We start from the raw sequence: 274,910 nt of genomic DNA on the forward strand, positions 1-274,910 counted from the left end.
AGAGGGACTACTCTCATGGATATCATGTTCCTCTCCTTCTCCTCTCCCTTTCCCTCTTTCTCCTCCCTCTCCCTCTCCCTCTCCCTCTCCCTCTCCCTCTCCCTCTCCTTCTCCCTCTCCCTCTCCCTCTCCCTCTCCTCTCCCCCTTCTCTCCACTCTGCCAGAGAAATAGCAGGAACCACGTGAATGAGATCATCTGCTCCAAAATTACTCACAGTGAATTAATCACCCAGAACGGCAGCAACCGCAGTGGGAGTGAGCCAGGGTCACTGGGAAGGAGCTGGTGGCTCAGGGAGGAGGAAGCAGCCCTGCAACAGGGATGGTCCTGCTTGGGTAAAGGTGCTGGAGGGAAGGGCCCCCGTCTTCCTTTCCTGCCAGCTCCCTCCACCAAGCCAGTGCTTCACACCACCAGGGTTAGATTCAGGCTGATAGTAGAGTGCAGCCACCAGAAAACATTGAATTATTTCCCTCTGTCACCATAAATTAGAAGTGTTCATCCTGCTGAGAGAACAGGGCTTCTCCCCAGTAGAAGCCAGCCCTGATCCAGGTGAATATTTCCCTGCCCTTTGCCTTTCTGCTGCCTGGCAGAAAAGTGGGCATGGGCAGGGAGGATGGTGCTGGCCTGGGAGGATGCTGCAGACCAGCCCTGCTGCCCCAGGGGCTGCAGCCAGCATTTGCACAGCTGTTGGACACAAAGGGGCCTTTGCCTGGATCAGTCTGTGTTGGCAGGTGACCACAGCCATGGTGACAAGGACACTTCCATGGCAGTGTGTTACCACACTACTCCTCAGATAAAGTTTAATACCCACGTCCATGTACCTGTGACGCTTTCAGAGGTGCAGCTCCCTGGTACCCACCTCAGGTACCCTGGTGCACAGTGCTGCCCCACTTTGCCTCATTCTCTCCAAATGAAAAGTGCAAAGGTGGAAAGGTCCTTGGGACCTGGCACAAGCTGGAATTGCCCAGACTGAGCCAATTTAGGACACCGTGAGAATCCCTGCAGGAATGAAGGAACTGAGCTGGGCTGGAAAGAGCAAAGCAGCAAACGGAGCTGGGAAGAGCGAGCTGTTACCGAGCAGGGGCTGAGCCGGCAGCACAGCGGCAGGAGGTGACAGGGAGCAGATCCTTCCTCCTTCTGCCATGTCAGCTGTGACAGAGCCTGGCCCTGGCAGGGTCTCGGCAGCCTGCACCAGAGCCCTGCCTGTGGGGAGGTGGCACAGATCCGGTGCACAGACACAGCAGAGAGGTGTTTCTGGTGCCGTGGGTCTGACCTGCAAACACCTCACTGTGTGCTTAGTATTTGGTCCCTGTCTCAGACTGTTCCTTCCTTCTCCCAGCTCCTGGCCTCTCTGCTACAGCAATGATGCTCACTCAAAACTAAACATTTGTCTTGCACAGATACATCCACTGCCCACCAGGACATGATGTCTGTGTGTTTGGATTGTCAGGTGGAAGATGGAAGTCTGTGGGTACAGACACAGACGTGAGCCCCTGAGCCCCCAGAGCCACATCGTGTGTCCAGCCAGGGCTGTGGCCATCCAGGCACTGACAGAGCCCTGTAGAATGCATTAATCCCACCCAGCATCCCCCCAGAGGAGCTGGGCTGTGTCACCTGCAGCTCTAACATAATCAGGAGGTTGCATCCCCAAGTGAATGTTTCTGTGGTGTGTCAGTGCTGGGATCAGTCCAAAACAGGGATGCTCAGACAGGCGCTTCCCAGCAGGAGTGTGCATGCAGAACAGGAGGGTTCCCAGTGAGGGGTGCGTGTATGTGCTCAGGGCTTCTTTGGGGTTTTAGGAATACTAGGGAAATTAGATATTTTTTTGGACCTCTTTTTGCTTTCTGGAAAATTGCATGCCTTAATGAAATGCTTGTGTGTGGGTTCTAAGTCGTCAGCAGCCCAGATAAAGTCCAAATCCATTTTGTTCATGTTTTGCCTGTTTCAGAGAATCCAAACTATTTTGGGGGGATTTATGCCCATCATAAAATCAAGCTCCTGTCCCAAAACGGCCATAAGAAGGTACAGCTGAAAATATAAAGGTTTAATAAAAACCTGTGGAGTAATTTGACTCTTAATCCCAAACACAATCTCTCCTTTCAAATAACTGCAGTCCCTGCAAGATTAAATTCTCCTTACGTATTGTTTTTAAGTCTGATACCTTCTATTGAGCTTAGCTGGGGTTTAAGTTCTTAAATCATGGCTCTGTAATTGCACATCTTAGTCAGTTTGTCATGCAAAGAGTTCCCAAGGAAGATTTTGTAAAGATTTCTCTGTATCTGGCAGTAGGGTGTGACACATGTCTGTATTTTGAAGCTGCACAGTGGAGGGAATGCAAGAGGTCGATGCTTTTGAAAAGCAAGAGGAGGCTGTGGCTGTGGCTTGTGTTCTCGTTTTACCTCGGAGCAGCAGGTCCCAGGAAAATCAGGACAGCTGCAAAGTGTTGTTGAACTGAGCGCTTCACAAGAGATGGGGAGTGTGTTCCTGAGGCAGAAAGCTTGGGGAAAGGCAGAGCTAGTCACCCCCTTTGCCCTGAGCTCCCCTTTCTTCCAGCAATTAGCAAAATCCCAATTCACAATGGATAACTGAATAAAAGTTTTAAGCGTGGGCTACAAGGAGAAACAAGCAGTGATAAAAAGAGGCCTGAAGCTCAGGAGACCTGGTGCAGCACCAGACCCTCCCAGATGACCTCCAGCAAGTCCTTTGATCCTTACAACACTGATGAGGAGATGTCCCTCTCCACTGCTCTCATCAGCCTGGACTGCAGCCCCCAGGGGTGATGATGTCCCTGGCTCCACATCCAGCTGGAGCTGTGGAGCCAGGGACACAGAGCTTGTAGCATGGGACACCCACATCTCCTTTCTTTTTTTTGTTTCCTCAAGCCAGGAATGTACAATTCTCCTTTCCCAGGGCTTCGACAATGTCCCTCAGCTTCATTGCAGTTTGCCTGGACAAAAGCAGAACCCTGCAAAGGACTGGCTGTGTTGGCTCTGTCCATGCAAAAGTGTCCAAAATAGCTGCTTCACTGCTTCACCTGCTCCCCTGGGGCTTGCTGGAGAAATGCTCTGGAAATGGTGCCACTGCAACAAGCAGGTCCAGTCTGCATCTTGCTCACTCAGCAAAACGTCATAACCTGGTTATATTTAAGTCCTCAGCTTGAAAATCGTTGTTGTAACCTCCCCTGCGATCTGCCTGGGCAGTGTCATAATTAATGGTGCCCTTGCTCAGAGTACAAGTGGAACATGTGATGGCTCAGCGAGCTATAAATCACGACAGAGTTTCCATCTGGTCCAGCATCTATTTATACCTCACCAGCCCCAATTAACTTTGAAACTTGGGGCTGGTGATTAAGGAGAAAAATGGTTCTTGAAAAGTGTGATGGGACATGTGGCGGTGTGGATGGGAAGGAAGAGATGGTGGAGGCTGACACTTCTCCACAGAGGGAACTGCATAGCCCAGTGCTCCAAAAGCCACTGAAATGCAGCTCCTGAGACCAGGCTGGCCTTTGAAACAGTTCAACAGCAGCTGTGAGATCCCATGGGACACACAGAAGTTCAGGACTGATAGGAAGTCCTGGATCCTAACACACATTCCCTCGAGCCAGCCAGTTGTCTGCCTCCCCCAGGTACTGCCAGCCATGGCTCTGGTCCTACATCTCAGCCAGAGGTGTGGATGCACCTTGGGTCTGGCACGGGCTATAACATGCCCAGTGCACAGAGTCCCGTGGAGCTGCTGTGAGCTCTGTGTGAGGGGCTGTGGCTGGGACACCACAGTGAGGGATGGCACAAGGGATACCTGGGCCAGAGCATCCCCTGGGCAGATCCCCAGCTCTGCAGGGCAATGGAGTGGCTGAGGAGGGTGCAGCAGGCACACACATCTCTCTCTCTATCCTTGCTGGATCAAAACCCCAGCAATGGGCACAGTGCAGAGATGCTGCCTTCCTAAAGAGTAAAAATCTGTGCCTGGTTCTCTGGTACCCACCTCCCCCATCCATCACTCCCTCACGTTTTTCATCTTTTGCTCTTGCAGAGCTGTGGCTCCTGAAGTCCTGGCCAGCTCCCAGCTCAGGTAATTACACGCTGTCTTCCAGTGTTTGAACAGGATATTTGTTCTCCTTGGTTTCCTGTCCGACATGCCTGTGCAGGGCTGCAGGCAGCCTGTCACCCTGAGCGAGTGCATTTCCCTGGCAAAGGCACTCACCCCAGTGTGTCCAGCTCCAGCACTAAGTGGGCATTTTGTAAACAAGGGATTATGTAGATGCCCTCCCCAGGGAGTCCAGGTGGGCTCTAGGTCCTCCTGGGCTGGACACGGTGACCTGAACAGGTGTGGAGCTGCAGCACTTTGCATATTCCAACTTCAGTAGGACAACATTCAGCCTGGATCTGGAAACTCCCAGATGCCCAGCTCCCTCTTTGGAAGGCTGTTTGTGACTCACTCCATGTCACCTCTTCTTATTTGGTATAAACTTTCCTTTCTGTTTACATCAATCATTGCAGGCACAATCTCCAGCATGTACAGCTAATGCCTGGCAGGAGGGTCAGAGAAGTGAGTTAATGTAGATCTGCCCTATTTTAAAATCCCACCAGTGATGGTGAGAGGAGCATGGAGCCCTTTGCCAGCACTCCAGGAGCTCTGCTGAGCCAGGGATCCACCACCTGCCTCTGGGCTTGTTCCCACCACACTCCCAGGTGCAGGTGGATCACTGTGCTGGAGCTTTCTCCGTGGCTATAGGAACAAGCTCTAGTGGGAAAAAAAAAAGCCCTACTTTCTAGCAAATCAGATCTATTCCTGTGCTTTATTGGATTCCTTGTAACAGAATCTCGAAGAAAGTTGGCAACAATTTACCTTTTTTTTCAGAGTTTCTAGAGCGAGGAAGGCTCATTAACTAAAGATTTCAGGGAGAAAGGAAAGTTCTTAGAGGAAAAAGTGGAGCACAGTTCTGCTTCCTGATGGAGGAGGGAAAATGCCCTGGATGGTGGAGCTCAACTCTACTCTCCAAGAAACAACTTGGTCAGTGCTAGCTGTCCACTGCACAGCCTGCTAAACTCACCCTGCCCTTGGGCAGGAAGGAATTGATTTTCCTGGCCAGGCTGTCAGCCTTGACATTCCACCCTTTTGACAAAGAGCCCTGGGGCTCAATCCCTTCAGCTCTGTGATGTGCCCATGAAGCAGTGCAGCAGGTTATCAGCCCCGTGCAGCTGCACTGGAGTCCCAGGCTGCAGAAGGCAGCAGGGGCAATCCTAAACTGCCAGCTCCTTCTGTCCAGCCTCTGCTGACTGTGTCCAGATCTGGGCTTAGCTGGAGTCCTCAGCTGCTGTCAGACTGCAAGCTGATTACCATAAACCCCTGGAGAACAGGAGCTGCATCAAAAGCCACATTTTCCTTCTTGGGAAGGAACTCTCTAGTAACCAGTTCAGAAGACTGGCATTCTTTTTCTTTGCAAAGTCTCTGGGTTTGGGCTGGGTGGCAGACAGGTGCCAAGCAGCCTGGGAACCAAGAAAGATGCCTGGCACAGGTTTGCTCCATGTGCAGCACTGATAACACAGAGCAGCTTCTCTCCACCACCGGTCTCAGCTTCCCAAGTGAAGGGAGTGCTCCAAGACCGTGATTAGGCTGTGCCTGCTATTTTCTCACTCAGTTCCCACAAGGCTTCCTCATTCTGGTGCTCACAGAGTCTACTGGCTCGTGGCTTTCCTGTGCTCAGGACTGCTTGGAGATATTATAATCCCAAAGGCTGAGCCCTGGGGCAGGCAGAGCAGATGGCTGTCTCCAACAGCAAGAAAATTAAAAAAAGAAAGGGAGACGGTAGAGGTCAGTAAAATCTGCAACACCCTAATGCTCATCAATAATATCTTCCACTTAAAATGGCAAATTCTTCTGGTTCAGGGGGAGTCCTACCAATAAAGAAGGCAAAGGACCACATGTGGGAGACAGGCCCTACAGAAAGCAAACACCAGTTCCAGGCTATCTTGTGCACCTATGGCAGAGACCAATGTGCATTCCATGGCCATGATGTGGATGGAAGGCAGATTCAGCCCTACAGCATCTTATGGGGAAACCAGGGGTGTCTGAGCTGCACAAGAGGAATGAGGTTGGCAGAGGAATCAGCAGTTCCATGGACCCTGTGCTGGCTGGGGAGTTGGGCTCCAAATCTTCTCAAACAAACCAAGGTGCAAGGGGCTGCACAGGCACATGTTCCACTACCCCAACACAGCACAGAATCAACCTGCCACTGTGAGCTGTCTCCTCTCTCTCTAGGGAGGTTTCTTCATACCTGTGAGGAAGCCACTGACGAGGAAGTTGTTTTGCCCCGTGGACATGGTGGTTGTGTGAACTGGGCAGACTGAGCAGCCCTTGGCTGCAGCCATGGCAGACACTGGTGGCCAGGACACCGTGCAGTGCCCACACCCCACTTCAGAGCCCGCACTCAGCAGCCCTGTGTGGGGTGGCATTTGCTACCAGCCTCCTTTCCCAGAGCTAATTTGCAGCTTTGCAGAGCAGCTACACATTGAGGCTGTGCTTGGGGACGGCTGGTGGCAGATGGTGTGTGTGTGGTGGCGAAGCTGTGCCACGTCACAAGCTCTCTGAGACATTTGGCCAGGCTTCCTGACAGCCGCATCCCACCACCCAGGAGTTCAGCTTCCTGGCAAAGCCACTCCTCCACTCTTGAGGAGCGCTCCTGTCCTTGTCACCGGACTGAGCTGACACCAAACGCTTTCTCTTTGCTCCTTGCAGGTGAGAGGCTCCCTGGTTTCCTCCTGCCCAGGGCCAGAGGGATCTGCCACAGGGAGCGATGGTCCCTGCCAGTCTGAAACACCCCCACCTGTTGCATCACACCCTAAACTGCACTCTGTGTTCCCTCTGGTGAGGAATATCTTATTCCCATGCTTTTGGATAAAACCCAGCACAAACAAACCATAACTGATGGTAGATATGACAAATAATGATGATCATGGCAATAGTGGCATCGCTGCTGCTCCAGCGTTTCTTCTGATTTCTTCCTTTATTTAGATAAATGTGAAGAGAAGAGCACAGGGGCTTGGCCATAGGGCAGATCAGGAGGCATTGAAGGGATGTATTACAAACGACTGTAACACCAGTCCTCTGACAACTAGAGTGTAACAGCCTGGGCAGTCTGGGCTCACCTGCTCAGGAGCCCACTCTGTGCTTTATCTTGCTGCCTGCCAGTCCCAAGTCTGTGGACTTGTCATGGCTGAGCTTTTGGGGTGCAGTTCCCAGGACATTGTCCTGATCCCTTAGAGTTATTGCCTGGGTTAATGCCATTAACCACAGGGCCATATGTGCCACAGGAGGTCCCTGGGCACTGTGACAGGGTTGTCACATCATGATTGAGGCTTGGCTGCCATCCTGCCCAAAGTGCAAAACGAGTGAAAATTTCAGATGGATGTGATGTGATAATGCTGTAACAGGTGTGGATTGTGGCTCCTATGGTCACAGACCAGCTTCAGAAGAGCAAGGCTGCAGCCTCTCCTGCTCCCTCCCTGCCTGCCTTTAGATGGCATTAACCATCTGCTAAAGCCCGTGCCTGGCAGTGCTGGTGACTGACAGCTCTTTCACTGGCACTGCTGCATCCTGGGAAAAGGTTTTATTCCTCTTGCCTGCACCTTTGGCTGCAGAAATGAACTCTCTGAGCACTCCCATTAGACTGAAGGAGAGGATCATCTGAGACCTGGGCCTCTTTGCAGCACAGGATCAGAACAGTAAGAGAAGTAGATGGCAGAGTTTGATTGAGTCCAGGATGTGGTCGCTTGACAGGGGTGTATATTTGCCTCTATTCTTACTCAAAGGTCATTAAATTAAGATTTCATGAGACCCCCACACCGCTATAAATGTTGCTGAGCTCATTTCCCGCACTGGGCAGTGATTTATCTCACAGCCTTGATAAAATGACTAAGCTAAAAATGTCACCCACTGTCACTGAGCTGTAAGTAAGGTAGAAGGAACAGGAGACTGACACAATGGATTTTCATAGCAAGGGAAGCATTAATAAATGGTTTCTTTCTGATGTTCTCATTAGTTCTCTCTCATTCATCCTCAGGACCTGCCAAGCACAAATGACACCACCATTCTGCACCAGAATGGAGAGCAGATGCCCCCATGCAACCTTCCTGCATCCAAAACCCCATTTTTGTCTCACCCTGCTTAGTAATTGATGTATCAAGGGGAAGCAAGCACAGCATCAGAGTACCTCAAGAACCTTTTACTGTCACATCCAGCCTTGTCTCTTGAAATTTTTTACACTCTGACAGGAATGGCTTGGAGGAGGCAAGTGGCAGCACCACAGTTCTCCAACACAATCCTTTCTCCCTCCTCATCCAGCAGTGCTGGGGGTCACTTACCAAAAACAAATTATATCCTGGATTCATTTCCCTTCCTTTCTGCCTGTGAAGAGGTTGTAGACTCCTCTGCTTTCTTTGAATCTAATCAAGAATATCTCTTTTTCCTTGAATCTTTATACCCAGGAATGAATGCCAAAGAATTAGTCCTGGTGCTTAGTTGTGACTGATCATGAATCACATTAAATTGCTTCTGTTCCTTTATTGGACATGCTGGCTGGATCCTGGTATGTGTTATTAAATTACTGCTCTGACAGAGAAGAAATAGCAACTGAGTGGCAAGTGAGTGCTGTAGGGAAGAGGCAGATTTGGGAGTGTTGGAGGACCACAGTCTCTGTTTCCTCTGATAATCAGGAAAAAATCATGTGTAGGAGATTACTTCAAGCAGGAAGCAGAGCAGTGGGCTTTGAGGATTTTTCCCCAGGGTTTCTGAGCACCCCAAAATCCCAACCATGCATGAGGGATGTGCTCAGAGCAGTCCCAGGGTACGCTGTGCATGTCAGGCAAAGTTATTCTGCTTGGGCTGTAGCAGATGGATCAAGCAACAGAGCAACGCAGAGAAGAGAAACACTGGAGCCAGAACACAACACTCCAGTGCTGCAGAAGGCTTCATACAAGCAGAGATATGTCTGATCATCATAAAGATTGTTCAGAGAGAAGAATTAGCCAAGATCTGGAGGTGAAGAGAGGTTAAACATAGGCTAAAGGAGGCCCTGTGGGCATAAGGATGTTAGAAAGGCGAATGTTTTTAAACCACTTCGGTGTGGAAGGAGCACAAGCTGTGCTTGAGCCATTTTCTGGTTTTTTCCTCTGAGTGAGCTGTTCACAGTTTTCTCCTGGGTCAAATGCAGAATCACAACACTTCTGAATATTATAGCAAAGCAATTAAATGAAGGGAGAAATAGTGGGCGCAGAACAGTGCATGTGTGTATAGAAACTTGCATCATTGCAGCTTGCTGGGCAAAGATGCTAAACCCCAAATGAGGAACAGGAAAAGAAAAGCAATTTGACTTTGCACCTTTATGTGCACGTGCAGATCCCATGGTTACACCAGCTTGACAAGATCAGAAATATTTGCCTTCTGCTCTTCCATATTGCTATTCTGAGGAGCTTATTAACACTGAAGTGTCAGCTTTCCCATCCCTCTTTGCTTTCCTGTTGTGGTAGCAGTGTTGCTGTACCCTCATTTAAGGTAACAGTAAATGAAGCAAGACCAGCTTTGGGATGTGGAAACTCTTCCTCAGATCCACATGTTCAGATCCCTTATTCCCTCGTACCATCAGAGGTACAAGCCCTAAAGAAGGACATATATGTGCTGATTCCAGACAAATCAGTTAGTCTGTTAAATTATACCTTGTCTCCCGCAGCACCAAGTTTGCCCTCCCTCTGTCTGCAGCTGATGGGTGCAGTTTAAGTGCAGCTCTGGGACATCTAGTGGCTGGTAGCACTTGCAGTTAAGGGCTCACAGCAGTTTTTTGGTGCTTCTTCCAAGAAATCTGTCAGAAAATCGATTTAAACCGAAAAGACACACTCTGCCTCTATTCCTGGGGCTACAATTACTTCATCCCTCAATATATTCATATTGGCAAAGTGTTTAGGTGTGCATTTGTGATGACTTTGTTATTCCTTTGCATGTCTGTCTCACCCAGCCTGGGGAGGCATCTTCAGCTATTCTCATTTCATTGTTTCTTTACCACAGTTTTTTCTTTATTAAGGGATGTTCCAAGCTGCTGGCATTAGCATAGATAATTGGATAATGTTTTGGCAGTCCAAGAGTGAATGTGTTAACACGTTCCCATGTACTGCCATGGCCTTTGGCTGATCTGTATTTGAAAAATGAATCAGGCCTGAAATAAAGATGACTTGCAAAAACCAGACAGATCTTTAATATTAATAGGGAACTGTCAATTGGGATTTCCAAGAAATCCTCAGTCTGCTATGGATCCCAATCCTTATTCCTTCGGGATTCAACTAAGGCTGGAACCTAAAGGAATCAAAGAAGCAGCGAGAAGCCTAGTGTGTTTTTATGAGCCTGGATAGTCTCCAAGGAGCTGTAGTATCCTGACCAGAGCTCTAGTGACAGTTGATGGCTTTCTGGGGATTTGAGAAAAAATTCAGCTATCTTCTATTCAGTCTTCAATGCAGCCTGTACCTTTCCATCCCTGATGATACCTATTAACCCTGGACAAAGCAGAGAGTATATCTCAGCCCAGGGGATTGCCAGGCTACCAGGAAAAAGGATACAGTGCTGAAAAGAGCTTTTTAACTGTGCAATCTTTTCTGATTCGTGTTTGTGTCTCCACTGCTCTGAAAAGGGGACTCGAGGCACAGCTGAAAGTGCAGCAAATGGCCCAGGCCAGACCCCCTGCTCTTTCTCTTGCCAAAGCCTTTATCAGCCATGTGGGAATCTCCTGCAGTGAATCCAGGCCTGCAACACTGAATTAATTTTGTTATAAACTCCTGGGTGTCACATACTCCAGAGTACTCTGTTGTGGGTTAGACACTGAATCAGCTGTACAAATGTTGAGGGAAGGATCAATTTTCCAGTAATCTTTTCCAAGAATCCTGCTGAGAAAACTCAGGTGGTCCAGTATCAGCCTTCAGACTGTTTTCTTGCTCTGTCCCTGGAAAGCAGGAGGACATTGCTCATGATTTCAAGGGGCTCATTAAAAGGTGGGTGTCAAAAGTGACTCGTTTGGAGAGTTTCTACTGGAGTCAGGGGACAGTTTCAACAGCTTCTTAGAAAACACAAATGAATCTGCAAAATGATGATTTGCTCAGGAACCCAGATTCTGGCCATCTCAACTGCCCCCCATTGCTCACACCGAGGTCAGCATGAAGGACCTTTTTGTTTACACTGTTGTTGACTTCTGTCTGGGATAAAAATACGGTCTGTGCTTGGAAATCATTGTGATTTCCAAAACCTTGTCACTGCATAAGTCCCAAAGCTAAAGTGAACCTTGGTTTTGGGTTCTCTTTTTTGTTTTGCCAGATCAGACTGTCTTACAGTTCAGCAGGGATATGGCATTTTGTTTTGTAAATACTCACAGACAAAACTTGAAATTTCCCTTAAAGGCTTTAAGCTTTGTGAAAAAGTAGATCAAATCTAGTAACATATTGAATCTGGTTACTGAAATTTCAGGAAGAGCAGTGTGATAAAATGTCCTTACTTTGCCCTTGGGAGAAATGGTACCTTCATTAAAACCAAACAGCTTTTTCATATGGAAATAGCAGGTGGCAGGAGTAGAAACAGACTTTCATTTTCAGAGAAACAGACGGAACTATTCCAGTAAAAGTGGAATAGCAGAGCTAGGTTGAAATGGTTGGCAGTTTTATTCTGCAAAAATATTCTACTTTTGCCATGAGACAATGTGTCACTCCTTCCCCTCTCTGTTTTTCAGCCCCCTCAGTACAGCTCAAATACAAGTGTCTACTGGAAGGACCAGAGTTTAAATATAATTGAGGAAGAAATCTGGTTCAGTATGTTTGGGAAAACTCTCCAAATCTATCCCAGAGCTGCACACTAACTTCCAGGGAGAAAAAGCAATTAAGAGCACTGAATGCACAAAATAATCCTTAGAGCCAGTGTCAGACAAAACTGAACTCACAGCTCTCAGGGCTGTGATTTATTAATCCTTTTATCAGGCCTATGCCATTCTCTGAGTTATTTTCCAGCTCTGACTGCTGCCAAGCATTTCCTTGGAAGCTGTGGACTGTTAAACTATTAACGGTCTGGTGGAAGGTGCTTATTAAGAAAAAGACACCTTGAACCCCAAGCCAGAATAAAGAACAGATATCCAACTGGAGTTGTGCTGCTTCAGAACTCTCATCCTGACTCTTCTGAGAAAAAACAAGTTTTTGAGAGTCAATTGCACAGGGAGGTGGATGAACAGTCATCTCCTCCTCTGCAATTGATTCATTGCACTCTGTAATTTGAGATTTGGGGCAGAAATGGAACGAAGGAAATTGCTGTCCTATTTAGGAGCAGATAAAACTCCACCCTATGCTGTAAATTCTTTTTTAAAAGTCAGGTTTTTCACAGGATGAAGACTAAATATTTAATGCATTTATACTAATTATAAAGAAACACTTTGGAGCTCCAGGCAGCTTGTATAAATCTTTAAACTTCAGATTTTTAGCCCTTTGGATAGTTCCTGTTTAAAAGGAGAAAAGCAAACACCAAAAACCTGGCTGGACTTTGAAGTATGGCCTGAAACAGATACATATTGCTGGGAGAGAAACTGCCTTTCCCCAGAGACATCCAGAGAAAGCATCATGCCAGCCTCCCCTATGCATTATACCAAAGAAGGAGCTCCACCACGTCGTGTGTCAGGGAGAGTTTTCTCCCAGTTTGCCATAAGGGGCCTGAACTTGTCCCACTGATCTCACCAGATCCCAAAGGGACCCATCCCTCTGCCAAGTGGAGGTTTCTCATCTGGCTGTATCCCCCAATAAAGAATTACAGCTGACCTGAACCTGCTGAGGAGTGAAACATTACCAAAACTTTAGCAGACCTAACTGTCATTACCACAGGGAGGGTTATTTCTTCCATAGCTGCTTTTCTAGCAGAAATCCCACTTCAAAGGCACCTGGAAGATAGCTGGTTGTGAGGAAGCTGGAGCTCTGTGGGTCCCAGGCAGCCAAGTCTTGGAAGAGACACTGTCTTGGAAGTTCTGCACAGCAGACTGGTATTAAATACCAAGAGAGAAAAGAATGAGAAATCAGGAAATGGAATAATATTGGTATTTCCTAGAGATCAGAGTTTCCTATGAAAATGAGCACATGCCATGAAATTGCAAAATATCAAGACATTTGCCTTTCTTTAGAGCCTGTCAGAAACAGCTAATAAATAAAGTTCAGGGTTTGGGAAGTCACCTTTTCAAACATCTCCTCACATGCTGCTTTGAAACTGAATTTCCTTAGGGTCGCTGAGTTGGCAGCTTTGAGGGGTTTGCTATGTGTTCCTTGGCTTGAATTCTTCTTAGGCATTACCTGGCATCAGAAGTACACGGCGACTCTCCAGGTCCCAGCAGCTACAAAATTCACAGCAATATATTCCGTTCCATTTCTCCTTGGTTTTTTTTTTTTTTTGCACTGCCACTTTTTTATGAGCAGAACATAAATTACCTGAGTTTAAATTATGACCCAGAGTTGAGTGCATTTCCCCAGAAATAGCATTCTCTGTTTGGGGCACTACTGCCAAAATTACATTCCTGGAGCTGAATTCCTATCCCATCCAAGACATTTATTCCAACCATATTTCCCATCATACTATTTTATACTATTTAGGTCATTTATATTTTCACACTCCCACAGTTACTTCTTGTAAGTTGCTTTGCAATTATGCTCTTTACTGTGTTCTTTAAAGTCACCTTCAGACCTTTAAACACCTTCAAATTAAAACAGCCATTTGACTTTGGTCCAAATCACATTTAATAGAGAAGCTGCACTAAACCACTTGCATTCCTTGGACAGAAGGAAGGACTGAAAGATGCCCAAACAAAGTATTATTTAGTCTAGAATTTAGTTGGCAGGGACCATGAGGAAAACCTGCTGCTCTTTGCTTTAAATGTTGCTTCAATTAAACTTATTAATAGTTCTATCCTAAGCAAGATATTAATGCCTGAGCCCAGTTTAGTTGTAATTTTAGTTCTAACTAACCTAATTCTAGTTTTAACTTGAGCATAGTAGTCTGTAATGTCACAAGCACCTTATGCACAGAGAAAATATAAGACAGACAAGAAATGCAGAAGTTTTTCCCTTGGAGCTTTTTTTATTTCCCATTGCAGAAATATAATTTTTTAAAAACCAAAACTGTTTTGCTCTTTTTTGTTCCTTATTGCTTCCTTACAAGTCTCCTTCTTAGGGCCACCATGTGCAATTCAAAGTACACCACAACCAGCATTGACAAATGATGGAATTTTTAATATACTGATGAGACTCCTGGTGGACATCCCAGCTGTCAGTTCCAGCAGGTCAGTTGTGTCAGCTGCCAAAAACCACTACACCATTGTGTTGGGATCCACTAATCCACTGTTTAGTGATCTGTGAGATCCAGCTCTAGAACAACTGAAACATCCCTCATACACAGAGAAGAAGATTGGGAAATTGAGTATCAGAACAATCAAGAAATAGAATATACTTAATAGGCGGAGATTACATTTTGTGAGTGCCTTTCCTGCAGCATGGAAGTGAAACATCCTCGTTTTTCATTCAGTCAAGCTGCAGGGAGACATCAGCTACAGGGACAGCGATCATGCAGTGCCATCAACTGTCTGTTTCTGGTACCCACAGCAGCTGAGAACTACTACTTTCAATACCAACGACCAAAAAAAAATAAAAATAAAAATAAAATCACACAATTTGAGCGACTCTTCAGGATGACATTTCGGAACGAAGGTTTATGAACTTATTTTAGTACAAATCTCAGGTTCATTTTTCCGTACCTGAAGCCGCACACCTGGGGGCAGGTACGGGCTGCCGAGAGCAGACTGAAGCAGCTCGAACTCTTGTGCCATCTGCTGGGAACAGCTTCTTTGACATCGCTGCGAGCACAGCCAGCCCTCCCTGTTTGGCAACTGAGTTCTTTGTCAAAGAGCTTGTTCCACTTCTTTTACCTCCTATTAGTGCAAGAGAATTGTTTTGGAGACTGAAATCCTCTCTCTATAGTGAAGCAGTTGCAAAAAACAGGAACAAACTGTCCTTGCAGCCCCAGCTGCCTGCAGAGCCTTCTCTGAAAGGTGAAGCCTGTGGTGTATCCAGGGAAGGGCTCACAGTCCTTGTGAAGAATCACTCCTCCAGTCAAGGGATTCCACCTCGGCCATGAGCTGTCCCCTCTTTGAGAGACAAACCCGTGATTTCCTCTCTTCTGGATTTACCCTCTGGGAGGCTGTAGCTCAGTGTGAGCACTCTTAGTGCAGCTGCTCTCTGCTCCCCAGGGCAGTGACAGGGTTAATGCTGACTGGTTGCTAAAGCCAAATTCCATTTATACCTCACTCTTACCTACCTGAAATGTGGCTCTTTGGGAAAACACACAGCAGGACGTTTTCTGCTGGAGAGCCAGGCAGGCTGGTCTCTGTGCTGTGCTTGTTTACTCATGGATCCAGCCTGTCCTCAAGGTAAAAGCTGTTCTTGCACAGTTTTGTATCTCCTGTCTCAGATCCTTTGAGCTGACGTGCACTTCCTCCTCTGAAAGGTGACACATTGAACCACTCACTACTGGTGCAAGCTTTTTCAGACTTGAGGTTTGATGCTGGTTCCAGCCTTCACCACCTCTGGAGGATCTGCAGGGTGCCCTGCTTATCCCTTGCAGCAGACCAGACACAGGACTAGGAAGGTCCCAGGGTAGGAAGAGCTCAGGGAGGAATGACCTGTACCATTAACATAGTTATATCTCAGCTAGAGACATAGGTACACAGCTGCAGGAGCTCTGTGAAAGCAGAGGGTGATACTTCACCTCTGTGCCCACACAGTATGGAATTGTCCTACCTGGATATTGTGGTGGAGATTGCATGGTCCAAAAACACCGGTTGAGAAGGACTGTGAGCACCTCAGCGGTGAGGATGAGAATTTTATGTGGACAAATTGGAGGAGCTCTATTAAGGGAGCTCAGTACACTTTGCTGGAAGTCAGAGGCATGACCTGTGACAACACAGGCAGCAAGGGGAGAAGGGTGAGGGAGGCACAGTGGGAGTCTAAATGAACAGGTGTTGACAGCACACCTCTGCAAACTGAGTATGATACATGGATATGCAGGCAAGGAGTGTAAGGAGTGTCAAAATCAACTAATTCTGCCATGAATCAGCACCCCTAAGGCCTCAGCAAGAACACTGGGAATGGCCCAAACAGACACTGAGAAGATAGGGACTATGGAGGAGATCAGGGGAAAAAAACAAGTTTTGCCTAGAAAAGAAAAAAGAGTGATGACAGCAACTGATGGAGCTGAATTGGTGTTTGCAGCTTAAGATAACTTGTGGGTGCCAAGTAATTTTCCTTCTCACTTTCCAAGATAATTAACCTTTGGACTGAGACTAAGCAGGAAATTAATGAAGTCCTTCCATCACCAAAAAGGAATCTGACAGTGACTTTGATGGGCCCAGGACTGTATCTGAAAGCAGAAGAGAAAATTGAACTCTGGGATGCTGTAATTGAACTGAGCCCAAATAATAACACTTTGACAAGTGCTGCTGCCATAAATTTGAGATCTGGGTGCAGTGCAATTGAGCTGTGTGTCCTGTCACTTCCTATCCAAAAGGATTATATGGATTACAAAACTGAACTTTGACTTGGATTCCTTTTTGGAGATCAAGCTAGACTTTTCCTCATGCCCCAAAAATGTTTTCTTTTGCCATTTATCTAGAAAATGTAGTTTATTAGTTGCATAAAACTTATCTAGCCAGTAAGTATCTTGATTTTTCAGTGAAAACATGCAATTGAAGTTGTAGGGAAGAGATGCTACTAAAACAGATTTAAAGGTGATTTTGCAATTCGAAGCATTTGTGAAATTTTATTTCTGTGAGGGCGCATAGAATAACCCCAGTGCCTGTTTTCCATGGATACATCCCTGTTATGTCCCTTTGGAACGGTGTGCTCAGGGAGGTGCTGGAGCCACTGTCCCTGGAGGTGTTTAAGACCGGGTTCATCACTTAGTGCCATGCTCCAATTGGCAAGGAGGTGTTCTGTCTTATGTTGGACTCTAATTTTAGACGTCTTCTCCAACCTAACAAATTCTGTGATTCTGTGACTCCTACCGTGAGGTCCGGCCAAAAGAACAGCAGTGAGAAATGGCAAGAAAGCCAGAAACTGTTTCTTTTGTTGCCGGAGAAGCGCTGCACTCGCAGGCCGCAGCACCCCCTGCGCTGGACTCCCACCCCAGCGCTTCCTGCGGCACCAGGAGCTCCGCGGGGACAAAGAGCGCACAGCGCGCCGGGTGCCGAGGAGTGAGCGTGCCACGGGCCGTGTCTCGGGGGTTCTCCCGGCTCGGGCTGGGCTCACAAAGCGGCGGGCACGGACAGCCGAGAGTCCCGACAGCCGCGGGCCCCGCTCCGCGCCGGAGCCGGGCCGGGCCGGGCGGGCCGAGCCCCGTCGCCATGGCGACCGTGGGGCCGGGGCGGCGCGCGGGGCGGTGGCGCCCCCTGGCGCCGGAAGGGGCGTGCCGCGCGGCGGAAGCGGGGCCGAGCGCCGCAGGGTGTGTGCGCGTGTCCGTGCGAGCGGCCGCCGCTCCCGTCGCCTCCGCCCGTGGGATCCGCGCGCGCCGCCAGGTGAGGGGCCGCGGCCGCCATCGGGGTGGGCATCGGCGTGGGGGATCGGCGTCGCGACCCGCGGGGCGGCCCGCCCCGGCCTGCCCCCGCCCGCCCGGCCCGCTCCGCTCCGCCCCGCGCGGGGAGCCGCAGGCCGCGGCGGGCGCGCCGTGCGGGGGTCCCCGCGGGAGGGTCCCCGGTTCGGCCTCCCCTCTCCTGCGTCCCCCGGCCCGGGTAACGGTGTGACCCTCGCTCGGCGGCCGCCGGCGGGCCCGGGCGGGCGGCGCCGCCCCTCCTGGAGCGGCCGGCGCTGCCCCGCCCCGGTGAGTCACTCGGTGCCCGGGGCGCGGCCGCGCTCACCTGGGCCCGCCCGGCGGGAACGGCCGCGCGCTCGGAGCGAGCCCCGGCACGCCGGGACCGGAGCGAGCCCGCAGCGCCGCTCGGCCGCGCCGCCTCGGGCTGCCCGCACCGGCAGCTCCGTGCCCAGCCCGGGAGAGCGCAGCTGCCGTGGCCGTGCCGGTGGCCGTGAGCCGGCCCACGTAGGGCCGAAGGTGGTCGTGGCCCTGGATGAGCGCTTTAGAAGGGAACAAAAGGCGTTTATCATTATTTAATAATTTTGCTCATTCGTGTCCATTTGGGAGTAGAGATGCGTTTAGGGAGGACCCCACGGGGAAAGAAGGTTGGTTCAAGCCAGTCCCAGCCTACAGAAAGGCTGGGCAGTAGCCCAGATCTAACGGCCCTGGGTTTTGTTTGAGGTGCGAATAAACCAGGTATTAATTGGGATGTTGAAATGACAGTGGCACACAATCACACATTTATTGGCATAAATGCATCTCACGCAAAGATCACGATACAAATTGGTTGCTTTCAGATAGATTCCTTATTAACAGTTAAAATACCTTTTCCAGTGATAGGAAAGCAAAAAACACATCATGCAACGCCATAGAAATGAAATTCCCATGGAAAAATATCGGAGACTTTGGCAATGTTTGTAATGTTTCGTATCTTAAGTGGCTGTAGGAATATTTGTGTTTTCACGTGTTCACTAACGCAGGACACCTCAGTCTGAAATTATAATACTTGTAAATGAAAAAATATGCACTTACTTTTATTTTAAAGCAATATTGAAATATAATCTGATCTAGAAAAGAAAACAAGATCACGAGTGCCTTTTTCTCCCTCCATATTAAAGGACTGCAAAAATATCCCCTGTATCATATTTTGTTTATTAAATTGGTACCAATAAAGTGATAGACTCGTTGCACAGATGGGCCTGGTGCGGTTTTCTCAACCTCATTATGTCAGTACCGCATGTTCTGATCTCTGCTATTTTGATGTTGAGTCTTTTTATTTTTTCCTGAGCAGGCCTGTGCCAGTATGCAGCTTTTTGTGATGCATGTGAATAAACTCAGATGAGGAGGAGCTCAATAAATAATTATTTGGTTAATGAGGTAAAAGCTCCTGCTGTGATCTGTGTGGTATCCTAATACCAGGCATCACAGTAGTGTGTCTGTTATATGGCCACACTTCTTGCCCCACCCTGCAATATAAATACTGTCAGTTTATTATTAACAAAAGTGATTTACTTGTGATATGAAGACATTAGTTTGGCGTGAACTTTATGCCTGGGGGAAGATTTTTTGGGTTAACTCACTATTTCCACCTGGATTCTAGCCAAAAACAATTCTGCTGGTTGGAACAAATAGGTGTTGCCATGTGGGGATGTGGTGCTGTGGAAGTGCCGGCGTGTCTCCACCTGCAGCTGTCCTGTGCAAAGGGCCATAGGCAGGGAGCAGAGCTCTGCTTTTCAGCCTGGCATTAAGAAGATCAAGGCTGCTGACACTAAATTTAAGATGTCCATACAATATCAGTGTTGCCACATGCTGTTGGTAGTGGTCATGGCATTTTGTAATTCTCTATGGAGACTGAAAACGATTGAGTGTCATTTTATTCAATTTTACAAAGCAACAAGTAATGATGGTAGCAGATGGCCAGAGCAGGGTGAGGCATGGCTTTATAGAATGTTAATTTTATCTCAACATTTGCATAGAGATTTGAGCTGAAGGCCAGGGTAGATGCAGAGGAGGCTGAAGTTATGTGCTGCACAAGGTCAGCAAAAATATCACAGCTGTGAAGTCATTTTCCTTTTTCCCTCATTATGTTTGCAGAATATTTTACTGAACTTGCTATACCCAAGCTTCTGACAGGAAGATTTTACTTTCAGATCTTACCAGAGCCATTCATTTTTCAATCAGTTATTTTTCAATCCATGGTAGCCTTTGAGGGAACCAACTAGAAAATCACAACTAATAAAATCAAATGTCTAATACTGCAGTTAAGCAAGGAAGGTTCCTTGCACTCACTTGAAATAGTTGCACTCCATTAACTGTAAAAAATAAATGTTGGAAGCAATGTCCAGCTGACAGGGAATGCCATCCCCATCATGCAGATACTTGTGTCAGCATGTGTGTAACTGAATGGTAGAGAGTGATTTTCTTTTTATTTTAGAAATAATGTCTCTGAGTCTCTCTGTAGTTATTAGAACTTTAATTTGAAATACCACCACTCACTCAAATGTTTTAATTTTGGAATGAATTGCCTATCCAGAAATCAAATAAGGTATGTTCACCTATTGTTGGAATATTGAACTGCAAATTCTGCACTAGTCTGCTGCTTTTCCTGTTAGAATTTGAGTGGACTTACAGAGCTTGTGACTGGGAAGTATGATTGCCTCCCATTTCACCAAACCTTGTTCTGTAGTCCTTTCTCACAGTGAAATATGCAGGTCTGTTAACCTGCAGCTCTTTTCTACAAAGTGGAAGTGTTTGTCTGATAGATTCTCATGCTTGCTGTAGAGAGAAAAACAGTGCACAAAAATCGATGACTTAATTAGCATCAGAAGAACAGGTCATCAAGAGCAGCAGACTTCAGACCAACGTAAGCTTATTAGTATTGTCCTGTCAGTTCGATATGTTATATAAGCCAGATTATTTTCAGTGTCAGTTTTCGTTTGATTTCTACAGACTTTAAGCACAGTTAGTTCTGATCCATTTTGGCTTTGTCCTAAAGAGCCCATAGGAATGGGAAACCATGAAGGCTGCAGAGCAGATAGAGTAAGTGCTGAGGAGTAAGCTGTAGTTCTCAGAATCCTGTTCTGAAGAACAGTAGCTGCATGTTTTTACCTCTCAGCTGTTAATGTGATGTAAACCTCCAGTTCTGTGTGTCCATCCACTCTTGAAAGATCCATGGGTGTTCTGACTCCAGGTACTGTTCCCAGCCTGGTCACACCATCCCCTTCTCATCACATCTTCTACTGAAAGATGCAGGCAGCTAGAAACTAAAAAAATTTGCAGGTTCTGACCTTTACCTTTGGTGCTTTGTGATATGTTTCAGTCTTGTCCACACAGGCGTAAAGATTTTCTGGAGTGGAGTAAGCACTTGTAACTTACAGTGCCTGCATACATGCTCTTCTGCATTTGTAAGAGAGATTGAAAGAGCTCTAGGCTGTACGGGAGATAGAGGGGGGAAAAAAGAGTAAAAAAATTACATTTTGAGTGTGGGATTTCAAGTGATTAAAATTTCTGGCAGCTGGTGCTATTGGCTGGGACTGGTGGGCAGTGGTTGGCATTCCTTATTTTGAACACTGTCCAGCCACTTCTCTTTGGAGGGCTACTAAGTTGTGTTGGACAGATTCTTAAGAAGACAGTGTCTTAAGAATTTGAACTGTGTTAATGCATCTAATATCAGAATCTTCTGCTTAGAACAGGCAACTTTCAGGACTCCTCCATGGCTGTGATCTGCACGTCTCTGCTCCTTTTTCCATCGTCCCTCTTTTCCCTTTGCCACCATGGCATGGCTTTATCAGTGCTAGAATAGATCATTCCTGTCAGCCTCCTGTTCATCACCTCTGTGTGTTTTGCTCCTAGCTGCAGGTAACCTTTGGTAGATGGCTTCTGTGTGTGGCCTAGGTGTATTTTTAGCTCTAGGCTTTGCTTGTTTCAGATTGTGGCACACTGGTCCATTGTTAGAATGTGGCTTTCATCTCCTCTCTGGGAGGGACCAGTTATAACTGATAGTTGCTTCTTTGCCTTTTCAAACATCACTCCTTTCCTTGTATCTTTTTTCCTTCTGGCAAACACTTCCCTCTTTTGGAGCTCAAGCCAGCATAGCTCTGCAAAGCTCTCTCCAAGCTTCTAACAAGGTAAGCAATGGAGAATCAAATGAGGATTTTAAGTGTTCCTTTATGCAGCATCCTGGGAAGGAAGTAATGGTAGGCTTACTGTCATTGGCAGATATTTTGGTGTGGGCAATGATTTTCTTACTGCATTTAAGTTCTCTTAAATCCATATTACTCAATACTACTTGTGTTTCATAGCAAGCCTACTAACAGTACAGATATTAACACGAATTAATGAAGCTCAAGCCCCTGTACACTGAATTCTTATGTCAAAACTAAGCCAGTGAAATTCTCAGGAGCTCCATCTTTAGTGATAAGTTTGAGTTTCATATATGCATAAATGACTTTCATATGCATAAATTAGTTTGCTGAGAAAAGTTGCTTGATGAGAAGCAACATTCTAAGCTTTGTGCTGGTATTTTACTTGTATAATTGATATGTTAAACTGGTTTCTGGATCTCTTTACGTTAGGTCTTTGTGCCCCGGTGTTTTCCTTCATGTGCAATTCCCTTTGTGATTTCCTCCACGTGTCCTTATGTGAACCCATTGACTGCTGTGAACTGTCTTGCATCTAAATATAAATGTCAGTGAGCTTGATAAAACAAACTCTGCACCCTTTCAAAACTAAACTCTATATTGTTTGTAAACGGAATTCTGCACAGATGACTTGTCTACAGATTAGACCGCTATTGGCGAAGTGCAGATCAGAGATAAAACTAACTGACCTTTCAATAGCAAAATGTAAACTCAGTTGGAGTTACTTGCCTCTGCACTTCAACAAGCAGACTGCTTCCACATAATCACATTCCATGAGAAGAAGAGAAGATAAGATATTTGCAGTAGAAATACTTCTAGAGTAGTAGCTGTGCAGACAATGAAACTGGAAGTGCTCTGAAATTGTTTAATTTCAATGTCCTGTTGTATAAAGTTAGCTCTTGTAATGTAAAAAGCATTCTTCAGGTGTACTTTGCTCATGTTCAGATTTTAGTGAGTGGGTAGAGAAATACCACTCACAAATTGCTTCCTGCATTAAGCACATGGTCTGCAATTAGTGCTGAGTTAAGGGAATGGTTTACAAGGTTTGATAGACTCAACAGGGAAAAGTGGGATGGGTTGTCTCAAAGGGAAATGGTCCTTGGCTTGTTCTGCATTGTTGCTATGATAGCCTTCAAAGTAGGGAGAAACAAAAACACACCACAAATCCCACTTTACCTTTTCCATCATCAGGAGCTGTCTGTCTGATAAGCCTGTGGAAAGCAATGGTAATATCCCCAGGGTAAAAGCTTACTGGGGAAGAGAGAACCAGATGAATCATGCCATACCACAAGTTGTCACACTGCTGCCCACGGTCACCCTGTCTTGTTGAAGGCTTTGATCTGAAGTCTGTGTGGCACCATTCAATAGGTCCCAGAATCCACTGGTTTAAACACAGCACTTGGAACAGAGCTTAACCAGAGCCCAGCTTTACTTAGCAGTCTGCAAAAGATCCCTTTCCATAAGACTGGTTTTAGTACTCCATGTCCTTACTTTGAGTGCCTTATGAAGCTGGACACATTAGGATCTGCAAAGGATCAAACATAGGCAGGAGAGAGTGTGACTTGCTAATACAGAGCAGGTACCCTTGGTTGCTAGGCTTACTTAAGGAACTTTTATGTGAAATCACAATGTTTGATGGGATATCCTGGGTGATTTTTTTTTTTTTTTTTTTTTTTTTTTTTTTTTTTTGCTAAAGTGGAGTATCTTCAGCTGGAGGGACAGAATGTGCTCATCTCAAAATAATTTTTGTAGTTAGGACTTGTCCTCAGCAGTGTGAGCAGTGTATGAAACTTTTCATACACACATTTGGTCCAGGGGACTGGTTTTCCTCTATAATAGTGTAGTAGGTGGTCCTTGGAGTAAAATACAGGCTGAGCAGTATGTGCAAGATGTTCTCCATCAGAAGCCCGTCAGACTGGAATCTTCAAAGGTGAGAGCCAGGGAAAGGCTGCAGCAATCTCTTTCAGCTTGTTGGTTCCTTCTAATAGGTCTGTAGGTGCTTCTGTAATGAACAGAAGTCTGTGAAATACAAATGTAAGACTTACTGTTCTTCTTTGGCTTTTTTTGCTCTTTTAGAAGTTGTTTTTATGCTGTTCAGTCTCAGCCTGACAACTTACCTAGACAGTGAGAGCCCTGATTAGGATTTAGGAATGGGAGAGGATAATTATTGCTCACTACTGATGAGAGTAACAGTTCTGGATGTGTCCAAAAGTGAACCTGCACACCTGGAGAAATTTTACAGATGAATTTGGGTTGTCTGTAAGTTCATGAAGTATTGAGGTATATGGACATGATTTTCTGAACCTGAGAGAGTTTTAGGCTCTCAGGGGCTGAAAAGTTTCCCAAAAGACTTTCCCTTGGGAAACAAATCAGCCCCTGGTGGCTTGAAACTCTCTCAGGTTCAGAAAATCATGTCCACAGAGGTCCATTTTGATAAAGGCAAAGAAACTTCTTTACTTTCTCCTGTGAGCCTGGCCCTGAGTGGTTTATTCATTTTCCCTGGCATAAGCTCTTCAGTGACCCTGTGGCCATGTGATGTGTTTTCACAGCTTTGGTTGCTAAACTGCTTTATCAGAAATGATAAACAAGTTGTTTTCGTATAAGCAATTTGTTTGGTAGCAATGACCATTGTGTGGGCCACATCCCATTCAGATTTTATGAATGTTAGTGTTATTTAAAAGGTCTTGAAAATCTGAGACTGGAACCTCTCTAGCTGTGTAGAGTCATCCATTATGTGTATGGTGATGCATATGTAAAAAAACCCACATTATTTTCTGGCAGAACATTATAAATGTACTTTCCATAGTTGCCAACAACTACAGCTTTCCTGGGTATGGTTTATGTAAACCCACTGAAACATCTCTTCTAACTTGCCAAAAATGTTCTGTGTCAGAAGGAGCTGTCCAGTTCTTCAGTGCTCCTAACGAGTTGCTCTTGTACTGCAGGGGAAACAAACAACAACAACCAAACCCCTGAAAAAGCCCCAGGAACCTGGTGGTTTCTTGTTTAATATCTCCCCAGCTGAACTGTGGCTGGTAAAGGAAAGGAGAGTTTCACATAGGGCTGTGTTAATGCCAATATAACTTGGGCTGCATTTTGAAAAATGATGCTTTCATATCTTCAGGATTGTCATTAGTCATTTACACATGGAAATGCTACATATTTGATAAAAGGTCAAATACATTTTTAGAAAGAAACCTTTTGTATTACTTTATTACAGTTGATAGATTTCTCTCTTAATAGTGACTGTAAGATCTTTACCCTTCAGCATCAACTTCCCAGTGCAGACCATCAAGAGATTTTTCTCTATTTTTATTCCTCGCTAATTGCAGGACAGCCATGGATAAAAGTGAGTTGGTACAGAAAGCCAAACTGGCTGAGCAGGCGGAGCGTTACGATGACATGGCTGCTGCTATGAAGGCTGTCACTGAGCAGGGACATGAACTGTCCAATGAAGAAAGGAATCTCCTCTCTGTGGCCTACAAGAACGTGGTCGGTGCCCGTCGCTCGTCCTGGCGCGTGATTTCCAGCATCGAACAGAAAACAGAGAGAAACGAGAAGAAACAGCAGATGGGAAAAGAATATCGTGAGAAAATTGAGGCTGAATTGCAGGATATCTGCAATGATGTTCTGGTAATAATCCAACAGCAAAAATAACAGTAGTTAGTACTGCAGCATTCTTCAGAGAAGCTTAAGGAATTTTAGTTGTGCTGTAGACACTGCAGCACCTTAGCAGGGGAAAATTTTTGCATACTTGGGTCCAATTCTAGCTCCTAAGTCATTTATCTTGCTTCTTAGGGAAATTGTTCTAGAAGAGGTGTTTGGTTTTTTTGCAGCAAAAAGCAAACAAGGCCATGTTGAAGACCCCTGGCTGCTGGCTGGAGGGGTTTACCATGAAAACAAATTTAGATCTGGGACACTGACATGAATACTGCTAAAAGGCCTACTGTTTAAATTCTTTAATTAATAAATGCTGATGTCCTGAGTCTTGTTTAGTATTTTTTTTTAAAGGAGAAGATGTGTAGATCTTCTCCCAGACTTTGGTCTGGTCAAGATTTTGCTCTTTCTTTCACTCAGCCAAGAGGGATTCCTTTTATTTTTGTTCCATTTGCTTAAGATCAGTCAGGAGCAGATGCTGTCAGTGCAGTCAATCTTTGCATCTCTTCCTGAGTGCACATGTGCTGCCTCTGCCACTGTCAAACTTTACAGCTGAAGTTGGAGATAGAATCCGTTTCTTGCAGACATTTTCACGGCTCTGCATGGGATTCAAATTTGTGGCAGCAAAAGTGACCAGATGTGCTAATTTCCAGCTGCTGCTGTTTGTTAGTTTGGTGATGGATGTGGGTTTGCATCAGCAGGCTTAAGCCCTGAGAGCCTTCAGATCCTGCATGAGGGAATTGTGGGTAGGATCAACATTTTCAGCTCTCCATAGATTAGGCTACAAGTAGTTTATCTTTTTTTTCCTCAGAGTTTAGACAACAGTAGGCAAAGTGATTAACACATGAGTCTGCGTAAGTCATGACAGAAGTCATTGTTACTGTTTGAACAGTTCATGCTCACCATTGTAACAAAGGCTCTGTTTCAGACATTATTTTTATGACTCAGGAAACATCACTGTTTTTAAAATCTTTCTCAGGAACTCCTGGATAAATACCTTATTGTCAATGCCACGCAGCCAGAAAGCAAGGTCTTCTATTTGAAAATGAAAGGTGATTACTACAGATACCTCTCAGAGGTGGCATCTGGGGACAATAAGCAAAGTAAGTAGAAATTAAATCTTTCTGTGCCAACCAAGCAGAATCAAGCATAAAAACCAGTTGTGTTCTTTTCCCCAACATTATGTATTTATTTCTTTTCACTACTGCTCTGTAGTTAGGAAGATAGGTGCAGAGCAAGTCACTTTTGGAGAAAGACTTGACTGAAATTAATAGAAGTGATTGACAAATGTTCATCAATGAAGTCAAACTTCTTGCAGCCCCTGACTACAGTGGCTGTTTTCCAAGCATATGTGGCAGTGTAAAATCATTTTCCTGGAGAATGTATGTTTCTTTCTTATGCTTAGTTTGTTTGATCTCATGTTTAAACTACGAATTCAGCTCAAGTCTTCACTGTTTGCAAACTCATGGCATACAAATATGAGGTATTGGGTTCCTGGGTTCTAAAGTAATAAATTCTGAAATGGGAAAGCAGTGCTGAACTGTCTGAATTCCTGTGAGTGTCTGATGTAGTGCATGTCTTGCAAACTTAGCTTGATGTCAGTATGGAGCTTACTTATTACTTATGAGTAATGTTACTCATTAGCCAGGAAGGAACTGTCAGCTTTGCCCTGAAACCCCAACCTGAAATACAAAGTTCATGACCTAAATGCAGCAGTTTAGTTACCTCTTTTTCCCCATATGGTTTTGTCTGGATTTATTGATAACTATGACTTCTTCAGCTGGGCTGGAAATGAATGTTTAAAACCAGAACACTTGAGTAGACTTTGGGTCCGTTTAGATTGGTTGGAATTTGTTGAATAAATTTTAAGTTTCTATTAAAAAATCTATTTAAGCATTAATTGTTCAGCAGGTGGAAGGCTTTTGCATGTAAAAACATTGAAAGAAGTGTCTCTGCATAGATAATTGTATGAATTTCTGGTGGCACGGTAGTCTAGGCTGAGAATAGAATTGCTTCCCCTGTGAAGTAGAGAGATGTACTGTGTATTTATGGGGCTGTGTTTGCTTCTTGCAGCAACGGTAGCAAACTCCCAGCAAGCTTATCAGGAGGCATTTGAAATTAGCAAGAAAGAGATGCAGCCAACACACCCCATTCGACTCGGTTTGGCTCTAAATTTCTCTGTCTTCTACTATGAGATCCTAAATTCTCCTGAAAAAGCCTGTAATCTGGCAAAGACGGTAAGCAGACTCTTCATATCACCAATTTTTGTGGAGGCTGAGGAGGTAATGACATGGTTACAGTAGCAGTTTTTAGATGATTATGCTTTTTCGTATCAAATTCTTTAAAAATGCTGTCATAAAAAGGTTGTCATTGTGTATTTTCAGGTAAGTTGGTTTGCTGGACTAGCTTAGTTTTGGGTGAGGCTAATTTGCTACTGCAGCTGTTCCAGTGACAGGGAAGACAAATTGCCTCTGTATAATGTCCACCTAATTCTCTTAGAATGTGTTTGTGTCAAAATTGAAAACACTTGAATTAATTTAGCACTTCTAAAGTGAAATATTTATTTAAATTGGAGCACTCAGCCGGTACATGAAGTGTTGTCTGTGTGCCTGGTGTTTGTAGCCCTAAATGTCCTTGTTATCCATATGCATGTGTGCCCCTCTCTCCAGAGACCAAAAAGAGCTTTTGTGATGGGTTGTGGCAAATAAATAGACAGTCATTTTTTCCTTAGCCTTCTCCCTAAAATAGGATTAGTCTTCTAAATGGAGCTTTTTGTGTCTGTGAAAATTGTCTGGTAGTAACTTGAATAACATGGCATTAGGTGAATCTTTGCGTTCTTAATATGCACTTCAGTAAGACTTTGTAACAAGAAGTGATGTTGTGCTGTAAAATTCTTCTGCTGTTCTTGCTTTTTTTAGTTAAAATGCTAACATCTGTTTGAAACCTGAATGAAGAAATAGCACTTATGGCTCTCAGACTCCAGTATTGATTTTCATGCGTAACAGATGGATGGGAAGAATGGCTTTGTTAATCTCTAGTGGAACATACCTGATTTCCTCTGTTGTTCTGATAAGAAATTGAAAACCTTCCTCCTCACTGTCGAAAAATGTTGTGTTCCATTTTCTTGTCTGCTTCCTCATGTGTCATACATATATATATGTGTGTGTATATATATTTATATACACACTCGTTCAAGTAATGTTACCTTTGTCTTTCATCGCTTATTTAGACCATTGAGACCTTCCTTTTAAATGGAAGTCTCTTTTTTTAAGTGTTGTCTTAAACCTGACTTCAAGCTATGTGAACCATTTTTCATTATGACACGTAGAGTGTTCTTGCCTCTGTAGTATTTGATATTTAGTAAAGTTTTTCTGGGCTTTTATCTGGACACCCCTGAAGACTTCTGGTTTCCCCTGGCTGTCTAGGATACGGTGTTCACTTTGTTTTACATTTCTTCTTGAGGTGGAAAATTAAAATACTGGAAGCTTTTTTTGCAGAATTTGGATAGTAATGTGGCAAATTTGTAAGCTCTGTATAAGCAGAAGTGACTTCAGGAAGCAGAGTGAGCAAGGGCTGTCTTTGTTTGTTTTTAGGCATTTGATGAAGCGATAGCAGAGCTGGACACGCTGAACGAAGAGTCTTACAAAGACAGCACCCTGATCATGCAGCTGCTTAGGGACAACCTCACTGTGAGTACCATGGGGCAAACCACTGCACTCTAGGCTGCTGCACTCTGAAGTGGGACTCAGCATCCGAAAGCTGATGCGTTCTGTGCCATTAAAAGCTTTTTCTGAGGCGTTAACTGCATGTGTTAACTGCGATGCTTTTTGTAACCAGACCAGTTAGACTTGCTTGTTCAAACTAGGAATCACTTGTTAACTGCTGTAACAAGCTCAGATTCCTTTTGTAACAGAGTGGAGTTTGTTCTCAACAGTTTTAGGTGGAACTTTCCAGCTTGTGCTAGCTTCTTGCTTATCTTTTATTCATGTTCTAGTTTATTATTCTTCAGCTTTACTATTAAGTTCAGTTCTGCATTGCTCTTAGCTGAGAAAATCGCACAGCTACTACTAATTACGCTGTCTTCCCTTTCCTGACAATTGTAATTAACTGTGCTTCCAGCATAAACACGTGTTTGTATTTCCTTACAGCTATGGACGTCGGAAAACCAGGGAGATGAAGGGGATGCTGGGGAGGGAGAGAACTAATGGCTGTCACGCTTCACTATATGTTCAATGTCACCCTGTATCCTACACATAATCCCTTTGTGCGACAAGCAAAAAGAATAGTACATCGACTTTCACAACCTCAACGTAGCAAAAACTGTCTGTGGGGTAAAACCGGTTGGTTGGTGTTTTGTGTACCTAGAGCGGAGGTCGGTTATTCCAATGGCATTCCGAACTTTCCTATTCTGAACATTTACAGTTCCGATTACCGTGTTTATATTTTTAACTGAACACTGTGATAATAATAATAAAGGGTTTTGTGATTGCAATTGACTTTACAAAACTCTTATTGGTAGAAAAGTAGACATCAATTATGTAACTCTGGCGAGCTTAATTTGGCACCAAAATAGTCGAAGTACAATTCTGTTGTAAAGTTGTACAGAAAGTTATAGAGATTCTATTGTGACACTGGGGCATGGAAGGAGAACAATCCAATGTATGGCATTCCAGTTAGGGACACTGCTATGAGGTAGTTGAACAGGCACACTCTGTAGACATTTGTAACCGAGTCTGAGGCACCGCTTTCAGTCAAAAGCTCACTTTGTCAATCCTGTCTTTCTGGGGATGGGCTTTGTTTTGGGGAGGAGGGAAACGGGGGAGTTAGCAGCTTGATTTCCAAACTCTTTACACTGGCAGATAACTGGGATTTGACTTCTCAAAGTGCTTTCATGCTCATACCACATGCATGACTAAGCCCCTTCCCACAGCAATAACTTTTACCTAGTTACAACTTAGATATTCTTCAGTAGTAAAAATTCTTGGTTCGCTGCCATGGACTTGCAATAGGAGAAGATTCAATTTTTTGAATGGCCTTATTTGTTTGGATGATACCATGAAGTGATCTGTCACTTTAGCATTACTTTACTCTTAGGTGAATCAAAATCTCCATGGTATTCCCATTCTCAATTTATCCTGAAAACTTCTTAAGTAATCCACTGAGCCATCTTTAAGTTCACTTTATAGAATTTTTTCTCCCACTGGACTCTGTTCATCCTTGACCCTTTCACCTGTTTAAACTCCATTAAAGCAGTTCTGGACTCCCACATACACATCATCCTTTCTTTGGTTCCTGGTGTTGTCAGGATGGTGGATGAGGCCTGCACCTCACCAAGGACAGGTTTCTTCCTTGGGTGTTTGAGAGCTGCCAGTGCTGTTGCATGCTTTAGCTCTTGTCTGCCATTCTTTGGTAGTACCAGGAAGCTGGCTCAAGTACTGGCTCAAATATTCAGGATTTCCCATCTTGTACTGGAATGCAGACCTACACATCTGTAATGCTTGTAATATTTGAGCTCCAATCGTCCTCACCTTGTCATGTTTCAAACATGTCCCATTAAACAAAACTAGTGAGAGTTGCGTGAATAATGCAGTGGAAAAGATTAGGAATAGTCACCTATCAGTCCCGTGGTATCATCCCCTGCGTTCACATTCCACTTAGGTATAGGATCCATCTGTTTGTCCATCTGTCTGCTGAAGAGAATTTCATGCACTGATTTTAAAACTCCCCTCTACTAGCTGAACAAATTGTGCAGTTAATACTTGGCGCTTGATAAATGCAGTAGTGAATGTGGAACCGAGCCTGTCTGTATATCTGGTAGCTCTTTTCGCTTTGTTTTTACTGACCAGTATTCTGCCTAAAGTTTGCTTCTGTGACGGTTATATTGCCTAGCACACACGTGGTTGTGAGAATAGTATAGCAAAAAGAAATACCTGGTTATTGATGTACTAGATTTGTGTATGTCTTTTAAACAGTTCTAGTTTCACCTTACACAAAATAATCAGGAAAGTGTAAAAGAATTCAAAAGTGAATAATAAAAAAAAATTTTATCATTTGGTTGTCTGTCGTCTTTGCTATAGTAGTGCCGAAACCTGTGGTAGTAAAATCACCACTTGTACTCAGTTTTCAGATTGTAGATTGTGTGAGTTGATTCATGGTGTACAAATACTGAGTTACTCATTCCTTTGCTGAGAGACTTTCCTACACACCCTCCCAGATTAGCAAGAGAAAACACTGTTTCTCTGCTTATATATTGTCATTGCAGGGCTTAAATGCAACTCTAAATAACCATTTAACTTGCCATGAGTCATTGCATATTATAGGGTTGAACACACTGTAAATGAGAGAAGTCTGTTGGTTACATTTAGAAATTTTTCTTGGGAATCTTCTAAATACCTGCTGTGAACACAGGGCTGGCCTCACCTCTGCACACCCAGCTCTGCTTGTCTCAGCTGTGCTGTGCTAAAGGAACACCAAGAGTGAAAAATAGAGGAGCTGTTCTGGACACAAGAGCACTTGAAGGGATGGATGGCAGTAGCCAGGCAGCCTAAAAGCTTCAAGGAAGCTTGGTCCTGCTCCCAGGGTGGGGTGACAGAAGTGTCCACAGTGGAAAATGTCACTTGGCTGCTCTTGATTGACCAATGAAGGCATTAGGCCAAAATCTAACCAGCTGTTGCTTGGCAACATGGCTTTACGTGGTGGTCCCTCCATGTCTGTAATTATTGCTGCTTTATCATTTTCTTCAGCCTTTGTAGACATACCTAAATGTATGCACATACCATACATCTTAAATAATTTTATAGTGTGCACTAACTACCAGTCTGACTCATGCTGATGACTTTGTCATCTCTGAGAAGAAAAATCCCTGTGTCTGCTAGCTGCTCCTGTTCAGAGACCACCTCCTGTCTCTGTCCTTTCACATAACATGGCTCATCCTTGCTGTCTCGCTTGGGGAAATCGTGAGCTGAGGAGGCTGGCCTGCAGCAGTGATGAGTTGAGAGGGTGTCTCTGTTGTTCTTTAATTCTGTCTTTTTGGGAAAGAGCACTCCAGCTGGCCCAGCCGCAGTAAGAGTCCAGGTGCACTCTGTGTGTTTGACTCATCTAACTGTTGCTGCTGCAGCTTCTCATTCTTGGCACTGAGGCTCATCTGACCTTTGGGTGAGGCATCATAGTGTGGGAAACCACCAGGAGTCTTTTGCGGAGATGAGGGCTGTCCTGATTGCCCCGCAGCTGACCCTTCGGGGGTGCAGGGTGGGGTGGAGCCGGGTGCTTTGGAGAGGTCCTGCCTGCGGCTCGAGGCTCCTGTGTGCTTCCATCCAGCGTTTCGGCAGCACCATCGCGATCTCAGCGGGTGAAAGTGAGCTTAGAGCACTCCTGGGCCATACAGACAAGAGATGATGATGGCAGAGGCCGTATTTCATGGGTCTCTGTTGGGTCCGGAGGGAGACTGCAGTGGAGCTCGGAAATGCATGAGCGCCCGGTGATGGATTTGTAGCCGAGCTGTGTGCGCTCCTGCCTGTACCCCTTATCTTCAGGGAATTACATACCACAAGGTGCATGTGATTTCCTAAAAGAGTGTGGGAACACGCGCTGTCAGCGTTCCAGGGCTGCACACAGCGCAATTCCCCTGCGCTTCGTTTGGGAAGGCAGGAGGTGCGATTGGCGAAGATGAGGAGCTGCATCTGCCGAGCCCCCGAGCCCCCAGCCCCGGGGGCCGCCGCTGCCCGGCCGTGTCCGCGCGGGGCGGGGCAGGGCCGCAGCTGGCCGGGGTGGGGCGGTGGGCGGGGGTCCCGTCCCGCCCCCGGGGCCGCCGCGGAAGAGGCGAGCGGTGGCCGCAGCCGGCCCGGAGCGGTGCTGCCGCGGCGAGCGCTCGGTGTGAGTGCGGGGCCGCTCCCAGCTCCGGCTGCCGGGGCTGTTCCTCCGGGGCGGGGGAGCAGGGTGAGCGGGCTCCCTCCGCAGCCCCGCTCCGTGCCCGGCGGTGTGTGCTGCCCCGGCTCCCCGGCGGGGCTGGGCCGCCTCTGCCCGGCCGCTCCCCCCTCCCCGTTTGGGCTCCCTTCCCTCCCTGTCCCGGCTGTGGAGGGGCGCTGGGGCCGCTCTGTTACCCCGTGTTTGTTGGGGGGCCCTGGGCGGTGCGAGGAGCGGGGCTGTGTCACGGAGCCGTGCGCGGCTCTGCCATGGGCTGCTATATGCGCCTCTCCTATATATGCTATTGTATACATACTGTGTTAATTTTGGGTATCTATAGGTATCTAAGCAACTGTCTCAGGATTTTTGAGCTTTCAGGTAAGAGCCCCAAAGATGGATTTATAAGCTTTTGGGGCAGGGCATGCATTTCTGTGTTCCTAGGCAGTACCCCCGGGGGTCTCAGACGGCAAGTGTTGTCTTCACACAAAACTTTACACACTCTACTGAAACCAGGCAGACTGAGCATCAATTTTGCTTGCTCTAGAAACAGTAGTCAACAAGCTGAGAAACTAGGAAGGGGTGGTGAAAGCCCAGTGTCTGCCTTCTTAGAGATGGAGTTGTTTGCAGAGAGCAGCGTGGGCTGCAGTTCTGCTCCCTGGGCATCAGTACAATCCCCCATTCCTTGGGTCTGCTCTGCCTGGAGGGAGCCACTAAGGAGTTAAAATGGAAGTCTCTGGTGGAGAAGGGCTGTTTACCTTCTGAGAAATTAAACTCCATTTTATTTCTCTTAGGGTTTGAGTGTTTTAAGGAGTGTCTGTGTGTGTGGTGTGTCCCTCTGCATCCTTCCAGGGTGTGCAAGGGCTGTGAGGTGCAGATCACCCCAGCTCAACTTTTGCACCAAAATTGTTATGTTCTGGAAACTTTTAGGATTGCAGCCTCCTTGGGGCATGCCTGATCCTAGTGCTGCTGGTGGGAAGGGCATTACTTTGAATTGTGCTGCTGCAGTGGGGCCAGCCCTGGTGTGGGTTTGTGGTTGCTGCAGACCGTCTGAAACCTGTGCCCTGCAGCCTCGGGTCTGTCTCCTTTTGCAGCTGAGCTCTGTGGGTGACCATGAATGCCAGTGGCCCTGGCTATCCCTTAGCTTCTCTCTATGTGGGAGACCTGCACCCAGATGTGACTGAAGCCATGCTCTACGAGAAGTTCTCCCCTGCTGGGCCCATCATGTCCATCCGAGTCTGTCGGGACGTGGCCACGCGCCGGTCACTGGGCTATGCCTACATAAACTTCCAGCAGCCTGTGGATGGTATGTTCCCTGTCACACAGCTCTGAGGAGCTGCCCCACAGTGGGAATTTGGGTGTGCAAGTGGTGTAAGGGTGGGCAATGGAAGGGGGGGAGCAGTTGTGTGAATGGCTGCATTGCTGCTGGGGTTTGGTTCTAACTAATCCAAATCTGCTCTCTCATGATGACCCATCCTGCTTCCATCTCTTCTTAGGTCTGGGAAAGGATGTAATTGCTGGGCTCTGGTGAGGGGAAGAAGGTGACTTGCAAAAGTTGCCTCCTTCCTTCTTCTCCATCAGAGAAGGGCAGCAAAACCCCTTTTGCCCTTCCCCTGGAGTGCCCAGCTGCCCACTGGCTCCCAGTGTAAAGTGAGGCCACTCTCCTGGCAGGCATTGCCATGACACAGTGCTGTAATTGGAAGGTTCCATGCTGAAATGAGGCTGCAGTGATGAGAAGGTGTTGATTCAGTTGCCCTAGAGACCAAAATCCTTACTGGGTAAATTAGCTGGGTATCTGCCAGACTGGAGCTTGTGGTAAAGTGGTTGATCCTTGGGAATCAGACGTGCTTTGGAGAGGGAAAAAATAATTAATCACAGAGCGGTGTGGCTGGAGGGGTGGGGAGGCAGAGCTGCCTATCCCATTTAGGTTAATAAGCCCCTGTCCCTGATTCCTGTGCCCATCTCAGCTGCTGAAGGATGTGAGGGAGATCTGTCTCTGTTACTCCCCTCTCTTCCCCCTTCTTTGCCAGCTGAGCGAGCCCTGGACACCATGAACTTCGAGGTGATCAAAGGCCGACCCATCCGCATCATGTGGTCCCAACGGGACCCTGGGCTCAGGAAATCAGGAGTTGGAAATGTTTTCATCAAGAACCTGGATGACTCCATTGATAACAAAGCCCTGTATGACACATTCTCTACCTTTGGAAACATCCTGTCATGCAAGGTAGGTGTGCCCAGGGCCCTGCAGGAGAGGGCTTGCTGCAGAGCTGCCCTTGCTCTTGGAAGCATGCTTTAGCCAGCTGGAATTCACGTTCTCATTTCACTTCCCACAACATCTCCTTTAAATTCCCAGCTGCTTTGAAGCCAAAAGGCCTTGCTGTGTTTCCCTTCAGAATGGGGGCTTTTCCCCCAGTTCCAGTACAGAGATGTTATGTGTCAGTCGTCCTGTCCCAGCTCAGTGCACCAGTGGCACGTGGGTCTTGGTGAGCTATAAGTTCTGGTCCTAGGATTGCCCACCTCCCTCACCTGCTGCCAACACTCCAACAGAGCTCAGCTGCAGTGGGAGCAGGATGTCAGGGAGGGAAAATGCCCCTGGAAAATGGGGATGGGTTTTCCTGTGATGTACTCATGTACAAACATGGAAAAAAACAGTGTCTGTCTCTTTCCTTTGCCCTTCATGCTGTGTTTGTAGGTGGTTTGTGATGAAAATGGATCCCGTGGCTATGGCTTTGTCCACTTTGAGACGCATGAGGCAGCAACTCGGGCCATTGAGACCATGAATGGGATGTTGCTCAATGACAGGAAAGTGTAAGTGCCAGGGAGAGGCATCTGGGCTCTGCTCCTCCCTTGCCCTGGCCCACTCTGGGCAGTAAAATCGTGCCCTGCTCAGGCGTCCCCTTCCTGCTGCTCTCTGTGTTCTTCCCTTTTCCATCCCTGCTGGGCATGGCAGCTCTGCTGGGGCAGTGAGTCACTTGTGGTGGGTGCTGGTGGAAGTGTGATAGTGCTCTGGAGCTGTTCCCAGATGCTGGGGAAGGAGTCCAGCCCCAGGCTGGGTTTTATTGCTGAGGTGGTGTAATGAGTGCCCACAAAGGTGGGCTGGTCCCTGGTCTTGGCTGCTGCCATCAGATAATCTAGGCAGGAAGAGGTTTTGTTGTTGTTCCACTCTCTACATCCCACAGAGGCAAGGGCTGCCCAGAGTGTTTAAGAATACTTTGGAGGAAGAGAGCTGGCACTTGGTGGTATTTTTTGGGGTCTTTTGTGGTGATGAGATCCTTTGAAGTCTTTTAATGTCTCCTGGGGTGACACATCCCTAATTTTGGCAGTGACAAGGGGGAGCTTGGGTATATGTACACCTGAGTGGGATATATGGAAGTTACTGTATGTGAAGCTCATGGTGAGTTTGTGGGTGAGCAAAGCAGGGCCTGAGGTGATGGGATCTCTCTTGGCTTGTGCTGAGATAGGTGTGCCCGAGTCCATCTTCCCTCTGCAGGGGACATGCAGGGTTTGAGGCCAGTTCCTTTCTTCCCACAGGTTTGTTGGACACTTCAAATCCCGCAAAGAGCGCGAGGCAGAGGTTGGGGCTAGGGCAATAGAATTCACCAATGTCTACATCAAAAACTTTGGGGATGACATGGATGATGACAGATTGCGGGAAATATTCTCCAAGTTTGGTGAGTGCAGTTATTGAAATATTCTCGTGTCTGATTAAACTGGAGTTGGGGCAACTGAAAAGGAAGCTGGGGGAGTGCTTGGCTGAAAGAGCAGGCCCCTTTTCTGGTGGGATGTGACTTGTTTAAACATCCCCCACATAAAAGGACTGCAGTCACTTCATTTGTCAGGCTGTTACATGTGCTTTCCTGCTGTGACAGAGGATAACTTGTACTTGGTTCTGTCATGAAAAATGTGTGGATTTTTTTTCTTGGATAGTTTTTTGGTTGTTTTTTTTTTCTTGTTACCAGCATGCTGTCTGGTTACAGGAGCCCTGGGAATAAGAATTGTTGTCTGAATTTAAAGAAAGCAAGCTTTTCAGTTTAGTTCATTACTGGAGTATGCCTCTTGTGATGGGTTTTAGTGTTGTGCCAACCCGTGGGCTGTACTGTCCATGCTTGGTCAGTGTTATCCCAGGTAATTTATGGTTATCCTTCATTTGAACCCAATCTATGTGCTCATGTATAAAAGGGCTGAGATTTTCTAGCCAAAGGAACTCACTGCACTGGCTGGAGAGGCTGAAGAGCCCAGGGCAATGAGAGCAGCAGCCCCTCACCAAACCTCACAGCCTCCTGTCCCTGCCTCATGGGGACCCTGTTGTCTGTCCTCCTGCTGGGCTCTCTCCTGGCTGGGCTGGTCTGTGCTGGTGTCTCCCCAGCACAGTGTCCCTCACTGGGCACCCCTCGGACCGTGCTGTCCTTCCCCACCGCAGGAAAGACGTTGAGTGTCAAGGTCATGATGGACAACAGCGGCCGCTCAAAGGGCTTCGGGTTTGTCAACTTTGAGAAGCACGAAGAAGCCCAGAAGGCAAGAGACTCCTCACTGCCCATGTCTCCCCTGAGACCATCAGCTGGTGATGTTCCCCACTCTCCTCAGGGAGAGCCTCACCTGGGTACCTGGATGGGCAGGACCTGGCAAGGGGGAGCAGGTCTCTGCTTGTGGTGGGACCTCCCCGGGGCGGTGGGTGAAGAGCAGAGCTGTGGCCATGGGTTTCCTGCTGAGCTGAGAGCCCTTCCCTCCCTGGCAGGCGGTGGCTGACATGAACGGGAAGGAGATCAACGGGCGGGTGCTGTACGTGGGCCGGGCCCAGAAGCGGCTGGAGCGCCAGAGCGAGCTCAAGAGGAAATTTGAGCAGATGAAGCAAGAGCGGGTGAACAGGTACCAGGTAAGGGGAGAGCAGGGTGCTGCATCCTGCAGGTCAGCAATGGGGACACTCTCAGCTTGGGGACAGCACAGAGCTCTCCAGGGAGATCAGCATGGTGGGTACCTCCTGCAGTTAGGGGTCCTGCCTGGGAATGTGCTGGGAAGCAATATCAGGAAAGAGGAGAGAGATCCAAACCCAGGATGATGGTGGGAGGTGAGCAAACAGGTCTGCTAATTTCCAGGAATATTATTCTGGAAAGGAGACAGCTTCATGAGGTTCAGCAGGTTCCCAGTGATGGTGTGGGTGCCCTCTTCACTTGGGGTGTTTATACTCTGAGTGGAGTTTATGCACAATCCTCACCCCTCTCTCTGTCACTGCTCCTTCTGGGGGTGTCCCACCCTCCAGCTGAGCTGCTGGTGTAATGTGCATCCTGTGTGACAAACTGCTGTAAACTTTGAGATCCCAAACTGGTTTTCTTTTACCTGTGTGCAGGGGGTCAACCTGTATGTGAAGAACCTGGATGATGGGATAGATGATGAGAGGCTGAGGAAGGAATTCTCTCCCTATGGCACCATCACCAGTGCCAAGGTGAGGGGCTGGAGCTGCCACTGGAGCTCCTGGGGTCAGTAAACCAGTGCACTCAGCCCTTGGAGATGGATGGGCATTATCATCCTGTTGAATTAGACTTTTCTGCTGATGGCTTGTATCTCAAGCCAGGTGTAAGGGACGTGCCACTGCACTTCACACTGTCCTGAGGAGCAAATATTTTTTAGCTTTGTTGAGTTCCTCCAGCCCTGGTGAGGTGCCAGGTACGGGACCTTAAAGCTGCAACATTCTGAATATTGCCCAGCTGCTCTGTGACACTGATACAAATGAAAATGACCCACAAGCCACCCCTCTCTCAGGACAGTGGGGTGACAGGCTGGTGTTTGGCCTTTTGAACACCATGGATGTGTCACTCTTTTCACTGGGACTGGTGTCAGGATTCTCTGGAAGGCAACATGTAAGGCATGGTCTGGCTTTGAGGTCAGCTGCCAGGGACAGACACTGCCTGGCCCTTGTCAGGGCACAGTGTCACACTGATCCCTATCCCTTGCTGGTTCCTGCAGCATTTAGCAGCAGAGCATTTCTGGCCTGTGGGCCCTGTGAGGCTGTGACACAGCTTCCCCCTGGGTGATCACAAGCTCCTGATCTCAGGCTGGTCCAGACTCTGCCATCTCCATTTCCCATTTCCTGCCTGAGCAAATCCTGCCCTTCCCCAGAGAAACCTGTCTGTGAGAGAGGTGCAGTCCCATCCCTCCCACCCTGGGTGTGGGGGCTGAGATGGGGTGCCAGTGGTGGGTCACACACACCCCCCACACTGTGTTTTGTGGATGCTGCAGTGATCCATGGACTTAGCTGTCTTGTTCTAATCCTATTTCAGGTGATGACAGAGAGTGGCCGCAGCAAAGGCTTTGGGTTTGTATGTTTTTCCTCCCCAGAAGAGGCTACCAAGGCTGTGACAGAAATGAATGGACGGATCGTCAGCACAAAGCCTCTCTACGTCGCGCTCGCTCAGAGGAAAGAGGAGAGGAAAGCAATTCTCACCAACCAGTACATGCAGAGATTGGCCAGCATGAGGGCCCTGCCTGGCCCTCTCCTGGGGTCCTTCCAGACCCCCCCGGGGTACTTCCTCCCCCCCATACCTCAGGTGAGCCCTGCTCCCCAGCAGCAGCCTTGCACAGGGACCCATGTCCGCCCTGAAGCGGGATGGCAGTCGGGCTGAGAAGCAGAGTTTGGGTTGTGCAGATCTGGGCACAGCCTGTGGAACCAGCGGGATCTGCCTGGGCTTCCACTGAGCAGCAGGGTGGGGTGCAGGTGCTCCAGGAAATGGGCTGGGGATTCCACAGGTACTGCTGCTCCTCAGAGGAAGGAAGCAAGGAGCAGTTTGGTGGGAGGGTGTGAGCATGGAGAGTAAGGGAAAAGGATTACAGAGGTGCAGAAGCTCCTGAGGAGGAGTTAAGTAGAGCTGCTGGAGGACATGCTGACAGCAGGGCTGGACTGGAGGTCGGTCTTTAAAGTGCTCTGGCACCCTGCAGAGCATGGTTTTGGCTTGTCTGGCTGTGTGCAGCAGCCACCAAGAGGCTCTGGGTTAGTTCTGGCTCAGCTCAGCTCCCCAGTCATGTTGGATAATGTGTTCTTCTTCCCCAGCCACAAACCAGAGCTGCCTTCTACGGCCCCAGCCCTGTTGTCCCAGTCCGCCCTGCCACTCGCTGGAGTGCGCAGCCCTCCCGGCCTCCCTGTGAGTCTGCCTGTCCCTCCCCAGGGGCTCTTGGCCTGAGCTGGGCTCAGTCAGGGGCTGAGGGTCTTTAAAAGCAGCACAAAGCATAACCATGGGGGTTTATCTTGGGAAAGTGTGCAGGGGTTTGGTGCAGGGCCATGGTGATGGGCACTGGGAGGTGAGATCGTGGCAGTGACACCAGAGGTGAGGTGCTCCTCAACTGTCCCCAGCCACAGTCACTCCCCCATGTCTCCTTCCACGCCTCTGCTACCAATCAGCCTCATTTTGCGTGTTCTCTCTCTCCAGCAGTGTACCCTGAGGCCACCCCCATCCTGCGGGCTGCCGTGCCGCCCCGGCGCCTGCTGTCCAACATCAGCACCACGAGACAGGCCTCAACCCAGGTGCCCCGTGTGCCCCCCCAGGCCCAGAGAGTGGGTGAGTGGGGGAAGGACCCCCACGATATCCAGCTGGGACATCGCCGTGGTGGCAAGGGTGCTTACTGTGAGCTCAGGTCTCCTCTAGGGGGGATGGGTTTGTGGGATTGCTCCTGGAGGAGTGTGATGGGGTTGGAGCAGTGCCTGTAGGATCTGAGTATGTAACTCTTGGGGAAGGTTGGGATCTTACAGGTAATGGGACAGGTCTCTGATGTGCAGCTTGGTCTTGTTGGGGGCTATGCCTCGAATATGATCCTGAAAGCAGATGGTGATGCAGCCACAGTACCTGGGCTTGGACAAAGGCAGAGGGTGGGAAAGGATCTCTGGGGCACAGGAAGGGGATCTTAGGGGCTCTGGCTGAACTGCTGCCAATGCCAAGCCTCATGTTGGAGGGTTTGGAGCTGAGAACCAGACCTTGCTGGCATCCCCAGTGCCTGGCTGTGCCACCCTGCTCAGTGCTGTTCCCTTTCTCTGACTGCTGATGCAGATGGGTTTCTGGAGGAGAGATGAGGAGATGTGGGTGCCTTTACCAGCTCTCCTGCCCTCTGCACAGCATCACACCACCCCACCCCAAGGGTGGCAGTGCCCTGCCTGTCCTGGGGAAGCTGCCTTTCACCTGGGGGCTGCTTTGAGCCCATGTAGGACTTTCCAGGCCCTCCAAACAAGCACACTGTTCTTGTGGCTTCAGCCTCCTTGGCACAGGCATGCATTTAAGGGTGGCTCCTCGCAAATGTTCTTGTCCCCATTGCAGCCAACATCGGGACGCAGACGGTCAGCACCCGGGTGCCCTCCTCGTCTGCCCTGCCACGGGGTGCCCAGCAGTACAAGTACTCCTCATCTGCCAGGAACATGCAGCCCATGGGGCACATGCAACCCATGATGGCCCCACAGGTAAGTGCCCTGCAGCCACCAAAACGTGGCGTTCCTGGTCCTGCTGCGAGGTGATGTGACTGCTGACCCCCGGGATCCCCATGGCTCTGAGAATGGGTTTTAGTGTTGTGCCCACCCATGGGTCATACTGTCTGTGGGGAACCTTTCCCAGGGGCTCTGGGGGGACATGGATCCAGTAGCCACAGAGCTCTAATGCTTGACTCCAGCTTTTCTGGAAGCAGAAAATGCTAATGTCTCTGAAATACCCCATTGTGGTTGGTATCGAGCACCACTCCTGCAAGCCAGGTAACTCACATCCCTTCCAGCCTCTGACTGCTGTTCTTCCCTGTTTTTCCTCCAGGTGGGAGAACCTGCTGTGCATGTCCAGGGCCAGGAGCCACTGACAGCATCCTTGCTTGCAGCAGCCCCTCCTCAGGAGCAGAAGCAAATGATCGGTGGGTGCCACGGCTGCTCTGCTGGAGCAGGTCCAGCTGCAGGGCCCTGGGGGCACATGGGCTTGCATGCACCAGGGCAAACTTAACTGCTGGGAGAAGCTGTAAGGCTCTGTGGGACTGCTCTGCTATTATGCTGCTTTAAAAAGATAATAATAAACTCAGTCTGTGCTGGAGCTGGATGGGAGCAATAAAACCACTCCCTGTCTGTGTGAGCTGCCTGGTGAAGAGTACTCTGTGAGGGTGTCTGGTGAAGCTTTGTAGAGAGGCAGAGCTCCATCCACCCTTCCTGTGCTGCCAGGGTATTTGCAATTCCCCTGAGCTCTGAACCATCCTGTACTGCTGCTCCTGGGCACTGATGAGCAGCTTGGTGGCCACAGGGGTTGAGGTCAGCTGTGCCACACAACCATTGGGTTTCAGGTGGTCCTGGTGGAGCAGGCAGTGCCCTGGTGTGGGACAGCATCGCTTGGTGGTCACAGACCAGCTCTTTCCAGCCCAGGAGGAAACAGCTCCTGCAGAAACTGGCACTTTCACCTGTGCACAGCTCCACTGCCCTGTGCCCACTGTAGGTGCCTGCTGCTGACTTCACCCAGCAGCTTCCTGTTGCTGTGATGTGCTGGGGTAGCTTTATTTGTGAGCAGTGTTCTTTCCACCACCATCACCACCCTTGTATCCCATTTCTGTTGAGAGCACAGGAGGGCTGGCATAGTGCTCATGTCCTTGCTGGTGTCTGGAGCAGGTGAACGCCTCTACCCTCTGATCCATGTGATGCATCCCTCGCTGGCTGGCAAGATCACTGGGATGCTGCTGGAGATCGACAACTCCGAGCTGCTGCTGCTCCTGGAGTCCCCAGACTCCCTGCGCTCCAAGGTAGGAGGGACTCACACAAATCCCTTTCCAAAGGGCTGGTTCCCTGCTGCTGCAAGGAAAGGGGAGCACAGCCCAGGACACTGATCACCGTAGGGACAGCAAGTAGCTGCTGTTTTCATTCTCAAGTGAAAAAGGAGGCCCAGGTTGATGTCACCACAGCCTGAATGTCTGCCTGCCTTCAGCAAAAGGAGAAGCTGAAAGCACAGGCCAAGCTTGAGGATGGCTGGGAGCTGGCTGGGAAGCAAGAGGGTGAAAGCAGGGTGGTACCTCTACATGGAAACAGCCAGGAAGATGTTGTTTCCTCAGAATAGAAACCAGATAAATGGCTACCTCTCTGCAGTATTTCTTCAGTTTTCTTCTTAATTCTGGTGAATATTTAGCTTTGTTTCCCATCAGAGTAGCTGAAGTTAATTGACTGCATTTTTTTGTGGCTCCTTGGAGACAGGAGCTGCTTTCACCCTCCCACTGCTGTTTTTTTGAGGAGCCTGAGCTCTGCTGGGTGGTGTCAGGTAGCTTCACCTGTGAAATCTGACTTCTGTTTAGCAAGTTCTGACTTGATAATAAAGGAGAGATGCCTCAGAATTTCCCTTGGTAAGAGACAGAAAAGGTCTTTGAGCTGATCAGTCTCCTGCAGAAACAGCAGGCTTGGATTTTGTATTCAAGTCCTTTCCCTTTTGAAAGCGGGTCTGTGTGGAGGCCAGATTGGGACCTGAAATACTGAGCTCCTGGTGCAGTGCAGATTTACACTGGAGCAACTCAACTTCTCCCCCTTGTGCTCTGTTGTAAGATCGAGGAAGCGGTCACTGTTCTCCAGGCACACCAGACCACCGAGACACCCCACAAGGGCAGTGCTGGGGCGTTCCTGCAGTGACTCCAGGTGGGTGCTGGGAGCTGTGGTGTGCTCAAAGTCTCTGGTTTCTGACTCTGAAACTGGGGATTGGGTTTCTCATCCAGGCCAAGCAAGGTTTAATGAGCAATATCAGTGTCTTTGATTGTAATATTCCATTTCTTAAATTGCATCCCCAATTTCTGGACTTACTTTTACCACAGAGACCTGTGTGGGTTCTTTCTATGTTGATGAGGCCAGTGACTCTGCTACCAGAAAGGAATATAGGGAAGTTCCTAGCTTTTCTGTAGGTCTAGTAGAGACCAGCACAATCTTTCCTGGGAATTCCCAGTGGATTTTTTGCACAACCTTGACAGTATACACCCTACAGAATATCTTTTGTGTGCTTGATCAGGAGAGCTGGCCCTGCTGCTGAGGCTAGGATAGGCACGCTAACAAAGCAATTCAGACTGTATGTACTCCTTTGAAGATATTTCAGATATTTTCTTGACTTATGGTATGAAAGTAACTGTAAATCCAAGTTTAGGTGAATTTCATCTTTTCTGGATGAAACTCTTCCTTTAGCAGTTGAAAATGACATATGTGGGTGCTCTGTTTCTTTCAGACTGTAGGACTGAGAGCAAGCCCTGAGAATGTTGCTGTTGAAGAACAGGAGCAGGACCCCCACCATGCTGTTGGAATCATGCCTGTACAGTGACCCTGGCTTGTCTTGAAATGCCCCATCCTACTGTTTGTGTGTATGGTAACCCCTGCAGAATTGCCTCCTCCTGCACCTGTAAAAACCCTCACATTAAAATCTCTTCTCACCACTGAAACCTTGTGAAATGTAGTGTGGAAACCAGCCTGAGTCAGTTGCCCAGGAAATGATGAGTGCTGATGAATCACCATTTTAGTGAATTTATTGGGTTTTGTAGTTTTATTTGTTCATGCAGCTGACACTAATAAAGAACTGCTAATTCCAGCCCCACAAATGGGTTAGCTCCCGTGGAAGAAAGACAGCCAATACTTTGCTTCTTGCAGGTGCAAGGATGGACTCAGGCTGCAATAATTAGTGACTGAAGTTTGTGGTGCTGGTGGGGTGTCAGACTGGAGAGCTGACAGAAGGGACATACAGGATTACATTACAAATTGCCAGCCAACAGGCTCCTCTAATCCTTTCTGATTCCCTAGGATGGATTTAAGCAAAACAGGATCGGCTGCTGCTGTTTTCATTTTGTAATGAACCTTGTATACCTGCAGTAATGGCCTCGAGTGTCTCCTGCTGCTCACCACAGGTTCTGTCAATGTGTCTGTGGTGCACAAGAACAACTTTTTGAGGCATTGTGGAGCAGCTGTAAATCAAAAGCTGAATTTCTAATGTGTGTCTGTGACCAGAGGTTCCAGGGAGTCACTGAAGAGCCTGTAAATGTTCACGACTGCATCGTGTCCCTCGGGGACACTTCTGCTTGCAGGGGCAGCTGGACCCGTTACTGCTGTGCTCCCTGTGCTGCTGTCATCACCCTGGCCTTAATCCTCTGCTCTTCCTAGCTAGAAAAGGAATTTCAGTCCCTAGAGACTCCTCAGTACTTGAGGCTGGTGCTGCACTGACCTCACTTGACTGCTTCCTCGAGCTGGCAGGAGCACACCTCCACCAGCACCACCCACCTGCTTTCTGTGCAGCTTGTGCTGGTTTTGCTGTCTCAATCTTCCTTCTGTGCTGTATCATACTCTCGCTTCAGCTCCCTGCTGAGTCACCCCTCCTACCTCTTGTTTTCCTTCCAGCATTTTAATAGAACCACTTACACATTTGCTCCTTCACGGTGTCTGCTCTGCTCCACTAGGATTCTTCACTGGGGCTTTTTCATTATTTTTTCTCACCTTCATTTCACCAGTTCTTCCTCTGACCTCCTTAAATATTTATTTTCCTCTTAATGGATGCCTCAGCCATTCACTGTTTAGATATCATCTCCTCAGTGAGACACTTATAAAGGACTTCACTTAATATACAGGACTAATTTGTTATTTCTCTCTAAGTGTCATGGGCTGGAAGCTTTTCTGCTTGGTCTCTAGAGGAAAAACATGTATTTGCATGAGTGTAATGCACATAAGGAGACCTGGAATGGAGCTGTACAGCTGAACTTCATTCTGCTGTTGTTCAGCTTGGCTGCAGCCTATTTTCAGGTGTAACAGGGCAGTTCAGGTATTCCTGTGACACCACCTACAGTGCCAGAAGGCTGCACTGGCTGAGTGCTCTTTAAAACCAGAGGGAATGCAGACTGGGGCGCTGGAGCATGGGGATATCAGCATAGCCTCTGAAAGGATGTGAACAAGGACAAGAGATTTTTAAATGATAATTAGAAAAGGTGAAGCTGGCACTTGGATACCTGATGATACTAGAAGTTGTTCAGAGTAGCTCCCTGGCTGCAGTCCTTGGTGAAGTCTGAGGCTTTAGGGAGCTGAGGCAGCAATGCAAATGAGCCTGGAGTCTCCAGTCTGGAACAGCTGCTGTTTCTGAATGAAGGTGTGTCCCTGTGACAAGCCCTCTCCCTTGTCCTGTGGCCAGCACTACCTTTGCCCACCTGGGCAGTGTCCTGCACATCAGCAGCACCTCAGCAGGAGCAGAAGGGGAGACAGGGCAGAAGTGACCCTGAGCTTGCAGTAGTGTCTTGTTGCTGTGCATGGCTTTTGTCCACCTGGTGCTATTGCTGGGGAAATCTTGGCTGTCAGGGATAAACAAAACTGCTGTTTTGAGGGGAAGGAGAGGGTGACTGCTGCTGCTTAGGGGTGCTGTAATGAGCTGCTGTTGAACAGGGCAGCTATCTGCCACTCAGGAAACAGCAGGGCTGCCAAAAGGACAGCTTTTAATCAAGTGCAGCCAGTCCTGCTCTTGGATTCTGTGACCTTTCTTTGCTCATCTGTGTACTGCTGTGTGCTTCCCCACCCTGAAATCCCTCACACCTGCTAGGAGCTTGGGCAGGGGCTGGCTGTGGGATCAATGGACCTGCCATGCTCAGAAGAAGGAATGGAGTGAATGGAGCAACGTGTGCCCCTCAGGGAGGATTTGTTCCAAGCCCTGGCCCATTACAGCTGATAGAGTACAGCCCTGGGACCTGCAAAAAACTGTTTAATGTCAGGCTAAGGTAAGAAGTCTTTGTCTTCAATGGCATTAGAGGGATTGCTCTAAATTCAGTTCAGCAGGTTACCTGCCTGAAACACTGCTGGGAGAGGCAAGGTGGGAAACAAAGATTTTTGAGCCCTGACTAAGGGCTAGCTTCTGTCTCCTACTCTGTATTATGAGTTGGATCAGGTCTAGCATAGCCCAGCATCTTACACCAGCTGAGGCAGTGTGCAAGGCTGAGTAATGGTGGGAAACTGATGCAGTGCTGTGCTCGCCAGTGTCCCTGGAGCTGCAGGCTTTCCAGTTCTCTGAACTCTAATGGCCACTATGAGCTGGGGTCACTGTCTGAAAGAGCAAGGCACTGTGCAATGCTTGAAGTCCTCTGACAAACAGAGGAAACAATATGAGGTGGTTAAACAAGTGTTTCACTTCCCCTATTCCATCCATCACAAGAAACACAGTCCTAGAGTGAAAATAAACATGGCTTTAATGAGAATGGGTTTTAACAGTTCACAAAGTAACTCCAAGAATCTCTTTATCTACCATTTAAAATCAGTGCCATCAATACCAGATCTGAGAAATTTAAAACATGCATTGAAGTAGTAAGCCAGACCTCAGCTGGGGTGTTACTGCATATTTTCCTCCCTGTAACACCCCACAGCAACTGCTCCAAAAGGCACAGAGGAGCTAAAGTGGTTTCCTTAAAAAAAAGACAAAAAAACTTTGCAAAATTCCCAAGCACCCAGAATGTCAAAGAACAGTGCACAGTGTAACAAGGCAGGCTTAACTTGCTGCTGTTTTCTTAAATGTGCAGAATAATTAAAGAAAGCTGCTACTGTAAACATTTGCCCAACCACATGAAGCAGCAGAACCCAGCTGAGGGCCAGCAGGCATCAAGGAGGAGAGGGAACAAGCTTGGCCCTGTGCAAGTAACTGTGCCCCTGTCACAAGAAGGGTATGTGGTGCTCTGGCAACTACAGCAGTTCTTGCAGTGACTTTCTTTTAGTAATAGCAGCACAAATGCAGCAAAACTGTCACCTGAATAATGACTAAAACCCCTCTGTAGCTCTTCAGACAGGAACAGCCACTTCCTGTGCATCTTAGCCAACATGTAAAGAGTCCCTGAGGCCAACAGTTAAAGGCAAGTTGACTTCAACCAGGAAAATTAAACTAAATGCCTCTTGGGGAGGGGCATTAAAACTATGCATGATCATAGAGCCAGCTTAATAGAGTTTGATACAGATTATGTCTTAGCAATCATTGTGCTGGTACAGAACCTCTTAGATCTCAACAGCACTGGAAGATAGATTTCAACACCAATCCTGCCTTGACTGGTCCCTGTATCAACAGCAGAAGGGAGAAAGCTTTCCTCTGCAGTGGAAAAGAAAGCTTTCCTTGTTGCTTGGTTACCCTAGGCTCTGTTCAGTTCTTGCAGTAATCTCAGTGCAGCTGTGTTCTTTGGTTCAGTTTTCAACAAGCTCTTGATGTCAGCAATACTTGATTTGTAATCCTAGAAAGAGAGTATTTTTTAAGGGTAAGTACATTAAAAAGGCAGACTACTACCCAGCAAGAGAGGCAAAGACAGCACAATTAAGCCTGTGACTACCTCTCTAACTGTTCAAGCACTAGCATTGATGTAGCTGTTCTAAAACATGGTCAAACTCGGGCTGAGAAGATAATTCACCACTCAAGGGGATTCTGAGTCCAACACCAATGCAATATGTACTCCAGTACTGACTCCAGAACTTCCCATGAGACAGAAAGATAAAGCTCAACACAACACTGGTGTTTGTGGTGACCAGGGACAGGATCTGCAGGAATGGCCTAAAGTTGGGTGAGGTTAGGGTTGAGTATTAGGAAAAGGTTCTTCAGCCAGAGGGTGGGTGGGCAGTGGAACAGGCTCCACAGGGCCGTGGTCACAGCACCAAGTGTGACAGAGTCCAAGAAGTGTTTGGACAACACTTTCAGGCCAGGGTGTCATTGCTGGGGGTGGTGCTGTGCAGGGTGAGGAGTTGGACTTGAGGAGCCCTGTGGGCCCTTTCCAACTCAGCATATTCTGTAGAAAGCAGTTGCCTTCAGCAGGTCTAGAAACAGGACCTGATGCTGACAAACTCCTGAGATTCAAAGTGTTATGTCTGACTCTTACCCCTTAAAGGTCTAATGGGAGATGTTGTCTAGCACAGAAACAAGCCCTAATGGATATCTCTGGCTCTGATCATGCATCAACAGCCATCTAGTCCTAGCCTAAAGCCCTTGATGAACTCCTGACTTACCTTCAGTTCTTTAAGTGCTTGAGCACGCCTGTAGAGTGCCTTAACATTCTTAGGATCTAACTTCAGAGCTTCGGTGCAGTCCTGTGCTGCTTCCTTGTATTGCTTCAGGGTCAGGTAACAGAGAGCTCTGCAACACACACACCTGCTTAGAGCCCTTTGCCTGAAAGCAGCATCTACTGCTGCAACACACAGAGCAGTGCCAGTGCAGCACAAAGCTGGACTCCAAAACCATCCTTGTGTGTTATGTCATCTTACTTCTTGAGCTCAAGCTTGTTTCATTTACAGGGAGGAAAGAAAGGAAATGTTTTTTCAAAGAAACAAAAAGGAAGATATTTAGAGCAACCTGCTCTAGAGCTAAAGAACCTGCACTTGCACTTCAAGGATGCAGGTTCCTGCCTCTGCCAGTGCAGAAAGCTCTGCTTGCTGCAACTGCCCTAGGACTACTTTGAGTGTTTAGGAACAGCAGTCTGCAGTTTGTGGTAGGAGAGCAGGGACCACTCAACATACTCTTGTCCTGTCAGACAAAGCAGTCAAGGGAGAAATCCCTTAGCAGCCCAAGGGGAGTGTCTCCAAGGGGTTCTCTAGGACCTGATCAAAGAATGTTACATAACAGGGGAGGCTGCACTTAGGGTGAACCTGTTGGGGTGGTTTTGTTTCATTCATTAGTTTGGGAGCAAACACTAAACAGTTCTGCCAGGAAGTACCATGGTGGCTTTTATACAGGGCCAAGAAATAGCTGGGTAAAGAGCTGAACAGTACCTGTTGGTGTAAGTTGCACATTCCTTGTTGAGCTTTAAACTCTCACTGTACTTCTCAACTGCTTTTTTATGGTTTCCTTTCTTTACAAATTCATTTCCTTCTTCCTTAAGCATTCTAGCTCTCTCCATGCCAGCAGCAGTCTCATCTAGAAATGGTGTGAAAGGATACAGAACTATAAAACCAACAAGAATACCACAGCCTAAGAGAAAACAAATATCCCTGTACCAGAGGCAAAGACACAGAGGCATCAAAGGAAGCAGAATCAACCAAAAAGGCTGTGTCAGAACCAGGCCTGGTTCTCCAGGCCTCAGTCCTGGCTGCAGACACACCAAGCAGGTGTGGCAGCTGTTCACCACCCTTGGGAGCTACAGGGTTCTCTGCCCAGCCCAAGGGCTTGTTCCCACCTCGCTCTCCCTGTGGTGCAGTTGCAGGAGGAGTGCTTGCCCCAGGGGCCTGGGCAGAAGGAACGCTCCACCTGGTCTGGGCAGAAACGGGCACTGTGGGGATTGGCGGGAGCTTCTGACGCCAGTTCACACCATCCTTCTCCAGCAGGGCTTTAGTCATCCTGGAAGAGACAGCTCCCAGTCACCCCGGCTCTTGGCTGGATGGGCCACGCAGTGCCCGCTTTTAACCTGGCGTGTGCATTAAGAACAACATCTCTCTGTCTGCTGATTTTTTTACATGCATCTCAGCTAGGTTCATTCTACAGACAGGACATTTGCAAAAAGATGATCTTCACACCAGCAGTGCTAAAAATACAACAGGCCATGGGCTGGGGCTGTGACTGCTCAAGGTGAGCAAGAGATGCATTTCACTCCTTGGTCTGGCATGCCATGAAGCAAAGCAGAGAGTACCAGAAAGAGAACAGGACTATAGCTGTTTATAGGACTATAAATACATATATTTATAATCTGTAAACACAGTAAACATAGGGAGGCTTAAAGGATAGGCTACTGAACTTCAGTTGATTATTTCCTTTAAATCAGACACTGAGCAAAGCAAAAACAGTCCCACAGAAATTATTCCTAGACCTCGACCAGCACCTTGAAAGGGGCTCTGGGCACTAGCAGGCACAGGGAGCGTGTCCAGGTCTCGCTTCCCTCGTGTGCCTGGGGTCCAGCTTGGCGCTGCCAGGGCAGCAGGAGGGAGCAGGGTTCGAGCAGCAGCACCCACCAGCCGCAGTCCCGAGCCCTGCCCTGCTCCCCGCCGCGCTCCTCACCTGTTGACTCCGTCGTGCGCGGCCTGGACGGAGCAGTCCACCTGCAGCGCCGTCTTGTAGTCCACATAGGCCAGCGAGTACCTCTCCAGAGCCTCGTACGCCGCTGCCCGCCGCAGGAGGGGCTTGATGCCGAAGGGGACGAGCTCGAGGGCGCTGCGGCGGAGGGGAGAGCGCCGGGGCGCCGTGAGCCCGCGCTCCCCGGGGCTGCGGCCGCCTCAGCCGAGCCGGGCCGAGCGGCCGAGCGCTCCCTCCGGCCCCGCCGGCTGCCCCCGGCCCCGCCGCCGCTCACCTGCTGCAGTCGGCCACGCAGAGGCTGCAGGCACCGTCCTTGAGGTAGCAGGCGGCGCGGTTGGCCAGCAGCACGCTGCGCTCCTCGGCGGCGGCATCCCCTGCGGGACAGCCGCGATTCAGCCGCGATTCACAGCGCTGCCCCCGCCCGCTCGCCCGCCCCGGGCCGTGCCCTACCTGCGGCTTCCAGCTGTGCCAGCGCCCGCGAGTAGAGCTCGGCGGCCGGGCCGTACTGCCCGCGGCGGAACTCCTCGTTGCCGGCCCGGCGCAGCGCTCCGGGGGACGCGGCCATCGCGCCGCTGCCGCCGCGCCCGGGAAGCCGCGCCCCTCCCGCCGGGCCGGGGCGGGCGCTCCCCGCTGGCATCCGGCGGCGGGCGGAAGCGGCGGCGGAGCGGCGGCGGAGCGGTGCCATGGAGCAGTGAGGGACCGGCCCGGCTCGCCGACTGACCGCCATGGAGACGGTGCAGCTGCGGAACCCGCGCCGGTAAGCGCGGGGTGTGTCCCTGCCGGGACCGGGGATGCTGCGGCCCGGCCCGCCCGCCTCGTTGTGGGCGCGGGGCCGGGAGCGGGGCCGCGGGCGCGCCGAGCTCCGGCCCCCTCCGTTCTCCGGGGCGCTGCCGCTGCCCGGAGCCGTGGGGCCGTGGGCAGCAGTGGCACCGGGCAGTGCCCGCAGGTCCCTGCTGGGACAGCACCGCGCTCAGGCGGGGAAAGGCGGCTTGAGCTGGAGCGCCGGGGACAAGGCGCTGCCTGCGCTGCTGCGGGAGCTCCCACCGCTACCGCGGCTGTACGAGGTGTGCTGGCCCGTGACAGTGCGGCTACAGAGCCCCGGGCACTTGTTATCCCGTCCCTCCTTGGGTGAGTTTTGTGCGGGTCTGTGCCCGCGGTGCCGTGTCCGAGCGCGGTGCCCAGCCCTGGCACTGCCGCCGTCCCGGGGACTGCGAACACACCGGGGACACCGGGCACAGCGAACACACCGGGGACACCGAACACACCGGGGACAGCGAACACACCGGGCACACCGGGCACACCGGGCACACCGGGCACAGCGAACACGCCGGGCACACCGAACACGCCGAGCCCGGACCCTCGGGGCTTTCGGGGCCAGCCCCGCACGGAGCCGGGTCTCCGCTGTCTCGGGCTCCGGGGCTGCGGGCGGCCGGAATGAAGGGTCCGTGTCCGAGCGCTGTCAGCGGCTCGCAGCTGCGGCCCGGGGAACGCTTCGGCAGCGAACAAAGGAAGCTGCTGGAGCTGCTCCCCAGTGGCATTGACCCGTTTGGTTAAACAGTGATGTATATTCTGTTAAAAAAAACAAACAACAAAACAACCTTGGTTTTATTTTATAATTGCTCATGCCAGTGTTTACAGGGCAGGTGATTAAGATTAGATCAGAATAACAACAGAGGTGAGGTTGGGTTTGTGTTGCTGCTACATCTGTGTGGTATAAACATCCAGGAGAACGGCAGTGTGTCAGCAGCGAGTGCACTCGATGAACAGGACAATGCAAAGTAATGGGGCTCCTGGTCTGTAGTAGAAATTAGGCTGTTTGCTGCAAGCACAGTAATTGTCTGGTTATTGTGTTTGGGTATATGAAAAGCCTTTTTGTTTTTTTCCTTTTATGCTAGTAGAATTTAGGCCTCAACTTTAACAAGAGGGGTCTGCCTCTTGCGTCGCCACTTTTTGGGCTCCTTGGACATGGTGGCTTGTGTGTTTCCTGCTGCATGTATTACTTGCTTTTCTCCTTTTCCCACACATTCTTCCCTCTCTGTTTTCACAGGGACAAGTAAATTCTGTTTAATGCTTATCTGAGCAGGGAAGCTAGCAGCCACTTTCAGTATTTCACCACTTCCTGAGTCTGCTTCTATATAATGTTTCCTCTGCTTCAGGAAGCCATTGTATGTGCTCCATGCGTGAGCTGCTCCTCCCGTATGGCTTTTGTACATAAACATAATAGCCAGGGGTCAATGAATGCTTTTTTGCTCTGTTTCTAAAGAAATTGGGGAAAAAAGTAATATATTTAGTATAAAAAATTAGTATTCCTGTGACTGGAGTCCTGATCTTTAGCAGCAGCTGTAAAAGCTTTCGGGAGTAATTTGCAGTTGCAGGCAGCTACGTGTGTTTTACTTTAAACACCAGGCAGTGCTAATAACTTTGAGACTGTTAAGTTTCTGTGTTTAAAAAACTTGTATGAGCTGGTTTAGGGAGCTTGGAGGGGGTTTTGTTGGCCGGTTTTTGTTTTTGTTTATTGTTGTTTCAGTTTTTTTTTTTTTAGTTCATGTGAAAATGAAAGGGCACTTGTTTGTGGGCTGCTGGATACTCTTACCACTGACAATAAAATACTGTTTTCAGACCTTTTTGTTATGTAGTCCTTAGCTGTTTCAGGAGGTTTGGTGAACAGCTCTCCAGTGTAGACTCAAACAAATATGATTGATCTTTTTGTTGCTTTGTGTATGGGATCTCCCCAAAAGCTGTACTGGGGGAAAGAGGGCCACGTGAAGAATCACAGCACATGCCAGGTTTTTATTCCTGGAAGTTATTTCAGCTGACTCTTATTAGCAATACATTTAACAGGGATGGCATTGAGATCCTTAGAGTTAGATACTGTCTCCTTTTTCCTGATAGAATTTTCCTACTGTATGTCCAGGCCCATGAAGTTAAGATCTGAAGTTTTGATGTTAAAAATGTACAGGTGAGAACAGTATTGCCCTTGCCTCCCAACAAATGTATTCCACACGTACTCTAAGCATCAGGGAAGATGATATTCCCCTTTTTATGGCCTTGGTAGGTATCCTTCCATTCCAGATATTGAAATTTAGCAGACATGTTCAGTGGCTTTAAGACTGCCATGCTGAGATGTAACCACCAGCATATAGATCCTGAAAGTGACTTCTGCCAAGAGGAGCTGTAAATTTGTGTGCCTGCTCACGTTCTGTTCTTTGTAATTCCCAGTCCTTTTTTGCTATTGGATGCTGCTAATATTCAGCCTTCTCATCAAGTGAAATAAACTTACTTCATAATCAATTTACTTCATGCCAAACCTTTTGTATATTTAAGCGGTGCTATTTATTCTTCTGTTTCAGCAGAGCCCAAACTGCCGAATTAAATATAATATATTTATATATATTTATAAATATATAAAATAAATATAATGATTTCTCACTTCTTACCCTACAGGCAGCTGAAGAAGTTAGATGAAGACAGTTTAACCAAGCAACCTGAAGAAGTATTTGATGTCCTGGAGAAGCTTGGAGAAGGGTATGTGTTGCACATTTTTCTAGGAACACATCTGTGTAACAGAGGTGTGTTCAGTGGACTCTGCTGTTTCACTTTTGTCATGGCCCTATTTCTGAAATGTAGCTACCAACATAGTGACAGTGTTTGGTTCCCAAGAGTGCAATATCTTAATCCAAATAGCAGGTTGTGGGTCAGGAGTAGTTAAAAAGTTCTTGACAAATGCCAGCCTGGAGTTGGTAGAGCTCTGTGGGAACTCAAGACATTTTGTAGTTCATCCCTGGTACCTCTTGTGGCAGATCTGCCTGGTGGAAGTGAACTTCAGTGGCACTGTGCCCTTTGGTGAGGCAGAGCAGCATGGGAATACTCCAGGAGTGACATGTTCACTGCCTTAAGCAGTTTGTTTGAAAAGACTGAGCTGTAAATCTGCCTGGCTGCTGTAAGTAAAGAAACTGGAAATAAGAGTGATAATATCTGACAGGAACAAGCAAACCTTTCTGACCAGAGCTGTAGTTCTTACTGATGCTCAGCTTGTACTCTGTGCTGGAAAAAGAGAATTTTAGTTGTTGAATTTGTGCAAAAGGCCAAAATTCCAAAGCTATGGTGTGCTCTTTCCTCACTGTCTCAGTGAGCTGATTTATTTGTATTACAGTGTTTAGAAGTTACTGGGCTGGTTATTTACATTAAAATATAAAATATTTTTTTAAAAAGGATAGTTAATGTTTTACCTGATGGTCACACTCGCAAAAAGCAAAGCCTTAACATTTGCATTTTTATATTCAATGTTTGTTTAATGTTTTGTGTTTTAGTTCTTATGGCAGCGTATTCAAAGCCATCCATAAAGAAACGGGTCAAGTTGTTGCAATTAAACAAGTTCCTGTGGAATCTGACCTGCAAGAGATCATAAAGGAAATATCCATAATGCAGCAATGTGACAGGTGAGTGTGCACTGCAAAACCCTTTATTGGGCTGTGAGGAAAAGCATCACCTGTGACCTGGCATTTAATCAAATAAAAGCCGTGATATTGCCTTAAATGTTTTTTAAAAGGCTGGACTTGTACCATCAAGTTACCTCGTATCATCTGAGTCACCTTAGCCGACCATTTGGGTAGTGCAAAGGTAAGGCAGCAGAAATGTGGCTTGCAGCAAGAGAGAGCTCTGAGCTGAGTGGAGTAACCCTGCACTCGCTGCCAGCCCCGAGCCGAGCGTGTCACTGCCCTTCTGCCCGGGCACCGTCACTTCCTGGACAGTGGGAGCTTGGTTGTGTGCTGAACAGCAGCTCCCAGGACTGCTGTGTCCCAGCAAGGCGTAGAAAACTGTTAGGAGGGGTTTTTTGTTTCTTTTTTAAAAGGCACCCGGATGAGAGCCACTAATGCATGACTGCTCTTGCATGTGCGCAGCCTCGGTGCTGTGACCTGCTCGGGTGGCAGGACTGTCCTTCCTGCTCCTGCTCTGCCTGCACAGGCTCTGCTGCAGTACAGGCTGTCTGCTGATCTGAGCATCCCCAGAATAACCTGCTGGCAGCTCTGTGGGCTGATGGTTGTCCCTCTTTGTGCATGTTTTTATAGCAAAAGGTGCTGCAGTGACTTAGCCAGTGAAGAGCTTGTGGATAGGGAGGACCCTCTCAAAATCCTCAGCTGAAGGTTTAAAATACACTAGTTTCTTTTGGTTTTATGAATCTGGCCTTAGGAAATGCTACTTTGAAGGACTTCCTGCATGGAAAGTAATTTAAAATAAATTACATGAGCAGTATAAAACTGTGGTCCCAGTCACTGACCCTATTGCATACCACTCTCACTGTAGTTAAATGAAGATGACTTAGGGGCAGGCAGCAGAGTCTACCTTGAAAACAAACTGTTCCAGAAAAAATCGTGCTGCGTAACTTGAAATGCATTACTGCTTTCTCTTAAATTAAATACTAGTATTGCAAGACCTAAAGTGAGACCTTACAGTTGTGAACAGCAGAGGGAGTGAATCACTGGAGCATCACATTTTCTGTGCAAGCATTAAGGGACACTGTGCAGTGTGACTGACTTGCTGGTTTTAAAATTTTTTCATTAGAAAATGTTCAGCAGAGAATAGATTAAATACACTTCTTTTCCCTTAGCTCCATTCCCATCAAATCAGGGACAGTCTTTTGTTAGTTTCACCTTTACCTTTTCCAGAGGACATGTGGGTTTTTTTGAACAGTGTACTTTAGTAGGTTGTTTGCTTTTTGGGCAGTCAGATAGCTGACTGAGACAGAGTCTTAGGTGGTACTGAGATCCTAGAATTTATCCTGGACTAAATTGAAGAGATAAGTAAGTTCATGTGGTAGTGGGGGAACATTTGTCTTAATGAGCATGATAGCTATTTTCCAGCAAATTGTGGGCTTTATTTAATGTTTCCCTTGGTTTGCAGAGGTTCTGCAGCAGCTTTACCAGGGACTGCTGTGGCCTGATTCCCACTCCCTTGTCCTGCCCCAGCACTGACCCTGCTGTAACCTGGTTCAGGGAGCTGAACCAGACTGAAGGCTAATCACTCCCTGTTTCCTGGGATTTGTTGGACAGTTTAGCTCCCTGGAGTGACTTACTGGCAGGTCATATGAGCCTTGCTGTGGGAACAGGCTTGGCAGGACTGGGGAGCCCTGTGCAGAATTCAGGGTGTTCTGGAATACTTCTGATCTTGGTTTCAGTGGCACTTCAACACTGAGTTTCTAAAACACTTGGGGTCTCTGCAGTGTATTGTGCTTATTCAGTGGTGCAGGATACTGGTGGCTGAGCCTTTGTTTTATCCTTCTTTTTTCATAGTCCTCATGTGGTGAAATATTATGGCAGCTATTTTAAGAACACAGACCTGTGGATAGTCATGGAATACTGCGGCGCTGGATCTGTGTCTGACATTATTCGATTACGAAATAAAACTGTACGTCCTTCCTCCTTTGAGATTTTGGATGGGAATATGGGGGTCCAGCAGCTCAAGGAAGCTGAGTAGTTAGGGCATAATTCTCAATGTTCAGTACCTGACACAACCACTGGCCATAACTTGAGATGCAGGTGCTTTGTTCCTCTGAAAATGAGAAAAGTGATTACATAGAGTTTTGCTTATCTGGATAATTTAATTGGTGGAGCAGGTTTTGATGTGTTGGCTTTCCGGAAAACCCAGACTGATTCCAAGTAAGACCCTACTTTGCCTTACTTTGGTTATTGCAGGATAAGAATTACTAGTTGAGAAAGGGTTATGGCATGTGAAGTATGGCAGTGTGTGTATGTATGCTGGTTGTGATCTAATTCTGCTACACAGTGCTGAACGTCACTAATTCACCATTGGTATGGCAACCTTTAGTGAAGGCAATTAAGTGGCAATTAGTGAATCTCAGTAAAATACAGACCAAAGCACGGCAGTGCTGTGTCTCAGCCACTGGTCTGTTGGCAGTAACTCTTCCCTTCTTCAGCTCACAGAGGAGGAAATTGCTACAATAGTGCAGTCGACGCTGAAAGGACTCGAGTACCTGCATTTTATGAGGAAAATACACAGGGACATCAAAGCTGGAAATATATTGCTAAATACAGAGGGACATGCTAAACTTGCTGATTTTGGAGTGGCAGGACAGCTTACAGTAAGTAAAACCAGGGTGGCTGTGTACTTTTCAGTTTATCTTTTTAACCTAAGTGTGGGTGTGGTGGGATTGTGGAGCTTGACAAATTGTTCATAATTGGTTTTTAGCACTTTGCATCAACATGAGATGCTAAACCAGCAGCAGATGAGAGAAGATCTTTCTCTGTGGAAGCTGTTACAACTAAGTAATGGTTTGCAACAGCATTTGCTGCTTTTTTTAGGATACTTTTAAGTTCTGTGAGCACATTTTAATTGTTCTTTGCAGACTTCTGTATCCCAATCTTTCTGAGTCTAATAATCTGCATGTGTGCAAGATAATGAGGGTGATAATTCATTAATGACTGTTTGTGGCTAATACAGTTGCCGTTGTCTGGATCTTTATCCTCCTTTCCTCAGGACACCATGGCAAAGAGGAACACAGTCATAGGGACCCCATTTTGGATGGCTCCAGAAGTGATTCAGGAAATTGGGTATAATTGTGTGGCAGACATCTGGTCCCTGGGAATCACTGCAATAGAAATGGCTGAAGGAAAGCCACCATATGCAGATATTCATCCCATGAGGGTAAGGACTGTGGCCTTAAATGTATTGCTATATGGATAAGGTTTGATATCATAGCTGGCTGAATCACATATCAGCATGCAATCTTGTTTTTAAAGTACAGAACAAGTTTTTTTCTGTCAGTTCTTTGTACTGTTGGTCAAATGAAAAACAGGTCTTTGTCAAGAAGAATCTGCATGAGAATAGAAAAAAATCACAATCCTCTTCTATTAAGACATAGCTGACACTCTGTGTTGGATGTGAAGAATATTTTCAGCTCGATTATCCAAAGTGGATATTTTTTTTTTTTCATGCAAGCACAAATTTTAAATACTGAAAAATGTCAGATTCACACTTTTGGGTCACGTAATGGCTCGGCCAGGTGTGAGCATTTAGTGAGGAAAGCCTGTTTTCCTGCTGCTGGATCCCTGTGAGCAGATTTGTGTGTAATATTGGCGCAAACTCCTTAGAGGCAGCACCTTGAAAAGTCCACTGTTCTTTAGTACCATCATGTGTTGGGGTGTACTTATGTTGAATTGTTGGTTTTAAGCTTTGCTGTGGAAATCTGAACTATTCCTCTGCTTTCAGGCAATTTTCATGATTCCCACCAATCCACCTCCAACATTCAGGAAGCCAGAGCTCTGGTCAGACAATTTTACAGACTTTGTGAAGCAGTGTCTTGTGAAGAGCCCGGAGCAGCGAGCCACTGCAACACAGCTGCTGCAGGTCTGCCTTCTCTTAGGAGAACATAAGCTCTGGGGGAGGCTTGCCCAGGGTAGGCTGTGCTGTGCAGCTCTTGAGATGTTGGTTTTGTTTCTTGCTGTTCCTGCTTACTATAGATTTTACTTTTTAATAACTCTTAAGAAATCTCACACTCAACTTCAACTTTTCGGTTCTTCTCTAAGAACCAGTCTGACTTCAGCTTCCTTTGTCTTCTCTGGGTTGTTTTTTGTTGTTTTGGCTTTCAGATTTGTTGTTGGTTTGCTGGTTTTGTTTGGTTTTGATTTGTTGTTTTACTTTCAAATTCCCACCAGCACTGCCAAGAAACTGCCTCTTAAAACACAAAACAGGGCAGGCTAAATGTAAGTGGTTGCTCAGAATGTTCCAGGCGTGGTAATGGTCTGTGTAATTGGTTCTTGACAGCTGAGCTAAGGGAAGAGCTGTGGGAGGTGAATGAGCCCAAGGTCTCACATCAGTTGTGCCCTTGGAGCTCGATCTTGTTTGGAGGTTGGAAGGTCTCCCTCCTGTGCCAAACAGAAGAACTGGATCTTCATTTTAGTAATGTTTCCAGTTAAACCTTTATTTGATTTAAAGCAGGCCTTAGGAACTGTCTATCCTGTCTGTCCTGCTTTGGATGCAGTACTTACTTGATTTTAAACTCTTTCTCAGCATCCGTTTGTTAGAAGTGCCAAAGGAGTGTCAATTCTGCGGGACCTGATTAACGAAGCAATGGACATCAAGCTGAAACGCCAGGAGGCACAACAGCGTGAACTCGATCAAGAGGATGAAGAAAATTCAGTGAGTATTTATAATAGCAACAGTCTGCAAAGTCCAAACTCTTGCTCCTTTCATAAGGCTTAACTGCTTCAGGTTTTGTTTTTGCAATATTTTATCCAATTGCTAGTGGATTTGACTTATTCTGGAGTTTTCTGCTTTATGACTGTGTAACCTGGTGCTTGGTCCCTGCTCAAGCTGTATTTGAGTGGGACAGGCAGCACATGTGGGGCACTGTTCACTTTGTAGTGTAGCTTGAGAGCTGGGATGGAGTAGGGCTACAAAGTGCTGTATTCAGAAGACTTGATTCATTTTCCCAATTGGATTATATTATTTATGCAGTAGTGAGAATTTTTTCATTGTAGATTCAGATCTTAGACTGCTCTCCTCATATAGAATAATAATATAATCTCTGATGCACTGTGATATAAGTCTGTTGTGTTGTTTTACTATTGTGCTTTAGAACATCCCTTATAGAAACTTTCTTCTACACAAGAGCAACCGACAGAAGCCTGAGGTGAGGGCATGGGAAGTGTTCAGGGCTTGCTGTGAATTTCATTTTGGCTCTTTGTTTCAATGGTTACAGCATGTGAATTTGGGAAGCATGTTGAAAGCTGGTTTTTGAGCCTCTGCCTGCTTCAGCCTGAATAAATGAAATGGGCAGCACAAGGCATTGTATGCCAGCCCTGCTGAGGGGTGACACTTGATCGGGCAGCATGGTCCACGGTATCTGTGCTGAACACACTGTGCATCTGGTTTTGCAGTCTAGGACTGGGTATTTATTCAGTGTGGAAGTAACATTATTGGTCATGTTGCCAAGATGTCAATTCTACGAGTACTGTCCCTGCCCTGAGTTTTGTCTTTGCCATCCCTTCCTCATTTCTGACTGATCTGGGGTCACAGTGCTGAGAGGTGGTGTCTGTGTAGTGGAGTTGAGTCCTCTCTGTTGGTCTGTGTGTGTCCCTGAAGCTCCTCTGCTCCGTGTCTGCTGGCAGAAAAGCTTCCCAAACACTTCCCAAGTGCTGTGGAAACTTCTGATGTAGTCCTTTGTTAAATGATGTGTAGCTAACAAATTTATTACTTCCTGTCACCCACTCAACTCCACACAAAATTAATTCTCCTCTATTACTATCTTGTGTAGTTTTCGCTTCTCTTGCTATTGGTTTTGAGGTTGAGAAGTAAATTTTATAGACACTTTTGACACAACAGGTAAAATGCTGGGGACACCAGAACATGGAGAGGTGACTTCTTTCTTTCCCCGACACTGAGATGGACTATTACAGCTTGATGTGCAATACCTGTGTGTTTTCCTTCTAACACTAAGACAGATCAGTAAGGCCATGGCCACATAAAGAATGTGAACTTCATCCTGAGAACAAAACATGAGCACCTCATCTAAGGTGAGATGCCCAGAAGCTGCTGTAAACCTAGAAAGGGACTTTGTTAATACAATTGGATAGCTGGTGCACATTTCCAAGAAACCAAGTGGATTGTGGAAATCTTGACCCTGTTCTTCATGAAATCCTAGTCACAATACACACTTAGTGAAGCACACGCCACCTGATGGAGCTGTCACCTTTGGCTAGGAAGTTGTTCTGCCAGAATTGCTTTGAAAAAGTTGTTTTCCTACAGAATCAAACTCCTAAGCCTTGCCAGCAGTAATTCCAGCTTTTGTTATTAGTCCCTTTAAACAAATGGAAAGATTAAAAAGGATTCAAATAAATTATCAAAGTTTAGCAACTTTTTTCAGTGAAAATTACTTTTTAAGATTTGCAAATGTAGTTAATTTTTCTTCAGGGCTCTTGAAGTTTGTAATGAGTAAAACTACCTAATGTCAGAAATAGAAAAGAACTAGGATGAGGGGTGTTTCTTTCCAAGTGCCACATACTCTCCAGACTTAGAGCTGGTGCTGTTGAGTAACTGGTGGCTGCTCAGTGAGCTGTACCACTGGAGACAGTGGGTCAGGGTCAGCTCTCAGAACTGCCTGCAATGAATAGAAACACTAAAGACTGACTGTCTGATTCTAATCTACTCTTACAGACACTTCACCAGCTCAGAAATTACATACAACCTGCACTGAGAAGTTCCTGCTGATTATTTATCTGTTCCCTTATTTATCATGCTGGTAGAAAAGTATTCATTAGTTTACATTATCTGTTTGGAGATGACAGGGAGTGCATAAACCAAACATCGCTTCTTTGTGTGTCTGAAAAACCTCTGAATTCACGTGACTTGCCAGTGTCCTTAAATGCAGACATTTCTCACAGGACTTCACCACCATCAGTAAAATCTCCATTTGTGGCGTGTTTGAACAGGAGGAGGATGAGACGGATTCGGGTACCATGGTGAGGGCGAGTGGAGATGAAACTGGCACAATCAGAGCTGTGAACACCATGAGTGATGGAGCCAACACCATGATAGAACACGATGGCACCCTGGAGTCCCAGCTGGGCACAATGGTCATCAACACCGAGGAGGAAGAGGAGGAGGGCACCATGAAAAGTAAGAGAAAGAATATTACTTAAATCTTTACGTGGGCTATGATATGTATTCCCAACCTGCTTTGATATTTTTGGTTGTAAGGACCCAAAACTTTGGTCAGTGCCCTCTGGCAGTAGAGAAACCTTTCTAGGTCCATGTTTCAAGCCATGCTTTGTAGTCTTGCACTTGGTATAGCTGAAGTGCACAATTTCCACAGGCTTCTGTGTTAATTGAAGAAGATCTGATTCTAGGTCGTAGTTTTGGGGGTTTTTGGGGTTTTTTTGTCAGTTCTATTTTGCTGGTTTTATATTTTTCGCAGAACTTAGAGGGGGACTCTAAACAGGGGTTAATGACAAAATGTATGTTGTTTTAGATGATGATCTGGCTGTAACCTGCCCTCTGAAAGAAGTTTTAGGAGTGATGAATTCAATGAAGAGACAGATTGATGAAATGACAAATATATTGCAGGCTTCATCACAGCAGGACATGCAGTGGGAGGAGTTGGCATCTCTCTAGGCTGGTGTGCTTCTTTAGTTCCACTGCAGTCACTGAGGACAACTGAGTGTGCTGTGCTGCTGGTTTAGATGTTCAAGTTGAAAGCTGTGCTGTCCTAAAACAGGAAAGCTTACTAAAGCCACAAGCCTTGTCAGAGGATGTATGATATAAAATTATCTGGCTGATAGTCTAAGACCTTACAGCTTGAGCTGGAAAAGGGTTGAAAATGTTTTTTTGATTAAATAAATGGCAGGGAGAGCCTTCCTGGCAAAGTTTGACTACAAGAAAAGGAATCTTTTCATTCTCATAGAAATCCATTCCCACTGGTTTGTTAACCTCTAAGTCCTGAGGCAGAGGTAGTCAGGGATGACTCAACTGACCAGCCTGGATGTTTATTTGCTCAAGGACTGGGGAAAGTGCTGACTGAGGGCTTAGCAGTACTCAAGTATGACCATCACATGCAAGGCTTGTTCTTTTGGCTCTGGCACTGCTTCCAAAGACTTCCTTGGCCATCTGATACTGAGCCTTTAGCTGTTCTTCACAGGAGTTTGCAAAAATCATTTCCTCAGGATTTTCTGTGCTGAAAGCTTCTTCCCTGTCAGGGCCCTTTGAAGCTTATGAAATGATGTTGGGTTTGAGAGGGGGATTTGAGCAGAATCCCTGTAAAGATTTTCCCAAACATTGATAAACATGATTCAGCAAATGATTCAGAGGTGTCAGTCCATGTAGCAGCTTGGACAGCAAAGACAGTGGTGTGGTGGAACCAGGTCTGTCTAGCAAGGGGATGGATGGATGCTTACAGCAGCTAAAATGTCACCCAAAGAAAGGGACACTTCAACAGTGTTAAATAAACCTGGTGAAGCTTCAGTTTCTTTACCAACACACAGCACTGATAGTTTCTCATCCTCAGTGTGTATTGTTCCATTTCATGGCTCACAGTACCAGAGGTTTTGCTGTCTGGTGCTCCTGCACTGCCAGCACTGTGTGAGTAAAGCACCTCTTGAGTTTATCTTCTGTGTTTGACATGTGCTTATCTTCTCCCTATCTTTTCAAGGCTGCAGGGCTTGTAACTCAAAAGCACCTGGTGCTGTGAAGTGGTGTTCAGAGGCTTGAGGAGATGCCTTTGATAATATCTCTTTAGCAAGGACATGCTCTGGTTTTGAGCAGAATGAGGATGCAGCAATGCCTTTACCACAGGGTAGTCTCTACCCTCAAGAGGGAGCTCCACAACAAGCTCTGACACCTCCAGATCTCCGTGACTGGAAAGTGTTTTCCTTTTAAACCCTCCTTAGACTTCAGGCTCCTTAAAAACTGTTCTTCAGCTGCTGCTGTGCAAGGTGTTCAGAGGCAGGTGTGTGGCAGAGGAGCAGCAGCTGCAGGAGGTGTTTGGAGGTGGTTTGTGACACAGGGACCACTTCCATGGCTCCCCAGTGATGCCCAGTGAACCCACTCTCAGCTGCAGGTCATGCTGCATTTCACCTGTTTGCAGCTTTATTCCAGCAAATCTGATGTTAGTGAAAATGACAGCTTTACCTTAACACCCTTTTCTCCTCCTCCTTTGGTAGAGTAACTCTGAAATGCTGGCTGCTGCAAGGAGCAGCTCTCAGTTTGTTTTGGGGATGCAAGGAGGTGTCTCTGAGCAGCTTGTCCTTCATGAGAATTCCCTGCAGCTTCATTTTTTCAGCTTGCCATTTACATATTCATAGCATTCAGTTAAATGCATTTAGCCCTAAAGCTCATCAACCTGCTGCAGAGCCCTCTGGAGAAAGTGATTTTCTGTAATCCTAAATATAAATATAATAATGCTGTTTGAGAACAACAGAGTTTTAAGGAGCTTCATTGAATCATATTTTTAAAGACCTATATATATATTTTTTGGCAGCTTGTGTTATGACTCACAATAGAATCTATTTTTAAGTCAATAAAACACTTATGGTTTGTTTTTTTTACATGGCATTATAGCTTCCCTAGGTGTCCTGGGCTTTTTAACTGCAGATTTCTGAAGCTGTGTGCTAGCCCTTCTTTCTAATTAAAAAAAATAAATCTGTGTCTTAGCTAGTTTTTTGTTTGGTTGTATTTATTTTTAATATAAAAAACGTTTAAAGTGTTGTATTTCAGTGTTTTATAGATAGGGTTGTCCTGAAAAACTCTAGCAAACAACTTCCAATAGCCTTGAAAGTGCAAACAACTTCCAGTAGACTTGAAAGCGATTCTTGCATAAATCAATTTGTGACTTCTTAAGCTCAGAGGAATCTTAAATTCCAGTATTCTGCACAGCACAGGAAGTTTTGTTTTGCAGTCAATTGAGCTGTAATTGTGTTTGCTTAAATTCTTTCATTTGCTTGGCTTTATTCTGGGCACTCAATATAAATAGTCAGGCAGCATTAAAAATGTCACTGTGACATTCTGTTACACATTCTGAAAGCACTCAAGTGATTGCCTGAGACCGCAGATACTAAATTGTGCTGTGACACATTTTACTTCTAAATCGATTGCTGAAGGATTACTTATGGATTGCAGTTAAACTATTCCAGGAAAACTTTAAATGTAGCTTGAGAACTATAGATGAGCAATGATTTGTAATAACAGACATTTCCATTGTGCTCGAGAGCTGGAATAACTTTTGAGCTGTTAATATGTCTGGAAATGTCCTTTTATAATTTTTCTATGAGAGAATATATAGTGCTGGTAAACATGGAAGCGTTTTTTACTCTTTATGCTTTTAATCTTAATTTTTCTGCTTTACTTGCTGTACTTGTTTAGATAGTGGAATCTTGGCATGAATTTGTCTCTTTGATTTAAAGAGTGGAACATAATTTTATAATAATGTTGCCTTCCTTGAACGCTGCAATATGATCAGATCCAAGTGAAATTGGATCTAGTTAGTCTAGTACTATAGTCTGCCCTATTTTCTCTGTTAAAATACATCTTGTTTGTTTAAGCATGAAATAATTGGTGAATTATATTGGAGAATGCAGAACTGGCAGCAGTAGTTTGGGTTGTCTGGTGTTTGGGTTGAGATGAGTGAGGGATGTGGAGACAGGGGAAGGGTTGTGGGGTTTTTGTTCATGTGGCACACATTCCATACAGTGTCTGGTGCAGAGGTACACCAGAAGCTTTAATAACACTGTTGTATCTACCTTGATAATGTAATGTGCTGGTAAAAATTCTTTAGAGTTTGTAAATGCTCAAAATAAAAAAAATCCAGGCTTCATTCTTACACAGTTTGAATGTTGTACCCAGTGGCTTGGGTTTTGTTGTGCTTCTACCATGCCCACACTGCTAAGCATGGTTGTGTCATTTTAAAAAAAGTATTTCCCCTTTTGAGGGGGAATTGGGCTTCATTAGCAAATTAAATGAGCTAAGATGCAAACTTGGCAATTTCCTATTTGAAGAATGATTCAGAGTAAACTTGCCATCTTGGTGGCTGTGTGAGACATCCAGTGGGTGACACTTAAACCTAAGCCAGAGAAACATTTCTGCCAAGACTCGGGAACCACGTTTTCTCCCCATGAATTAACCTGAGATTTTTCACGTAAAGCAATGACTGTAAAACCTGCAGTGTGAGCAGCAGAATGAGAATGGGTGGCAGAAGGATTATGTGATTGCATTAATATTGTAATTGACTAAAGTCTTACTGGTGTGTAGCTGAGGTAGCCACAGATGATAATATCATTAGTTGTCCAGAAAAGCGCAGGGGCACATTATCCAAATTGCTCATGCAGCTACCGTGGAGAATAACTCCACATCTTGTCAGGAGTTACATCATGTGTGCGTCAAAGATATTGGCCAAAGGTACTTGTTTTGCCTCTGGTTTTCTCCATGGACAATAATAGCTCTTTGCAGCAGCTTCCCACTACTTAGTGTTATTAATGTCCAGTGGTGGAGTTCTGTGTTTAAAGCAAATTGGTCCATTTAGTCATAGCTGAACCATAAAACATTCTCAGCATTATGCATTTAAATAACATGCTGCTTCTACAAACTCCTACATTGATTAAATTGTTCTCAAACTGTTAGAATCATCCTACTGCCACTCTTGGGGTGTGGAGAACACAAATCTGCACAGAGAAATGTTCCCGTTGTCTTTTGACTTCTAATAGCAGCCTTGCTGGCAAGCTTGACATAAGCAGTGGCCAGCAAAATTTGCTTAAGAGTATTAAGCTGTGTGAACATGCAGACAGCATTTCGGAGGGATGGGAGCTGTTGTGTGTGCTGTCATTTTGTTGTGGGGTTTTTGTTGTGTGTTTTGTTTTTCTGTTTGAACACTGCCCCTAGTTATTGAAATACTGGCTCTCTGCAGGCTGGAGAATGGAGAGAAGTTAAATTCAGGATCTAAGGGGGATGCTGGTCTGCCTTTGGTTGCACTGCATATTTGACAAAGCTTCATTGCTAAGACAAAGTTAATTATCTGTGTATCTTTTCAGAGATCCTGAAATTGGAGAAAAAATGAATGTGTTTAACAGAGCTATTTTTTTCTGGTTTTAACAGTTTCTTATTGAGCACTCCTGTATTTAGTAGGGTGGGGGATAGAAAGGAGGGTTTGGTTTTTTTCCTCTGGACAGAAGCATTTTTCTTGGAGAAGATGGGAGATGTGATTGACAGGGTCCTGAGCACTGTACAGGAGGCAGTGTGCTTCAGGAGACTCAACCAAGAGACAGAGTGGTAGTAAATCACTTACTAACTACTTCTCTGTCCCATGCACATTCATGCTTTTGCACATACAGGCAAACTGGATCCTACCTGTCTCTTCTAAGAATAAACTCACTCCCTACTGGATCAAAATAAATTCTGGAGAAAGCCTTACTCCTAAGCAGGAATAAGAAAAAGTGCAAACTCTTAAATTCCTTCTCTGCAGAAGTTCAAAACCAGATTTGTTTCTACCAGCAGATTTTCAAGCTTCAGGGTAAAAAAAAAATAAATGTTCATTGCAATGTTGTTTTCTGTTCTCTCTAGATAAGCAAATGAGTTTCTGGCTTATGAATAGAAAGGGAGTTAGGAAGTGCTTACTTGGTTCTGTGCCATCTGGGGAGCCTGAGCTGTTACCCACAGGTGCTGGATGTGAAGTCTACATCCCTGCTGATGAGGTTGTTTCTCATGAAGATTTATGAGGAGCTGAGCCAGAGGATGCAGAATAGGAAATGTTCACTTCTTTCTCGATGCACCTTCACATCTCGCTGCCTGTCACGTGCTGTGGCTGCTGCACCAAATTAGCAATTCAAGTTAATGAGGTGAAAGACATGAGGTGGCCCCTGAAGATCTGTGATGGAGGAAGAAAGCTGCTCTATATTTATAATCATGTCTGAGATTTAAAGCAGAGATATAAAAGGAGGTAACCTGGCCTTAAGCACCTTCAGTTACTGTGAGGATTTCCTCCCCTATTTTTGGAAGGGTTCTCACTACAGATGTTACAGCTTTGGGTGAGTGTTGGTGCCCTTCTCCTTAAATGTCTTTCACACCTTATTCAATAAGAGATTTAGGTTGATTTTTATGTTCATTTTGGAGTTTCTTACTAATAGCTGAACCTGTTTGGGAGTATTTTGGTTTGATTTAATTTGAGATTAATATAACTGTGGGGAGACTTGTCCTCATAAAGAGATAAAAAGTGTTACGTGTTCTGCTTTTAATATGAGGAAATTTCAGCTCCTCTTGCCATGGGTTGAACTTATTAATGATGGAGCAATTTTTGCTCTGGTTGAGTAACTTGACATCTCTCTGCTCTGCTGCTTAAAATTACTCAGTCCTCTTTAGACTGCACAAATTATGCTGTCCAGCTGCTGAAGTTCATCTGTGATCTCTAAAAAATAGCCTAAAGCAAAGAAAACTGCAGTTCCATTTCAAATTTAATATTAATGAAGTGTTGCTTACACATGACCATCAGGCCCTTTTTTGTGCATCCCAAGTATGTATTTTCAGTCTTAAACTTACATAGTTGAATATAAAGCAGCAGCTTACTGAGACTAGTGAGGACTAAGACTTAGGAGAGGTTGCAGCCTCTGAATTTTTGACAAATACACACACATGAATCAAGGATCACGTTTTACTTTGAAATCATTAATGTAGTAATTGATCACTTCATTGTTGCAAATTTATGTCAGCTTCATTGTGAATTAATTTGTAGCATTATCTTCTGACTGTTCCCAGCCATAACTCCAGCTCCAATTTTTGTGGTATAGGGAGGAAATCTAATTATTGTGACTTCAAGAACAAGTGTTTAAGTATTACCTGTATAAACTGCCTTGAGTAAAGTGCACACAAAATGTGTTCCTGAGGTTATCTTACTCTCCCTCTCATGACAAGCTTTATAACTCCAGAATATTCACCCTAGGTAGACTTCAGCAATTCCTTTCAAGAGGAAAGAATAATAAAACAAGGATTATTCTGGTGTCAAGTTTGAGTAGTGAGGAATAATTTTAGAGAAAAGCAGAAATTTTAGTTTCATTGCTCAGCAAGCTTGTTCACATAGATAAAAGGGCTTTGTAAATCTCCCTTTCTTTTTGAAAGCATCCTTTGAAGCTCATGAGCTTCTGAAAATTTTCAATTGTGAGAGCTAATTTGGCAAAATCAATGAAAAAAAGAAATCTTCTGATTTCTGGGGCTAGATGATAGCAAATGATCTGGTTTCATGGATATTCTTTACTGCTGGGGATGAAGAGTAAATTTCTTGCTGGTTTGATTGACTGGGCTGTTTCTTCTTTATCATTCTGCTTTCTCTGCAGCATCATATGGAAATGCAAATGACTCGAGAGGCTCTCCACACTTCCTTTGTCATCTTTTGCTTCATGTGAGGTGGTTTGTATGATGCAGTCAGCCCCCAAGATTTACCTAATCCATTCCTTCAACTATTCAGACAGGTGCCATTTTTTGGGAAGGAGTGGATTGCTGTTCAGTTTTTTCCTTACAAGCTGCCTTTGCTGTAGCCTAGCAGAGGAGAGGGTCCAAGTGCTGGCTTCTTGCAGAGCCCTGCCTGTACCCAGTTGTCTTTTGGCTTGTCTGGGCTGTTTGTGCTTGGAGAGGGACTGGCTCAGCAGCTGGACATTGCTTTCCAGTGCTGAAGGCTAACACAGAAATCAAACTTTACAGGGATATTTGTTGTGCACAACTTACAGCATTCTCTACCTTTGGACCCTTTCACACCTTTTTTGTATTCTCAGGCATAACAGTACTGACGTTCTTACACTTTTTAAACAAGACTTTAAAACCAAGCAATACCTGTGAGTTTTCCGTGGAGGGCTTCTGCTCTTCGCAGGACGCAGGCTGAGCTCTGAGCAGCCCTTCCTGCTCTGCACAGCCACTCTGAACCTGCAATTCTGCAGTCAGTTGGACCAGCCCCAGCAGAGCTGTGGTCTTCCATTTATGTAATTAATATAGCTCCTAAAAGATGACTGCATATCTAAATGATAGACCTTTAATGGCTCCAGGGAGCTCTCATGGCTCATCCTTACAAGCAACTCTTTAGATTCCAAAATAGATGCAACAGTGAAGCCTTTCTTGTCACCATGGGGTGACCTTCTTATAAAAGGCTCTTCTCTACCACAGTTGTGATCTCACTTTCTGTCAAATGTTCATATTTTATCCTAACCCTATAAAATTAGGAAGTTAAATGCTTTTTGGCACTGAGGCATTTGGTGCGGTGTCATCTTTCAGCAGCATCTGCTTCTGCAAATAGCAGTGATCGATTTTTGTCTTTGGCTGCCTGTTATCAAAATTTTAAAGATACAGTGGTGTGACTCTTGTGTTGAATTAATAGCAGGTCATCTTTGGAAAGATGACACTGCTGTTAAGTGCTAAGATTGACAAAAAGAAATTCAGTCGTGCTGGGATGATAATTGATTTGCTGTAATGTCTTTCTGTCTCCAGGAGCGTTTCTGTCGGTCTTGCTGCATCCACACCCCTACAGAGATCATAGCAGCAACTAAAATTTCAGATATCCTAGATCTGTATCACAGCTATTTCTCATTTTTATTACCATCCTTTTTTTATTTCCCATTTTTTTGTCAGTTAGCAATCTCTGCTTTATGTCATTTAAAAAACAAAGCAGCACTAAGATGTTATGTGTTGATGTGTGGAAATGTACTTAAATTGGTGACTAAATGTATTTAAATTGGTGACTAAATGTACTTAAATTGGTGATTAAATGTTGCTTGTGTTTGCAAGGACTAGTGTGACTGCAGGGTGAGAGGTGTCTGATGGTGGGTGTGAAGAGCATGTGCCACAAAAGCACTTGGGTGGAAAAGCAAGGAGCTCTGGTGCTCATCAGTCTGATTTCCCTGTGTGCAATTGTCCCTGGAATGGGACAAGTGCAATGTCAGATCTGGCTGCTCGAGGCCTTGCAAAGTGACTCCAGCCCCATTCTGGTGCACAACCATCCCTGCTGTGAAACTGTCTTCCTTTTGTTCAGCTGAGTTACCCTTTGCAGCAGTTCATTTCCCCCTCATCCTCTGGGAGGGTGAGGAGGTCACACAGAAAGCTTGAGGAGAGCAGATCTTGGCCTTTTCAGGAATAAGCCTGGTAGAGTATCATGGGATAAAGTCATGGATGGAAAAGGTGCCCAAAAAGCTGGTTCATATCCAAGGCTAACTTCAGGCAAAAATGCCATGAGGCCTCTCTGGACAAACTCAGCCACAAAAAGGAAGCCTACAGGTAGAAACAAGCACAGGTAGCATGAGAGAAATACACAGAGATTGTCCAAGCATCCAGGGATCAGGTTAGGAAAGCTAAAACCCTGACAGAATTAAATATGGCCAGGGACATCAAGGGCAGCAAGAAAAGCTTCTGTAAGTACATAATTTTCCCTGTTCTTCCTTTTATCACTGACAGCACTGAGCTGTGTGGTGCAGGTGACCTGCTGGAGGGAAGGGATTCCATCCAGTGGCACCTGGGCACACTGGAGAGGTGGGACTCTGCAAATCTCTTCTGCCAAGTGCAAATACTGCAGTTCTTGGTAAAGCACAAGATGTGAGGAAATGAGCAGTGTCATTTTAACTGACTCTGAATTAAGTTCTGTTTTGAGTCTTTTTAGAAAGTAAATAGAAAAGAACTGAATAAGCCAATGTCGCTGGAGTGAAACATTTGCTTTCACAGTCTCTTCTGCTGCAAACAGTGATCTCCAAAACGGAGTACAAACATGATTTAGATTTTCTCCTTTTTTCCCCTAGGAAGTCTGAATTACCAAGACCCAGGCTGGCTTGACAGTGAGCTGTGTATAGATTAGCCCAGCTAGTTATGAATTCCTCTCTTTTTGTAAAATTAGTTGGTGTTAAACATTGCCATGATTGTCCATAATAACTTACCTCCTGCTTCAAGCAGGCTGAGCTGCAGCAGAGTACAAGGGGCGTGTTTACTTCATTCTAAATAAATGTTTTATCACTCAGCAGTAATTGGATTGTGATTGTATTTCAGTAATTATTCCCAACAGCAAATCTGTTCTCCACTTCGCAGACGTGTTGCCTGCCTGACCTTCACGCTGCTGGTCTGAAGGTGTCTTTCTTGATCTAATTATGTATGATGAGTTTTTTAGTTTTGTTTTTTAAAAAAGGGGAACTACTGCCAGGGGTATAATAATTTGTCTTTGCTCCAGTTGTCATGGTGCAAACGTATCAGCACTTCAGTTCATGCTTGAGCTTTTAGCTGGCCCTGGAGAGGCAGAACGATGCAGGGCTTTTTCAAAATGCATCATGACATTTAGGGCTGTGCAGAACCACACTTCTCTCAGTATCACAACCCAAATATCCTGCCAAGATTTCTCATACTTTGTAGAAATTTGTTCCGTAATTAACATGTCTATAGACAAATAATTTCCTGGAGTATCTTGTAGCTGACCAAGGACTTCATCCACTTCTCTGAGGTTCAGACAGAGTCTGCCAGGGAAGTTCTGGATCACTGGGTGGCAATTTTATATGCAAGAATAATACTCTGTGATTAAATCTTAATGAGTTTCCAGAGCAGCTAATATTTTTTCAAGAGGAAAGCGCTGCTGGATGTCCTCAGAGAGGACTGTTTTGTGACAGCCTGCCTTCTCTACAGAGGCATGTGGGAGAGTCTCTGCATTACACAGGCCCTGCCAACCCATCACAGGACATCCCCTGTGTGCTTGTTTGGAGCTCTAAACTCTTGGTTGGTTGCCTGCCTGACAGATTATATTTATTTCAAACGTATGGCATTCAGCACTGAACTTATTTCCGCAGTTCCAGACTTAGGCTGTTCTGATGCCATTTTCTGTTAACTCCAGTCCTGATCCTGCTTTCTGAAAATTATGGTTTCTGCATCACCTCTAACATATGTTTCAAGTATGAGTAACTTATTCTGGGGAACCTTGTGTTACAGAACAAACCCATTTAGTGGGTTACAGTGCTTGCTTCCGTGCTGCTCACAGGTTTTGGTGGAGCATTTCATCATCCAGGGCAGTGCAGTGGCATTAAACTGTGAGCAGCCTTCAGCTGTGTCTGCAGCTCTCATGGTCCTGCTGCAGCCCTGTCCAAGCCTGTTTGCTGTGCCTCTGAGTTTGGACTGAAATCTTCTCAAGGAATTAGCTGTGCTCAAACTCAGGACAGCCCAGTTTAAGTGTGCAGAGCCTGGGCAGCATCTGGTGCTGCTCTGGTGGCAGTACTGAGGAAATCTCCTCTTGGAGGAGGTGCTGGAAGCCTTGTGGCCTTGGCTTGCTGTGAAGTTAAATTTCATGTTTTCTTCCTGTTTGGGCTTTTTTTTTTTTTTTTTTTTCTGTCTGTGTTGGGAATTAATATTTCCATCCTCTCACATTTCATAATTTCCTTCCTTACTGTGCTGTCATCACCCTTCAAATGAAGCTGCCCTCCCATTTCTTATTACCCCAAGTTTCTTAATTACAGCCTAGAATTGAATGGTTAATCTGTATATCTGTCTTGTCTGATTCTAAACCTTTATCCCTCTAAGAAAGTTGGTTCAGAAGAACTAATTTACAAAAAGAAAACTAGAGCACTAAACTTGAACACCTACTATTTATAAGAAGAAAAAAAGAAGTTTTGCAAGCTAAATAAGCCTTTCTACATGAACAGTATAGAAAACTTGACCACTTCTACCCAAGGCAAATTTTGTGGTATTTATAAGGTGTTTGTAGCCTTTGAAAGGCTCATTTTTGTCCTGTTCTGTTCACAAATGTAAAGATGAGTTTCTGCTTGTAAAACAGCTCTGATTATTTTTGAAGCTTGCTTATTCTGCAGTGCATGGAACCTGGCTGGGATGAGAAAGGCCAGCCTGTCTCGCCAGCAGCTGTTCAGTTCTGGCATTCAGTGCATGCAGTTGGTTACCTGGAGTGTGCTGTCAGGGATGGATTGCAGGTCTAGAGGCCAAGGCCTCCAGCACTGTAATCACTTCTCTGGTGGGCTTTCAGTTTCCCTTCTCCCCTTTTCAGTTTTATGATGGAAAAGCTGCTGAAAAATAGTATTTTAGCAAGCACTTTAGCAGTACTGTGTGATTTAGTGTGTGCTAAAAAAATAAAATAGCTTTTGGGCCTGATGTAGGGCTGTATAACCAAAACTGTATTTTTCAAAATAACTATTTTTTTCTTATTTTTAATATTTCCAGGGAGGGATGAAACGATGCAGCCAGCCAGACCATCATTCCTTGAATACTTTGAACAGAAGGAGAAGGAGAATCAAATCAATAGCTTTGGGAAGAATGTTTCTGGCCAGACAAAAAATTCATCTGATTGGAAAGTACCACAGGATGGAGACTACGAGTTTGTAAGTCTATACTTTGAAATTCAATCAATGTGACAATCTTTAAGAATTTTAGTCAGCTGCCATGAGATTATTTCTTGTTTTGCCAGACTAATGGAAACTTGAGGAGGTTCTAATTGCTAATGCATTTGGATTGGACATTTTGAAAAACTTGTTTTCTTTATGTATTTCTCAGTAATTATAGCCAATCATTATCTGTGAATGTTCCTTGTTTAAAAGCAAACAAAGGAACAAAAAAGCCTGAGGACATGAAGGTATAAGCTGTCTTGCTTTAGTTCCCAATGATGCATTTAAAATTAAAAAAAAAAAAAAATCCAGATGGCAGTTGGAAAATGCAAATCCTTAGTGTGTAGTGTTTGACAAAGAACAATGTTGGAACTATTTAATTTCCTTGTTTTTCTCAAGCTTTGGCACTGGATTTTGTTTTATTATACAAACATCAAGCTTGTCTTCATTTCTCTTTTCAAATCCTTATTTTCATTCTTCCTTCCTAATGCTCAGAATTTTCAGCAGCTTTCCAGAAGTTCAAAGAAAGGGCTATTATTCATAAATCTGATTTAAATTTTTCCATTTGTCTCTTTGTGTGAGGATATAAAATTTCATGTTTGATTTGAAAAAGCCAGAAGACCCTGAACATCTTTCCCTCCTCATTTTTCTGCTGTGATCTTTCAGAGCAAGCACTTTTTGTTCTGTGTGTGCCCTTTCACTGCCTGCTTCTGCTGCCCGTGGTTCAGGCTGTCGCTGGCAGTAGCTGGGGATATTCAGAATGTGCAGAGCAGAATCCCTCTGCTGTTCACAACTCTGAGGAGATGCCTCCCTTCAAGGCTGGAATAACAGCTGGAGCTTTTCATTCTCTTTCTGTAGATTCTATAGATTTACTGCTGTTGTTTTGTTGTCTTTGCTCCTGCTTTTCTTATTTTCTTATTCAGGCTGCAAAGGATAGCTGAGGGGAGCTCCTGCATTCCCTCCCTCGTAGCCCTTTGCCCTACGTTCTCTTTGGTCTCAAGGCATAAAGTCACTGCATAAATGTGTTTTCTGCAAAAATAACCCTCAAGCTGCCTGTGTCTCGCAGAGCCTGGGCCCAGCACACAATTCCAGTCGAGGCAGATACTTCATTTATCTCATTCACCTCATGCTGTACCTTAATTGAATGACAAACAATTGTTTCTCAATGCGTGGCATTTCCCAGGAGAGATGGGCTGCTTCATATCTTCAGAGTCTTTTGTAGTCTGCAGAGGATGGCCCAGGGGGAAATTTGCTGTAATTATTTTACTTTCTAATTTGGTTGATAAGGAGTTCAGCAGTGTATTTCCTCTGAGTGGGATGCTGTCCCCTGGGCCCACTGGGAGCTGTAGGTGCAGGGTTCAGCCAGCACAGGCAACACAAGCAAAGGTCGCTGCCTCTCCAGCCAGCAGGACCCACAAATATTTTTAGAACATGAAAAGCAACTCTTGTGACATGTGTGACCCTGTTTACTGATTTCCATTAGTACTGCAGTATTGCCATGTGCACAGATTCCCACTGTGCTGGCAGCAATAAAAGCGAGCAATGAATCGGCCTTTGGGTCACCTTTGTGAAGTAATTTGTAGAAATTTCACTTCCCAGCTCTATGTGTTTCTCTAGTTCAGTTGTGTATGAATGTACCAGCCTGCCTTGCATGTAAATTTTGGAGCAGAGCTACTTTCTTTTTCCTGTAGGATGAGAAAATTGCTTGAAAGCAGCCTTAATAAATAATGTGGGTGTTTGTATAGCCTTTATCTGAGGGTTAGTAGCAAGCTCACGTTGTATAATGTAGTCAAAGATTTAAAATCATGTGTTTTTCCCATTTGGCTAAAAATTGATTGATTTGATGATTATCTATGTGTAGAAGTCATGTTTATTAATGATTTATTAATTGAAAGCATCAATGTAATAAGCACTGTGGAAAAAAAGACATTCATCACTTGTATCCAGTACATCTGTCCTAGACCTGCCTGCAGCTATAACTTCTGCACTGCCAAAGTAGGCAGGTTTGAACAGCCTTTTTCTAGATTTTGCAGCATTCCAAGTAGAGAAGTGATCAGTGAGATGCCAGGTAAATATTAGTTCCTCTGGGCCTTAAGAAATGACTGAAATATTATTGCTTTCTGCTACTGCAGACTAGATAAATATGCCTTCTCTCTTCTTTTCTGTATTCATCTCCCTCCTGTGTGACTAGCACTTGGACTCTCTTCCAAAAAAAAAAAAAATTTAAAAAGGCAATATTAAATTACAAAAGATTTTTGCTCTTTTTTTTTGCCTGTGGCAAAACCATTTGACCTTTTCTTGACTAACATTGTTCTTCTGAAGCAGGCAAATAAGACACTATTTATATCACAATGGCAATGTCACATTAGATGAGGGTTAGATTGAGTCAGCCCCATCCACTGCAGAGCTGAAAACTCAGAGATCCTGTTCTGAAAGGTGATGAACTCCATTCCTCCTAAATGTGATGCTCTGGCTGTGTTCTGGTTGTGATCAGAGATGGCATTAATCCAGAGTATTTCCAGAAAAGTATTTCCAGCCTTGGATTTCTGAGGTAGAAGTTGTTATTAAATAATTAGTGCCTGATGCTGGTAGTGTTTATCCCCTCTCATGTTTGAACAAGGATCTTTTAAGCCCTGATTGACTGTGAACAATATTTTCAACAACATTATGATTTATTTAACATGGGGAGAAAAATACTAATTATGGGAAAAAATTCTTGCTTTTAGGAAGAATATAACAAACCCTAGCAGGAGATTGCTGCAGGGGTAGGCTGATAATGGGCAGGCTGCATTGTATGGATAATTCCTAATTGCCATAATCAGATCTCAAAATTTTTGTAGTTGCATTTAATTTTGCCAGTGAACATTAGTCACATGCTGTTGCACAGACTTAATAATGCCAGAAGATTTGTTTAGACAATGTCCTATATTTTTTCGCTTTAATCTTTCAGTAGTACTGTAACATATAGGAAAATTAGTTGTGTAGTGTTTCCTGCCCTCAGACACAACAAATCCTTTACTTATTCCTATTTTAAAAGCATTTTAACTGCTCTGAGCAGGTCAGTATTCTAGTATCACTTGTTTTTATTCTGGCCCTGCTTGAAAGGCCCTCAGTGTTGCCAAGCCTATTGTAGCACATATTTGTGGATCAGCCAGTCATGAATGTTTTGTATTACATCAGTAATCCTTTTATTGAAAGCCTGTTTTGTTAGCAAATTAGCAGGTGCCAGCCACTCCTGGCTTAGGGGAGCTGTGACAACACTGAAATCTTTTCAATTTTATTTCATGAGTGTGGTTCCACAGGCAAAAATCAGTGGCAGCTGGGCCCTAGTCAGTCTCAAATTTTGCCATCAAGATGTGACTGCAGGGTTTTTTTAATAACTGTGGTGTTGAGCTTAGATTTTGCTGTAATTCTAAGTCATAGCTTTTTCATTCATCAGTGAATTTTTGCTATCCTGGGGGCTCGCTTTGGATGTGAAGTCAGGTAGGACATGAACTTGTAACAGAGATTAGGGCAAGAATACTGCAGGACATCAAGTCTTCACGGAATTGGAGCTGTTTGCTCCAAGGCTTTCTGTGATTCCAGCACCTGTGTATCTGCCAAGCATTCCTTGCCTGTGTAAGGCTGGCTGTGGAGAGCTGAACGGGTGCAGACACCTCTCCTTAGTCTGTAGCTGCTCTCGGTGCTGCCCTGGCACAGCAGCAGGAGGGAGCTGGGCTGCTCAAGGGAGCCAGTGCCATTCCCTGCAGGATCTCCTCGTTTTCTGCACTGGCAGTCTCCATCCTGCTGCCTCAGCTCTGGGAAGGAAGGGAACAACCAGAATCAAGGCTGATGTCTCTTTCCTAAGAAGTGTGCTGCTTCTTTTGGGAAAACTTCGGTTTGCTTGCATCTGGCAAGGTCTTGGTGAGTCAGACCTTTCCTGTTCCTGCAATTATCAACAGCCCTAGTATGGGTCCATCCTTCTCTGTCCTTGGCATAATGAAGAGGATCTGCATTCACAGGTTCTCTCATTGAAGCAGAAACACTTTGGAGCAGAGCTTCTGTCCTTAGGAAAATAAAACTAGCATACACCCTTGAGAATGTCAGGCTTTGCAGACGTGGAAGGAGTAGGCATGGCCATTGTGTCAGATTTCTGTGAGAGGTGGCAGCTGCCGTGGCCTTTGGTGACAGTGCCACCACCCTGCAGTCTGCTGGGAGTGAAGCTGTGTCCCAGCTCTGTGTCCATGCTGTGAGTGCCATTCTCTGTGTTAGCTCATCTTTTTAGCTCCCTCTGAGCAGTGTCTCGCTGCCTGCTGATGGGAATTCCTTTGGACAGGAAAGATTGCTGTGATTTCCCTGGATTCTGAAACAGACTTCATCACTTCACAGTGCACAGTGTCATCTGTTCCTCTACTGCTGGGGAGGGCTGTCCTGCAAGGCTGTGGCTTTATGAAATTTTTCCAGGGCAGAATAAAGAAGGAGGAGCAGGAGGTGTTAATTGCCTCTAATTAGGAGGAAGAATGCAGGAGCTCATCAGCTGCCACTTCTTTCAGGGCTGCACAGGCAGAGCCCCCAGGTACAAACAATAGTTCTGGTCTGCACAATCTGCCTGTCAGGGATGGGCAGGAAGGAGCTTCACAGACTTGCAGGAGCTGTGGGTAGATCCTATAGATCTCTTGTTTGACCTGTTGCTTCCCAAGTGCTCAGGCCACAATTTGCTGTCCATATGTGACTTCTCTGTGGAATATGCTCCTTAGAATCTTCATTTCAGAAGTGTCTGTACACCACTCTCTGTGGCCTGTGGTTCTGTTTGCTTACCCTGAGTCCTGCCCAGGGCTCCTTGGAGCTGGAAGCTGCAGGAGCTGGATGCTGGCTCACCAAGCCAGTGGGACAAAGGAGTGGACAATAGAAACCTATTTCACACTTGGAATTGCAGCTTGTTCATATAAGAAACAAAGCAATGGTCTGGCAAGTGGTTGAAGAAAAACACCAAGGAAACTCTTTAAATTTAATTAAGTACAGTTTCTAAAAGTATATTTGCATCTTTTGAAGATCTTAAATTGAAAGAGTTGGTATCACAACTGCAGTCTCCTTCAAATAACTGAATAACTAGATGTCCATTTATAATTATTTTGATAGGAAACTACAGTATTTTCTCTGTGGCTGTGAGCAGCTTCTAGCAAGGGCTTTTAACAGCTACTGCTTAGATTCTTCTGTTTTACAGGTATAGTGTTGATAAAAGCAAACCTTCCTCTTCCCTGAGTGAAGGTATAATTATTTTTCTTGAAGTAGAAAAGCAAAATAAAATTTCCTGTTTACTGGAGGCAGTGTTTCGTTATGCTGATCTCACCTGGGATATTCTGTTATTATTCACATCTTCATTTCTGTGCTTTTACTTAGTAGTTCAAAATGCTACATATTTAACAGATTTTAAAAATAAGTAAACCAAATTCTGGTATCTTTACCAGCAGAAGAGGAAAATGTGTTGGTCTAATATTGTTTTCAGCTTGTTTAGCCAGAACAAGAGGCTGTTTGCAGTGAAAACGTGGATGTGAATGTTTCCTTCCAGTTAGACAAGTTAGACATTGGTGTGATAGAAAGGAATTAAGTCACTGAAAAAGCGTATAGAAAGCTGAATTCTTTCAGGGCAAGGCTGTCAGAGCACTAGGATGACGGTATCTATGTAATATGGATTTTATTCTATATTTTGGGCAGACAGCAGGCTGGCAGAGCCCGCAGATCAGAGTGCCTGTGCTGTCAGGTGTGGTGCAGGCAGGGGGGATCCAGCCCCGAGGGATCACTGGGCTGCACTCCAGGCCAGGGAGGTGCAGTGAGGATGCTCTCTGGAGCACCAGGTGCTGCTCAGCCTGGCACCACAGGCCCTGCTGGAACCTCAGGTGCCGGGAATTGCAGCTCCTGTTCCTCCTGCACCCTGTGGAACAACTGCAGTTGATGTGGCTCAGCACAGCTCATTCCCTCTCCCAGCCCCGTGAAGAATGGCTGCACACTGGAACCATCTGTTTCTTTCACTGGAAGTGATTTATAGGGAGGAACTGTTGGAGGGCAGGTGATTTATTGCTTATCAATAACAGTAAACACAAGCTGCTTTACAATGACCAGAGTCTCTAATTTATTGTATTCTGTCTGTGAAGGTGTCATTTATCTTGTGAACAGCTCATTGTCTGCCAGTACCTGGAACATTCAACATCTTTGGTTTCTTTGAACATCCATTTGGATAGCATTTGTTAGCAATCTAGTATTGATGCTCTATAGCTTTACTACCTTTTGTCCTTTTAAAAGTTCAATCGATTAAAAACTTGAGAGTATTTTCTGTGCAGTTGCCAGCTTTGAAAATGATGGCAGAATGAATAATTGGCTCTTATTTTGTTGGAGCTGGTCTTTGGATCTTTGGCTAGCAGTAAGAAGCAGCCATGCTGAGGATACAGGGTTAAGGCAGATGCTAGGAATACTTGCATTATATGGGAAAGCTGCTGGGGTGTGACTTTTTATAATTTATCATTTTGTAGTGTTTCCTGACTTTGCTGTGATCATCTTAGGTTTATTTTCTTTTTACTTCTGCATTTTAAGCAGTTTGGTAAAGGTGTCAATGCAGGCCTCTGCACTAATATTTCTGTTCCTCCTTTCTGCCAGCCAAATTACTCAAGTGAGTAATTTGAGTTGGTTACTGAGACACCAGAAAGTCTGTCTGCTTGGACAGGAGCAAAAAAAGCTGTATTAGAGTGTGCACATTTGTAGGTCATTTAAATGGCATCACTGAAAATCAAATAATCTTGTGACTTCTATTGAATTATTATGAAACTTAGATTACATTCTTTATTTTCTAAGAGAGCAAGTTTCTCTGACCCTTGTGTGATGAATGAAGATTGACTGTTCAAAAAATTCATCTGAATATGTATAATTTTGTGTAGAAGAATAAAAAAGGTTTGGTTAAAGTAGAGCATTTTGCAATAATGTTTTTCTAAGACTAGACCAAACCAAACTTTGAGTGAATCTTCAGGGATTTCTCTGTCCAAATGTTTCTTCCCTTCATCTATCATGAACTCTCCTTTTTCCCAGTGGTGGCTGGAATAAAGATTACTTCTCAGGCATTGTTTTCTTCCAATAGTCTTACTTTGAACATAAAGTGAACTTATTTGCTGGGGCATTCATCAGTTTGAGAGATAAAGCCAGATCTGAGATGGCTGATTGATATCTCTGTCTAGGCCCTATGGAAATAGGGCAAATTCCTAGCTGGGAAGCAAGAAAACTTGAGATACTTGTTTCTGCTGTCCTGAATCTAAAATAAAGATTTCTTTCTGTGGGAGAGCATTAAGGCTACAATTTTTTTTGATGGGAGGGAGGGAAACAAACTCGACTAAAAGGACTGTTTTTCTGACAACAGGAGGCAGTCCAGGATAGACAACTATTAACTTTCATACCTGAATTGTACCCCCATGGTATCTCCTGCTTTTTGAGGAGGATGCTGAAGTGTATTACCTAGAAGTAGTTCCACTGTGAAGTATGATATATGAAAAGAGACAGGTTTTCTTGATGTTTTATTCATTGGTTTTAAATGTCACCTGTCTTGATTCATAACATTGACATTCCTTGAATGGATTTCCTTTTCTTTTTTTATTTTTTTTTTCTTCAGCCATCTGCCAAGAATTTTTAAAGCTCTGTTAATTGTTTATTTCTCTTTTAAGCATTACCTTTCCAGTATATTTAGTATGTTCTTCCCAGCAAATACTTTTAACTTGTGACATCTTTATTAAGGACAAATGGTTCATTCTGTCACCTTGTAGTCAAGCAATCTTTTTAAAAATAAGCCCAGGAGCAGCTTGCTTCTCTCTTTTATTGTTCAAGTAGTCTTGAATCTTCTGTAACATTTGCATGAGGAAGACACCCTGAACCTCACTGCAAACCTCATCAGATTCGTGGCTGTGTCAAACCACCAGAGTGATTCACAGCAAGTTCCGTGTACGTAGGTTTTATAAACCTTTCCAAATTCCCTTTATAACAACAACAAAGAAAGAAGAATGTACCACATTTGGTTTTAAAATTTGTTAGCAATATTTAAAATTGAAAAAGGTGCTTCAGAGACGTGACTCTTGTCTCTGCTGAGGAAGGGAATAGATTCCTGCTCTCTTCCATTTGCTAACAGGGTCATTGCTCACCACCTGCTTTCACTTTGGTGCAAACTGACATTGATTGCAAAGCACTTACTGCTACAACTCGCTGTCAGATTTTCATTTTTTGCTATATTTTTGTATATAGCAGGCCTTCTGTGACATGAGGCTTTTAGATGAAGCTTGCAGTGAGTGGGAAGTAAAATTGAGTTGCTGTAGTTGCTTAGGTCATATCCCTTAATGGAGACTGAAATAATGTAACCTGAAATCGACTTCATATCAGAGTGCTCAGACTTGTAAATTCAACATCCTGGATTATCTTGGAGGCCCCTTACCTACTGTAGATTTAATCTGCTAAGACATTGACTGAAAGTTTTGCAGATGAACTAAGTAACTAAAAGAACTTCATCCTGGATCTGTGATTACTTGGTTTGTTCCACTGCTGCTGTATGGTTAAAGTCAGGCTGCAACAGGCATTTCTGCTTGGAGAGAAAGGGGAGAGGAGTTAATAATTGAAGGTATGATGCTGGAAAAATACTCTCTGACCACATTGAATTCTTCAGAAAACGTGTTTGAGCCTTGTTATGCCTTGAGATCTGTTTTCAGGGCTGGATGTGTTCTTGGCACAGCATCTTTTTTAAAGAAAGAACACTGCTGCTGAAACGAGATCTATTTGAAATGCTTCTGAAATCTTCTTCCAGCTCATCTGTCAGTGCAAATGTTTGTAAAGGGTAATGTAGCTTAAAAAGACAAGCTTGTCCAGGTTTTTCTCATCTGTAGCAAAAAGGGCTCCTTTTGGAGGCTCTTTGCATGGAGAGTCTATTATAGCTGCTCTGGATTGCCTCTTGGGGGATGGAGTCTGGACCATCTGGAAAAGCCGGGGGATGAAGCCTCCAGCAGGCCTCTGTGAACACTTTCCAGTGGGCAGGATCTCATCTGGACAAGTGCCTGAAATGATGAGCTGTGAGAGGAGCAAAGTTATCTCAGCTCTGACTGCTGGTCCTGCTGCATTTGACCTTGAGCAGCCTCTTCTTGTGTTACTTTCAAACCTGCAGAAACAGCGAGGCATTGCTTATTGCCAGCATAACTGGTGTGTGTAACTTTTGGGTGTCTTAGATCAGATATTGGGGTGAAATCCTTCCCTGTGAGGGTGTGAGGCCCTGGCACAGGGTGCCCAGAGCAGCTGGGGCTGTCCCTGGATCCCTGGCAGTGCCCAAGGCCAGGCTGGACAGGGCTTGGAGCAGCTGGGACAATGGGAGGTGTCCCTGCCATGGCAGGGGTGGCACTGGATGAGCTTTAAAGTCCCTTCCAACCCAAGCTATTCTATGATTCATAAAGCTTTGACCTTCAGGAAGAGGGAGAAAGAACAGCTTAATACATATAGACTGATACAGTCTGAAAGGAATATTATTCAGACCTGAAGTGTTTGATTCTTTCTTTTGTGTCCTGCCATCATGTAGGATCATTATAAATGGATACCCAAGTGAACAACTGGGGAAACCTTTCATAGTGAATTGTGCAGGTTAATTCAAGATGGATTTTGTGGAGATGGTTCACTTGGGGACTGTCCCAAAAAATGTTTTCCTCTTAAATATTAAATGCATGCCCCTGGCTTTAAAGACATGGACATGCAGCTGTTCATTTCTTCAGAATGCCCTGGAAATCTCTGTAATTCAGTCTTGCCTCAGAAAGCTCGTAATTCTCTCTCATGTCTTTTTTCCCTTCGAGTTGCAGCTGTTTCCTCCTTTCCCTGAGTGAAACAGGAGGCAGAGCAGTGTTGGGCCAAGGTTTTGTAATGAGCCTCACTTTTGGGTCGACAATGTGGGGTCTTCCTGGAAACAAACCCCTTTGAGCAGCTCTCCTGGAGCTAAAATGGGAGACTAAGACCCAAAAATGTTTTTGACTAAAGTTTAATACTCTTTAAGATGAATAGGCCCAAGTTATTTAAAGCTATAATGGCTGCTTGCCATGGATGATGTAGTCTTAAGCCTTTGAAACTGAAACCGTGTGTTTTAAGCCTTCACTGTGCCTTGCAGATTTGAGTGTATGAAGTCTTCAGATATGTTAATGATGCTTCTTACTGCACATCATTAATAAAGGCTGTGCTGGAGTACTGATTTAGCGTTAATTAATTGGTTACCACTTCAGTTACAGCAGTGTTTCATACTGAGTAATGTTGTGTGAGTGAATGAACCTGAGTTCAGGTATTCTTAATTCTTCACTTGTTCTGCTTTATTCAGGGTAAGTGATCCTGAATGAAGAAATTAATTGTTAATCCTTCAGCAAGTAGAACCCTTAGGAGCAAAGGAGAGAGGGGTGAAGGGCACCTGGAATTGGAAGGAAGCTCCTTTATGGACATATGTACCCTTCCTAGAAGAACTTTGTTAAACTTTTTTGATTTGTAAAAAACATTTGTTTGATTTAAAGGAATTAGCATTTTCTGGTATATTGGCTCTTCTAAGAAAAAAAACCCAAAAAAACCCTCATGTTTATCAGCTGTGTACTTTATAGTTGAGTTGTGCAGCTAGCCATATCCTCGTGGCCTAATGACATGATTTATTTTAGCATGTTCAGAGGTATTTTTGTACTCTTACTTAAGAAAATTAAATCATAATCACTTAGGGAAGGAAAAGAGCCCTGCTGTTTTTATTTAATCAAACCTCTGGCAAGCAAGTGCTTTTTAAAAGCAAACGGTGCTCCTTTTTTGCACTTTTTGTTTTTGCTTGCTTGTCCAGACAGGCTGACCTTTTAGCTTGGTTTGTAATTCAGTTACTGAAAAAAGAATAAAGAATAGCAGTGAGATAACTTGTCTCTGTGGTTATAGGATTAGTCAGCCACTTTCTAAGTTCCTAAAGGATTTCAAGGTTTGGACTTCTTGAAGTTCAGTGCTGCAGAATAACACTGACACAATTTGTCATCCCCTTTGTTTAGATTAAGTGTGTACAGGACTTGGGATGATTTTGGAAGTGAATGGGGCTATTCATACTCATAATTGACACAAAGGCTAAAGAAAGGAAATTTAATCTTGGAGCTCAGAAGATTAAAATGAATTGTTCTTTTTATAAAAAGCTTTATTTTCTTTAATGATCACTCAGCACTCATATCAGTGAGTAAACCTTTGGATGGGTTTTCTTCCTTAATACTTCAGGACCATGCTGAGGGCAGTAACAGCTTGCAGAGATTCTGTGGTTGTGCTTCTTTCCTGAGCCTTGTGAGGATTACAGCAGGGATTAGTGAAGTGCAGTTCTTGGCTAAGAGCACCCAGGGATGCCAGTGCTGTTGATCCAGGCTGTGGTGTGCCCACAGCTCTGTCTGGGTAGCCAGGGGGAATGGGATGGTTACTGTAATCCTCTGAAATTGGGCATTTCCTGATGCCTTGCCAACAGCAAAGCTGCCCTCTGGTTCCTAAAGGCTTTTGAGGAATAGGGGAAAATTCCAAGCTGTGGGGAGGGTGGGAAGGCAGAGGTTTCTCTGGGCTGGTGAGGAGCAGCTGTGTGTCCAGAGCTGAGCACGGGAATGGGCTGCTCGAGGAGTGACTGGGAAAGGTCCTTGCTGAACCAGCAGGATCAAACATTAGGGGTGTAAATGTAGCCTCAAGTAAGGTACAGTGGAGTAGCAGAGCTGTGGCAGTTCTTGCTAGAGAAGAGCAGTGGCCTCAGGTGAGACTCCAGCAGTGGTGCTGGAACAGAGGAGCTTTTCCTGGAACTGAGGACATTTTCCTGTGTCCTGTGCTGGGGGAGCAGGCTGGGGAGAGAGCTCTTGGCAGCTGTCATTCCTGCAGAGCCAGTTTCCAGTTTAGACATGACCTTCCAGGGAGGAGGATGGCACACATGGCCCCCCAGAAATTCTGTAGGGGTAGTATTGATGCCATGGGCTGGTGTTGTGAACCTTTATTTCAATCAAGTAAGCAGGATTACATGGAGAAGTAACTGAGTTCCTTCCTGGCAGCACAACAGCGAGGTGCTTCGCTTTCAGTAGCTCCACATCTGTGCCAGTGAGGTGGAGCCATCACAAACACCTCACTGGAGAGGCCCTGGGTCTCTGATAGAGCTCCCTGTTAGGATGCACTTTCCCAGTTCAGCTGGGGATCAGGGGCTGAGTCTGTGGTCGTGTCCATCTTCCACAAGAGGGATGCTGTGATTGCACTTAAATATTTAACTGGCTTCAGCTGGCTTGAGCTGTAGGTGATCTGATGATCTCTTGGAAGTGTTTCTTTGTGGAAAGCCATCTGCTGTTCAGGTGAGGTGGCCTGAGAGCAGTGCCCAGATGTGCCCTGATCACAGCTCCTGTTCTCTTCCTTTGGGCAGTGGCAGCTGCAGTGCTGTTTTGGCTGGTGCTGGACACTGCAGCCCATGATGTGTTTTGCCAGTACATTGCCTAAATAATTAAGATGCGTTAAAAGCAGAAGCTTGTGCTGCTGAGACTTATTTTTCAAATCTTTTGAAAGATTAATATCTGTATTTTTAATCTTGCATGAAATCCCACAATGAGTGCATTTCATCCACTGCTTTCGTAACAGTGAGAAACTTCACTGACATGCTGATGCTAAAAGGGAGGAAAATCAAGATAATTAGTGCTTGTGTAGGCAAAAGGGCTTGTTCTGATTTACTGCAGCCCCTCTGTAGCGTGGCTGCTTGACAGATCTGTGGAGTTGTAGGGAGCTGATGGATGAGGAAAAATGGTCAGAAAGTGCCAGTAGGTCCTTGTGTCCTTTGCATTTGACAACTTAAAGTGAATAAATAGTTAATGCCTGCTTGTACATTACATCAAGGCTTCCTTGTGCTGGAAACCTGAAGGAGAACAAGGCACTTAATTTTTAGAGCAGTGATTGAAAGTATGCCAAGTGGTATTGAGGCAGCATTTCAGGAAAAATGCTATGGGAAAAAATGGCATGCTATTCCAACAGTAATTTATATCACCATCTTCAAGATCTAAAGTCTGGAGCACTGTTTAGCATGAGAAATTACCTTCCACATTTAATTTTGGCCAGAAAAATTGAGGACTTTTTTTTCTGGTTTTGAAAAAAGTGCATAGTACTTTTGAGTAATCTGTGTCCTCAGAGTATATTTGATATTAGAATTTAATGGATACCTTGTTTAACCAGTCTTTCAAGTTACAGAAAGTTAATTCTGGGATAATCTCAGCTCTTACACTTGTCAGAGCTGACATTGATGAATCCCTGAGTTCTGACACCCCTCCCTGGCTTGTGGTCACTGCTCTCGTGTGTGCTGCAGGCTGCTCTGCCCCAAGGTGGTTGCTGCAAACATAAAAAGCAAATAAAATTCTGTTTGAGGAGGTGACAGAAGGAAAGTTCAGGAGTTGAGGTGAACACACATCGAACTGATCTGCAGGGTTCTGGAGAAGGAAGTGTGAGTGTGCCCTTGGTTTTATCAGTAGGGAAGCATCTTGATAGCCTTGGTGATAGCCAAGGTCAAGTGAAGCAAGAGTTTAATTATCCTCTTCTGTGAAGAGCCTTCCTTCCTAAAGGACACCTGAACATTTAATTTAACTTGTAGGAATTGTTTTCTACTTGTCTCTGATTTGTAGCCACTTCTGCTGTCGAGTGTCATCATCAGTGAGCCTCCCCTGAGAGGCTTCCACACAACTGAAGTCCCAGTTGGTTGTTCTGGTTCTGTTTTTCCAAAGTAAACTGTTGCTGCTGTATTACTGGGGTAAAACTTCTCACTGTCTCTAACAGCAAAGAAATTCCTATTTGGCATTTAATGTTTAGCATAGCTTGGGTAACTTGATTTGGGTAAAACCCCTTCTCCAGCCACATTTAATAAATACACACAAAAATAATGATGGGTTGTGCTCCCTGCTGATGGGATTGATGAGTTTTGTGGGGGTCTTTGATCACTGGGTATGCAGTCAAGAACTGTTAGATTGCAGCATAAAACTAGGCTTAAAAGGAAGCTATAACAATAAAAGCTGTGCTAAATAGACAATTAATTTGTTTTTCCTTAGCTCTCATCTAGCTCATATCTTTTCTACTAAGAATTTATTTCCCTGTGTAGCGTGGGAAGCTGCAATTTTATTACTTTTGTATTTTAGTCTTCAAACTCCCACTGCCCCTTATGAAGTGATAATTGCCAAAGCCAGTTTTTCTAAAGGCTATATAAAACTTAAAAGTTTGACATCAAGTTATGTTGAGCAGTAAATGCCACCTGGAATATCTGGGTGAAAGGCAGGCAGAGGGATTGCTGCAGCTGGGTGTTTTCTTTCTAAAAAGCCACAGGCTCTTGGTAACTGTGGGAGGATATTCGGGAAACACCCTGAGCATGTGGAAGACAAGTGTTCAAACTCACAGGAATTATGATAGAGGAATATGGCTAGAGGGCTAAGGGAGAAGAGAACAATTTAATTTTATTTGTAGGATTGGTTGTAGTACCAAGACTTGAAAATATTCTCCTTCTGTAAAACTCTGCAAATGCTTTCACCAGGAGGAAAAGTAACTTCATCTCACCAGCGTCATACATATTCCAGTTTTGTTCCAGAAGTCAGGGTCCATCTGCACATTTGAAAAGTGATGGTAGAAAAACTGCATCCCCACCCAGGGGAGGGAGGGTTCCTGTTTGGCACAAGCCTCAGGACTTCAAAGTCAGTATTTAAAAGCAAAGCCCAGATAGCTTGAAACGTTGCAGACACGCAAAGAAAAGGCTTTGTGCCAAATGCAGGGATCAAATTCAGTGTCAGTGAGTAAAAAGAAAGTTTCAGGAGGATCATGATTTTCACTTGCCCCAAAATAATATTTTTTGATTCCTGTGCAGTCAGTGAGCTAGAGCTTGGCCAAAACCCTTTGCTGGGGGAGAAATGTGTGAAAGCTGCTGGGAAACAGCTCATTTCTATTTGATGCCCATGATTTGTGCAGCAAGGAGATTTGGCTGGCAGTGGTTTTGCTAGAGGAGCAAATAAGAACGATGGCTGAAGTGACTGGGGGGTTACTGGACTGCAGTATTTATGTCAGTAGGACAGGCTGGTCCAGGCAGTGGTGACCTTGTGCTTCTATTGAGGGACCAGAAAATGTGCCAAGTCCCAAACTGGTCAAGCTGCAGACCTTGCTGCAGGCAAACCAGCTCAGGGGCTGCTCAGTGAGGGCTGTGGGTATTAAGAAGACTGTGATAAATTATTTGCATCGGCTTCTAATTCAATAAGTTTTCACCATTTGGGGTTTTTGTTTGGTTTTCATGGGGGCAGGCCTGAGGCTGAGTTGATTCTCTAGGCTTTGTGTTTTATAACAGACTTTTTTTGTTTTATGTGAAACAGAAATCTGGCGTGGGCTGTTTAAAAATACCACGGCAGGGTTTTGGGCTGTGTCCTGCTTAGGACAGAACAGCAGAGGTATAGAGTTCAGACTGTGGTGCCCTTGAATACCAAATCTGTGGCTGCAGAGAGTTTATATTAATTCTCCTTTTTGCTGCTTAGGTTGATTTACATTCAGTAGAATATCATGTTGCTGTGACACTTTACCTGACTGTAAGAAATGCAAGTGGGGCTTTTTTCTCCCTGTTTTTAAAATGCTGATTTGAAAGAATTGCAACTCAGAAGCAGTTTGGTGAGTTGAACATTATTCAGTGGGGTAGCTGCCTGCAAATCTGTCAGAAATGCTGACAAAGGAATGTCATGAATAGCTTAAAAATCATCTCCTTGAGGAAGAAATTATATTTCAAATGATCTGTTCCTGATTTGTCCATCACTACTGCGTAGGCATGGAAAGGCTGTAGGTTATGTCCTTCCAAAGGATATAATTATTTATGTCTTTCTGAATTATACAGTAGAGATCATCAGCATATTAAAACAAGACATTGCTGTCAGTGGTGTCTGAAGAAAACAAACAACATCCAGTGGCTGTGGGTGAGAGGCTTTCAGATGAACACTTCCACCTCTGATGTTTGTCTTCAGTTGGGCATTTTTACAGAGTTAAGATCGTTCTCAAAACCTCAAGTGAAAACACAACTGTTAATCAAATGGTTAAAAACTAGCTTTCTGAACATACAAGCATGCTGGAAGAGTTTCACTGTGCTGCCTCCTCACCATTTTGATAGATTTGTTTGGCCAACCTTAGAACAAGTATTTTTTATCCAGCTTTACATTTGAAATGAGATTCCTTCCTTTAAAAGTTTGTCTTAGGTATTTGATCAGCATGGACAAAAATAGATAGCTTTTACAGAGACAGTTAGACTTCTTAGAGCAGAGGAATTGCTGAGAAGTGAGGAGAGGAATGGGACTGAGCCCGTGGCTAAAACCAGCTCTAATTGCAGCTGCTCAGCGCTGAGATTTTACCCCGAGTAACCGTCTGTCATGAGATGCTGTCCTTGTCCTTCTTGTCTTATTTTGCTCCTGGCGTTTCTCTTAGAGAATAATGTCAGTGTCCCAGGAGTGCAGAAACAGATACACTGGAGTCTAAAACTTCATTTCTGGGAGAAAGCCTGTCCGTGGCATTGCCTTTCAGTGAAATGCCAGGCAGCAAAGTGAAATGAAGGCCATCCCATTTTGAACAGTTTGGTTTTTTTCCTTCCAAAGATGTGTGTGAGTGGAAGGACAGGCTGAGTAATTGCCCAGGCCAGGTCCCCAGGCTCTTGCTGTCGCAGCGGGAGCAGAGGGCTGGGTGTCCCCTGCTCTGCACGGCTCTCGTGGCTCTCCTTACCCACTGGGGACCTGTCAGTCTCCCATCAGCTCATCTGGGCTGAGCAGTCACCTCCTGGGCCTTTCACCAGCGTTGCCCTCTGGCTTCTCCACCTCTTTCAGGAGCAGTGTGGCGTTCACAGACAGCGTGCCATCGTTCCAGACGAAAACTCTGCGAGTTGCTCATCCTCACTGACACAGCACTGCACACAGGATGTTCCTGTGTTCCCAGATTCCTGGGCCACATGGACTTGCCTCCCTTCCTTCTCCCACCATCCCTGTCGTGTTCAACCCGTGATCAGGCTCCGTAAGCAGCCGCTCTGCGTCATGCACGTAACCCACTTCCCAGCTGGCTCGTATTAATATAAATCTGTGGGCTTTGCCCACTCCAGGCTTCACTGTGCTCCAGCATCTTCCACACTGTTGAGCCATCTGTCCTGACAAACACAGTCCTGGAAATTGTCAAAGCTGTTGTGTCCCTTGGCAAGCGGCTCTTACGCTTTGCAGGAAGACTTTGTGTGTCGGTGTGCACGAAGGATGTCCCGGGATGCTCCATCCTGTTCAAGGACAGCAGGAGGGCAGTGTTTTCCTACTGCCACGAGCTCTGGAGAGCCCATCGCTGTCCATCTGCTCTGCCAGCTCAGGCACTTTGTTTCTGGCTCTAAGCAGCACCCAAGCACTTGAGGAGGAAGGCTCAGAGGGCATCCCTGGAAGATTGCAGCCCTAGGGCAATTTCTCACATCTAATATTTGGCTTAAGCCTTGAGCAAGGTGTTTTAGATTTGTTCCAGTACTCCCTTTAAGCAGTCCAGCACTGGGAGAGCTGTAGCTGCTTAGTATATGTATTCAGTACTTGTAATAATATTTTCTTCTCTTTTGCATTTTTATTTGACTTTTCAATTCCCTAGACTGTGAGGAAGTGGAATGTTGAATAATTACCTGCTCCTTAATAAATTAGTGTGAAAAGGCAACTGGTGCCATGCATCAACTTAAACTGCAGCCTGTTAAAGTTGCATTAATGTGTATAAATAATATATATCTTTGTGGAGGAAGTGCTTTGTCTTTCTAATGAACAGATGCCTGATTGGAAAGGCTGAAAGACTGTATACCCTGGGCAAAAAGGTTGTTTTATATATGCCTGGATTATTAAAATGGGTTTGTGATCTTGAAACAGCAACTAGGAAAGGTCTCATTTACCAGAATATGCTAAAGAACTTCAAAAGACATTGTGAGAAATTAGGTAGCAGGTGACTTTGTGATTTAGGGACTGATATCTCTCCCACCTCAGGAAAAGGCATCAGGAGTTCCATATCTTAGTTTTCAGAAGTGATGCAAACTGCCATTAAACATTCATTTGTTGTCTTATAGTAGGCAGCAAACATTTCACTCCTTGTTTTGGTTCAGAAACGGCTTGAAGAATAACCATGACAGCTGACTAATTAACAGCTAAACTAGGACAGCCCCACTTGCATGAAAATAAAGTCACTTAATTATGACATTTGGTGGAAGCAAAAAAAAAAAAAAATAAAAATTGACAGTTCTTTGTGCACAATCAAAATTATTTTGCATATTTTTAGCATCCACAGCAGGTGCTTACTGATAGCAGGTGCTGCACAGTCATTTCTGTCCTGTGTCTGTAAAACAGTCTCTACTGTGGTCACTTGGTCTTGGATGGGGAAAGGACTGGTGCTTAAGTAAACATTTGAAACACTTCCAGTGTACGTATTTTTAACATTATACTAAAATCCTGTCTGTTCCACCAGTTACAGTATTATAGCATTTCATAAAGGCTGTAGCTGTGGACGATCTGGGCTGTCCCAGGCCACACTTGGCATCTGTAATCACAGAAAAAAACTTTCCTGTGCCAGTTCTCAGCAAATTGGCACGGACAAGACAGCCAGTTAAACAAAGGTCGGGCAGAGAGGGAATTCAGGGAGAGGGAGCCTGTCCAGATGAGCCTGACATCTTCACGTGTACAGGAAAATACAAATTGTACTTGCATATTTTATCAGTACAAGGCTGACCCAAAGTGACCTGCTGTGTGCTTGTGCTCTGGGATTTCTGGTGTAGCAGGGTCTGAATTCCTCACCATGACTGAGATGCAGCCTGATTGTACATAATTGTCTTTTTTTTTTCACATGCAGCTTTTGTCAATGATCTGATTTTCTTCCTGTTCCCTGTGTCTCCTTTTATCATTTAGCATAAGGAGGTTTAGTTGCAAGGAAAAGGGAGGAGAAGAGAACTTTGCTTTCCTTCCATCTCAGTGCAGGATTTCTGTCCTAAGCAAAAACGAAGCATTAGAAAAGCAACTCCATGGGGGAAACATTTCACTGGTTGGTTGTGTGCTCACAGTGCCAGTAACCAGAGCATGTAATGTACCTGTGAAATGAGCAGGAGCAGTACCCTGAGGCTCACACCACTCTCACTGGGAGCAGCAGCCTGGAGCAGAACTCTTTGTGTCTCTCCCTGCTGGAAGATGCGCTGTGGCCGTCAGGAGCAGCAGGATCCCTGCAGGTGTGTGGGTGGTGGCTGCACTGATGCCAGTGTCTGTTCCTCTTTTGTCTCCCTGCTAGCTGAAGACTTGGAGCGTGGATGAGCTTCAGAAGAGGCTGTCTGCCCTGGACCCCATGATGGAGCAGGAGATCGAGGAGATTCGCCAGAAGTACCAGTCCAAGCGGCAGCCCATCCTCGATGCCATCGAAGCCAAGAAGCGGCGGCAGCAGAACTTCTGAGCCACGGGTAGAACCTTCTTCCATCCTCAAACAATCAGCCCCTTGCTTTTGTGACTACTGAACAGATTGATTTCTATTGAAATATGCTAGCAAAATAGAGGGCAATACTTCTGCTCGTTTATTTTTCCATAGCACCTTTGTGAACTCAGGAATGCCATTACGTGGAAAATCCTGATTGTATGTTTTAATGTTAGACATATATTTAAAACATTATTCCAAAAGAGTTCTGTTACTGTTTTTAGGAGGATTGTTTTTAAACCAGAGGAACCAGATAGAAATAGGCTAATGAAAGTTGGCTCACTCTCTTTTCAACTGAACTTTCAGGAGTCCGTTTTGGTTTAAGTTAATACAGGTTGTTGTCTGTAACAGCTGATTCTTTTGTGGGTATTTTGTTTTTCTTTTCCTTTGTGAATGCACAGACTCAATTTCAAGCTGTTAACTGTTTCTACTGTTAAGGTACTGATAAGTTTTAGGTCACTGAAGAGAACAGGTGAGAACATGTACAAAGTTTCTTTTGAAAGAAACTTAAATCTCCGTTTTTAAAAAGCCTGTAATAAGCCCCATGCCTTACACTGTGTGCTTTAAGCAAGTGTGATTTCTTCAAGACCTCAGTTTTGTCTTTGTTTTGTGTACTTCATGAATTTGTACGATCATGTTGTGCCTCCATAAGAAATTACGTTCTGTAATTTACAATCCACACCCACTCAAAACCAAAAGCCAGTCAGTGATCTGATAGCCCTTTGTCTGTCTGTTTGGAAATGTCCTTCAGGGAGACCCTGCTGAGAATGGAGTGCTGGGAAAAGGAAACAGCATTTGAATGGGTAGAAGTTGTGTGAGCCTCTCTCAGGAATTAGGTGCTTCAGCTGTGTCTTAGAGGACTTAAAAATCTCCACAGCTTGTGAAATATTTTATAGGCTTCATTTCAAATTTACATCTTTGGATGCTTGAATGAAAACTTGACTTCACAATCCTTCACATTTCTGCAAGGTTTAGCACATCAGGAGAGTCAAACTGAAAGTAAAGACTGTTGAATCAACAAAGAGGTGCATTTATGGTGGTGGAGCAAAGGCAGAGTTGATCTGGATGAGAAGATAATTGCCAGTGTCCTGCTGGAAGAGGTTCAGTCTCTTCCAGTTCTTCTGGATGTTCTTGTGTTGTTTGTTTGTTTTTTAATTTCCCTGCTGTCCCTGCCCAGCACAGCTCAATCAACCACAACGCCCCAAGCATGTACAATCACTGTGAGGACGGTGCAATCAGCTCACATCAGTGGAGAGTAACACAAAGCCTGCTTGCAGGGCAGAGACTGAGCAGTGCCTCTGTCCTGTGGGCCCTAACAGCACAGCTGTGTAGTTTCACATGTTCCTAGCATGTGATGGGATGTTTGGGCAGAGCAAGTGCTTCTACCAATCTTTTTTCACTTTGCTCTGATAGAGGGAACAGTTTCCACATCATGTTTCTGAACTAGGCCTTGGTACATCACCTAGGTGATTACACAGCAGTGTCTCCTGAATCAAATGCTGCTACAGAGGTGATGTGTTCGTTTCATGTTTCTGTAGGGTCTCGTTTCCCCGCTGGAGCAGGCTCTTGGCTGCTGCTCACAGTTCTGCTCCTCAGCTGTGAAAGGAACCAAGCCATTCTTACCCTCTGCAGGGCCCCTTGCATTGGTTTGTCTCAGTGTGACAGTGCAGGGGGATCACACTGTCCCTAAGGAAAAGGGAGGCAGTAAGCAGTGCAGGTAGGATGCTGCAGGAGGAGTAGATCCTGGGATAGCCAGCAATCTGTCAGCCTCAGGTACTGGGGAACATCAGGGCTCATCTGGAACCTGTGCAATCAACTTTGCCCTGACCGTGTCTTTATGATGAGCAATTTTTATGAGCATCCTTTGCATCAAAGAAACTCCTCCAGCTGAGCAGGGAGTTCTGTGGTCAGAGTTGGATCTTGTATAAGTCACTTGGATGGGTCTGGCCCAGCACCTCTGGTGTGACAGGCACAGAGATCTGTGACATGGTGGATTCTGCACTGCCTGTGTGGCGTGGGGCAAGCCTGTTCTGCTGGAAGGATTTTTTCCTCTGCACTGTATAGATAACTGTAGAGATCAGAGGGCATTAGAAACCCCAACTTTTAGGTGAGACACCACAGGGTGGTGTCTATTTACAGAATATGCAACCTGTGACTGCTGTAAGTGAATGTAAGCACTCTTGAAATACTCTGCTTTGCTGACGTGATTGTCTTAAAATGTAGCAAACAAACCAAAATAACTAAAACTGGTCCAATGGCTTAACTGTCTTTGAACCTTTCTTAAGTGCTTGCAGTGGGTGAGATTTAATGATGTTTCTTGCACTTGGAGCTGTTGTGCAGAGGAATTATTTTCTCCTTCACTGATTTTCAATTTGTTGGAGAAAATATTTCCCTTTTTGGTCCCTGTGTAGAATGTCTGGGAGCACAGTACCTGTTCATTTCTCAAAGTCCTCCAAGCTATGGCCAAGGCTGGTACCATAAGGGAAGAATGTTTTGACAAAGTTTTAAGCAAAAAACTTGCTTAATTGTGAAGCTGTATTCATGTGCTCCTTGGGTCCATCTGCATTGTGGAAAGGGTTCTGGACAAACCATTCTCTTTGCTTCTAAAACCCAGAGATACTGATGGTGTCAGTCATGTGAGACTTACAAATGTGAAGTTTGTAGCTTTAACTTTTTTTGTAACAAAGAAATTAGCAACACTGGCATAAACTGCTGACTTGAAATGCTGTTTTGTAAGATCTGGCTGTTTGTATATAATAGTGTTGGGTCTTTAGTTTGTATATGTATGAAAAGGTAACTTTTATTGCATTCCTCTCAGTTTGATACAGGAGATTTTGTTTGATCTTTCTCAAATATCTTGCCTTATTTGTTCAAAGGGGCAAATAAACTGTCCCTACCTGAAAGCATCAGTGTTGTGACTCATATTTATGCATTGCAGTACTTTGGGGTGTTGTTGTTTACCAGGACAGGTTTTAACATGGTGCACCTCCAGTCAGCCAGTGCAGGGCTCTGGAGAGCACAAACTTTCGGGAGCACAGGCGGTGAACGTGTCAGACACACGATTAGTGATGTTTATCACTAATTCTGCAGCTTGGGGTGAGATTGCTTGAGCAGAGGGGCAGCTCCATGTTCTGGCAGCTCTGTGGGGGTTCAGGAGGTGATGCTCAGGCAGTTCCAATAGCCCTGCCTGGAGCTCCAGTCATGCAGGAGGGATGTTTGCCCCACGGGGTGTTTTGGCAGATGGGGATGCTGAGCTCTGCTGTAGGTCCTTGCTGTCTCTGCAGCAGCTTCCCTGAGCCTGCAGGCAGATTTGGGGCTAGGTACATATCAATTTATCCACCTTCCTACACAACAGGTGAGGCTAGAGGCTCACTCCTAATTCTGGCTCAGTTGCTGCACTTTGAGCTTTCTAGCTCAGAAAAAGATGAAGCTGACAGTGAGTGGGTGCTGCCTTCCAATGGTGAACTGTTGGCTTCGATGTGGTTTCCCTGAGCAGTTACTAAATCTGTCCTGGAGGGATGACTAACTGGAGCAGAGACAGAATTCATTCAGGAGTCAGCTTTGGTTAGCAATTCCGGAAGAAACAAAATAGATCTGAGCTTTTAAATGTTGGGAAGGAGCTTGGAAATCAAAGGGAGGGAGGCTGCCGGCTTTTCTAGTAACTGGGGAAGCCTGGAGCTCTCACATATTCTCAGCAACATTTCCAGGATATTGTGGAGCCCCAGAACAAAGGGAGGGAGGGTTGTGCAGCATCACCAGGGGAGTGTTTGTGTGCTGGCAGCACTGAACCTGCTGCACAAACTTGTGCATGTGACTAACAAACCCAGCAACAGGTCCCCACGAGCTGGAACTGATGTTTAGCCTTGATCTTCTCCCCCTAAGGGAAAAAGGCAGCTCTCTACTAAGCCCATAACACCAGCAGTTTTTTAATAATTATTAGCATTAAGGTACAGGAGCTGCTGTGCCAGTGTCCTTTTTACTCAGCTACTCATTTCCTACACCCTCATTTTGTACCATTTCCTGCTGTCTACAGGCCAAAAGAGTCTGAGCTTGGATAAATGCTTTGAGCATTGGCTGACAGCCCTGCCTCGAGAGTTGACAATTTTTCATTTCACTAATCATTTTGGCAAAATTTTGAAGAGTCAAACCAGGAAATGCCCATCAGCTCTTTCCAGACTGAGAGTTAATTGCTCTTTAATTTAAGAGTCCAGGAAGAAAGCCAATTTGTTTAAAAACTTTAAAACAATTCAATTCCATCCACAAAGGACTGTCCTGCTCCCCTCTAGCTTGTTGCTGTCCAAATCAATACAGTGCTGGACGTGGAGGGAGCCCAGAGTCCCTGAGTCCACCCTGAGTGGGCACAGCAGCCTCTTGCAGACCTGTCTGTGCACAGTCAGCAGACAAATGAGCTGGAGGGTGCATTTTCCTCAGCCCAAGGTGCTCACCAGCTCTGGACCCTCATTCCTTCACTACAGAGAGCATGATGTTGAAATAAATGTGGGGCAGTTTTTCCCACGCTGCTGCTCTCACCAGACTCCAGGTCTGGATGTGAGCCTGCATTGCTGGTGCTGTGCCTCCCTGCATGCCTGGCCTGTGGTTTTTATTCCCTGAAATGGTGTGACCTGTCTAGGCACATTTGGTTAATTTAATTCCATGCCTTCCAGGCTGCTCATTTGGCTTTCTCAGATGGTTAGAATAGAAGTCTTGATTTTGTGTTTTTCCTACAATTAAGTTAGCAGCTTGGGTTCAGGTAAAGGCTAAAGTGAACCCTTAAATACATTCAAACCTCAGGGCTGTCTCACTACAAGGCAAAAGTGGTTTAGCATTATTTTGTAAAAAAGAAAAAAAAAAAGGAATTACTGCACTGTTTGTCTTTACTGACGTCCTTACATAGTTCAGCAAATAGAAGTAACACTGATTCAACATGTCAAGCAGTGTGCCCAAGCAATGAGATCTAATTTCTGCTGAGGTCAGCAGGGTTGTAGGAATCTGCAAGCAGGAGAGATCCCAGAAACACTACCAGTGAGGAGTCTTTCCTTCCTACAGATGAAGCCCTTTAAAATCTCCTGGTTTTTTGATTACCAGCCAAGTGCACAGACCATGCTCAGGGTAGTCATGGATCTGAAAGTTGGCAAAGGAAAAGAAGTTTTAAACAAAGGTAATGAAGTTTACTTTGTCTCTTTGAGCAGAGTTGTCTAATTCTCAGCTGCATTAAATAGCTTAATAAGGTCACTCCTTAATCACCATTCCCTGGAGGCAAGAGAGTCATGCTTTAGTCAATCATTTGGTGAATGTGGAAAGCAGCTTTGTAGGAATAACCTGATAAAGTGTGTAATTGATTTACCCACTGTATCAAATGAAAATGCAGCCACTCAGGAAAACTGATTAGGGATTAGCAAAAGAACATGAGTTTCCTACTTGCCTTAGAAATAGTAAGTGGGGCCTGTCCTTGCAGCCCGGTGCTGCACAGCCGTGTCTCAGCGGGGAGCGTGGGCTGTGCTCACCCACTGCTGCTGCTGCTGGCCACCTTCCTGCACCCGGCTCTTCCTGCTCTGCACAGCTCCAGCTCGGCGAGATCTGCCTGCACAGCAGTGGGAGGATTTTCCTAGTGCAGTTACTCAGAGCCATACAAATCCTAATGTCTTCACAGAGAGCAGGAGGCTAAAAAAAGAAAACGTCTTTCGTGGCTTTCCCAATCGTGCACCAGCCCCCTCTGATGTGCCTTTGCAGCGTGGCAGAGGGGCTCACAGGAGATCCTGCCTTGCTTGCAGCCCCCAAGGTAGGGGAGCTTTTGCCTTTGCATGATTAGCACCACGTGGATTTTTAGTTTTTTTAATGGGAAAGCTCTCAAAGGAATAAAAATGAAACTCTTTTTACCCCTGACTCCTGTCACGCCCAGCAGAGTAACACACTTATCATGCCCTCCCCAGCCAGCCCCTGCAGAACAACAGCCTGGAGACCCCCCCTCATTCCAGAGCATCAGAGGCCACAGACAGCATCAGGATTTCCTCCCTCCCTGCTGTGATGCCTGGCTCCCCAAGTGGCTTCTCCCAGAGCCCACCAGCTCCAACCCATGCCCTCACACCCCCCCATGAGTGCCTCGTTCTCTGAGCCTCAGGAAGGCGGGTTATTCAAACTGCTCCAGGCAGGATGACAGCAGTGGTCCAGGCACAAGGACTAGCTGTCAGCACACCATCCAGAGCAGGGCTGAGCTGGGAGCACTGCTGTGCTCCAAGGTGGGGATGGAGCTGGCTGACAGGGACCTGCAGTGCTGTGGGAGCAGCTTGGCTGCTCCTGCTCACCTTGACCCAGCCCTGGCTCAGCCTGGCTGCATGAGCACACCCAGCTGCCACAAAACAGAAACCAGCATCCACAGCAGATCATCGAGGTCTTTAATAAAATATACAGTATGCATCCCATGCATAGATAGAAAATTAATTTACATGCTCCTAATTATTTGCATAATGCTTTTTCATTAATGGATGTAATTTACTCTTCACATTTGAATAAATACATTTTGCTACTGGAATATTTATGTTGAGAAGGGGAAACTCCTTCCTGTATTCAAGTAACAGTGCAGCAGGAGCTGGTCAGAGCAGGGGGTGCTGCTCTCCAGTCCCAGCTCCCAGCAGGAATAAGCGTGGAGCGGACCATGAACTGTCAGTACTGGAAGACTTGATGATGCCAGAAGCGTGAGCACCCTCCCATCCCACACCACTGTTCCTTGGGGACCTTTCCTGAGTCCCACTGGGTTGGGAAGGGCTGGACCTGCACCAGTGTTGGTTTGGCTTTCCTTGCCTGTGACCAGCAGATCGCTACAGGCAGAGGCGGCACCGGCAGCTACAGCTGTGCTGGAAGCCAGCCAGGACAACCAGCAGCAAACCCATGATCCAGGTACCTGGGGTCACCCTGCAGCCTTCAACGTGTGTTTGAGGTGGTTTGGGATTGCAGGAGGCACGTTTCTCCCACTCAAAACGGGCATTGCTGGGTGCACTCCTCTGTGTGCAACGGAGCTACACAATTTCCAGAGAGCAGGGGGTGGGAGGGCAGGGAAAAGCTCTGTAGGGAATTACTGCCGTGCTGGGAGCAGCCCTGAAGGTGCTCAGGTGGGCTGGGGGTCCAGGCAGGATGGGGGTTTGGTGTTCCAGGCTGACCTCCCTGCCCGCAGTGGTGACAAAAGCGGTGCAAGGTCCCCTCTGCCCCAGCTCGCTCCCTGCACAGGGAAGGTGAGTGAGCAGCACCCGGGGAGCTCAGCTCCCTGTGGGACACCTGGGACACTGTGACCCCCTCCTTGCAGCCCTCCTGCCCCTGCCTGGCCCTGTGACAGGGAGGGAAGAGGCAGGATTAAGCCAGGCTAGGGGCTGTGGCAAGAGAGACCAGGGTTTGGGGGACAGCCCCACTGGGATTGGCTCCTCAGTTCCCCCAGCTCGACCCCTTTGACTGCTGCTGCCTTCCCTCTGCCTGGTCATCCCCAGCTGGATCCCTCCCCCATGTGTGGGCAGTGCTCCCAGCACAGCCCCAGGTCCCTGGGGGTGCCAGCAGTGGCAGTGCAGGAGAGCAGATAAATCCTATCTGCAATGGAAAGAAGGTGAGGTTCAATCAATCCCACTGCAGGGCTGGGGACATGGGGCTCACCCTGAGCTGCACACACCTCTCCTCCCACACAGACCCAGTCCCAGGCCCCTTTCCTTTATGGCTGGAGGGGCAGTTGAGCCTTTTGAGGCTGTTTCCAGGTAGGACAAGGCTGGGGCTGGAGCTGTCAACATGGCACAGGATCTGTAAGGGCTGCCAGCCTGGTTGAGGGCTGCCTCATCCTTGAGCTATTTAACCTCACCCTGGACAACACAAAACCTAAGGGAAGAGAAAAATCCCTCTCCATATATCTGGGGCAGTGCCTGGTCAGGGGTCACTTGTATTTCTTATTTTCCGCCTCCCTTTCTGGCAGGGGCATATCCAGCACCACAACCTCCCTTTACAGCCACGGGTGAGCAAGCTGAGACACATCAGGCAGGCACAGGGTCTGGAAGCAGCCAGCACCCACTGGGCATCTCCTCCAGCCCCTCCTGTCCTTTGCAGGGCAGGGGTGATGCCGGCCGTGGCTCCTCCGCCGTGTCCCGGTGCCATGCTCACCGTGAGCAGGCAGGTCCCACATGTCCCAGGGCCACTGAGAGAGGGGTCAGGGGCTGGGGTGGGCACCGGGGGTCAGCCCACGGCGGTCGGGGCTGCCCCTGCCCAGGGAGGTCTCGCTCAGAGCCTCCGAGTCTCGGTCGCGGCTGGAGATGCTCCCCACCTCCTCGGGGTCCTTCTTGCCGCTGTTCCTCACGGCCGCCTCCAGCGCCTTCTGCTTGCGGTAGAAGTGGGAGAACTTGTTGAAGATGATGGTGATGGGCAGTGCCACGACCAGGATGCCCCCCAGGATGCAGCCCGAGGCCGCCAGCTTCCCCGCCACGGTGACGGGCACCACGTCGCCGTAGCCCACGGTGGTCATGCTGACCGTGCCCCACCACCAGCACGCCGGGATGGTGTCGAAGCCAACGTCTTCCTCCTTCTCAGCAGTGTAGGCCACTCCAGAGAAGACAGAGACCCCCACGGCCAGGTAGAGCAGCAGGATCCCCACCTCCCGGTAGCTGTGCTGGAAGGCAAAGCACAGTCGGTCAGTGGGGGCCAGGAACCAGGACACAGAGATCCCACAGTGCAAACACAGCCCTGCACAGACTCCCTGCACTCCACCAGGGATCTCAGTGCCTCTATCCATCTCTGCTGCAGGGGTGGGCTGGGATGGGGCAGGAGTGCATGGGTGACTCACATCTGGAACAAGTGGTGCAGTCAGGAATTGTTCCTGGCACCCACAGCTGCCTCTCTGCACTCCACCAGCCTGCGAGGAGGGAAGACAGATCTGTGCTCCCCAGCCAGGGATCCCCGGCAGAGGCTGCTCCCCTGCCTCCAGCACTCACTCTGGCCTGATCTCAGCTAACAATATTTAGCACATTTTCCTTTTATCTTGGCAGGTCTCCAGAAACCACCTAATAGCAGCCACTAAAAGAAGCAGTCTGTACCTTCCTGAGTCGCTGGCACTGCTCAGGAGGACATGGTCTCTGCTGCAGCTGAGCTCAGCTCTTACCCAGGTCTCAACCCAGGCTCCATGGGGACCCCTGAGCCCCAGGGTCCCTCCTGTACCCCAGCACCACTGAGCCTCAGCAATCATGAAACCCTTTGTTACACACGTGTAGAAACATCACATCAGAGCTGACACCAAACCAAACATCCCTGGTCATCCAGGGCAGTCCAGGCTCAGCATGGGTCATCCAGTGTCAGCATGGGCTGCTCTCAGAACCCATCCTATAGGGTGCTACAAGCCCCAGCTCGATGAGATACAGCCCAAGGGGTCTGGGAGCCTTGGTGGGAATAGAGCCATGGGACACCCAACTCTGATGGCAGTGGTATGCAGTGCCCCTTGGAGAAGACATCGTTTCTCAGGTTTCATCCTAAAACCTTCCTGCTGCAATCTTTCTTTGTACATTCCTAATATTTGAACAAAGCATAAACCTGTGCCAGAAGCCCAAGGGGGAGACAAGGGGGTTGGAGGACAAGTCATGCTGGGAAGGGACTGCCAGGGGACAGACTGCCACCACCATCCTCCCAGCACAGCTTGTCCAATCACTTTTTTACTGCCACAAGTGAATTTTTTAGATGTTTCTGCCCACTGACCTGCCAGCTTGCTCTTCATCTTTTGGGTAAAGGAAAGCAGAGCTTTGATTGTGCAGATTTTTTCCCAGTCTTCTAACAAGCAGAGACCACATAATAGCTAAAGGAAACAACATTTGAGCAAAGCAAACAGCAGCAGACGTGGGAAAAGGCTTCTGTGGTTAGGATGAGACTTAAAGGAGGTGGATTCATGGCAGGGAATGAGGAGACTTTGCTTAGACAGCTGGCAAAAGCTGCTCAGCCAATGCCAGTAATACCAAATAACCTCCTCTTCCTCCCCTTCCTCCTCCACCTTTCTCCTCCCTCACCTGTGACTGCAAGTGCCCTATAGCAGTGCCAAGGGAGCTCCTCGAGGAGGACAAACAGCTCAGAGCCAAGGCTGTATCACTTGGCCAAGAAAGACCTGCTCCTGGCTGGAAGTTAACAGCAGGTCTGTACATCCCAGCTGGGGACCAGCAGCACCAAATAACCTCATGCATTTTTAAAGAGTATTGGTTCTGGCCCTGGGATGTGTTGGAGGGGAAAGGCAAAGGGGAAGTCAGGCAGCTCTGTAGCTCCTGCTGCTTCAATTTACAAGCAGGGTTAGGGTTTGTAGCACAGGGAAGGCTCCAGAAATCTCCCAGCTGATCCTCAGCACTGGCTGCCACCTATTTGCAACCCTTTATCTGCTAAACTTCTGGTTCATTGATTGATTGAGGGGGAAGGCAGCTGCAGCTGGGGTTTGGCTGAGATGCAATTTTAGCCATGGCTTGAGTGGGACCCTTAGCCAGGGTTCAGATCGAATGCAGGTTTAGCCAAGGATCGGGTGGGATGCAGGCTTGGATAGATTTTGGGTGGGATGCAGTTTTAACCAGGGTTTGGGTGGGTTGCAGGCTTAGCAAGTAGCCAGCTTGGGGGAGGCAATGCTAGGTAATAAAAGACTCCAGCAAAAAACCCTCCAAGCAGCAGTCTCTCCAGGTTGCTGCCAGATTCACATCTTTCCTGCAGTACAGCAGAAGACAATTGGAATGGAAGAGCCCACCTTGAGTCTTGCCAAAAATCCCGATGTGGAGATCGAGCAAAGACGGCCCATGGTAGTGACAGCAGGGTGACGTGTGATGTGCAGTTCAAACCTCTTTACATATTTGGGCCCCTCAGGGGACAGACAGCAACTCCTGAAGATCCCTGTATGTGCTGTAATTCCCCAGGGATCAGCATCTATCGACTGCCAGTGGGAGAGGGGACCCAAAGCCGCAGCCGCGGAGCTGCGATAGCCGTAACGGATGGCGGGCATGGCGGGGAGGAAGAGCAGAGACGTGTAGGAAGCCTCTCCTCAAATTAAACACTCTGTGGATCAGGCCCCAAGCAATCTGAGGACTGTTGAGGGTTTACGACGCACAAGTGGCAGAATTCCCTCTGCTAGCACTTCCATGGCAGGGGAACAATCGCTCAGCTTGCCAGAGCCATCGCTGCCACTTCCTGGCTGTTAACAGCCTTCACTGCTCTGCTCCTGCTTTCTGCTCTCGCAAGAGGAAGTAAATTATGATTAAGAAGACGTTGTAATTTATGTGCCCACTAAATCACAATGCCAAGCTGCTGCATCAGATTTGTGTCTTTGCTCATCCCCATTTAGAACTGGCTATGGAGTCCCCAGGAAGGGGCACTTTCCAGCACGTCACTGGGTGAATCAGCTGCTCGTCAGAAGCCAGAGCCAGGACGCTGCTGGCTCCCCAGATCTCTTTGCTGCTTAGTAATATGCACATGAGTCCATCAGTGCCTGCTCTGCTGAAAGGTGTTGTTCATGCTTGGATGGAGCACCAGCAGGACTTCCACGTGTGCAAGTTTACTTAAATTTCATCAACAGTGTTACCTGGGTCTGTCACTTGTCAGTGCTTTTTCAAGGTGAGTGATCAGAAGTATGATGCAGGTAGGACTTCAGGCATCTTCATTTCAAACAACCCTCCCTGCACTCTCTTCTCAGCCGAGTTTGAGGACGCCAGGAATATTTTGATGCTCTGTGGGCTCTGCAAGATTAGTTCTGGGCAGGGCTGATCCTTCTTCATAGCAGAAGCTGGCAGAAGACCTTTTCTGCTGCCCATCCTCACCCCTATTCACACTCAATGATTGCTTTTCTCCATGACTCAGCCACGGGAATGGGTCCAACCCCAGCAGCCGAGATCTGCCGATGCCAGTACACCCCATGCCAGCCCTGTCACTGCTGCAGCAGTGAAAACAGGGTGTTCCCCAGCTACTCACCCCTGTCATGGCCCTTCAGAGGGAGCAGCACCAGGAGCTGCAGCTCCCTCCCATGCCAGGCACTGAGTGGGAGGAGAGTGGCCCTTTGGTTGAGTTTCAGGCTCTGTTACAAAGATTGCTTCCTTGACCATTTGTGTGGTACACCAGTTGTTTGAAGGGGGAAAAGCACAGGGATATTTGTGCAATTGCCCCAGGAAGAGGCAGTGTTTGCCCTGGTGATCATCCCCCAGTGCCCAGCGTGAGCCCCGTGTGTGGTGGGGCATTGGGAGCACATCAGCTTCAGGATTCCTATTGATGCAATCACCAAGAGCCAGGGACAATTAAAGGCTGAGTTTAATTTGCCTCTGCACCAGGCTGGATTTTCTCTGTAAGCACAGGAAGTGAGTTTCCTTCTCTCCAGATTCAGGAACATGGCCCTCAGCAGAAGGGGGATGGAGGGGAGAGATGGTGGGGGTGAGTGGAACCACACTGGGAGTGGAAGCTGGTCCTGCTTCACCTCTGAGCTGCAGTGATGGAGGCCTGGCTGCAGCACCAGGATAGTGAGGATTGCAAGACATTTCAAGTTGCCCTTGGTCTGTCTGAAGAGGCCAGAGGTACTGTGGGTGGGGGTCTGGAGAAACACAGGCTTGGGGCATGTTTTGGGGAAGGTGGAGCCTCTCACCAGACCTGCAGGGATGCCACTTCTAAATCTGCCTGAACCCTGGTCCTCCATGCAGTCTGCATTTCCCCCTCCAGAGCTTCCTCCTGAGGACCACATGGTCCTGGGACCAGCTTCCCCCAGCCCTGCATGCCAAGTTTTCCATCACACTGAGGGGCAGCTGCTGAAAACCCAGCCTCTGCTGAGGGCATAGACCCTGCCTGGGGCTGGCTGTTCCAGGCCATGCAACTCACCCTTTGCTTTTCTACTGCTGCTTTGTGCCAGTCCCAACCTCACTGTATCCTGAAGCGTTCAAGTATCAACTCAGCTGGACCAGGATTTCTACATTTCCCTAAATGGGCAGACACCAGAGGTTGGACACTGGCCTCTGGTCAGCTGGCAGCATGCCCTTAGGAGGGTTCCCTTTTCCCAGAATGGGGACAGGAACAGGCCTGGTGCTGGTAGACCCAGCACCTGCTGTCTGGCCTGCTACCTGCTCAGCAGGTCGCTCTCAGCCCTACTGGGCACTGACTCACTCCTGGTGGGGCGTGCCCATCCACCTGTGCATGGCTGAGTCTATTCCAGCGCTGTGCAATGAAGCTTTCATACCACAGTGGGATGGCTGAGACCCTGGAAGCACCTGGATTTGTGTGGATTTGTGCTGTGTGTGCAGTCCGTGCTCCTCACCTTTGCCTGCTTTAGAGACAGCCAACAGCCCAAGCCACCACCCCAAACAAGCTCACCAGGCACACCCAGAGCTGGGAGCTCGCTGCAAATAGGAACTTCCCCATCCCCCGAGCCATGCCAGAGGTCTCCTCCTTGCCCAGCGACTAAAGGAGTAGATAAGGAGCTAAAGACACAGTTTACCTTCAAGGTGGCCCCCAGTGACCTCAGTCCAGTGGAGTGCCGAGCCAGCTTCAGCACCCGGAATATCCTCATGAGCCGAAACACCTGCACCACCTTGCCCAGGTTGCCCAGCTCCGAGTCACTGCCCATGGTCACGTCCACCAGGAGGGTGAAGTAGAAGGGCAACACTGAGACAATGTCAATCAGGTTCAGCGGGTGCTTGAAGAACTTCCTGGGGTTGGGTGAGAGCAGGAGGCGGGAGGATACTTCGAAGGTGAACCAGGAGATGCAGAAATACTCCAGCTTGTGCAGGATGGGTTCATCGAGCACGTTGCCATTCTCATCCACATCCTGGTACTCGGGCATGCTGTGGATGCACATGGTGGCTATGGACACCAGCACCACGCTGATGGACACAAAGCTGAAGAGTTTGCTGGGGATGGAGTAGCCGGGGTTCTCCATGGTGAGCCAGAGGCGCTTGCGCACGTTGCCGCAGCGCAGGGTGCTGTAGCGCAGCAGGTCGTGGTTGATGTCAGAGATCTCATCAGGGGACGTGTCCACGCTGCTCACCTCGCTCTCCTCATCCCAGTTGTGGTGCCGGCTCTCCAGCTTGCGCTCGTGGTAGCGGTAGCTGCAGCAGGAGTCCAGGAAGAATTCATTGATGCCCCAGTACTCGATCTCCTGGCAGAAGGAGAAGACGCACAGCTCCTCCATGACGTGCAGCTTCCCCGTCTGGTAGAAGTGGAGGACGTAGAGGAAGAATCCGGGGTTTCGGTCAAAGTAGAACTCCCTGGCGCTCACGTCGTAGTCATCGCAGAGCTGCAGGATGGACTCCTCGGAGTCGCAGGAGAGCAGCCGCCCCAGGCGGGTGTCGGGGAACTTGGAGAGGGCGCTGGAGCTGAGCCGCCTCCTCAGACCCCCCACGTTGATGTTGATAACGTCCTCCTCAAAACTGGGACCCCAGTAATTTAAGGTCTTGTTGACCATGATCAGCAGAGCAGCAGCGGGTTCCACCTGTGGGTGAGACAGCGGGGCTGGAGGGGACGCAGGGCTCCCCCAGGTCTGGGTGCTCCTGGCTGGGGGGGCCAGAAGCACCCTGGGGAGAGAGGAGGGATGTTTGTGTTCTGAGAAGTGAGGACCAAAGAGGAAAGGAGAGAAACAGCTTTAGACTTGTTCTCCTGTGGTATGGGAGCTGAAAAAAGAAAAGCCGATGATTTTTCCATGTGAAATTTTCCTTGCTTTTTTACCTCCTAAAGTTTCTCCCTCTGCAGGTTGTCAATGGCCTAAGGAAGGCAGTTTAATGCACCTCCAGCACCTCACCCATGGGGCTCTCCTTCTTCAAACAGGTAATTAGTCACTGAAGAGAAGATTTATTCCCCAAAGAGTCTCCCGCAGGAAAAATTAGATCTTGTCAAATCACCACTGCTGTGATTCTGCCAAAGTGCTTTGTAGCCCCACTACCTACACTGCTAATTAGACCTGGTCAAAAAGTCCTTAGATGGTGCAATCTTTCCAGCAGCACAGGCAGTTTTGCCAAAATCAAAGTATTGTCACAGAAGGTGTCAATTTTAGGGAGGATTTGAGAGGAAGAAGTGTCAAAACAATTCATCTGCCTGTTTTGTTTCCTCTTGTGTGTTCTGCCATGTAAAATATTAAGATTATTTTATGTTGAAACATAACAAAAACATGATTCAGAATCATTGATGACTGAATAAAATCAAAAATAAAATAAAAACCCAGAGTTTTGACTTCTATTGTGTTTTAGGGATTTATAAGTTTCAGGGTGCCAGGCATTTTTGTGCAGCAGAAATTCTATTTTCTAATGAGAAACAGTTAAAGCATCAAAGAAAGAGAAGCATTTCCACCCCTCAGATGCATTTACTTGTCCTGACCAGAAATTTAGAGCAAAAAGGCAAATAAAAATCATTGTGATCTTTATGCACCACCTCAAAATCAGATTTTTCCACCTACCTTATTCATCAAAGCAACCAGGGGACACATGGAGCAGCCCTGTACTCACGGGATCCCTCTGCTCCTGGCACAGAGTGGTGGGGGTTGAGGGACACTGATCTGCTCTCTCAGGTGAGGAATTACTTTTTTTTCCTGTCTAATATCACCCACAGAATTTTCCAAGCTTTTAGGAGCTGTGGGGACAGAGGGCACAGACAGGAGCCAAGGGAGAAAAGGCTGCAGCCCCTGCAGTGATGCTGAGGTGCCAGCAGACCCCACACAGGACAGCCTGGTCCCACAGCAGCCACCAGGGGACAAAACCAGGTCAGTGACACGAGGTGGGTCCCACTGCAGCCCTTTCTTCCTCACCAGCCCTCTCACAGGATTTCTGGGGCAAACACAGGGCTCTACTTGCTTTCAAGTCTGAGAAGCTTGGTGTAAAAGGTTTGTCAGACTGGGAGGTCACTTCCAAACCTGTAGGTCAGAGCAGAGCTGCAGAGGAACAGGTAATGGGTAGCCCCGGAGGTGCTTTTAAGCTGAGCAGGGCTGTGGGTGCAGGAAATGCCAGATTTGTGTGAAACAGCCTGGCAAAGGCATCTGAGAACTCCACTGCATCTCCCGGCCAGGGCTCCTTAAAGACACAGCTTTGCACCACAACCAGAGCTTCCATTACACCACGTCTGGAGGAGACAACAGGCTCGTGATCAACCTCAGAGCTTAATGGACTCATTGTCTTGCCTTTCAAAGGGGAGGGAAGGAGAAGGATCCATTTTTTAATGCTTAAGCCAAAAGCAAGGAAGAAGGGGTGAAAACTCCTCTTTCAGGGATAAATTGGAATTTCAGTGTCAGATTAGCTTTTCCAGAGAAGACATCACACAGCCCATCTGTGGGGTAGGGATGACTAATCCAGGTTCCTTCCAGAAGGATGCTCATGCATTCAGGCTATAAGCACACACACAGATGGGGGACCCTGGAGGTGCATCTGTGGGATCCAGCTTATCCCAAAACAAGCATCAGATTCTCTCTGCACCCTCCCTATAGAGCAGCTTCTCTAAAAGGTCGGGCCAAATGCCACCAAAATCAAAGGCAAGGTGGTTTGGGAGCTGGGCTGGGGCACAGGACAGCCCAGAAACACAGGACAAGCCCAAAGCATTGCTCCAGCTCAGCCAGACCATCCCCAGTGCACGGTTGTGGCTCTGGATGAGACGTGCCAAACCCTGACAGCCAGAAGGGAGACGGCTCCTACCTCTCTCCCAGCTCAAAATTTAAGTGTGGGTGTCAGGACCCCGCAAGCTTTGCACCCCAGGGAAATCCCTCCATCCCTCCTGCACTGGAAGCAGAGCGAGGAGAAGGGTCACGAACTGCCAGAGATGTTCCTTTCTGATGTTCGCTTATGAATAGACCAAATTCCTTCTGCCCACATACAGCTTTCATCTAGGAATCTAAAGCAGCAATTAATAGTTTTATAACTCTTGCCTATTTGTTTCACAAATGGCTAAGCTCAGCTTTAGAATAAAACTGGGCTTTGCACTGGGACCTGGTGTGATCTCCCCTGACCATCAAAGCGTGCGCCCTGTTCACGTTTGCAGGGGCATCAGCTGGGAAACAGAAGCTTACTTTGGGAAGCTTGGGTGATTTTTATTTAAAACCATTGACGGACGGAGAATACAAATGTGTCTGTCTGGGATAAAGTGAATTTGCAAAATTTTTCTTCACTTGACCCAAAATTTCCATGAATGATTGGAAAAAGGGAACAGATAAAGCCAGTCTCTTTCTGATAAATGTTGAAATATATTGTAAGCTATTTTGAGACAACCGTCAGAATTACACAAGCCCAGTGTGAGCTGGGTGTTGGGCGTTCAAATTAATATCTATCTGGTGGAGGAAAAAAAAATCCCTGATATATGCATTTATGACAGTAAAAATAAAATATAAAATAGATCAAGCATGTCTATAAGTAATGCTAGAAGAGTTTCCCTTGACAACATATTTTTTTTTTTTCTCAAAGGCTTTCAAATGGAAGTTAGTATATTTATTCTACCTGGCAGAGGGGACTCAAGGGAGTGGGAAGGAAGGTGCTAACAGACATTCAAGTGAGGATGCAGCAAGTGAAGGGAGCATTGCACACAGGGTCTTTTCCAACCAGATACAATGGATTTAGATTAACAGCCCAAATAAAAAACCCTGTACTTACAGCTCAGCGAGGCTTCCCAGCAGGGAGTCGTGTGGCTTGTCTCAAAGGAGCCATTAGAAATGCGTAGAGGAGGAGGAACCTCTTATCCTTTGCCTGTAGCCTAGACCTAAACGCCCTGTCACCCGGGGCTTGTGACCGTGCACGTCCGGGGTGGGCAGGGGTGGTGGCTGCAAACCACCGAGGAGATCCTGGGCAGGATATCCATGGGACTGGGTAGGACTGGGGGTCCCCTGCTGAGTGCCTGAGGGGGGCAGTGGGGCTGGGTGGCATCCCATCTCCTGCTGGGTGGTGTCCCCATATGACAGGACTGAGGAGACATCTGCTTTCTGGTCACCCAAAATTGTCCCTGCAGAGCCCCATCCCCACTGCCGAGCGTCTCAAGATGCTGAGGAGCGAGCCTCGCCTCGGGCGGTGCGGGGGTTTGCCAGGCAGGCAGTGGGGAGAATGGAAGGGGGATTCCCACTACTGGCTGCTCCCTGCAGGCAGAGCACAAGCTGCTGCTGTACGCTGAGAGGCCACCAAAATGCCCAGGGCTGGAGATGGAGATGACGGGGGACTCCCTGCTCGCCTCGGGTGCAGGAGAGGGTGATTACCCACAGCCCAGCGCTGTCTCCCTGGTCTCGCACTGCGCCTGCACGGCTCTCCAGAGGGACCTCCGTGCTCCGTTCCCCGGAGAGGGGGATGCAGCCCCAGGGGGAGGCAGGCTCCGGGGCCGGGGACTCCCCTACACGCGCCCGCAGAGGGACGGGGAGGAGAGTCCCTGCGCCCCGGCACCCGGCAGCATCCCGGGCTGTGGATGCCGCCACGGCGGCTCCTCGCTTACCCCGGGATGTCGGTGCCTCGCTTCCCCAAGCTCATCCCTGCACGCCACTGCTCCGGTTGCCCTCTCACCCCGGGATGCCGATGGCCCGGGTCCCCGTCGCACCCCAGGGTGCTGACCCCTGCAATGGCCGGGGGTTCCGGTACCCCGGCTACCCGGGTTGCGGGTGCCCCGGTCCCTGTGTTACCGATCTTAAGGTCCTCGCCGCGCCCCGGGATGCCAGCGCCGCGGGTCCCCGGGATGTCGGTGCCTGCAGCTCCCCGGGATGCCGATGCCGCGGGTCCCCACCCCGCCCCGGGATGCCGCTGCCCTCGTCCCCGCCCGCCCCGGGTGTCGGTGGCGCGGTCCCCGCTCTGCCGGTGCCCGCAGCACCCCGGACGCGGAGCCCGGCCCCGCTCCGCCGCTCACCTGCCTCGGCGCCGCCCCCGCCGCAGCGAGCGCGCCCGGCGCGGAGCCGCGAGCCCTGCGGGGCCGGCGGCGGCGGCAGAAGCTCCGCGGGGCCGGGGGTCCCGCCCGCCGCCCTTCCCGGGAGAGCCCGGTGCCCGATTCCCTGTACCCAGAGCCCGGTGCCCGGTTCTCGGTGCCCGGTTCCTGGCTGCCTCTGCCTCCCACCAGCCCCTCCCGAGCTCTGTACAGGACTAAGGATGCCCGGGAGAAGCCACCGGGCAAGACCAGCGACCCGATTTCGGTGAAAGCGGCCGACGGGTCGGCACAGCTCCGTGCGAAGCTGGCGGTGTCCCCTGCGAAGGCACCACCGAGCCGGGAATCTGGACCAGGCGAGGGTTCCCCGGCTTTCCTGAACTCTTACCTGCTGGCAGTCCCTTGCAAGGCGGGAGAGCTCACAGGATGGCTGTGGCAGCCGCGTTGGGGGTACCCGTCCCACCCGGCCCTGGGCTACCCCAGCTCTCTGCGAAGCTGCCCGGGTGGCAAGCGCTGTCGGTGGGGCTGAGCCCCCGGAGCTGGGGGTGCCGGGCCGTCCCGTGCCGGGTGTGCTCAGGCCGAGCAGGGCCCGGGCAGCGGTGCCGCCCTGTGCCGGGCACACGATGCGCCCCTGCCCTCGCAGCCGCCCTCCGTGCGATCCATCTCCATCTTGCTCCTCGGAACTGGGAGCGAGTGTGGCACCGGGGCAGCCCCGCGGGGAAGCGCTCCCCTGGCTCGCCGAGCTCCTCGGCGTCTCCTTAAAGGCTCTTTGGGAGGTGGGTGAAGGCAGCGAGTCCCGGGCATGGCACACGCTGGGTTTCAGGTCAGCGAGCCGCCGCCGCCCGGGGCCATCCCCAGACAGCCCGGGGAGCACCGCAAGCGCACCAACTCCCCCGGAAGTCAGCTGCTGGAGCAGGGGGATGGCAGGGAGAGGATGGGAAAGGGACCTTCCCAGGGTGACGGCCGAGGCTGCATGTCCCCGCAGCGATGGCTCATTGCTCCGCCAGCCAGCACAGAGCAGCTGTGTCAGACAGGCGGCTCGCACGGGGCGAGACTTCACAGCCCCCTCTCCATCCCTTCCATCGGCTCGCTGATTGCAGTCCGAGGGGCTGGAGCCTGATGGCTCTCAGCCTTCTCCAGGCTTGCACGAGGCGGGCTGAGAGCTCTTTTTGGTGGCGAGCATCCTTCCCCCTGCCCGCACGCCCGCCTCCCGCGTGTGCTGCCAGTCCTGTCCCTGTGCCAGGCAGTGCTGGCCGCTGCAGGGCCATCAGCGTGTCTCCATGTGTGTGATGTGTCAGACTGTGTGTGCCTGTGCTTGTTTACATGGCAAGGAGGCAGCGGAGGGAGGGGGAAGGGATGACTTTGAGGGAGGCCTCAGAAAAGAGGGAAAAAAATAATAAAAAAAAAAAGTAAAAAAAAACCAGAGGGAAATTCCTCTGTTCTGTGATACGAAGCAAAAAGCATTTATTTTTATGGCAATTAGAGATGGCTGAGCATCCCTGGAAGCTGCAAGATAAACATGCCCATCTTTGTCTGCTCCAGGCAGCTGCGAGCCTGGCTGATGGTGGGTGCTGAGCCCCGGCGGGGTGCTGCCCACGGGCTAGGAGGAGGGCTGGCTCCCACGTGGGGTTTTCTCTGCCTGTCACTGACATATGGTGATCAGGGTGAATTTTCTTTTCCCATCTGAAAATAGTTCTCATCCAGCCATTTTTCAGGGAAGGAGCTGTGCCTGGCGCTGCAAGGGCGCCCACTCCATCTGGCACTTTGTGTCTGCACCAGAGCCCTGTTTTTGCTGTACTACAGAGTAGACCCCAGTCCTGTCCCCTCCAAAATCAGCTCTCCCAGTACAAGGAGGTGTGCTGAGTGTCCCTGGGCCATGTGGAGGAGCTGAATCATGAGTGGGAAGGGAGTTGCCTTGGCTCTGCCCTTATTGCCCCCAGACTGGAGGGATCGCCCTGGGAAGGGGCTGGGGAGATGCGGAGAGGAGACACCTCCATGTTTCCTGCTGCAGCTGAAGGCTCTGGCTGGAAGCAGCTGCAGAGGAGGGAAGTTCACTTCCCAGGCTGCAGAGGCCCCGTGCAGGTTTGTGCTGGCATCACGACATCCTTCAGAGGGGACTTGGCTGCTGCATCAATGACACCTGAGGCGAATTTTCCCTTTTCTGCACAAATTCAGAGGCGAAAGGCCTGACTCTGCCACGAGCCAACCAGAGCTCGTTGGCCTGCCTTTGCACTGACACTGGTATGCTGTGGCAGGAAAGGGAGACTCACATTTTAAGGCTGTTTTCCAGCAAACTGAGGTGTAAGGGCTGTTCCTTGGCACAGCTGTGTTTACGATGGCCCCGCTGAGGCGCAGCTCCCCACGGCACAGGCCAGCCCCGTGCTCCCACTGCCACTCCTGAGCTAACTGGCAGTGATGTGGAGATGGGAACAAGCAGAAAATCAGGTCAGCTGGAAATGCCTCGCCATCTCTTCCTTTCATGTCTCCCCCCATTTTCCTCTCTTGAGGAAGGCGAGTCTCCACCCGCTGAAGACCAGGGCGGATTATGTCGATAACCGCACGCAAATCCTCCACACGGGCACGGGGGGCAAAACCTCTTGCCGTGGTCTCTTCTGCAGTCTGGAAGCAAATCGCAGAGGCAGGGTGAGTCTGAAGCCAGCAGCCATTTCAGTGCTGCAGTGAGTCATCCCAAAAGGCGCTCAGCTTGTGGCAGCTCCCTTCCTTTCTTCTTTCTGCCTTTTTTTTTTTTTATTTTTTTTAATAGCTGACGTAGCAATAAATTAAAAAAATAGCAGGAAATACATATGAATATAGCATGTCTCCAGAGCTCCTCTAATTAAAAGAAAATTCTTCAAGCACTTTTGAGCCCCTTGGATATCTGTTGTGAAAGGCCGGAGCCACGTGGGAGGGTGGGATAGAGCAGCGCACCTGCGAGCGCAGGGGGATCCGCGGAGCTGGCGGCTGATGGGCTGATTAATGCCGGGGACATGAGCACAAAGCACTTCACAAATAGTCTTTTCCAGAGGGAAAGAGCTAAATTAGGGCAGATGCAAAAGCCTGGGCTTGTGTTTCTCAGTGGCAAAGACTTAATGCTAAATGCATGGGCTTTCCTTAATACTGTTATTTCCTGGTGGTTTCTGTGCTTGCTGGTGTGTTTGTTCCCCGGGCTATGGGAGGGGGTTGCTCCAGCTGGAGGGGCTTGGGCTTTTCCTTTCCATGCCATTGGCTGTTCCCATTCTTGTGCCATCAACTGTCCCAGTTTCCATGCCTCTCCCTGAAGCCAGTTCATGGGGTTGCGGGAGAGAAAGGGAGCTGTGCTAGCAGCATCCTCTGAGCAGGAGGAGAAAAGTAGGGACACAAACTCCACAAGATTCCATCCCTACAACCCCCATTTTCCTCCCAGAGCCACAGGGTGTGTGTGTCAGATGCTGCTGACAGGGGGATATCAGCCTGCTCCATGCTGAAAATTAATTAACCAGCTTCATTCAGTCCCTTGGATACACCTGTATATCCAATATATGTACATACATATATATATATATATATATATATATATATATATACCACTGCAGAAAGGTGATTCCTTGGAATCCATCTGCAGCAGGCCTGGGACAGGCTCTCAGTATGGCCTGCAACAGCCCATCCTTCTGACAGCCTGGAACTCCTCTGGACTTGAGTTTTACTGAGCTCACTGGGTGCCTGAGCCAGGAAAGATTGATGACCATTCACTGAACTTGCTGGAGACCTTGACTTGCATTTGAGCTCTGAAGTTCTAACAGGAAACATGAGAAAATCTGGAGAGTTGTACCAAAGCAATGGCTATTTTTTATATAGATGGAGAGCCTCTGGCAAGGGAGCAGGGAGATGCTGCAGTGTAAGGTCAGGCATTTCAGAGCACTGATTTACTGTTGAGTTCCCACATGCCTTGAGCATTTGGATTGCCTCCATCTTCCAGCAACCTGCAATCCCCACGTGCTGCACCCCCTCCCTCTGCTCTGTTTCTGCTCCAGGTTGTCTCACCATCCTCCAACACCCAGGACACATTACCAGAACTGAATGCATGAAAAACAAAGGCTGTTCCCAGGCTCATCATTAACCTGTTGGAGCATCTCAGGCCAGGGCTTCCTTCCCAAGGGCCAAGCCCTCTCCAGACCATTCCCAGCAGAGCTAGGAGCTGCCACAGGTAGGGATGCAGGTGGAAGGGCAGCGTGGTGTCAGAGGTTAATGGCAGGACTTGCTCTGTTCCCTGACACTCATCTTTGGTGTCAGGCTCAGTCCAGTCACACTTCATTTACCAGTACAGAGAAAGCCACAAAACCCAGTCATCCTACCCATTCTTGCACAGGCAGCATGGACTCACTCCTTGGATTCTCTGCCAGGAGAGAGACAGGTGAAGATGGAAGCACAACCTTAACTGTAATTAAATCTTACAATACTGCAGGCCAAATGATGCAAGTATCCAAGAGTGCAGCCGAGCTCTGACTCTCGGCAGGCTTGTGCAGTGAGGACACTTGCCCTGCATTTTGCTTTTGATAGCTGTGCACAGCCAAGGCCATGGCCATGGAGGGAGCCAGAGGTGGCCTCTGATTCCTGCCAGCAAGGCCAGGCTGGGTGGAGCAGGGAGGTCCATCACCTGCCCCTGTGCTGCACTGTACATGGAAATACCTTATAAATTAGTATTTAGAAATCATACAATGAGGCAAATTGGAAATCAGTCTCTTTGTGCAATAAGGGGGTCAAGTTAAAGGGTGATTTCCCTGAGATTTATCTGATCCTGTGGATAATTTCATCCCACAGCAAACCCAGGTGAGGGCCTGGCACTGGTGGAGGCAGGGGCAGCAAACCTGCCCTGAGGCTCTGTCTCCCCACCAGAGCTGGAGACAGAGAGTGGCCACAGGGCTTGGGGCTCTTCACTCTCTGCCCAGCTGTGATGACACAGCTGAGAATTTCAAAACTATAAGTTGCTGGTGAATTATCACTCTGGTAGTTTTGTAGGTGGAAGTGCCCTGGAGGTTTGAGGCTCTGGATGAGCGCCCTGCTCCCATTCCAGCTCTGCCTCCAGCTGCCTCTGTGCTGGCTGGGATGAACACGCAGGAACAACTACAGCTGGAGATGCTTGGGTGCAAGGAAGGGTCTGCTCCTGTCTTTGCAAGGATGCTGTCTTTTGGGCTCTCTGCAGAAGGTTCAGCAGTGCTGGGGGTGGTGAGAGAGCTCTGCTGCCAGAGTGTCTTCAGGTCTTAAGGTTCTGAAGGGTGCCAGGGACTTGCTGAGTTCCTCCATCCCATCTCTGCCTCTCCCTCCTTTAGACATCATCCCAGCATGTCCAGCATGGGCAGGACACCTCAGTCCACGGAGGAGGATGTGGGGCTGGAGATGTTGGAGCACTGGGTGTGGGGTGACACAACACCCAGGGCTGCAGGGTGGCTCTGGGGGGCCAGACTGGCAGGGGACCCCCCGAGCCCCCCAGGTGCCCTGGGCAGCGGATCTGCCGTGCTGTGGTTCTGTGGTTCAGGGCTGGTGACTCACTGCCAGCCCTGGGAAGGCTGCAGAGCCACAGCAGGGGGGAGCAGGGGTGTCTGACAGCTCCTGAGTCTCCTGATAGATATTCCTCTGCTGCTGCATGGAGAATCACTGCTGTCTCCATGTCAGAGCCCAGGTTTGCTATGCTGGCTATGGATTTTTCCCTGCTGTACAGCCATCCTGGCTGCTTGTCACTAGATTTTTGTAGTTTTGAGGGTTTTTTACCAGGGATCTTTGCGCAAGCAGAAGAGAAGAAGCCAAGGATGCAGGATGCAGGTGGATGAGAGCTTGCTGGCTGAGTCTGGATGGCTGGGGGAGACACAGGCACTTGCTCCTGCAATATGCACACAGGACCCCAGGTTTCATTACCTCCTTCCACCAGCTGCAATGCTGAGGATACCCCTCATTTTTTCATTGATTGTGACAGAGTTCAGGGCTTGTTTTTTTAGGCAGATTCAGGTACCTGAAGAGAGAGCGCTTCTTTCCAAACTCTTGGAGCAGTGGAAGTAGCATTTGTGTCCCAATAAGATGCTCAGTGGTTTGCTGGGATGCAGCTTGGCATCCAGGCAGAAACCCCGTTTCCCTGAGCCCTGGAAAGAGCCTCCTGATGACATTTCAGGAAAGCACTTTTCTATTTTTAGAGGCCATCATGCACAGAGCCAGGGAGTCAGTACAGGATTCCCAAGCTCTTGCAGAAAGCAGTCGTGCATCTCAGGATGCTCGGAGCAGCAGCCCTGGGGTCATTAACACGATCGAGTCACAGGAGTTCCTGAAGCAGAAAGGTATTTGGGCAACAGTCCGCTGCCTCTTTCAGTCTCTGCTGGGTCAGTCTCCAATCCTGCTGGGACCAGGGTGCTCCTCTGATTGCCACCATGTCTCTGATCTGCGCCTTGAAGGTCCAAAGCTTCCCGTTTGCCCGGCTGTGCAGGAACACGACAGGGCGGTCTGCGATGCTCTGCTGCTTTTGCCCATCTCTCCCTGATTAATGTGAAATCCAGCCTCATGAATCATTCATGAGGCTTTATTTAGTATAATGATTTCTGACATCCACTGCCTGGGAATAGCATTTTGGGACAGACCGTTTGCGACCAGCGAACTCCAGAAATAGGGAGCTGACGTTTATCCCATCTGAAGGGGGAACATTCAGGAGGGGAGGGAGAGGGGCGAGGCAGCCCTGCCTCCTTCTCAGGGAATCACAGGTTGCTTCCTAATTAGCCAAATGTGTAAAAGCTAAATATTGACATTGCGTTGCGGTTCCCTGTGTCTTGCCATCACATTGCATGTTATTAACCTACATAATGTCAGGGAAAGGAGCATCTGTGTGTGCCTTGGCACAGGCAGGGCTGAAGAGACAGGAATTCCCCAACGCTGCTGGTGGGACCTGAAGGAGCTGGGAAATGGTTTCCCCTCCACGGCCGGAGCTGGGGGAGAGAGAAGCTTGTTGGGCAGCCCTAGATCATAGATAGCCCTCCCTCCTCTTCCAGAACACTTAGCTGTAGGGAAGCACTGGTTTCAGCTGGGAGGGGCTCTCTGCAGGTGAGCAGCCCCATTTGGGAGGGGTGTGCAGGTACCTTTGTTCCTGTGCTGGTGGATTTGGGAGTGATGGTGAGTTTACTGCCGTGTGTGGGCCACAAGGTGGGATCTGTGCTGCAGCTGGATGTGTGAGCAGGGGCTGGCGTCCATGGGAGCTGCTTTCCTCCCTGCAAACTGCTTCATGTGAGTCTCTGAGTGTTCCACCAGCCTTTGCCAGAGCTGTTATTTGTGGAACATCCCAGCTGCTTGGCTGAACACAGACACCAGCCTCTGTGAGGGACTGTGGGGGGAGTGCCCAGCTGAGAGATGGGGCTGCTGCGAGGGCAGGGATGATGGAGCCCAGCTGCCCTGCCTGCCGTGGGACACAAGGAGGCCCAGCTGCCCTGCCAGCCTCCTGCTGAGCCCCCATGTGTCTTCATGCAGTGTGGCATGGCCACATTTCCTACTGCAGAGGACAGAGATGTCTCCTTTCCTCTCTTTCTGCATGGGGAAAAGGATTGCTGGCATGTAGGGATCTCCCTCAGCTACAGGATGCTGTCAGTGCCTCATCTTTTTTGCCTTCCTTTTGGCTCCCTGGCTCAGGGAAGTCCTGGCAGCATTTGAAAGGCTTCCTGGGTGTGCACAACCTTGTGCAGCTGCAGCAAAGAGCAGCCTGCTGAGGATTCCTGGTGGGATGGAGGGGGGATGGAGCCAAGCAGCTCAGCACAGCTCTGCTGCCTCTTGGCTGGGGCAGGCAGAGCTGTTCCCTGCCAGACTGAAGGCCTTCGTCACAAGCAGCTTGTGAGTTTTGGCAGCTCTTTAGGCAGGAGAGAAATGACAACGGGCTGCTCTGGCATCCCTCAGCTGTGGTTCCATCCCCTGGCAGCCCCCACTGCCCTGGGGCTCCCCACCAGGCAGGGGCTGGGGGCAGTGCACAGCCGGGGTGATGTGCCAGAGCCAGGCAGAAGGGACAGCTTCCATCCCTGCCCTCAAAGGTGCCCTGGGGGCAGACACTGCCTCCCTCCACTCCGTAATTCCAGGATTCCCCTCTGCCCTTCCCCACTGGCAAGGGTGGGAAGGCACTGGGAAAGGTTTCTGGTGTATCCTGGCAGTGTGAGACAAAGCATCCCTGTGTCTTCAGAAAGAGAATGCTGGAGGGCATCAGCTGGTGTGAGACAGCTCTGGCCCAGATCACTCTCTCCCTGCCCCTGGAGAATGTCTAGGTCCAGGTGAGGGGCTGAGTTTGTATAAACCATCCCACAGACGAAAGCACAGAGTGAATTCATACATTTGTTGACCTTTAAATGTGAGGATGGTTTGTTTTCCTGCAGAGGTGTGTATCTATTTCTTTTATGGTGGGGAGCAGAATGCTATTGACTCCTTTTCCCTCCTGGAATATTGCTGCTCCTCAGCAGGAATGATGAGGGCTGTGCCTAGCTCCTGACCACGGGCAGAGCTGCTGCTGAGTGGATCTGCTCTGCCCAGGGTATTTTCTCCTCTGGAACTGATGTGATTGCTGAGATCCTACTGGGACTACAGATTCCCACTCCTAGCCCAGACTAGCTAAATAACCCTCCCCTTTCAAAGGCTGTCAAAGCTGTAGTAATTCTTATTAGGCTGGTTTGAATCATCTCTTGAAAAGGTCTTACATCACCACTGAGCACCAAACTGTTCAGTATTCAGACCCCAACCACCCAGTCTTCCGAGCCAGACCATAACATATGCAGGGGGAGGCTCCAGGAAAATATTAAAGATGTTCTGCAGTGCTGTGGGTGAGACCTGACTTCTCCATCCTCTGTCCTGTGCACATTTCAGAGTGGAACAAAGGACATTGCGTGGAGCAAGGATGCTCTGTGGTGCTGCAGGATCCTCGGGGACACACTCTGGATTCCATCCCCTGGGATGCTGGGGAGTGTTGGATGTTTCCTTTGGGAATTTTCCAAAAGTGACTGGCCTGAAAACCTTTGCTTTGAGGGAAGATGGAGTAAGCCAGACCCGTGGCCTGCTCTGCAGTGGTGCTGCTGCTGTGACATGCCATGATGGATGTTTCTAACTCAAAGCTGGGCCCTTGAGTGCAGCCTTTTCCCACTTTCCCAGCACCAGACCTGTCCCAGGAGAAGTAGTGAGTCCTGAGCACCCAGGCAGAGGAAATGAACACCTTCATCTCCAGATTGCTCTGGCCCTGGGGAAACAGGTGATGTGGGAAGAATCCCTCTGACACAGCACTCACTGCTTTTCCCACTGTCTTGCTGACACCTACCTAGGACAAAGAGGGAAATTCTTTTCCTCTCCATAAACCTGAATCAAAGGATTTCAGCCAATGCACGCTGCCAGGAGCTGACCACAATCAGTGATCCTGACCTGTGTGTTTTGGTGCTCCTCCCAGTGGGTGCTACTTCGGAGGGGGTAGAGGTGGGTCTAATCCAGTGCTGGGAGCCCCCCAGCACAGGCAGTGACAGCTGGAAATGCTGTGCACAGGAGGCAGGGACCTGTGCCTGGGAGAGCATTTGTTGACACAGCTGCAGGTGAAGGCACAGTTGCTTCAGGGATTTCTGATTTGCAGGGCTCCAAAACAGAAAGCAGCAGGACAGAGACAGACTAGATGTCCCCAGAGCACCTTCTGGCCCAAAGCCACCTCCTGCTGCCTTCCTGGGCCAGCAGCTGGGTGACAGTGGTGACATGAGCAAAGCTGTCTCAGAGCAGGAAGGGGGACCTCTCATGGGGAGATCTGGAGGCCTCAGGCAGCAGGTTTTGGGAGGATGAACCCTTCCTACCATTTCCTTGTCTCTGCAGAGGAGCTGCTGCCCTGGGCACGGCATCCATCGGGTTATGCAGGGCCAGCTGAGAGGCACCCCATGCCTGGAGCTCTGTGCTTAATCAGACCAATTAGCAATTTAATCTTGTTAACAAACCAAGATAATTGCAGCATTATCAAATTAGCCAGCTGTATGGAAATGCCTGCTTAATAGCAGCTGATAATAGCTGGTGCTGATGGAGGAGGAGGGCTGTGATCCGTGGGAGGTGTAATCTGGCTGCTCTGCCCCGTGCTGGGATGTGGGGATGGCTGGGGCAGCACTGGGGCTCAGCCTCCTCAGCCCCATGGCTTGTGTGGCACAGCTCACCGGGGCTGGGCTGCTGTCAGGGAGAGTTTTCCCCTGCAAGGACACTACACTGGCTAGAAGCAATGTCTGATTTTACACTGAGTTGGCTGATGAGCTCTCAGTTCTTGTTTTGCCTGTCCCTGCTGGATCACCTGGCGTTTTCAGCCTCCCCAGCTCTGCATAAACTCTCCTGTTCTCTCTGCCCTCCCGTGGCCAGGCTAAGCAAAGAGTTGGGATTTTTCACCATAGAACATCCTCCTTCTCAGTCAGAGTCATTTCTGAGTCTTTGCCTCCTTCTAGTTCCTCCCCAGAGAAGAGGTCACCTACGCAATGTGAACCAGAAGGACTCACTCCAGCAGATGCTCTCCCCAGTCTCGGCCAGGAAGCTTCCAGCATCTCCCATGGACCATGCAAGGTGTCAATCCCACAGCCAGAGTCTTCATCCCGCTGTGTTTGCAGGCCATTTAAACCCTGCCTGGCTGGTGCTGCTCTCCATATTGCTGTGCTGGTGCCTGGCCGTGGGGATCAGCTCTTACACAGCAGCAGCTCCTCTCTGCTCCCCCCAGAGTGTGCAGACAGACCAAGCTCTTCCCTCAGTCTGGGCTGGGACTGCTTGTTGAGAATGGGACCTTCTCAGCGAGCCTGGCATCAGCACTGGGCTGGGGGCATTAGGCTGGGTGATGCTCTGTCCCTGCAGGGGGTGGTGGCAGTGCCTGGTTTTGTCCCTGCACAGAGGCCAGCAGGTCCCTCGGGCTGCACACTCTCTCTTCTGCTGATGTCTCTTGGCATTTCCTCAGTTTTTGTCCCCAGCACTCAGCTGTACAAAAATTACAAGAACCCCTTGGAGCTATGATTTTATTGCCCTGGCTTGAGGCTTTCCCAGGCAATATTCTTCAGCTGAATTTTCCCCACCAGCTCAGGTTCAGTGAGGGGTTCAGCCCCATGTGGGGTTTGGGTCTGTGTAGCCCCCTCCTCTGCTCTCCAGATGTGCCCCAAATAAGGTACTCATGGGGAAACTGCCTTCTGTATCCCCCTGGGCAGGCAGGGTCAGTTCCCTTTCAGAGCACTGTCCAGCTGGCAGGGGCCTGGAGGCTCCAGGGCCCCTTGCAGCCTTCCTAAAGCAACCTGTCATGTTTTGTTCCAGTCCCTTCCCATTGCTCTCTCCTCCTGGGGGCTCTGTGCCTCTGGATGTATTTTCTCCCCCAAGCCAGCCCCTAACCACGCTGCAGGTGTGTAGCCAGACCGTTCTCATCCTCTTCCCCTGGCAGAAATTCTGGGGTGAAAGCAGCAGTAGGACTGTGTGCCAGGATGAAGAGAGGAGGGAGGACATGGGGAAAGGAGTCACATATCACAAGCACCCCTGGGAAAAGCCTCTTTTATTTGTTAAAAGAGCGGTGGGGGAACAGAGGGAGAGGGAAGCGGGTGGCACAGAGCACTGTGCAGCAGCTGGCACAGAGTGATCCTGGAGCTGAGGTGGGATGGGAATGCTGAGATGACCCTCAGTCTATCCTGGAAGCTGGAGCTCACACTGGGAAAAGGAGAGAAAGAAAGAGGTCGCGTCTCGTGTCCCCAGCCCACACATCTGTCCACCAGCCACCCCACCAGCCTGACGGGGGCTCTGGCAGCTGGACACGGCTCCTGCCCACAGCCACCTCATCAGCTCCTGGGATGTTCCTGAGCTCCTACCGTAGGAGATGGGGATGGAAGATGGTCTGGAGAGGCATTTCTTCCCACAGAAGGAGCGGCAGCACTTCTTGCCGCGGGGGCAGTGCCGGTCCAAGAGGCACTGGTTCCGCGGGTTGTGCAGGGCACAGGTGAAGCGGACAGGGGGACAGGACCAGGCACTGCCTGCAAGAGGAGGGACTGGTTTGCTCCAGGGCAGCTGAGGGGCACTGGGGAGATGCTGCCCAGCAAGCTCACCCCTCTCCTCTCCCCTCCCCTCCCACAGGATCCATGTAAACGTGGCTCCTTCCCAGCCCCTGAGCTTTTCCTGCCCGTACCTCATCCCGGGGTATCTCCTACCTGTTGGCAGCTCTGCCCAGAGGATGAGCATCCCCACCAGGAGGAGGGCGGCCACTGTCTTCATCCTGCTGTGTCCCTGAGAGCTGTGAGAGGTGGGGGACACCAATATTTAAACCTTGGGGAGGAAGGGGGTGGGGAACGGGGCTGGCGCCTGCCAATGTTTGTACCACTTTCCTCTGCCTGTTGCATTGTGTTTTCCAGAAGAGCCTTTTGCGCAAGATTCAAACGTGATTGTTCGATTGCTCAAAAAGCAGCTGTTCCATTGCACAACTGACCCCTGCAGCCACACCTGGGGCTGAGGGACAAGCCAAGAGGAGATGAGCCAGGGCTTTGTCCACCCTGAAAGGCTGGAGGCAGTGGAGCTGCTTTCTCCTGGGCAGGTATCTTCTCCACATATCCTTTTTCAGGAGAAACCCTTGTGGGGACCATGTTCCTTTCTGTGGGTCTGTTAAATGGGTTTCCCTTTGTGCTTTGCTTGCACATGGTCCTGCAAACCAAACCTTACAGCATGATCCAAATCAGCAGGAGGCTGCCTGTGCCTTCCCAGGGATGATCCTTCAATTTCTTTTTCCTAGAGGTAACTTGCCCCTTACTCCTTACTCCTGCCCCATGGGAGTATAAGCTGGTGGGAAAGCTGCTTTGGCTTAGACAAAGGTGAGTCTTCCTCAAGCTCTGGTGGGGGGTCACCTGACCCCCAGTATCTTCCCTGGGTGGCTTCTGTCATATAGGAAGCAGGTTAGTGCTGGCAGAAAGTGGCTGACCTCTCTGGGGTAGGATAATCCACTCCTTACAGACCTGCCATCAGCCATGGTGTAGCACAAGGACAACTTGATTGAGCCCTAACTCTTGATGGCTGTAGGGATTAGGGACTGTATTCCTTGTTTGGATGGCCAAGGTCCCACCACCCATTTCTCCCTCCCAAGGAAGTTGTAGCCCTGCCCTGGCCTCCAGGCAAATCTGTTTTCTCTAGGTGTCCTTGGGCAATGGGAAGTTACTCCATTTCCCACCAATTGGTCAATGTTCCCCTCAGCTTGTGTAAGGGGTTCCTGAAACATTTCTGTAGGACTTCTGGGGCTGGCAGAAACCCAAGCTGTCCTGGAAACAGGCTCTGGGAATGCCTGGGGAGGGCAAGGCTCCCACAGCCAATTTCCCCCAGTCTTGCAGAGGGCAGCCCCTGATCTTGCAACCAGGCAGGGACAAAAAAGCCCAGTATCACCTCTACATGCTCTGTGCACCCCCTGAGCCCCCCAGAACTGCATTGACCCAGCCCCTGGAGCTGCCACTTTCCATCCAGGGCTTGGTGGGTGTCTCACTGTACCCTTCCCTGTTCAGACTTCCATTCTCAAGTTGTAACAGGCCCCGTTAACTCAACTAACCCGGTGTCTGTTAATCATTGCCTAATTTCCCTGTTGACTCTGTGGCTGCATTTAGCTCTTTGTGAAGTCATTTATTAAATAACGTGCAGAAAATATAGTCAGCCCAAAGAGATTTTCTGGGCTGTGCACCAACAATGTAGCACGTTGAATGAGAAATACAAGCACTGGATTAATTTTTAAGCAATCCATTGCCATTCAGCTGCTGCAGGGGCTGAAGAGGACAATGCTGTGCTCCCAGCTGGTGCCAGAATCTGGCTGAGGTAGTGCTTGGACCTATGTCTCCAAGGGAGGAGAAAAGATCAAGGACCAAGGCTTGGATTAAGCTGAAGAGAAGATGGGGGGTGGGGGAAAGAAATCCACCTGAAGAACATTCTATAGAGCTTTATTCATAGCAGGGAGGAAAGTGTGGATTCTTTTTGTTGCAACTCCCATGGAATAAGCAGGACCCAGCATTTCTGGGCACAGGATTGCCTGCAGTTCTCATGTTGCATTCTATTACCTGTGCAGCACCTGTTGCCCCAGCACCCCTCAGAGCAGTCCCCATTCCACATGGCTCATGCTCTTCTCCATGAAAACCACTTTGTGTCCCTCCTTCCAAAGTTGCAAGGTCCCAGTTGTGCGATGCTTGAGGGTATTGTGGCTGATGCTGCATTTTCCCAGCCAGAGCAAGGCTCTGCAGTTTGTATTCCCCAGGAAGGGAAAGGAGGGAGACCAGCACCCCTGATCCCCCAGCCTCACCCAGGTACACAAAGCACCCCATGAACAGCTTTTGCCCTGCAAAGCAGCCCCAGTCCCCAGGTGATGCAAAGCTTTCAGCCTGATGATGAGATTCATCCATCATTCATCCATCATCCATCCATCCATCATCCATCCATCCATCCATCATCCATTCATCCATCCATCCATCCATCCATCCATCATCCATCCATCATCCATCCATCCATCATCCATCCATCATCCATCCATCCATCCATCCATCCATCCATCCATCATCCATCCATCATCCATCATCCATCATCCATCCATCATCCATCATCCATCCATCCATCCATCATCCATCCATCATCCATCCATCCATCCATCCATCCATCATCCATCCATCATCCATCCATCCATCCATCCATCCATCATCCATCCATCCATCCATTCATCCATCCATCCATCCATCCATCCATCCATCCATCATCCATCCATCCATCATCCCTCCATCCATCCATCATCCATCCATCCATCCATCCATCCATCATCCATCCATCCATCCATTCATCCATCCATCCATCCATCCATCCATCCATCCATCCATCATCCATCCATCCATCATCCATCCATCCATCATCCATCCATCCATCCATCCATCCATCCATCCATCCATCATCCATCCATCCATCATCCATCCATCCATCCATCATCCATCCATCCATCCATCCATCCATCCATCCATCCATCCATCCATCCATCCCTGCCTCCCTGCCTGGCTCCCCTCAGCTCCGGGCCGGCTCGGGGTGCCCGGGAGAAGAGAGGAGGGTGCCAGCAGCCCAGCCCAGCCTCCTAGTGCTGGTGTCTGGTGCCACCTAGTGAAGTGTCACTGGTGAGGCCCTGCAGGACCTCAGGCTGGGCCCTGCTCCGATGTAATCCCATGGAAAGGGTCCTGTGGGATCTGCCTCTACAGATCCGAAGTGTGTACAGACCTCTAAGTGGGACCTGCTCTGTGCACAGGTACCCCCAACCCGGCACTCCCAGACATCTCCAGCCCGGGGAACTCAGAGCAAGAGGAAACCACAACTCTGCACATGCTGCCTGTGCCCAAAGCAAATGGAGAGAGAGCTGGGGTGTGAAAAATAAAGACTGTTTATTTACAGAACAGAAGAAACAACAGTGAACTACATCCCATATTTAAATTGTAAGAATCCCTATAACAACAACTATAAAATGTATTTACATAAGAACCTATATAACAACTATACATGAAACATATTTACAAAAGACAACAACACTCTAAAATGTATATACAGAAGAGTACTGAAAAACACTCTGCATATATCCAGAAGGGTGGCATCCCTGCCTGGCATCTCTGCCAGTGCTGGAAGCAAGCGACATGGTCACTCCAGTCAGGCACAGAGGGCTGTTCCCTGTGCCCCCAGGCTGGGACACACTGGCAGAGTGACTCTGCTGCCAGCACTGAGCCTGGCTGGGGCTGAGGGCTGAGCCCCAGGCAGTGGCACCCGAAGTGTGGCCCAAAGCAAGCACAGGGCAGGCTGGGGGTGGTGCTTGTGTTGCCAGAACCCAGGGTCCCCCCTGCACCGTGTCCCTGAGCAGAGCCACCCAGCCCAGCCCCAGCCTGGCAGCAGGGGACCCACTCTGCCTGTCCTGCTGCTGGGATCCATCTTCATCCCAAGAACATCTCCTCCTCCTCCTCACCTTTCTCATCCACTTCCATGTCTTCAACATCATCTTCCATTTCCTCTTCCATCTCTTCCTCAGTCTCCTCCACAGCCACCTCCATCTCTTCCTCTCCATTCTCCTCTCCATCTATAGCCATACTCTCTTCTCTATCAATCCTCATATCGATTTCCATCTCCTCCGCTCTGTCTGGGACAGCCTGCGTTGGGAGCAAAGCCTCAGAGCTGGGGCCCTGTCCCACACATCCCCACAGAGCTCCAGCCCACCCAGGAAGCCCAGGGGTCTCCACCTCCATGGAATGGCACTGTACCTTCACTGGGACAGAAGCGAGCACGCTGCAGGGGTGGATGGCAAGGTCCAGGCCGCAGGGAGAAGGCGGGACTGACGACAGTGTCAGGAACCTGGTGACAAAGAGGGTGACAGGGATGCTCTCGGAGCAGGGTGCAGGGTGGGACGACACAAGGGTCAATGGTTGTTTTGTGCTCTTTGCTCAAAGGGAGAAGAAAGTTTCAGCTGGAGCACTTTGTGTGCAGTGATAACACACAGGAATTCAGGGACAAACCCGCTCAGCTGCGTGCCATGGGGACCACCCTGAATGGTTTGCCTTGGAAGGAACCCTGAAGATCATCTTAGTCAAACCTGAGCTACCTCCCCTCAGAGCAGGTTGCTCAGAGTCCTGTCTGCCCTGGCCTTGGATGGAGCATCCACAGCTTCTGTGTACATCCTGGGCTTGTGCCTCGCCATCCTCAATGAAAAAAACCAGCCTTCTTTTAACCCAAATCAGCCTCCTGCAGTTAAAAGCCATCCCTCTTCTCCTCCCACCACAGACCCTGTTGAACACTCTGTCCCCATCTTTCCTATGGGACCCTTCAAGTCCTGCATGGCTGCAGTGAGGCCTCCCCATGTCCCTCTCTTCTCCAGGCTCAGCATCCCCAACTCCTTCAGCCTTTCCTCAGAGCAGAGGGGCTCCAGCCCTTGCTGCACCCCCATGGCCTCTTCTGCACTCTCTCCAACAGCTCCAGGTCCTTCCTGTGCTCAGGACCCCAGAGCTGGAGGCAGGGCTGGGTCTTGGGTGGGGCTGCAGCTTCATGGGGAGCAGAGGGGAATTTTGTGTTACCCCCTGAAAGGAACCAAATGCACTCTTGTGCTGAGAGATAAAATCAAGAGACTGGAGACTGCCCTGGGCAGAGTCCTGCTGTCAGCAGTGGCTCTTTGTGAAGCCTGCAGGGATCCCTCAGGAGCAGATCCCAGGTGTCCCTTTGCCTCAGCACCCACCCCAGAGCAGCTGCAGTGGGCACCTTGCCCAGGCTGTGGCCCCGTGCCCAGCTCAGCTCCAAGCAGAGGCTCCAAGGCAAATCCTGCCCATGGGGACACGGTGTCAGTGCCACACCTCCAGCCGAGGCCGGGCCTGCAGCACCCTGGGGTGCCACAGAACAAAGATTTTCCCAAAGGATTTCTGGATCCTGGGGACAGGAGCTGCTGCAAAAGCCACTTCTGACACAGAGGTACCTCTGTCACCCTGCAGCCCAGCTGAAAGGAGAGGGACATGTCATACAAATCTTCAGGGTGTTTATTGTCAGGATAGAAATTCCTTTATATAAAACAAGAGTTTAAAAATAGCACTACCCCGCTCTCAGAATTAAATATACATATATATATACACACACACATAGATATTGATAGAAAGAATAATTACCATTTTGCTATGTGATTATAAAACCAAACAAGATTAATACCAATTTCCAAACTATTCTGCCAAACCAGGGCAAGGGGATCTAAGAATTCCTGCCGCCCACCTTCCCATGGGAGCCCACCTGGGCACCACACTGGGAGCCAGATGGGCATCAGGCATCCCCTGTGCTGCCTGCACCACCCAGCTGTCCTTGCCCCATCACTTGGTAGCAGATGCTGAGACAACAGAAGCTCTCAGGGTGACACCACTGTAGGTTTTTTCTCTTGCAAAGCAGCCTGCCAGGGTCCAGGGGGATTGTGCCATCCCAGTCACTCTGGGGGACACCAGGTATCATGTCTGTCCAATGCCCACAGAGTTGCTCCTCCTCACCCCAGACCTGCCAAGGAACAACTGAACCCCTTGGCTTTACAGCAGGGCCTTTGTTCAAGCTCCTTTTTGTGTGTTTTTAGGATTTTTGGGTTTTTATAATACAGTCCACACCTCCCTGGGGACTTTGCAATACAAGAACAAACACTGATGCTTTACGATAACCTAGCAATAACAATGTTGTGTAGTTACTGTACATCCATCCCCGTGCCCCGCCGAGCACTGCAGCCCTCTGCCAGGATCACTTCTTGTTGGCAATCTGCTTTTCCAAGTCTTCAAGTCTGGCTGTCATCTGAGCAAGTGAATGTGCTAAGGAAACAGCGTGAGCCAGACAGTCTGCTGGGCAAAGGGCTTTATCCCCTCGAAAGAGCCTAAAATTCTCCCCACTCCCATTTATCTACCCCTCCCTCCCCCATGTGTGCTCTGTCCTCTGCTGTTCTGAACCCTGACAAGCCCAGGCATCACCCCAAAGGATATTTTTCTCGGTCAGGCTCTGCAGGATGGCCACGGTGTTCGTCTGGAACTGCACCAGCGCCTCGCACTCACACGGGCTGCGGATCTCCGTCTCCCCTTTGCCCTCCTCTGTCAAAGTGGGGGTTTGGCTGCAGTCAGACCAGGGACCACTCTCCCTTGCTCCCAGACAGGTTTCTTGTCCCTGCAGCCACCCACCAGGGCTCAGGGATCTCCCCACCATTTCCCCCTCTTTTTTCAGCCTCTCTGCTTTCTGCCAGGCTGCCCTGCTGATCCAGCAGCTCTCTGCCAGGCGTCCCACAGAGCTGTCACACGTGTGGTCACAGTGTGCCAAGGACAGCCGGTGCTGAGCTCGACTTTGTCTTCAAGCTGGGGTGGCAGGGGGCATGTTGACTCCATCTCTGCAGCCCTGTGGGGGTCTCAAGGGCACTGGGGAGCCCCAGCCCACCCCAGGGCAGGGAGACCCTCACAGTAACCCTGCACTTGGCTGCAGCAGAAGCACAGGTCTGAGCAAGGTACACAGGCCACCTTCAGAGCATCCCACAAGGCAGGGTGCCACTCCCAAATTCTGCCCGTGCCATGGCACAGGGGTGCTTGCTCACATTAATACTTTTGTATTTTGATTTTTTATTAATTCCCCCAGCTTCACCTCTTCCAAATCCCTCCCAGAGACCCACATCTATACCCACAGCAGCCTGGAGAGATCCTGAGACAGCCTAGGCTCACAACTGCCCAGCTCAGCCTTGGGTACTTGCCACAGGGTGGCAGACACACAAACTACCCTACTGGCTCTGTGGGGACAGAAAGGCCTTCCCTGGCTTAGGGTCAAGTCCCCTGGTGTGGCCAGGAACACCCACCTGGGCAGATATTCAGGGAGAAGTTCTCCACCAGGTGGGTCATGGTGGTGAAGTCTGCTGAATAGGAGAAGTGCTGCTCCACTGGCTCGGAGGCGATGGCTCTCAGCTCTTCTTCCACAGCTTTTCCAACACCCACGGCAAACATGACAATCCCTGTGTGGCAAGGACAGACCCTGAGCACTGCACTGGCCACCCCCCAGCAAGCAGCCCCAAGGCCAGAGGGAGCAAAGCCAAGGATGCAGGATTTTCTCTGGGCTTCCCAAATATACAGCAGGAATTTGGGAAGGACAGGCAGGAGTATGGCAGTACGGTGCTGGTGCAGGCTGCTGCATGAAGGATGCTGCTCAGGGCACCCCACGACCCAGCACGTCTTCTTGGGGATGCAGCTCCCCAAAGCTCAGCTGTTCCCTGAGACAGCCACCCCAAGGAGCCATCCCGGGATGCCCAAAACACTGCAATTCAGGGTTCCCAACCCCCCTGCACCTGATTCCTTTGCTCTCCTGGCCCATTCAGAGATGTCATCCTGGGAGCGCCCATCTGTGAAGACCAGCCCGATTCTGGGGATGTTGTGGGAGAGAGGCCGAGCACCTTCCAGCTCAGAGAAGCTGTGCTCCACCATGTGCTTGAGGGCAAGGCCTGTCATGGTGCCCTTCTCCATGTACTCCACATCCATCACCGCCTTCTTGATCTCATCGGCGCTGTGGTACTTGTTGAGGGGGAACTCGGTGCGCACGCGGCTGGAGTACTGCACCAATCCCACCCGTGTGCCGTGGGGGGACACCTCCAGCAGGTCCACAATACGATTCACAAACTGCTTCACCAGCTCAAAGTTCTGGGGCCGGACGCTCTTGGAGCCATCGATCACCATCACAAGGTCGACGTGCCCAGCTCCACACTCTGCAGGCACAGGGGAAGGTGAGAGAGGAGCGGCCTGGCCATGGCCACTGGCAGAGTGAAGGAGCCTGGGGCTGGGCTCTGGGGCTTCAGGACATGACAGGAACACCCTGGAACTGCAGCTGGGAAGGAGAGCAGACTATGCCCAAGGGGCTCAGCCCAAAAACCTCCACTGACATCCCAAACACTCCGTGAAAGTTTTTCCTAGTTTTCTCTTCTCCTGAACCTTTCTTTAAAGCTGCTGCATCTTCTGGGCCATGTCTCTGAGGACACAAGCACCCATCCCCTTGGCCAGGGTGCTCCCCCAACCACTGCCAGCTCTCCATCCTCTTCCAGCCTGGCTTAGAGTCCCATGTGGGGACAGAGCTCCCCAGGCCAGTTTCAGGTGAGCTCTCTCCAGGAGCACAGGGCCCAGATAAGGAGAATGACAGTACTCACTGCTGCATGTCTTGCCATCGGCCTGGAGCTGCTGGCCCTCAGGGCACACGCAGTGGTAGGAGCCCTCCGTGCTCACACACTTGAACTCACAGCCGTGATCCACCCCGTTGCAGAGGTCGGTGGCTGGAAGACAAGCCGAGGGCAAGGGGTTACCCCCATTCAGGGTGCTCTGGGAACAGCCCTTCCCTGGAGACTGGGCAGGACATACAGGCACATGCTATACACACAGCCTGTGTCCTGCAGCACGCCAGGACCTACCCCTGCAGGACTTGCTGTCAGGCTGGAGCGTGAAGCCGCTGCGGCAGCGGCAGTAGTGCCCGTTGGGGATGCTCACACACTCGTGCTGGCAGCTGTGGTTTCCGAAGCTGCAGTAATCAATCACTGGGGAGACAAGGAGAGCAATGGCAGAAAGGAAAAGACAAGAAGAGAGAGAGAAGGGAAAGCGAATGAAGAAGGAACAGGGAGGGAGACAGTCTCTCACTGGTGCAGCTCCTCTTGTTCTGGCTGAGGTAGTAGCCTGGCCGGCAGCGGCACGAGTAGGAGCCCCGCACGCTGACACAGTGATGCTGACAGCCGTGTCTCCCGTCTGCACACGCATCGATGGCTGCAGGGGAACAGGACACCCATCACCCTCCTGTCCCAGCCTCCCTGGGGCAGCAGGGCAGGACTGCTCCAGGGCTTTAGTGCAGCACCATGAAACACAAAGGAAAAGTCCTGGTGTGGTGGTCAGACCAACTAACACAGCTTTGCACTAAAATCTAGGGAGAAAACACTGTGCACTTTGGTGCTGGGATGTGAACCCTCTGGTACTCACTGCCCAGACCCCTCAGCTGACAGGCAGCTGGTTGTGCCCAATAAATCACAAGTGTCCCATCTCAGAGAGGTGGCCAGGATTTAGCAGTGCTGCGTGTCTGCAGTCATTACAGACCTGGGAGGCAGCGGGCCCCAGTGAACAGAGCACCCAGGCTCCCTGAATCCTCTGCTGTGTTCCAGCCTCCCTGCATGGGACCCGTAACTACAAGCTCCCCATGAAAGTTCAGATAATAAAAAGGGTTTTTACGGGAGCAGGTCTTTCCATCCACGTTGAGCCTGTAGCCTGGGTTGCACTCGCAGTAGAAGGAGCCAGGGGTGCTGACGCAGCTGTGCTGGCAGCCGTGCTCCCGCTCCACGCACATGTCCACCCCTGCAAGACAGAACGGGCATCAGGGTGGCCCACAGGCACACCAGACACATGGGGACCCTGGCTCTGGCATATGGCCTGTCCCTGTCACCAGTGTGACAACCCACACAGCCCCAGCCCTGCCCCAGTGCTCACCCACTGATTTCCAGTGCACAGACACAGACACCGTGCACTGCGCTGTCCTGGCACCTCACTGGGAGGGTTGCTTCCCCATCTACCCTGCTTCTGGCACGGACAGCCACCCCAAACACCCCTCTGAAGGTCACCTTCTGATCTGGGTGAGGAGCAGACAACGGGGCACCCCTTGCCGCTCTGCAGCAGCGGCTCTCACCCACCGCAAAGCCTGTCCTGGAACTGCTTGGCAAACTGCTGGATGAGCTCAAAGGACTCCACCAGGAAGACGTGCTCCTCCAGCGGTGGGGAGGCCATGGCCCGCAGAGAGTTCATGTCCGCCCGCTGGATTCCCACAGCATAGATCTCGATGCCAGCGTTCCTGGCCTGGGTGGCCACCTCGGTGACACGGTCCTGGGGCCGCCCGTCCGTCACGATGATGGCGATGCGGGGGATCCTCTTGTGCAGAGGGCGCGCGCCCTCCTGCGTGGTGAAGGCCACGTTCATGGCGTACTGGATGGCCAGCCCCGTCATGGTGCCCTGGGCCAGCGGGACGATGCTGTTGATGGCCCTCTCCATGTCTGCCCGTGTGAAGAAGGTCTTGAGGGAGAAGATGTTTTGCACCTGGCTGGAGTACTGGATCACCCCCACCCGTGTGGCGTTGGGGCCCACGTCCAGGTTGCCGATGATGTCCATCATGAATCGCCTCATGGTCTCGAACTCGAAGGGGCGCACGCTGCGGGAGCTGTCGATCACAAACACGACGTCCAGGGGACCCGTCCTGCACTTCAGTGCTAAGGAGAAGGCAAAGAGAAGGCTCAGTCCTGCACGGAGCAGAGAGATCTCTTCATGCCAGCTGGGGGCTGCTCAAGAGAGATGGAGAGAGCAGGTTTGGGCAGCCCCCACAGACCAGCACCTTTCCACTGCCCAGTAAATCCACAGAAGGTGATGGCAGAGCAGAAGCAGGGCCAACAGGCTGAGGAGACATCCCCCGGCTGTGGGTCATTGTGGTTGTATTTTTTAAGGGCAGAAAATGAGACAGTAAAAAGCAGAGCTAAGAGCACACAATTGGCAGAGATTGAGCCAAAGAGCTTCTCTTGAGCATAAGGAGGCTACTGCCAGTGCAAACTGGGAGAGTGTTCAGCAAGTGAAATGCCAATGAACACATTTTGCTTGGCTTGTGTGCACCCATGCCTGGGAGAATTGGGCCCTAATCATAAGAAAACACTTTGAGTCCCTTTGGGATGATACCAATCTCAATTGCTCTGAAGGTCTCTGAGACATACCTGCTCCTTTCTACATTTTGGGGCCTTCACTGTTTTTAAACTAAAATTTATTTAGATCCCTCTGTCCTGAGAGGAGAGAGGCTGGTACCTCTGGGTTTGCTTTGTCTGCTGCACCTGGAGAGTCAAGCAAAGAGGAGGGTTCCTCTCACAACTGTGCCTCCTGCCAAGGTCAGAGCCCACGGCCTGGAGGGTGACAAGCCCTGGGCAGGGCTGTGTCACAGCTGAGGAGGTGCCCAGAGAAAGCAGCACCAGAGCCAGCATGCTGGGGGCCAGGAAGTTTGTGTCCTACTACTGGGGGGATCCTCCATCCCCCTGGGGATGCTCCCAAAGAAGAGGCATCATGTCTCCCCCCCATCACACAGCAAACTGTCCTCTGAGAGCTCCACTGCCCTGTGTTCTCATGTCTCTCCCCTCCATGCACTCCCCACCAGCCAGGGCTCACCTGCAGATTTGGGTCTGGCTTCCAGTGTTGTCAGGAGAAGCAGGAGGAGAGGGACAACAGGCAGGAGCTTCATCATGGCTCTGCGAGACCACACAGCTCCAGTGCTGGAAGGATGTGCTGCAGGGAGAAGACAAGGTGCACTCAGTGCTGAGGGTGAGCTCAGCCACAGGGCAACATTCTCCTGTGATGGGTGTCCCCTAAACAGCAACAGTTTTGACAGATCCATCCCCAAACTTCTCTGAACCCCATGGAATCTTTCCTGTTCCAAGGACTGGCAGTCTCAGCACAGCTCAATTTCATTACAGTAGCAACACTCTGCCAAAGGGTCTGATTTTCTGCTCTGGGTGGAGCTGGCCATTGGACAAGCCTTATTTTCACTTGCACACCAGGCAGATGGGGTGTTCAGCCAAATGCTTTTTCCCTGACTGTGTGGCTGTTCTCTGCAGCCAGTGGAGAGTGGGAAAGCTGCACGCAGGGGTGCAGAGCCCCAGCCCTCCTGATACTCCTGCACAGGAAGAGAAGCCCCCAGATGAAACACCAGCACGGACAAAACCTGCTCAGAAGTCTCTCAAAGTCACTGACAAAGATAATTTTTCCAAGAAGCTCCATTCTCTGCCTGTTTCCAGACTCCTTTGGGAGAGCAGGAGTCTCTGCAGGTAGAGTGTGTAAGGGGGTCTGTACAGGTGGGCTCACACCTCCTCCCCCAGGCAGGTGCTGGGTGAAGCACTGCCAGCCTGCTGCTGTCCTTCACAGCACCTTGGGGTCCCCACCACTCTGCCACCAGCACTCTGCAGCTCCATTCCTAAAGGTTTTTCCAAGGGATACTCTGCACCCCAACAGATTTTTCATGTCTTTAAAGTGGGTTCATTGGGTGGAAAAAAGATATTTAAACTTGTTACTCAAAACCTCAGCTTGTCACTCTCTCCCTCCATGCCCATCTCTGTGTTGTGCTGCCTTGCCTTGCCTTTCCTGGCTCCTGCAGGGATATGGATTTAGTTTATTTTTATTACAGCTGTGGTTGGAAACCCGAGGTGCTAGGGATGGAAATGCCACAGATAATGTGACTCTCCCCAGGAGATATGCAATGCCGGGACTGGGCACAAATACTGGAAGGGTGCTTTTAAGAAAAAACACACAAAAATTCATTTTATCGGTAGTTATCAGCCAGTATTTATTTAGCCCCAGGAGGTCTCAGCTGTCATTCATCACCAGGGTTGCTGTTTAATTGCTCAGTGGTTACGTGCAGCCCTGAACACCATGTCTTTGATAGCAGGGACATTGATAATAGGTTTCACAGCTGCATCTTAAAACTGTCTCGAGACTCACTGTTCACACCTGGAAAACTATATTAAAGAATTAGGAGGACAGAAAAGGGGTACAAGAGGATACTGGGATCCAGAATGCCCTCCTCAAAGTGAGAGACGTGGCCTGTCCCTGGAGGGACCAGGCTGGGACACAGTGACTCTCTGGCAGTGCCAGGAGCTCCTGCAGAACCCTGCAGGGGAAGGAGCAGTGGGAATGCTCTGGCTGAGGGGACGAGCAGGGACAGCAGCCTGACAGGGCTTTCCCAGGGCACAGAGGTGAGCTTTGCTTTGTGGCCAGGATTGCTCAGACACCTGTGTCCCCTCACCACATGCAAGCAGGGAGGCAAACAGTGCTCCTCTCCCAGCTTTTCTTCTCCATTTATTTAGCAGATTCCTTTTCCAGAGCTGTTTTTTTTTTTCCTGGGAGAAAGCACTCATAAACCACTAAATATTTCTGGGACAGCTATGTCTCCTAGAACATTTCTGCAGCTCTCTTCTCTCCACACCTCCCTGCAGAGGCAGGCTGCTATGGAGCCTGTGTCTCACAGCATCCAGGGAGTTTCAAAGACAGCACAGAGGGAGGAATGAGCTGTCGGGCCAGGAACCAAGAAGGAGAAAACCAGTTCACGACTGATCTATTTTTAACAGCATCTCAGCTTTTGGATGAAGTCTTGGCTCTCCCCACAGCTGGAAGGGCTGATGCTGCCTGGACTGGGCAGGGCATGGCAGCTCGGTCATATGCTGGTCCTGGCAGCAGAGACCAGGCTGGGACAGCGTCCTGGTCCCTGATCCAATTTAATGCCCAGTCCTACCCCAGCAGCAAAGGGATGGGGAAGCAAAGATGATGGGACAGATGTCCCCCAGTATCTCCCCCACCATCCCACGCTTGGCAACTTCCCTCTACCCTCACTTCCCTGGGGCTGACTTGCACCCCTATGGAGGGGCTCCTCACCCCGGGAAGAATCACACCCCACCCCCTCCAGGCCCGTGCAGGAGTGGGAGGGAGATGGGTGGGAAGCGAGCGGCTGGCAGGCAGGTGCTGCGGGGCAAGGCAAACACAGCGCCGGCTGCAGCGCCAGAGACCTTGAGATAACACTGAGCTATAAAGGAAAAAACGTCCAGGCAAGGTGAGTGCTGCTGCCTGGGCTGGCTCAGCCAAACCCTGCAGATGAGCTGAGAGGGACACTTGGACCATTCCTGATGTTTCTCAATGGGAGAAACAGTTGTTGCTTTTCACTGCTGAAGGAGATGCTCAGTATGTGATGCAAGGAGGGTGACCAAGGGGAGAGCCACATGTAAGGACAGAAGGGTCCCCTCCTCTTGACTCTACACCTGATCTCAGCCAAGGAGGACATGGAGATGGATCTCCAGAGACAAACAGGTAAGCCAGCACACCTTTCCTGGGCACCTCCACCAGCAATGCAGCTCTCCAGGGCAATTGCATCCCTCCCTGCTCCACCACTTGTCCGTCTGCTCTCCCTGCCAAATGCTGAGTCTCAGGAAAAACAGCCGCTTCAGGTTTCAGCGTGGCCTCCTTGGCAGCTCTCTCCTGGCTACAGGTTAACAGAAATGCTCTGAATATTCCCTTTCTGGTTCATCCAGATGGTGGCAGGTTGGACCTGGGCACACCCTGCCTTGGGCAAAGCCAAAGGACAGGGCATGGCAGGGAGCAGGGTGAGGAATGATGGCAGCTCCCTGCCCTCCTTGCTGTTACAGGGATAGGAGCTTTCCGTACTGAACTGTAGAGGGGATGAAGCAGATGGAGAAGGGAGAGGTAGAAGTGCATTCACAGCCCAGGAAAAGCCCCAACACTAGTGTCAAAAGGAGGAAAGCAGGTTGTGGACCAAGGCTGTGGAGCCATGCTGGCTCCAGACCCTGCAAGAAGTCAGGACAAGGGATCACCATGAGTTGCAAGGAGTGGGGAAGAGCTGGGAGCTGTGAGCAAGCACCAGCCAAGCCAGAGGGCTGTCCCACGCAGCAGGGCTGTGCACAGGAGGAGGCACACACAACCAATCCAGGCACACGTGGCAAGGTGCAGGGCACTGATGCCACATGTGCTACCAGCACCTATTTCTGTGCTGGAAACCTTGGCCAATGGTAGAGCAGTCCTAGACATAATGTTGTTGAAATTCACCCTCCTCATCTGCCTCTTCATGCACCCTCCTTTGCTCTGCAGAGCTTTTCTTTGCAGAGACACAACCAGGCAGTTTTGAGAAATTCAATTCCATCAGTGTTATTTGATGAAAGTCTCAAAAAACCCAATCAAAATATGGCCAGGAGTCCCAGCCCTGAGTCCTTTCTCTTAGGACACCTGAGTTCTGCCAGGACAACAGCAGAAAGACAGCAAGAGCATCCTCAGGCTGGAGGATGGGGAGAAAAATTATGATGTCCTCAGGAGGACTGCAAGTCATCTTCCTTCCAGTCCATGCCTGAGAGAAAGGCTGCCCAAAAATGCATGTGGGACCAAGGGAGGAAGACTGATGTGTGTCTTGCCCCAGGGGACAATGAAGCAACCAGAGCTACCTGGAGAGATGCAGACAGCTTACATCATCCTGGAGGCACCTCTCAATGCCAAAATTTGTTGTACAAACATGGATGAATTGCTGGCACATAGTCCATGTATTTGCAAGACCTGCAAGCAGTGTGAAAGGATGAGGCCCAGGACAGCCCTGGAGCTGGATCCACCCTCTCCTGGAGAGCTGCCCAAAGGTTGGTTTATGCCAACATAATCCCCAATCTCGAGGTGCTCTCTGCTTGCAGATGCCCAGCTCTCAGCTCTACCTCTGCTGCTCACAAACACTGAATCCACCCTCAGGACCATTTTACAGGCAGCATTGACCTTACACTCAATCACAGCTCCAAAATCTCAGTGTTCTTCCCGCCAGCAGCTGGGTAACAAAAGGAAAATCCCAGCAGAGAGGGCAGCAATGCAGTTTTTAGAGCAAGGAAGACTCAGGAACCACAAGCACATCAAGACCATGGAAATGGCATGAATTTCCAGCCCAAAAGGGGGTTTTTCCCCCTCATTTAAGGACTGATGTGTCCTTGGTTTTTCACAAACACATGTGGGAGAACCAGAGCTGACTCTTTCCAGGACATTGCAGAGCTCTCTGGTTACAACTCTTTACTGGGCCAAGTGCCACCTGGAAGGACACATTGCTTGAAAAACAAGGCTGTGTCTCTCCCACATCAAGGCTCCAAACCCAACAGGAGCAAATCAGAAGCAGTGCTGTAACAGGAAAACCTTGCTGGATGCAGAAGGAACTTCTCTTTTGCTCTGCTTGCTCCCCACAAAAGCCTATTCCCCATTTTATGGGACCTGCTCCTGTATACTCACAGGGAGGGCAGGAGGAAGAAGGGTTTTTTGACCAGGTCCATTTGCAGTGACAGATGTTTTTGACTCACAGCTCATGGACTCGTACGAGTCCTGGCAGGTTTATACTGTGATGACATTTGAAATCCCCTTGGGAAGGAAATGCTGGGTGTAGCAATGGACAGAGCATCCCCTTCTAGATGTTCTCCACAACAGCACACGGGGTCTTTCTCTGCCATCAGTCTGTCTCTGAGAGACCTCCCAGTGCTCTGCCACTCACCTGGCAGGAAAGCCTCTTGTCCAGACAGCCCTGCACTGAAACAAGCTGTACCTGGGCTGCTTCTGCAACAGCTGCCATGAATAAAAACCACATTCACTTGCAAATTAAAATGTTAAAGATCTAGCCAAGGGGAAAACACAGCTAGAGGAAAACACATCTGCCAAATCTCCTTGTTCAACTAATCATGTCAGAGATGGCTCCTGTTTCAGGACTGCTGGTGCCATTTCCCTCTTCCTCTCTGTCCCACTCAAGACCTTTAGGCTACACTTGTCCCCTGAGCTGCTCAACAGGCAAACTCAGCCCATCTCCTCACTGCTATTTTCAACAAAACCAGAAAACTCTGATTTTGATGAAGAGTGATCAACAGAAGACAGACCCACCTTACTGACTCTCCTTAAAGAGCAAATGCTCTTCTGCAAGCAGGTCCTTGGAGGACAGCTGAGCTGGACCAAGAGACTTCTAACTTTGGAGAGAAGGATGTCCTGGCCATCCAGAAGCTGTCACAGCAATCCATTGCCCAAGCTCTTGTTTTGGGAGGAAGGTGTTAGAGAGCATTTTTTTTCCCCCAGAAATATGCATGTTCAACCACAAAGGAAAAGAGTCATGGCTCAGATCAGCTACTGGGCTGGTGCAGAATTTGTCAGCTGAGCTCCTGGTGTGGCAGAGCTGGTATGAGATTGATAGTTACTAGCAGGACATCTGTCTCCCAGATCTGCTCAGACCACTATCCCCAGCTGACCTCCAGGAAGTTTACATGGCACAGACAACCACAGAGACCGCCTGCTATTCCAGCCCAGCAATCATAGATTCATTGCCTGACCTCCTTCTCTAAATCTTTATATCATATTTCTCACTCTAGAAATGTGACTCAATGTGTTGGCATAAGAAAACACGCCAGGAGAATATTCTTGTGCCTCTCCCCTTTATCCTACCCATCCTGCTGTGTGTTTAATTGAAATAGCAGAAAGTGAGAAGCATTTAGCAGCTGCAGAAAGGCACACGGGGACTTTCTGTCCCTCCTCAGAACAGAAAAGCAAACTTTTCACAGGGAGAACCTCAAAGGTGGCACAGGAAATGTCTCACACCTAACTTCACAGCTTCCACATCCCTCTGGCAGCAGGAGATCTGCTGTCCTGGGGCTGGGGTGCAGGAGATGCACCAGAGAAGAGCTTCCCCAGCAGCACAGTGGGCTGTGGCCTCCCTTCTGCCCACACTGAGGAGCAGGAAAGTCCAAGTCCAGCTGCAGGTGTACGAGCTGTGAATTCCTAAAGGCAGTGTTTTTCCATGTGTGGAGTTTGCCTAATTTTCCAGCCCAGACAGAGACTCCTGTACAGAGGGTTATCTCTGCTGTGAACAGATCTGCTCCCACTGGTTCCTGCCATAGACCAAGGACTCCTATGGGTCCACAGGCTGCACTCAGGGACTCCTGAACTTACACATTGGCAAAGCACAGCACAGCCCAGAGAGAAAAATTCTGAAGCCTGGAGAGAAACCAAGTGCCACCTCCCTGCAAGGAACAACAGCTGAGCCCTATGGATTTCCCTGAGGGGTACCAGAGGGACCAGGCTAGGGATGGACCCACGTGTGCAAACAGAGGCTTGCAGGGTGAGAGGATCAGAAATTTGCAGATGACAAACACAGAATATTGGTGGGAAAGATGGATTCTAACTCAAGTTAAAAACGTCAGGAAGGACAAGCTGTGTGAGAACCATGAAAAATTCAGGCACAGGGTAAGACACAGCAGTCTGGAGCATCCCACCTGGAAATGCTGCCATCACTGTGAACCAGTCCCTAGAGTCTCCTGAGCACACACCTCTACCCTCTCCTCCTTTAACAGAGCTGCTTTAAAACCCTTTCTATTTAGCCAAGACAGGAGAGAACCAAAGCCTTCTGAGAGTTGAAAACATTACCTGGCACCTAAAGGTACATCTGTGCTGTGAGTATCTACGCAGGGGAGATGCTCACCAGCCCACAGCATGCAATGGAGAGCACTGGAGTCAGGGTCCCCGTGCCCAGCAGAGCAGTGGAGCCCTTATGGCAGCTGCATGAGCTCCTGATGGAGCCCAAGTGCTCAATTTGCTACTGTTTGGGCCCAAAGTAGAGAAAACACAATTGCTAAGAGGTATGACAGGAGCCACTCAGCCTCCTGGCTCGGCTGGAGGAGACATCTGGCATGAAGGAGCCCAAGTGCTGCAGGGGGAGAAGCTGACTTTTATAAATTTCTTTATGAGCACCACTCCATCTATTTTTTTATTTATTTTTTTTTCCCATGTTTTTTCTAGGTCCCATTTATTCACTCAGGGTAGGGCTTGTCTGTAAGCCCCCTGTGTGTGTAGGTACAAATGCTACTTATCTCCCCTCCATGTTTCAGCCCTATTCATCAGGCATTTGTAAATGGCATTTTATGAGCACTGAGTTTTTAACAAGGCAGGCACGCTGCTCCAGAGCGAACAAAGGGGCCCCTATTGGAAACTTTATAGATGTTTAAACAAAGACTTCTCTTGAAAACCTTTAACCCCTAATGCCAACCTCAAGGGAAACGCTATGTTATGAGCAATCAGAGCACAAACATCTTCTGTGACCACAGATTGCCTACAACAGGCTGCCTTGTTGGCCACAGCTCCTCTGTTTGCTGCGGCCGCCAAGCAGGGCAGCTCCCGAGCCCATCCTGCACTCAGCACACACGGTTTCTTTAATTCTTCAACAACAAACGAAAGTTACAACTTCCACAAAAATCAACAACAGCTTTTTCCCGTTGGGTGCAGCAAAACCCTGCCTGCTTCAATGAGAAGTGTTGTTTTACTGCAAACTCCAAGATCTGTCGTGTGATTCCCAGATGGGAATTTGCATTTCGGATGAGGCTGAGTTTATCCATACTCATACATGGCAAATATCAGGGCTGAGATCTGAGAGATTTCCCCACACACAGCTTTTTGCTGATATCAACAGCAATCTAATGAATTCCTGCAGAGATCACAAGAATCTGCTTGTGAAATGAAGTTTCTACTTGTTGTTGAGAACCTGCACACTCAATGCCTGGGAATAATTGCTCCTGTCCTTGAAAAAATAAAAATGAAATCTTAACTATCAAGAAATACTACAGAGGGTCCCAAAGGGAAGGGTCCAAAAGGGAGAACTTCATAATAACTTTATAAATAATCTGGGTTTAAGTGAAGCAAAAATCCAGTGTGTTTAGGCAAAAGAGGCAAAGCCCTCATCTCAGAGTTGGGGCTGAGAACAGGCCCCTGTCATGGACCCCTGCTCCCCTCGGTCCCACTGCACACATGTGGTGGCTTCCACAGCCCCATTTCCCTGCCAGCCTCCTCATCCACACCGGTTCCCACCCTGCAGCCTGCCTCCTGGATGGATTCAGAGCTGTCTGCACCACGGCAAAGGAGAGAACCCTGCAGAACCAGGGGCAAACCCCCAACAGAGCATCTCCACCCTGTATCTGCTCAGCTCCGCTCGGCTCGCACGACTGCGCCGCCACACAAACACCATGAGTGCAGAATAATCTCATTTTCCAAACAAGTTTTCCCATGTAATTGCTCGGAACAGAAGTGCCCAAAGCTAATTTTATCCTGTGAAACAGTTGGAATGAAAAGCTGAAGGGGAGTGATTGCTTGTGCAAACGAGTATACACAGACCCAATTTTCCAGTCGTGCAGAAACGGTGCATAACAAACTTAGGGTACACTTCTGAGCTTATCTTTCTGCAGGATCTCAATCTCCTGTTGCTCAGTACGCCTTGCCCAGGTGTACCAGACCTTATTATTCTCTGCTAAGAGATCCTCGCTTGTATAAGCAGGGACCTGCCCGAGGTAGGCGAAAGGTGAGCAGGGCAGGCAGCGCAGAGGAGTTCACATCGCTCACCCAGCACCGAGGGACCGAGCGGCTTCCATGTCCCGGCTGCGGGACCCAACACACCCCGGCACCGCTGCAGCGTGCGGCCGGGGGTCGGGGAGGCTCCAGCCCGCAGATGGGAGGAAAAATCCTTTGCGGCAAAGGTTGTGCTCTTCCCCTCCTCCCGGCTTTCGCGTTCTGCTCCTGACGCCCGGGATCGCCGCTCCCCTTCCTGCCAGACCCGCTCCAAGGAAAAGACCCCTCGGAGGCTGACAATCTCCGCGGCAGCGCTCGGGACCGGGACTGGGACCGGGATGGGGACCGGGATGGGGATCAGGATCGGGATGGGGACCGGGATGGGGACCGGGATGGGGATCAGGATCGGGATGGGGACCGGGATGGGGACCGGGACTGGGATCGGGATCGGGATGGGGACCGGGATGGGGACCGGGATCGGGATGGGGACCGGGATGGGGACCGGGATGGGGATCGGGATCGGGATGGGGACCGGGACCGGGATGGGGATCAGGATCGGGATGGGGACCGGGATGGGGACCGGACTCACCGGCAGCCTCCTGACCCTGTGCTGTCCCTTCCCGCAGGCTCGGAGCCCGTTCCCCAGCCGTGCGGGCCGCGGAGCCGCTCCCCGCCGCGCTGCTGGCTCAGGTACGGCTGCGGGCGGTGCGGGGCGGCAGCGGCGGAGGCGGCGGGGCCCCAGCGGCATTTAACGGGGCGGGGGAGCGGGGGGGCGGCGGGGCGGGCACGGCCCGGCCCCGGGGCAGCGCTGGCAGCGGGGGGGTCCCGCCGCCTGTGCCGGCGGGGCGGACTCGGGGGTCCCTCCTGCCCCGCGGGAGCTGCGCGCAGGTGGAGCCGGCACCGAAGGGTGCGCGGCCCGGGATGGCCTTGGGCTCACGGGTGTGGAGGGCCCTGCTGCTTTTAGTGTTTTATTTCCCCTTTTTTTCCTTTATTTTCCTCAATTTTTCCTTTTTTTTACTCCTTTGTTTTTCTTTCTTAATTTTAAATTTGTTTTATTTTATTTTTCCTTTTTATCTTTTTCTGTTTTTCTTGCTTCTATTTTTTTTCTCGTTTTGCTTTTATTCTTTGTTTTGTATTTATTTTTTTATTTTTTTTCTTCCCTTTTATTGCATCTTTCCATGCTGGGGGAGTGCACCTGGGACCCCCATAAACATAAAAGTGCATGGAATAAGGAGAGCCTAAACTGAATATCCATTTTACCTAGAGTGTCCTGGAAGTTTAGGAACATCATCAGATAGTGGTTGCAGTGTGGGGAGGTGAGTTTGAACCAGGAAACTGCAGACCAGAGCTTGGAGGGCTCTCGAGTCTCAGGTTAAGCTTCCATCAAGAAGGTCAATTGATGTGCATTGGAGATCATCAGCAGAGGCTTCTTAGAAACCCTGGAATAGAACCTTCCTGGTTCTCCACCTCTCCCAGCACCTAGATCAGTCTGGTGGTGGCAGGAACCTCCTTCAGTGCTTTATAGGATTGTGTTGCAGCACTTTAACAGCACTTCCCTTCCTCTCTGCACATGAGGAACAGAGAAAGGAGACTTCAGTTAATCACCCTCACTGTCTGAATTTTCTAGCAGATGTGCCAATACTGCTTTATCAAACTTGGGCATTTTGGGGGTGTTGGTGCTGCTGGGGTGCCCACCCTGGCTGGCCCCACTGCCACTGGCTTTTCGTGCTTCCTGCTCTCAGCTGCTGTTTGCCCTTGGTGTGGTTGATAAATCCCCCAGGCCTAGAAAAGGCTGAATTTCACTTGTGTGTGCAGTGAGGAAAATACAGGATTTATAAATACCCATGCATATACAAGGGCTGTGGGTTGGGTTGGTCTGGATTAAAGGAGGTATTGAAAAATGAGGGAAGCCAGAAACAGCAGGCTTCTCATTTCTGTGATTTCTAATGGCTTTTCCTTTTGCATAAACATTGCATTGAGTCCATACCCAAGAGCAGTGCAGGCGTTTTCTCCCCTGATCTGCACAAAATATAACCCAGACCTCTAAAATGGATATTTTTTATTAGGATGTTTGGTTTCCCCAAACTGAGAGAAGCACAATTGCCCTCTATGGCAGCAAGTCCCCAGCAAGCTTCAGGGCAGCTGTGTCCTGAGCAAGGCAAACCACAGCTCCTTTTTTGGGGGGAAAGCAGCAAATTAAATCTCTGCACTTCAATTCAGTGCTACCTGCGCTTGGGGACACAGTTACTGTGTGTTACAGTTCCTGTATAAAGAGGTGATTTGAAGACCCAGTTTCTAAACAATAGCTGCCAGGATTGTATTTTGGTCTCCAGAGTACTTTCATTCCCAGGGGACCAAATATATCAGATCCCTTCCTCAGCAGGCTGGGCTGGTGGAGCTCACTGAACTGAAAAGGAGCAGGGCAGAGGGCAGTTTGCTTCTCCCAGTGCTTGTAAAGCGCTTTTTCCTCCTCCTGCGGTTGCCCAGGGGTGCGCACACAGAAGGTGATGTGTGGAGCAGGGTATGTCCCACACAGGGAGCAGCATTCCCCAGCTGGAATCAGGACAAAGCACCGAGTGATGCCCCTAAACACTTGCTGCTGGGAGGGAAAGGGATAATTTTCAGCTGTGGTGTTAAACATCAGCTCTCCTAAAGTCAGCAACGGGGCTGTGGGGTCCAACCCTACCAAAGCCTCTCGGCGCCTGCCTGGGTTCCCTGTGTGCCCACATGAAACAGCCCTTTGCAAGGTGGTCCAGCTGTGTGTCTCCTGTGGGAAGGACACAGAGCACTCCTCCTTTTCTGCTTCATTTCCCATGGGAGAGGGCACAGCAACCCAGCCAGGGCTTGCAAATCCCCTGGGGTACCCTGGGTCTCTCCCACCTCAAGCACCAGGGTAGAGATGCACCACAAATACACTCACATCCTCTCCTGAGGCACATCCTGACCTAAAGCAAAGGAAAAGCCTTGGTAAGTGGTGCCAGGCTGAGCAGGGAAGGGGAAAGGCTTACAGAAATCAGTGTAGGAGAAGGGTGGTGGATCCCCCCTCGCTCCCCCTCCCTTCTTGTACATAATGCCCAACTGTGTGGAGAGCAGCCGAGCCCCAGCCAAGACCTCTGGCTCTGAAAAGGCAGCTTTTAGTGAGAGCTGTAAGAGCCCAGCCCGTGTGGTGCTGCTAACATGACACTGAACTAACACTGCACTACAACCAAAGCATTTTAATAATTTAATATAATAAATGTCAGAAGGAGTGAATAATTCTCTGTAACCCTGAGGAGGCTGTAGGTGCCAGAAGGAGCCAAGTGGGTATAGTGAGCTGCCTTAGCAATAGCCCTTTGACTCTCTGAAGATAAATTTAAACCAGATGATGGATGCTGGGTGGTCGCCTCTGTGGGCAGAGTGGCAAGCACTGCTCAGAAGTGCATCACTGGCACGATTTAGCCCCAATATTTGGAAGGCAAGAGCCGCAGAGAACGGACAAAGAAAAGAAAGCCAAGTTTCTAAGTAGTTGTTCCTCCAGCTGGACATCAAATCTGCAGAGCTCCCATCTGTTTACCTGCCTTTGGCATGCACATTCCCACTTCAGGTAGCATGTGGGTAACTGTTCCAGAAGGCTCTTTAATGAGCTCCAGGCAGCGACCCACGTGCCTCTGGAATTACGTAGGGATGGCAAGGAGCAGTGATACCTGCACAAGCCTGGCCCTGCCCTGAGCCAGTGCTGCAGGAGGCTCTGCAGAGCAGGCGTTGCTGCTGCCCACGCTGTCAGCACATGTCTTAATCCACAGGTTTAGGCAATTTGCTCCTGAGCACTCCCTGCCACTGCCTGGCCTCTGTACCAGGCAGTTCCGTACTTTGCCAAGGGGTTGATGGCAGAGGAGCCCTCAAGCCATGTGGATGGGCACTGGTGACTGCGTTGGTGGCACTAACAGGGATGGAGCATGTGATTCTGCAGCTGAGACACAAGAACCCGAAGCTATACTCCTAATTTTACACAGCACACTGAACGATGAGACTCACCAGGAAAAAATTCACACACCCAGCCTGGTTCTTCCCTGCTGTGTGCCCGCTGTCTCTGACAAACTGAGGGTGAAATGCTCCTGAACAGAGCCAGCAAGGTTCAGTACTCATTTAACAGTGTGTTGCATTAGTGTAAAAGAGTATCCAGGGTCAGGCAAATTTCCTTGATACATTTCCACATTTATCCAAATCATAATCAGTTGTTCTGAAAAAAAACCAAAACAAAACAAACAAACAAATAAAAAAAAAACAACCCAGAGTTTTGCTGAGAGATTCCCAAACAGTGCTTTTATATGAAGGGAAAAATAGCAAAGGCAGATCAAAGCTGAAATCACACCATTGCTTGGCAGCAGAGGAGTGAAACAGCTGCAGATTGCCATTATGGAAAAAGATTAAATAACTTTCTTATGGGATCTCTTTGGCTGTGCAAAGATATAAACTATTCATTGGCTAAAGACTGGAGTGAAACTTTTCAGCAAGACTAAGAGACCCACCCTGGAGCAGCCACTGGTGGGATGCTGGTTGATAAAGCTCAGCTTCAGTGTGCTGGAGCAGGAGTCTCCCAGCACCACGATGGAGGGAACAGGTACAGCTTGGCAAAGGAGCTCATCCTGCCTTGCCATGAGTGCTGTGGGGTGAGCCAGGGCTAAGCCCAGAGCCCTGTGCTGGCAGCACCTCTGGGGCTGCCACAAGAGCAGAGCCTGGTGGCAGCCTGGGCTCTGCAGTCAGGAATGGCCATAAAACTTTCATTTTCCAGGCACAGAGCAGCAGTTAATGCTGTGGGTGACACTGACACTGGCCCTGGCTGTAAATCTGATTCTAGCAGGGCTTTGTTGATTTATGTTTACCAGTGATCCAGTTAACACATCTGGGATAAAGAACTGGGAACGAGGAGGGCAGGAGATTATATCGCCCCTCTAGTAACCAAACAGAGCACATCCATGCAGTGAAAGTGTCAGGTCCCCATGGCACTGTTCACAGAAGACACTGGGTAAATATTTGCTTCTATGGGATATGTGTTTTTCTTCCTCATACAACAGGAGAGCATCAGCTCCATCCAAAGCTGGGAAAGCTGGAACTGAAGTGGTACGTGTTTAAAGTGAATTGCAACATGGGTGCTAAAAGCTGTAAGGGGAAAAGCTTTTCGATTGCACTGGGAAGAAGAGTTGGCAGGCAAACTCCTCTAGAAGGTTGCTTGGGATGACTGCTTGCAGCTTCTTTCCCTGGGAGCTTGCTCTGGCTTCTGAGCCCAGAGGAGCTCACCACGAGGAGCCTGCCTTGGGGAGATGGCAGGACCAGACTGACCTCTCCACACACATTTGATCATTTATGCTCTCAACTTTTCTCCATTTCTAGTCCATTTAAGAGGAAGAGAGACTGTGTTTAATGGGAATGCTTCCCTGCACCCCTCTTGCAAATTCCTATTGGGTGGCTGTAGCTGATGTCCCGACTGTCACCCCTTCTCCTCTGAGCCACCCCCAGTGCTGCCCACAGCCCCCAGATGCTCTCTCACAGTTACTCTGCGATGTGTTTTCCACTGGGGCTGGGGCTCCACAGCTTTCTCTGTATTCTGCTTTACCTCTGTCTCTGACAGGAGACTCATCACCAGCCAGGCTGGGTCCCCTTGGTAGAAGCAATGTTCCCAGTGGCCACACTGACAAATGTGCCAAGAAGAGACTCCTACACAGCCATCTCCTCCTCCTTCTCCTCTGGTTTCATCTTATCCAGTCAAATATCCCAAACTCAGGGAATGCTCCTGTCCCAAACTCGGGGGGTTTAGGGGCTTTCAGCAGGGCAGGAACTGGTGTTGTTCAGCGAGTGGTCTCACCTCCTCTGAAGGCAAGCCAGCACCATAGAACGTCCCAGAGCTGTCCCCCCTTGCACTCCCCAGTCCTTGCACTCCCCAGTCCTTGCACTCCCCAGTCCTTGCACTCCCCAGTCCTTGCACACATGTCCCAGGTGGCAGAGCAGGGCATCTTGGACCCATCTCACCTCTCTCCAGCTGGTTAACACCCAACCTACCGAGTTAGCAGAGTTGAATGCCAGGTGCTTGGGAACTCCTTCTAGTTAATAGAGCAGAAACAATCAGCAGAACCACCTACTTCTTAGGTCTCAGAGAAAAATGCAGCTATTTTCACCCAACACCCCTTGCCGAAGCCAATGAGTGACTCCACCTCACACGGCAGCTCCCCAGCTGCACTCACAGCTCAGCAGCATCGCTTCCCAACCCACCCAAAAGCCATACAGCAACAAGTACATCAGGTGGAAAAACAAATTAATAATCAGTTAGAGCACAGCCACCATTGCATGGGACGGGAAGTCTTAGAAATGCCCTGTGTGTGTTCAGTGGCAAACTGATGAAGCAGTTATTCCATTATCCAAACTTTCTATTTTTCAATGCCAGCCCCATTCTTAGAGCAGCTGAGCTGCAGTGCTTTCTGATGGGAAAGCCTTTCCACCCTTCCCACCCCATCAGCCCAGACATGGAGGGAGCTGGCTCTGGTGCCACAGTGCCAGGGAAATTCTGTCTTGTAGATCCAACCCGTACCAAGCCAGCCTGCTCCAGGACAGCGTGCGGAGGTACCTGCAGCTGCCAGCAGACCAGACCGTGCTGATCCTGCACGCCAAAGTCGCACAGAAGTCCTATGGCAATGAAAAAAGGTGGGAGATACTTCCAGCTTCCCTGACAGCCACTTCTAAACCCAGCTACCTAAGGCTTGATTTCAGCCTTGCTGGATTTTGCTGATCTAAGCTGTTAAGCAAATCATTTGACATATCTTCTCTGCATTCACTCATGATGTCTTTGCATCCAAAGCCACCATTTAGTCTCCATTAATTCAATAACATAAGAAAGGTATTAGCTCCAACCTGCATCCATCCCAGTTAGACATTCCCAGTGGTTAGGTTCTTTCTGTGGAGCAGGAAAGAAAGACGAAGTAAAAGAAGTCAAGACTCTATTCAAATCTCACCCCCCAGGAAGGAAAGGCCTGTGTTCCAACTGTCCTCTAACCCTTGTCTTAAAATCTGCACGGCCACAGCAGGGACTGGGGTGCTTCCTTCAACACCAGTGGTCTCCAAAAAGCTGCTATTTTTGAAAATCCTTCCCACACTGCAAAAACACCTTGAGGTTCTGGCTTGAATCTCCAAAATTGCCACTCCCTGGCAGTGATGTCAGACTGCGGCACTGCAATGTAATTAATCCTCCATTAATCCTTGTGATATAAATACTCCTCCGTTATTACTGAGTATGGAATAGCTATGAGGTGACGAGCTCAGCCTCCAAGGTGTAACCACCCAGACCCCAGCAACCCCAGGAGACAGCTCTGGGATGGGCTGGCTGTGCCTACAAAGTTCCCACCACATCCAATCTCCTGCCAGGGGCTGCTGGTCCACAGGTAAAAAAGTTATTTCAGGACAGAATCTTCCAGCCAGGAGGGAGCCTCATTACTGCCTCTTTCCTCTGCTCCTGGCCCCGTGCAAGGGATGAATGTGAAAATCAGATGCCAGGTCTGAAAAGGGAGAGAAAACCTGCACAGAGCTCCCTGGTTAAAGTTTGAAGGTACTGCTGCCATTTTCCTTAACAGTGGGAGCCAGGGGCCTGTGCTGTGGATGAGTTGTTTAAGTAAACCTGTATCCAGAACTTTAGGGCTCCAAAATACCCAACCCCCTACAATGGTGATTTCTCTGCTAGTGCTTTACCCAGTATCAATAGAGGATGAATTTACACCATTCACACAAGCGCAAAGACAGTGGAAACCCAAATAAAACACAGGAAAATGGGTTTCCAAACTCCTGGCTATAGATTTATTTGCACTGGGCTCCAAAACTGATTGTGAATGCAAACTCTGTTCCCAGCCTGCTGAAACTCCCACATGGCAGTCAGATAGAGGCAGGGTCTGATCGCTCCCTGTCTTTGGTGGAGCTGGAGCTGCGGGTGCCAGGGTCCCTGTCCTGCCACCCCAGGGCCATCCTGTCACTGGTGGGACCATGGCCACCAGCAGCACCACCAGATGTGGCAGCTGTTGAGGCTGGAACCAGGCACTGGAGGCTGTGCAGGGCAGAGGCTCCCAGCCCCTCGCCCAGCTCCATGTTCCCCCCGGGGTGCGGGGTTGCCCCCAGTGCTGGTGATTCCCAGTGAAGGTCTCTGCTCTCAGCACAGACATCCAGCCAGTCCCAAGCACTTTTCCAGGGTGCTGAAGGGCGGTGAGAAAATGCCCTCTTGTCTCTGCAGGTTTTTCTGCCCCCCACCTTGTGTTTACCTGAGTGGGCCAGGATGGAAGTTAAAGCAGGAGCAGATAAAAGGTGAGCACTGGGCAGCAGCCCTGGACCTCTCCTCCCTCTCTTCCTGCACCATGGAGAGCTGCCCTCTGCCTCTGCAAAGGGAGCAGCGAGTCTGTTTATGTTGGGTTTGGGCCCCCAAACTCCTTTCCTGCTCAAGCTTGAGCCCCCTGAAATCCAGACCCAAGGAGGGCTGGAGCTTGGCCATGCTCCAGTCCTGGCAAAGCTGAGCCTGTGCAGGGGTCTGGAAGGTGCTTCCCCTTGTCTCTTCCAGCCAGGGACCTGGGAGAGGCTGGATTTCGGGTGTGTGGGTACATGGGGCTGGACAGCATGGGCAGCAGCCTGATGGAGACCCAGAAGCTCAGCTTTGAGGAGCAGCCAGATGCAAAGGTAAAGCCCTGGGGCTGGGGGATTCCCCTCTTGCAGAGGCTGGGCTGTCACCAGCATCACCCCACACCCTGGGATGTCACACCCTCCCCATTCTCGGGATGTCACAGTTCTTTCTTCCTAGCCATAAATCCCCACTCCCACTCTGCCAGCCCTTTGTGGCATGTGCAGCAGTCCAGGCAGCCCAAAGATCCCCATCTTCCTCTGGAACCATCTTTTCAGGTCAACAGCCCTGTGGCTGCTGAAATCTGCACAGCTCCCTGAGCCCTGGCTCTTCGTCCTGATGAGCAGCACTGCTGCTTGTCACAAAATGAAAGTCTCGTCCCTCATTTGCAGATAAACAGCTAAAAAAAGAGATGCTGTTGATCCCAAAGTTCAAAAGCTTCAGCAGAACTCTGGCATCTTTTGACTGGAGGGGGAAAAAAGGAGAAAAAGCATTATCTGGGGTCCCTGAAGAGCACGGGGTCTGAGGCAGGCCAGGAACCTCACAGAAAGAGCCTTTGTCCGCAGTGCTTGCCTTGCTGCTAGGGCACAGCACATCGGCCAGGATGGGGGAAACCATAAACCCAGGGTGATTTCTCATGTAATGTGGGATAAATCACACATGAACATTCATTTCCATAAGGAATACTCTACCCCCAGTGTAAATAAAGTCTCTGCCGATCCCCAGCTCTTCATTCCACCTGTAATAACATCTCTGGTCATTTCTCCCTTTAAATGAACCCGGAGCTTGTTGAAAGGGAGCTATTATATCCTCGTGGGGTGGTGAGGAGGGTGAGCATGGCTGGTGGGGCTGGGCTGGAGCTGCTGGCAGCCCCTCTGTGCCCTTGGCAGGGGTTCAGCTGTGCCAAGGCCCTGTACATCTCGGACACGGACAAGCGCAAGCATTTCCGCCTGGTCCTGAAGCTCTTCTTCAGCAACGGGCAGGAGATCGGCACCTTCCACAGCAAACTCATCAAGGTCATCTCCAAGCCCTCGCAGAAGAAGCAGTCGCTGAAGAACACGGACCGTGAGTACACGAATGGCTCTGTGGGGAGGGAGCTGGGTGCCAGCCCAGGATGGGATGCTCTCTGCTCACAGCTTGGCTCTGGAGTGGTCCAGGCTGGACCCAAAGCCCGTGGGAACTCCCAAAAGAGGATGTATGTGACACAGTGATGTCTCATTTCCAAATGACCCACCACGAGGTGTAATGTGCCGATGCCAGTGTGCCACACCACACTGCTCATGCAGAGAGGAAGGCAGCGGGGAGGGTGTTGGCTGCTGCCAGGGTAGGTACCCCAGGAACCAGGGATTGTCCTCGCTGGGCTTGACAGAGCCATCATTCAGTCCTGGCAAGCACTAACCCAGCTGCCTCCCCACAGTGTGCATCTCCTCAGGCTCCAAAGTGTCCCTCTTCAACCGCCTGCGCTCCCAGACCGTCAGCACCCGGTACCTGTCCGTGGAGGGGGGAGCCTTCATCGCCAGTGCCAAGCAGTGGGCAGCCTTCACCCTCCACCTGGGTAAGGACCCTCAGGGGACACTGATGCCACCATCCCAGGGCTGCCTGCCTCCAGCCATGGCTCTCCTTCTTGGGGGCAAAAGGCATGGGAATGCAGGAATCCAGCTCAGTCTCACCTCTGACTGGCATTCCTGGTGTGTCTCTGGGTGTTTCCCGCTGGCTTTGAGGGCAAAGGGGCAGTGACCAGGGCAGCAAGAGCTGTACTGGTCTGGAGGTTCACAAATCCAAGCAAGTGACTGCCCAGCAGTATTCCTGCCCACGCTGCTTCCAGCAGTGTCCCTGCAAGGTACCGCATCCCTGCCCTGCTCTCCCATGCTGGGTTCCCAGGGAATGGTGGCCTCTCCATGCAGCGAGCACAGGCAGAGCAGAGAAGGCAGCAAGAAAGCAGCGGGAGCACGGCCACACTTGTGCCTGGCAAGGTTAACCTGCTCCCCGGGCCCTGACTCTGCCTCTCTCCTTCCCGGCCAGCGGACGAGCGCTGCAGCCGGAGCGAGTTCCCGCTGCGGGAAGGGTACATCCGCTACGGCTCCGTGGTCCAGCTGGTCTGCACGGCCACCGGTGTCACCCTGCCGCCCCTGGTAAGCTCCATCCCCGTGCTGCAGGCACGCAGAGCGGCTCCACGGCTCCGAGCGGCGGTGCCATGCCGGGGATGCTGCCGCCCGCAGATCATCCGGAAGGTGATGAAGCAGTACGCCATGCTGGACGTGGATGAGCCCATCTCCCAGCTCCACAAGTGTGCCTTCCAGTTCCAAGGCAGCGACCGCATGTACCTGTGTCTCTCCACAGACAAAGTGATCCAGTTCCAGGTATGGCACTGCAGGAGCAGGTGAGGACCCCTTGCTGTCATCTCTCCAAAGTCCCGTGTTGCATCAGGCTGGGGAACGTGTCACTGGGAGGGCTGTTGCATCCAAACTAAAGCCACAATCATGGCAAAGCTTTGGTGGGGACACTGAAAATGAGGTCTTTGGAAAGGAATAATTATCCCCATTTCTCCGTGAGCAAAGCAGTCACTTTCTGGAACCAAGACACTGAGGGCAGAAGCCAGGCATCCCAGCCCCATTCCCCACCATCTCCACTGCAGTGTGTTTGGAGCTCTGACACTCTCCACAGGCATCTCCCTGCCCAAAGGAAGCCAACCGGGAGCTGCTGAATGACGGCTCGTGCTGGACCATCATCAGCACAGAGACTGTGGAATACACCTTCAGTGAGAGCCTGGCCTGTGTCCGTGAGCCCGTCAGCCCCGTGCCACTCATCGCTGCCCTGCAGGTAGGCACAGCCACGGGCTCTGTGTCACCTGCCTGCCTCGTGCCTCCTGAGCCCTGTGCCCCTGTGGCATCTCCCCGTTTTGGGATGCTGTGGGAATGAGATGCACAGGCAGAGCATCCTGTGGGAGAAGGAGTCTGGCTCACTGTGTCACATAACCCTGCCACACTCTCTGCCCGTCACAGCTCACTGGCGGCGGGGACGTGGCCATGCTGGAGGTGCAGGGCGAGTATTTCCATGCACGCCTCAAGGTCTGGTTTGGAGATGTGGAAGCAGAGACAATGTACAGGTAACATGGATAAGGGAGCTGGGCAGAAGGCAGGGAACAGCAGCCAGGTGTGGGCTGTGCTGAGCAGATCTTGGAGGGATGTGGCTGCAGACCTTGGGGACAGGGACACTTGCACTGCCTATCCTGCAGGAGCAAGCAGGAGCACCGCAAGCAGAGACAGGGATGAGTCTGCTGCCTGCTCTCTGCCCTGGCTGCAGTCTGGGGATAGCCATGGGTGGGGGACAACAGGGATTTTAGGGAACTGTAAACAGCCAAGCAACCCTGGCAGAGAGGAATGAAAGACTGGGAGGAGAGAGGAAGCTGGCTGAAGGCTTCACACTGAGCTCCAGGATGGAGGAGAAGTACAGTCACTCTCTGCTGGCTGCTCCTGCATAGGACCTTCCTCCATTAATGCATATTTTCCTCCCCTGCACTGTTGCCAGGAGCCCCAAGTCCCTTGTGTGTGTTGTCCCAGATGTCTCTGCCTTTGGCAGTGACTGGAGGTGGCTGCGATATCCCATCACGGTCCCGCTCCTGCTGATCAGGGACGATGGCCTCATCTACTCCAGCTCCTTCACATTTACCTACACCCCGGAGCAGAGCTGCATCCCAGGGCAGCAGGTCCTCTCAGATGTTCCCCAGGACTCGGACAACTTACTTGACAGCATCCACCAGGAGTTTACCAGGACCAATTTCCATCTCTTCATGCAAACCTAGCAGGCTGGGCAGGCAGAGGCTTGGCCTCACTGCTGGCCTGGGAAGGGGAACAGCCCTGAGCCATGCTGGGGGGCTCATCCAGGGCTTGAGGTGGCCCTGCAAAAGGGTTCTCCCCACTCATCCAACACCCACCATGCTCCTGTGATTTACTGATTCATCTCTTTCTCACAGCAGCATCTTACACTGCTGAGATCTTACATGAGAGCATCAATAAATCAGGCTTGAAGGACTCTTTACTGATTCAATTGACTTTTTACTGACTTGCATGATTTACCTGCGTGCTGGCATCGAGCACCACAGCTCCTTCAGTGTCCTCAGTCCATATATTCAAAGGCCAGGAGGGACAGGGATAATGCCTGAATGTAACCTTAAGTGTTACTGATCCATACCAGGAATCCCTGCATCGCTGCTGTGCTTTTCAGCTCAGCAGGAGCTGCTTCTCAGCAGCCAAATACCCAGCACCAGATGTTTTGGTTTTTTATTGGAGGCCCAAATGGGGTTATTTAAGAAGGAAAAGGGAAAAAGAGAGAAAAAACTTCAGTGTGAAACCCAGCTCCTCCCTAGTTGGCGTGACTCTGCCAAGCTCTGTTGTTTTACACAATTAGACACACGCAGAAATGCAGTGCTGGCATCAGCAGGAAACTGCTGATTTAGATACCATAAAAAGCAGCCAGGTTTCCTGGAGCTGGACACAAGCATTTTGCAGAGTGGGTCTTAAAATACTTTATTTAGACCTCCGTGGCATCCAAAGGCCCATGGTGTACCTGGAAACTTTCTGGTTTGGCAGTCCTGAGCTGGGCTTTGAAACAACCCAGCAGCCAGACTACAGTGGTAGTGAACCCACCCTGACCTTGGGGCAGTGGGCAGGAGAGCAGGGGAAGCACAGTCCCCCATGACCTGCAGCACCCCAGGATGCACAGATTACTTCCGTGTTTTCTGTGATCTGGAATGTCTCAGATGCAGCGGTGCCCTGCATGCAGTCCACCCTCAGCCTTGTTGTGTGCCACACTGTGGCTCCAGGTGCTGAATTTGGGGCTGCAGAGGACATACAGCCTCATCACCCAGCAAGGAGATGCTCAGGCATGCCTGGAGTCTTGGCATCCTCCATCCACAGCTTGTACCTGTCCCTGACTCCCACAGGAACACAAGAGGTTAGGTCCCCAGCATCCTACTCCAGGGCTTCCCTGGGAACAGCACCTCCCTAAACTGCACCAGGAGATGGGGTTGCTTTTTCCCCAAAATAAGGACTCCACTGAGGGTAAAAAGCTGTTGGCAGACATATCTCTGCATCTGGAGGTGCTGTGGAAAAACTGGGAGAATATTATAGCACATGCCAACAGCCATGGGCCGGTGGAGAAGGGTGGACACGTAGAGATTCACAAGGGATTCAAAAGCAAGTTCCTTGAGCAGGTGGCAAAGTCCTAATGTGCTCATTAGGTGGTGGGAGCAGTGGTACAAGACTGTACAGCTCCCATTTCTGGAAAATGCTCGAGTATCTTACACAGGTGTGGGGGCTCCCCCTGTGCTGCTGCTGCTGCTTGGGCCACGCCATCAGCCCACACTTACCATCCCCTGCACTCACCTCCCAGCAAATCCACCCCAGCCCTGATGCACCTCAGGCTGAGATGCAAGAAAATACTTTAATCAACCCAAACAGAGGATCCTCCATATTTCCCCCAAAAGCATTTCCTCCCCCATCTACTCAGTGAAGAGCTGGAGGGCGGTGAAAGGATGGGGTGAAGCCTTTTGGTTGCTGCCTGCATCAGGAGCCCACAGGCTCCTCCACCCTCCCTCAGAGGCCAGGCCATAATTCACATTTTATGAATGGAAAGCACCCTGGGTTATATTTAGCACCAACCCAGGCCCAAAGGGCAAGAGGATGCTTATTGACTTCAGGGCCTTGGAACAAGCCTGCCTTGTTATGTTTACAGCACTTTGCAGGACGGGGAGGCCAAGAAAGCACCGAGTGGCTCATTCCTAAGGCTGATGGATTAAACAAACAGCCGCAGTAATTCAAGCCACATGGGGAAAGGGGAGAGGTGGCAGGGGAGGTCTGGGGGGCCTCGAGGGGCTCCTGCCTTCCCCCTCCGGCCACGGGCTGCCTTTAATCTGCTTTTCACAGCAGGTCCCGCTCTGGGAAGGAGGAGCTTTGAGCTCCTGCAGGCGACACTTGCTCGCCACGAGGAACATATGCTCCACGCCGCTCGGCGGGGCTGGGAGCGTGGCAGAGCTGTTTATTTGCATAATCACTGATTAACACAAATGTCTCGGACAGGCGCCAGGCAGGCAGTTGCATGTTCTCGCTCTGGAGTCAGCAGCAGCGCCTGTGTCTGATCCCACAATAACCCAGCGTGTGTCCGGGAAGGAAACACTGACAGCCCGTCTGACAGCTCTGCTCTGTGCTCCTCAGCTCTGCCTGCAGCTCCTCCCTGGCCCCCAGGAAGCCAGCGACATATAAAATGTATATTTTAAAATCGAGAGTGATAAAAACCCTCACACCGCTCCAAGAGCTGGGGATTTAGGAAAAGCATGGGATGCTTTAGGGATGCACGGGATAATTCATGTGTAAAATGTGGTGTCACACGAGCATCTCCAGCCGATGGTGAGGCTTGAAGGCAACGGGGATCCCCTGTTCCCGGTATCCAGGGTGCAGCTGGATCAAGCAGCCACGTCAGGTCCCAGGGGAGAGCATTTCCTTCCAGAACATCAAGAAGGAAATGAAACCCTGGCTTTCCTACCCCAGAGGAGCACGAAGCCCCAGCCTGGGCTGTGTCACTGTGCTGCCCGTTTGGAAGAAGCTGCTGCCATCTAGTGAAGCCAGCCCAGCCCAGAGATCACAGTGCCTGCCCACGCTGGGCACCTCAGGCCATCTCCAGGGCACATCTCCTGTCCAAACCAAAGAGTTTGGCTGTTTTTTAAACAGCCACTGAGCTGCCTTTTGCCCCAGATCACACAGCAGGTTTCCCGATGGGTTGGTTAAGTGTTTTCCAGAAAGGGGAGGGCAGCAGTGGAATGCATGGAGGGTGGGCAATGTCCATTCCCTGCTCACATCCAGCTGGTGACACCACTCCTGGCACTGAGGTGGCAGGTGGGCTGGCTTGCTTGCAGGGTAATTTATAACAACACCTGCAGGAAGACCAGAAAAACTCTGGTTAAAGCGGGGATTTTGCAACCCCTGAGTGCAAGGGTTGGGCGAAGGGGGAGCAGGCTGGGGGGCTGTAAAGAGTGGGGCTGTTCTGTGCCAGTGAGGTGTGTGTCTCAGCAAGGACAGCCCCAGGGCAGGTCCCTCTGCTGTGCTGTGACTTGGTCACCTCCCTGACAGGAGTGTGGCCAGGGCAGTGGCAACTCTGCCAGCTCCCCGCCCATAGCCAGTGGAGAGGCACAGCTGTAGGCCAGCATCACCAGGGAATCTGCATCAGGATGAGCTGCTGCTCGTCCCCATGTGCTGGAGACACTCCCTGCGAGTAGCCTGTCCCCCCTGCTCTGAGCCCTGGGGCTGTCCCTGCCCCACACCCCCAGGCAGAGCCTCCAGGCAGGCCAGGGGCCCATGGCCCACAGCATTCAGTGGAAATGTCTGTAACCCTGGCCCTCAGAAAGAGGGGATATGGGCAAAAACCTTTTATTGAAAACTGCCCCAAGGTGTTGAGGCCCAGGGCTGATGCAGTGCACAAAAGGGACTCAGCCAACCAGACTGAGCCAAGGGGCCAGTTACTGCATCACAAGCCATAAAATCCCTCTCCCTGCCAGGCCTGGTCCCAGCCCTACCCACACATCCCTGAGCATCCCACCAAGGGCACTCCTGGCCCCAGCACACAGGGCCATAGATTTGCACAGTGCCCAGAAACCCTGTGCTGATTTTATCCTTTTTCTGACAGAGCTATAAATTACCCAGCTGGGCCTCAGGATGCAAAACTATGCTGGGGCCAAAATAAGCCAAGCTGGGTTGCTGGGGAATTACAATTACCTGCTCAAGAGGCTTCAAGCGCATCGGGAAGTGCTCAGGCGTGTGGCCCTGCTGGCCAGGCTCTGAAATAAACCCAAATAGCATCAGGGACAGAGTGAGCCCGAGGCACCCGTGGGTGCCCATGGCACCAGCAGTGCCAGGAGTGGGTGTTATTAGCCCCAGGCCAGGGATGGGCAGTTCAGGGGCAGAGACTGCCACGCTTCTGTGCCCACAGCCCTGGGCACTCAGCCCTGCCCATGCAGCCAAAAAGCCTGTGGAAAATTAGGCTTCCTTTTTGTCAGTGGATTTTTTTTTCTTTCCTAAAAGCAAGCAGAAAACAAGCTCATTCCTGTCAAGCTCTGGACTCCCTGCAACTCAGGGAAGGACCAAGCCCAGGGGCCAGCAGTATCCCACAGGGCTGGGTCACTGTCCCAAGGCTGAAGCTGGGGCTTGATGGCCTGATCAGGGGTGTGGGGTCAGCGCTGGACACGGCTCCCTGTGCTCAGCCCCACGCCACAGCCCTGCTGGGGGCTTTGGGGATCCAGTGAGCGGGGGCCGGGTGGAGGGCCCTGGCAATCTCCTTTCATCCTGTTCTCAAAAGAAACACATGGATCATTTTTTCAGGATTCTAGGGAAGGAAAGTAGCTTTTTAAACAGCTTAAATAAACAACCAGGCTTGAAAAACACGGCCCTGGTTTCCACGCACTGCTGCAGTAATTAGGGTGCAGACCAGGCCGGCAGTAACAGATCAGCACTGAGAAGGAAAGGACTGGACACAGCTCCCTCCCTCTGAGGCCAGGGATTTGGGATCAGTGGAGCTGCCAATTGAGGAGCTCAGCAGCACCCCTGGGTGCTCACACCAGGGCTGTGAGGCTTGGCAGGACCCTGGCATGGCTTTGCCCAGAGCACTGTGAGGAGCAGGCAGGATGCAGTACATGGAGCAAACTGGCACCCAGCTGCATGGTGGTGCTGCCAGAGCCCCCGTGCCCCTTATCCTGCTAAATCCAACCTGCCCTGGCTGGTTTGGGCAGGGACAGCTTAGGGGTGAAGCCCCAGCTGTCCCACTGGTGGCCCTCACCTCTGCAGCAGACTTGGCCAGAGGCAGAAGGAAAGGCACTTCATAAACCCACTCCAGCAAATGTCTAAATGAACAGCAAGAGCAGGAAGGGTGCCAAGAGGCAGGGTGAGATTTGCTCTTTGCTTTTCTGCCTTTGGGTGCTCACCAGGAGTGTGGCTGTGGCAGAGGAGCCTCCCCACCGCAGCTGTGGCTCCCAGGGAAGCTGGGGATGCACCCAGGGTTTGTTCCCAAGCCCCTGCCCAGGGTCACCAGCCCTGCTGTGCTGTTTTTGGGTGTGCGTGGTCACTGTCCCCTCGCACCCCACCGAGATCCAACACGTGTGTGTGCCCACAGCCCTGGGCTGTGCTGGGGGAGCGGGTGGGTTTGAAGGGCTCTTTGTTCCCCCGTGTAATTATACCTGAGCAGCGGAATAGAAACGTGCTGAAAACCCCTCGCTGGACCTTTCTGACAGGAGCCGGGGCGTTTGGCTGCACAGTGGCTCCATTGTTCCCTTCCACGTGTCTCGAGCAGCCAGACCACCTCCTGCACCCCCCGCTTCCCCAAAATAACCAGCCTGTGATTAAAAAACAGGTCCTTTCCCTCCGATACTGGGCACAATGCCCCAAGCCTCCACCCTAGCCAGGGCTGGCAGGGCGACTGTGGCAGCAAGGGCAGGGCCCGCAGGTCAGGCGGTGCTTTTGGCACTGGGGACACCCCCAGCAGCCCGGACCTTCACAGAGCCATGGGGACATCCATGGGGCCGCGTACCCATCCCTGCCCACGGCAAATCCCACGGGCGGGAAGGGGCGGGGGAGAAATAAAACACGGGGGAAGAAGAGGGGAAATGGGAAAAAAAAGGAAAGGAAAAAAGACAAACTCCGCATCCAGCAGGATTCACCACCATTCCTGAGATCCGCAGTCCTGTGGCAGAAGCCGCTGCCACCGAGGAATTCCCACCCGCAGCGGGGGCCGGTCGGGCAGCCCGGACCCAGCAGGGAGAGCCCTGAAAGATGCTCTTGGCGGTGGGAACCAGCGGGGAGCGGGGACACAGCCGGGGAGAGCCGGGGAGAGGCGGGGAGAGGCGGGGGCAGAGCCGGGGACAGAACCGGGGGGCAGAGCAGGAGGGCAGAACAGGGGGGCAGAACCGGGGGGCAGAGCCGGGGGGCAGAGCAGGAGGGCAGAGCAGGAGGGCAGAGCAGGGGGCAGAGCAGGGGGGCAGAGCAGGAGGGCAGAGCAGGAGGGCAGACCCGGAGGGCAGAGCAGGGGGGCAGACCCGGGGGGCAGAGCAGGGGGCAGAGCCGGGGGCAGAGCAGGGGGGCAGAGCAGGAGGGCAGAGCAGGGGGCAGACCCGGGGGGCAGAGCAGGGGGCAGACCCGGGGGGCAGAGCAGGGGGCAGAGCAGGGGGGCAGAGCCGCGGGGCGCGGGGCCCTGGGCGCAGTGCCGGGCGTGGCCAGGAGGGGGCAGCAGACACGCGGGGAGCGGGGCCGGGCGGGCAGGGAGCCGGGAAGGAGCGGGGCAGGGAGCCGGGAAGGAGCCGGGAAGGAGCGGGGCAGGGAGCCGGGAAGGAGCGAGGCAGGGAGCCGGGAAGGAGCGGGGCAGGGAGCCGGGAAGGAGCGGGGCAGGGAGCCGGGAAGGAGCGGGGCCGGGCGGGCAGGGAGCCGGGAAGGAGCGGGGCCGGGCGGGCAGGGAGCCGGGAAGGAGCCGGGAAGGAGCGGGGCCGGGCGGGCAGGGAGCCGGGAAGGAGCGGGGCCGGGGCGATGCCGCGGGTTCGGCCAGGGAATGATGGCTGTCCATTTCCTGGAAGAGTTCCAAACCGTATTGGATGAGGCCCTGAGCAACCTGGTCTAGTGGAAGTTGTCCCTGGCCCTGGTAGGGTTTGGGGTCCTTTCAAAGCGAGTTATACTCTGACTCTATGAATAAACACAACCCTTCAAGAGCCACTTTGGCACAGGGGACAGGCTTGGACCCCCCAAAGAGACCAGAACTTTGGGCATCACCACCTGCACTTGGTGACTGGCACCAAGCAAGACCGGACAGAGGACAGGGAAGGAGGAACTGAAAGGTTTCAGCCCCAAGTATCAGAACATCCCTACAGCAAAGGGTCACCTGCAGCCAGTGATAGCAGAGGAAGGAAAGTTTTCACCCGGCCGACCCCAGCCCCAAGGACAACCTGCTCTGTTACGTCCCACAGTCCCAGCTTATCCAGCTAACTGGGAGCCCCGTGATGCCCCACTCCAGCCCCAGTGGGCAGAGGAGGGCTGTACCCAGAGCTCCCATCCCCTGGGCTCACCCTGACCCTGCCTGCAGCCACAGGGAGCCCAGCTGTGCACCTGACTCAGTACCCAGGGCCTGGGGCAGGCTCATGGGATGCTCATGGGAAACACCACATCTCCAGGCTGCAGGAATTGTGCCCTCCCAGACTCTGATGCTTCGAGGTGTTGGGGACAGGCACCACAATCACCAGCACAGCACTGCTGTGACCCATTTTGGCACACAGCACAGCACACACCCACAAACAAGGGACCCAAACACCCACAAACATCACCTCAAAACCCCCTGGAAGCCATAAAGCAAAGGGTGGGTCAGCAAGGTTACAGCTAATTTTCCAGCTCCTCCATGTCCCTCATTCAAGGGAGCATTTGGGAATGACAGACCTTTCCTGGCCGCTCGATCACATCAGTACCTGGGGGGGTTCCAGCTGTTTTCAAGCTAGATAAAGTGGATCCTCAGCCTTTTGATTTTAAAACCAGAGCAGTACTAAGAAAAAAAACCAAAGAGTGCCATGTGTGAGGTCAGAGCTGAAGACCAGGAATGCTCAAGGTATTTGTGCCTCTCAGCACACAACCAGGTACAAGCAGGCTAGCTAGAAAGGCAGAGAGGCAGATGGAAGGAACAGAGACAAATCCATCTCAGGAGCTGGGGCTCTGCAAGGGCAGGCAGGCAGCCAGGCTTGTGCTCTGGGGATTTGCAGACAACCCGTCCAGATTGCTTTACAAAAACAAGGCACTTTTACGCTGAGGGCAGTTTTGGAAAGTACACAGGATTCTTGCAACCAAGAGACGAAGCCCAGGAGAGAAAGAAAGGGAAAAGAAAGAAAAAAATAAAAGTGACAAACATAGGTTGTTCCAAGCAGCCCTTCCAAGAACCTGTCAGAGCCAGGAGAACATGGAGATTGCAGGAGTACGTCACCGATGTGCTGACAAACAGCAGCTCCCACGGAGCACAGGAGGGCCCTGGGAGCACATGGAGCTGCTTTTCTTAGCACTGCATGAGACTCTCAGAGGACCTTTGAGAGCACACCTGGCACAGAGCAGGCAACAAGGAGCAGGGCACGTGCTACTCCCTCACCCTGAGGGAGCCAGTGTACTCTAGTCCCAGTTTGTTTCCTCTGTCCGTGCTAATCCAAAGCAGCTGGAGCAGGAATTCCCACCAGGGAGAAGGGAATTCGATTTTCTCGAGGATGATAATCCATTTAAATACAGCACTTCTGAGGAGCCTCAGCAAACAGCCCTGCTCCCCACGCAGCCCCTGCTCGCCCACCTGCCTGGGGAGAGAGGGGGGTCCTGTCCACTGAGAGCAGAGGGGCTCGGACAAACATCAGTTCCTCCAGAGCCTGCCTAAAAATGCAGCTGTTTTTTCCCCAAACAGCATGAAGTCACCTTGCTGCCAGAGCAGCTGATCAGCCCTGCACCCACGGGAAGGCCCACCTTGGTTAAACAGGGTTGGCTTGAAACTCGGTGTAACAAAATACCCAGTACACTGCTCTCATTTGAGGGGACAGGCCTGTGCTGCTGCCATCAGGGGACAGGCACAGGCCTCTTTCTGCCTCTCCTGATTACAAGGGGACAGCACTCTATGTGCCACCACAAAACTGAGCATGAGGGAGGACGCTGTGCTGTCTCTGCTTTACTTGTCTGGAGGAGCTGAGCAGCTCCAGTGACCCAGGGCTGCTGATCCTGTGGGAATCAGGCCTGGGCCAGGCACTGCAGGCAGCTCAGGAGCTGCTGACAAAGCCCCTTTGAGCCACCACACCAGGTCCCAGTGTGCCTCCCTTGAGTAAACCAAGCAGTTACACAAACATTAGCTCCCAGTTATCCAGCTCCCAAAAGTAATTTCAGATCAGAAACAGCCAAAGAGCCAGTTTTAGAAAGTACCATTTATTTGAGAAAAATAAAAATAAAAACCAGTAACAGTGGAAAACCCCCAAGAGCAATTACACAAGAGAATCTAAATATCCCGAGAAGCAGCCACAGCTCCTGCCTGCCTGGCAGTGCTGCCCACAGGCAGTACAGTCGTCCCTCTCCTTTCCAGCCTCCAGTGAACTCTGTGCAGCTTTGAGAGCCTCCCAGAGCCCACATTTTCCCTGAACACACTTGTACTGGGACCAAATGATGACGCAGAGGAGAAACTCTCCTCTGCACTGCTGTCTCAACACATGCTCTTGCCTCACCCCAAGGAGGGGACGCATTTATTTCTGTTGCCTCTCTGGATTTGGCCTCAAGCCTACAGCAAAGCCTCAGGAAGAAGGCTTCAGGAGCCATGAGGATTTCCAACCAGCCTTCACAACTGCCCGGTTTAGTGCTGCCTGCTCAGGTGCTCAGTTTGGGGAGCCACACTCAGATTTTTGTCTCACACCACGTCAGTCTCAGAGATGCAGGAGGACCCAACTTGCTCGTGGTTCTGTGAAACCTTCCTGACACACATCACCCTTTGCTCTGGGAGACTGGGGGGCTGGTTCCCCTCTCAGTGGAGGTAGGAGCCATGTACAGGAGGTGTTAAGGAAGATCCACAGCAGTTCAGAGCTATGAGAGCTCAGTGCTGCCCAGTGGGAGATGCCATCCAGGCAGAGCTCAGATCCAGCCTTCCCCAAGAGGCAGGGCTCAGCACCAGGGGACAAAGTTATCACCTCCACACTGCAAGCTCCCAAGGGCAGCTCCAGGTGGGGATCTCTGCTCTGACTCTGGATCAAACCTGGCACCTCCTGGCCACAGCTGCTTCCAGGAGCTGGGACACAGCCCTGGAGCTCCCAGGCTCCTTCCCAAGCCCCTGGTGCTCTACACAAGACACTGGACAAACAGCAGCACAAACAAGATCAAAAGCCTCTTACACACCACACCATAAGGCTGCTGAAGAATTAACTCCAGCCTTTTCACTCTCATCTGTATATATCTCAGTAAAATATATAATATATAGCTCTATAGGACTGATTGTAATATATTACAGCCTAGAATTACTCTTGTCTTTTCTCTACTTCAATCATATTTTTATGCATCCAACTTTGCATACAGAAGTTATTGCCTTGAATTTGTAATTGAAATTCACAGAATAAAAGCTTAAATAGTTTTTCACAGAGACTCATTATATTAGTGTTTTACATAAAAAGGATAAAAGTTATCAAATGAGAAAGCAGCCATTTCAGAAACTATAAATAATTCTATTTAAAAAAAAAAACCTAGAAAAGTTATGAGAAAACCATAAATATCTTTACCCTCTATAGTAGCTGCTATAGAACTAAAAGAAACCTGTAACACTCTGTAGCTAACTCTGCTTCAGTTCAGAATATGAATCATATAAAACAGCATCTCTAGAGAAATGCCCAGCCAAAGGAAACACAAAGGGATTGAAAAAATAAATCTGAGGAAATTAAAAAAGTAGATTATTTTTTTTATTATTTCAAAACAATTTCTACAAACTTTATATAAACATTAGGCTATTTTCTTTAAAATTTTGTTATAAAAAAAACCTACAAGCAATCCTTAAAAAAAGGTAAGAGACTGAAGGCAAGGAAAGGGTGTTGCCATAGCCAAACACAACTGGCTGTCCTGATTTCAAGGACTAATGACCCTTGCCTGGGGCCAACAGGAAGAGACAGAATTCTCCTGGGGAAGACATTTCCCATAGGCCCTTTATGGCATTCAGGGGTACTGAGCCCTTGTGGGCCTTTTACTCCCTGATAAGGCAACATTATCTGTAGTGTAAGAGATTCATAAATAGTTCTCCACAGAAATGCTTCACATCAACAGCCTGCTGCAAGACATCTAGTAGCAAGATTTATAAAAAAAGCCATCTTCTATAGAAGCAGCCAATCCCAGCACGGCACACTGGATGCAAACACATGGTGTTTGCTTCCATACAGTCTGGTTTGTGTTTATATACCCTCTATAAAACCAAGCAGAAAATTTGGCATCTTTATTCTTTTTACACTAACTTAGGAAAAAAAAAAAGTACACTGAGGGTTTGGTTTTTTTTTCAGACTCTTTGTATTTCATTGGGCCCTTGTTAGCTGAGTGGGATGGGAAGGGTCACGAAGGAAGTTTGTTTTTTCTCAAAGTCACTTTGAAATTCAATCCAAAAAATAAAAGAAAACATTTGTTCAGCACATCTCATCTGAGGGCACAGTGTTTCCATACAGTCTGTTTGTCCCTTGATGGGCACAAGGTGCTGCTGAGCTTTAGGCATAGAACTCGTTTGTGGGGGCTTTCTTGTAGATGGGTTTCTTCCCCAGGTCGTAACTGCCCTCGTCCTTTTTCTTCATGCGATAGACCAAGAGCAGGATCAGGAAGATGGCAAACAGGAGACCCACTGCTCCTCCTGCGATGAGAGCTGGGGAGGAAAGAGAGACTGGAGTAAGTCTTGGACAACTCCAAACCACCAGCGACATGGCAAAGTCTGCTTTGAGAACAGCAGCCCCCAGAGTCAGTGTCCATGTGCCTGTCACTGTGTGCTGGCACCTTCAGCAACAGCAGATGTTACTGGGAAAGGCCAGGATTGCTTCCAGTCCAACCACACAACAGTCACATGTTCCACATTAACCAGCTTGAGCTAATCTTCCAGTTTAGTCCAAAAAAGAAATGTTGACAAGGAGATGCTCTCCCTGTATAGAGACAAAATAAAAAAAATACCACCCAAAAAAGCCCCACCACAACCCACAGGAAAATGGTATAGCTCCAATCTGCATATTTGTTAACTACCTGTGTGAGCACACCCTGGGGACTCTATTTCAATTCATCAACATCCAATTACCAACACCACTTCCCTCAAAAAAAAATTAAAAAAAAAATCAGAAAACCCCAACAATCAAAACCCACAAACCTGCAAAAAACCACTAATACTTCCTCTCTCCTCACACCAGGGGTGGCCACAAGATTTCACTGAAGTTTGTTGTGATACCTATTGCTTGCACTAAATCAGCTTCTTTGCTAGATGGTTTTGCAATTCACTCCTCCAATATCTTCTCTGACTGGGAGGATGGCTGCAGATCAGCACAAAGAGCTTGGGCTTGTACTTGGACCACCAGACCAAGTGCCTGAAGCAGCAATGTGCTGGACAGACCTGTCCCACATCCTGAGAGGAAGGCAATCTCTTGGTTTTGATCTAGACATTGGTACTCAGATTCCTACAGCTGACCAGCTGTTGGATTCCCTTAGAGGGGTAGAGGGGTTGCTTGGCTCCTGGCAAAGCTCAAAAAAGGCAGAACATGGGCAGAGGTTGGAAGGAAAATGCCTTTATTTGATATAAAAGTCTATGATGTCACTGCTTTATGGCCAGAGACGCCTCTTGTTGAAGCAGTATCTGGGTGCAGAGCAGCTGCCACATGAATTAAGCCAACAGACAGCTGGCAGGCTCAAAAACAAGCTGTTTATCCCAGCAAAGACAGCAGCAGGCTCTGCTGTTGTGTAAGGACTGGGAAGCAGAAGCCACCCCACTACAGGTAGCCACAGAGGTAAAGCAACTCATTCCCCTGTCAGCAGGGAGCTGCTCCCCAGAGAAACAGGGAACAACAGAAACCATTTTGATTTTCAGTATTAATGATTTACCAGGACAAGGTGGAGCATTACCTGTAAGGACTTCTGTTCTTTCAAAGATGCTGCTGTTGGCCGTGCTTGCCATGGAGATCTTGTTGGACAGGTTCTCCTCAACAGGTACAGCTTTGTCTGGGATGATTTCGTTGTCCACCATTGTGTTTTTCTTCTCACCTTCTATCTTTCTGCCAGTATCTCCAGGGATATAGTTGTCAGATATCTACAGCACACAGACAAACCACACCCGTCAGCAAGCAGCACCCAGCCTACCCACAGCTGAGAGCAGGAGGGTGTGCAGGGCACAGAAAGTTTGCTCAGTGCATTACAAGTACACTGTGCCTGCTCATGCAGGTGGATTTGTGTTGATGCCACGTCTTGTGGGGGGGAAGGGTGTTCAGAAAGTTTCACAGACAGACCAGAGGAGCTACATGCTGCTTAAAAACATACTGGGGCAATACCTACCACAGGGGTATCCACGGTGCTCAGATACAAGCCATCTTCAGAGTCTGGGTAGTCTGCAGAAGGGGCAAAAAAAAAAAGAGAAAGTTTTTGCCTCATTACATGCTGTTTTTACGGAATTCAGACACTTCCTGCAATACCCAGCAACTGTACACAAACTAGGACTCTTGTCCTCTACAGCTCCCTCTTATCTACTGGTACTATTTATCATTTAATGACTTGGATTGCACAAGACCACCAGATGTAACCTTAAACCAGCACCTCTGTGCTGGGAGGGCTCTTCAGCTGGATCCATCAGGATCTGCCACAGCTCACGAGGCAATGCCAATGGAGGGCACTGCTCCCACCACCCACCCCTGAAGGATCCTTCACCAACCCTCCAGATCTGCCCAAACATGTCAGGCACTGATTTCAGCATTTGTTCTTTTACTTTTAGAGAACAAATGTTCACATAAAGGGACGCAGAGCTACAGAAACTGGTTTGGGCAGGGAGCTTTGCATGTCACAGAGAGTTCACTTGAACACCAGTCAGTCCCTTTACCTTGTTTGGCCTCAGCTGAGACATTAACTTTAAGCCTTTTAACACTGCCTCAACAATAGATTTTTTTTATTTTATTTTTTTTTAAGTTTCTCAGCAGTTCTTTGGAGTTCAACAGGAAAAAGATCCAGCCAGCACAAGGCCTTTTCATTTGCAGCAAGACAAGCTTGGCAGAACTCCATCTGTCCTCCCTGAGTGATTCAACATCACGGCATCACTACTTTCACTGTTCTCATCCGAGTGACTACGAGTCACAGTTTTCATCTCCACCTGACACTGTGGCTCCTCTGGAGCTCTGGCTGTGATTTAGCCCATCACTCAAGGGCTGGTGCTGAAAGAAATTTCACAGCAACAGCTGAGGGAGATCCACTTCCCCACTTACCTCCTGACCCAGATGTCTCATCTAGATCTAACCCATCAGAGGTTAAATGAGGCCTGAATTCACCAATGTCTTCATCATCTGGCAAGTCCCCAGAAGCAGGGTAGTCAAGCCATCCAGCATCCATGGTTTCAGTTTCTCTCACCTGTACATGGGGGTGGAGATGTGTTAAAAATGATACAACTCTCCAGAAGCATTTCACAGAAGGTTCAGAGCCTGAGCACATCACTTCCACCAGAAAAAAAAAATATTAAATGCTGAACTTCCTCTTCACCAAAAGCATTATCTTTATCAGATGAATTTCCCTAGAATTTCTCAAAACAGAAGTGAGAGCCAGTCTGGGAAGGGAATTTCCTGAGGGCTACAGATTGAAGAGGATCACCTGAACACACAGGGTGAAAATAACCTAACAGGATCTTGGTCAGGAGTTTGTGGCAAAGCATTTGGAAATGTAATACCTTCAGTTTGTGATCGGGGAGCGTTCAGAAGGACTTTTTATTCCCAGGAAAAAAGCCTGACACGTGTAGGTCGCTTTTTGCATAGTGCCAAAGCTTCATGCCAAAGCAATTCCTCACTCTTTATACTGAGAACAAGCCTATTTTATCACCCAAGGGTTAAAAGCTGGTCTGTCAGTTCAGCTGAATTGCAGTGCAATACAGGCTGAGTTCAAGAGTGCTCGCTATCAATAATGACTGGCCTGAAGGAAGAGCTCCTCCTGCATCACCTTTTTAAAAGGCATGTAAACAAACAAACCTATGAAATATCTCCAGGATCCAAAGGCCCATGGAGTGCAGTTACAGCACAGAAGCTGGAGAGCCTCCCAGATACCAGCTGTTTGGCCACAATGGCAATTTGCACCCCAGAGCTCATTTGCACTTGGACCTTTCAAGGAGCCACAAGCCCAAATCTCCTGCCCTCACCCAAGTTATCCAGCTTCCCAGAGCTATTTCTCCTGGCCCCACAGCCCTGGGGGCCAGGCTGCTCAGGGTACCACAGGTATGAGCTTTGGGGTTGCCCAATACCACCCCACAGATTGCAGATGCTGCCACAGACATGAAATCATCCCCACAGAGGGGACTCAAGCCCTTCCCCAAGGCAAGGGGCACGATGCAGATGGACAGGTCCCTTAGCTGGGGGCTAAGCTGACAGCATTCTTCCGTGCTGTCCTCACTGGACAACTGGGAAGTCTTGACAAAGGTTTTGCCTACCCAGAAGGGCATTCCAGAGTCCTGCACACCCCAGGGTTTTTCTCAGTGTTCAAGCTTACCAGGCTACAGCCTCAGTGGGGTGAGGAGGATCAGAGACCCGTGGGGACACTTAGAGCTGGATGGCAGCACCACGGAGCCCTGGGCAGCTGGGATCAGCCCTCCTGCTCACCTGGCCAGGTGTGGCCCATCCCACAGCCCAGAGGTGATGAATTACATCCGCTATCGATCTTTAACCGAGGCAAACAATCAACCATGAGCCATGTCAGCCTCCTCTGCCCACAGCCCCAGCCCTGCCCACTGGCACACGGGGGTTGCCACAAACAAGCACAAGATGTTTCTCATTTTGCACCAGGAGCAGCAGCACTGGATGTGCTTTTCCTTGCTTATTGAGGCACTTTTGGTTTCCCCAGCAACCCCACTGCAGGATAACCAGATGAACAGCCCAGAGGGCATGAAGTGCTGAGGCCAGTTCTCCTCCCAGACCCTCACTCTCTCTGCCATGCCAAGCCTGGCACTAGATGCTGGGAAGGGGGCTGGGAGAAAAGTCAGTTGGAAGAAATCCTCTCCCAGCCTGGAATCAGGCATTCCTAACGTTACTGATCATTTGCTCCAAGGCAAATTCATTTCAAGATATGCGAAACCCAGCCAAAGCCAGCCCTGCAATGGAAGCTGTTTGCCAACATGCAGTAGCTGTTCCCAGGGCAGCTTCTGGCCATTTCATCCAGGGGCAGGAAGAACCCAATTCCTGGGGCTGGGGAGCACGTTTGCTGCAGGTCCAGAAAGCCCCACACCGGACAGAGATTGATGTTGGCAAGTGCTGTGCCGAGCCACACCCAGTGCCAGCTCACCCTGTACTTCACCATGAGTCACAGCCAGTAATGTCCACGCAAGGGCAGCTCAAGAAAACCCAAGTTTAAGTCCCAGGGTGGCTGGACAGCCCACTGGCCTTATCAGATCAGCCCAGCCACAAGCTGAGTGGCGGCACACAGCCACAGTGATCAGTGCACGCCGTGCAACACACCAGGTCTGGCTATCAAAAAACCCTGTTTAAATCAGGACAGACAGTGTTTACCAGCAGGGCACATTACAAGGAAATTACTGACTCACAAGCATAAATAAGATTATAAGGGAGCGTTCACTGAACTCATTCTTCATCATCCTCTTGAGCAAGGATGGGGAAGTTCCTGGAAGCCACAAGAACTTCTCTAAACATACAGGAAACTTTTCTTGTGGGCAGTGGCCTCACATTACAGATTCATCCTGCAGGTAAGTCAGAGGGCTGCTGGGCACCTCCACAATTACTCTCCAGGTTTCAAGGCATGTCCTTCTAGGAAGCAGGCCCTGCCTGGGAGCTGGGGCACGGGCAGGCTGGGAAGAGTTAACACAGGAGTGCTCACAGGGCAGGTCTGGAGCAGGCACATTCCTTGCATACACACCTGTGAGAGGGCACACAGGCACCTTCACAGCACTTAAAAGCAAGAGCTTTGGGCTTCCCAAGTGCCACATAAAGAGCTCCCTGGAGTATTGTTTTAGAAGAGTACATCCCTTTCCAAGAGCTCTGTTGCTTGGTGAAGAGGCACCACGGAGGGTGCCTGTACTTCCTCTGGGTTTGCAGGCTGCAGCCAAGAGGAAAAAGCACCGAGACAGCCACGAGAGGATGGCCAGCCCTTGCCAAGTCATCCCTGGCCACATCCAGCTTAACACCTTCTGCAACTGCCAGCTGGAGAGAAGGGCACAGCGCTGCTCAGAGCCTGTGTCCCACCACTGCTCTCCCCATGCTACAGCCAGCCCAGGGACCTGCTGGCACAGTCTGCACAGCCCCACCTCAGCCTGGCTGCTGAAATACAGTCCTGCTATGAATGTGCTCCTCTCTAGGAGGGGTCTGGGCAGGAATCAACCTTTCCTGCAGGAGTCCAGTTCGAGGATTTCTTCCTCATGTTAAGCAGCTTTATCCCCAGTAAGCACGAAGGGAGATTAAACAGCGTGCTGGGGAGCAGAAGCTTTTCCTGCCTGCCAGTGGCAAAAAAAAAAAAAAAAAAAAAATAAGAGTGCATTCCCTGCCAGACAACCAGCATGTCAGGCACGTGAACTGTGAGTGTCATTCCTGGAAAAGCTGGGCACAGAAGTCTCATGTTTTGAGACAGGCTGCACTACTGGATGAAGCCAGACACTTTCTGCTCAGTGGAGGCACAGGAATAGCACCCCTGGGACCATGGGGAGCCCTGCTGTGCTCCATCCCTAACCCATCCCACTCCTTTTTGTGCTTCTGGGGTCTTCCCTTACAGCCCCAGAATACCACTCATCTCTTCTCAAAGCAAGATCAGCTATTTATTGAGGCAGCAAGCAAAGCTGCTGTGCAATGTGTGAATTTCCCCAGCCACTGGCAAATTCTGGGAAATAACAAACCCAGGCAGCTCACCTTCCCCAGCTCACATGTCCTCAACCACAGCCTTTGCAAGCCCTTTCAAAAAACCCAAATGGGGTTTTGGGGCAGAGACAAAGTTTTCCAGATATGGAACTGGCTTTTTCAGCTGTCCCTTGTCTCTGATCAAACACTGAGTTTATTAAAAGCTCCTTTGAAGGGTCACAGCCAGCAAGCTGCAAAGGGAGTCAGACCTGCAGGGACTGGGCCATTCACAGTGTACAGAGCCCTTTATCAAGTTTATAATTTTGGCATGGAGACCCAGTGCTTGCTCCTGGTCTCCCTCCCCAGCACTGTGTACATAAACCTGGGAGTAAACAGGAGCAAGGTGAAAGTCAACCTTCCCTAGACAAAAGCACATGGAGCTGGGCCAGCCTGGGAGGTGGCAGAAGAGGGCAGAGGCACAGAGCTGTTAACTCTGTGGAGCCTGCAGGGACAGGTAGGGGTAAGCTGCTCCCAGGGCTCCTCAGGTGCTCTGCACTCAGGGTCAGCTCTGTACACATCACCTCATCTCACTGCAGCAATACACAAAATATCCTCCCCAGACCCTGTGCTGTCACAGAGCACCACAGTGCACAACTACCAGCATAACCAGGAAGGGCTCCTGAACAGCATGAGCAGCAGCAAGGATGCAGAGCTCTGTAAACCACCAAGAGGGGATTTCCATACAGTTCACTTCCACACAGCTCTTGCAGGAGCCCACAAACCAGGAAGGTTTAAAAGCTCACGCCAAGCATATAAAAGAGCAGGGGTTAGGAGTGAGCTCGTCCCCTTGAAGCCCCAAGAGCCCCCCAAAAGCAGAGAAGGCACACAGCACTGGAAACAGGGCAGCTCAAATCAGTGTGAAACAGCCAAAAAAGAGCTGTTCATAGGAGGAAGGTGTGCAGTGACAACAGGCAAAGACTGCTCTATCTTCCCATCTGAATAAGCATTAAAAGTTAGAAGTGACACGAGCTTCCAGCAGAGCCAGCTCCTTCCAGACAAGTAAGGGAAGGTTTTATATTCCCCCCCAAATACCTTTCACTCCATGTTTCAGCTCTGTGTAAGGGAGAAGAAAATAAATACACACAAGTCATTTTAGTCCTGAGAGCAAAGCAAATAACGTTTCAATTGAAGTCACACCTAACTACCTTAACACATCAGCCACAGTAAAATGATAAAAAAATCCACTTGTGCCAGCTCCTTGTGACCATGCCTGGAGGTATCATTTTACCTGCCACTCATTCCTGGTCAGTCTGTCCCACAACTTGCAGAACTCACAGCCTGCACTGGCCTTTGTGCCAAGGGACAAAAGTTAAACAGCTCCCATCCAGGCATGTGTTTGCATTTAGTTGCAAGACAGGATCACCTGAGGCTTCCAGACATAGTTAAATACTACCTTTGCTCAACACTTTCCAAGCAGTCCTAGAGCAGGGTCACAGCCAGCCTTGCCCATCCCCTGTGACAGCCACTGTCCAGCACAGTGACCCATAAAGGTAAACCCACGGCACTCTGAGGACCGAGGGGTGAATCAGAGTGGGGTACACAGCAGGGCTTGCAGGCAGCTCCAGAACCCACAGCAGCCACTGCACGCTCTGTGCCTCTTACCCAAGAGGGGAAAAGAATTTTTTTATTTAAATTGTTCTCAATAACAAAAGAAGGGTTTTGCTTCATAAGACAGCAGAAGCAACATGCAGGCTGGGGAGCTGTTCGAGCATCACTTGTTGCAGGGGGGTTAAGGGAAGCCTGCACAGTCCCTGTCCAAGCAGGTGTCCATCTCCAGCCAGCCTGCTGTGCTCACAGCCCACGTGCAAAGGCACATCCAGCACCATCCCAGCCCCAGCCTGGCCCAGTCCCCGTTCCCCGTGTGATTCTTTAAGCCGTGTGGCCACAAGCAGCTCTCCCTGGGGCTCAGCAGAGCCATAATCCCCGTGACAATGACACTGTAATCCCGGGCTCTGGAGAGCCACTGGCTGTCACAGCTGCCTCCCCTGCATGGGGATGAATCCTCCCAGGCCCTGCCTGCTCAAAATAGGCTTCCTTGCACTGACAAAGTCAAACCTCAGTTACCTTTGAGCTGCTGTGAGCGCACAGCCTGTTCCCCCCAGCCACATCACACACCGGGCGCTGCGGGAGGAGGATGGAGAGATTAAAGAGGAATGAACTCTTGTTTAACTGCTTTGGCCTGATTATCAGCCAAGAGCAAAGCCATAAAGATCGAGTCCTTTGCCAGGCAGGCACATGCTGGGCTATGTTTACTGCAGTGGTGGCAAAATAGCTGCTCTAAACACTCAGTTCCCAGCTGCAGAGGCCGGGAAGGAGAGCACCAGTTCCCACTCCTGCTCAGAAGATAAAGCTCAGCAGGCAGCTGCAGATGCCCATCACCTGCCCTGAAGCAAATAAAGTTAGGAGGAAAACTACAGGAGGAAAAAGCAGGAGCTCTCATGTGACTCAAGAGGAAAACAACTTTGACAGACGCATTTCACACCCCTGAAGGACTCTCCTGGTCACAGACCATGATACACACCTAATTCATAAAGTGATTATTTTTTTTTTTTATGGTATTTACAAACCTAATCATAAGTAGCTCATATGCTTCACTGTCCAGAGCTCAGCTCAGAAGCTGGAAAAATTCTGTTCAGGCTTATAAAAGGAATTCACAGTTTTTCCAGCTCACTCTGAGTTGCCCTAGTCTATAATAAATGCTTCTATTGCATTCTTGACTGTGGAAGAAAAAAAATAAAATATATAAATGCCCCAGCAAAACAGCTTTTCCATCAAGGATGATTTTTCATGCTGACACTTCAGACTTGGGATACTTCACATGTCAGACTTCCCCCTCATGCCAGGAAGAGGCCTGCCCTCACTGCCCTTTCCTAGAATACAGCTACACCCCAATGCTTCCCCGAACATGCACACAAGCAGAATTTCCACTTGGCAAGAAATGTGTGATGTGCATTTTTGGGATCTTTATGCTCCCTCATGCCAGAGTGTTAGCAAAACTAAGCCAGGCAGACACCCAACTTCAAAGAGTGCCCTTCCTATCTGGCTCACCATGCAGCTAATCTCAGCTTGTTTGTACAGTCAAGATTCCCAATGCTGCGCCCTACAAATGCTTCCCCTCCCACGATCCATTTTAATCTAATCAGAAGTAGTAGCCCAAAGATTTAGGCTTAGCCCAGGCAGTTGAGCTCTGCCAGCACAGTTGTGCTATTTCAAGCCTTGCTCTGTTGGCAAAGGTGCCAGCAAAGAGCAGCAGCAGAGGAAGTTACCGACACAAAAGCACTTGAGACAGTGGAGCACTGCTGCTATGCTATCAGCCATACCCGTGTGAGCATTTATACAAACAAACATTTCAACAGCAGGGATTTTCCTGGCTAGCTGCAGCACCAGAGCCTGGGTTTTCAGGGCATGGGGTTTGCTGGGGTTTTTTTCTTCACAAAGACATTGCCTACGTATGGCTTGGCTTGGGCCCAGAAAGCAGCAGACACAGCACGTGCTGTTCAGGATACTGCAGCTGTACTTCAGGAAACCTGCCACTTCCAGAAGCATTTTCCTCCTTCTGAGGACTCTGAACTCCCAGTCAGGCTCCTTCCCCTCTCTGAGCACAGGGTGAGCAGCCAGCAGCAGCTTTCCATCCCTCCCTGAGCACATCTGTGCACCCACAGTGTCCCAGGCAGAGCAGAGGGACCCAGCTATTGTTTTATGTTGTGTTCTGGTCACTCCTTCCCTGGTGCTGCAGAGCCCGTGCTCGGCTGGATGAGCGAGTCTGAGTAACCAACACGCAGGACCAGCTCCTCATACTCAGCCTCAGGAAATTTGGAATTAGCGCCAAGAACAGCCCGCGCATAAACAGTCTCCTGCAAGATCCTGGCTCCAGACTCTGCTCCACTGCACACTGTGGATTTGCAATAAATATTTACCTCGCTGGGGAACAGAATCTTCCAAGCAAAAGCTCCTGACATCAGTAAGGGCTGTATTTCCATTTGGAGGAGAGTTGGAGTTTCTCTGTTTTTCAAGTGGGACATTAGCCCGCTGAAGCAGCTTCTGCCACCCTCCTAGCACCACACCTGTCAGGATCTGTCCCTCCACCTATGGGTCTCACTCCTCTCCAGGCCTGCACAGCACCACACCTGGTGCCTTCCTTCCAGCCATACTCCTCTCAGTCACTCTGCCTTCTGCACAGAGGTTTCTGGCTGCTGTGCTGACCACTTCAGCACAGGTCCAAGCACTTTGATGGTCATTACTGCACATTAATGTTGCTTTTTATCGCTCTAGTTTGACTGCAACAGCAGCTAAAGGGCAGGAGGCAGCAGGTTAGCCTCGCAGCAAGGTAAGTGGGGGAAGGCCACATCTCTTCCTATGCAAGTCTGACAGCAGCACAGTTTTAGAGGAATCACGGTGAACATGCCTTCTTCCCTTCAGCAGCTAAGGCAGAGCAACATCGAGGGAGAAATCCTTCCCATGGAAGGCTTTGCTTTGCCTGACAGAACATGATTTGTTTAAGTAAGAAGCAGCCGTGGTTTTAGTTGACATAAGACCAGCTGCTTGGGTAACAGTGCTATGGGTCTCCCAGTCTCCTTCCTGCCCCAAGGAGTGTCTCCTTGAGATTTTAATTAACTGCTTTGATTTTTAAGTTATCCCAATAATTTGTCTAACAACAGCCTCTTGGCATTTCATAAGCAGAGTCTCAGCTTCAAGGATTTAAGGATAAAACTGACAAGAGTGCATACTTCCAGCAAAAATAAAGACTTTTACAAGAAGCACAATTTTCTAGTCAGCCAGCCTTCAGAAACCGAGAGGGACACAGCTACACAGTGCATGCTTTCCCCTCCTACGCTGACATTTTCTCCAGATTCAGGATTAAGTATTTAACCCCCTCTTTTGAGACTTTATGCTCCTTTAGCTTGCTTTGAATGCTTTCAGTCATTTCAGATAATACTGCTGCTTTCCTCTCTCCCATGCAGCTCTTGTTTCCAACAGTATCTGCCTGAAAATGAAGGAATCACGGGGTGCCAGAGCAAGTTATGGCTGCTCAAGACAGAGCCATTTTCTGATCCGTCTTTGCCAACACCAACTCGGCTGCTGGCAGCAGTCACACGTCAGAGCCCGACAGCTTTCCTGCCCACCAAAGCCACAACCAGATTAAACAGGAGGCAGCAGCAAAGGCTCTCAGTGCCAAGGGCAGCACAGACTGGGTGCCAAGCAGCAGCACCAGTTTTGCCTGTCACCCCCCCTTCTGTAGCCCCAGAAGAAGAGATCCACCTCTGTGCTGCAGTGCCTCAGAAGTCTGAGTCACTGCTTTGGGTAAGGGGCCAGGGCCGTTACTCAGAGGGTGACAGCAGTGTCCCTGGGAGCTGGGATGCCAAGCCAAGTGCCAGAAACCTGAGTCACAGCGTGACTGCTGCAAGTCAGGGCGACACACAGCAGAGCTGATCCTCTGAGCGGCACCATTTACCGGACAAACATTCAGGCACACGCTTAAAGACAAAAAATGAGTCTGAACTAACCTAGCAGCACAGTCCCAACTGCTCCTTAGTGTAGGATATCTTACAGCCCCTCGGCTCATTACAAGTGAAACTCTAACTAGGCTGCCCTGTCTATTCAGAGCCACCAAGCCCAGTCTCATCACAAGAGTCTCATTCTAGTGCAAATCATTTGAATCCTTAATCTCAAGCATTTGCATTCCAGCGAGTCTCAAACAAACAGCCACACATGCTCCTCAACAGCAGCCCGGAGGTCAGGCGTGTGCAGGGCTTGTCCCCTCGGTTTTGTAGTGCTTCAACTGCATCAGCTTCTCGTTTGAGGCTGCAAAAGCAGCACAGCCCTGTGTTGTCACCGGGCATAAAGGAACAGGATGTACTGAGGAAAGGGGGAGAATGCAGCTGCAAGACGCAAGAGCAGGCTCAGGAGGATAAATGTGAACTCAAGAGCTAGGAAGTGTTTTGAAGGATGGATGCTGCGTTTAGTCTGGCTGGGGAGTTCTGCGGGATCACGGAGCCACGATGACTTAACCAAGTAATCTTACAAGTCAACCCAAGTAATTTACATTGCAGACCGTGGAACCACAGCTACCATGCCATCCTTACAGGTACAGATACTATCACTAATCAAAAAAAGTCTTTAAACCCAGGTCCAATCTATTCATTTGAGGAAAAACAACTTTGATACAAAATACAACACAACCTAGTGGTAACTTACAGTCAAGGGGATTCGAGCAACCAGGATATTTCCAACAGAGCTTTTACTACCGCCAGGAGTCAAAACTGGAAGGAAAAGCAGCTGTAGAAGCTGTGCTGGAGCCTGCACGCTGAGCAGCAAGCCAGTGTAGCCTCCTTCCACCATCAACTGGAAAGTCAGGTTAGCAGCTTCCAGCTTGTGGTGGAAGGGGGACACAAGCACTTTGAAAAGGCAGTATGACACCACAGGAAAATCATGGCAAGGTCACATTAGGCTCTGGTTCAGGCATTTGAGAGCAAATGGCCTCCCCATGGCATTCAAACAGCTCAAGGCAATAGTACAGCCATTAACTTGGAGGGGAAGGAAGGGGGAAGACACATAGGAAAAACATTCTCCCTGTTGCTGAACTAGATTGCAAGTGCTTGGGAGAGAGCAACAGGAGGGGCAGGAAGGAGAGCAATCAGGTTGGCTAACAGCCTTTATTTCCCAGGGTGAATGAGCCTCTGGTATCACAGCTCTGAGAAGTACCAAGTTCAGCCCCAACTTGCCTCTTGCGCAAGATGTTCGGGAAAGCTCTGAACCACAGGAAAGCACTCTCCATCATGGGAGCTGGCAGCACTTGGGACAGATGAAGGCTGGGCAGCAGTGCTGTTTCCCTGACTGTGCTCCAAGTGCTGCAGGGTGACTGTTCCTACCCATGGGAACCTCCACATCCGAGGTGCTCAGCTGGGGAGGGACCGCACAGCCCTCAACTCCCACCCCAGGAGCTGTGCATGCAGCTCAAGAAAGTACAAGGTGCTAAAGAAGTTGGCTTTTCCTACACATTGCAGTCATTTCATACCAACAGCTATAGGCTTGACTTGCAGAAGTCATGAGATTCTTCTCCTTCAGGGCTAAGGGACATTGATTCAGACACTGTCATTTTGCTGCTCTGTGCTTTAAGGAGACTCAAACAAAGCAGAGATTTGCTCTAAATGTGAACATGGCAAGTAAAGGTAAAATAAAGTAAAACGTGCAGATAGCAATGTCTTGATTTGATTGGGAGGGACAGATGAGAAACTGGGCAAAGAGCAGAAAGAACAGGCCTCGGGGATCAATGGCAGCAGGACAAGCCAAACCGGTTTTAACATTAATAATGCTGCACTACTTTCCAAACACAGCTATCATCAACAAGACACCAGCTTTGCCAATCAGGAGGCCTCTGTGCATGATTGCTTTAAACCAGCAAACAGAGCCCACAAACAGCACCAAGCCTCCCCCGCCTCTCCCTAAGCAATCCTCTGCCAGCGGCTTCTGGGTTGGATTTCTGCTGCTCTGTGCTGCTGAGGACACAAACACGCTGTGGTGCTGCATGAAGACTTTTTCCGCATAGTTCAGGGCACAAAAGTAGGACAACTGCAACAAGGCTGCAGCCCAGGAGCACTGCTACAGCCCTGCTGAGCTCTGGGCACTCAGCCCCTTTGCAGCCCAGATAAACTGAGCAGAGCCCAAGCCTGCAGCAGAGGGAATGCCCTGTGCCATGGGGGATACCCCCTGCTTCCCTCCTGTGCTGCCAGGGGCACTTCTGGAGGATAAATGCACAGGGAAAGCTCAGCCATGTCACTGCCCAAGCAAGGCAGACCCGATGTCCTTTGTTAACTCCACTGATGCCACATCTTGGACACATTGGTGACCTGCTGTCCACCCCCCACATCTGCAGGAAGCCCATCCTTGCACAGCACAGAGGGGAGCATCCTGCCCACACACCCTTTGCTTTCCAAGGCACTCAAGCAGAGAGGGCTGGGGACCACCTGGTGACACCAGGCATCGGCTGCAGCCCCCTGGAAGAGGACAGTGCTCTCACACAAAGCTGTGGGGCTGTTACAACACAAACCCACCCACCCACAGCCTGAGCTCCAACGTCACACTTCGGCACTCCAGTAATATTCCCCACCCTCTTACACATCCAGGATTGCTTCACACGGAGAAATCCCATTTACACCAGAAAGCTGCTCAAGGGGAAAAGAGCCAAGGCATTTTTGTTGGTACAGGCTTGGGGAAATACTCAAGCACCGAATCACTCTCAGCGTCCATACTCTTACATAAGCACAAGAAATACAATCCCCATCTTGTTAAGAAACAGCTACCTGTCTTCACCCTGCCCGCACAGAAAAACCAAGAGCCACATGCTGTGCAGCCCTGCACGTTTTGGTAGTGCTATTAAAAAAAAATACCATGGGAGGAGTGCCAGCAGAACTCTCCCAAACCGTGTGTCATCCTTGTCTCCTCCCCGGCAGCCTGTAACCCCAACAATTTGTTTGGATTAGGCTTTATAGTAGGCCAGTGTTACTTCTCAAGCACACACTCAATCTTAGGTACCTTAAAATATTTACGGATAAATATCCCACGTAAATTCTATATAAGGATTTACAGACCACATCTGTGCAAAATTTGTTGTCTTTGCAGAAACCCGATGCTTGCAGACCAGTCCAGTCCCCAGGGACACCAAGTTGCATTTCATACCAAACATGGTCAGTGCAATTTCCAGATGCTGTCTGCCCCAAAGGTTTGCCCTACTAGTTTGGGCCAGTTCCCAAACGACCGATTCACGTGCTTAATGGCAGGGATAAACACCAGATTAGAGTAAAGTGGATTTGGGCTGCTTGGTTTTAGAGAGTAGCTGACAATTACTACAGATGCTCTCTGTGGGAGATTCCTGCTCTACAATCAGCAACCCCCCCAGCCCTTTGCCCCTAGCAGAAAGCAGCAGAACCTTATCAAGTTCTGATCTGCCCACCCAGCCTTCAATCCAAAACAAACCAATGCGGATGATTAAATCTACTTTGGGAACCCCTGATCTCCTGCAGTTCCCTTTATCTCAGCAGCTCTTCCACACTAACAGAGGAATCTGCCCTAATTGCACTATCAGCAAGATGGTCACACAAAAACAAACAAACAGCCGGGAAGCCAGAATCTCACATCTCTGCTTCACCACGGAAGACCCCACATGTGCCGGCCTGAAACATCCAAAATGTTTCACCTCACTATATGTTTCAGAGATTTTGAACCCCTCCAGGGTAACGCATCATCTTTCAGTGCCATGCGGACGCCAGGAAGGTTTGTTAGACCCAGAAAGGCACCAGGTACCAGCACACCCAAACTCAGGTAAGGCTGGAAAGCCTACCCGGGCGCTGGAACGCACCGCACGCCTCCAGCCCACCACACACGCACAAGAAAAGACGAATTAAAGGACTTTCACGGCCAGAAGCTGGCGATGAAAACCGTAAGGGAGAGCAGCTCATTTGTGGCAGGCAGCCGGGTGCCCGCGCTGCTGGAAGCCGGGATCGGGTACGTGGGGAGCGGCACAGCCTGCCTGCTGTGGCACCGGCCGGAGGAAGCCAACCGCAGGAAGAACGGGACCGGCCCTGTGCCCGGCCCTGTGCCCGTGTCCCTACCTCACCCACCCTTCCCTTCCCTTCCCCCGGAGAAGGGCAAACAGCGGGGGCACAGCGCCTGGGGGGCTGCTTGCGAGCGAGACCCGCGGGTCACCCACCCAGCCACCCCCCGGGCACCGGGAGCCCTTCCCCGCCGGGCAGAGCCTCCCCTCTCCCCCCGGCTCACCGACTCGGCGGCGGCGGCTCGCAGGAGGAGGCCGAGCAGCAGCGCAGCGCGGAGCGGAACGCGGGGCAGCGGCATGGCCGGGCCGGGCTGGGCTGGGCTGGGCTGTGCCGGGACACACGGAGCAAAGAGCGGCCGCTCCGACCCCAGCGGGCTCTGGCCGTGCCCCGCTGCCGCCGCCCTTATAGGCACGGCTCGGCACACGGGGCGGAGCGGCGCTGCCCCCGCCCCGCCGGGAATGCCCCGGAGCCCCGGGAGCCTGCGGGCTGCCCCGCACCGGCAGCAGCGCCGGCCAGGAGCCGGGCCAGGAACCGGGCCAGGAGCCGGGCCAGGAACCGGGACAAGAGCCGGGCCAGGAGCCGGGCCAGGAACCGGGCCAAGAGCCGGGCCAGGAACCGGGCCAGGAACCGGGACAAGAGCTGGGCCAGGAGCCGGGCCAGGAGCCGGGCCAGGAACCGGGCCAGGAGCCGGGCCAGGAACCGGGCCAAGAGCCGGGCCAGGAACCGCGCCAGGAACCGGGCCAAGAGCCAGGCCAGGAGCCGGGCCAGGAACCGCGCCAGGAACCGGGCCAAGAGCCAGGCCAGGAGCCGGGCCAAGAGCCGGGCCAAGAGCCGGGCCAGGAGCCGGGCCAGGAACCGCGCCAGGAACCGGGCCAAGAGCCAGGCCAAGAACCGGGCCAGGAGCCGGGCCAAGAGCCGGGCCAAGAGCCGGGCCAGGAACCGGGCCAGGAGCCGGGCCAAGAGCCGGGCCAGGAGCCGGGCCGAGCGGGGACACACGGCACAGCCACCCCGGGGGACACGGAGGGGCTCCGGAGCCGATGTGCACGGCTCGGAGCCCCGCACTGCGCGATGGGGAGCGGGGGAAAGGGAAAGACAGGGACGGGGAGAAAGGGGGAGGAAAAGGAAGGGAAGGGGGGAAAAGGCAGGGAGAAAAGGGTCAGGAGAAAAGGAAAGGAGGAAAAAGAAGGGGAAAGGGAGGGAGAAGTGAAAAGGGGGAAAGGGAAAACGAAAGTGGGGGGAGATGTGAAAAGAGGGGGGGAAAGGAAAAAAGGGAAGAGAAAGCGGGGCTAAGAAGGACGAAAAGAGAAAGTGGGGGGAGCGGGCAGACAGCATCCGCTTTTGCAATGTTCCACAAGTGACAATCTCACATTTAGGGAAAAGCGAGAGCGAGCCCCTGTCCCTGGCAGCCGCGGTTGTCGGGGGTGCTGCATCACTCGGGGCTCGGCGGGGATGGAACACAAAACCGCTCCCTCGGTCCCCTGTGTGAGCAGCGAGCGCAAAAACCCACGCTGATAAAGAGCGAGGGGAAAATCCAACAGCACAGTTTATTTCCGTTTCTCTTCTCACATTAATAACTTTGCCTGACCATAAGAATTTGCTTGACAATATCTATTTCAGCCCCTTAAGCCGAGGGGCGCCTGAAATACCACAACACTACAGCCCTGTGCTTACTCTGCAGCCACACCAACTTGCACTTGGGTTCTGCTTTCTAGAGAATAAAATATTCTCTTAACAGGGAATCAATGCATAGCAAAGCATATGTGCCATGATGCCACCTGCCAGGTACAGATGCCAGCTTCATTCAATCTGGTTCTCAGCTTCCTCCAGCACCACAAAGTTATCCTGAGAGAACCTGTAGCCTTCCCCCTGTCCCACCTCCAACCAAAAACATCCCTAAGGTAAAGCAGCTTTTCCAGCTGCCTGTTCCTTTGGGAATAAACAGCTGCAGAGGGTGTGAGCTGAGATCCAGACGTGTCCTCGGTGTTTGCTAGGACTGTGCCTACACACATGGCCACTGGCAGGAGGGATCTCCTGGCAGCACCGTGCTGTGGAGCCTGTTGGTATAATGTGAATTGACAAGGAGCACTGCTCAGGGCTTAAAAAAAATTAGTTATGGTCTGAAGACAGCACACGTGGATAATGGTAGGAACCAACCTGGAAGAGGCTGTGGGGGATTTTGCTGACCTGCTCTGCTCAGGACAGCCATGTGTCACTAACCCTTTAGGTTGCTTCAGCATCCAAGGCCATGAGGGAGGGATTTGTGCTGCAGGCTGGGTTACTACCCTTCCTTACTACCCTCTCTTCATCACACAGAGGAACTGATAAAAATCACTGCAGCCAGGGAGCCCAGCTCCCATAAATGTCCAGCTCTGGACACTCAGCAGAGGTGGGGAGCTGTAGCTGGTGGGGAACAGAGATTGGGTCAAATGTGCAAAGAGTGGTCCATGGTCCATACCATGACATCTGCCAGACAGGAGACAGCCTCAGCAGCACAAGGTGGCCAGCAGCAGTCCATGCCCCCAAACCCTCTAAATGCCACCTGTATTTGTGTGCATGTGGCCATGACCTCTCTACACATCCTTCCAGGTAAAGCAGCCACCACAAAGATGCTTTCAAAACCAGCTTTCTGTGTTGTGGCTACAAATATTGCTCACTCACCTGTTAACTTCCTCTCCAAACAAGCACAATATGCCGAGCTCCTGGTTATCATATCCCTCAATACATTCCCCTTCCATCAAAAATTCCCCTTGCATGGCACAGGACAGTGTTTTCCCTCCCAGGGAAGTTCTGCTGTGATAAGATGGAGAGGAGCCAGCCTGCCTGGCCTGGAGACCACACACATTGTCCATCCATGTCACACCTGCATGCATAATCCTTCAGGCAAACTGATCTTAGGCTTTTGGAAATAGAAGAAAAAATTAAACTAAACCCTAATGTACTTTTCAACCTTGAGAACAAATTCCTGTAACTTTACTGATGACATTTTTAAAGTGCATTGTGTAGATCCACCTCCCTTCCTTACACACATGGAAACGTTCTGTGACTGTATCTCAAGAGAATGAAAGGAAATGCAGTAATAAAAATCATAATATGGTTCTGTAAACTCATGGCCATGAAACAGCTGCCTTCATTTTGCCCTTCAAGTGTTCCCTTTCAAAACACTGACATTCTCCTCTTTGGAATAACGCAGAAAATCCGTGGCTATTTGACACTCAGAGAGAGCAACAGGATAAATGGGCCCAGAGAGCAAAAATGCACCACTGAAATGTCCTTTCCTGAAACTTCACCATAAGAGAGAGAGGCAGAAGCAAAATAAAATGCATGTTGAGAAATACATTTTTTCTGGGCAATGAATTCTCACATTCAAGGTGTGTGAATTGCATTGTCCATGTAAGAATTACAGTTGGCAGAGAAGTAATACAGGGTGGCCACCCCTGTTCCTAACCTAGTGCTCAATGGTGAAGGATTACCTAAACCTCACGTGAAAATCAAAATAAACAGCTGTCAGTTACCAACACAACACAAATGTGTTGGAAGTGGAATGGAGTGTCCAAATACAATACATTTGGAGGGTGAGAGGAATCACACTTTTACATGGTACGTCAAGACATGTCTAGATAATCTTGAGAAGGCCACAAACAAGGTCCTTTAGACAACTTGATCATAAATTCTGTTGCACTAATCAGGAAAAGAGATTCTCCAGCCAAGCTCAGCACAGTTCCTACAGGCAAATTTTTAAAAAGAGCTTAGCTCAAGCAAAAAGAAGCCTTAATGTAGAGTTTTAAGAAATCCCATCTTCCAAAGTCCATTCAATACGCTGAACTCTTTGGAAAAACACACCTGCACAGCACGTGGGTGGATGAAGAGGAGTGACTGAAAACTCTCATCCCATGGTTTGAGCCACCTAATGTTGAATTATTCTGGAAATGTGCGCTCTTAGCCTCGCTGTCCCTTTAGCAAAGATGACCATCAGCACAATTCCTACCTTCCTGTCAAGAGGGAAATGAGCTCCAGAAAAAGTCATTCAGACAACACCACCCTTTGTACACCAGCTGGTAAAATACAGATCACCTAAATAAACAGCTTCCTGTTTTAGGCAACGATTCCTGAGAAGGAAAACAATACCCTCCTAGACAGCTATTTTTTATGTAAAGAATCAGTGGCTAAATAGGGCATTCTTTTTCTACACTCCTGATAAAGAAGTGACCACAATAGTTTCATGTGATCTGGGTACACCCTCAAGTCATGGGCTGTGTCCTGGGCATGTCGCCACTTCTCCTCCCACCTGCTGCTCTTCACAACACTCAGATGGCACACACAGAACAGTTATTGGTGAAAAAAGATGTTCTGACCAGAGGTCAGGTGAGCAGCACCCATTGTGGCACCCTAGAAATCATGGTGTCTGTGTTTCAACTTCCTTTTTCTCTTTAACAAGTGTTCCCTTCACAGCTGTTTCCAACCTTTTGTTTAAACTAAAGAGGAAGAAAAGAGAAATGAAGAAAGCTATTTAATTCTCTAATACAGTTTGCTTTCCAAGTCCACTTAAAACCGTATTCCACTGGGGTGGAATTCCACCCCTGGAATAACAGGGGTGTGGGGCAAGGCACCCCAGAGGGAAAACATCCTCATTTCCAGGAGTCCCCTACGCTGGAGCAGCCTGGAGAGGAGAGAGAGCCAAATCAGGAGCAGGAACAAACAAACATGACCATGAAAGATGCCGTCACAAAGCCAGACAGGAAACAAGTTCACAAACCGGGCTGCAGTTTAGTCACAACACAAATGTCTTTGTGCCACAGCACTTCCCCGTGTCCATATGGGGAAGGAGGGAGCCCAGGGCAGGGGGGAGCCTCAAATCACACCTTTCGATGCCTTCAGTCACAGGACAGCAACCGAGCAGGGAGGAGCCTCAAATTCCAAAGCAATTCAAGTCAACAGGTCCCAAAACACCGGCTTGCATCCTGTGATACCATGGGGTTCTGGATAAATTAGATATTTGGCTGTGGAAAGAGACCCAGCAATGATACCAACAGTTCTACCTTACACTAGGTTGGAGTTTTAGTTGGTTTTGTCTAAACTGCCAGAAGTTTTGCTGGCAAAGGAAAGTTAGCCCTATGAGGGGCCATAAAAGATAGAGGTGACAATTAGTATCTAGGTGATGACTTGCTTGTCTCTGAGAGCCAAACAGAGTAGATTTCAGGAAAGGAAACCAATTTCTACCAAGAATGAACAGAGGAAGTGTTGAATGTCACAATTTATGTTCAGCAACGTGTTGGCAGCAGACAGCCCTGACAAAGCTGGGATTTTCCCCTGTTCATTTCTGCACAGGCGAAGGCTGGAGCTTCTGCAAAAATAAAATCTCCAAAGGCCCGAGTGGGAATTCAGCAGTGGCCCACATCCACCACGCATGTGCCTCTGCCTTGCACAATCTCTCCTAGGAGATGGTCCAGGAACAGGGAACAAAATGTGTCGAACCTGGCTCAGCACAGAAATTCACAGAATGAGGAAAGGAAAACATACAGCAAAGCTGCAGAGGGAACTTCCCGTAAGAGGCATGGAAAAAACGTCATGACAGTCTGTCAGAGATCATAATCTGAGTTGCCATACTCCACACCCACGACTGATGTGAGCCTACCACCTCCCAGAGAACCTGGATTCCCCTTTTTATTCCTCCTCCCTGTTTTTCCAGGTGAAAATGGCTCTTGTGGCAACTCCCCTGTCCACTGAAACAGCCCAGAGGTGCCTCCTCTCCTTTTTCCAGCAAAGATCTTATCTCCAAAATGCTCAGTTGTTCCACACAGCCTTGGGGGTTTTGCTGTTGAGTCAGTGGCAAGTCTTACAGCCGAAGCCAAGCAAGCAGGATGGCTCACAAGGAGCCCCAGCAGCCAGGAGCTGATCACAGAAGGGCTACAGTGGAGCACGAGGGTGTCTGGAACCCGAACATTTCATGAGGCTAAATAGAAGAAATCAGCACAGATCAGAAGAAACCTCCCAAAAGAAGCCAATCCAGCCCTGCTGGGTACCAGAACAACATCCTGGTACCCGATGGCCTAAAGTTAGGACAAGCATAGCTGGGCAGCAGCTGCCAAGAGCCTCTGCACCTATGGGAACTGGCCTGGAAATGAGAGAAAACACCCAGGGACAATAATTTCTTGTATTGTTGGTATTTGTATCTTTAGCAAGGGCTGCTCAGCCAAGTTATTGAACACACTGACACCAGTGCAGATGGGCAGGGACAGGGGCTGGGGGAGCTTTATCTCCAAAATCCTCTGTTGTCCCACACAGCCTTGGGAATTTCACCATTCACACAGTGACAGTTCTCATACTGAAGCCAAGCAAACACCGCAGCCATGAGCCGATCACAGAAGGGCTTCGGGGGAGCATGAGGGACTGTGTATTTTTAGCAACTTTTAGCCAAGTGACTGAAGGCATCGAGGCAGGGCAGGGGACGGGGCTGGGGGAGCCCTTGGCAGAGAGATGTGAGAGAGCCGGTGCTGGACACTGGCACAGAGAGCCGGCGGCTCGCAGGTCACAGCGGGGAGTGGGGGGCAGCGGGCGGGGGTCGGGACCGGGATAGAGAGGGGTCAGGATGGGGATGGGGGGGTCGGGCAGAGGGAAAGGGGTCAGGATCGGGTTCGAGAGGGGTCAGGATGGGGATGGGGGGGGTCGGGCAGAGGGAAGGGGGTCAGGACCGGGATAGAGAGGGGTCAGGATGGGGATCGGGCGGGGTCGGGCAGAGGGAAGGGGGGGTCAGGATCGGGTTCGAGAGGGGTCAGGATGGGGATCGGGCGGGGTCGGGCAGAGGGAAGGGGGTCAGGATCGGGGTCTAGCGGGGTCAGGATGGGGATCGGGCGGGGTCAGGGCAGAGGGAAGGGGGTCAGGATGAGGATCGGGCGGGGTCGGGCAGAGGGAAGGGGGTCAGGATCGGGTTCGAGAGGGGTCAGGATGGGGATGGGGGGGTCGGGGCAGTGGGCGGGGCTCGGAGGCGGCGGCGGGTCCTCCCGCACGCCAGGGGGCGCTCTGGCGCGGCGGCGGCGGCGCTTCCGTCGCGGGCGGCGGGCGGGCGATGGCGGCGCAGTTCCGCAGCTACGTGTGGGACCCCGCGCTGATCGTGGCGCAGATGGTGCTGCTGCAGGCGGGATATTACAGCTCGCTCGGGCTCTGGCTCGCCCTCCTCGGCACTCTGGGCAGCACCGGGCCCTCCCTCCAACAGGTCTTCAGCGACGAGGTGAGGGCGCGCCCCGGGAAGCCGCCGTGGGCACAGGCCCCTGGAGCGGGGGGCACTTGCTGGGGCTCTCCCGGGGGAGCCAGGCCCCGCTCCCGTGTGGGCATTGCCGGGGTTAGGGACATCCCCCCGCCCAGGGAGCACCCCGCTGTGGGTGCAGAGCTCCCCTACCCCGTGTAGCAGCCCCCAGTACACAAACCTGCTGCCCTGTGTGAGTGCCCCAGGATGGAGGTAAAGTCCTCCCTCTGAATAGGTGGTACCCCGGGGTGGAGACAGCACTTGGGTGTGTGGTGGGTGGTAGCCCCCATACAGAGAGAGAGACAGGTACAGGTGGTACCCCTGTGGAGAGGGAGCACCTCGCTGTATAGGTGACACCCCTTACAGAGATACCCTGTAGGTACTCCCGCTATAAAGACAGCTCCCTATCCCCTGGAAATAACCCCAGTATGGACACATACCCTCCACCCCCAGTTTAGGTGGTTCCCCTCAGCACAGAACCAGATCTTTCCCTTTCCCCTAGGTGCCCCTAGACAGACAGACAGACAGACACGTCCAGCTCCTTCTGTAGATCCTGATCCATGCAGGGCTGTGCCACGGGAGACTCGGGCTGCGATTTGTGCCGCGGGTTCCTACTAATAGTCCCATGTAGATTTTAGGCTTCTCAACCCCGCCGGGGAGGCTCTCCATGATGGCCTTCATCCTCAATGCACTCACCTGGTAAGTCTGCAGCTAGCTGGAGTACCTGAATCTTGTCCTTTTTTACCATTAAGCTGTAAAAGAATTCAGTGTGATGTACTGCCTCTCTCCTAACATCTCCCAAAATCCTGGTGCCTTCTAAAGCATATCTGCTGAGGGCAGTTGGGAACTGCTGACTCTTGGGCTTTCTAGAACCTGGAAAAGTAATTTCACTTCACTGCTTCAGTTTTCCAGCTGGGAGTGAGATTTGCTTTTGTGGAGATTTTACTTAAAGTTAGACTTAATGGATCTCAGCAAACAGTGATCACTGATCTACAAACACTAATGTATTTTGCTCACTGCACAAAAATTACTAGAGGACATAGTCTATTAATTCCTGCCTGTTCTTTGCACTAAAACCTCATTTTCCTGCCATCATGTAATTAAAAAATATCTGTAAGCCTGTAAGTTTTGCTTCAGTGGCCAGGAGAGAGGTCAGAAACAACCTATTCTTAAAATATTTGAAGAAGTTTTAAAACCACTACACAACCAGCACTGACAACTTCTGATAGCTCTTGCTGCACCACCTTTTCCATAGGTCTGGTGGAGTTCATTAATCCCTTGTCTTTACTCTGCAGTGCTCTGGGCTTGCTGTACTTCATCCGGCGAGGGAAGCAGTGCCTGGATTTCACCGTCACCGTTCACTTCTTCCACCTCCTGGGCTGCTGGATCTACAACTCGCGCTTCCCCTCGACGCTGACGTGGTGGCTGGTGCACATCGTGTGCACGGCGCTGATGGCAGCCATCGGGGAGTACCTGTGCATGAGGATAGAGCTCCGGGAGATCCCCCTCAACTCCGCCCCCAAATCCAACGTATAGACTGGCCTGGCAGCAGCACGCTGCGTTAGTCATTGTTCCCAGCACAATGCGTCCAATGCCTCAGAATCATCCCTGAAGAAGCACAGCAGGTCTGTTTAGACTTTATGAATTTTTTTTGGTTTTTTTGGTGGTTTTTTTTTTTTTGGACCTCGGTGACTGCATGAGTGTGAGCATCTCCTCTGGCATCAGCTGACAACGGGGGAGGAGCAGATGTTTATTTTGTTAACACAAAGAATTAATATGACTGTATGGAGAGTGTACCCTTAACTCTTCACTCATGAGACTGTGAAAAGCCAGGTAGCAAAACTTGGTGCGTGAGGAGCATTTGGAATTTAACGATGTGGGAATACCCTGAATGGGTAACACAGTGGTCAGCTCTTCTTGCCAGAGCTGGCACAGTGAGCAGTGGGGCTGGGAGCTGCTGCTTCCAATCTGTGACTTGTTTGGGCTTTGCTTGGGAAAAGAGTCAAGGAAGTGAATGGATGGGGAGAAAGAAAATAGTTGTACTTACCTGAATCACCAGCTGAGACACTAAATAACCTGTAATGTTAGATGGGTTTGTTTGCTGTTTCCATGTTTGATACATAGAGGTGACAGACAGCAGTTTGCTGAAGAAATCTTTTGTAATAATAAAAATATAATGCTGCTGTGAGTGTTACGGCTCTCCTGGGAAACTGAACACTTCAAGAAGTACCACAAGTGTCTGTATCATGGCAACAGAAGGATGCAGCCAGAGAACACTTGGCTGTGAGGTGCCCCTGTCTGGGACACATGAAATTTCCTACAATAAACATTTCATACCTCTGCTCTGAAAGGGAGGCATCATTGAGTACTGTCTTGGGAAGTCAGCTGGCATTACTCCACTTCAGAGGGAGTATCAGCAGTCCAGGATCTCCACATGTCCAGCCTGAGCCTGGAGCTGCCCTGGGGAAACCTGCAAAAGTGTCCTGGAGCCATGATGTTCTTCCCCTTTGGACTGGCTTTCCAGTCAGGCTTCAGCAGTCCAGCAACAGATCTGGCCTGGTACAGGTGGTGTTAAATAAGAGACTGCTGTTATTTCTCAACTATTCAGAGGCCCTTCAAATAAACTTCACCAAGCAGGGACATCCCTTTATTGCTGAAGGTCCAGAGCTGGGCAGTTCCTCCAGATCCAACAGCCCAAGCAAGCAGCCCCACATCCTGCCTGGTTTCCACTGAGGGACGTTGCCATGTTGTGCAATCCCAAACGAGGGCAAAGCCAGGTATAGAAACAGATTTTTCTCCTGTGCAGCATCTTGCTGCAGTAACGTCCCTTTGTATGTTAATATTTATAAGTTTTAATTTGCATAAATTGTTTACTAATTCAGTTTGTTGAAAAGTGGTGGGATGGTTTGAGACTGATAAAACTCTGAAGCTGCTCTTTTGGCTTTTGGTACTGGGGAGCTGAGCTGTATTTCAATCCCTCTTCTCACATTCAAACATTGTAAATTGGGGCAGGATGACATCCTGCTGCTTTAGATACTCAGCAGGTCTCCAGAGGAGGATTTCTGTCTAAGCAAATGTAACCAGCACCTTTTATATTGGGGGATTTCACCAGGAGTTCTTCCTGACCAAAGCCCCTGTAAGCAGAGTTTCAAACAGCAGCAGCCTTTCAGAGGGAAGAGTTTACACAAGTGTTTCTCTGGGCAGGAGCCAGCCTGGAGGGCTGCCCTTGCAGCAAGACTGGCCATCCCTTCTCAAAATGTACTGATTTTTCACATACAAGGATACTTGTCTTTCTCCCAGTCACCTCTGCCTGGATATAAACTGGTCTCCAGTAGGTGCCAGTATCTCCCTCAGAAAGGAGCGGGGACTGTGTGTGTGGTTGGGATCAGGGCAGGGAGCAGAGGGCAGTGCTGCCTCGGGGTGACAAGCACTGGCATGCTGTTAGTCATGTTTTAAGACTCCTTCAGGGTCATTTTGTCCTCTGCTGCTTCTTGGTGCTATTCTTGAGAAAGAACATCCCAGTCCTGCAGGGACAGGGAAAGATAGCAGGTTTACTTCAAGGCTTAATACCACACCAAAGCGTGGTGTGAGCTCCTGTGTTTGGGGCTGTTCTTGAGCCAAGTGGGAGCTAAAGATTAATTACAGTGAATTTGAGAGCAAGGAGACAAAGCCACATTTTCCAGCTGCTCCCAGAGTTGCTGTGAGTCTGTATGAACAGAGCTGCCACTTTTGTTCCCCTGCAAGAAAAAAGGTGAAGACTTTGGACTAAGGAACAAGGAACATTTAACCCATTTCTTTTTGAATACACTAGATACGCTGTAACCGCTTCAGCAGCTTCCCTGGGGGGGTGAAATCTGGGGACGGCTTTGTATCTGGAGAAACTCACAGCAAGGCCATGAGAAGAATCCTTGACAAATGGGGCTTTAACACTGAGGCTGCAGGACATCCCAGGAGCTGCAGTACATCAGCATGAAGTGTGCTGTAGGATCAGAAATCTTTCTGAAAGGCTGCTGACTGCCAAGGAGAAATGAATCTGTGTAGTACTTTTCTTTTTCTTTTTTTTTTTTTTTAAAGGACTTCTACTGTAATTGTCCTAGTCATAGAGGAAGTTCTGCTAAAAATGACATACTGATTGAGGAAACTCATCACTCCCATACTGTGAGACCTAGTTTTCTCTCACATGCTTTCAGTCAGATTTAGAAGCACCTTTGGCTTAAAAAAAAAAAATCTGCTGCTCCACGCCAGAACAGTGGCAGATGGTCTTTGTTTCTTAATGAATCTTTGGGTTTTTTTTTTTAGTGTGCAATACTTGAGGGATTTGCTTCCAGGGAAGATATGTCCCAAGACCTGCTCTTCTCAGAGACAGTGGCAGTCAGCCATATGCATCCATGGCTTTGGAAAAAGATTACTTGCAGATCTAATACTTTTACCTTCCCTTTCCCCAAAACAGTTTCAACACAGAAAATTTTAAGAGAGGAATTGCCAAATTCAAAGAGAAAGCAAGGGTTGTGGGATTTTAGGAGGATGTGCTTACTTCTTTTCCTAAAGGCATTAAACAGCTGTTCTAAACAAAAAACAGGTACAGCATTTGGAGCCAAAATACTCCAGTCTTGGTTGTACATAGCTTTCCCCAGCCACAAGAAGTAACAGGGAAGGGGGGAATAGGATCAAACAGCAAACAGTGCTGTTGGCGTGGAGTAAGAAGAAAAAAATGAAGCATCTGAGTGGTTCACTCCAGGTTTTACCATGCTCTGATTTATCCTTTCTCCACTGCTCACCCTAAGGCTTTGTGCCCCAGATGCTGGGTACTGAATACATAAGTAACAACTCCTGCACTGAAGTGCTGTCTGAACACCAGCTGCTCTGTCCTGGCTTATTTCTTGGAATTTGCCTCAATTTCTTCATTATCTCCTGCTGCTGCTGCAGGAACAGAATGTTGAGGGATAGTGAAGGTAAGAGGAAGAACACGTGAATGCCAGAGGAAAGCAGCATGACCCAACACCGCTGTTAGGAAAAAGATCCTTTGCTGTAGAAGCTCGCCTGCTGCCTGGAATGCATCTGGTGGGATGTGTGCAGTTGGCAGGGCCCTGGTTTCCCTGCTCACACTGTGAGCACACACCCCATGGCCCCGTGCAGACAGGCAGGACACAGAGATCCAGCAGTATTCTTAAAACACAGACTGCCTTGGGCTAACCAATAATACTGTGTTTCTCCAACATACTCAGAAATCACTTGCAAACCCCTCTCTTTTCCAAATACTTCTATGCTTGAACTGAAGCTGCAAAACTGACAACACTCTGAGCCACAAAGGAGACAAGAGGAGTCTGTGCTGTCGAGCAAGACCCAGGACAAATAACTTCTGCCATGCTGTTGGCTCTACAACAAGCTTTAATACTCTGGAATTACACACTTCTACCCACAGCTGCTTACAGATACCTCAGGGAAAGCTTTAAAGCAGAAGAATTGCTATAAATCCCTTTTGTCCTCCTAGCTTGATACTCCCTCTTCTCCCAAATACTTTTCACCTCTGCCCTTAGGAAAGGGATTTACACATAACACAGAAGTTACTCAGGAATTCAGATGTGTGCAAGAGAAGTCATGCAACTGTGATTATTGTTCAGCAGGGGTTTTACCATGTCCTCAAAGAAAAAAGACCAGTACAGGGCAGTAAGGTCTCCCTTCAGCCACCATCCCCTGCACCTCATGGAGCAGTGGGAAAATACCCATCTTGTTTTGAGTGCCCAAATCAAAACCCTGGAGAGTTGATCTGGTGGAAAGAGTCAGCAAATGAAATGTGTTTCCTTCCAGTTGCCATAGAAGAGTGAAGAAGTGTCCAGCATTTATCCTTTTTCCAGAATTTATCATTTCTCCCCAAATTCTGTGCCCTGTGTTTACAAGTTCCCATATCTCCTGACAGCCAGATCTGTGTCTGTGCCTTGAGGCAGAAGGGGACAGGAATTATTCCAATTACAGAGAAATTTCAACACCCTGGAGATGTTGCCGAGCTCTTCCACATCTCACAGCCGCAGAATGGAGCCGGGACTTTTTGAGCTCCACACAGTGTATTCCTCAAAGGTTTGGAAAATAGATCTGAAAGATGCCACACCACACACTGCCATCACTTTTGTTGGGATACTCACAGAGCTGCAGTTTATAAGTTCAGCCAAGTGACGATGAGGGGGATGCTGAGGATGGAAATGTTGGGAACGCGGGTCCAGGCAAAGCTTTGGGTCGTGCTGGGGCTGCAGAGGTCGAACAAACTGCCTTGAAATTTGGTTTTTCGGGACTCCCTTCTCAGCATCTCCCAGACGGCTGCTGCTTCCTTCTGGCACTCCCAGAGCACTGTCAGGGCACAGGTGTGGAATTCATCCCAGTACCTGCAGCCAGGGAGACACCACGCTGTCAGTCCCTGTGCACTCCCACAGTGCTGGATGCCAGGCAGAGCCTTGCTGCCCTGAGCCTGCCCTCTGAGCAGCAACAGCCCTCATGTTTTCTGCAAGTTGCCCAGACTATTCATCCCCTCCATCATCTGCCAGAGCATCTTGGCTAAAACTCCAAATCTCAAAACACTGAAATTATTTATTCCTTCCCCCCCCCCCTCACTTTTCTCTGGAAGTCAATAAAATCCATTATTTTCCATCAACAAATGTTTCCCTGAGTATCTCACACAGGCTGCAAACAAAGGCCCAGCACATCTCATTCATCACTTTCTCCAAGCTTTCTCCAAGCAGAGTCAAGGGCAAATGGGAGCACAAAGCATGGAGAAGGACAAGAGCTCCCACAGGCTGTCACAGCTTTTACTGAGATACGGGCAGGGGCAGGAGGAGTCATTCACCGTGTTCTCATTAGACTCATCTCCATTTATCTGCTGGGTATTACTTTCACAAGTAGAATCTGTTCAGTGGAAAGAGGCTTTTGGGGAGTACCAGAGGGAAAAGACGGAACAGGCAAAGATAACCTGTGGTCCTGCAGGAATAAAGCAGGAGCTGCTGTCCTGTCCCACATGGGCTGGGGCAGGGCACTGCAAGCTGGAAGACAGGAGTCTAGAGGACAGGAGCAATTGCTCTGACACCTTCCCTGTGTCTGCCAACACGCTGTGCCACTTGTCAGGGAACGGATGCAGCCCAGCTGGCCGAGAGGGGACACTGCACCCGAAAAGGACAGCACGGTGCTGGCTGCGTGCACTGAGCTGGAGATGACACTTTGTGCAGACAGGCAAACCTGAGCACTCTGCTTACTTAGACCCGGGGCTTACGTCAGAACGCCAGCTGTGAGGGAGTTCATTAAACTGAGTCACTGTGGCAGAATAAACGTCCCCAGATAATGAGAAAAGCTGGTGCCAACCCTGACAACCTCCAGCGCTCGCTCCCAATCTGCAGCAGCAGTGGCAGGCAGCTCTGGCAGGTAAGAGTTAAACCTGACCCATGTCTTCAGGCAAGGCTAGCTCGGGGAAGGTGAAGGGGAATGGCAGCTCCAGCCTGGATCTGCTTTCAGCTGGGATGGCAATTCCCAGTGTTTCACCTTCCCAGCCCCCATCTGCTCAGGCAGGCAGGCTGCTGGCAAGTGCCTTGCCTGGCCGGCTCTGGGGCAGTGCTGCACGCCGAGCAGAGACACCACAGCTCCTGGCTCCCTGTCCATCCCTCACCCATCCTCCTGGAGAGGGGACCACGGCACCAGAAATGCAAGCAGCAGTGGATAAGGCTGAGCGTCAAAGGCAAATAATTCAGTAATATTTCCTGGCGGGCAGCTGGGACATCACCAGGGGAGATCCCGGGACCTGTTCTGCAATGGTCGGTGCCTCTGAGCTGTAAGAAAACTCAGCTTGAACATTTCACATGAGCTTCAGCGAAAGAATCACTCCTCCCATAACCAGCAACAGCATGAGCTGGGCTGACTGCTTGGGTGTTTTCTAACATCAAGAAGCCTCCTTTAAAAAACCCAAAAAAACCCAAAAACAAACCAAAAAGTATTAGTTCTGTCCAAATCAGAGCAGTCCCATTTCAACCCACCGAAAGGCAGGCCCCAGAGAGGCTGTTCATCCTGATTCAGGCTGTCTCCTGGAGAAGGGGAAATACGAGCAGGTCACAGCCTGCAGGGTGGTTTCTAGCAGCTCAAAAAGCGTGACCCCAGGGCACTCAACCCTCCACCTTGCTCTGCCAGGTTTCCACCGCTCCCGGACACGTGGGTTTTCCCTTCATTGCTGTCTGCATTTCCATTTAACTCCCGTTCACTCCCCACAGCTCCTCTGGAGACGCAAAGCTGCCTCCATTTCTCTGCAAACATTTTACATCCTGCTCCCACTGCTTCTGCTCGTCTGCTTTTGAAGTGGATCTTTACCCAAACCTGCCCAACACCACCCCTCATTACCCAGCTCTTCTTCAGTTCTGTTAAAGTTAATATCCTCCCAACATCATCCTCTCAGGGCATTACTACAAACTCGGGCAAACCAGGGCTGGGACAAATCCGAGTCTGCAGGATGAAGGGTCTACACAGAGAGGGAGAAAGCTTGTTTTGGGCAGCACGTGGTGCTGCTGCTGCTCCCGGCAGCGCTGGGCACTGGGGCAGAGCACTGCCTGAAACCTGGGGTCCAGGGGAGATTTTCCTGGGGTGCAAAGCGGGTCGGGTCCCTCCAGCCCCACTCCTGCAGCCATGCAGGGTCTGACGGGACCTGTGCTGGGGGCTGGAGCTGCTGCCAGGGACCAGGGATACAAACTCCGATGGGAGACAGGTAGGAGATGGATGGATGGACAGACAGAGAAAAGCAGCTCACCGGCTGTATCTGGAACCGGAGTGAGGTGTGGAGCACATGTGTGTGTGCAGGCACGACGGGACTCAGCAGAGCAGGAGACTTCAGACAGGGGACTGCCAAAAGCCAGGCTGGCCATGCACAGCACTCACCTGCAGACTCGGCGCAGCCCCTGCAGCTCGGTGCCCTCCTCCTCCTCGTACGTGGCCATGCTGTCCCCCAGCTTGAGGACGCAGTCCGAGAGGCCCCGGTAAGCGTCGGCACAGGCGGGTCCCGCTGCCAGCAGCCCGGCCAGGTGCCCTGCCAGCAGCGGGGGGCGAAGTGAGCCCCTGGGGACAGAGCCCACCTCCGCCCGGGGCTGCCCCGGCTCGGCGAGCGGCCCCTTCCATGCAGGACAGCCCCGAGCCCCCGCCGCCCCCCGGCTGTGCCCGGCGCTGTGGGGATCTGCCCGAGCCCGGCGGACACGGGACGACCCGAGCCCGGTCAGCCCGGGCTGCCATCCCGACACCGGCACTCCCGGCCGGACAGAGGGACAGCGACCGGCCGGGGGACGGCCAGCGGCCCCGGCAGCGGGACCCGCCCGGACGGAGGGACAGAGGGAGGGAAGAAGGGGACACCCCATCGCATCGCCCCCTCCCCGCGGACACCCCAGACACCGCCCGGTCCCCCCTCCCAGAGCCCCGCCCGGGCATCCCCTCACCCAGGGCGAGGAGCAGCACGGCCGGGCCCCGCCGCTGCCCCATCCTCCGCCGGGCTCGGGCTGCAGCCGCGCTCCCGCTGCCGGTGCCGCTGCCGGTGCCCGCACCACCGGGGCCGGGAGCGCTCCGCTCCCTCCCGCCTCCGCGGGGAGGGCACCCGTCCCTCTGTCGCCTCTAATGAGCGGCTTCGGCCGCGGCTAATTAAGGAGGGGGCTGGGCGGAGGCGAAGGAGCGTCCAGGGGCACCCCCGGCCCCTCACCCCGCAGCCCCGGCATCCCGCATCCTGCACCTCCCCGCATCGCATCTCGCCGGGACCCTGCCAGCACCCACCGCTGCCCACGCTCTGCATCCACCTCCAGGCACCAGCGCCCACGGCACCAGCATCCTCACCCCAAAGATCCGCAAACCCTGCCCATCTCGGCCACTGCTGCCCACTCAGGCGTGACACGAGTCGGGGACATGGGACAGTGGCCCCTGCCAGCAGCAGGATTCCAGGCAGGGCGAGGATCTCTTCCTTTGGCTTGAGTCTCCTGAACAGCACAGGAGAACACAATGGAGGGTGGGAAGCAAAGCCCAGGGCGTTTGAAGGGTCAAAGCCTTAAACAGCACCTACAGCTCCAAAACCTTCTGCCCAGACCCTGGCTCCGGCAATTCCCAAGGCTGCACAGCCTTTGTAGCATCAGTTGGGATTTTGCACGTCTGTGGCCTGATCCCAGCTCTCGCTCCAGGAACCCCTTTGGCTCCAGCAGGAGGGGGAACAGAAAGTTTCCTGCCTGCTTTGGTGGCATTGCTGGGGAGGCTGGTCATGTGAGACCCCTCTTTGCTGGTGTCAGCTTTGCTCTTGGCCACACTGCTTTGCAGCAGCCCAGGAACACAGCTTTAGCAGGACCTTCATAACTGGAACCCCTCCATGCACAGGTACCCTCATCCCCGGGACAGCTGTGCCACCACACCCAGACACCTGCAGCCCCAGGAACCCAGAGCAATTGGAAACCACAACTCTGCAGACACTGCATGTACCCAAATCTAATGCAAAAAGAGCTGGGGTGTGAAAACTAAAGACTGTTTCTTTACAAAAGATCAACAAAAACAACGAACTACAACATTTATTTACAGACTAGTGCCACGTGCTGAATCTTCATAAGTCCTGGAAGAAAAGCAAGCAACACTGTCATTTCAGTCAGGCTACTGATGCATTTGTAGTTCCATTTGCCACCAGTCTGGGACATGCAGGGGAGAGCCTGGCCCAGAGGTGTCACCACATGCCCACAGCTACCTTCAGGGACAAGCCAGCCCCGAGGGCTCTTCCCAGGAACCTGCACAATGTCCCAGGATACAGGGCTGCTCCATGGCACTAAGAGCAAAGCCTGTGCAGAACAGCTCAGCTGCCCGTAAAGAAGTGGGATATGATGAAGAGGAAATTCCTCTGGGACAGGCACTCTCTACCAGCCCAGCCTGCTCCTTCTTTGGCCGAGGCTGGTGTCCTGCTGCCCACTCGCCACCTCCCAGCTCCACCTGCTCTGGTGCCAGCAGCTGGCAAGCAGGGATGTCTGTACGGCGTGGGGTGCGACCCCCGGGGCTTGGCAGGAGCCTCCCCCAGCACCACACAGGCACTGTTAGCACCGGGATAGGGATCCTTCCCTCGGGACAGGGCATGGCCAAGGAACCGGCTGGCTCCAGGCATAGAGCGGTGCTGCAAACCCCATCCAGGCTCCCCCCACCTCGCCTCGCCTGCGGAGATTCTCGTTTCTCGGCAGCCACATTCCTTTGAGGGTGTTTATGGCTTTTCTGTCTCCCCGCTGTCCCAGGCTAAAATCGCCCCTTTTAAGGGAGCCACAGGACCACGGGTTGCTGGAGCTTTGCCTGCTGCAGGCTGCTCCTTTGCAATGTATCGCCTCATTTACTGGAAAAGCAGCCTTGCCTTGCCTTGTTTTTTCTCTTGACTCCACAATTTTCTGATGGAGTCAAGCTGCAGTTCACTCCCAGCCCCATCCACGCACGCCTCACAGAGAATAAGATGCATTTTCACCAGCAAGTGATTCACCTGTGCCTGGAACTAGTTTGCCTTTCCCTTAGCTGCCGAGTCCTCCCCAGCTCCATCATCGCCCCGCAGCTCCCTGACTCACCTCCCAAACCTCTAATAAACGGGGAAAACCTGAGCAGGAAAGGCAGGAGGAACAAGTCGCCTTGCATTTTCTCACAGTGACAGGGACACTTTGATGCTGAGCCCCCTGGGGTCTTTTGGCAGGAGATGGACTCCGTGTCGTGGTGAGAAGAGGTGACATTCCGAGCTGGGCTCGTGACCTGGGCTTTTGCGGCTCGGGCGAGGGCTGTTGACACAAGACTGTGTCACTGGAGGCACAAGGGAGGCAGGGATGCTGCGGCAGCCGAGACAGACCCTGCAGGTTTCTGGCAAGACTTACTCTTTGGGCTCCGTACCAGAAGTGGAGACTCTCCACTGACTCCAGCGTCACTTCTGTCCTCTCTCACCTTTTGGCCCGGGGCAGGCACGCTTTGCTACGAATAAAAAAAGGAAAAAAAAAAAATCATTATGTAGAGCTGGCTTGCCTACAATGGTTTAATTGGAATAAAATGTGTGCCCCGCTGAGCGGCACGGCTTGTGCTGAAGAGCCAGGATGAGTCAGGCTCGGTGCCGATGATATCAGTGCTTTTCCAACGCCCTCCCGGCAAGGCAGGATGAAGGGACCACGACAGCGAGGGGCCTGGGAACGTGTCACTCTGCACGGGCAGCACCCACATGTGCCGTCCCCGCAGCGGGAATTCGGGATGCAGGGAGCTCTGGGGACCTCGGGGTGCTCCGGAAACCCGTGTGCTCACCAACAGCCTCCACGCCCCGCAGCAGTGGCCGGTGCCAAAAGACACAGACGTGTCACATAGCAGAGACCTGAGCTAATTCCCCGGCCCTGCCTCCTCGCCCCTGCACAGGGCCAGCAGGGCAGGGCAGGGCAGGGCAGGGCAGGGCAGGGCAGGGCAGGGCAGGGCAGGGCCAGCAGGGCAGGGGACAGCAGGGGACAGCAGGGGACAGCAGGGACAGGCTGATGCTGCCCGGGGGCCGCACGGAGCTGCGAACAAGCCGGCACCGGCAGGTACCCAGCAGAGATTTGGTCATGCAGCTGCTCAGAGACCATAACCCCCAGTCGTGCTACACCAGCCTGGTACCCCAAGCCGCAGTGCTGGCATCCCACACCACGTGCGAACATCAGGCAGGAAGGACTGGGAGTGCCTATGGATGGGGATAAACATTTACGTGGGCAAAATTCAAAACCACCGTGAAAGCTGGAGCCAGGGTGCAGGCTCCGGGTACCCAGCACAAAGCCGGTTTTCGGCAGCAGGAGGTCCCAGGAGGGACCACAGGGGGTCCATAGTGGGGACAGCAAAGCAACTGTAGCCAAAATAGAGCTGGGACACAAACAGTACACAGTCATCTTTTGTTATGCGGACAGTGAGAGGAACACACTGAGAATGGGAGAGGCGTGACACTCCACAGACACTGGAAACTCCCTTCCAGCCACAGCAAGGGGCACAGTGGATGTCCCCCATTCCGGCTTGGCAGTGACCAGGCTCCGGGCAGAGCTGGCTCTGGGCACGGCGAGGCACTGACTCACCCTGCTGAGACACAGGAAGGAGGCGGCGGCCAAGTTCTTGGCTCTGCCAAGGAGCAGCCCTGATGTGCAGGACTGAACGTGGGAGAAAGCACCCCAGAGTGGGGTCTGCTGGGGATAAGGGGCTCACAAGGCCAACGCTCAGATGGGGACGGCCCACCAATACATCATGCTGTCCTCTCTCCCGCAGGAATGAGTGAGCTGGGCATTTTGAGAAGATAAGTAAAGAAAAAGCAAACGTGAACGGTAACTGTTCTCCCTGCCCAGACAGAGCCCCCGCCTCCCCCTGCACAGCTCCTGCCGGTGCAGGGCACCTGCAGCCCTCACTGATCTCTGCCTGGCACGGCTCTGCTGGGGAAGGACCGTCTGCAGGGACCACTCTTGGGGGCCAGGGACCCTGCACGGGGACACTCCGGGGGTCCCGGCAGCGCGGAGGACCGGGTACCGCGCACCCTGCTGTCCATGGGGGTCGGCGACCTTTCACGGGGACCTTCTGATTCTCCCTGTGCAGCGGAGACCCCATCCCGGCGGCGGGACCCCGGCGGGACCCCGGCGGGGCGGGAGGCGCGGCCGCGGTGCCGGGAGCGCGGGTCCCGCCCCGTGCCGAGCGCCGCCCCGCAGCGCGGCTGGGAGAGCGGCGGCGCCGGGGGGGCCGCACTCACCCCCGTCCCCCCGCCCGGCCCGGCCCGGCCCGGCCCGCTCGCAGCAGCCGCATGTCGGGGCCCGGGGCGCAGAGCCGCAGCCGCCGCCTGCCCGGTAAGTGCCGGCCGCGGGGTGGGCTCGGCTCGGCGGGATGGGAGCGGGGCGCAGCACCGGGCGGGCGGGCAGGGCTCGGGTGCCACATCCCCTCCATCCTCCCCGCAGCGCCCACCTGATGCCCCTGGCAAAGCGGCTGTGCCCCGCCTGCCGCCCCCGGAGCCTCCAGCCCCGGCCGCCCCCCGGCCCCTCGCTGCACCGACTGCTCCAGGGCAGGGGCTGCCGGGGAGCTCCGTGCCTGGGACGGGGATGCTCGGGGAGCGGCGCGATTTGAGGGACACCCGCTTGGGATGTGGCAGAGCTCGGGAACCTGTTGGGTCACGGGCTTGTTTCGGAGTGGCACCGGCAGCTCTCAGAGCCCCGTGGCTCCGGATCCCCCCGTACCCGCAGGGCTGAGGATGCTGAGCAGAGCAAACTCCGTGGCGAGCGGCAGACGGGGGACCGGGGCTTGCAGAGGAGCAGCCTGCCAGGCACCGTGCCCGGGTGGTGCCCGATGTGCCTCGGGCACCGCGCTGCCCCGTTCTCATGCTTCTCCTCGCGTGAAAGGAAGCAGGGCCCCGCAAATAGCAGGGTCTTATGACACAGCCTCTGCCGGGGAAGAGCTCCGGGCGGCAGGGAAGGATATTTTTAGTGCTGAGACGCAGGGGATTTGGAGATCGCTCGGAGGAGTGCAGGCGATGAAACCACGGCGCACACAGGGGTTACGAGGTGCCATGTCCTCTCTCTCCATTCTCCCCCCTCCCTGCTTTTCCCAGCAAGTAGCCCTGCCAAAACCACTGCCTCCCTCGCACTCGCCTGGTGCATTTCCTCTCATCAGGACCACGGTTATTTTTTGCTGTGCTGCAACACGAGGTCAGACGTGCCGATGGAGAGCTGTGCAGGGCATTAACGCTGAGGCAGCCGCCGTCTGAGCATCCCATCTCTGCACAGCCTGACCCTGCGTGATTCCCCGGGGCGTTCCCAGATCTCCTCACCAGCCGCTTCTCCCAAGGCTGAAGGAGCTGAAAGCCCTTGGGAGTTAGCCTTGCTCTGCAGGGGTTGTGGTGGGGCAAGGTGACAGGGAAAGGCTTGCCATCTCTGCACAGCCCTGCAGAAGATGCCGAGGCAGCTGAGGAGCTGCATCGCCCCCCACCCATCTCCATGCAGAGCAGGGGGGTGGGGGCCGGGGGAAAAGTGCATTCTGGCAAGTTTGGGGGCAGTGGGGCATACTGGGCATCTCTGGAGGAGCAGATTCAGGGGTTTGGGTTCCAGGAAGGCTCAGGGAGAAGGGCAAAAGACAGCTTACTTCAGTCCTTTCCTTCATCAGAGAACTGACCCATGCTTGGAGCAACCTCCCACTTAAACTCTGCTCCCCAGGACCTGCTGCTCCTTTCCACAGCCCATATTATTTTTCGGGACCTTCTTTAAATCCCTCGAAATCTCTGCAAGATATTGCAAAGCTGTGGCCTCAAGAAAAGGCCATTCCCATCCTCTCTTGGCCTTGTGCCTTCGCTAACAATCCTTCTCCCAACCCAGACACACCCCTCCCATTTACCGGCACACAGGGGGTTGTGCCGGGATCCCGCTGGCCATGAGGGATGAAAAGCGCATTCCCTCACAGCGGAAAGGCAGCTGGGTCCGACTACAGCCTGAGCTGGTACTCCCAGCACCTTCCAGCTCTGTCTGGCCCCTGCCCCATCCAAACTGCATCCAGGAGTTGCTCCTCTCCCAAGCCTACTTTGGAGAAGGTGTGGATGGGAGAGCTGACAGAGCTTTGCCTCTCAGCCAGCCCTCCCACGCCTTTCCCCAGCACAGCGTGGCCCCACGAGCGCACACAACGCGAGGGGTGGTGGCTCCTCGGTGTGCCCTGGCAGGGCAGAGGGACCACCGGGGCCATCCTCGCCCACAGCCCACCCTGTGGCCGTGTACCCAGCAGCGGGTGAGAAGGAAATCCCTGCCTGCCCTTCCTGCGGGGGATGCTGCCCTGTCCTGCCCGCCCAAACCCTGCAGCAGTGTTTGGCCCCGGTTCCTGTGCATGCTGCGCTGGCGAATAAGCCGTGAGAGCCGGAAGGATCTGAAGGCAGCGGGGCGCTCGGAGCCGCCGCAGCCGCGCTGGGAGGTTCAGCCAGCGGGGCAGAGCCTGGCTCGGAATGCTGATCAGCCTCCAGCCCCTCGGCTGAGCGGGCTGTAGCAATAACCATGACAATAGTAATAAAAGCCAGGCCACCAGCAGGTACCGACAGATCCCCCACGGTGCACAGGGCCCGCATTGTGTGTGTCCCGCGGTGGGAACATGCCAGCCGGGTGAGACAATCCCCGGCTGACAGGCACAGAGTGTGACCGGCCGGCACACGGGCAAGGGCCGGGCACGGAACGCCGCGCTCCTTTATTTGGGCGGCGGGGGTTGCCGAGGGGCAGCCACACCAGCCGGGCTCTTGGCTCCCCCAGGGCCGGGAAGAGCCCTGCGAGGGGGGAAGGCTCCATCCCCGACTCTCACCGCGGTCACGGGTCAGGCAGGGCCAAGCACAGCCCCAGCTGCTGTCTCCCGCTGCCGGCGTTCCTTACATAATGGGATCTCAGTGCTCGTGTCCAGCTCCCCGACCAGAGCTCGAAAACAAGCTCATAAACAGGTCCTGCTAATTTCTCCCTCAAGAGAAACCCTGGCGCCCACAGGAATGCTGCCACCAGCAGCCGTCATCACTCTCCCCAAGGACACTTACTCCGAGTATCGGTCATGTGCCGGGGAGAGAATTAACCCAGATCAGCCACATTCATGGCACTCAGGACAGCACCCGGGAGCATTTCGGTTTATTTTGTATTTGCACTGCAGAAGGGTTTGGACACTGGTCCTTACCTCCACACTGAAGTCCCCTAGGGAAGATGTCCCGTGGAGAGCTGGTCTGTCACCCTGAATCGCGGAGCCAGCACAGCCTCTGCCCTGAGCCCTGCCTCCCTGCAGCCAAGCCCGATGGGCTCTCCTCGGTGCGCTCAACTGCAGCAGTTTGCCATGGATTCAGCACAGCTGGGCTGGGGAGAACAGCTCTGCCAGGGACAGCCAGCTGCTAAAGGGAGACAGCTCCATGCTCTGTTATCCTGGGCCCTGCACTGAGCCTCGGCACCAGAGCTTTGGTCAGACACACCAAGGCAAAGACCCCTGCAGGCAGCCTGGATTGCTGCCCCAGGCATTGAGGAAGACGCTGAGCAGCCCGAAGAGGACCAGAGCCTCTTCCATCGAGTTTGTGGTGAGTCGTCCTGAGTCACGGTGCATCCCCACGTGGTGCTGCCAGCACAGCCCAGCCCGCCGGGGCAGGCACCTGCAGATGATGTGATTTCACTGAAGGATGCCCTAGAAATGGGATGCAGAGAAGCCCTGGAAGAGCTCTCAGGAAGATGTGACACTGATCTCCACGACATCTCACCAGGTTCACCGCTTTTCTCCTGCGTGGTTCCTGTGCTGCTCCATGCTGCTGGCAGCCACCTCCCCTGCTGTCCTTGTCCCTGCCCCTGTTCCTGCCAGACAGGGTGGGATGCTGCTCCCTCTGTTCCCTCCTCCCCTGGAGGAGCAGAGGGTTTGGGCTGTGCTCAGGCAGAGCACAGGATGTTTGTTTGGTTTCCTTGGTTATTGCACTGCCTGCTCCAATAATCACATTTTCCTTCTGCCGGTTGGGCCAAGTGCAGCAGAAAGGAAACGTGGAATGGCTGAGGTCAAACACCAGCCTGAGAACAGCTGGGGCCACCAACCACAGCCTCTCTGTGCCACTTGAGTCCTTGCTATTTTGGGTACCCAGTCCAAAAGGAAGTTACCAAGATCAAGAATGCAGCAACAAGCTCCTTCAACAGCAGCCCAAGGGCTCCCATCACTCCCTCCCGTGAGCCGGGGACACAGGCACCGGCTGTGAACTGCGCGAGGAATTACAGGAATGAAAATGTTTGTGCAGGGAGAAGCCAAGCTGGCTGTGAGCGGGGCTGTGAGCGGGGATGTGAGCCGGGATGTGAGCCGGGATGTGAGCGGGGATGTGAGCGGGGATGTGAGCGGGGATGTGAGTGGGGCTGTAAATGGGGCTGTGAGCGGGGCTGTGAGTGGGGCTGTGAGCGGGGATGTGAGCGGGGATGTGAGCGGGGATGTGAGCGGGGCTGTGAGCGGGGCTGTGAGCGGGGATGTGAGCCGGGATGTGAGCGGGGCTGTGAGCGGGGATGTGAGCGGGGATGTGAGCGGGGATGTGAGCGGGGATGTGAGCGGGGATGTGAGCGGGGCTGTGAGCGGGGCTGTGAGCGGGGATGGGAGCGGGGCTGTGAGCGGGGATGTGAGCGGGGATGTGAGCGGGGATGTGAGCGTGGGTGCGGCTGCATTTCCAGTGACGGTAGTGGCGGGGGAGCTCACAGGCAGGGGTGACAGGGCTGCTGTTCCTTTTATTCCTTGTACATCCTTCAGCCCAGAAAGCCTGGAGCACTAAGGCCAGCTCTTGACCCTGGGACTTGCCCTGCTCGTTAGCATTCACAGACAGCCTCTGTTTGGTAGCAGGGAAACTGAAACTTGAACGTGTGCAAACCGCGGCTGATCTCACAGCAGCTCCCTTTTCCCCCTCGATGATTCCCTTCAGCAGTTGTGAGCACAGTGTATGAGCTCCCCATTGCTGGCTGCCCTGCACCTCGGGGAGGGATCTGAGGCACAGCAAGCGCTGGTGACGCTGCTGTTCTGGTGTGTAACATCTATCCATGGTGACTAGATCGTGTGCTGGCAAAGCAGAGCAGAAGGGAACCACCAACCATCCAGCACAACCATGCAGTGTGAGCTGGGACAGGCAGAAAGGCTCAGACAGCCCTGCCTGCTCCAACTCTCCTCCTTTTCTCCCCAGCTGACATGGAGCAGGCCCAGCGGAACCTGGATGCAGAGCAAATGCAGCAGCAGCAGCTGAAACTGCGGGACCGGCAGAAGTTCTTTGAGGAGGTTTTCCAGCATGATGTGGATTTCTTCTTCCCAATGTCTCACCTGCAGATAGAGCACCGGAGACGTACGTGCTGCGGGCACCAGCACGGGGCTGGGGGCGTTTCAGGGCACAGTGACACAGGGGTTGGAGATTGCTGGGACATCCCCAGCCTAAACAGAATGTGTATGTCCTGAACCAAGATGGGAGCACGCTGCCTGTGTGTGGGTGTGCTGTGGATTACTCACAGCCCTGTACTGAAGGTACATGGGTACCCAGAGTCTGGCTTTGGGCAGGCTGCTGGCTTTTGGAGCAGGGACAAGGACTGCAGTGACACAGAAGGGGTTCCAGAGGAATGTTTTAAGGAAATGTAATTTTCCTGGGACCTCTTACCAGCAAATAGAATTCAGTTCCTTGTGGCAAGTCTGGTCTCCCACCTCAGGGTCCTGCACAGAGCTGATGGTGCCCCTTGCCTGGCACTGTCACTCAACTTTTTGCTGGTCTCTGTCTCTGCAGCTCCCTTAGGCAGCATTTCCTCCATGGAGGTGAACGTGGACATGTTGGAGCAGATGGATGTGCTGGACCTGTCAGACCAGGACACTGTGGATGTGTTTCTGGGCTGTGGGACAGAGGAGAGCGGCATTGCTGGGTCTCTGCCAGGTATGTGCAGTCCCAAGCCCTTTGTGGGCCAGGCTGGAAGCCCTTCCTGCCCCCAGTGCCCACATTGACTCATCCTCAGCCCCAGCCACCCTGTGGGCAGATACACATCCACCCAAAGGCAAACACTGGTACTGGGTCTGTGAAGTTGAAGGGACCTCATACTGGGCTGTTCCACATCAGTATCCACCTCCAGAGCCCAGACAGACAGACCCCTGTAAACACCTTGTGCTGCAGAAGACAGAAGAGCCCACGCACCTTCCAGAGTCTGTGAGTCAAATTCGCTTGTCCCAAAGCTTCTCTGGAGCAGCCAGTGCCTTGTCACAACTCCCAAGATCCCCACCACGCTGCAGAGCTCATTGTGCTGAGCAGGAAGGCTGCAGAACCTCTCCACCTCCCAGCCAGACCCCTGGGAGGGGGGCTGGGGTCTGCAAGGAAAGCATGGGGTGCCAGCACATTCCTCCCCACTCACACACGGTAGTGAGGTCAAACCAAAAGTCTCCTCGCCTGCTGCAGCCAACAGCCTCACACAGCATGGCTCTGAGCCGTGTTTCAGGCAAGATGGAAGAGAATCCACTGCCAAAAATGGGGAAGGAATATGCAGCAACTGCCCTCAGCCAAGCTGGGGATGTGAGGTGGGGAATGGCTGCAGCAGCCACATGGGGAGTGGTCAGGAATGCATAGCCCACTAAAGGAGTCTTGGAGGGGCCATCCATGAAGCTTAGGCAGCAATAAACCTCCAAAAGCCTTTTTTGTTCTCATCACTGCTCTCTTCTCCAGGGGCAGATGCCAGCCAGTGCCCAGAGGAGATCACCCTGCAAGTGCCTAACGCAGCTGAGAGCAAGTCTCGCATTTCCTCCACATCCTCTGCCTCCACGGATTTGAACAGCCTGGACACCAGTGAGGAGGGGGCCGAGACCCCCGTGGTGCAGTCGGATGAGGAGGACCTGCAGGAGGACAGTCCCAAAGAGCAGGGGGTGAGAAGCTAGCAGCCAGCTTTGCCCTGCTCCCAGCCTCCTCCGTACGGACTTGCCAGCCCAGAAGGAAAGCTGCTGGTGCTCAGTAAAAGCCCTCCTGGACTGCTGCCCTGCCAGAGGGGAGAGATGGTTTTCCCCTCCTCTCCCTCCACATGTTCTCCTGGCAGCCAAAGGAGAAGGAAAGGGGTACCGTAAACTCCCTAAATTAACTCTTCAGGCTTTGCTGCTAACACTCCCTGCTTCATCACCCCCCTTCCCACACATGTTCAGCATCCCACAGCCCCACCATTCCCTGAAAGCCATCCCTTAGGATCCCAGCTCCCCCTGCCCTACTGACAAAGGTTCTGTTCAGACAAGCACTTAACGATGGCACAGAGAGAAATAACACTGATCTAACCAAGCAGTGGGTGTGTGTGTCATTGGGAGGGACCAGCATGGGGGATGAGGGTTCAGAGTGGACTGCAGGAAGGAGAGCAGTGTGCAAAGCCAGTGTGCAAAGCCAGTGCGCTCATCGTGCCATGCAGGAGCAAATGATGCCTCCTGCTGCACAGCCCAGGGATGGTTCCTGTGCCCAGGGCAGGAACCTTGGCAGAGAAGGGCTGTTGGTACAGCAGCTCACGATGGTGAGCAGCTCTGGCTTTGCAGAGAGAGCCAGCACAGACACAGCTGGCCTGAGCAGGGCTGGGGTACTCGTGACCTGGAAGCAGCAGCCACGACACACAGATGGGCTGAGCAGAGAACACCAGCAGCTGCTTCCCAGTGAAGGAGTGCCACCAACATGAGGCCACCTTACAGCCCACTGTGCGTGCTCCCTGCAGGCCAGGCCAAGAGGAGTTGGGCACAAAGCTGGCCACAGGACCCTTGCCACCATCAGTGGCTGCAGTCCAGGAAAGCGCTGTCCCTGCCCCTGCATCAGCACAACGTGGTCACCACGGCGAAAGGAGCCTGGGAGATAAGAAACGGAAGCCAGGGAATGCTCCTCATCCTGGCTGCTCCCCAGGGAGTGTTGAGACATTACTGCACTGTTCCTGTGACAACCAACACTTCGTGGGGTCAGCTGGAGTGCCCCATATCCGAGTGCAGCGTAAATGTGTTGTGTGTGCTGCCTGAAGCTGGGAAATTGATAAAGAAGAAAGGGCCAGGCTTCATGACTTTTCAGGTTGTAGCACAGGCACTTCCCTACCTATATATAGGGTAATTAACAGCTCTGGATGGATGTTTTTACTTTTAATTTGGCTGATCACTTCCAAAATGCATCTAAACCTTTATTACATACCAGTATCCTGTTCCAAGCAGTTGCCCAGTGTAAAAAAAACCAAAACAAAATCCCAACAATATTATGTAAATATGACTTTTTTTTTTTCCCCTTCTGGGCATGCTGACTTTCTAGTTTTATGTGATGCCACTAATCAGCATGAGAGAGAAAAAGAGATATAAAGTAACTCTTTATTCTTTACAAATACCGAATCACTTTGTCAGTTCCAAGTAAACGTTGCATGAGGATCTTAGATCTGAGCAAGTAATTGGGTAATCAACAAGGTCTATAGCAGCTGGTAAGTGACAACCACACGTTGCTACAATTTTTATTCTTATTTCCTACTGAAGCAAATCGTCACCACACTCAGATCATCACCGGGAGATGGTGCGAGCTCCATGGCAGCGTCACCACCGGCGCTGCCTTGCTGCGGCTGCCGCTCCCCTCCCCGGGGTTGGCCCCGGGCCGGCGGGTGCTGTTAGCGGGGCGCTCCCGGATGGCTCTGCAGCCGCAGATAGACGCTGCCCTCCGGAAAGGAGACGAGGAGCGAGGGAGAGCCGCCAGCCGCGGGGAGAGCTGAGAAGTGGAAGTCACCTGGGGACAGGCACAGTCCTGGCAGCGTCCTCGGGCACAGCCGGGCCCTGCAGGGAACCACCCGGGCTGTGACCGCGCCGGGGCTTCCCCTGCAGCTCCAATTGCACAGGGGTGGAAGGGAAGCCTCGGGGAGCCGCTGAAGCCCCTCTCAGAGCACCAGAGTCGGCCGCGATCATCCCTGCGGGTCCTTTCCGACGCACAACACTCTGCGGTTCTGTGAAGCGCTGGCGCTCCTCCCGGGCTGCGGGCAGGCGTGGGCACAGCCAGCCTGGCGCTTCCCCCCGCTTCCCTGGAGGCTCCAGGCTCCGTTCAGCAGCTCCCGGTGCCAGGCCGGGACAGCCCCGTGGCCCGGGCGCACAGAGCGTCTCCATGGCACCCCCGGAAGCGGCGCCATTGGCGGCGCGGGCGGAAGCGGAAGCGGCGCGGGGCGGGGCGGACGGCGGGATGGCGGCGGCGGCGTTGCTGCTGCTGCTGCTGCTGCTGGCGACAGGGCCCGGGCCCGGGCGGGCGGACGCGGGCCGGGAGCGGCGGGACGCGCTGCGGGAGGAGCTGCTGCTGAGCCCGCTGCCCACCGGCGATGTGGCCGCCACCTTCCAGTTCCGCACGCGCTGGGACGCAGACCTGCAGCGGGGCGCAGGTAGGGCGGGCCCGGCCGGGGCGGACCGCGCCGCTATTGGCTGACCCGGGGGCGGACCGCGCCGCTATTGGCTGGCCCTGGGGCGGACCGCGCTGCTATTGGCTGGGGCGCGAGTCAGGGGCGGGGCTACGCGGCGGGAGCGCGCGACGTGATGATTTGACTCGCTCGATGACGTCACGATGCGAATGACATCAGAAGGTGAGGTGAGCGGGGACAGCGCAGAGCGAAGTGTGATGACGCGAGTTGTGGTGACGTCACACGAGGGGGTCGGGGCCGTGACGCAGCCGGGCTGTGTGTGATAGTGACAGCAGAGGCAGTGTCGGGGTGTGATGTTGGGGCAGGCCCTGGTGTGATGTCAGGGATGGGGGGATGAGATGGGCAGGGACTAACGCTGCCCACAGTCTCTCACTACAGGCTCTTCCCCAAGGCGCTGGGGCGGCTGGTGGCAGCGCTGGGCGTGCGGGAGCTCCACCTCGCTCTCACCCAGGGCTTCTGGCGCACCCGGTACTGGGGGCAGCCGCCCCTCCAGGCACCCGCTGGAGCTGAGCTCTGGGTCTGGTTCCAGCCCACGGTCACCGAGTAGGTACCCCAGCCATGGTTCCTCTGGGTCCCCTCTGTGGCCACTGCTCCCAGGAGCTGTTGCTTGTTTCTCTCCCTTGTCTCGTTGCCATGGTGTGTGAGTGGGCCTCCTGGTTTGAAAAATGCCTTCTGGAAAGAAGAGGCCAGGAGTAGCTCTAAAAAACCACAGAACGTACCTCATCTGTTCACAGGACAGGATGTGGTGCTGAGGGCAAATCCTTGTTCACTAAAGGCCCAAGTAATTCCCTTGTGGGCTCTGTGATTACAAATGCCTTGCTGCACTAATACAGTGGGGCTATATCTTGACCTCTCATCCATGACTCACTTCCTGTGACTCCCATCCAATACCTGTCACCATCTCCCTTAGCACACCACCCCTTTTTAAGCTGCAGCAGAGCTCTCTCCTCCCTGCAAGTGTCCCATTCCTTGTCTGCAGGTTGGGTCAGCATTTGGAGCTGCACCAAGGCATTGCTTTGGGTCTCAGTTCCTTCCCCATTCACACACATCACCTCCTGCATGCTCCCTGCTCCCCTGGCCTCTCTCCTCTCATACCAGCTGTGCCCACTGCCATGTCCCTTGGCTTTGTGATGCCCCTGCTGTGTGTCCCTGCTGTCCCTCAAATCTGATGTGTCAGAATAAAATAACAAGAGCGCTGGGGAGTGCAAGCCCAGAAGTCTCTGCTGTATTTACTGAATGTTTGTGACTTAACACTTGTTGTTTCAAGGATTTGAGCTACTGAGTAACCTCTGGTGTCTGTTCTCACAGTGTTGACAAAGCCTGGAAAGAACTGAGTAACATCCTTTCAGGAATATTCTGTGCTTCTCTCAACTTCATTGACTCGACCAACACAGTGATTCCAACAGCATCCTTCAAACCCCTGGGTTTAGCCAATGGTGAGTCTGGCTCTGCCTTCTCACTCTTGCCTCTCACTTTAGCTCTGCTCTGTGCCACTTCCAGCATTGCAGGTGCAGGTCCAGCAGTGACTCTGGGTCTGGGTGTGTACAGCAGCATCTGTTAACCTCTTCCTGGAAGGACTTCCTCTCCCTACAAACAAGGCTTGGATTTAAACAGAGGAAACCCACAAGTAGTACATGGCAGATGCTCCCAGGCCCTTATCTGTCTTTATGAAAAGTGTTTTACAAAACAGTGAGGACTACAGGATTTAAGGCAGTCACAAAAAAAAAATCTGCTAGGATATATTCTTACCCATTCTTTCCAATCACTCTGAACAGAGTGTGATCTAGTGGAGCTCACAGCATTTCAGACATACTGAGAGAGTGGGGATGTGGGGTACACTGGGGGTGGAAGAGATCTGCTGCTGTCCTCATATCTGCTGACCTCCCTCTCCCTGCCCAGGGACGGATCACCATCTCCTGCGTTACGCTGTCCTGCCCCGGGAAGTTGTCTGCACAGAAAACCTCACCCCTTGGAAGAAGCTGCTGCCATGTGGCTCAAAGGTAAAGACAAGTCCTGCTGCCTAATTGGGCCACTCCTGATGGACCTGGGCTCCCAGCAGCAGTCTGGGAGCATGCACTGGCAAATACCCTCAGGGCTTTCTCTCGGTGGGAGCAGAGGACGGGGCAGGGGCTGAGTTTCTCCTTTGCTCCCTGCAGGCTGGGCTCGCTGTGCTGCTGAAGGCTGAGCGCTTGTTCCACAGCAGCTACCACTCACAGGCAGTGCACATCCGCCCCATCTGCAGGGTGAGTGCTCTGAGGGCTCAGCTCCCTCCCTGAACACCCCAACAGACAATCCAAAGCCACCTTGTCACGTTGCAAGGTATCACACTGGTTTGCCCAGCTACCCTATGATGGGTTCACTGTGTCTAACACAGCTTTCATCCTGCTTCTCTGGTAACCCCAGTGGAAATCTTGTAATCCTGTTGGAGTTCCAGTTCCATCCTGGTGTCCTCCCCTTCCAGAAGGTGTAATCAGAGTCATTTGTCTCTTGTCCAGGATGCCTCCTGCCTGGCTGTGTCCTGGGAGCTCAGACAGACCCTCACTGTGGTCTTTGACTTCTTTTCCAGTGGCCAAGGAAAGAAAGGTAAGCTTGGTGGCTGTGCTCGAGTGCTCCCAGCCTGCAGCACTTGACCTGCCACCTGACCTTGCTTCCCACAGACTGGTCCCTCTTTAAGATGTTCTCTCGCACACTGACTGACACATGTCCTCTGGCATCGCAGAGCAAAGTGTACGTTGACATTTCCCCTAAGAACAAGGTAAGCTCGTGGGCCAGAAAGCATTCCCTGCTCCCAGGGAATTCATGTGGCTCTGATGTGGCTCACTTCCATCTCCTGCATGACCTGGCCCCTCAGGGGCTAATGAAGGGAGGTGATTTCCTTGCCCAGAGCAGGGCTGAGGGGATGAACCTGGTGGTGTTAGCAAGAGCACAGAGCTGGCTATTGGGTGGGAAAGCTCAGGGCTACCTGGAGGGACTTTGCCTAGTGCTGCCAATTTCTTCAAGGGGCACTTTTCCCTTTCATGGTCCATTTGCTTTCCTCAGGAAAAGGAGCTACTGGAAGTGTCCCCTGCTCCAACATCAGTACACGAAGCTATTGTCCAGGGAGACAAGAAAACCTATGCTGTCTATGACCTGCTGAGCCCCTCGCTCTTCAACACATCTCGCAGCCTCAACGTGCAGCTCAAGTGGAAGCGGCCCCAAGACAGCTGTGAGTGAGCAGATCTTCATCTGCACCACTGGCCAGGGCTTCAGGGCTGAAAATCAGCCCAGCTCCTGTCCTTCCTCTTCCACAGCGGAAATGCCCATTCCCACTCTCCATGCTCAGCGTTATGTGGGGGGGTATGGGCTGCAGACCGGGGAGATCTGCACCCTCATCTACAACACTCACCCTTACCGAGCCTTCCCCGTGATCCTGCTGGAGACTGTGCCCTGGTACCTGCGGCTCTACGTGCACACCCTGACAATCATCACCAAAGGGAAGGAAAACAAGCCCAGTAAGTAAACCCTCCAAGCAGCATGTGCCACCTGCTTCCCTTGGCATGAGCAGCTCATTCCAAAGATGGTTCAGGCCCTCCCTCAGGCCTCAGTGATCACTGGGCACAACTGTATTGTGAGAGAAAACATTTTAGGATGTTTTCCTAGCCTTAAGTTCAGTGCCCACAGCAGATCAGACCATTAAGTCTGTTTTATTTATAAGAGGCACGTGGATGGTGTTTCATAATCCAACAAGGGTTTAAACCAATGTGAATTAAATTTTGTAGCACACGAAGCTTAATTTAAAACTGATGATTGGGTTTTATTTTGCATTTATACCTTTCCTTATGAATACCTGACTTTCATGGGTCAGTAGCTTTAAAGACCAGCTACATTTAACGCATACTTTTTGCTATGGGTACATCTTCACTTGCCCAGAAAACCTCTCTCAGGACAGTGAAAGCAGGAGCACTCACCTCTTGGGAGATGTCCAGGCATTGTGAGATTGGACAAGGTCCCCCTGGTGCCATTGCCAAAATCTCTTTGGGGTTAGGTTACATCCACTACCAGCCAGCCCAGGACCGGAGACGGCCTCACCTCTTGGAAATGCTGATCCAGCTGCCAGCCAACTCAGTCACCAAGATCACAATCCAGTTTGAGAGGGCCTTACTGAAGTGGACAGAGTACCCACCTGACCCAAATCACGGCTTTTATGTTGGGTAATGACATTCCTCAGCTCCTCATCTCTTTCTGGGCTTTGCATAACACTCACTGTCCAGGTCTCTGGAGTCTTTGCTGTTAGGACTGACACTGGTGTGTTCTTTGTGACCTTAGTTCATCTGTGCTCAGTGCCCTGGTGCCCAGTGTCACTGCCATGAAGGACATGGATGTGGAGCAGAGCCCTCTCTTCGCCTCACTGTGAGTGTGCTTGTGCTGGGGAGTGGGGCTGTGCCACAGCCTGTGTGCTGTGGCTGCTCTCATCCTCTCTGGTGAGCACAAAGCACAGGTCCTGTGCAGACTGACCCTGCTTTTCCTTCTTCCACTCTCCAGGTTTCCTTCCTCTGATGGCTCCAGCTATTTTGTGCGCCTGTACACGGAGCCACTGCTGGTGAATCTGCCAACACCAGACTTCAGCATGCCCTACAACGTCATCTGCCTCACCTGCACCGTGGTGGCCGTGTGCTACGGCTCCTTCTACAACCTGCTGACCAGAACGTTCCATGTGGAGGAGCCGAGCCGGGGCGGGCTGGCCAAGCGGCTGGCCAACGTCATCCGAAAATTGAGGGGGGTACCCCCACTCTGAGAGGAACCAGAGCAGCCAGCACTGCCTGCAGGGCTCTGTGGGGAGACTCAGATAGCAGAGCACTGCTGCCTCTTGTCTTGCTGGAAGCAGCTTGTTCTGTTTTGCTGCCTGGATCTATCTCTGGGATCCGATAAGCTGAGAGATCACTTCCATTTCTAAGATGGGAAATGGCTCTAAGCCCATTGACTACTGAACTGCACTGCTATGGGACTGGGAAAAGTAAAAGACTTCTGTTTGGGAGAGGTGAAACTTACATGCTGGAAATGGTGCTGGAAGTAAACTTGAGTGTTTTGTATGTTTGTGCTGCTCCTGGTTGGTTTTGCTTTCTCAGCTCACAGGCAGAGTTGACCCTCTAAAGACTGTGAGCTGCTGAGTCTGTAACACACTGCCTGGATCAGCTGGGATTTGATGCAGGTAGGACCAGGCAAGGGGGGTTTGATCTGCAGCAAAAGGAGGGATTCATCTGCTCTAGCATCTCACCTTTTGCAATTGCCATGTTTCACATATATGTGTCCTGTCACTCTTGGCCACATTGCAGCCAGTTTGCAAAATAACTTGGGCACAGTGTGTGTCTGCCTCCTCACCAACAGCAAGGGTTTATTTCTTTCGCAGGAAGAAGCTTCTCTTGCTCACAACTTCTATTTGCAAGATTTTGAAACCCTCCACGTGCTCTCCCTTCTGCTGCAGCACAAGATTCTCCTCTGCACCCACTGTGTCCCTGGAGCTTTGGGGAGCCTTGGCTCAGCAGACCCCAAGTGCTGAGCTGCAGCCAGCTCTGGGCTAGGAGTGCAGGAACACTGGCACCACTGTGCTCCTCAGTTATTTTCTCAAAGTACAAATTACCACCTTGCTGTGGTTCACACAGAGCAGTGGGAGCTCAGTGGTGATGCTTCTTGGCCTTTGACAGTGCTGCTTTCAGGGGTACGCCCTTTCCATCTCAGATGTGGCTTTTGTGATTGGAACAGATACTGCTAAAAAAAAGACAGGGAAATCATGGGAAGAAATATTCCCCAGAACCAAAGCAGAGCACAGCCAGAGGTCCTTTAAAAGCTTCTGCTTGAACAGAATGACCATAAAAACCCCTTGGCCTGTCCTGCACAGAACAATCTGTTCTTGGTGGCCTGGGATTACCTTTGCCTTCCATGCCAGAGATGCTCTTTACTCTGCAGCTCCTTACAGATCCACTCCACTGGATGGCTCCATGCAGCCTGCAGAGCCTGCTGAAATATGATTTTTGGATGATCCCTCTCTGTTCCTGCCTCCTGTAAAAGGTGCCACAGGGCTGGGAGCTGATTCTGCTTCCAGCTACAGCTCTGCCAGCCATGCTTCAAGTGAAAAATGGAATTTCTTTATAGAAAGCTGGAACTACAACCAAAACCCAAGTGAGCACACAGCTCCTGCAGCAGGGAAGAAGTCTTAGGCATGAGGGTCTACATTGCAGTTTGCGTAACAATTTTGAGACCTGAAGTGCTGTCAGCTTGGATCCAGTATCAATTCTGCAGACTGCAACCAGCAACATGTTCCCCAGGTGAAGCCTGCTTCCTGCTGGTGTTAGGTGGGATCCTGAAAGTCACCTGAGTGGTCATGGAGTGCCATGGGAATCATTATCTGGCATCTAGTAGTTATTTTTATTATGAACCACCAGAGCTGGGATCAGCCATAGGCTGGGTTATTCCTATTGCAGTGCCATAAACGAGGAATTTTAAACACCCCATAAAGAGGTCAGCCCAGAATAATGGCAGAGCAGAGGGAAACTATCCCAGGCTGGATACCTGCTTGCCTGGCCATTGGGAGAGCAGGTCTTATCACAACTATCAAATGCACAGGCCAGCCAAGTGGAAAACTCTATGGGAAATGTGAGTGGCCCTGCATTTGTGGCTGGGTGGGTTTTAAATGGTTGTGAAAGTGCCAAATCTTGGTCTTTGTGTTTTTTAGTTTTCGTTTTTCCTGGACTATTTTTCTTTTTTGCTTTGAGCTCCCTTGGGTTACTCGGTACAGGAGACATGGAGCTCCCAGGGGTGAGTCCAGAGGAGGGCTGTGAAGATGCCATCTCTCTTAGAAGGAAAAGCCGAGGGAGCTGGGGCTGTTTAGGTTGGAGGAGAGACAAATGAGATGGGGATCTTATCAATGCCTGTGAGCAGCTCCAGAGACGGTGTTCTGAGGATTTAGCCAGGCTCTTCCCAGTCATGCTCAACAGAGGGATGAGGTAACAAGAACACTGGAAGTTCCACCTGAACATGAAGAACTTTACTGCATGGCTGACTGGAACAGGCTGCCACCGAGGTCGTTCCCTGGAGGTATTCCCATGTGCCCTGGACACGACCAGAGCACTGTGCTCGAGGGGATGCAGTGGAGCAGGGGGTGGCTGGATGGCCTGCAGTGGTCCCTGCCCAGCCCTGCTGTCCTCCGTGCCTCTGTGAGGCAGCACAGCACAAGGTGCAATGGAGCGTGCAAACACAATTGAATAATAACCACAGAACATGCTGAGTTGGAAGGGACCCATCAGGATCCTCCAGTCCAACTCCTGTCCCTGCACAGGACACCCCAGGAATCCCACCCTGTGCCCGAGAGCGGTGTCCAAACGCTTCTGGAACTCAGACAGGCTCGGTGCTGTGACCACTGTCCTGGGGAGCCTGTTCCAGTGCCCGACCACCTTCTGGGCAAAAATCCATTTTCTAAAACCCAGCCTAACTCTCCCCTGACACAACTCCAGGCCATGCCCTCGGTCCTGACACTGATCATGAGAGCAAAGAAATGGGAGTTGCCGCTCGTCAGGAAGTTGTAAGCAGCGCTGACGTCTCCTCCTTAGTGTTCTCTTCTGCAGGTGGAACACACCAAGTATGGCTCACGGCAAGAAGCCATAAACGCAAAAACCCTTTTAGAAACGCAGAGCCCGGCCCAGGCCCGCTCCCGGCACCGCCCGCGCCGTGCGCAGGCGCAGCGCGGCCCGCGCATGCGCAGCAGCAGCCGCGCTCCGCTCCGCTCCCGCCGCGCGGGGCTGCCCGGAGCCGCCTGAGGAGCGGCCGCTGCCCGCGTCCCGCTCCCGCTGCCGGAGCAGCAGCGCACCGCGGCCGGCAGCGCTCTCGGGGACAGCCCGCCCGGCCGCGTGGAGCCTGCGGGGCGTCCCCCGGCTCCCGGGCGGCCTCTTCCTCCTTCCTCAGGGCGGCCCCGGGATGGCGGCGTGAGGCGGCGGCACCGCGCGGTGAGTACGGGCCGGGAGCGGCGGGCGGCCGGAGGAGCCGAGGAACCCTGCGAGCTTCGGGGGCCGGGGGAGGAGGGGAAGGTTTCCTCAGGGCCGGGGGAGCCGGGCGCTCGCAGCCCTACGTGCCCCGGGATGGAAAAGGCTTCAACCGAGCCCGAGCTCGGTGCCAGCATGGAAATAACAGCGCTGTGTGTGCCCTCCCCTGCCTTCCTTCTGCTCTCGGCCACGAACCTCTCGTAGCTGTCGCTAGCGCCTTCTGAAAGGAATCCCAGGCCCGTTTCTCCCCAGAACAGCACAATGCTCTGACGAGCTTTTGTCCAGGCAGCTGGACTGGGGTGGGCCTTGTGGGTCCCTTCCAGCCCGGGATGTTCTGTGACAGTCTGTGAATACAGCGCTCTGCAGCCTCCCCGAGCCCCCAAACGTGCTTTCAGCCAGCTGCAAAGTGAGTTTACAGGCTGTTCTGTCATACCGACATTGCTCGTGCTATCCCAAACATGCAAGTGCAAGAGAAGAGGAAAAACAAGCTCTTAAATGCAGTCCACAACATGCTGAACTCTCCCATACTTCCCTGGTACCGAAACGTTTCAATGGACCTTGTAAGTACTTTCATAGTGCAGTAACCTTTGTCTTTTGAAACTATAGGTCCTAACTCCTCATCCCAGAGAGCATTTTTGCCTTTTCTAATCTGAGATGTGGAAAGCTCACCCCTATCTGGCTGTATTTGGACCTCTGAAGCTTGCTGAAGGCACAAAAAGTAGAGAAGAGGTCCAAATTAAGACTACTTTTCTCAGGGGACTTGGAATGGGCCTGAAAGTGATGATCTTTGGCAGTTAAAGGCAGAAGGTGGGAATGAGTACCTCTGAAAATTAATGAGTTAGTACAAATGAAAGTACTAATACTCCAGATGACAACTGTGATTTCTGACATCTCTTCTCACCACAGAACTGGCTGATTTAAGCTTCTGCTCCTCTGATTCCTGATGATTTCCAGGCCCATTCCAAGCTCTCTGAAAAAAAACCAGTTAGTTTTAGTTTGGACCTCTCCTCTCATGGGTGGAGGAGGATTCACCCTGGTGCTGTGAGGGCACTGCAGTCCCGATGGAGTGGATGCTGCCTCTGGACAAAAGCTAATCCATCCCCCATTAAGAGTGAAGCTCAGAGGGCAGCTTTGGAAGTGTGAAAAGAGTGGCTCAACAGAGAACCTGCACTTTTCACCATCAAAGTGAGTTGTTTTGGCTTGTGTCTAGCTTGAGAAATCAGAGTGCTAACCCCAAGGCTTGGTTAGTAAAGGATTTGTTGCTCTTTTTGGAAACTGTTGTGATTACATTGCACCATTTCTGAGTCTACATCAAGTGTCCAAGGCATGATCCAAGACTAGGCTAAGGCCTTTGCCAAAAATTATATACTCACTCTTTCCAGCTGAGTCACACCAGCAGATAAAGCTTTTAAAAAAATTGAAATAATAGTGGCAAGGCTAAAAAAAACCCTAGAGAAGTTAATCCCTGCTGCAAATAGGTCTTAAAGTTTGAGCAATTATGGTTCTTGGGTTTACGACAGAGGGTTGGCATCTGGGAAGCTGGTCTGCTGTTGCTTTTCTTAGCTGAACTCTTCAAACTTGTCACTTGATAGTTCTTCATCTCTCTTTTTGTCCCAGTGCTTTAGCTGTTGTGTATTTTTCAGCAGCTGTTTTGGGTGCTATGTGATATTTGAGTTGGTTTTGAACATACCCTGGCAGTCTGAAGCACTGCCCACACACATCAGTTAGTAGTTGTGACAGGGTTTTTGATTAAAACAATTTTAAGCAAACAGGTGAGCACTGTAGGTAAGAAACACATCCCTGAAGCTTACTCTTCAGTTTATGTGCCCTGGATAACTTGAGAGACTTTTATCTAACCAGTGTAGTTTTTCTTCACAAGCAGAGGCTTCGGCTTTTGGGAAAGGGGGAGGATGATACCAGCACACCCCAATAAAAAGGTTACTCAGTGTTTTATTGCAGCACTTTCAGCTCTCAGCTTGGGACACTCTTTCTGTAGCATCTGCTGGGGGAGTTCTGTGTGAACAGCACCGGCATAAAGGCTGCCTTAGTAAGGTCTGAACAAACTTACCCTTGAAGTGCTTAGGGAAAGCTGGCTGATTATTCTCCCTCTCCAGGGTAAATGGACTGTGAAAGGTACAGACTTGGTATTGACATACTGATGTGTCAAGCCTATGGTGCAGAAACACCTTTCAGTGTGTTAATTGCTGAATTAGTTTGTAGAATCTGAAGGAACGGCTTGCTGGCTCCTCAGATGGATTTATTGCAAAATGTGACTGATCCATTGCAAAGCAGTGCACTGTGCTACTCACTCTATACCTGTCATATTTGAAATTTTGTTTCTACTTGGGAAAGGTCTGCTGCTGCCTTTGCACTGGAATTCCAAAATCCTCCAGGCAAGCATACACCAGTAGGACCTGAATGTTTTTGGGAGGGAAGATGACAGCAGGGAGGACAGGGAATGCAGTGGAAGTCAGCTAATAAGCATGTGGAAAAGTATTGGTGCTTGTTTACTGCGGGGTGTGCAGGGAACCTCCCCTGGATGCTCCTCTGCCTGCAGGAAGTGGTAGGAGGAGGCTTTGGCAGCACATGGCAATCTGACTGGGCCACAGCGGGGGCATCACCAGCTCTGCTGCTGCAGGGTCTGAAGTGACTTCAAGTGGCTCCAAGAGCTGTGGAGGGTGAAAGGAAGAAGTGGAAAGGAGGTGTCAGGTAAACATGAGTGGCCACCAAGTCAGGTGACATGAGGAGCAGCACAGGAGCAGGTTTGAGGATAGCGGGACACGGGGAGAACAAGAGCAACTGGTTGAGGAAAAGCAGGATGCAGTTGTGAAACCAGTCCTGTTGGGTGACATGTTATTATTTGCTCTGGAACATGGTAATCTTTGGCTTGGATTGTGAGGAGGGGACAAAGACAACAAGGTAGAAATCTTTAATTTATAAGTTTCACCTTGCTTGAGAAACCAGGCAAAACCAAATATTGCTGTGGCTTCCAGAAGGATCTGCCTGTCCTGGGCATGAAGGTGAATGTTCCCCGCTCAGTAAAGAGCTGATAGCAGGAGGTGCTGTTTCTCTTTGATCAATAGAGTGTAAAGAAAACTCACTCTCAATACCAGCTGTACAAAGAATCTCTAGTGAAGAGCATGTATCTCACTAGTGGACAGTCCTTTGAGGGAGATGGAGCTGTAGCAGCCTCCAGTAGTAAGTGCTTTGTCTAGGATCAGCTATGGGATACAGCAAAGGATCCTCAGCCTTTAACTGATTGGTAGATGGGTAGTGAAGGGACACGTGAGAATACAAGCAAACTGACTACAGATAAGGAGAGCAACAGTTTGAATGGCTGCTTTTGGCAGAAATCCAAGAGGTTTGCAGGTTGAAGGGCATTGGCATGGAACGTTCTTAGTAAGAATAACTACTATTAAATGGTTCCTTATTCTGCAGTGGTTGCATTGATTGCTACAAGCAACTGGTTCTTGCAGGAAATACTAATATTTAAAAATGAGTAAATTGTCCTGAGATGGCTTTGTGTTTGTAGGAAGTGCTTAAGTAAAGCTTAGGTGCTTAAAATCAACTCAGTGTTTAGAATGTTATTGTTAAGAGCATTGTAGGAGTGAGAGGGCCAGACCATGGAGTGTGAAGTGTAGCTGCAACACAAATTATGAATATTTTATAACTGTAGTCAGTTTTAAAGTTTGGGGTTAAAGGCGCAGTAGCGATACATGATCCTATTAAAGCTGAGAGATCTGTGACATTTATTCTGAAAAATTCTACTTCTTTGTTTTAGCCTTGTGCTAAAACAGATGCATTCTTTACCCATTTCTTTACTCTAGAGACAGAAAACCCAAAGCAGAGTAGGCACTTTAAAATAGTTTCGAGAGCAGGTGACACAAATTGCCACAGAAGTCAAGCTGATGCAACTTAGGGCTGGATCTAGCAAAAATATGACATGGTGTTTATGCAGTGATACTTAATGCTCAATGTTTGGAGCACTTGTGAGAGAAAAATTGCAGGAAACTTCAAGAAGGGAATATTTCAGGAGGATTAAGGCAGCTGCAGATCATTGATTTAGTACAACTTCGCTGCATTGAATGCAATCTGAAGTGAAAAGTTGGGTGATGGGGTTTAATTACCTTCCTCTTCAAATATTTGTTGTTAGATCTTTTGCTCTCCATTCTTCCCCTTGGAAAAAAGTTCTCCAGTACTTCTGTGGTATTGTTTACTCCAGAAACATCTGAGCACTTCACAAAAGCAGGCAGACAGCATGTTTTATTATGAAATGAGTAATAGCTTATTCCAGTTTATAGATGGGGAAAAGACTTGGGACTAGACTTGCCCTTAAAGATGCAAGTGAGTGACCTGCCTAAAACAGGACTAACATTGGGAGCTTTATTCTTGTGACTTGGCTTTGTCTGTATTGAAGCATAAAATAACTTTTTCTTTACTCTTTGGCTACTGAACTGCAGTTTAGTTTTACTAATTGAACTCCAGCTGCCCTCTCTATTGGAGAACACTCCCTTGCAGGAGCACCAGCACAATGTACTTTCCCCACATAATGTTTGCCTGCATTTTCCTACTAACATTAAAGTAAAATAGATCGTGCTGCACAGGATGGCAGCATTCCCTGCTGCTGACAGCAGAGCCCATTGGTACCTGCAAGACAAGTCTGACCTTAGTGTTGTTTTGGAAGAGAACCTCATGTGGTTTTCTCTTGGCTTTTCTCTGCAATCCCTCATTCTCCCTCCCTTTGCCAGGAAATCCCTTCTGCTGCCAAGAGGAGCCAGTGGAATGTGCTGTTTGTTTACATTCTCACTCCTTCATCCTACTAACCTTCCCACCCCCAAGCTGTAATCCTAACAGGCTGGGCTGAGCCCTTCATCCTTCTGAGGGAGCACTGCTCCATTGAGTAATTGCAAATACAATTGCTGCAAGGAGCTGTCCCCACCACACTCTTCTCAGTGGGGGTGAGGCATTTATGTTTTGAAAGCCATTTTAAATTCCTGAAGGTGTTTATAGCGCTTCAAAGGAAAAAACAAAAGCACACACTTAGTGTCATTGGGTGGTTGCTAAAGGTAAGAACAGGTTTTCTGGACTTGCAGCGTGCTGCCATTCCTGCCTAGGAAAGCCCTTAAAGCTTTCCAGGTTCCAGAGGGTTTTATAATAATCCAAGCGAGGAAATCCTGTGTTTACAGCACTTATGGAAATTGCCATTTTGAGCCTGTCCCCCTCCTTTGATCTATAGCTGTTTGGCAAGGATTATAAATCCTAAACCAGGGACTGTCCTTCCCTTTGTTTTACAGCCAGGGCTTTCCTGAGTAGCTTGGTCTGGTGCTGTCCTGCTGGAAGACTTTATTGTTTGTGTGCAGAACAATTCCTTACACTAATGCTTCCTTAACACCTCTCTGTAGCACCAAATAATGATTACCCTTCAATTGCATTTCTTTATATCATCTCTTAAGCCTTCAGACTGTGTTGGATCTGTGTGTGTAGGGAAGGCTGTGGCAGCTTGTTTCCCATTTCCACCTCTCCCTTTCTGTTCCTTCACACTTGTTAGCCTGGATAAAGGCCTGAGGAACAGAGCACACAGGATACACTTGTATACCAGCATTAGATGATCCTGTTCCCAGCTAAGTGGTTCAGAAAGCAGGAAGCTTTCCACCAGCTCCGAGACATGCCAGAATTTAGTACTGGGAGTTCTACCATCAGCATATGAAGCTTTAGAAGAATGACAGTTGATTTTTGATCTGTATTTCTCTGACAGTCTGACATTTTCCCTTCCCTACAGAGCAGCCTGCCCTCCAGAGGAGTTGCTGTGGCCTGTTCTGGAGCACATCTGACTGCTACTGCCAACGGGGGCCCCAGCCAGCCACGATGTACTGCCTTCAGTGGTTGCTACCTGTCCTGCTCATACCCAAGCCCCTCAACCCAGCATTGTGGTTCAGTCACTCAATGTTCATGGGATTCTACCTGCTCAGTTTCCTCCTGGAACGGAAACCTTGCACAATTTGTGCCTTGGTCTTCCTGGCAGCTCTATTCCTCATCTGCTACAGCTGCTGGGGGAACTGCTTCTTGTATCACTGCACAGGATCCCAGTTGCCAGAATCAGCTCATGATCCCAACATAGTGGGCACCTAGAAAATCATAATCTTCCAGTCTGCTGAGGGCTCTTCTTTTGCTTTTAAAAAGGGGGTGGGGCTGGGGAGGAGGGGGGTGTCGGGTATGGGACTGGAGTAAGGACAACCTGTTTCCTGTAACTGTGCGTGGACTGGAGTGGCAAATTCTTCCCACTCTGCCTGTGAAATTCTACTCGTTTACTGTGTGAACTCTGGCAGCACCACCTGCTTTTTTAGAAGCAGAAGTCTTTTTTTTTTTCCTTTCCCGTATCACCGGGAACAGACACCAGCCCTCTCAACTGAGAGCTGCTGGAAGCCTGAGCTGCTGGCCCCTGCCCAGCTGGGAGTGCTGGAGTTGTGTCTCTTGTCTGCATTAGGCCATGGTGGCCTAACTCGGGGCTCTTGGCCCACTGATCCTGCTTGAATAGTTACAAGATTCTCTCAGTCTCTCTTTGTGGGGAGCCAGCCTTCCCACCTTCCTGATCAAGGGCAAATGCAACAGCTCACAGATGGACTTGGCCAAAAGCTGCTGAAGCCAGAGGCAGTTGAGTCATCTCCTCCTGCTCAGCCTGCCAAAGAGATGTGTGTACTGCTGAAGTGCTTTCTGAACTCTGTACTCCGAGATCCCAGCCTGAAAGCCTCAGTTATGCTACTGCTTTTATAAAGCTTGATGGGCAGTAGAGACTGTCTCTTCCCCTCCTCTTTCATGTCCTGGGTTTACCAAGGTATTGACTGTTGGGAGAAAGAACCAGCATGCTGCAAGACACAGGGTTTTGGAAGCCACTGAGCTTTACCCTACAAAACTCATGCTAGCCCAAAAGGCTGGGTGTGGGCAGGACACGAGAGGATCCATGAGGTGGAGGCATGGCTTGAAGCAGTAAATGCTTCTGCCATTTTCAGAGATAATGGTTTTGAGCCAGAGGTGACAGAAGGTGCTGGTGCTACTGACTAGAAAAGGGCAGAAGCTGGAAAAATGCCAGAAGTCTCCACCTTCCATGGCAGAAGGATGTCAAGAGTCCAAGGTGATGGTGGGTCAGGCCTGCAGCCTGGGGCAGAGGTTGGTTTGTGAGAAGACTTAGAGGTTGGCACAAAACACTTACCTCTAAACTTTGAAGGTTTCCCTCCCCTTTGCCATCTGTTTGTCTTTCCTTCAGTCTTCTGGTGGAGAGCAGCAGAAGTGGCTGTTGCTGTCCTGAGGCAGTTCAAGCTATGAGGTTGTGAAACTTCCAGAGTATTGTTTGTTCATTGCACAGCTGTTCAAAATGTTTAATAAAGCTTTATAAACTTTGGTCTATGGCCTCCTGCCCAGCATGATGCATTGGCTGCTCATTGTGGATGCCTTAGCCCAGCAATCACGTGTCTCTGCATTGTTCTGTTCCCAGCACAACAACCCCAAACAGTCTCCAGCAAGAGGCAGAGCCTGTTTGCCCTGTAGCTCCCAGTACTGGCTCTTCTTGACTGTTTAAGCTGACCATGGGTTGACTGGGAGCTGGACTGGCAATTCTTAAACAGCCTCATCTCACAACCAGAAGCAGTTCCCATGTCCTGTGTATCTCTGCACTTCAGTGACAGATCCCTCTTTTTCTTGCTGCTTATGAAATGAAACCCCTGGAAGCTGCTAATCCCCAGTGCCCACAGTGGAAGTGTCTGCTGGGTGCCTATGTGGTGTAAGCCCATCCCATGGCACCATGTCATCCCAGTCTCTCCCTCTTCTCAGGGCAGCCCAGCTGCCGCCAACCAGCCAGGGGGACACCCGTGGTGGTGTGAGCCCTTCCTCAGCCTTGGCCGTGCCCCTGGGTAGAATGGGGAGAGAGAGACTACGGGGTCCAACAGCACCCAGAAGCACCTGAGAGTGTTAAAGGGTGTGGGAGCTGTGTTGCTGGAGCTGAAACAGGCTTGGTTTTATCCCTTGCTCTGAAGACCAAGTCCAAGTTGGAAAGAGTTCAGGGCATAGTATTGTTTACATGATTAAAGAAAAGCATGTGCCACATCAAAAATAGATGTGACAGCTCTGTCACCTGTCAGGCTGAGGGAAATCCCAGTAGCTGTCACATCAACTCAGGCATAAATAACAAATAGAAGAGGGGAGGGCGCTCATTGCAAGCCAGGACACAGCTGTGCTCTAAGCAACTTTTAAGTTTCAATGTATTTAAGCTAATGCTCTCTGTTCTGTCAAGGGAACACTTCTGTTGCTCACTAGCCAAGTTGTGCTTCACAGCAATTTAAATAAATGCTAGCCACAAATCCAGACAACCGTTTGGATGAGAGCAAGCCTTGGCTTTGTGTGTAGGGTTCAAAATGTACAAGGTACAGGTTACAGGTACAGCCTGTACAAGGTTACAGCTGCGGGCTCTTGTCTTGTATGAAACCCAGCTCCAAAAAGCACTTCAAAAGAGGGAGGCTGCAGGACAGCTTTCAATGGGGTAAGAAGCCTCCCACCCCTACTGCAGAAAAGGAGCCCTCTTTGATATGCACACATGCCTCCCCAGCACACTCTTACCCTCTTTAGAGCCCTGAGATACTATCTTCTTTGTAAAGATAGAGAAGTAAAGCAACTTTGTCATGGTCAGACAGAAAGCCTCGGGCAGAAGGAGGAACCCAACCAAGTCTCACATCCCATGCTAATGCCTGGCTCATCCTTCTCCATAAAGAGACTGTGAAAAACATGCCTGTGACTGCAGAACAGGTCCAACCCGATGGTTTCTGAGCAGCAGCATCACAGCTTCCCTGCCTGTGAACCACAGATGGGGCTGGACAGACACAGCCAGAGTGCTCAGCCAGGCATTTGCCAGCTACATGGAAAATTGCTCACACAAGATGTTTGTCCCTTCTCTGGCAGAACAGTGGGGTAGCTCTGTCCCTGGGTATCCTGGGGGCACAACGGGGTCTCTGTGTGGGGACTGCACAGATGGACAGCTGCACCAGTGGCTCAAAGCAGTGAGGTTTAGAACACAGCCACTGTATTGCGCCAGGCCCCACTGAGCCTGGACACTGCCCGCAAGTGTCACTTGATACTTTGGCACCGAGTGAGTCTCATCACCTTGCTGAATTAGTGTCCATCTGCCTGATGCTCCCTGGGTACAGGGAGCTGGAGCCTTAAGCTGTTCCTTTGTCTTTCTGTATGAGGGAGAGATAATTTTCTTTTCTAGGTCACATAACAGATCAGTGACACAGCAGGGTCAATAAAGGAAAAAAAAAAACAAAAGCCAGCCCAGGTTCTAATCCTTAGAAACAAATGCAGCTTGGCTCAGGCAGTCCTTGGACTCCTCAGTACAGCCTTAGGGTCCAGGGGCTTTTCATACTCCTCAACCCTTCTCAGGTAGAGGGAGCATCCCCAGGATGAGCAGCTGGAAAGCACAAAGTTAGCCTTTTTTTTGGAAGCTTTAGATCTGGCTGATATCCATGATAATGCCTCATCTTAGGATCTGACACTCAGCAGTTGAGCTCCCCAGCACTCTCGAGGTGCAGGTAGGAATTAGCCTGCTCTCCCAGTATCTGCCTCTCATCCAGGGATCTTGCCAGGTGATTAGTCCCTCCTGGCTGGACTCTCTTCCTGCTCACCCTGGGACAAGCCCACAACGTGGCCTTACAAACAGCAGCAGCCGGAGGTAAGAGGTTGATCCCATGGAGGAACTATTTGGGCTGGAAGCACTGACCAGTGGGCTCAGGGAGGCAGCCAAATCTGGAGGCACAGTCCCCTTGTCCCCTCATGCTGTCAGCCAGTCTAGTCCAGCCAATCTCCTGAGCCAGGCAAATCACAAACATCGCTCAGGGTCACAGGAAGCCCTGCCCTGCAGCTTTTCTCTGGCACCAGGTGGTTTCCCAGCCGTGGGAGGTAAGCTGCAGTCAGGTAAGGACTTTAGCCCTCCCCTCCAGAGCCTGAAGATTAACCCTTGGCAAGAGGGTTTTGCTACTCTTCCAGCAAAGGCAAATCCTTGTAGCAGGGCAAGGGAGGACAAGATGGCTCAGGTGCCACCCTGACTTGCTGCTGGAGAGGATGAGATCCAAGGGACAACAAGCTGCGCCCTCTGAGTGAACACATGTTGGCAGCCTGCTGTCCATCCCTTGTTACCAGTGAATAAAAGGCACTGGGTGCTCTGGTGGCACTGTCAGCAAGACCTGAGAGCCTGAACAGGGGGACAGTCCTGCTGTGAGCCAACCCTTTAACATACAGCACCCTGCTCCTGCCCCAGGAGACCTTCTGCTGCATTTAGGCTGTGGGAGAGACCCCGGACCCTCAGCACAACTCAGGATTTACAGTTCAGGGCTGACTCTGTGTATTCAAAAGCATTTATCCTGTAGGAGTCAGGACTCCATGTTCTTGGGGAGTGCTGCCACTGAGCTTTGGGTAAGTGAAGGGGATGTTCAAGTCGAACAACAACTCCTCCTCGCTGTTTTAGAGCCCATTGCCAACACAAACTGCACAGCACAGGACCCTTGCCTCCTCACTAGAGCTGTGCAGGGGCAGCCACTGCCCCACCCTAATACCCTCTTAAGATGCCTCAGCTGCCACTGAGGCTGAGGACAAGACAGGGAGAGGAAGAAGCAAACAGTGCCATAGGCAGGGCTTGGAACTACTAAATCCAGTCCCCTCATCCCCTGTACAAAAACCACCTCAGTTCCTCTGCACTTCCCCAGAGGTCAGGCTGGACAGCAGCACTCTGGCCTCTCCCAGCACCCACCTCCTCCTCCATTTCGCCCCCCATGGCCATCCCATTCTCAAACAGCAACACCAAGGTGCAGATCTGAGGGCTGGAGGAGCTCTGGCCTCAGCTTCCCTCCTGGGGTGACCTCGCTGGCCCACCCGCAGCCCACGCATTGCACCAAGGGACCTGCACACAAGAGATAATCCCTCAATCTCTTAATTGTTTTAAAGACAAACAAAACATAAAAGCATTAAACTTTTAAGGTGATAAAACTGAGTCACCAGTCTGAAGAAGAGGGAGCAGCCCGACTGGGGGGCTTGGGGCACTAAAGCCACGCCAGACTGTGACGATGACGATGGTAGTGGTGAAGGAGCAGCAGCATCCACTCTGAATTTAGAAAACCCCCTACACCCAGCGCTGTGCTATATGCAATTACTTAATCACCCGAGTGAGAGATCCCAATCAGCACCCACTAATTACCTTAACACAGCAGGCTTGTTTCTTAGAGCTGCCGATAAAGCAGATTCTGCTGAAGGGAGGCTGCCCCTGTCCTGTTCCCCCCAGCCCAGCCTGGCTGGCTTCACTCAGGGACACCGTGCCTGGGTTCTGGCAGCACCAGCAGCACCTCTGCCCTGCCTACACAATGGCAGAGTCCCGCTGTGGCAGCGTGTCCCAGCCTGGGGGCACAGGGAACACCCCCAGGGCCTGACTGCAGTGAGTGTCTCTTGCTTTTCCTCCAGGACTGCTGGAGATGCCAGACATGGCCCTGATCCTGTGCTGAACCACAAGCCTGTCTGGGGAATGGCTCCAGCAGCACAGAAGCCCCACCAGACCCCAGAAGCATCTTCCAAAATAAGTGTCTGAAGCACCAGGAGCTTCACATGGATACTGCACATGCTCCAGGCAGCATCAGCTCCTCTAACAGGAATGCTAAGGAGCTAACAAGTCCTCTCATACACAAACTACACTTCTTTTTGTGAGGTCTGTTTGTATTTAATTATCAAATAGCAAAGTATTTACATCAACGTTAAGAGTTTCAAAGCATCTCCACCCCCCCCACCACCCACAAAGCTGGACCTTTTCAGGTTTTTTCCAAAGTTTTATTATTATCCAAAAAAAAAAAAAAAAAAAAGAAAAAAAAAGAAAAAAAGCTAAATATTTTACTTAGACACCGAAAAAGGCAAGTGAAGGGAGCTGGGGAGAGAGACACAGATCTACATGTTCTCTGCATAGTCAGTTGGAGATCTTACAAAAGACTGTGTAAAAAAATTGTAACAGCAGAGGAGAACGACTTATAGGGTTTTATGGACCCCAGGAAGCCAAAGAGCATCCTTAGGTGGAGTCTCCCCTCCGGAGTTTATTGGCTTAAAAAGTAAACTGGCAGACAGAATGATGATGGAGGGGAAGCTCTGAATTCCCAGGGCCTCCAGGTCATGCTGGCTGTGGTGGCAAGTCCCGTGACACTGGGTCCCACCATATGGAAACACAGATGGACACACAGACATGTGGACACACAGCCCCATGGAGGAGGGCTTTTCTGGGATTGCCTTCTGCCCTGAAGTGTCCCCAGCACATCTCCTTCACCAGATCTTCTGAAAGCCTTGGGGAATTAAGCCATCCCGGGGTGCTCCTTGCACCTGCTGCCCTCTGGAAAGAGCAGGAGGCCGCTCTTGTCAGGTAAAGCCCTTCCTGTCCTGCTGCACCCAAGGCCCTGCAGGTGCATGGACAACCAAAGGCCTTAACATGTGTGCCTGCCTTCTCTCTCCCCAGCTTCCAGACCAAATCTGGCTTCTACATGTTACAGTTGTAAAAGGTTTCTCCCAAGGATAGGGATTTGTATAATTCAGGCAGAGCTATGGCACAAGCCACCCCTTGGAACAGCCACCAGGGGACAGGGCGTTTGTGGCAGCTGCCCATCCCTAAAGGCTGAAAACATGGGAAGACCCAGAACACTGAGGTTTAGGGAGTTCCTGCCCAGGCAGAAATGCCAACACAGCAGACTTGCTATGAGGGGAGGGAGGGAGAAAAAGCTCTACTCCCAAAACGATTTTTAAAAAAATCCATTAAACCAGCCGATGCTCTTCAAGCCAGCATGATCTCTCCATACTGCTGAAGAACCTGTTCAAACTGATTTTAAATGTTTTACTCATTAAAAAAGGAGCCACCAAACAACCAACCATGTACTTGGTTCATAAATAAGTGGCTGGGTCAAACTACACCAGGGCAGTGTGGGAGTGGGTGAGTGACAGGCAGTGGCTTACCCGGGTCCTGCTCTGGTGGAGATCTGGGGCAGGGGTTTTGGCCACCTCCTGCCCATGTTTGGCTCCCACCCAGCTTTTCTAGGACACTGGCACTATGGCAGGGGCTGCTGAGGGGTGAGCTGGGTCTGCAAGGAGGCTGTGCCAGAGGCAAACTGTCCCAAAGGTGATGGGGAGGCACAGAAAGCCCATTGCCTGAGGACTGAGAGGAGGACACAGCCACTGGCTCCCCTCTCTGGGTCCTTCCCTCCAGCACTCCTGCCCCACAGCATCCCCCGAGCCCCCAACCCACCGTGCTCCAGGAGAGCATCCAAAGACCCCCAGGTCTCTCTGAGCAGGGGTCTCTGGGACCCAGGAGGTGAAGGAGTGAAGCTTTGTGAACCACCATGGTGAAAGGTTTCCAGCTGGGTACAGCCACAGGAGAGGGAAAACTGACACATGCAATGAAGTCAAGGTCTGGGATGGTGCAGGGATCACTCAGGGGTTATGTACAAGCAGGTGCTGGGTGGGAGAGGACAGGGAATGAGTGTTGCCCTGCCGAGGCCAGGGATCAGCCCCACGGGATGTGTGTGGGACAAAGCTAGGCAGGAATAGCCACCCAGAGCTGAGACACAGCTGAGGCCTTTGGGAACGAGCAGAGGGGAGATGAGGATGCAAATATGGCACAGCACTTCCAGATGGGGGTATGTGGCTGGGGATGCTGCATGGGGACTGCTGCCTGGAAGCTGGGACACTGTGGGTAGAGGGAAGGCAGCTAAAAACATACCAGGTGGACAAAACCATCTGTGAAAGTCGAGTACTTCCTCCAAAACATTCCCACACCCAGAACAGCTACATGGGCCGTGCACCCAAGCACCACAGTGGCACTGGATTTGGTGGCAGGGCCAGCCCAGGGGACTCTGCTGGTGGGAAAGCTGGTGGCAGAACTGGGGAGGGTGGCTTGGAGGTACTTCCCAAGGGTCTGGCTGGAAGACCTGGAGCATGTGGTGGGAGAAAACTCAGCAGGGTGAGATCTCTGCTGGCATCCCCAGTCCTGCTCCCCAGAGAGGTGAGATGTTTCCCTTGGGGGAACAGACATAGCTGGAAGATTTGATTATGTGCCCGAGTGCTCTGATGGGAAAATGTTGGTCACCAGAGCCTAGAGATGTCACATTTCAGAGTCCCAGAACCCACCAGCTGTTAAGGTCATGGTGAGGCCAGAGGGACCACCAGAGTTCTGCTGTCATCCCATACTGCCACCACCACCCTGGCACATCACCCCATTCAAGCCAGCCTGGAATTGTGACACCCCTGTGGCAAAACACCCCTGCCAGCAGCCTCAGGAGAGCCAGAGCCTAGAGGGAGATGGTAGGGAGGGTGAAGGGACAGGGAAATTTGTGCTGATTTATAAAGGGGTTGCAGGAGACTGGGACCATGTGTCTGAGGTGGGGTGATGGCTGTCCCCCAATTCCTCCTGGCTCACCCCAGAGCTGTGGGGGAAAAAAGTCTCCCAAAACCCAGGTCTCTTGGCAGGAGATGCTCTGCTTGCCGTCCTGAGCTGGCTCTGTTGGTTCCCACAGGCTCCTCTCGCCAGCAGAATGGCGTCACTTCGTTAAACACGGGCCAGAAGTCTTAATGAGCGATGGGGGCTCCCCTGGCTGCATCTGGAGATAATGCCCTGTCCTGCTCCAGGGCTGCTCCACAAACACAGCCCCTCAGTGGGGAGGCCAACCCTCGGCGCCTCGCGGTGAGGACAGCAGCGTCCCTGGTGCCAGGAGGAGCCCCACGTCTATAGGTTCTCTCCAGGCTGGTACTGGGGCTCTGTCGAGGTGAAGTAGTCCTCCAGGAAAGCCTGCAGGTACTCGAAGGTGGGTCTCTCCTCCGGGTCCTTCCGCCAGCACTGGCACATGAGGTCGTGCAGGGACTCGGGGCACTCGGGCGGGCAGGGCATGCGGTACCCCCGCTCCACCTGGTCCAGCACCTCCCGGTTCACCATCCCTGCGTGCGGCCAGAGGAGACATGGCACTGATCAGAGCCGGGCCAGTCCTGCACCGTGCCTGTCCCAGAGGGGACACCAAGGGTCTTGTGCCAGGACAGGCCTGAGGGGCAATCCCAGTGACCCAGGGAGAGAGGGACCCCTGGCCTAGCAGCACTTTGTCCCTGTCACCTTGCTCAGGGACTAGAGTGGGACAGGGTGGCTGGGACGCTGCATCCTGGCCAATATCTGCTCACCCCAGTGGGGCAGGATCCGACCTGGGAAGAGGCAGCTCAGGGGCAAGCACAGGGCATGGACAGCTGGTGTTGGGCACCACAATGGGGACGGGGCCTCTGCCAGCAAGTGCCAGCCCTCACCTGGGTATGGTACTCTGCCCTTGGTGGTCAGCTCGGTCAAGAGGATGCCAAAGGACCAGACGTCTGACTTGATGGTAAACCTGCCGTACAGAGCTGCTTCAGGGGCCGTCCACTTGATGGGGAACTTTGCACCTGGATGGAGAGGCAGGGTGAGGAGGTGCCTCCAGGACCCCCGTGCAACCAGAGCCACATGCTGGCTCCAGGCACAACACACTGTGGGGACCAGTGGCCACTGCTCTGGTGCCAGCAGCCCTGGGCACTCACCTTGCCGAGCCGTGTACTCGTTGTCCTCGATGAGTCGGGCCAAGCCAAAATCAGCCACTTTGCACACCAGGTTCTCCCCCACCAGGATGTTTGCTGCCCGTAGGTCCCGGTGGACGTAGTTCATCCTCTCCACATAGGCCATGCCAGATGCGATCTGTGGGGACCAGCACGTGGGGCACTGTGGCTCACAGGATGACACAAGGGTCCCCGGGGACAGCCTGGCACCACTAAAGGGATCAGGCCTGCAGCAGAACCCAGCTGAGGTGTGGGAAACACCAGCTGCTCAAGAAATGCCACACAGACTTGGGTTTGCTGGCCAGGGAGAGCTGGCACCAACAGGAATGGGCAAAGTGATGGTCCCAGAGTGCAACCCTGCTCTGAGCTGAGACCCAACTGTGACACCCATCCAAGCGAGGCTGCAGAGCACCCCAGTGACCTGCCTGACCAGTGACAGCCACCACAGCCCAGTGAGGGGCTCAGGCAGCCAGTGTCCCCACAAAGAATGAGAGAGGCCCAGGGATGTGCAAACCCACCTGAGCAGCCATATCCACAAGCTGGGGCAGCCGCAGGTACTTGCCCATCTCACCCTTCAGGAAGTCCAGGAGGCTCCCTGTGAGGAAGACCATGGTCAGAGCAATCTGGAGGAGCAGAGCCCCTCAGCTGCCCCCTCGGTGTCCCTCCCGTGCTCACCCTTGCTCATGTACTCGGTGACGATGTAAATGGGCTCCTCTGACACCACAGCGTAGAGCTGAACCAGCTTCTCGTGTCGGAGCTTCTTCATGACCTGGGCTTCCTGCAGGAAAGCCTCTGGGGACATGGTGCCAGGCTTCAGTGTCTTGATGGCCACCCGGGTGGTGCCATTCCAGGTCCCTGTGGCACAGGACACGCTGCTCAGGACACGCTTAAGGGTCAGGGGGCTGTGTCCCTCCCCTGCTCTCCCACCCCACCACAGGCTTCAGGCATCTGCAGATGGCTGGGGACAGATGCAGGTGGTGACACAGAGGGGACAGCAGGGTGGGAATGATCCTTACCCATCCACACCTCTCCGAAGCAGCCCTGTCCCAGCTTGACCTCCAGCCGCAGCGATTCCCGGGGGATTTCCCAGGCATCCTTGGCAAGGCCTTGGGTCTGGGGCTTGGACGTGGGGCAGATGTTGGTGAGACGGTGGCACAAGCCATCAGCATGTTCTGGCACAGGAAGGGACAACAGCAGGGTGACACATGGGTACTTAGGCATGTCTTTACTCCACACCTTTCCTGTAAACACCTTGGGGACCCATACTCAAACCCTCACCCTCTGCCCCAAAACCCAGCTTTTCACCACAGTCCCACACAGCTGGTTTGGTGTCCCCCAGCATAGCAAAGACTTCCCAGCAGCACCCGCCCTGCAGCGAGGGCAGGGACAGCACCCAGGGTGCCACCCAGACCCCAAGGGGACCCACATGGCTACCCACTGGAGTAGTAGGCCACCAGCTGCTGCAGGCTGTTGAACTGGGTGCGGGAGGTGATGTAGAAGCCGCCACTGTCCAGCTTGCGGATCTTGTAGTGCTTCACGTTGAGCCCCTTGGCGTTGTCAAAGTCGGACACAGAGAGGCAATAGGCACCTGTGGGCAGGACAGAGGAGCTGTGGGAGATGTGCCAGGGATGGGTGCTCCCCATGGGGTCCCACTGTGGAGGAGCATGGCCGAGGCAGGACTGGGCACGGAGGTGCTGCCTTCACCCAAAAGCAGAGGAAGAGGAGCGGATCCTGGCTGCACCAGCTGCCAGGGAGGAATGGCACAAATCCCCCAGCTACAGCCATGCCACACCATCACAACCTCCAGCTGCCCTCTGCTTGCACAGCAGCTCTGCCAGCAGCCATCCTATGGGATGTGCTAACAGGGGCAGAGGAGCAGGCAGAGCCAGGCTGGGGGGAACTGCTGACCAACAACTCCTCAGTGTCTCAGAGAGGAGCTACGGGGCTGCTGGGCCCAATTCCCTCCTGCATAAATCCCACCACAGGCATTGCTTCAGGAGCTTGGCTCTGCTCTGCCCACATGAGAACAACATAGTGTTGCTGGGCCGCAGATAGCAGAGGGGAAGATTTATGCTGCTGCTTGAAGAAGCTGCTTCCATCAGAATAAAACAACTAAGTTCAAGGCATAAAACCAGAAAGGGATGTCAAGGGGCTTTTCCCAAAGGTGCCTTTGGAGCCAAACTAAACCAGGTAAGAAACATCATCCTCAGATGCAGTCAGACCTCAAAGATCACAACTCACACTTTTAGAAGTGTCAGACTTGAAAGGACTAAATTCATCATTCCCTCAGCCTGGCTGTCCAGGAAACACATATTCAAGGTCTTGTCACCATACAGGGACCAAGGGGAAAACCAAAAAAACATCTAGCTGGGGGTATACCAAAACCCAACCAAATAAATCAACAACAAAAAAACCAGAGACTTTCCTGCCTGGTGGTCTTGCCAGAGTTGGTGAGACCCCTGCCTTCCACCCTGCCATGAGCTGAACCAGCTCTGTGAAGGGCACTCACTGGGTAGGCAGTGGTGGGAGAGAAGTGGCCACATCCCTGCAGCCCACGGGCTCAGTGGTGTAACAGAGCATTTGGCACAGACATGCCACTGGTGACGTGATGGCAACATCAGCATTGGCTCCCTGGAGATCAGCACCAGCAGGAGAGACTGAGGGGACTCAGGGTACCCCCACACCCCCCAGAGAGGGTCTCCTCCAGGCCAGCAATCCCCCCAGCCCTGCTCACCTTTCGTGGTCTCGCTCTCCCGGACCAGGAAGGTCCCTCGGGGGTTTTCGGGGTTGAGCAGCAGCCGCTCGGACTCCCGGCGAGTGATCTTCCCAAAATACCACCTGCAGGAGAAAGGCAGAGGCTCAGCACCTGGCACTACCCCCCTCCACTGCCTGCCCAAGCAGGGGGCTCAGCCCTGGCCCACCCACTGCAGGTTTGGGAGACCAGGGGCTGTGTCTGGGCTCGGGCACCTCGCTGTGTGCCACAAACAGCCTGGGCTGGGCATCACCTCTCTGCCATCAGGGCTGGAACCTTCCTGCCACACTTTCACCTTGAACACTCACAGGGATGGGGCAGCCACAGCTTCTCTGGGCAACCTGTGCCAGTGTCTCACCATTCACAGGGTGAAGGATTTTTTCCTAACATCTACTCTAAATCTCTCCTCTTTTAGTTTAAAAACATTCCTCCTTGTCTTTTCACAGGCCTTTCTGCCCATGTAAAAAGTCTCTCTCTTGTTTAGAATCCCCTTTAAGTTCTGGAAGGCTGCAATGAGATGTCCCTGGAGCCTTCTCTTCTCCAGGCTCTCCATCAAAACCAGACCAAAAGCATCCACGGCCCTGCTATGCCAACACTCACCCCTCCACCATGCAAGCACGCTGCAGCACCGCATTTATGGCTCTAAAGAAAGGCTAGTTTGGACATTCAAAGGGGAAAACTAACAAAAAGGAAAAAACCAGAGGGCTTGGAGGCTTCTCCCAGGAGCAGGGCAGGGGTGGAGGGGGAGCACTCAGGGTGTGTTTGCTATCACTTGTCTATAAACTGTCTAAAAGATGGCAATTACTCTTCAGCCTGGATGGAGTCTGAGGGCGCGACATAGTTACTGGGGATGTAGCCCGTCTGTCCTGTAGTGAGGGAATGAGCCAGCCACCAGTCACCTTCCCTGCAAGAGAACCAAAACACACTCAGTGTGAAGCCAGGAGTCCCCCAGCCAGCCCCTCGCCCGCCCACAGGCACCGGGGGAGGATGAGCCAGCACAGAGCCCCACGGGGAAAAGGTGCAGCCCCACAGCCCCCAGCCCCACAGCCAGACCCCAGCCAGGAGTGCTCCTGCTGCCAGCCCCTGCCCATGGCTCTGTCTGGGTGAGCTCTCGTTACTGGGACCACCCATCCACGTACAGAAAGTTTTAAACCTGAGCCAGGCAGGGCAGCCAGCAAGCCAAAATAACTTGGAGCCACCTGAATGGGAAGGGTATCTGGCTGGAGGCTGGGAGACTCTGGGGGTCCTGGCAGCAGGGAGCAGCAGGCAAAGGGAGGGACAGGAAACGTGGAGAAGCGACAGAACGATGGCAGCAATGGAAAAGAACCAGGAAAACCCAAGGGAGTTAGTTAAACACAGGCTGCAGAAAAGCTGCAGGACAGGGCTGAGGTTTGGGCAGGGGCTGAGCCCTGCCCATCCGTGGTGTCCAGCCTGGCTGCAGTGGGATCTGTCCAGCCCGGGTGTCCCATTCACGGCCCCTGAAAGGCTGTGGCCCCAGCCAGGAGCCTCCTGCTGCCCCAGCGAGGGCACAGCCACGAGTGAGGCTCCTTGTCCCTAAAAACCCGTGGCTGAGCCACCATCTGTCCTCCTGCCCCAGGCACAGCGGCCCCAGGTGTGCCCCCAGGAGCTGGAGGGTGCTCTGCCCTCCTTCCCTCCGGCTCCCACTCCGGACAGGGCTGGAAAGGACAACAAACAGAGAACAACAAGAGGACGGCAGGAGGTGGCTTCCCCTTCCTGCAGACAGCAGGGCTTTTCCTCCCACCACCTGCATCTTCTTGCCCATCAAAGACAGTCACAGAATTCATCCTGACCACAAGGGAGACGAGGCTATGGGAAAAGTGCAGATTCGTGGGAACGGCACCGTAAGGATACAAGAACTTGGCAGGACAATCTCCGCAAACATGCTACAGAAAAAACACCAACAACCTCACTCACCACTACAAGGATCACCAAACCACATCCAGACCCATCCCTGACCCTGCAGACGTGTAAACCTCCATCCTTGCTCCAGACTCACCAGCTGCTTGTGACCTGTGCTTTTCCCAGCTAAACCAGTGATGCTTCAAAGCACTGGCACAACCCAGCCATGGCCCACAGCCCCCTGCAATGCTGTCAGTGTGGTGGGGATGGTGGGGACCTTCCAGGTACCTCTTCCTACTCATAGAGCTGGGCTCTGCCCCTGGAACAGCCTCACAGCAGCCCTGCATGACATTTTAGCTTCTTCCAGCCCCAGCACATCTCTCGGTAGGCAGCTTGTGCTCCTCAGCCAGGGCTGTTGTCCAGTCACCTTCACTGAGGTGGCTCTGAAGGGACAGGAGGCTGGTTGGGCTCCTTTCCCACAGGACCAGAGTAAACATCTGCTTGAAAAATGCCCAGCTTTTGACTTGTGGCTTTATTCCAGCTTGGGCTGCAAGGCTGCAAGCTGGGAATTCAGCAAAACAAACTATTCCAAAAATGTCTCAGTGGGGAAAAAAATAATAATAATCATCATCATCAAAACAAAGCATTTCAACAATTCCCTGCACAGTCTTACCCAAAATATCCCGCCACATTCCAGCTGGCTGCCTGCTGACTGGGAGGAGACTTCTTCCTACTGGAAATGGTACCACAAGAGCTTTTCTACACTGGGTGGATTGGTAGGATGACCCAGAGCAGGGAGGTGAGCAATGTGGAGGCTTCTTGTCTCACCCTGAGCAGCCCCAGCCCTGTCAGAGCAGCCAAAACCTGGTGCCACCCTGCAAAGTCACCCTGGCCATGGGCTCCTGCTGTGCCCAGCACCCCCCAGCCCTTCCTGGACTGAACCCAAGTGCCCTCCCTGCAGCTCCAGGGCACTGACTGTCCTGCCAGGGAGACCAGAGGAAGGGGACATCACACATCTGTCTGTTGCTGTCCCCAAAGTGCAGCAGCTGAGCTGTTCCCAGACTGTATGAGCATCTCTGGGAGGTCATTGAGAAGAGTGATTCACCCCTGAGCACTGCACAAACTGTCCAGCTTCCTCCACCACCTCTCTCCCTGTGGACATCTCACCCATACAGACACTGGGAAGGTTGGCAGCTGCATCCTGCACTCTCCACCAAAGGACTGCATCACCAAAAAAAGCTCTTTTTCTCCTCAGGATGCTGCAGAGCCCATCACAGACTGAGCCTTCCCTCTGACTGAGCCCTTGACAAGTAGCAGTAGAGGAAAAAAAAAGTGTGGAAACCCCAGAATTGATAAAAGGTGTAAAGAAAAACCCCTCATACATGGCCTGATCTGGATCCCCATGGGCAGAGCTCACTTTGCAACAGCTGCAGAACTCAAGCATGGAGCTCACACACTGCTAAGACTGAAAGTAAGAAACACCAAAACTCCCAAATCCAGGCTTTTTCCACAACATTGAAACGCTGCACATCCCAGACTTCATAGATGAAACAAATCACCATTAACAAACAGCATTGAAACAACAAGGATCAGATTGAAAACATGTTTGTGCCACATTGCCCAAGCACTGCAGGAGAAACTTCACTCCTGGGATGTTCCCTCATCTTTCCACCCTTTGACTTTGCTGTTTTGGGTGCCCATGTTGGAAGGCAGCAGTGGAGGGGGAGCAGGAGCTGCACACCCTCGGGACCTTGTGGCAGCTCCATAGCTGGGGACACTGGGGACATTGGCTCTGCCAGCCAGGCTCTGGACTGTGTGTGCCTCCTGTCAGGACAGACCACACATGGGGTTAATACAGGATCATTTTTAGGAGCATCTTCCAGCTGGCCATGCTGCCTTGCACGTGATGGATGTGCTGTGGTGACCAGGATGAGGAGCAAACCTAAGGAAATACTTGAATCACCAGAGCCACTCATGAAATATAAAAGTAAAGATTAAAAAAAAGCAAAAGAAAAATGCAAAGGGCAGGGGGGAGTGGAGAGCCAACTGGAAAGAGAGTGCAGAGGGGAGCCACACATGGACAAGGAAAGGGGACGGGTTCAGAGCTCCCAGGTGCAGACACAGCTCTGGATGGAACATTTCCCCAGCATGGGAAGGGACTCCCTGCTCCGTTCTGGTCACTCAGAGAGGACAAATGCAACCAACCACAAAACCATCTGGAAACCATCTCCTCCCAGCCCTGCTCCATCCAACCTGCCTTTAGAGTGGGAAGCAGACAGGCTTTAGGTCATTTATAATAACAGTAAGAATGTGCGATACACACCTGACATCCACTTTTCTCCTAAACGACAGCATGGAGGGAGAGAAAGAAGAGTCAAGAGAGAACGTGAGACCAGAGACAGTGTGCAAGCACAGGGAAAAGCACCCATGAAGCTGAGAGATGTGTCCAGGCTAACGAGAGGGAGCCGAGCATGGATGGGGATGGGACTGGTGGGGACATGGCTCTGTGTTGGAGGGCACAGAACGGCCAGCAAAGAGAGGACGTGGCTTGGTGACAAGGCTGTGAGGCCACAGTGACCAGCAGCAGGGCCAGGAGGATGAGGAATCAGGCAAAGGACAGCTTTCAGTGTCAGTGTCCTTGGACAAGTCACCGTGTGCATTTTGGCACATCTCTCTGGGCTCCCATCCCTGGGACAGCTGGTCCTGCCAGGCTGGGCTGGGGGTTCCACGGGAGGGACAGAGGTGACAGCTCACCACGTGGGCTGGGCTGCAGGGACAGGGACACTCACGTGTTGTTGACGATTTGCAGGCGCTCTCCTTTCTTGAAGGACAAGTCTGTTTCCGTCCGGGACTCGTAGTCGTAGAGGGCTACGAAGGTGGTGACTCCCCCTGTGACAAACAGCACTCAGGACGGGCACAGCTGCCACCACGGAACAGTGCCGGGTCCCCTCCCCAGGGACATCCCCTCCCACTGCCTGATAACACAGACCTGCTTCTCCCCCGAGCCCAGAGTCCCCCAAAAGCCCGAGACCCCAAGGAGCTGGACACAAACCCACCACGACCAGCCCGGGAGCCTCCCCACCCCTCCGAGCCCAGCGCACACGGACCAGCCAGCGCCCCGGCACGCTGCGGCGAGGTGACCGTGTCCGAGGTGTTGAAGCCTCCAAAGAGCTTGGATTCAGCAGCCATGGTCCCGAAGGAGCGGCTGGGAGTGCGGTGGGCGTCGGGAGCAGCCGCCTTGCTGGGTGTCTGCGAGGCTGGGTACCCCCCATGGTGGGTGTTTTCCGTGGGCTCCAGGCTGCGCCGGCGCTGGCTCGGGTCTTTGGGCTTGCTCTTGCTGCTCCCCATGGTCCCGGGCTGGAGGACACACAGACATACAGAGGGCTTTTATTATTATTATTATTATTATTATTATTATTATTATTATTATTGTAGTTATTATTGTTAATAAGGAGTTGTTTCCCAGGGCTCGAGTGACAGATGCCTGCCCACCAGGAAATGAAACAACCTCTGGAGTCTGTTCAAGCAGCAGCTGCTGGGCAGTCTGGCCATCCTGCCCTTGCCCTCAGATACCATCGCCCCTCATTAACACCAAGACACCTCCTGTGTGGCTGCAGCAGCCAGTGAAACTGCCAGGACGTGCTCTGGGAGCAGAGGGAAGCTGGCTGAGCTGTGGGAGCGCAGAGCAAAGCTGCTGAGCATGGAACCTGGACCTGTGCTGAGACTGTGGCAGCTCTGGGGCCAGGCATCTGCCATGGGACACAACTCAGTCCCCACATGTTTCCTCCTACACGAGTTTCTACTGCGATGGGGATTTAAGTACTGAAGACAGACCTTTGAAGTCCAAAACATGCAGCCAACAGAATAAAACTTTAAATTAGGTGCAGTTTCAGGCAGTTTGCAGCTAAGGACCAAGGGATCTCTCCTTTATATATAGTCAGATAGTTTATATATAGCCTTCCTTTCCACTCAAGACCACACTCTATAAATACCTTCAAGGTAATGACACAAATGAAGGCAGGGAATTATTTGCAGTCTCCAAAGATGGCAGGATACCCAGCAGTGTCCTGAAGCTATGGAAGGAAATATTTAGGCTAGATCACGCATGGCAGGAGGGAAAAGGGAGGTGGAGACAAGCAGGGAGGAGAGTTTCTCTGATAAGAAAACAAGCAGGGAAGCAGCAGAGGAGGCAGCTGCTGCCCACAGGGCAGACCTGGACACAGCCATCTGTGAGGCTTGGGGAGGGCTCAGCCTCATCCAGCAGAGGATTTTTCTAGCTTTGGAGAGAAGCTCGGGCCAAGCCCCCCAGAGCCATGGGCAGCCCCAGCAGCCTGCACAGCCCCAGTGAAGCCCTTGGCTCTTGCTGTGGGAAAGCTTAGGGGTGCCAGGGACAAGCTGCCCCCTGTCCCCCTCAGCTCCCCTCCCACAGCAAGGGCTTTGACTGACGATCAGGGCTTATTTCCCAAAAGACACAATTTCCATCTACTGTTTTCCAGCTCCCACACTGCACAGAGGACCAGCAGTGTCCTTGTGTGACCCTGCTGGCAGGCTCAGACCCTGACGTGGTTTGGGAAACGTAATAAACTGATTTTTTTGTGCTGGGTATGACCCCAGCAGCCACTCCAGTGGGCAGCAGAGCTGTCCTTCCTCCTGTGGATGCAGCTGATGAGGAGGGACCATGCCTCTATCTACCACAGGACTCAGTCCACCCATAGCTGTGCCAGGCTTTGGGGGTCACAGAGCACATAAGGATCAGGTAAGTGACTTGCAAATGGTCACTTCTGGCAATCCAGAGGCAGAGCCTGCAGCCAGGGGGAAGGAGTCTGTCCCATAAAAAAATGCACTTTAAAAGCTTGTTGCAGTAGAAGCAGAACTGCAGGGGAGAGCAAGACCTGAGGAGTGATGACAAGGAGCCCCCACCTCCCTGTCCCCAGCCAGCCCCTTGCTCACCTTTGCCCGGGGCTCTGGCACCCGCTGGGGCTCCCAGGATGCCAGTGGCAGTGCAGGGAGAAAAGTGGGAGCATGGCAGAGCTGTGATCGTGTGGCTTGTGACTCCCCACGGGACCGTGAGCAAGCGTAAAGCTGCTCAGAGTTTCCCCTGGAAGCAGCACTTCCCCAGGCAGGAAAGCACCCCAGCCAGGGTGGTGGGGTTAGCAGCACTTTGGGGACACGAGTGTCCTGCAAGCACATTTTCTGAGCCTGAGTTAGAAAAGGATTTATCAGTGTGCTGAGGAAATCAAGGTATAGAGTAATCAATATGTTCAGAGACTAGCCAGGAGTAGAGCACGGGGAAGGGACAGGGGATCCTCCAGGCACTTCCCTAAAGCAGGGGGGTCCTCACCTTCACACCTCTGAGCCTGTGGGCACAGGAGGTGCAGCTTCCAGGGTGTGCTGGTCACTGGGACATGATGCTCTGCCAGGGCCCAATCCAGCTGTCAGGACCTTGGCTGAAGAGCCAAAGATGGGGAAGGAGGAGGAGGAGGATGAGCCCACAGCTCTCTGAGGAAGGGGATGCAGAGCCCCACTCCAAGCTCTCCTGTTGCTTTGCATCTAAATACCTGCACACTCTGGCTTCAATCTGGCCAGTGTAAAATGCAGGCTGGCAACCCCAAACTGCCCAGAGGCACCGGCAGCCTCACACCATCCCCACACCTGAGTCCCAGGTAACTCAGCCAACACGACCAAGTGACTTTAGCCCTGTGGCTCTCCACCTGTCCCCAGGGAGGAGAGGGGCCTGAGAAAACCCTTACAGCTCCCACACCCCCTTGGCAGCTGGAAAGGAAAGGGTGCAGATTTCTCTGGGAGAATGCAGGGTTGTGCAAGAGCCTGGCAAAGGAGTGATTAATGACAGCAGGAATGTGCTGTGCACTCAGGTCCTCGGGAGGCACCAGGGAGAGACCCCCCTGCCTCTGGCACAGTCACCAATGAAACCCCCCGGAGTCAAAGGGCAGAGAAGGAAGCTGGTGGCTCCAGCACCCCCCAGCAGCATCACCTGGGAGCTGTGGGACAGCATGGCAGCAGCCAGACTGCAAAAAATACCCATTGCCAGGAGCTATGCTGTGTATGTGTCTAATAAATTTATGTCTAATAAATACAGCATTTCCACATGCAGCAGGCTGCAGGGATGCTCAGCACCACCAACATCCACCAGGGCAGCCTGGCTGATGCCCAGAGGGATATCGCCCTGCTGCCGAGCTTTTCACAGCTGACAATGCTGGGACGGGGGGCTCAGCATCGCTCCCCATCCCGGCCAGTGCCTCGCTTTTCAGCAGCACCGCCCCTCTCCCCTTCCCAAGCCTTGTGCAGAGGGCTGGAGCACGGCCAGCGCTGGGCTGGGAGCGATGCGGGGCGGCGGGCAGGCAGCTTTCTGCAGCGGGGATTAACACCCCGGGCACGTCGCAGCCTGCAGGAGCTCCCCGCTCCCCGCCCGGGGGGCAGCGCCAGCGGCACATCAGCATCCACCAGCGGCACATCAGCATCCACCAGCACATCAGCATCCACCAGCGGCACATCAGCATCCACCAGCGGCACATCAGCATCCACCAGCACATCAGCATCCACCAGCACATCAGCATCCACCACCGGCACATCAGCATCCACCAGCGGCACATCAGCATCCACCGCCGGCACATCAACATCCACCAGCGGCACATCAGCATCCACCAGCGGCACATCAGCATCCACCAGCAGCACATCAGCATCCACCAGCGGCACATCAACATCCACCACCGGCACATCAGCATCCACCAGCGGCACATCAGCATCCACCACCAGCACATCAGCATCCACCAGCGGCACATCAGCATCCACCACCAGCACATCAGCATCGCCACCGGCACATCAGCATCCACCACCAGCACATCAGCATCCACCACCGGCACATCAGCATCCACCAGCACATCAGCATCCACCAGCGGCACATCAGCATCCGCCAGCGGCACATCAGCATCCACCAGCACATCAGCATCCACCAGCGGCACATCAGCATCCACCGCCGGCACATCAACATCCACCAGCGGCACATCAGCATCCACCACCGGCACATCAGCATCCACCAGCGGCACATCAGCATCCACCACCGGCACATCAGCATCCACCACCAGCACATCAGCATCCACCACCGGCACATCAGCATCCACCAACACATCAGCATCCACCACCGGCACATCAGCATCCGCCAGCGGCACATCAGCATCCACCAGCACATCAGCATCCACCAGCGGCACATCAGCATCCACCAGCGGCACACCAGCATCCACCAGCACATCAGCATCCACCAGCGGCACACCAGCATCCACCAGCGGCACACCAGCATCCACCGCCGGCACGACTTGCGAGGCCTCAGCTGGGCCGGCCGGGCCGCGGGGAACACGCACGGAGGGCTGTGCTCCCGCAGCCAGCGCAGCCGGGGATGCTGCGGGTCCCCGGCAGGTACAGCAGCCCGCTCCCCGCTCCCCGGCCGTGCCTTACCGCTGCTTTCGGCTACAGCCTCGCCGCGGGCTGGGGAGGTGCTGCCGGCGGACTCAGCTCAGCTCCCGCTGCAGCCTGCGAGGAGAGCAGTGTCAGCACCCGCGGCAGCCCCCGTGCCCCGACACCATCTCCCCACGGCACGGTTCAGTGCCCAGGGCTGCCTTCGTCCTCCTCCTCCTCCTCCTCGCCATCCCTCCGGCGTGGGGCCGGCAGCTCACACCCGCCGGCTCTGATCTCTCATGTGTGAAGAGGGGATGATTCCTGCTCCACTTCATCAACCCCACTGGGGATGGGAGAGGAGGCGGCTGGAGCCGCCCCAAGCCATGTCCCAGAGTGGAAGGGGAGCGCAGGCACCCCCAGCCCAGCAAGAGATCTTTCAGGGGAAAAGCAGAGCCAGTTCCTCCAGACACACCAGCATTTCCAGCCCTGTTGCTCCATCTCCGGACAGCCCCGACCCGCGGTAGGCATGGCCGGCCACCAAGCAGAGACCTGGTCCCCCGGGATGTGTCATCTGCTCCATCCCCACCGGCAGAGACAAATGTACGGCACAAAGCCTGCACAAGGCACCGGAGCAACCTGTGCTGCTCAAGGCCTTACTCATCCAGAAAAGCATACTTTAGCTAAATTTTTCAAAAAGGACTGTTTTCTGTCCCAGTTGTGCGTGATGGGAAGACCCTTCTCAGCAGCAGCAGCAGCAGCAGCTTGGGGCAGAGCCTCAGGTGGAAAGCAGAGCAGGACATGGCCCTGCAGAGCCAGGGCAGCCTCTCACCTGGCTTTGCCACCCTTTCCCAGTCCCTGCTCCTGCAGGAACTGCTCCTTCTTCTCCTACAGAAAGGAAATTCTCTCTCCAACCAGCCCTGCTCACCCAGCACTGGGCAGAGGCTCCCGTTCCGGCACAGAGGGGATTCAGACCCCACTTCAAGGCCCAGTATCCCAACATGCTCCTGTCCCAGCTGGAGCCCACGTCTCACACCTCATCCAAGGGCAGCATCCTTGGTTTTACACCTCATATAAAGGGAATATCCCAGTGTCTGTATGCCGGGCCGTGCCCCACCGCAGGTTTGTTTTCACGGCCTCCCCTTCCCCCAACTAATAAGTTTTGTCACTATTTTTAGTGCATTTGATTAGGATAATGAGTGGGAGCTGACTGACAGCTCTTTAAGACGTTGAATGGTTTGTAATTTGTACTTGACAAATACTGGCTGGTAATGATTGCACAGCGGGATGGAGGGGGGAAGCTGCAGCCCCAACTCCAGGCTGCAGCACATACAAATAAAGCTGTGCCGCGTACACACGCGGTGCCCGCGCCCCTGCCACCCGGGCACGCTGTGGCACGGGCTCACGCTGCCAGGCCACAACAATGATTAGAACAAAAAGAGACAAAAAAGCCACGAGGAAAATCCAAATATGCCTCAGCCTGGGGTCAGCCATGTGCTGGAGCAGTGGGGTGCCAGGTCTGCTGATGGGGAAGGGCAAGTCCCTGTGTGGATGGATGCACTATCAGCCTCACGCTGGGAGATTTGACTGTTTGGTGGCTGAAGGTGGCAGCAGCCTGGCACTCCCTGGCACATCTGGCACATCTGGCACAGTCCTGCTGCTCGCTTGGCAGCGGGGCTGCCATCCTCACCAGCACACCACTGGCACGGCCATAGCCAGGCTCACTGTCTGCCATTCCCACCTGTCTCCGTGTGCTGCTGGCTCTGCATCTGGGATCTTCCCGGCCTCCATTCCTCCCGAGACAGAGGGGAGGACAGAGGGGAGGGTGCCAGGGCTGAGCTCAGCCACGCAACTCGCCCGGGGCAGAGGCCGCAGCAAGGAGAGGCCAACCCCATCCTCCCCTCTCCAAAAGCAATTAAAAAATGAAGCACACTCGGCTGCACACCTCGGCTCGGATCAGATCACGCTACGAGAGAGAGCGGCACGCCCGTCCTCCACTGCCGGCGCTGGAAATGCCACCTGCACCGCCCAGCATCCCCACGCCTCCAACACCCACGCTCCGGGCTGTCCCCCCCGAAAAATTAATCGGTAAATTGGGTGGCAGGAAAAGGCTCCATCCTCTGCCCTACCTCCCTGCGGAGAGATGCTCTGGCAAAGGCAGCAGCGAGGGAAGCGGCGGCTCCCGGCGAGTCCCGCTGCGCCCGGATCGCTCAGGGACACAATGGCCGTGGTGCTGCGGGCTGGCCCAGAGGGGAAGCGATCTTATCGTCTGTGCGAAGACACTAACAAAAGACACTGATTGCGAGCAGACAAAACACAGCAGAGGCAGAAACCTTGGGAAATGCCGCGGCAGGCTGGGGCCCAACAGCAGCCAGCGAGCTCTGGGGAGGGAACATCTCTGGCCAGGCAGGCGCTGTCCTTGGAGCGGCTCCAGAGCCGGGGGTGCCCAGCAGCACTGCCGGCAGGCGGGCTGGGGATGATGGGGGAGAGGGGCTGGGAGCACCAGCACCCACCCACGATGGAGAGAGACGAGCTCAGCCGTGTCCTCAGCTCGCAGAGCCCCGGTGACATTAATCACGGCAACTGTCTCACACCAGACTGAAAAATGAAGCGTGCGGGACGGCGGGCGAGACAAAGCAGCCTGGCGGCACCCAGCCCATGGCAGCCGGCAGCGGGGACAGGGACAGGCACAGAGCAGCGGCCCCAGACACAGCCAGCCCCTCCATGCCCTTGGCACAGCCCTCCCAGCCGGGGCAGGATCGAAGGATGCAAGGGGTGCCATTAAACCAGAGGTCCCAGGCTGGAGGCGGCCAAAGGGCACTTTGCCATCCCCCGTGTCACCCCCTGCTTGGGTGGCACGAAGTGGCAGCAGTGCTGTCCCTGCCAGCTTGGCCCCAGAGAGCTGGGACAGTGCTGGGGGTGAACCCCCAGCTTGGTGAGTGCCGACATAACCACATCGAGGTGGTCTTTCAGTCATCTTAAGGTGGCATCCTGTCCCCTTCCCCACTTCCCTCTCTGCTCCCTCCCCACATTTCAGTAGGACACACAGCCCCGGATATGCTCACAGAACAGTTTCCCCCTCTGTCCCAGGGGATGCTCCTGGTTTTGCCCTTTCCCACGACAAACATCACAGCTGGGGGCCAGCGAGCAGCAGCACAGCCACTGGAGCTTTGGGGACAGCCTGGCTGCCCCGGCTCAGCCCAGCACCCCCTCTGCCCCCAATACAGCCAGGGACAACTCCTGTCCCCTGCCCCGAGCCACCAGGCTTTGCTCAGTACAAGCCAGGGAACACTGCTCGTCTCTGCCAGGCTGGGAGCAGCCTCAGTGCCATGAGTCCCGGGAGCTGTGAAGAGGGGGAGCTGCTGCCCCAGCCCCACAAGTGGGGTGGGATGCTGCAGACCCTCTCCCTGCCCGGCCTACTCAGTGAGGGCACGTCTGGCTTGTGCCTGCGGCCCTTCTCCTCCACAAGGACACTCATTTCTCACCTGCACCGATTCCTAAAACAGAAGGAACAATGCAGGGATGCTCACTTCATCTCTCAGCTCCAATCTGGGGACAGCAGAAGCCACAGGCAGGTGGCCCCAGTGCCTGTCTGGGATCTCTGCTTCACCCAGTAACAGCATGTTGAAGGCATCTGAGCCAAAGCCATCCCCTGGCTCCCCCCAGCTGATGGAGAGCCCTTCCAGATGAAGGAATGGCTGGAGTAGGGAGGGCAGTGCAGCTGCTGTGCAGGGGCCCAGCTACACACTCCCCTCAGATAAAAGTCCCAACCCTTCCTCTCTGACCCTGTCAACTCCCGTTAAAATTAAGACCATCTTAATTAAAGCTCCACAGCCCAAGACAGCAGAGGCCATTGCATCACAAGAAGGGAAAGGATAATTAGATCAGCCATCCAAATTCACTCCCCCTGAGCATGGGGGAGAGTCATGGTCAGGAGCGATGCGAAACGCCTCCGAAAAGACATGTCAAAACAGGGACTTTAAAAGACCAAAACAAACCCTGAGAAGCACACAAGCACATTCTGGATGTTCATGTGACCAAGAAATTGGGAAACTCCAAGCATGCACACTGGGAGCATGTAGGGAGCTTGAGTTCTCCTAGCCATCACAGGGTCAGCCCCTCCACAGGCAGATTTTGGCTTGCTGGGATGATGGGCAGTGGCTCTGCCAACATTAGTGGCCACAGAGAGCTGCAGGCTGTGCCCCCCCCTACCCCCACAGAACCCCAAAACCAGGCAGGGCAGAGGCATTCTGACACTGGGCACCCCCAAGCACCATCCTGCATAAGGCTGGCAGGAGAAAGCCACAAGCCTTATCTCCCTGAAACAATGCAAGCAGCTGAATGGGGCAAGCAGAATGTGCTGCAAGTTGTGCTTGCTGGTGCTGAGCTGAGCACTCAGTTTTAAGCCTGTTCTCCACTGAGAGATGTGAGAAGGGAAGGTGGCCATTGCCACACCTTGTCACATCGCTGTCACTGCACTGCAGCAGCCCTGGGGACCCACAGGGGGATCCACATCTTTGGATCTGTCAGCATGTGGGTGCATCCTTCCTGCACTGTAAGGCTCTCCACCAGTTAGAGAAGGGAAAATAAAGCCTTTTCACCCTGAGGGTGGTCCAGCACAGGAACAGGGACCGGAGTGGTGCTGGGATCCCCAGCAGGAGATGCTGGAACTGGCTGGGTGCTGAGCAGCCTGACTGTGCTGGTGCTGCTCCGGGCTGGAGCAGGGATGCCTCCCAGTACCTCCCAGCCTGACTCAAGCCTGCACTTCCAGCATTCCCATCAGGACACCAGCCAAAGCCAGGAATTGCCCAACCAGCTCCAGCAAATGCTTTCCAAGGCACACAAAGCCTTTGGCCTGCATTAACCTGAACTGGCTTCTCCCAGGCAGGTGATGAGGGCATCGCTCTCCTCCTGCCAAGTCCAGGAGAAGGAAACTGAAAGGAAATGTTTCCAAGGACAGGAGTGCCCGTGGGGCTGGGAAGAGACAATGCTGGGCAGGGAAACTCTGATGTTGAGCTGGGATGGCACTAGGAACTGGAACTCTTGGCCACCAGGACTGCCTGGAGCCACGGGACAGTGCTTCCCCAAAACAGCCCCATGGCTCAGCACTCCTCAAAATGTGCCCTTTTAACACTGGCCCCTGGGCATGCTGGCACCTCTGAGCTCCCACTGCCTGTCACTTCATTCTCCAGCTTTCCATGGCCCATCACTGCCCTGATGTTCCCACTCTCCTCCAGGCAAAGAACCAGGACAAGGGACTGGCCCCACTGGAGGGGGTGATGGAGACCTGGTGACACAAGCTGGCCCTTGGAGGAGGAGGGGTGATTTCTGTTCCCCATTTCTGCAGCGCCTCTCCCAGCACAGGCAGCCTCAGGCTCCAGGAAATGTGGTTTCCTTCTGCTTTCTGGAAGTGAGTATGAACCCCGGGTGCTCTCTGGGGATGGCTGTGGCAGCACCCAGCGCACCCCGTGCCCTGCCCGGCTCCTGGGGAAGGGGCAGGTGGCAGCAGGGAGCTGATGTGACTCACAGGTGTCTCAGATCCGGACAAAACACTGGTGCCACCTGTGTCTGCTGTGGCTCCAGGGCTCACACACCCATTCTGACCCGGGCGAGACAGCAGCGCAGGCAGGCGGCAAATCTCCAGGGCAGGGGGAGGAAGGGGGCAAGGAACGCAGGAGGCAGAAAAGCTCCAGATCTGAGCAAGTTGCAACCACCCCTGGCCACGCTGGCGTCACTGCTAAAACATTTCCACTTTCAGAGAAACCAGCCCATCCAGTCCAGCCAGGAAAGGAGCTCCTGGGGCCCCATTGGCCCTCCAGGACCAGAGCCACAGCCCCAACAGCCCTGCTGAGGGGTCCTGTAGGATCCCCGTGGAGAAAAACCACCCCACAGCCTTCCTGACATGGAACAGGAACTGAAACACTCATGGGGAAAAAAGGGGACGATGTGGGGAGGGTATGTGGGTATGTGCACCCTTGACACAGACCCATGGAGCTGGGAATTACCCCTCTCCCAGCTGGAACCACAGGGACATGGCAGGACACCTTCTGGGGTTCACTGCAATGGGAGGGGATGAAGGACAAGCCAAGCAGAGGCCAAGGCTCTTCTGTCACAGATTTCAAACACTTCCCACTTTGCAGACCCCTGAACATTTTCAAATAAATAAGCAGGATCTCACATAGCAAAATTTATGCTGATTATTTTCCTGGGTTACTTTGTGGCAAATGCCCAACACAAGCCTCATGCTCTAGGGAACCGTGGGGCCACCAGCCCTAAAGCACAGATGCTATGTGTGGCTGCAGGTCAGGGCTGGGTGAGCAGGGTCAGCCTCCAGCAGTGCACACTCCACTCATTTCACCTCCATGGGCACAGATAGCTGTGGGAGCAGGTCCCACACCAGTGATCACAGCATGGGACTGTGGCTCTGGCCTTGGAACACCCAGAACATCACTGGCAACAGAGCCCTGAGCCATGCTGGTCCCCACAGCCACTCCCATCCGCACCACCAAAACAAAGCATTGCTCAGGATGTGTCAGAGGAAGCAACCAGGGAGGGTCTTGAGGGGTAAACAGAGATCAGCCAGCCCCAAAAAGCTGTTCCAAGCCCAAAATGCTGCGTTGGATTGCCAGCTGCTCCTGGGGTGAGTGGGATGCTCACACCAGAGAGGATCCAGCTGGGAGGTGCAGCCCCCGACGGTGCTCACTATCAACAACCTGAGCAGATGAAAAACAAAGAAAATTGCTGAGCTGGTGTCTTATCCCTGTCACTCCTGGAGCAGAGAGCTGGGCTGTGCACACCCCTGGCACTGCTCACTGCAGTCGTGGTGGGGAACAGAGATGGATGAGACCAGTGACACGTGGACCTTGCACGCTCCCATGGCACCTCTGCAGCCCTCGCTTGTGCTGCTCATCCTACAGGGACAGGATGAAGGGATGCAGGGACAAAGGGATGAAGGGCATCTCCTCTGCTTCCCATCACCTGTGGCTCACGGTGCCTTCAGGGCAGCCCCCTGGACCACAGCACGGGAGCACGAGAGCTGTGCCCATCCCCAGATCACCCAGAGGGCTCAGGTGAGTGTGTACACACACGTGCACACCCCCACACACCTGCACCTGTGCAGGAGGCCAGGTGAACAGGCAGCTGCCCTCCTTGCCCAGCCCCAGCCACACACAGCAGTCCCAGCAGCCTGAGCCTTCCCACCCCACACACTTCTGACCTCAGCTGTTCATGGCACTGGAGTATGGAACTCATCCTGGTCACAGTGACTTCTGCAGCTCCATCTGCACCATTCCTGATCCCATGTCACCCTCCCTGCCTGCTGCAGCAGGGTGCTCACTGGAAGCTCCCTTCACACCGTTCCAAGGATTCCCAATCCCCTTCCCAGCACAGCAGGGCCCCACCAGCACTTGCCTGATGGGCAGGGGAAGGAAAGGGCCCGTCTGAGCAGGCAGTGACTCCAACAGCCTTTTTGTGAAGTTATTTTGCATAAGTCAGCAAGCACACGCTTCCATCCAGGAACATCAGAAGCCCAGGGAGAGCACTGCCTGACCCCACTGCTGCTGGCACTGGCTGCAGCTGAGGAGGAGGATGAGGAAGGTGCTTGTGCTTCATGGAAATCACATTTCTACTTGCCTTGCCTAAGGGGAGGCTTTACCCGTGGGGTGTGCGTGGGGTAGGACAGTGCAGCTGGGACTGGGAGAGGGGGAAACTGAGGCACACACTCTAGAATCTCACCCAACTCCAGTGACAGCCTCTCAGGTGCTCCTGGGGGAAACTGAGGAAGGCAGTGGGAAAGCAAGGTGGAGAAGTGAAACCCAGACACAGTGCTACACCTCCAACCCCAGATTACCGCAAAAGGGTGCCCCAAGGTGAGATATTTTTAGGACCAATTTAGCAGTGACCTGACCCTCTCATGATGCCCCTAGATTGGGGTGTGGCATGGGAGGGGGACACATTGCTCAGGACAGGCTGGACTTGTTAACCTCTCCCATGGTGGAAGGGCAATGTAGCAATGGGCTTTTACCCTCATTGCCCAGGCTTCTGGTGGCCAAGGTTGCCAAGCACAGTCAGGAAGGATGGGAGCAGCTGTACTGGGTGGAAACTATTTTCACAACGTGCAGTCAGGTTTCCATCCATCCATTCATCCATTCATCCATCCATCCATCATCCATCCATCATCCATCCATCCATCCATCCATCCATCATCCATCCATCATCCATCCATCCATCATCCATCCATCCATCATCCATCCATCCATCCATCCATCCATCCATCCATCATCCATCCATCCATCATCCATCCATCCATCCATCTATCCATCCATCCATCCATCCATCCATCCATCCATCATCCATCCATCATCCATTATCCATCCATCCATCCATCCATCCATCCATCATCCATCCATCCATCCTTCCATCCATCCATCATCCATCCATCCATCCATCATCCATCCATCCATCCATCCATCCATCATCCATCCATCCATCATCCATCCATCCATCCATCCATCCATCCATCCATCATCCATCCATCATCCATCCATCCATCCATCCATCCATCATCCATCCATCCATCCATCCATCCATCATCCATCCATCATCCATCCATCCATCCATCCATCCATCATCCATCCATCCATCCATCCATCCATCCATCATCCATCCATCATCCATCCATCATCCATCCATCCATCATCCATCCATCATCCATCCATCCATCATCCATCCATCATCCATCCATCCATCATCCATCCATCCATCCATCCATCCATCCATCCATCCATCATCCATCCATCCATCATCCATCCATCATCCATCCATCCATCATCCATCCATCCATCCATCCATCCATCCATCCATCCATCCATCCATCCTCAGCACAGGGAGCTCAGGGCCAGCCGAAACCTCACGGTCACAGGAGTGAGACCACAACAGGTCAAGCATGGGCTGGGAAACTCGGGGCCAGTCTCTGAGTCTTTCAGCATAGGGAGAGAACCACAGCACAGCCCAAGTCACACATGTCCCTGCATCACATGTCCTCCTTGGCTGCAGACCCCAAAGCCATCCCACTGCCCTCCTGGCATGGGGCCCACGGCTGTGAGGTGAGGGCAGGCTCACTACACACAGTCCCCCATTTCTTATTTTTTGCCTTAAACTCCCAGGCAGTTCAGTTCTCCACATTTCTCCAGACAAGCCCACCAATCCCACATGCCAGCCTATGGATATTTCAAACACTGCTTCTCCACTGAGACTACGTGGAGTCAAGAGGCTCGGGCAGATTTTTTTAAGGGCTGAGTTAAAATCAATGACCAGTCCCACCTTCCCCAGCAGCCGATGCCCTCGGCAGCCCAGCCAGCCCCCAGCCCTCAAAAACCCCTCCCAGCTCCCCAGTGAGAGCAGCCAGCAGATCCATAGCCTGAGGGAAGTCAGTGCAACACGCAGATTTGCAGGTCCTGGTTCCTGGCCCAGGTTCAAACCGCATTTGTTCCTGAAATCTGTTTCAGGGTTTTCTTTGCAGAGCGCGTGTGTGCAGAGCCATGTGCACGGCGGCACCGCTTCCCAACACGGACCGTGCCAAGGTCACTCTGCCAACCTGGGACCGAGCTGGGGCCTGGCTGCCCCTCCTAAGCACACTCTGAGCAAGTCTGGAACTAGATGATCAGGGAACTGGAACTAGATGAGCTTTATGGTCCCTTACAACCCAAACCACCCCACGATTCTGTGATATGCTGGACTATCTCCCAGTTTGCTGCCCATTTAAGCGATGAGGAACCAAAGGCTTTAAAACAGCCCCATGACACACGGCATGTTTTTTGCTGATGGGTGGAAACTTCAGCAAGACACAAGCCCTGGGGAGCTGGACTGCACCACCCACAGCTACAGGCGGTCAGGAAGAGGAGCTTGGACTGGAAACAGTGACAGCCCGTGCTCCTGTCCCAGGAACAGCTATGCACGGATGGTTATTTCCATCCAGAGGTCCGAGCTCCTCTCCAGGCATGGGACTGAAGGGCTCCCTTCTGCAGGGAGGTACAGGGGTGTGCTGCTGTCTGACAAGGCTGTTTCTGATGGGATGCACACTGGACACATCTCCAGGCGGGCTTCGGAGCGCGATGCGGAGCACTGCGGAAGTGAGCTCAGATGGGAAATTGTTCCAAGAGATAAAGAAACAAGTTGGAAACCGAGCTGCAAAATAGACAGCACAGGAAACAATAGCACTTCAGATAGGCTTTCCAATTTCCCACAGCCATGCCAGGAGTCCAGTGCTTTGTCCCAGGGATGCTTGCGGGTTCCCCCTGCTTAGACATGCTGGGAGGAGGTGCAGGCTGCTTGCTCCCTCCTACCTCGTCTCTTTCAAGATCTTACAGGCACTTGCTGGTTGTTTAAATGAGAGGTTGGGGACCAAGTCCTTCAGGTCTCATTAGATAGGAGTTTAGCTCTGTGATGACTTCAAAGGCCAGGCATGATCCCGCACCAGTGACAGGGAGAGGCAGACGGGATTTTGGAGGCGCGGCAGCCCCATCCTCTGCTTGCCTCAGTGTGTTCAGTGAAATGATGCTGCTTCACAGGAGCTGCCCATGCTGCTAAAGGCCATCCCTGCCTCAGGATGGCTGATGTCCCCTCCACGCCACCAAGGCAGAGAAAGACCCTCTTGTCTCTGCAGCAGAGCCTCCAGATGGGTTGGTCACTGCAGCGCTCTCCGTGTCTCATCCCCCTGCTCCCCAGCAGGGGCTGGGATGGCCCTTTCTGCCTCCCCGCGGAACCTCCATGATTTTCCATCACTCTGGCACAAAGTCATTAAAGGGCAGAGCTATCATTAGGGCATCTCCATCACACAGGGAGCACTGCAAGGCCACTAACGATCGAGACAGGGAACATTGGACTTCCCTTCCCTGCAGCTGCACAGCCCATAAATAACCCTGTCTTGGGCTGTTTTGGCAAAGCCAGGAGGTGTTTAGAGGAGCTCCTGCCCTGCTGCTCCCAGGTCAAAGCTTGGAAGTGAGAATTGACCCTCGATCTCCTAAGCAAAGGTGTTCCTTCCTGATATATAAGCATTAACTGGCTAATGATTACAGAGACAGCTCCCCCGGGAAGCCGGCACACCAGCCTCGGCTCAGACACCGAGTGCCACGGTTTTGCTCTGGCTGGATCCAGAGCCAGCCGAAGCTGATGGCTTAGCACAGGTAAGCCAGGATCAAACTCTACAGCAAAGGTGTCAGGAGCAGTCCAACAGTGAAAATAACAGAAAGGATATTGTTTTAAAGTGGAAGATTGCTGATGTCTTCCTGCACATCCCCTTCCTCACGCCTTCCTGGGCAGCCCTGTGACTGTCTGACCAACACCTGCTGCTTGGGGGGCCTGGGCACACGCTGAGCCACTGTGCTCTGAGGGGGGGTGTCCAAGCTGGCAGGGACAAAAGGGCTTCCATCACTAATGGCTGGGTCTCGGGAAGGTTTGTCATGACTCCCTTCTTGCACCGCTCATGCTGGCAGTGGGGATCTCCTCAGCTGAGAGGAAAGCAACAAAGATCCCCAGCACCCCTCCTCTGGGGCCACCAGCTGGGCAGGAGAAAGGAAAATCAAGTCTTTTGTTGCTACCTTCATGCAGTTTCATAGAGAACTGCTGGATATGTGCTGTCCTGTCCCTGTCCCTGCTGCACAGGCAGGAGCTCACCTCAGGAAACCCTGTGCTCTGTGCCCTCCACTGTCCCCAGCTCCTAATGACACAGTGTGGTGGAACCTGTCTTGAGGGACCCCCTGGCTGCCCGTCACATCACATCCCTTCCACTGCATCACTTCTGGGGAGCCAGGAGGATGGGCCACGGCACCCACAGGGCAGCACAACCTGCTCCCTGCCAGCCCTCACTGCTGCTCAGCATCTCTGGGAGCAGGACCAGGACCAGAGTCACTTCCTGGCACCATGGCCAGGGCTGAGCCGTGGCACAGCACAGCAGCCACCAGGGTGAGAAAGTGCCAGGGAAGAGTGCCCTGTGCAGGGCCAGCGACACACAGGGACATGGAGCAGATCCCCACTCAGTCCAGCAGGTCTCACACGAGGCTGCACAGCTCCCTGATGTGATGCCCAGCACCAGAGAGGACCATGCCAGGATCGGTGCCACAAGATGCCAGCCCCCCCCACACCTTCCCCCAGGCACACAGCCCTGTGCAGTGTCCCCATCCCCGCAGGGGATGTGTCCATCCTGTGTCCATCCCAAGCGCCCCCAGGATGCAGCACAGCCTGTCTCGGCAGTGAGCAGGATAAAACCTCATCCTGACCCCCGTGTGGCTCAGGGCAAAAACCACGATGCTCTTGCAGGGCGCTGGGGGCTGTGACAGTGGGGACACGCCACTGCCACCACTTGCAGCCACACATGCGGGTTGGATCGCCCAGGCTGCTAATGGGGAACTTCCTGACTGGATGAAGTCTTAAATCGGAGAAGCCGGGGCTCTGCAGCCCCCCAGCAGCTGAGCCAGCCGGGCACGGCAAGGGGCAAGCGAGGGACACGGCCAGGGACACGACTTGCCGGGTCCGCCAGGGCTGGACACCGGCCCCAGAATCACCGGTGAACAAACACGACAAGGGAAGCAGATCACGAGACATCAAAGCAGGGGGGCGATGAATATTTCATGTCCTGGCCTACATACAGCCCGGCTGTCCCCGCCCTGCGCTCCCGGGGGTCCCCCACAGCCCCTGAGCACAACAAAGGGGAGTCAGGCAGGCGGGGCCGCCCCGCCGGACCCCCCGCGTCCCCCGCTCTGCCCCGCCAGGCAGTGACACCCCCGGCCGGACCCACGGCTGACCCACCACACCATGTGCATCCCGCTGGACCCACAGCCGCCCCACCGACACCCGCCACCAGACCGCCAGCATCCTTGTGGGGACCCGCAGCGAGCTCTGCAGGCTGCGGGTATCCCACGCTTCTGGAGCCACAGCTACCCCACGGCAGCCTGGGCATCCTCGGCCGGACCCACCGCCTCCTTGCCGAGCTGCCAGCATCCCCGATCGGACCCACAACCGGCTGGCGCCACCGCGGGCATCTCCCCGCCGACCCTCCGGACTTCTCTGCCGGCATCCCACTGCGGGCATCCCCCCGCCGGACCCCACTGCGGGCATCCCCCCGGCGGTCCCCACTGCGGGCATCCCCCCGGCGGTCCCCACTGCGGGCATCCCCCCGGCGGACCCCACTGCGGGCATCCCCCGCCGGACCCCACTGCGGGCATCCCCCCGCCGGACCCCACTGCGGGCATCCCCCCGCCGGACCCCACTGCGGGCATCCCCCCGCCGGACCCCACTGCCGGACCCCGGGCACCCCCGCCGGACCGCGGGACCCCCCGGCTGCCCCACAGCGGGGCAGCCCCGCCGCCGCCGCCACTCACCTCCCGCCGGTCCGCGCAGCGGGGCCGCCCCCGCCGCTCGCCTCCAGCGCTCGGCCCCGGCTTTGTCTCCGCGCCGGGGGCGCGGCCGCCGCCCCCCGCCGCCTTCTCGGCGCTCGGTGCCCGCACCGCCCCGCACCGGGCCGGGCTCAGGGCTGCGCCGGCGGCAGCAGCATCGCGCAGCGCCGCGGCCCCGGCGCGCTGGTGCCTCGCCCGCCCCCGCTCACCCCTTCTGCGGGGCGGGGGGGGCACCGCGGGGAGGGGAAAATAAAAAAAAAAAAAATTAAAAAAAAAAAAAAAAGAGAGTAATATGGCAGCAAACCGGAAACGGAGGATGGGGGAAAAGGCAGCAGCAGCCCCTCCCCTCCCTCCGTGGCTTTTTTTTTTTTCCAGGGAGAAGGCTCCGGGCAGCCGGGCTCCGCGGGGCGCGCACGGGCCAGGGGCCGCCCCCGCCGCCGGCGCTGCCGGCGCGTCCCGGCCCGCGGCGGGGGAACCGCCTGCTTGAGCCGGGGACACGCGTGGGAGCGGCGGCCGCGCTCCTCGGGGCGCGACACCCCGCGGGTGAGGGGCTGGGGGTGCTCCCACCCCAGCCCAGCGCTGCCCGCCCCGCCGGGCTGGCTTGCTGTGTTACCTGGAAGCCGGAGCTGGTAACACAAAAGTGATTTTCAGGAGGCTGAAAGCCGGCTGGGTTGCTTTATTCAACAGCCCTAACACACGGCGAATTGCAGGGGAAATGCTGTTTTGTCAGGTTCTGTTCCTGCCCATCCCCAGGAGGGACACCTCGCCTTCCCAGAGGGCTGCAACCCACATTCCCCCTTCTCTGAAGTCAGAAGGAGGCAAAACTTCAGATGGAAAAGCAGGCAAAGATAAATGTCCTGGGCCTCCCTGGGAAGCCGGGGAGCTTTGTGGGGCCCTTTGGAGGCAGCACAGGCACACAGCGGTGTCCGTGCTCCGCCGGGGCATCTCCCGTTTTTGGGTTAGCATCCCCCAGCCCCGGTGGCCCCTGAAGCCGGTGCCGGCCTCCAACACAAGGCAAAGCGGAGCTGCGGCTGTTCCTGGGGGCACAATCCCCGGCTGGCAGCATCACCCCACCAGGTGTGTGTGTGTCCCTGAGTTCCACTCGGTGCTCCTCAGCACCCTCCCGTTCCAGCAGCAGCGGGAGGTGGGAAATGCCCAGCTTTGCCCTGGCACCGAGCAGTGCCGGGGTGCACACACGGGCTCAGGGCTCAGCCGGGTGTCCCGATGCCTGCACCCAGCCCGTCGGGGCTGCCCGACCAGCTCGGCGGCGCTGGCAGCCCTCCCACCTCCCCCACCGGCGATCCATTGAAGTGTTCCCCGTCACGTTATCCTCCAGGAAGAGAGGGGATGAAGCAGTCCACTCCTTAAAGCTCCATTTAGGTCTTTTATCCGGCACGCTGGGCTGCTGGCCAGCTCCAGTGACCCTTGCATTTCCACGGCCAGCGCCACCTCTGCCATCCTTGCCCACCCCTCTGACCAACCCTGCGGCCACTCCGCGGGGGTTTTCCAAAATCCCTCCTCGCCCTGAGCAAGATCTGACTCTTCAGAAACGATTTGGGAAGTGAACAAATTTTAAAGAACTATGTGGTGGAGTTTTTCTTTCTGTTTCCCACTCCCCCCCCGCCTTTTGAGTTATTAAAAAAATATTTCCCATGACACTGGAGAAGGCCAGCGAATCCATGAGTCACCAGGAACAGGGAGTCATGCACGCGCCGATCCATCACCCGTGGCCAGCACAATGTGAGGGGCCCTTCCCTGGGAGGAGCTGTGGCTGATAAGGTCCCTCCAGCGGGGCAGGAGATGCTTTCCCTCCCTCTCGGTTCCCTCCCAGGGCTGGGCGAGGCCGGCCGGGCCCCCCGGCCACTCGTGTGTGGTCTGGGGGGCTCCGTGCCGGAGCATCCAAGCGCAGCCCGGTTCATTCTTAGCCCACCCCCTCTGCCGTTCAGCTGGCGTGGGGCTGTGCAGGGAAGGATTCTTCACGCGATGTGGGATGAAGGAATTAAGCCGGTGGTGTGGGGCAGTCCCGGGTACTGCTCTGCTCACCGGTGTGGATGTAACGGAGGGGAAAGTGGGGTCTCACCAATGCCTGGGGAGCCCCACACCTTCTCCTGCTGTGCTGCACAGGGACACAGGGACACAGGGACACAGGGACACAGGGACACAGGGACACTCCCCTGTCCCTCCCTACCCCACTCTGCAGGCCTGGGGCGCTGCCGGAGGGGAGAGCACCCCGGGGGAGTGGGGAGCTGGCTCCAGCCCCCGGCTGAGCTGGCGAGGATGACTCAGCCCCTACTGGATCCAGACTCAAATCTAAGATGCAATTATGACTTATAAATATTTGTATTTTGTTTTTCTCTTTTGCAATCAACTTCTTTTCTCCAGGCTGTCCTCCCAATCGGGGTTCCCATCTCTGGCGGTGCCAGCCCATGGCTGGAAGGCAAACACCGACAGCACTGTGCCTTTCAACACGCCAGACCGAGTCCACGACACAACCTCTTCTAAGATGATGCCAATGTGCAAATCTAAAATTACAAACAGACACTCTCTAAACCCAGACTCTTATCTTTTGGCCTCAGATGCTGGAATGTGCCCTCACAGGGCTGACATTAAACATGCAGTGCTGGGGATGCTGTGATTAAGACCATTTAAGCAACCCAGAACACCTCAGGACACTCCTGGGTCAGACATGAGGTCCAGAGCCTGACAGCCCCTGACCACCCACTTCCCTTTGCCTCCTGCCTCACTCCAAATATTTATCTTTAAGCAGTCTGATGCAAATTGCTACTTTTTTTCACCCAACCAGGGATTTCAGTCTCTCGTCCGAAACTTATTTTCTTGATATGATTCTTCACTTTTAAATAGCGCTGATAAAACCCACCCCAAAGAGAGGAAGAAGCTCACAGAAACTGAAAACCAGGTACTTTCAATTTGAACAAAAGTAGCACTGAGTATTTCCAGCGGCTCGGTTAGGACATCTTGAAATGATGCTTTAAAAAGAAATGAAGACATGCTCAGGTATTTCTGTGTTTTCTTGCTGACCTTTATGCGAGTTTCATCAGGAACAAGAAGAATGAGAGTTACTGTGGGCAGATGCTGTCATGCTCATGAGTAAGTAAATAAGTACGTGGCTCCTTCCCCTCCAGGTGTGCAGATCAAACTGCTCCACAGGGCTCCTGAAATCCTCCTGCCAGGTAAGAGAGTGCTTGTTGGGTCCAGTGTTTGATCTGAGCCCTGACCTCCCCAAAGTAACTGTGGATTTACAACAAAACATCTATTAATCTCCTGCCAGCTTTATTTTTAAGCGTCCCCTTGGCACGCGTGAATAAGTTTTGTCTATTGGATTCTCTTCCTGAGGCTGCACTTTGTTCACTGCAAGTTTCAAGCACGGTTGCAGGAATTATTACTGTTAATAATGTAATGGTTGTGTTTGAGATGCTGGACAGAGAGAGAGAGGCAGCCACGGCTCTTGCGCTGAGATTTTACGATCATTGGGCTTTACAGCCCTGCAAATAGTGAGTGTGAGATGGGAAATGATCAGCACCATCAGCCCTGTAAGGGAAGCTGCAGTTTCAAGTTCAGCAGCTGATTTACAAAGGGGGATTGACCAGAATAACCCTGCAGCACGAGCCATTTGGCAATATTTCATGCTAGAAATGCTCATTCTGGCCATTCTCTTCCACACTGAGCATCAGGGCTGCAGGAGCTGAACAGCAATCACCAGCATCCTGTAGGTTATAGGATAAAAAGGGGCAGCTGAGAACAAATTACCAGGAGGGCTCAGGACCTGTTGTGTCCCTCAGTGTGGTGACAATCTGCTGTGCAAAAGGGGCTTTTAGCCCTGGCCAGGAAGTGTCATTGCAAAATTCCCTGGGGGAAAGGGCTGTGGGGAGGGAAACCACTGACTCGGTGACATGCAAATATTTAATAAGGAGGCACTGAGTTCAACAGCTGTGGGCTGAAATTATCTGCATGGTCAATAAAGGCACAACATTTCCTGTCAGGTCTCTGACTGATAAAATATGCTTTGATATAATCTGAATTAAATATCTTGGAATAGCTCATTTGGGCAAAAATCCGACACGTTTTACTTCTTGCCTCAGCTCAGCATGAAAGCCACACACAAGATGTTGGCATGTCCCAGCATGGAAATTCAGCTTTTTGGCCAGTCTTAGTATCCATAGAAAAGAGCAATTCAGAAAAATTCAGGGAAGCTCATCCAGATGAGATTTATAGCCCTTCTCGTGGCTTGATTTGGTAGCAGAGCAGTAGAGGATGGCTGGCTGGTGCAGAGCTCTGGTAGCCACATCCAGGAGACCCTGCCCCAGGGCTGGGACGTTCCCTCCCTGCCAGCACCCAGCTGCTTGCTGGCCTGCCTGCAGCCTGAGCAGGCAGAGCCGGAGCAGACACGAGGGTGTTCCCCCTTAATCATCCAGTCTTGGTCCTTTGAGTGAGGGATGGGCAAAGGAGGCCAAAGTCTGAATCTGAGAAACTTAAACCATATGACGTTTGGATCTGAGCTCAGTTTAAAACAAGTGAGGGGGGAAGTAGGGGCGAGATCTGCTTGCAGCTTTTCTCAAGTTCTGCTCCTCCTGCCCAGGCCTGACACTGGGGGATATCTGCTTCACCAGAGGAGCCAGCACAGCATCACAAGCAGCTGCTCCGTGGGAACCACAGCCATGAGGACGCTCTCCTGCACACCCCAGCAGCTGCAGCCCAGCCCTTCGGCTACAGCGGGGGCTCTCCCAGCCATGGGCAAGAGCTGCCCTCAGGGAGCAACAGGGATGTGATCCCACAAGCTCCACACCAGCAGCACAGCTCCAGCATGGATCCTGCCTGTGCAGCCAGAGTTGAGGCACAAATAACAGCAGGAACGTCTGGAGCCGATTCCTGGAGCCGTGGGAGTGGCTTTGCCTGTGAGAGCTCGACAGTGTCTGTTGTACTCTGGACTTTGGCTGATGGCAAGGTGAATTTACAAGCTTGGGATGGCTTTTGCAGAAGCAGCAGCCAAAGGGAAGGCAGCAGGAACACGCCTTGGAGTCAGGGACAGCTGGGTCGTAGCTTGGGTGAGATATGAGATGTCTCAGGCCATTGCTGATGCCTTCCATGCACTGGGACTGGCTGAACTTGACAGGGGTGGCAGCTCAGAGGCTGGGACAGCCTCTGGCAAGAAATAGGGAGATGTCCTGAATGCAGATTTCACACAAAAGGAATCCTGTGCAAACAGGACTTCCAGTAGAGCATGGTGCTAAAGACACAGCTCCTTGCTTGGAGCTGCAGATTGAGGGAAGTGAGAGCCCTTCAACCCCTCCACCCACAGCTGAACTCCTCTCATACAAGAGACATTAACCAGGCAACAGGTGTTTTTAAAAAGCAGAGCAGATGTGACCCAAAGCAGGTTTACCTTGTACCCACCAGCCAGAAAGGCTGGACTGAAACCATGGAAGAGCCCATCAGCCTCTCTGAGGCTCCAACCCCCTGCTCTGCATCACTGAGTCCTCACCTGGACTGGCAAGCAGAGTGCAAGGGGCATCAAAGCCACACTGGCGCCTCCAGGCAGGAAATGAAACCAGGGAAGCTGGCAGGAGGGAAGTGGGCACTGCAAGAGGTTTGGGATTGCACAAGACAAATCTTGTGTGTGCTGGTGTGGAGCAGATCTGAGCGGGTGGTGTGGAGCACACGCAGCACCACAGCACTCACGCATCACGAGCTCGGAAGTGTGGTGTGATGGGTTTGGATCCTCATGGCTTTGAGGGATGATGTGCTTGGCACAGTTCTCTGGGTGTACCTGGGGCTCCCAAGGCAGGGAGAATTCCTTCCCTGGCTGTTACATCTGCTGGCTGAAAAAATCATTGCCAAAAATTACAAAGGGGCACTGTTTTCCATCCTGGATGCTCCTGCACCTGTTCCTGCTCTGTGTCAGTCCTTGATAACAGTGGGTAATGTCCACTGCCACTGGCAGGTAAAATGTGTCTCAAGGACAGAACAACTGCAGTGGACATGAGTCCACAGGCTGGAAGCAACACAAGGGGTCATGGGAGTGATTTGTAGTGACAGAAAAGCCACAAATTGGGAAGAAGCATCATGAAATGGGAAAATCAGCTGAATTTCAAGGGAGAGGCAGGAAGGTGATTTCGTTGCCCTGCAATTGTCAGCCCCAAGCAAGAGACACTTGGAGCAGCTATTGCACAGTGGCCTGGGTACCAAAAGCCAGAAAACACCCCCACAAACCACTGCTCTAAAGCCACAAACTGCCAGAGAAGAGCTGGACCTTGGACCTGCAGTGACTGTCAGCTGGAGGAGGAATGGAAACACTGATTACAGCCCACGTCTGTGGCAGGGAGAAAGGGAATGCTTCCCAAACAAATCATCCCTCATGGATGCATGAGGAAGAGGAGGGCCAGACCTCTTCCCAGTGCCAAGGCCAGCAATCAAGCTGATCATCAAACACACAACAATGCTCTGTACTCCAGCACTCTCCATTCATCATCCCATTTTCTTACTGCAGTCAGTCTCTGATGCCTCATGAGATTAATAAACAAACAACTAAATCAATACAGTCATCTCAGTCCCTGCAGGCCACAGGCTGTGAACAACACAACTCCTGCCTGAAAGAAGTGTCAGTGTGGAAGAGATGCTCCCAGGAGAGAGGTCCAGCATCCCAGCTCCAGCTGTCCAAAAATTAACACACACACACAGGGGGATGGTTGAGCATCAGATACCTGGCAAACAGATACTGAGCAGGTCCTTCCTTTCTACAGCTTCCTTATAGTCTCCTCAAGCACTGCCAGCCAGCCTGAGCCTCCCTAAACCCAGGCACTGAAGGAGTATTTTCATTCTCCATGACAAGCTGGGAAATAATCTGAGTTTATTGACTCGACAAGGGGGCTGCTCTGCAAACATCAGAGCCTGGTGGGGCCTCGGGCCTCAGGCTCTCCAGTCCTGTCGGCAGGGAAGCTCACAGAATCTCTCTGAGGCAGAGAGAGGCGTGTGTGTGAGAATGAAAGTAAATTAGGTCTGAACGAGATTAACAGGGATTTAATTGAACTATGTGAACTGGAACTCCAGTCACGAGCTACTTATTAGCCTGTCTCAAGGGATTGTGCTGGGGGAGCACAAGGATGCATTGTGAGCGTGGGACAGCTCCAGGGGACAGCTCCAGGGGACAGCCACGGCCACAGCCCTCGAGATGAGCATGGCCAGAGAGGCAGAGCTGCTTGAACGTGATCAGAAACAGGGGAAAGAACTCCCAACTCCCAGCCATGTTTCTCCAGAGCTGAGGCATGTCCTGCTGAGGGACAGGAACTCTGTGACACACACTAGCAGAGGAAATCCAGCCCTCAGCCAGCTCCTGGCTTTGGGTGGCAGAGCAAGGTGTGGCTGCAGAGGTGCTGCCTACTGGCAGGTACCTGGAGACAGACCTTTGAAAATTTCCCCTTCAATAAAATTGATTTAATGAGGTCCTCAGCTCCCTGTGGGATGTTAATTACAAAACAGCCTGAAGAAAAGTGCTTGGGAATTAAAGGAGTTGCCACACTAGTCCTTTCTGTTTTGGTTTTCTGGTGAGAGAACCAGCAGACACTTGCCAGAGCTTGGCTACCAAGAACCAACAAACACTTGCCAGAGCTTGGCTACCATATTGTTCTCATTGCAGCCAAGAAGGGCCACCAGATAGCCCCATACTCCAGCCATGCAAACCTGGGCTCCTGAAAATCCCTTTTACCAGCCTACTGAATCCCCATTTAATCCCCTGCTTGTGTTATTAACAAATGATGCCTTTACTAGGGCTACCTTCATGGGGGCTCTCAGAGCCAAAAACCTCTCATGGGGGGCAAATTGATTTAGTCACTGCATGGTTTTCTCCTTCCTTCCAGGAAGGTGAAATGGTGTTGAGAGACAGTTTGCTACTTCCAAGCAAACACAGATACAGATGCACACATGCCTGACAGTATTAACTAACCAATTTCTCACAGATTAAAGGATCTGAAAGGATTTCCCTTAATGGATCATTTTCATGAATAGGTTATTTATGTCCCTGTGTTCCTATAGTCTGGGAGTTCTGGCAGCTTTCACAGTTAATGTGAGGGAACAGGCAGCAAAACTTTAAACACAGATTTCCTTTTAAAAAAAAAATTCAGATGGTATTTATTACACATTTCAAGATAAAGTAAAATACATGGGTTATTGGTAATCTCTACATACTCTAAGTTCAGCAAACAAGAGCATTCAAATAGGTATAAAGCTGTCAGGAGCAGACTGGGGAATTTATCTTCATCCTTCTTCCCCCAACAAAACCAAACCCCAACATCCATGATTTCTACTGAGCAATGAGTGAGCGAGCTGGAGGTGAACATTGATGGAGTAGCTGCTATTTCAGCTAACAGCTACACAGTGCCCACTGCTAACTGGTTCTGAGCTGCAGAAGTGACTCTGTATTTTGGATAATGTGTGATTCCATTAAAGCACTAACCCCCTGCTTTAGGTAACCTGCAGAAAACTGGAATTTACATAAAACCATTCTCATGCATTCAAATGGAAAGAGTGATCTGCAGTACCTACTCAGGGCTTTTCTTTGCCCTGCAGATTAGAGACAGAGCACAGGTCCATCATGGAAACTCATGGCACAACACTGTTCTTTGTTATTTGTGTGGGAACTTTTTGTAATACTTCTTTGTACTAAGAACTTAAAGCAACTTTAGAGTGCTTATATCTCCTATGCTTTGTTCTGTCCTCCTGGTACTGCCTTCATGTAGCTCCAAAAAAAATAAAATATTAAAAAGCAGAATTTAAAGCAGAGCTCCAAGATGGATTTTGAGAAGTAGAGCTTGGTGCCAGCATTCTGGCTAAGAGCATCAGAGAGCCTGGAGCAAAGTCAGAGTCACACTGGTACTGGGATCCATCTGTCACCCCAACCAAAAGCAAGAGTGAGCAGAGGACGTGGCTGTTCTCAGCACTGACGGTTTCTGTAAACGTGTCGTTCACCTGCTGTTACAGAACACACACCTGGGCTCACCAGGCACTTGTGACTCGAGGATGGGAGTCTGTGTATGCAAAGAGGATCATAGACTTGCAGCCCTGCCAGGGAGAACCCTTCCTTCAAAGCTGCTCTGAACCCTGGGTGCGCCTCAGAGAGCAGGTTCTCCTCCCATTGACTCACTCCTGATCAAACAAACCAAGATGTGAGCTGGCATCTGGAAGCTCGAGCTGCTCTAGAGACTCTGTGGCTACGTCACCACCTATCTCCTTCCAGTCCTGTCTAGCCATATTTAAATCCAGTCCTGGATTGTCCCTGGGCCTGGAGAGCCAGAGCCTGAAGGAACACAGTGTCTGTCTCCTGCCATGCAGCCATGGTACACAGCTGGCCTGCCACCCCTTGGGTCTTAAAATACCACATCTCCTCAGGCTGAGAACGTATTCTTCCTCAGGAGGAATTCAGCCAGAGGAGATGGAGCAGACTGTGGCAGGGAAGGCTGGGAGGGAATTTGCAAGTGCAATGATCCCCAGCTGTGTTGAAAGAGGGCCCATGGTCAGGGATCAGCCAGCTGGCAGAAGGGGTTTATCCACAGCACAGTGAGGCAGTGCTGATATGCCACCACTGCACCATCCCCAGACTCCCACCTCAGCAGCTCTTCCCCAGCACACAGTGCCTGGTCTTCCCAAGCTTCCAAGAACAACTCCACTAGCACACGCATTAAATTCTGCACCTTCCAGAGTAAAATTGTTTCCTGATTCTTGTAGGCATTACAATCCCCACCACAGCCTCAGTTCCCTGAAATGTAGGTGCTTTCAAAGGTGGGAAGAGAAAGGAAGAGTGCATGGGTGGGGAACAAGAGACAGCGACGCTGGGGAAATGAAAGCTTTCATCTGCAGCAGTCTGGAATCTGGTGAGTTATTACCTAAAGAATTAAAGAATATGACAAAGGCATTATGATTAAGCCATAAAATATAGCTATGTATTTCAGACTAGATGACAACAGAGATGAATACAAAGCTGTGTAGTGTGGGATTCTTGATCCATTTGATCCTTCTTCCTTCAAAAAACACAACACAAACCAGTATCCAAAGTGGCAAACCCACGCTCCATTTTGCACAGGGACTTTACTACAAACCCCAGCTAGCATGGAGGAGACAGGCCAGCAGCCCTCTCTACCCACCAGAACTGGAGTAAG

At 51.1% G+C, this 274,910-nt stretch overlaps 16 protein-coding genes and 2 long non-coding RNA genes across 42 annotated transcripts in view; 9 read left to right on the forward strand and 9 right to left on the reverse strand.

The window, feature by feature from the left end:
* Positions 1–17,536: 17,536 nt before the first annotated feature.
* Positions 17,537–31,514, forward strand: YWHAB (tyrosine 3-monooxygenase/tryptophan 5-monooxygenase activation protein beta). 2 transcript variants are annotated; one of them, XM_086852796.1, is made up of 6 exons: positions 17,537–17,615; positions 25,140–25,440; positions 26,444–26,567; positions 27,538–27,701; positions 29,058–29,153; positions 29,613–31,514. In XM_086852796.1, the coding sequence occupies exons 2-6, from the start codon at positions 25,147–25,149 to the stop codon at positions 29,667–29,669; spliced, it is 735 nt and encodes a 244-aa protein (XP_086708922.1). In that variant the 5' UTR covers positions 17,537–17,615; positions 25,140–25,146; the 3' UTR covers positions 29,670–31,514. The 2 variants fall into 2 exon arrangements, with proteins under 2 accessions (XP_086708922.1, XP_086708923.1); XM_086852797.1 differs by lacking the exon at positions 17,537–17,615 and adding an exon at positions 21,248–21,795.
* Positions 31,515–33,256: 1,742 nt separating this feature from the next.
* PABPC1L (poly(A) binding protein cytoplasmic 1 like) lies at positions 33,257–44,763 on the forward strand. 11 transcript variants are annotated; one of them, XM_086852798.1, is made up of 17 exons: positions 33,257–33,336; positions 33,707–33,744; positions 34,458–34,669; positions 35,394–35,587; positions 36,056–36,171; positions 36,895–37,034; positions 37,784–37,878; positions 38,099–38,236; positions 38,708–38,803; positions 39,639–39,905; positions 40,406–40,496; positions 40,782–40,976; positions 41,661–41,800; positions 42,141–42,234; positions 42,971–43,101; positions 43,889–43,978; positions 44,553–44,763. In XM_086852798.1, the coding sequence occupies exons 3-16, from the start codon at positions 34,477–34,479 to the stop codon at positions 43,970–43,972; spliced, it is 1,974 nt and encodes a 657-aa protein (XP_086708924.1). In that variant the 5' UTR covers positions 33,257–33,336; positions 33,707–33,744; positions 34,458–34,476; the 3' UTR covers positions 43,973–43,978; positions 44,553–44,763. The 11 variants fall into 11 exon arrangements, with proteins under 11 accessions (XP_086708924.1, XP_086708932.1, XP_086708926.1 ...); XM_086852806.1 differs by having other exon boundaries at positions 40,782–40,910; XM_086852800.1 differs by having other exon boundaries at positions 40,785–40,976.
* Positions 44,764–47,509: 2,746 nt separating this feature from the next.
* On the reverse strand, positions 47,510–51,934 carry TOMM34 (translocase of outer mitochondrial membrane 34). Its single transcript, XM_086852814.1, has 7 exons — positions 51,762–51,934; positions 51,586–51,685; positions 51,297–51,449; positions 50,482–50,642; positions 50,078–50,222; positions 49,319–49,445; positions 47,510–48,555 (listed from the first exon to the last, which is right to left on the reverse strand). The coding sequence occupies exons 1-7, from the start codon at positions 51,874–51,876 to the stop codon at positions 48,457–48,459; spliced, it is 900 nt and encodes a 299-aa protein (XP_086708940.1). The 5' UTR covers positions 51,877–51,934; the 3' UTR covers positions 47,510–48,456.
* STK4 (serine/threonine kinase 4) lies at positions 51,894–97,521 on the forward strand. Of its 2 annotated transcripts, XM_086852810.1 has the most exons (12): positions 51,941–52,068; positions 54,756–54,836; positions 55,622–55,750; positions 57,602–57,716; positions 58,246–58,410; positions 58,806–58,973; positions 59,538–59,675; positions 60,339–60,467; positions 60,907–60,960; positions 62,759–62,945; positions 74,979–75,136; positions 94,442–97,521. In XM_086852810.1, exons 1-12 carry the CDS (start codon positions 52,037–52,039, stop codon positions 94,598–94,600), a joined length of 1,515 nt encoding a protein of 504 aa, XP_086708936.1. In that variant the 5' UTR covers positions 51,941–52,036; the 3' UTR covers positions 94,601–97,521. The 2 variants fall into 2 exon arrangements, with proteins under 2 accessions (XP_086708937.1, XP_086708936.1); XM_086852811.1 differs by lacking the exon at positions 60,907–60,960 and having other exon boundaries at positions 51,894–52,068.
* A 3,468-nt stretch (positions 97,522–100,989) lies between these two features.
* KCNS1 (potassium voltage-gated channel modifier subfamily S member 1) lies at positions 100,990–114,762 on the reverse strand. Of its 3 annotated transcripts, none has more exons than XM_086852812.1 (3): positions 113,814–114,762; positions 108,063–109,055; positions 100,990–103,250 (listed from the first exon to the last, which is right to left on the reverse strand). In XM_086852812.1, exons 2-3 carry the CDS (start codon positions 109,026–109,028, stop codon positions 102,795–102,797), a joined length of 1,422 nt encoding a protein of 473 aa, XP_086708938.1. In that variant the 5' UTR covers positions 109,029–109,055; positions 113,814–114,762; the 3' UTR covers positions 100,990–102,794. The 3 variants fall into 3 exon arrangements, with proteins under 3 accessions (XP_086708938.1, XP_086708939.1, XP_023795628.2); XM_086852813.1 differs by lacking the exon at positions 113,814–114,762 and adding an exon at positions 113,414–113,427 and having other exon boundaries at positions 102,703–103,250; XM_023939860.2 differs by lacking the exon at positions 113,814–114,762 and adding an exon at positions 112,186–112,273 and having other exon boundaries at positions 102,703–103,250.
* Positions 114,763–123,447: 8,685 nt separating this feature from the next.
* Positions 123,448–128,947, forward strand: LOC147650170 (uncharacterized). Its single transcript, XR_015276970.1, has 4 exons — positions 123,448–123,973; positions 124,703–124,787; positions 125,507–125,672; positions 125,782–128,947. It is a non-coding gene; the product is annotated as an uncharacterized LOC147650170 (long non-coding RNA).
* Positions 124,918–125,662, reverse strand: LOC111938291 (caltrin-like protein 2). Its single transcript, XM_023939959.2, has 3 exons — positions 125,581–125,662; positions 125,245–125,406; positions 124,918–125,086 (listed from the first exon to the last, which is right to left on the reverse strand). The coding sequence occupies exons 1-3, from the start codon at positions 125,642–125,644 to the stop codon at positions 125,082–125,084; spliced, it is 231 nt and encodes a 76-aa protein (XP_023795727.1). The 5' UTR covers positions 125,645–125,662; the 3' UTR covers positions 124,918–125,081.
* MATN4 (matrilin 4) lies at positions 128,787–167,254 on the reverse strand. Of its 3 annotated transcripts, XR_015276969.1 has the most exons (12): positions 166,942–167,254; positions 137,095–137,211; positions 135,591–136,160; positions 135,136–135,258; positions 134,557–134,679; positions 134,334–134,456; positions 134,076–134,198; positions 133,227–133,640; positions 132,744–132,896; positions 131,893–131,997; positions 129,667–131,715; positions 128,787–129,555 (listed from the first exon to the last, which is right to left on the reverse strand). XR_015276969.1 is itself a non-coding variant. In XM_086852815.1 (11 exons), the coding sequence occupies exons 2-11, from the start codon at positions 137,168–137,170 to the stop codon at positions 131,657–131,659; spliced, it is 1,869 nt and encodes a 622-aa protein (XP_086708941.1). In that variant the 5' UTR covers positions 137,171–137,211; positions 166,942–167,254; the 3' UTR covers positions 128,787–131,656. The 3 variants fall into 3 exon arrangements, 2 of the variants coding, with proteins under 2 accessions (XP_086708941.1, XP_086708942.1); XM_086852815.1 differs by having other exon boundaries at positions 128,787–131,715; XM_086852816.1 differs by lacking the exon at positions 166,942–167,254 and adding an exon at positions 146,399–146,567 and having other exon boundaries at positions 128,787–131,715.
* RBPJL (recombination signal binding protein for immunoglobulin kappa J region like) lies at positions 139,542–158,463 on the forward strand. Its single transcript, XM_086852817.1, has 12 exons — positions 139,542–139,779; positions 146,436–146,499; positions 152,359–152,484; positions 154,055–154,125; positions 154,376–154,491; positions 155,323–155,497; positions 155,850–155,987; positions 156,455–156,564; positions 156,652–156,792; positions 157,097–157,252; positions 157,435–157,538; positions 157,961–158,463. Exons 1-12 carry the CDS (start codon positions 139,752–139,754, stop codon positions 158,232–158,234), a joined length of 1,503 nt encoding a protein of 500 aa, XP_086708943.1. The 5' UTR covers positions 139,542–139,751; the 3' UTR covers positions 158,235–158,463.
* Positions 167,255–167,375: 121 nt separating the features above from the next.
* On the reverse strand, positions 167,376–186,036 carry SDC4 (syndecan 4). 2 transcript variants are annotated; one of them, XM_023917661.2, is made up of 5 exons: positions 185,802–186,036; positions 172,416–172,557; positions 171,499–171,551; positions 171,073–171,256; positions 167,376–169,837 (listed from the first exon to the last, which is right to left on the reverse strand). In XM_023917661.2, exons 1-5 carry the CDS (start codon positions 185,874–185,876, stop codon positions 169,686–169,688), a joined length of 606 nt encoding a protein of 201 aa, XP_023773429.2. In that variant the 5' UTR covers positions 185,877–186,036; the 3' UTR covers positions 167,376–169,685. The 2 variants fall into 2 exon arrangements, with proteins under 2 accessions (XP_023773429.2, XP_023773428.1); XM_023917660.2 differs by lacking the exon at positions 185,802–186,036 and having other exon boundaries at positions 172,416–172,653.
* Positions 186,037–192,590: 6,554 nt separating this feature from the next.
* Positions 192,591–195,168, forward strand: SYS1 (SYS1 golgi trafficking protein). 2 transcript variants are annotated; one of them, XM_086852818.1, is made up of 3 exons: positions 192,594–192,803; positions 193,450–193,517; positions 194,114–195,168. In XM_086852818.1, the coding sequence occupies exons 1-3, from the start codon at positions 192,642–192,644 to the stop codon at positions 194,352–194,354; spliced, it is 471 nt and encodes a 156-aa protein (XP_086708944.1). In that variant the 5' UTR covers positions 192,594–192,641; the 3' UTR covers positions 194,355–195,168. The 2 variants fall into 2 exon arrangements, with proteins under 2 accessions (XP_086708945.1, XP_086708944.1); XM_086852819.1 differs by lacking the exon at positions 193,450–193,517 and having other exon boundaries at positions 192,591–192,803.
* A 3,747-nt stretch (positions 195,169–198,915) lies between these two features.
* Positions 198,916–202,566, reverse strand: LOC111943523 (uncharacterized). The gene is made up of 3 exons (XM_086853414.1): positions 202,265–202,566; positions 201,717–201,893; positions 198,916–199,195 (listed from the first exon to the last, which is right to left on the reverse strand). The coding sequence occupies exons 1-3, from the start codon at positions 202,564–202,566 to the stop codon at positions 198,970–198,972; spliced, it is 705 nt and encodes a 234-aa protein (XP_086709540.1). The 3' UTR covers positions 198,916–198,969.
* A 3,937-nt stretch (positions 202,567–206,503) lies between these two features.
* On the forward strand, positions 206,504–213,579 carry DBNDD2 (dysbindin domain containing 2). 2 transcript variants are annotated; one of them, XM_086852434.1, is made up of 4 exons: positions 206,504–206,641; positions 211,477–211,632; positions 212,062–212,205; positions 212,983–213,579. In XM_086852434.1, exons 1-4 carry the CDS (start codon positions 206,599–206,601, stop codon positions 213,189–213,191), a joined length of 552 nt encoding a protein of 183 aa, XP_086708560.1. In that variant the 5' UTR covers positions 206,504–206,598; the 3' UTR covers positions 213,192–213,579. The 2 variants fall into 2 exon arrangements, with proteins under 2 accessions (XP_086708560.1, XP_023795667.1); XM_023939899.2 differs by lacking the exon at positions 206,504–206,641 and adding an exon at positions 210,300–210,548.
* Positions 213,580–215,434: 1,855 nt separating this feature from the next.
* PIGT (phosphatidylinositol glycan anchor biosynthesis class T) lies at positions 215,435–220,770 on the forward strand. Its single transcript, XM_086852426.1, has 12 exons — positions 215,435–215,665; positions 216,067–216,244; positions 217,010–217,137; positions 217,601–217,701; positions 217,858–217,944; positions 218,197–218,284; positions 218,359–218,456; positions 218,741–218,906; positions 218,992–219,192; positions 219,726–219,891; positions 220,007–220,090; positions 220,223–220,770. The coding sequence occupies exons 1-12, from the start codon at positions 215,473–215,475 to the stop codon at positions 220,473–220,475; spliced, it is 1,743 nt and encodes a 580-aa protein (XP_086708552.1). The 5' UTR covers positions 215,435–215,472; the 3' UTR covers positions 220,476–220,770.
* On the reverse strand, positions 216,905–223,419 carry LOC147650171 (uncharacterized). The gene is made up of 2 exons (XR_015276895.1): positions 219,649–223,419; positions 216,905–217,288 (listed from the first exon to the last, which is right to left on the reverse strand). It is a non-coding gene; the product is annotated as an uncharacterized LOC147650171 (long non-coding RNA).
* Positions 223,230–231,112, forward strand: BLCAP (BLCAP apoptosis inducing factor). The gene is made up of 2 exons (XM_086852433.1): positions 223,230–223,677; positions 229,493–231,112. Exons 1-2 carry the CDS (start codon positions 223,230–223,232, stop codon positions 229,840–229,842), a joined length of 798 nt encoding a protein of 265 aa, XP_086708559.1. The 3' UTR covers positions 229,843–231,112.
* A 4,325-nt stretch (positions 231,113–235,437) lies between these two features.
* On the reverse strand, positions 235,438–264,856 carry SRC (SRC proto-oncogene, non-receptor tyrosine kinase). 5 transcript variants are annotated; one of them, XM_086852432.1, is made up of 13 exons: positions 264,730–264,856; positions 247,054–247,303; positions 246,736–246,835; positions 246,270–246,287; positions 242,892–242,990; positions 242,069–242,172; positions 240,773–240,922; positions 240,351–240,506; positions 240,010–240,189; positions 239,853–239,929; positions 239,320–239,473; positions 239,056–239,187; positions 235,438–238,701 (listed from the first exon to the last, which is right to left on the reverse strand). In XM_086852432.1, exons 2-13 carry the CDS (start codon positions 247,292–247,294, stop codon positions 238,493–238,495), a joined length of 1,620 nt encoding a protein of 539 aa, XP_086708558.1. In that variant the 5' UTR covers positions 247,295–247,303; positions 264,730–264,856; the 3' UTR covers positions 235,438–238,492. The 5 variants fall into 5 exon arrangements, with proteins under 5 accessions (XP_086708558.1, XP_086708557.1, XP_086708555.1 ...); XM_086852431.1 differs by lacking the exon at positions 246,270–246,287 and adding an exon at positions 251,417–251,491 and having other exon boundaries at positions 264,730–264,826; XM_086852429.1 differs by lacking the exons at positions 246,270–246,287; positions 264,730–264,856 and adding exons at positions 251,417–251,491; positions 253,483–253,635.
* Positions 264,857–272,855: 7,999 nt separating this feature from the next.
* MANBAL (mannosidase beta like) overlaps positions 272,856–274,910 on the reverse strand; it is an 8,360-nt gene continuing 6,305 nt past the window's right edge. For both annotated transcript variants that reach the window (XM_086853258.1, XM_023939913.2), the window contains exon 4: positions 272,856–274,910. This exon is cut by the window's right edge and continues 362 nt beyond it. The gene's annotated coding sequence lies outside the window, so the exon portion shown is untranslated.

Source organism: Cyanistes caeruleus, chromosome 16, assembly GCF_971803275.1.
Source record: "Cyanistes caeruleus chromosome 16, bCyaCae1.hap1.1, whole genome shotgun sequence".
In the NCBI taxonomy this organism is placed as follows: domain Eukaryota; kingdom Metazoa; phylum Chordata; class Aves; order Passeriformes; family Paridae; genus Cyanistes; species Cyanistes caeruleus.

Excerpts from the sequence above, each read along its gene's own strand:
- SRC (XM_086852432.1), bottom strand. The coding sequence starts at position 247,294 with ATGGGGAGCAGCAAGAGCAAGCCCAAAGACCCGAGCCAGCGCCGGCGC. Across the intron at positions 240,923-242,068 it reads GGAGAGCGAGACCACGAAAG|GTGCCTATTGCCTCTCTGTG; the intron begins GTGAGCAGGGCT and ends TCCTGCCCACAG. Across the intron at positions 240,190-240,350 it reads CTTCGGAGAGGTGTGGATGG|GGACCTGGAATGGCACCACC; the intron begins GTAAGGATCATT and ends CCTGTGCCACAG.
- STK4 (XM_086852810.1), top strand. The coding sequence starts at position 52,037 with ATGGAGACGGTGCAGCTGCGGAACCCGCGCCG. Across the intron at positions 52,069-54,755 it reads CAGCTGCGGAACCCGCGCCG|GCAGCTGAAGAAGTTAGATG; the intron begins GTAAGCGCGGGG and ends CTTACCCTACAG. Across the intron at positions 60,468-60,906 it reads AAGAGGATGAAGAAAATTCA|AACATCCCTTATAGAAACTT; the intron begins GTGAGTATTTAT and ends ATTGTGCTTTAG.
- MATN4 (XM_086852815.1), bottom strand. The coding sequence starts at position 137,170 with ATGATGAAGCTCCTGCCTGTTGTCCCTCTCCTCCTGCTTCTCCTGACA. Across the intron at positions 135,259-135,590 it reads GTTCCAGGACAGGCTTTGCG|GGGTGGACATGTGCGTGGAG; the intron begins GTGGGTGAGAGC and ends TCTGTCTTGCAG. Across the intron at positions 134,457-134,556 it reads GAACAAGAGGAGCTGCACCA|TGATTGATTACTGCAGCTTC; the intron begins GTGAGAGACTGT and ends TTGTCTCCCCAG.
- PABPC1L (XM_086852798.1), top strand. The coding sequence starts at position 34,477 with ATGAATGCCAGTGGCCCTGGCTATCCCTTAGCTTCTCTCTATGTGGGA. Across the intron at positions 38,237-38,707 it reads AGCGGGTGAACAGGTACCAG|GGGGTCAACCTGTATGTGAA; the intron begins GTAAGGGGAGAG and ends ACCTGTGTGCAG. Across the intron at positions 40,497-40,781 it reads GCAGCCCTCCCGGCCTCCCT|CAGTGTACCCTGAGGCCACC; the intron begins GTGAGTCTGCCT and ends CTCTCTCTCCAG.
- LOC111938291 (XM_023939959.2), bottom strand. The coding sequence starts at position 125,644 with ATGAAGACAGTGGCCGCCCTCCTCCTGGTGGGGATGCTCATCCTCTGG. Across the intron at positions 125,407-125,580 it reads CTGGGCAGAGCTGCCAACAG|GCAGTGCCTGGTCCTGTCCC; the intron begins GTAGGAGATACC and ends CTCCTCTTGCAG.
- RBPJL (XM_086852817.1), top strand. The coding sequence starts at position 139,752 with ATGGAGATGGATCTCCAGAGACAAACAG. Across the intron at positions 146,500-152,358 it reads CCGCCGCGCTGCTGGCTCAG|ATCCAACCCGTACCAAGCCA; the intron begins GTACGGCTGCGG and ends TCTGTCTTGTAG. Across the intron at positions 152,485-154,054 it reads TCCTATGGCAATGAAAAAAG|GTTTTTCTGCCCCCCACCTT; the intron begins GTGGGAGATACT and ends TTGTCTCTGCAG.
- TOMM34 (XM_086852814.1), bottom strand. The coding sequence starts at position 51,876 with ATGGCCGCGTCCCCCGGAGCGCTGCGCCGGGCCGGCAACGAGGAGTTC. Across the intron at positions 51,450-51,585 it reads TGCGTGGCCGACTGCAGCAG|CGCCCTCGAGCTCGTCCCCT; the intron begins GTGAGCGGCGGC and ends CCTCCGCCGCAG. Across the intron at positions 50,223-50,481 it reads TGCACCACAGGGAGAGCGAG|ATGAGACTGCTGCTGGCATG; the intron begins GTGGGAACAAGC and ends CACCATTTCTAG.
- SYS1 (XM_086852818.1), top strand. The coding sequence starts at position 192,642 with ATGGCGGCGCAGTTCCGCAGCTACGTGTGGGACCCCGCGCTGATCGTG. Across the intron at positions 192,804-193,449 it reads AACAGGTCTTCAGCGACGAG|ATTTTAGGCTTCTCAACCCC; the intron begins GTGAGGGCGCGC and ends AGTCCCATGTAG. Across the intron at positions 193,518-194,113 it reads ATCCTCAATGCACTCACCTG|TGCTCTGGGCTTGCTGTACT; the intron begins GTAAGTCTGCAG and ends TTTACTCTGCAG.
- SDC4 (XM_023917660.2), bottom strand. The coding sequence starts at position 172,638 with ATGTGCTCAGGCTCTGAACCTTCTGTGAAATGCTTCTGGAGAGTTGTA. Across the intron at positions 171,552-172,415 it reads TGAGACATCTGGGTCAGGAG|ACTACCCAGACTCTGAAGAT; the intron begins GTAAGTGGGGAA and ends CCCCTTCTGCAG. Across the intron at positions 169,838-171,072 it reads AAGAACAGAAGTCCTTACAG|CTCTCATCGCAGGAGGAGCA; the intron begins GTAATGCTCCAC and ends TTTCCTCCCCAG.
- LOC111943523 (XM_086853414.1), bottom strand. The coding sequence starts at position 202,566 with ATGCGATGCGGGGAGGTGCAGGATGCGGGATGCCGGGGCTGCGGGGTG. Across the intron at positions 201,894-202,264 it reads CGTGCTGCTCCTCGCCCTGG|GGGCTCACTTCGCCCCCCGC; the intron begins GTGAGGGGATGC and ends CTCTGTCCCCAG. Across the intron at positions 199,196-201,716 it reads GGGCTGCGCCGAGTCTGCAG|GTACTGGGATGAATTCCACA; the intron begins GTGAGTGCTGTG and ends CCCTGGCTGCAG.
- PIGT (XM_086852426.1), top strand. The coding sequence starts at position 215,473 with ATGGCGGCGGCGGCGTTGCTGCTGCTGCTGCTGCTGCTGGCGACAGGG. Across the intron at positions 216,245-217,009 it reads TTCCAGCCCACGGTCACCGA|TGTTGACAAAGCCTGGAAAG; the intron begins GTAGGTACCCCA and ends CTGTTCTCACAG. Across the intron at positions 217,138-217,600 it reads ACCCCTGGGTTTAGCCAATG|GGACGGATCACCATCTCCTG; the intron begins GTGAGTCTGGCT and ends CTCCCTGCCCAG.
- BLCAP (XM_086852433.1), top strand. The coding sequence starts at position 223,230 with ATGGGAGTTGCCGCTCGTCAGGAAGTTGTAAGCAGCGCTGACGTCTCC. Across the intron at positions 223,678-229,492 it reads TGAGGCGGCGGCACCGCGCG|AGCAGCCTGCCCTCCAGAGG; the intron begins GTGAGTACGGGC and ends CCTTCCCTACAG.
- YWHAB (XM_086852796.1), top strand. The coding sequence starts at position 25,147 with ATGGATAAAAGTGAGTTGGTACAGAAAGCCAAACTGGCTGAGCAGGCG. Across the intron at positions 26,568-27,537 it reads ATCTGGGGACAATAAGCAAA|CAACGGTAGCAAACTCCCAG; the intron begins GTAAGTAGAAAT and ends TGCTTCTTGCAG. Across the intron at positions 27,702-29,057 it reads CCTGTAATCTGGCAAAGACG|GCATTTGATGAAGCGATAGC; the intron begins GTAAGCAGACTC and ends GTTTGTTTTTAG.
- DBNDD2 (XM_086852434.1), top strand. The coding sequence starts at position 206,599 with ATGTCGGGGCCCGGGGCGCAGAGCCGCAGCCGCCGCCTGCCCG. Across the intron at positions 211,633-212,061 it reads GCAGATAGAGCACCGGAGAC|CTCCCTTAGGCAGCATTTCC; the intron begins GTACGTGCTGCG and ends CTGTCTCTGCAG. Across the intron at positions 212,206-212,982 it reads CATTGCTGGGTCTCTGCCAG|GGGCAGATGCCAGCCAGTGC; the intron begins GTATGTGCAGTC and ends TCTCTTCTCCAG.
- KCNS1 (XM_086852812.1), bottom strand. The coding sequence starts at position 109,028 with ATGGTCAACAAGACCTTAAATTACTGGGGTCCCAGTTTTGAGGAGGAC. Across the intron at positions 103,251-108,062 it reads CACTGGGGGCCACCTTGAAG|CACAGCTACCGGGAGGTGGG; the intron begins GTAAACTGTGTC and ends TTTGCCTTCCAG.